Raw genomic sequence first — 288,358 nt, forward strand, 5'->3', positions numbered from 1 at the left:
AATGAATGGCGAAGCTCTGCAGAAAAGTAAATTTGGTTTTCACATACATTGGTCAGAATTTGTTCTTTATTCCTCTTAGAAAAAAAATAAAAGGTGCAGTCTGGTTGTTTGGTTGGTTAGGTTTGCCTTCTCAAATTTTTCCTATGGTTTTGATCATTATATAGAGAAACAATGATAGAGAACTAAATCATAGCAATCAGAACCTTCCCAGTACAAGGCCAGTCTCCGAATTGTCCTCAAACAGCTTTGGAAATGGCACTCACCGTTTCAGATGCTTGTTCATGTAGTAAGTACTATGGAAATATTTTTGCCAGCTCTCTGGAGACGAAAAGGGTTAAATTTTCTAAAAATGCTTAGCTTAAATCAGAGGAGTATTTAGGTGCAATCAAAATCCAACTTAATTTTCAATGTATACAAAGATTGAAATTTAGAATGTCATGTCTGAATTCTTTCTTATACCCTGAGCGTTTGTTCCCAAAGTACATTGTTTGAAGAGGTACAAACTTTCCGTTATAAAATATGTAAGTGATGGAGATACAATGCACAGCATAAGGAATATAGTCAATAATATTGTAATAACTTTGTATGGGGACAGATGGCAACTCGAGTAAAAAAAAAAGTGCATTGCCTACCTTGCCTTTCCAGAGATGAAGTCCTTGGGTGAGAGTTTGTCAGCTTTCATCACTTCTCTTATGAAGTAGATCAAGAACAAGGGAGTGTCATCCACATTGTAAATTTGGCAACACATGTACACCAATTCTCTAATCTTATTACTACACAGTACAAAATGATCCAAGTAGAAATAAGCACTAACTTTATTTACTCATCTGCATTATAATCGAATGAGGCAAGAAACCCTGCATCGCAACAGATAATTCCATTTCTTCCATCACAATAACACTTTTCATGCAGATAACACAAGTTTTTGTTTCACAGTGTGACTGCTGCAAGTTAAATTGATTCAATTTAATTAATAAGCATATGCTCAGTGCCTACCTGTGCACAGCACTATCCTAGGCATACAAAAGAGTTAAAAGATATGATCCCTGCTCATAGGGAGCTTACAATCTGGATAGGAAAGACGATGCATGCATACAGGAGACAGTGAAGTACTGTTAAAAAAGCACAGGAAAACCTATATAAATAATAGACTCTGAAATAAAGCCAGTAGGGTCCAAAGAAACCTCTCAAGTTTGGGAATGGAAGCTAATCGGGAAAAGTGGACCAGAGGAAGGAAATCTTGAATTTGTGTCATGGCAGTGATGGGCACACGGATTGGCAGAGGAACAGGGCATCCTTTTGTGGCCAGAAGAAGAGTGAAAAGAAGGAAGAACTCCGGGACAGGGTAATAAAAACCAGCAAGTCACTTGCAGAGAATGGCAGGCAAATTGGCTCAGCTTGCGAAAAGGACATTGTGGGTTCGCATATGTAACTGAAGTCACACAACAAGGCTGGCTGAGGGCATTGATTGGTGCTATTCAAAGTTTAATCAGATGATAACGCTTAAACACATCTATAAGCTAAAGCCCCCTGTCGAAGTGTGTGTTTTCCTAACCTTAACAAGAAAGCAAAGACAAATTATGGAATATTAGAATCCAAACTCAGGAAATGTGATCCTTGGAGGTCATGATTAAGCTGTGATGGAGTTGCAATCATGTAGAATGCCTTTTTTTGTTTTTAACTCATAAAGAGGTGGGTTGTCTAAGGTGAGAGACTTTCAATCCAATGCTAATCAGGCCCCTACTTCCCTTAGGATTTTTCTTTTAAAAAGCCCATTCCTTTTCCTACTGAATCCAGCAGCTAATAAAAAATCTTGGGTGTATAGTCATGGGGGCCCTAGATGGGGAGATGGAGAAAAAAATGGAAAAACTAGATGTTGGTTTCAAAATGCAAGTTAATGAATAATTACAGTGACCACTTGATAAAGATATTTCTTAACTTTGAGGGTAAAAAGAGGTGAAGTATTTCTGTTCCCAGGCAAAGAAAACTAAGGCAGAAGAAGGGTATAAAATGAAAGTCCATATACCCAAAGTTTTTTTTAATTAACCCAACAGGTAAACCAGTAACCTGTATGGTTGAATCACATCCACTTTTAAATTCCATTAGTTAGAAGAAAAGCCAGGGAAATAAGTCAGGGGAAAAGTTGGTGGTGGGGGAACAAATCCCTGAGTTTGGAACAAGGTGGAGATCCTTCTTGCTGAACTAAGACTGGTGACGCCTTGATTGACCAGCATGACCTTGACGATACATCAGGGTTAGAAGAGGGGAACGGCAACTTCACAATGCTTGTGTTCTTGCCCTTTTCAGAAGTGGCTGGTTTTGAACAGCAAGGTGAAGAGTCCTTCTGGGCCCCCAGCGTACCTGGGAATGCTACTGGCCACCAGCAGCTGCAGCTGTTCAAAAGAGAGAGAGAGAAAAGATGAAGGAGCAACAAATCAAAATTTAACTTTCAGGGGCACCTGGGTTGCTTAGCCAGTTGGGCATTAGTTCAACTTTGGCTCGGCTCATGATCTCGGGTTTCGTGAGTTCAAGCCCCACATAGGACTCTCTGCGGTCAGTACGGAGTCCGCTTCAGATCCTCTGTCCCTCTCTCTCTCTGCCCCTTTCCTGCGCATGCTCTCTTTCTCAAAAATAAATAAACATTTTCTAAAAAATTAGCTTTCAGTGTGCTTAATGTTCCGAATGAGGTGGTCTGAAATCTGTATCTTCCAAATGTGCTCCAGGTCGCCATAATATTTAGCATTTTTACCTACAAAATATTTCTATATTTCTTACTTTACAAGGGAGTGAAAGTTCTGCTCTTTTTATATTTAGCACTGTTTTTATAATTAATATAAAAATTTATTCTTTTTAAATTTTTCAAACAAAGAGTTCCTTATTGGCCAGTAGAAATTTGGTAGGCCTTTCCTGAATGACTGTTATATAATAAAGTTCTGTATTAAGTTCTGAGGAAACAACTATGAATAAGATAGTCTCTGCTTTTGCAAAGGTTGTAGATGTTTTTAAGTAAAAATTATGGGAAAATATCAAATAAATAGCATGCTATACTATTATATCTTTAAAGCAATGAAGATAAAAACTAGCCTTACCTAGAATTCAGATCTTAAAAGTCAGAACTTTTGGCTCACCATTCTTTTTTTGTAAGATACTTTTAAAAAAATGTTTCTTTCTTTATTTTTGAGAGAGAGAGATAGAGCATGTGAGAGTCAGGGGTGGGAAGCAGAGAAGGTGGGGGACAGAGGATCCAAAGCAGACCCTGTGCTCACAGCAGCAAGCCCAACATGGGACTCAAACTCACAAACCATGAGATCATGACCTGAGCCGAAGTCGGATGCTTAACCAACTGAGCCACCCAGGTGCCTCTTCATTCACCATTCTAAACACGAATTTGATGATGTTAAGTTATAGTCACAATCTATAGCAAACACAAGAACAGCACAGATATGTGTGACATACGTGCTTCAAACTGAAAGATGCCCACGAAGGTCTCACGTCAGCTTTAAGGACACATGTAAACTGATAGCGAGAAAATGGAAAGAGATATTCTGTGCAAGTGGAAACCAGAAGGAGGCACAGCTATACTTATTTCAGACAAAATACATTTTAAGCCAACGCAGTAGTAACAAGAGACAAAGAAGGTCATTATATAATGATTAAAGAAGACACAAATAAATGGAGAGAAATTTCATGTTAATGGATTAGAATTGATTTTGTGAAAATGTCCCTACCACCTAAAGCAATCTACAGGCTCAGTGCAATCCTTCTCAAAGTTCCAAAGACATTTTCAAAGAAATAGACAAAAAAAAAAAAAAAAAAAAAAAAAAAAAATTCTTATATTCGATGGAACCACAAAAAGATCCCTAGTGGCCAAAGCAATCTTGAGAAAGAACAAGGCTGGGACATCATGCTTCCTGATTTCAAACTATATGACAAAGTTGTAGTAATTAAACAGTATGGCATTGGCACTAAAATAGACAACAAGATCACTAGAACAGAACAGAGTAACAAGAAATAAACACATGCATATGTGGTCAGTTAGTTTTTGACCAAGTACCAAGGATATACAATGAAGAATGAATATTCTTTTCAATAAATGGTGCTGGGAAAACTGGATATCAACATGCAAAAGAATGAAACTGAACCCCTATCTTACAACATACACAAAAGCTAATGCATGATGATTAAAGACTTGAATGTAAGACCCTAAACCATAAAACTCCTAGAAGGAAACCTAGGAAAAAGCCTCCTTGCCCTTGGTCTTGGCAATGATTTTTGTACTTGGCACCAAAAACAAAGGCAGCAAATGCAAAAATAAACATTAAACTAAAAAGCTTCTGCACAGCAAAGGAAATCATCAATAAAATGAACAGGCAACCTATGGAATGGGAGAACGTATCCGCAAACCACATATTTGAGAAGGGGTTAAAATCCAAAATAGACAAGGAAGTCATACCATTGAACAACATCAAAACCAAATAACCTATTTAAGATGGGCAAAGGATCTGAATAGACATTTATTCAAAGAAGACTTATCAATGGCCAATATCTGTATAGTACATGAAAAGATGCTCGACATCACTCCCAGGAAAATGCAAAACCAAACCACGATGAGATAACTCCCCACACCATTAGGATATCTACTATCAAAAAGGCAAAGGACAGCCAATGCTGGTGAGGATGCGGAGAGAAGGGAACCCTTATGCACTGCTGGTGGGAATGTAAACTGGTACAGCCAGTATGGAAAACAGTATGAAAGTTCCTCAAGAGATTAAAAATAGAACTATCATATGATCCAGCAATCCCACTTCTGGATATATCCAAAAGAAATGAAATCATTAATTTGTATTCCCATGTTCATTGCAGCATGGAAGGATGGAAACCACATGAGTCTATCTATGGAGGAATGGATAAAGAAAACGTGATATAGATATACATAGATAGATTGATAGAGATATAGGATTATATAATATTTTTCAACCTATAAAAGAAGGAAATCTTGCCGTTTACAACAATGTGGATAAACCTGAAAGGCATTATGCTAAGTGAAATAAACTAGACAGAGGAAGGCAAACAGTACATGGTGTCACTTACATGTGGAATAAAAAAAAAAAAAAGGCAAACTCATGAAAACAGAGAGCAGAATGGTAACCCAGGAGCTTCGGGGTGGGGGAAATAGAGTTTGGTAATAGAGTACAAATTTTCAGTTGTAAGATGAAGAAGTCTGAGGAGGTAATGCATCACATGTTGAACTATAGTTGATGATACCGCATTGTATACATCGCAATTTGCTGAGACAGTAGAACTTAAGGGCTCACACACACACACATACACACACACAAAGGTAAATATGTGAGGTCTTGGATGTGTTAATGAACTCAGTGGTGGGAGCTCTTTCATAATGTATGTGCATGTCAAATCATCGCATCGTACACTTTAAAGGTTTTACAATTTGTCACAGCTGAAAAAAAATGCTAATGCAATTAAAAAAAACAAGTAGCTTTACGGTGGAAAAACCATCTAAGACAAATGTAATTTAAGGACATAGCACTGGAAATTGCTACATCCTCTCCTGTTGCCATAAAGGTCAGCTGACACGGAGGGAGAGCAGTGTTGAAAGAACCATAAAGAAATGGGGCTCAGCCCTGCTCACTTCTAAACTTGGGATAAAACGTGGTCTCAGGCCATCCACACCACTCTCTTATTCATTTGTGTGGACTAATGAAGTTTTTTTCTACTTAAACCAATTTGGACTGACTTATAGTACTTACAAGGGGGGAAAGCCCTAGTAATATAAAGAGTTTTAAAGTCAAGAATGAGGGAAAAGTTTGAAAAAATGTTCCCTGAGGTTCTTAGACATTACTTTCCCATGTGGAATGCAGAACGTATTGGGAATTTTGGCAAATAAAGGTATGCCTTATTTTACTGGTTTAAAACTTAAGAAGGTTATAAAAAAGAGAGATTAATGAATTAGAAAAGGCTCCAGGAACTCAACACTGGTGAGCTCAGAAGAGCCTAGTGATATCTTCCTGGTGTATCCATCTATGTATAAAAACGGCCCCAGGGGGCAGAACGTCTGCATTTGTGTCTGCTATTTGTACATGACTATGTGGATGTTGTCTTTTTCTTCTGTCAATTTGCAAAGTCACCTGTCTATTACTAGCGCTAAGTTTCCATTTTTCAAGTTTTCTTTCCCTTGCCTTTCCTCCACTGGAAAAGCTGAGAGGCTCTCAAAAGGTGAACAGTAAAAATTGTGGAATGACTCACGCAGGGCAGTAATGGTATACTACGTCAAATGCCCACTTGGAAAGAAAAAAAAGGAGGAACACTTTATCCATAGCGGGGAGATTTTGCAATCACAAACATTTCTCCAACCTGCTCGGGCAGCTGCCATTTTCTTGTTGCGCATTTTGTTCTCCAAAGCTTGCTACACAATACAAAAAGGAGAGAAGGACGTGAGATTTCCCGGTGTTTCCTACTACTTGACATTAATAAAGATGATACTTTTATAAAATAAATTGTATCCTACCTGTTTCATCTTCTTCTTTAGATCCAGATTTGCTGCCTTCTGGCCCTTGGCAGTAGCATTGAGATAATAGATGGTCAAACTACATTTTAAAAAATAATAAAATATATGGTAGTTTTCAGTTCGAGATTCTTCGGAAATTTACATTCACTAAATCATAGAATGTAGATAAAAGACTGAAGTACACAGAAGTAAAAAAAAAAAAAAAATGCACTCGGAACATGGTTAGTAGAGCTGGACCTGGGAAGGTGGGACTCAAGGATTCTCTTCCACAGCATCAATCTGTCTACCATACCTCGCTGCCTAATTGTATCTTCTTGGAAATGTATTATCATCAGTTTAAACTATAATTAAAAGTAACATTTCAAATTGATGCCAAGGGAATCCAAGAGAATGGAAAATCTACGGAAGCTTAGGGAATGTGTGGAATAAAAAAGAAATTGACTTTCTGCCTTAAATTCCCTCCTTTGGCTTTCACAACAAAGAATATAATCCTCATAAGTCATAGTCAATTAACACAGATATTTTTTTCCATAGGATGTATTGTTTGAATTTCTCCCTTCTTTGAAACGAAAATGTTTTATAAAGGAATATCCTTGGCTTTTAACTGACATTTACATTTCTAGAAAGAGCAAATTCCAGCCAAACATTTGTGTAAAAATAAATATGTTCATCTTCACTTAAAGCAAAATAAACAAACAAAATGCATTAAAAAAAAGGTAACTGGCATTGCTCTTTGTTGCAAATAACTGGATACTAAACACATTTCCTCTACTCCCCAACCATGCCAGATTATACCCTTTACGAGCCATCTGGTGCTAGCAACACAATTATTGATATTGTTTAGCTGGGTTTGTTTATGTTTTATATGAGTGATGGGAATTTGAATGAAATTATATACACGAAAGCATTTGGCATATACTATTTGATATGAAGTAGGTGCTCAATAAATGTGTGTGTGTGTGTGTGTGTGTGTGTGTGATAAAGATTTTTTTAGAAAAGTGCCTGGATTTGGAGGGTGAACGCAAAAGACCTCCCAAGTCATTTGCAGTTCTGGAATTCTCTCTTTATTTGCCACTTTTCTGTCTTGTGATGCACCTTAAATAAATACTCTTCATAAATCATTTTCTGGTCTCCAAAAGGAATGAACCTGGCTGCAGAGAACCTGAATTCTACTCAGTTATCCCAAAATCACCCAAGCTGATTTAGTATGAGCCACTGGGGAAATTCAAAATGTTTGTAACATGTAACATTCTCTAATTAAAGGTAATAAAGAGCCAGGCCAATTGTGTGAGCCCCATAAACTAGAAGATGACATCTCAGGATTTGAAAAATCAAACCAGCAATAAACTGAAATTGGGTTTTAAATCAGAACCTCAGAACTACAATCAACCTTGCAGGACATCTATTTGACCTTGTATCCTGCCAACTTTCTTCTGCACAGTCTGTATGAGGGGTTGGCAAACCATAATCTCCAGGGTAAAACGGACTCCCAGCCTGTTTTCCATGGCCCATGAACTAAGACGGCTTTTACATTTTTAAATGGTTAGGTAAGTGCTTACAGAATATCCTCAATTTTTCCTTTTGACCCATACAACCTAACATATCTACTATTTTGCCCTTTTAGAAAAAATGTGCTGACCCTGAGTGTAGACCATCCCTGACAAGTGGCTTCTAGCCTTTCTGTCTATTCCCACTCATTCCAAACTCACTGTTTGGTGCTTCAAATGATTAGGGGAAATAATAGATGGGAAATAAGACATGAGCTTGCATTGACTTATCAGCCACTTGATTTGGGGCATATCTTCCATGTGATAGCAATAATATGATTAATGAGGCCAACCTTTTAAGATTATCGTGGAAATGCAATGATTAATATACGGGTAGTGCCTGGACATAGGCCATACTAGTTCCTCTTCCACACTCTTGGGACAACTTAGTCAACCTTCAACCACTGGCATCAGAACAATGTTGCTCCTCAGTTTAGAAATAAATCTGTCTCTTACTAAGGTAAGACTATACTCATAAAATCTGACATGAACTTTGATCTGTTTTTTTTTTTTAATTTTAACATTTATTTATTTTTGAGAGAGAGAGAGACAGAGCATGAACAGGGGAGGGGCAGAGAGAGAGGGAGACACAGAATCCGAAACAGGCTCCAGGCTCTGAGCGGTCAGCACAGAGCCCGACGCGGGGCTCGAATCCACAGACCGTGAGATCATGACCTGAGCCGAAGTCGGATGCCTAACCGACCGAGCCACCCAGGCGCCCCTGTTTTTTTTTTTTTAATACAAGATCTCATTTATACCACTAAGGGGCTTTGACTTTTAAAAACCACTTAATAACTTAACATCGTCCCACAAGCCACTGTATTACGAAAACTTGGAAAATAAAAATCACTTCAAGGGCCATCTGGTGAAACAGGTGGCTTCCAGCAGGTCATTTTCTTTCTTTTTTTTTAATGTTTATTTATTTTTGAGAGAAAGAGACAGAGAGAGAGAGAGAGACAGAGTGCGAGCAGAGGAGGGGCAGAGAAAGAGGGAGACACAGAATCCGAAGCAGGTTCCAAGCTCTTGAGCAGTCAGCACAGAGCTTGATATGGGGCTTGAACCCACAAATGCGAGATCATGACCTGAGCTGAAGTCGGATGCTTAACCGACTGAGCCACCCAGGTGCCCCCAACCAGATCATTTTCTAACATATCTGCACCAGAGATTCACCATCAGATTCTGAATGCCACCAGATGATCAAGGTTCTCTAATATACAAAAGTAATCTGTTTTACCATTTAATTATTCCCATGGGCTTTCCTTCAAAAAAAGTGTCATAGTATAAAGCGGGAGGTAAAGGTTGGATTTACTGTCAGAGTCTTACTATTACCATTTTGCTATAGTCCTACCAGGGGAAAATCATCTTGTCCCTCTAAATTGGTGCCTTAATAAAATTGAAGATGAAACCTGTCTTCTCTGATGTGACTCATGACCATGATCATCACAAAGTAGATGGTAACAACTTGGCCCAGAACCCAGCTCATTTATTTCAAATCATTGGGATTTCTCTCCCTGAGCTTTCCTAATTTTACCTTTTAAAAAACAAATCCTGTGCATCAGCTTTATTTCTAAAGTGTTTCTGAGGGTGGTTTCATACTTGCCCTCCTTGACTGCGAGCAGTGACAGTACCAGACTTTCTATTTAGGAGGGCCTCAGGGGTTGAAAGGAAGGACCAGGGTGCTTTTCCTAGCTCTTCAATAGCAAATATATTTTTTTTCCTTAGAATGTAAGTTTATCTCTGTGCTGGTCAAGAGTCAGAAGCCAATGAAAGTTACAAGGGAACAAAACCCCCCTCCCAAATTCTCCTTTGGATATCACCTCTGACTTTTGAAGGGACAGACTAAGCGACATTTCCAAGACCCTTCTGGGCCTCTGATTTTATTATCATGGACCCACACTTACTGATAGCCTTTGAGGAACAAGGACATGATGGTTTTTAAGACCCCTTAAACCTTTAGCCCTAAAATGCAGCCTATAGGGTCCCCAAAGGGAATATTAACTTAGAGACTCATCATTTCTGTGTGTTCACAGCCATCTGCTTTATGGGACAAGAGCTGGAGGCCAGGAGATCGGGGGAGCTCAATGTGCTGATTAGATTTAGCATTTAGCATTTATGTTTCCCTTGGTCTAGCTGTTTACTGATAATTATTTTGGTTACTTGGGAACAAATCTTATAATCCTAGGCAGGCAAAGACAGATGCAGATGGCTGGGAATTACATTCAATAGGATCAGAATATGGCTCATGAATTTCAGACTCTCACCACCATGTAATCAGCACTGAATTTGCTGAGGTTACAGCACAACCCTTAGAGAGCATGAGAAAGCTAAGAAAGCTGGAAATTAAAAGGAACCAGGAAAGACATTACAGAGTCTCTTCCTATGAGAGGGGAAGCACATACGCCATAACCAAAACGACAGCGATAACCAGTCCGGGGTTAGAGAGCTGTCTCAAGATCTTTGCCATCCAGCTTGGGAAATCATGCTCCAGTGTTTCTCCAATGACTTCGAACATCCTATTTTTGCCACTGAAAAACAAAAAGGGGGGGAGGGGTGGAGGACAGAAGTTCATTTATAACATATGTAAAAGCCATGGTTACAGCAAGAAAACTAGACGTCTTTCTCAAACACCACCTAAGTACTCTTTCAGATTGGGAACCTAATGTTTAGCTACAACTCCTGGCACTTCGACCTGTTATTATCAACATATGGGTAAGACATGAGAACTAGTATCCCAACGTAAACACACAGTCGAGCAGTTAGGAAATTAACCACAGCATTAGGAGAAGTCTGGTTTTGTTTTGTTTTTTTCTCAAGCTCTATCCCTAAGATTTTGATTGAAATATATTTTATAAATAACTCGCAAGTCTACCCCTTAGCCAGCTGTCCTTGTTGGAGAACATTCCCTTTGGGCTGCATAAAGGGTGCACTTAATTGTTGAATTAGCCTTGGAAATAAACATACAGAATAGCTTAACAGAATCAAGTCCACAAATAATCCAGTATCTCTCCCCATGCAAGAGCTGCTATCTCATTTTCCACAGAGCTCTTTCATCAGAGTTATTAACAGGTAATCACACTGAAGGGTGAGTCCTTTCTCTCACTGTCTTTCTTGTGGACAGGCTCTAATGACCGCCAGCTCAGTCCTACAGCTAAGAACAGACCATGCGAAGAGAAGGAAAGAAGCCTAAAGGGCCAAAGTCCTTAATGGATTTGTTCTCAACCCATTGAGGTAAGAATCAGCCCCTATAAACTAGAGAAATGAGGGCAGGATGTCTGTCTTATCTTAATATGTAATAGTCAGAATTATTAAGTAATACCCATCATGTCAAGTTATTTTTTCTGTATACGCATATTGATTCTACCATGAAAAGCTGTAATTTTCAGAGCAGAGATTAGGTTATTTACCACCAAGTTCTTCATAACATCAGGATAAAGGCTGGTATAACACTTAATATTTTTGTTTCACTATCGTTTATTGATCTTCATACACTCTCAACTACTAAACAAACATGACTCACAAGTTCCAGATGAGATTTTTTTTTTTTTTTTTTTTTTTTTTTGCCTCTGGCCTCACTATAATAAAGTCTTTCAAAACACTGAGAGTAATTCCAGATATGTGGTCAAGGGGTTGCTGGACTGCCGAGGTGTTAAGTTTTGCTTCACAAATTACAGATCTGCACCCGGCAAGACCTGTGATATATTAAGGGGGAATGGAGTTTAGAGATAATTCAAGATTATATTGATTTATTTCTCTAGGGTTTCTTTGTCGCCATCCATTCTACCTGGCCATGCTTTCTTCCCAGCCATAGGGGATACATTGAGAGTAAGAAGGTAAGCAAAGATGAGAGAAGGCAAGACCTTCCGCTCCCCAGCTTCTTGGTCTGAAGCTGATGGATGTGGTTAGAATAGGGGAACTGGAATTTTACCAAATGTTCCCCTCCCATAAAGGTCTTCTCTGCATTCAGTGTGTCCCAAAGTCAAAGTCTTTGGCATCTCTGGGGATTCTCCTCTTTCCAGGTCTGGTGTTCTTACTAGGAGTCCAGATCTCTTATGTACAAGCTAAAGAAGCTTCTACTAATCCCTGGTAATCCTTTTATCTGACAGTTAGCCAAAGCGTGCCATGTTTTTTCTGGTCTGCTGTGACTCTACAGTCAAATGAAATGATAATGAACTTAAGCTTCTATGGGTGTGGCCCCACCCACCCTGGCTTAGAATAGTCTATAAGCAGACCTGTCTTCCCAGTGGACTGAAAGCTTCCCAGGACCAGAATCAGTGTCCAATTTACTCCTACATCTCCTCTAATGCTTAGTGTCCAAAAAATAGCCATTATTCATTCATTACTTCAAGTTACTGGCCAACACTCTACTGTGCTTAGACTCACAGACATAAAATACCTTTTTTTTAAAAAATATTTTTTAAAAGTTCATTTATTTTGATAGAGATAGAAAGTGAGTGGGGGGAGGGGACAGAGAGAGAGAGAGAGAGAAAGAAAACCCCAAGCAAGCTCTGCACTGTTAGTGCGGAGCCCAATGTGGGGCTCGAACTCATGAACCATGAGATCATGACATGAGCTGACTTTGGACACTTAACTGACTGAGCCACCCAGGTGCCCCCAGACATGAAAATATTCTATCCCCAACTTCTGAAAGTCAGCCACACTATTAAAAAAATAAACACATAAGGTATAATGGCAAATAAATAACACAACGGCAATGTCGCAATTTAAAACAAAAAAAAAAAATATATAAAAGTGTCACAATATAAATCTGCACTTATTGTTTGATCTCAGTTATTTTAAAAAACTGCATAAAAAGAAAACCAGAATACAAAATTCCAAAATGTTGAAATGTGGAGGGTTGTTATTTCAGGTCTTTGGGGCCTTTGAAAAGTGTTTATTTTCAAGGAGAAACATTTTTATAATTTCCAGGTTTTCTGGGAGAAACACATAACAAGGCCTTTGCAGTGAGATGAAAATACATAAAAATATAATTACCATAATGCTAGCAGGGAGGTATGTGAGAACCCAGAGAATTATAAATTGTTCAGAATTATTAGCGAGAGGTTGGGGGAGAAGCATCGTGTCAGCAAATGTGGTGGGAGAAATTAGAATTTTCTTCATCTGGGTACAAAATAATTGGTTTTAAAATTGTTGAACTGTTTAAGGTGAATCCACTTAATAGCCTATTGGAATAATTTTCTGACAAATTCACCCTCCCAAATCAGGTCAAGCAAGCAAGAATACCTCATCAAATTTCTTACAGAATTCCTTTTTTTTTTTTTTTTAAGTTTTATTAGAGAGAGAGAGGGCAAGAGCAGGGAGAGGTGGAGAGAGAGAGAATCTTAAACCAGATGCAGATGACCAATCAGGAGTTGGACGCTCAACGGACTGAGCCATCCACGCGCCCCACAGAATGGGTCTTCTAAGGTATTGTAGCCACTTTACCTGCGAACATACCTGTCCCTGGGAGTGATTAACCATCACTGTGCTATTGGGTGGGTGTGGCCATCCATTAACCTACCACAAATGCAAGTTCGCTGCCCACCCAGGTGCCAAGTAGAGTCAGACACTCTTCTGGAGGCAGGCTGACAAAACCATCCCAAACTCAGGATCCTTGAGAATGCCAAGCCATGAAGATCCTAATTCATGCTTTCTCACCTCATTTTTAGGGCAGAGCAACCCTTTCAAACTTTCAAATCCAAACAAATAAATGAAGTATACATTTTGCTCCAAAATGAGTAAACTGACAGGAGAAATAGACTAGTTAAATAAGATAGAGACACCCCTTTCCTGACATGCTACTGAAAATATTTAAATTTTCTTGATCTCAAAATAGTGATATATGTGCGGTAATTTTGCCTAAGTCTGCCAATCAGGGAACACTTGGTTAAAATCAGCTACTATGCCTTGGATACAGGCTCTTTTTTTTTTTTTAATTAAAATCATAGCAACTCTATGTGATATAAAGAGAGGCAGAAGAATTAGGCTCAAAAAGCTAAAATTGTGTGGCCATTGTGCCTGTCTAGCTCAATGATAGTTTTCACAGGAACGCCCCCTGTGTAACCACCATCCAGCTCCATGTGGACATTGTGGGGTTTCCCTCCCGTTGATACATTTTTCTGAGAAGCATCAACTTCCAGTTAGAAAGTCAAAAGCACATCTAAAACCCATCCCAGATATTTAATTGTGTGGGTAATTTGCAATTAAGTAAAGTCTTTGAATGGCTTATCTGTTGAACTTTGTACCCAGAGATTCATTAGGGATTTATGAAGACCAAGCTCTTCTTCAAGACTGCAATTTCATATTTAGTCTCCAGATGTCACTGTCTGCATTATTTATTTCAGCCCAGAGTTGGGGGGGGGGGGGGGTTGGGGGTTAGGATTTGTCAGCATCAGCTTCCTGAGTATGACAGAACTCCAGTGGTTTTTGCCCTATCAGCTGGCTTAACATTTTCTTTCTTTTGTTTTGTTATTTTTTTTCCCCCAGGAAAGCAATAATAATAACTCAGCCTATTATTAGAGTGAAATGCCTCTTTTATACTTAAGTGTGTGGGCAACGAAACTTTTGACTTTAATTTAATAACTTGCGTCTGACAGCACGACGGGGATATTACATGTGGCCATTATTGCCTCACGCTCGTCATTCACGTGGCTTTTCACATTCACATTTCTTTCACTTGAAAAGGAGAAATAACTCAAATGCATGCTGAGCAGTGACTCAACAGGCAGAGATTCTTGCGGTTGCAGAGAGGAACTTGTGGTAGATTCATTTTTAGGGCCCTATTTAGGGAATGAAATCTCAATTCCCCTGATCCCGGCGACTGGCTTTCTTGATAAGTGTCACCGTCAGAACTCTGTCATAGAGAACTGGAGAAAAGGACCTTTCAGCTTGGATCAGAGAGACCTCTTGACTCTTTATTACTGACTTGAGTGATCTGTCCTTGTTCGGGGAGAATATATAGGAGCGAATGTCACCCTCAATTGTTTTGCCACCAGGTAGCATTTTGGATTGTGAATTGTGTGACCCACTTTATAGTCACAGTTATCGAATGATGATCCCATTTCCTAGGTAGCTTGTGGAATAATCTATTTTTAATTAATTAATTATTATCTATTTGACGTGACGTAGCACGTCAAAATTCCTTCCGACTTTTGGACACGCTGGCCTGGCACCAAGAAAACCGACACATCCCAACTATCGTAATCTAAACACGCTCTTTGCCATCCCCTTTGAGCTCAGATTTATCATCCATATTTACCCGGGTAGAGCCTGGCGCCCTCAAATCCTTTTCCCTTTTATGATTCTCAAATAAGAAACCAATGCAACTTGCCTAAGAATCTCCATGTTACCTAATGAGCCTGGACGCTCAAAGAATCTCATTTCTACAGGCCAAAATGCCATTGTTTGGAGAAACAAAACAAAACAAAACAAAGCTTATAGGAGTGACCATTCCTATCTCCACGCCTGGAAGAAAACGACACCCGGATGGAATTTCAAAGGCAAGAACCTGAAGGGGCCACAATCAAAAGATGGCGGGAGGGATACGATCATGTACAGGACAGGCATGGTGGACAGGAAGAGAATGAGCAATAGCATGCCCAGGTAGAAATTATTCGATCTGGAAGCTTTGAAGACCCTGGCCTCGGGAACGTTGCAACACATCACGGCCCAGCACTGGAAGTACATGGATGTGTGGAGTCGAAGGATATTGATGCCTGGGAGGCTGGGGGCGAAGAAGGAGCCCATCCTGGAAAGAAAAAACATGGCTCTGCTCACTTCAAGTCGTCTCTTCGTAACAAAGTCACACAGCACCTTGCTTATCTCACGTCATGTTTATTTGCCAAAGGGAGAAAATGCAGTGCCGCTTTCAAGCACACAAACTCTTTTCATAAATAAACTTGCCTAGTCAATTTCCGTCTTTGATGCACATTTTACCATCTTTCCCTTTACCACAGGGATTGCATACATGATGCTCTCACGGCAATTATGCTGTCCGTTAACTATATCTGTTAGCATTAATCAATTTAAACTACACCAGAGAATATGTTACATATATTTACTTCTCTCTTCTACTTCTAAAATAAACTTGATTTCCCTTAACACTCAAATCATCAATTAATAACTAAAAATCTAACCTCTTTCTACTGTTACCCTTAAAACCACTCATTCTATTCGAATAAACTACACATCTGGATTAATTACTTTTCTTGTGGGCTAATTAATTTTTGCTTAATGGAAGAGAAAAAATAAAATGAATTTTTCTTTTGCTGATGGTTTTCCCTATTAGCTATGTAGCTACTATGGTGCTTTAGAGCTGAGGTATGTATGCCCAGTAATAGACTGTGTTTTGTTGATAATCTATAGGAAGCTTTATGTGTTTGAGATGAAAATGCAACACATCCATTTAATTTAATTTAATTTAATTTAATTTAATTTAATTTAACTTAATCTGTTTACTTCCTTACACTTCTGTTTGTCCTGGAAATCTACCACTTTGTATATCTGGCTTTTAAAAACTATTTTTAAATGCCACTTTTAAAAAGGAAGTAGTTAGGTGAGGTCACTTTTACTTGATGGCTTAGTTGGTTATTTTCAACAAAATAAATTTCACTTTTCTTTGATGAGAAAATCCATTAGCATCATCAAACAGTATTAATAGCAATGTATTGGTCCAAAACCAAAAAGAGGATACATGTGCACTTATTTTAGAAGTATAACCAGAGTCACATCTTTTCAACTGTCCCAGCTATGATAAAGCCCTCAGTAGCTCTAGTTAGGGCCAGCAGTTTAGATTTCCTACATATGTAGAGAGGCTGTTTCAACCAATCCAATGTGAATTTGGTATATTATGTTGGAGGGGGGCAAGGGGTGAGTTAGATGAAGAAATTCATTTCTGCTATTTCTATAATTGAAATGCTGCAAACCAGCATTAAGCTATTTCATTTAAAAGTGGAATCTTCCCCAAATCTGGATTTTCTTGTTGATAGGACTTGATACCACAGATCTGAATGACACTTGAACATAACGAGTGGACCAGACACTCTGAAGAAAGATAAACTATTTTTTTTTTAATGGTACAGACTTCAGGCGATGACCTACCCATGCAGGGTCATCAATCGTAACCCATGTGCCACTGCGGTGTGGGATGTCAATAGTGGGTGCGCCTGTGGGGGCCTGGGGGCGTATGGGAACGCTCTGTACTTTGCACTCAGTTTTTCTGTGAACCCAAAACTTCTCTAAAATATAAATTCTATGAATTAAAAAAAGTAAGAAGATAGACTTTGGAACAACACGGGGTATCTTTGTTACAGGATAGCCAGAGAGAACCCGGAGCCTCAAAAATGTGAGCGAGTGAGTGACAGTCTCAGGTAAGGGGCGACAATTACATAGCAGTGCACTGTATTCTCAAATGCCAATATTAGTCATGTTAGATGCTTGTGAATGATTATGTGTGTTCCCTTCTAAAGCCGGGCTTGGCCATACGATTTGTTTTGCCCAAGGAAATGGAAATCAAAATGAGGTGTCTCATTACTGGATAGAAACGCTGAAAGCCCTGTGTGGATTTTTTTCTCATGTCTCTGCTACCCTATCCAGTGTTGTTCCAGATGGACTCAATTTGGCCGGTCTAGGACTCTGGAGTGAGAGTAACTCACAAGAGCAGATCCCTCTATCAACCCACATTGAACATGCAGAGTACATAAGAAGAAAACTTTTCCCTTTGTAAACCACTAAGCTTTGGGGGGGAGGGGGTGGTGTTCAGCTGCTATACAACCTAGTTTACCCTCAGACACAATTCTGTATATAATTTAATACCTAGACTTACCTAAAGCCACACATATTTGTATATATATATATGCATCATTCATCTGTATACGTATATATGCACACACCTAGGTACGTGCACCTATAAACCTCAGATTTTCAAAATAAATATCAAATGGGCACTCTGAACAAACAGGTTCAAGAACCATAACCTAGAAAAACAGATCCTGGCACAGTGATAGCTGAACCCTAATGCTCAAACTGTCTTTGCCGGTGACTCACTAATCAGCTCGGCTCACTAAGTCCCTTACCCACACTTGATCCTGTCATCTGTCAGTTCAAGATCCTTGTAATACCTTAGCCTTATAAAGTGCTTTTCTTCCAAGAAGATCAAAGCGAATGAAAGCTTCTTTCATTGAGCTCTCCTTATTACTCCAGTGACATGGTACATGTCAGGTAAATTATTCACATCTGATCAACCAAGAAAATGAGGTAGCAGACAGGGACAAAGGTAGAAGAGGTACACAAAGAGACAGTGTTGGAGCAATGTCCACATCCATCTTCTGTCTCACCGTTTTCTGCTGCCCCTACACCCTGTTCTGATAGAGATATGACGTGTGTTTGTCGTTTTAAAATACGATGACGAAGCCCTGTGCTATCCATTTTAAAATGAAGTGCGTGATATAAAAGTGTACTGATCATGTCAGCCAATTACATGCCAAAATGGATTTTACCTTTAAAGTTGGACTTTAATAACATCCACTAATTAGAAACCCCTAAAGCTGTACCTGAATGTCTCTAGTCACAAACCAACGGACGTGAGTGCAAACGTCCCATAGTCTTTTGTTTCTGTGTGACCAAGCTCCAGTATCAGTTCCTTGTGCCTCATAAGATAGTAGTTTACTGTGTGTGAGTCCCCTTGTGTGGGGGAGCCTACCACACTTGGAATACACACTCCTCACACCTTGCCCACCAACCACATCCTCCCTCCTTTACCAACTTTCTGGGAGTTAGGAAAAAGACCATCTGTCCAAAGGGTTGACCTGAAAGTAAGCAATAGTTCTTTTGCTTCTGTGACTCCGGGGTGTAATTATCTCTGTACGCTCAAAAAAACACCATCACATTCTAATGTCCTCTTCAGACCAACAAGAAGCAAGGCTTGACCACTATCTAAAGGAGGAATACACAGAAAGGGATAGTGGAGAGATTTTGGTAATGGGTCTGCTCGTGAGAGAATGGGGGAAGGGTTTTGGATATTTAAGAATTTCAACATGAACCATAGTGGACTAAATAGTTGCAAAATTATAAGCGAAACGAATCAGGACAGCCATTTCAACGGCTTTTCTGATCATGAAAATGAATTTCTAGGCCAGTCTGTTGTCTTTGCTACGAAAGAACAAGAAACAGACATGTAGCATGTGTCTGCACAAATGGCATCCACCAGGCCTGAGGGATTTGTGGCACTCTGTGTAGAAGCCAGGGAGTTTTAAAACTGATACAAGGTGATGGTTTCTCATTGTTCCAGTAGTGAAGTTAGCCATCTTCTGCTGTGACAGCAGAATCCCCTCCAGAAAATGAAAGATCCAGAACTGCTAGAAGCTTTTCCCTTTACTCTCTCTGTTGGTGGTCATATGTTGGACCAACTTGACTTTCCTCCTTGCTTAGAGAATGAAAGATGCGTTTTGCTCTTTAATGACTCTCTGGGCACATGAGCCATAACTTGCAAAATTTAGAAAGCGAGAGGGCAGGAATTAGATTTTTAAATGTACCTGATAATGGAAAAGATCATCTTTTTATAGCCTTTTCTTCATATGTATTGACCTAGTGAGGCACAGGAATTGGACAGACCCCAGGGCAGGATGATGGGGTCCTTGATTATGGTCTTTATATCACTAAAGCAAGATAATTTTAACATTTGCAGAGAGGTGCAGTCTTGCAAAGGTTTACCAGCTCAATGCAGCTATGGTTGAAGGATTTAAGTGCTATATAAAGCTTGTGCAAAATTTGAGCCAAGTTACTAGGACTAGTACATAGGACAATGGCGTGGTCAGTGGCACGGTGTTATATTAAACAAGTGTCAGTAAGATAAAGATGCTCAATTGTAGCTTGTGGGTTGGGTGTTCTTAGTTAAAAGTGACAGATTTCCAAGACACATGGTCCCTAGATGAATCGCATGCCATGAACCAATTTTTAAACTCAAAAACAGTTTCTACTATATCGGCTCATCTTAACCTGTCAAGGTTTACAGTGAGAATGCTTTCATTTAATAAAAGATATGACAATCCTTTGTACATCAAAAGACATAATTCTGATGTGTAAATGGCCTGTGAAACAAGTTACGAAACAGTGATCGTATTTTTAGCTTGAACTTCCTAAAACATAAGTTACATCTCCAGTAGTCCAGTTACCTAAAACTACTGGATTTGGTAAGATATTTTTTTCAAAAGCAACAAGTTGTATTCTAAACATACTCGATAATGACAGAATAAAATCAGTTTTTCAGAAGGGCCTGACATTAATTTATTTCATACTTAACATGTGGCTATGGGACCATTAATGTTTCACCGGTAGACCCTAGTGTCACAGGATATAAAAGTATAAAAAAGCTTTCAAAGAAGCTACAAAGCGGAAATACACTCCCAGTATTTGATAAAGGAACGCTCTGCAAAACAGGCAGATGTCTTTGAGGACGAAGAGTTAAGATATAAATATAAATATAAATAAATAGAAATATAATATAAATGTAATATAAATATAATATAAATATAAATATGAATATAAATACAAATATAAGTATAATATAAATGTAAATGTAAGTATAATACAAATATAAATATGAATATAAATACAAATATAAATATAATATTAATATAATATAAAATAAACATAATATAATATAAATATAATGTAAATATAATATAAATATAAATACAAATATAAACGAGATTTTCCTATCCACTTTGCAAAGGCAACAGTTGAGTTAGACCCAGACTGGGGACCTCTCTGACACCAGGCTACAATGCATTATGCAATAATGTTCTTTGCGGCTTTTCTGTAAGTTGTAAACAGTCCAATAGCAGACCTACCAGATCATGCCTTGGTTGAAGATCAGAGCGAGGACATTGCCGCTGATGTCAAATTCAGTGTATGAAGGCTACAGAAGACACAGACATTTGCTGGATTAACATATCAAATGGTGCAAACTGAAAAACCCGAGCAGTACATGTTTCTGCATAGGTATGCTTCCATGCAGCAATAATCACGGAATAATCAATCTAATAAACGAGTAGTGCTAAATAAAATAATGCAGCACCCTTTTTAACAAAGTAAGGCTCATTTTCTAAAGCAGTCATTCAAAATGTTGTGAAAGCATGGACCACTGGGCTCTCATGCATGGCCCATTGTAAAAATTGGAGCAACCTTCTGGGAAAAGTTTGACAATATGTATTAAAAACTTAAGAAAATCTCAGTCTCTTTGGCCCTGTGAGTTTACCTCTGGGAATGTGAGTTAACAAATCGAGCTTAAATGCTGACAAAGTGTAACAAGCAGAGATGACACCATCTAAATATCCAATAATGACTCTCTGGGCACATGAGCCAGAACTTGGAAAATTTAGAAAGTGAGAGGGCAGGAATTAAATTTTTAAACATACCTCATAATGGAAAAGATAACCTTTTTATAGCCTTTTCTTCATATGTATTGGTTAAGTAAATACAGTATATCTATACTATGATATACAGTGCACATAATCAAGGTCACCGTTTGAAGAATGCTTACTTACACAAAAGAAAACCAGGATTTGATGTTAAGCAACAAATATATAAAATTATACATTCATTATTTTTATCAACTGAATATGAAATTATGCATAAGGAAAAGACTTGAAAATGCCCAACAAATCACCAGGTGTTATATAGGTGGGGGATGTATCATGACTTTCATTTTCTTCCTTAAGTTTGCATACTTTAAAACACCGTAAAACCTTGGTTTGCGAGCATAATTTGTTCTGGAAACGTGCTTGTAATCCAAAGGACTCATATATCAAAGCGAGTTTCAAGAACCATTGGCTCACTTGTGATCATGTGACATTCAGCGTCACTTACTACTTGCATTGCAAGGCATCCTTGACTATCAAGTAAAGATTTATTAGAAATGCTTGCTCGTCTTGTGGGACACTTGCAGAATAAGTTACTCGCAATCCAATGTTTCACTGTATTTTTCAAAAAAATGTGGATTTCCTTTACAATAAAATGAATATAGAGAGAGACAATTAACGTTTAAGAAGCTGTTCAACTCAATATCCAGTGTTTGTCTCCTAGATGCCACCCTGCTTAGGGTGCAGCATCAGGCTGTTTTTTTTGTGCAGAAGGCCCACCAATAGGAACTGAGGTGGGCATCTGTCCCAGGGTGGCCTGTCGAAAGGCTTTCTGGTAACACATCAGGCATCCTAGAAGGAAAGCATCTATCAATGGGAGTAATGCTAATTAGCAACAGCAATGAAACTGTCTCCTACCTGAGCTGGGCTAGAGAACAATCAGTCAGGAAACTGACTAACCAGTGACAAGAGAAAGAAAAGCGAAATTGTGAACTGAGAGCACCAAGAAGACCATGAAAGAGAGACCAAACGGGAAGCAGGTCCTTAATCCTGTCCCAGATCCTGGCATCTGCAGAGGTGGCTTCAGACCCCCTGTATCTTCATCAAAACTCCCTGCCGACACACATACACACGCAGCCCACACACACGCATGCTCACGCCCACACACATGCACACGCAAGCGTCACTCTTCTTTTCAAACCCAAGAACCCCTCCTAAAAATATCTGTAAGAAGATGGGAGAGTTGTCTGGTTTGGAACCCCAACAGAACGATCACAGCTTTTGAATGCCTTGCCTCGAGAGTTCTTGAATCCAGGCCCCAATTTCATCAGGAGCGCTTTGCTCTGGACCACCTTTCCCTTTGCCTGAAGCCTTGTGAGCTCACAGAACACATTTGACAAATGCTCAGCTGGGTGGCCTGTGCCATCTGTGGCCTTGGAACGGCTCTTCTCCATGTCAGTTTAAGAACCAAACCTTCATCTTTGACCTCTTTAGAATAGTGCCATGATTTAGCCCACCAAGCTATGTAAAATTTAAAAAATTCAACCCTTTAGAAGTGTATTTTCTTTACTCTCACAAATACATAAGCCTCTTAAAGCCCATTTGAGATATTTTTATAACTAGGTAACTATAAAAACATAAAGGACACATTGGGAGCCTTTGTTCGCATACTGTGTGTGCAGCAGGGTCAGCCGGAGGAATACAACCTTTGATGCACAAATTGACCTGATGCGAAAGATGGGTAGAGGGTGTCCCTACTGTACCAAGGGTTTGGGGTCCACACACTTGTCTGAGTATTAGACCTTGCCCTGCCACTTCCTAGCTGCGTGAGCTGGGCCTGTTGCGTATCTCATCAGGCCTCAGTTTCCTCACAGATAAACTGGTGCGAAAAACTAGGTCAGTGGTTGTCACACTGTGGACCAGAAGCCCAATCTGGACCACTGTCTGTTTTTGTAAACAGATAGTTATTAGAAGACAGCGGCCTTCGTTCGTTTATGTATTGCCTGTGGCTGCTGGACACGAAAACAGGAGAGCTCAACAGTCCCCACCGAGACCATATCGCCTGCTGAAAGCAAAAGTGTTTTCTACGCTCCATGCACAGTACTTGCTAAACAGTGCCCCGATTCTCTACGGACATAAGCTGGATGCTTTAGCATTTAACTCAGTTCTGACACTGACTGTCCTGAGCTAGTGCAGACCCCACAGGTTAAGGGCGCAGTCCCACAAGAATGCCCCACTGCAGACACCAATCACAAGTTCACATTGTCGCCTATGCCGAGTGACTGGCTCTAAGTCAGAGGATCCTACATCTCCCTCCTCAAGTTTGATAATTTGCTAGAATGGCTCACAGAACTACAGAAAACAGTTGATTTGCTCGGCTACTGTTTATTATTAAATATGGCAAGAATAGACAGATGGAGGAGGTGCACATGCATAGGGCAAGGTATGAGGAAAAGGGCACGAATGTCCTTTCCAACCACACCACCCTCCAAGCACCTCAACGTGTTCAGCGACCTGCTAGCTCTCTGAACCCCACAGGTCAGGGAGTTTTATGGAGACTTCATCAGTAAGCATGATCAATCATTAACTCACTCTCCAGCCCCTCTCCCCTCCCTGGAGGATGGGGGAGATAGGGCTGAAAGTTTCAAGCTTCTAATCGTGGTTCGGCCTTTCTGTTGACCAGTCCCCATCCTGAAGCTATCTAGGAGCCACCAAGCATTGTCTCATTGGAACAAGCAATGTTCCCGTCACCCAGGTAATCCCAAAGAATTTGGGGGCTCTGTATCAGGAACCAGCGTCAAAGACCAAATATTGGAATAAAAGATGATCCTAGCACCTGAACCGCTTAGGAAATTACAAAGGTTTTAGGAGCTCTGCCCGGGAGCTGGAGCTGGAGACCAAAATATATATTTCTTATTTTATCACAATATCACACCTGCAGAAGTGAGAACATTTACCATCCAGCCCTTTACTTTACAGGGAAAGTCTGCCAACTTCTGAACTAGATCATTTCTAAGATCCTTTTCTAATCTAAAATCTGTAATGGGTTGAAAAATTAGATGCAGTTATTAAAGAATTGCTTCTCTGTAAACATCTTAGAAATGCACTTGAATACTATATGAGTTCAACTCAGAAAATCTCACTCCAAAAAAAAAACCAAAAACAAAAGTAAGGAGGCAAACACACATGTGCGTGCACACACACACACACACACACACACACACACTCACACGCTATAAAATTCAATGCTCGTTCTTTTAGAGATGGATTTAATGAAAACCTGAGATGATATTGTATTTTAAAGTTTTAAAAGCAATACTTTAATAACACAAGCATAAATCAGTTTGCAATACGTTTGCTTAATCGCCTCTAAAACATAAATAGCTTGAAGGTAAATGATGCTTGGGAAAAAATAGGTTTTCCTGAAAACTGAGAAATGAACTGATTCAAATGGGATGCATATAACAAAATCACTAAGGGCTGCTCATCCCTGATAAGACTTTTAGGGGCCAGCAAAAGCAGATCCCATTTGGATTTAGGCTGAGGTCTGTAACAGTCAAGGGATTGGAAATTATCTTGTTTTATTTCTGGACCTTTGTGGCGGGCGGGAGTCAGTCATCTGCCCACAACAAAGACAGATGGTTGTCACTGGACTGAAGAGCCATGAAAACTCATCCTCTGTCTGCAAGCTTAGTTATTTGGGACAGATCATTAACCTATGGATATTGTGGAATATCTCAGAGAGAATTCTGTCATTGCAATGTCCTGTCTGACATACAAATCTCACTTGCCCACAGCTGAAATCACTCTGGGTCAATGGTTCTCAAGACTATTCTGGTCCCCAGACCAGAAGCAGCAGTATTACCTGGGAGTTTGTTAGAAAAGTAAATTTTGGGAGCACCTGCGTGGTTCAGTCAGTTAAGCGTCGAACTTCAGCTCAGGTCATGATCTCATGGTTTGTGGGTTCGAGTCTCGTGTTGGGCTTTATGCTGACAGCTCAGAGCCTGAAGCCTGTTTCAGGCTCCCTCTCTCTGCCCCTCCCCCACTTGCATGAGTGCTCTCTCAATAAATAAATAAATAAATAAATAAATAAATAAATAAATAAATTTTAAAAAAGAAAATGAAAAGTAAATTCTCCGGGACCTGTCCCAGATCAGAAATGCTGTGTTTTCACCTGCCTTCGGGGGATTCTGGTGTCTCCTCAAATATAAGAACCACCGATGTAGGACAAATCCTAGCCTCGTCTACTAGGGTGACTCAGAAAACTTGGGGCTTTGTACTTCAACCCTCATTGTCTGCACAAATACTGTCCAATGTTCAAGTGGAACTTCACATCCAGAATGTACTGTCCCTTTTCCCATGTTGTCAACCCTTCATGGGATACTCAAGACTTCTTACTGACTCCTTAGCATGGCATCTTCCTGGACTGTTAAATAATACCTCATTCCCAGATGGAGAACATCAGTTTATTTCTAATCGGAGCCTGACGCAGAGCTCGACACAGGGCTTGATCTCACAACAGTGAAATCGTGACCTGAGCTGAAATCAAGAGTTAGATGCTTAACCAACTGAGCCATCCAGATGCCCCTCTTTCTAATTGTACATCACAGGCTTTCTTGTTAACTCCGTTCTATTGCAGGTGACCTGTCTAATCTTGGGAGTGCTTTGAGTTACCCATGTCATAGATTGGCTCATGAATTCATCATGACTTGACAGAGTCCTTGAAATTTCTAGGGTTAAGCGTTACAGTGAAAATTTAACATGACAGAAATCTGGTTGATGGTTTTGAAGCTGATTCAACATGAGTTTGACTCCTAGTTCCACCAATGATTAGGGATATGTCTTTGAGCAAATTATTAAACATCCTCTAAGGCTTATTTACTGTAAAGTCGGGGAAAAAAGGAGCTACCTCATAGCATTGCTGGTATGAATACATGCAATAATATGTGTAAAGTATTTTGTAGAAGTTCTGACATATAGTAAGAACTACATAAGATATACTATACTATGGAGTCCACTTTTATGATCTGTCAAACATATGCCTCTCATTTATTAATAATCTTGAACCCCTTCATCAGATCTCAGGGAAACCTCTTATATTTTCCATTTATGTAAATTTAACAAGGACCACCTCAAAAATGTAACTTGAAACAAGATGCTGAGGTTTCATTTGATTGACCATGTTCTAATACCACGCTGTGTATTCAGTTCTATTTCTTCTTGCATACCTGTTACCTTTTTTATTGATGAATAGCAAAGGTAATGTTAACACAAGCTAAACTGAAAGTAAAGGCATTCTGTGTTGAACTGTTGAAGGAAACCCAAAGAGTTTACGTGAGGCTTTAGGGCAGTTGTGCCGAACCTGGGGGGCTAAAATCCCTCCTGGGGGAAATCATTCCACGTCCTATGAGTCAGTGAACACTTCAGAACATTGAAAATTGTCTGCTCTGCTTGGAGAAGCCTTGGAAAACATTAACTTACATTACGTGCTCTAACAGCCTACCATTAGCCAGTAATTTTCACAGCTCAGCTCATCTTTATAGGTTTGTTGTGATAATACTTCGGCCATAAATTTATAACTGGAGAACCATATGGGGTCGCTTTTCATTCAAGTTACTCTGATACGACCAGTATATACCATTCAGCATATTTAACATAATGCCTGTGTCCTGCCCTCGTTTATTCCCTGGCGGCCACACAAGCCTAGGCAACTCACTTCGATTCATAAGCTCTCAATTTTCAGGTGTGAAATAATGGATGTATGACTGATTGTGTCAACATTCCACCAGACATTAACATTCTGTGGCTCTCTGGAGCTGAGGCGGAAGTCCACAGAGTTTAGTCGTTACAGAAGCTGTTGTAATAAAAGTGACCGAAAGTTTGTGCTGAGAATGGAGCCTGTTTAAGATTCTCTAGGGGCGCCTGGGTGGCGCAGTCGGTTAAGCCTCCGACTTCAGCCAGGTCACGATCTCGCGGTCCGTGAGTTCGAGCCCCGCGTCAGGCTCTGGGCTGATGGCTCAGAGCCTGGAGCCTGTTTCCGATTCTGTGTCTCCCTCTCTCTCTGCCCCTCCCCCGTTCATGCTCTGTCTCTCTCTGTCCCAAAAATAAATAAACGTTGGAGAAAAAAAAAAAAAAAAAGATTCTCTTTCTCTCCCTCTGCCCCTCTCCCCAGCTCGGATGCTGTCTCTCTCGCTCTCTCTCAAATTAAAAAAAAAAAAAAAAAGATAATAATTTTTTTTTTAATAGAATAAATAAAAGTGAATGAATTTTTTAAATTCTACATTCTCTAGGACTGGGCAATTCAACGTAGAGAAATTTCTCTTAAGGAAACAATCTGTGCCTACCATTATAATTTATCTGTGAGCATATTTATCTACATGCCTATAAATAAACGTAACCATAATATTTATTACCATAACTAAAAATTAGATAAAGTTTAACTGACACCCAATAAAAATTTAATCACTGCTGGGCCCTGTCTTACGTTGGTCCCTCCACTGAGAACCCTTGCTTCCACTGGACCTTTGAAATTCTGAGGCTTTCTCAAGACCGGCTCAAGGCCCTCTTCCTACAACACGCCTTTGCATTTCTGATCTCTCTCTGTCCCTCTTCCTCTCTCTCTCTTTCTCCCTCTCTTTCTGTTTCTCTCTTTCCTTTCCTCCCTCTCTCCCTTTCTCCCTCCCTCCATCCACCCCCCAAAGTCATGCAACCATTGGTTTCTTCTGTGGCATTTATATTTTCTGCTCTGTACTAATAACAAGAACTTGGGGGATCAAAGGGCAGTAAAGAGTGTGCGGGCCGGGGGATGCAAATTCCATCTGCCGCCAGGCAGTGGCTTCTCACTGCAGCCAATTTCTGCCGTGTGGGAATGTGGATCTAATGTTGCCAGCCCTCCCAATATGTCACGAAAAGAAAGAAATCCATATTTTTTTTTAATATAAAACTTGCAGTTGTAAAATATGAGCTCATTAAAAAATAAATAAATAAATAAATAAAAACCAAACCAACAAACAAAAACACTCTGTAGACAAGAGAAAAATACATACATCGGAAAGTTGAATTGAGGCATCTAGCCCAAGTGTGCAACCTCTCCTTAGGCTTACATCGTCTACATCTCTGTACCCCTATCACCCAGCACAGAGGTTTGCTCATACCGATTTGCACCTGGTAAGCACTCAACCGTGTACCCTCTCTACGTGATGGGCCAATGATAGTAGGATCCACATCGAAGATCCACCATCCACACTTTACTGTTTAAAACTTGTTTTGATATTGGGCTTCTTTCTAAAGAGCCTTCCAAAAGTAACATGGGAACAAAGTCTCTGTGACCTAAGACAGGAACTCGTCTTTTTTCCTGTACTTTGTACTAACCCAAGAGCACCGTCAGCACTCAATAAATAATAAATTACAGTCATTTAATTACAGCTTTTATGCATCCAGGTCATGTTTTATTGACTTCATATTTGAAGCAAAATTTTCTAGCACTTAAGAAGAAAGCAGTAAGGGATAAAAGGCAAGCATAAGCCAAGCAATGGCCTAAGAAAAGAATGGCAACTTTTACGTCGGCCTCAGAAGAGCTGAATCAGACAGGGAAAATAGAAATGAAACCAAGCCAGCTGAATACCTCATAGCAGGGAATGGGAAAACAATACAACAGCATCCTGGATCCATAGCATTACCTCACTGGAGTTCACCAAAGAGCATTACCTAACCACTTCTGGCCCGTCCCAGAGGCACTTTCAGTGAGGGTGGCAGAGAGGACCTAATCATCAAAGGTACAATCTCAAAGTCAGAGAGCCACGCTGAGGATCCAGGCTGGTGTCTTGGAAACCGTTCTGAGTATAGGATTTGTCCGGAGACTAGAGGGCATGGGACTGAGGAGAGGGCGGCAGAAAAGGAGACCCCTCCTCCAGCAAGGGGAGAAACAGCATTGGCTCCGCAATACAAAGCCAGAACTGACCCCATGGGCACGTCCCTGGAAGCAGGCAGAATTCTGTCAATAGGCGGCGTTGCCTTGATGGTGTTAGAAAGCAGAGGTTTGACACTGAAGCAGACGGTCAACATATAATGCCTGCCATGTGACAAGCATAGTTCTAAGCCGAGAGGTCAAAGCTTCTGTTTTTACAGGGCTTTCATTCAAACTGTAAGAGATAGGTTATAAAGTTGTTTTTAAAAGGAAATGTCAGATAGTTATACATCCTATGAAGAAAATTAAGCAGGGTGTTGAGACAGAGTGCCTGGTAAGCTCTGATAGATGGGAAGGTCAGAGAACAGCTCAAAGGAGATGACATAGTAGCTGAGTCCTTAATGACAAGAAGGCATCAACCGCACCAAATTCTAGGAATCTGCACCCTATAGGGAAAAACAGCTAGAGCAAATGCGAGGATCATCTTGTGTTTGAGCATAAGAGAGAATTCCCAAGTGTACGGACTTTGTAAAGCAAGAACAAAATTGGTAGAAGACGAGCTCAGAGAGAAATAAGAAACAGATCCCATAAGGTATCGAAGGCCTTGGAAAGGGATTTGGAATCCATTTTAAGTACTTATAAGCCATTGGAGGATCTAAAGCAAGTGATTACAGTCAACCCTTCAGGTCATAGTTCCCAAGATGACTGTTACACTTGCAAAAGAGGGGCAGCAGTCACCTGACAAGGTGGTAGACCAAGAGTGATGTGTGCCCTGCTGCTGCCCTTGAACTTTGCGGGGGGCACCTGGGGTTTAGCGTAGAGGGTGAGCTGGGGAGGGAGTCAGAGAAACTCGCACTGTTGTTGTGGGGCAGGAAATCATCTTGCCAGAGTTCAGAGCTCAGGTTCACCACTCGCCAAAGCTCTATCAGCACCCTGGGCCTTCCTTGAAACTTCCACATCTCCCTGCTCGTGTCTCTGCTGAGCTCTCATTACCCCGCGAGCTTTATGAAATTAGCACCATATTTGCTGAATTCTTTTATCCGTCAATGCACTGCACAGTAACTGTCCAGGACTCTGTTTTGTAGAAACAAAGGAATCAACAGAATGTGCAGTTGATACACCCATCTTGCCCTGCTTCTAGAAATGTCGGCAAGCTTCAAGGGGAGGGGGCTGCCTATGGGTCCCAGATCGATTGAGTTCATCACATGCACGGAAAGGTTGAGCTCCGCTGCTTTAGCCATCCCGGGCTAATTTTACCAGAATGTCCGAAATCATGACACTCCTGTCTGAAACCCTTCTGAATCAGAACTGTATTCCCTGGTCTTCATTATTAATGTCTTACAGGTGGCCCCACCTTCTAAAGTCTTTTTCTTGCATTGTGTGTGCAAATGATAATCCACAAAGGAATAATCTGATAAGAGAAAAGTGAATATCATACTTACATATCCATATTCCAAATCCCAGCACCAACAGTAATTGCAAAACCTCACAAAACATGCCCTGAGAAAGTCCCCAACGAGGATTGTGACATAAGTGGTCAGAACATCAGAAACGGTCAGCCGCACAAATTCCTGTTGGGATATTAGCCAGATTAAAACGAGCATTTCTCCTTTCAAATGGCCCTAGTGTCAACATCAGGTTTGTTCTGCTTCTGCATAGTATTAGCTTAGAAACCACAATGAATAATTAAAAAAAAAAAAAATGTCTATCTAGCAAGTGAAGACTATTTCACCCTTATTTTCTTAGTCTAAAAATAATTGTCTCAACATTCCAAAGCCACGGTATCGAAAGTCTTCTTACTGGGAAACTTTTATAGGTATGACATAAGAAATAAAACCAGGAATATATTGACCACATGTTAGTTTAAGACTTTAATCTAGCAAACAGCAATATTTATTGAGTTGAAAAGACACACTGGGAAAAGTACTGGCAGCAAATGTGATACAGGATTAGTTTGTCTAATGTGTTAAAAATGTTTATAAGTCAGGGGCACCCGGGTGGCTGAGTTAAGCATCCAAACTCCCGGTCTCTCGATCTCTGCTCAGGTCATGATCTCACAGTTTGTGGGATGGAACCCCGTGTCAGGCTTTGCACTGACAATGAGGAGCCTGCTTGGGATTCCCCCCCCCCCCCACCCCTGTCGCTTGTCTGCTAGCTTTTTCTTTCTCTCAAAATAAATAAATAAACATTTTTAAAGATAAGATAAGATAAGATAGATAAGATAAGATAATTAGTGAGAAAGAATTTTCTCGTGGGGCAAAGGACCATTTGAATAGCAGTCATTAGGTGAATTTCCAGCCTCACGCGTCAGAGCTATGCTTCCCGAAAATTGTGTACCACCTCCAGGATTCTTGGTATGTCCAAGTACCATACGGAATAGAATTTATCTCTTATTTCTTTTAACTTTAATATCCCTTGTTCTTAAAAGATAACTACTACTCTTTTAAACATCATCTGCCATAAGTAGTAGCTAACTACAATACGGATGGAACAAAAGCAAAAACTATGATATTAAACACTTTAAATACGAACTTTAAAACTTAGCGTTAGTTTCCACCACCAGCAATGCCTGTGACAAGGGCCTGGAGGCCAGCAGTATATTTTGGGAAGTGTTGTGAGAGAACAGGAGCAGAGGTTGGGAAGAATGAAACAGAAGGAAGGAGAGCTTTGGCCCAAGAGCATGTTAAAATCACGTGAGTCTTACCCTGGTGGGCACCCACCTGGAAGCCTTGAAAGCCATATAGAATAAGCCTCCGAACTGTCCATGCCAGAGACAGAAGGGAGACTTATGGAACCGGCACTGTCCCCCCACTAGTCAAGGGTGGCCCCACGTGGAATGATCACCCCACCCCGTGACAGCACGGAAACTTGGAGGGTGATGCAGACGGCTGAATTGAAATGCTACCAGGTAACCGGGATGCGCAGCTGTTTGGGGCAGCAAGAGCCGGAGTAAAAAGTGGACCAAGAGAGCGTGGGGTTCCTGCACGCTCTGGAAGTTTCTGTATAATCCGACTGCTGTGTAGCTCCCCATATGCTTCTGGTATTGCTTTTCGCCTCTTCTTCACTCCAGCCCCACTGGCTTTCCTTGAGAGCCTCAGTCTCCATACTTCTTCAGACCACAGGGCCTTCGCATGTGGTCCTCACTCCACTCAGTCATTCTCACTTCACTTCTTGACTCAGTTTACACACCAACTCATACACATCACTACAGCATCCCTGAGTGGGGAGAGTTTCACTCCCCTCGGTGACAAGGGCAAGCCTCTCTGTACAAAGTTCTCAGATTCCTTGCATTTCATCGTCACCCTTGTAAATTCGCAAATTTGGCAAAATTACTCAAGAACATAGTTTCACAAGGGCAAGGAACCAGCCCACCTTTATGCCTAATGTACCCCTAGTATCCAGCACGATGCCTGCTTCTCAGCGGCTGCTCGATAAATACAGAATGAATGATTGGGTGATAGTAAATTCCTGCAGTTATTTCCGGCCACAACTTTTCCCTTCCCTGTTCTGATTCTCCTTTTCATTCCCCAACCAATTTGAGTTCAGGCTCCAATGACTAGTATCAATCAGAGGTAGGCGATGAGGGATATTTTTTTGGCTTGCACTGCCAGCTCAGGAGGGCCTCCTCAGGTAAGAGAAAATTTCAGAGCGGTTTTGAAGTTCCTACATGTTCCTAAACATCTTCACCCAATAACGGAAATCCTACTGTTCCTGAGCAGCGTTCTGTCACCTAAAATACCAGAAGTGCCCGGGTGGCTCAGTCGGTTAAGTGTCCAACTCTTGATTTTGGCTCAGGTCATGATCTCACAGTTCGTGGGTTCAGCCCTGCATTGGGCTCTGCGCTGACAGGGTGGAGGCTGCTTGGGATTCTCTCTCTTCCTTTCTCTGCCCCTTCTCTCTCTCTCTCTCTCTCTCTCTTTCTCTCTCAAAAATAAATAAATAAACATTAAAAAATGTACCAGAAGAAGATCCAAACATTATACCGAGACATAAGAATATTTATTCACCAACCATTAGAAGAAAACAATGCTTGGGGCGCCTGGGCAGCTCAGCCAGTTAAGGGTCTGACTTCGGTTCGGGTCATGATCGCCCCGGTCCGTGAGTTCCGTGAGTTCGAGCCCCGTGTTGGGCTCTGTGCTGACAGCTCAGGGCCTGGAGCCTGCTTCAGATTCTGTGTCTCCCTCTCTCTCTGCCCCACCCCTGCTTGCGATTTGTCTCTCTCTGTCTCTTAAAACTGAATAAACATTAAAAAAAAACCCAAACAATGCTTTATAAGAGAATCCCCCAAACAGTGGCTCAGCTCACCTCAGGGGCACGTCCAATCCCAGTTCTAGCGTGTTAGTCAGGATGGGAGCACACTCTCCACACAGGGGCCCCGTTGAGCACCACACCTCACACTTCACAACTTAACACTCAGTCAGTTAAAATGTCTAGGCAGCTTTGATCAGTAAACCTAAGAGTCATGAGTATATAACAGGAACACCATAGACAAGGGGCATCACAGAGGACCACAGACTCTAGAACTCTAGACGTCCCATAGTAGGACCTTGGAGAGTATGTGTTGATGTTAATTATGTTCCTAGGGACAATTCAGCACTATGGGTAAGGATGCAAACTCTACACAGACTATATGGGTTAAACGTGGGCTCCCGTCATTGACGTCGTTTAAGAGCTTGAGCAAATTATTTTACTTTTTTGGGTCCCAGTCTCCTTAACTATAAAATAGAGATAATAGAGATAATATGATTTATCTCAAAGGATAATTTCATATCCAAGGAGACAGCGCTGAGCACATCAGAGCCATTCAATAAATGCCAGACCTTGCTGTTGTTACGTTTAGCTGTTGGCTGCTTTCTCCTTCCCCAGAATGCAGACCTCAGTATATAGCTTCAAAGAGCAGTCTCCCAAGGAGGGCTTTGCTGCCTACCCATCAAATACAATTGGAAATGGGACTAAGTGGCTACATCTTGAGATTCCCTGGAGGGATAAAGGAGCCACCAAATCATCTCATATCCAAACTCAAAGAGAGGTTTGAGTCTTACATCATCCTTAAGGAAACAAAGCAGAGGGGATCCATGGAGGAGAAGAGGAAACATCTGGAATGTTCTGACGGAACAAAGAATGAGCCTTTGGGGTGTGTCCCCAACATTACATGCAAAGTAGATGCCTCTACTATTTCCCCTGGAGTCACTATTTTTAAGTAGTTAAAAGAAATGTTTCTAGGTGCATGGATAGAGATATTGATCTCGTAAAGACCAGACTTTCCAGACTTTTCACGGTTTTTATGTTCCCTGTGTTCTCTTTGTCCCCATGGACTCTACCTCCCTCATCAATAGTCTATTCAGAACCACAACCTCATGGGCCAGCTCCTGCAGACTTTCCTTCAAGTGCTGAAGGTCCTTCTTAGAGAAAGGAAGGTGAATGAGAAGGGGGCAGTAAGGCAATATAATTAAGCATGAAGATGGGATTTAAAAAAAAATTTTTTTTTTTGAGCAGGGGAGGGACAGAGAGAGAGGGAGACACAGAATCAGAAGCAGGCTCCAGGCTCTGAGCTGTCAGCACAGAGCCCGATGCAGGGCTTGAACTCACAAACCGTGAGATCACGACCTGAGCCGAAGTCGGTCGCTCAACCGACTGAGCCAGCCAGGCGCCCCAAGATGGGATTTTTTTTAAAAAGATCGAGACAAGTAGCATGGTCCCCAGAAGAGTGAGACAAGTGACTTTTCCTTTATTTCAAGTCAGTCTGTGAGAAACTATTGCAGAATCTTCTGCATAATCAGAGACATAAGTAGCCTCCTAGATTGCATTGGCATTCCTACCTAATTAATCACTTTCTCTTCAGAAGTGAGAAGCCTCAATCGTATTCTTTTTTTAATGTTTATTTACTTAATTTTGAAAGAGAGAGAGAGAGCGAGAGAGCGTGTGTCCATGCACAAGAGGTGCAAAAGCGGGGGGGGGGGGGGGGGGGGAGAGAGAGAGAGAGAGAGAGAGAGAGAGAGAATCCAGAATAGGCTCCAGGCTGTCAGCGCAGAGCCCATGCTGGACTCCATCTCATGGGAACCATGAGATCATGACCTCAGCTGAAATCAGCAGTCAGATGCTTAACCAACTGAGCTATGCAGGCGCCCCGCCTCAATTTTATTCTTTACAGTTTGTTCTATCAAGACTGTTAAAGGGTAAATTTCTTAGTCCACATGCCAGTCTGCGTTCTGGGATATATAAAAGAAAACATTTCCAGCTCTTTGAGTTTGTGCAAGAAACTTATTTTCCCAAGTTTTTCATTTCTTTCAACTTTAGCTGCAGAGTCAAGGAGCAGTGTCCATGTGATAAGATTTGTGTTAAGCGCCATGACCAGACTTCGCTTCAAGACCCTTGGAATCCAGAAACCTGTGTACTGCTGTGTATTCATTTCCCATGGCTGCCATGAAAAATTAACCACAAACTTAGTGGCCTAAGAGAACACAGATTTATTTTCTTACAGTTCTGGAGGTCAGAGGTCTAAAATCAAGGTGTGGGCAGCAGGAAGGAGTCTGTTTCCCCTCCTTGTTCAGCTTCTGGAGGCTGCCTGCATTCTTGGGCTCAGAGCCCCCTCTCTCCATCATTAAAGTACATCTCTCCAAACTCTTCCATGGTCACATCTGGTTTTTCTGACTTTGACCCTTTTGTCTCCACTTGCGATTTCATCAGTTTCGTCCACATAATCCAGGATAATTTTCTTATTCCAAAGCTCATCACTTAATCACATCAGCAAAGTCCATTTTACCATGTAAGGTAATATAGTCATAAAGACTCCAGTGATTAAGACACAGATGTCTTTGAAGGTCCATGATCCCATCTACCCACACCTCGGATCACCACGCCTCTCTACTAAGTAAAGGCAACCTTCACTTCACTCCACTCCATTTCATTTCATTTCATTCCATACATAATATGTGCTATAAACATGTATGGAATGTGCATGTCTAAGAATTGAGTATTTAATAAAATGTAACTGGAAAGGGAGTTTATCTGGCCCCCTGAAACCTTAAAAATAAAATAAAATAAAATCCTTAATCATGCCATACTTTTTGGACACAGTCTTCGAGGATGTGTGTCTAGCATCATACACATTTTTCTTAATTTTTTTCCCCCCACATTTGAAATCACAGTTGATTGGCTTAAGTCTGATGAGCATCTAACTGAGCATGAGGGTATCTAATGATATCCACTTTTGTTTATTTTTTTAATTAATTATTTATTTATTTTTAATGTTTTATTTATTTTTGAGACAGAGAGAGAGTGCAAGTGATGGAGGGGCAGAAAGAAAGGGAGACGCAGAATCCAAAGCAGGCTCCAGGCTCTGAGCTGTCAGCAGACCCCCACGCGGGGCTCGAACCCACGAACCACGAGATCACCACCTGAGCCAAAATCAGAGGCTAAACCGAAAGAGCCACCCAGAAGCCCCTACCCACATATGTTTAAATTATATTAGCTTTATAAGGTTAACACTAACTTTTAATTTTTCCTTTTATATTTCCAAAAATAAGTACACAGCAAAAAAGGGCTCAAATAATTCCACAAGACCATGTTACTGCTGAAACTGAACTCTGGTCCAACAGGCAGGCAGACTCATGATGACATACTTAAAAATACCTCTTCATCATCCATGAACCAAAGCCCAAAATGGGTTTATGAAATTCACATTAAAATTAAAGACTTTTCAAAGTAAAAAATGGATCTGTCTAGAAGTAAGACATGTGCAACAGTTTATCGTTGTTGCTTTTGCTTCGTGTGGTTTCCTCTATTGGACAGAAAGCCATGTGATGCGTTACTTCTTTTCTCTGGTAAAATAACAGTAGTGTTGGACTGGGGCCATTTACATAATTATCATGAAAGCAACCAGCTTAAAATAGCATTTCCTTTAATACTTAAGGGACAAGTATCTGACAAAAGTGGACTCATTCCTGAAATGAGTATTAGTGTGTGCTCCCAAAAGAATCTTTTTTCATGGAAAACAGGTAATGATAGGTAGAGTTCCATTTAAATATTCACTTGAGCCTGTATCCAAATCTAGGTGCTTTATTATGACACAAATGGAAAATAACCATCTCCTCACACCACTTTAAAATATCCTTTCTTTGTACACAACTGTAAAAAAAGGTGTAAAAGTAGTACTTACCTCAAAAATGGCTGTGAGGACTGCATGAGCTAATAGATATGAAACTCACAACCAGCACGTGGTAAGCATTCGATAAAGCTTAGGTATTTTTTTTTTATTAAGCAATGAAAACGATAGGCCACACTTATGAAAAGGAATAATTGATCTGCTCTTTTTTAAGCCATTAATTGCCATCCACTTGTGTTTGTGACATTACCTGTCCCACCATTGTTTCCCAGCAGGGTCCTCGAGGTACATCTGCAGGGTGCACGAAAAAAGGTGGCCCAGTGCTATTTCCAGAGAGCGATGCATTATAGGCCTTGATCATGTTGGCTTCCCAGAGGGTAATATTGGCCTTTACCAGCTTCTCTTCTTCAATCTTGGGAGCAAAGTGATGCACACAAAAATGGAGACAACACAGATTTCAAAGGCATTTGTAGCAATCCGGAGACAGGCAATTGTAATAACACTCTGATGCCAAGAACAATCCAGATACAAGACTCACCTTGTTGTTAATCTCATCCATCAAGGCAAGAATAAATACGTACAAGTTGCCTAAGAGTAGAGCAAAAATGCGTCCCAGTAGCCATTTCAGAGCAATTAGAGGATGGTAGTCTTCCAGTTCAGCAAATAAGTCAAACAGGGTTGGACAGAACATCCCCAGGAGGGACATGACCATGTTCATCTACAATGAGACACAATGAATCAACTAAGTTAATGGTATTTTTAAAAATATTATTGCTTTCCTCCAGAATTTTGCAAGATTTCAGCTAGGTTTCCTTTATCTTTTATAAGATTAAAGAAGATTATCTTATGCATCTTTAAATTTTGATCTTCATAAAACAACAAAGACATTATTCAGCCCCCATTCTCGAGATGTACTTGTGTATGAGCTTGTGTATGTGCCAGTAATAATAGTCTGTTTCCTGGTATAATGAGGGAAGTAATTGACATCACGCTCTATCCAAAGAACACAAATTGTTCTGCCTGAGAACTGATTCTGACATGGTCATACACTTTGCAACAAGATTTCCAAAGGAAATGGAAAATGGTCTAATTGAGGAATGAGGTCCAAATTGGAACTACTCATTGGACAATTACCAGTTTATGGGCTGGTTCAATCAGTTAGAATAAATGAGCTCCCTGAGATGGGCTCAAGACTAAATACTGAATTCTGGGGAATATATACTATTAGGAGCAAAAAAAAAAAAAAAAAAAAGGTAATGGGTTTATCTAAGAAAACAGGACATTCAGAGAAACAAAAGGAGAACACACAACACGATGTTATCACAGCCAAGGTAGGAAAGTTGCAGAACTGGTTTATAATCCCAGTGTGTGTGTGTGTGTGTGTGTGTGTGTGTGTGTGTGTGTATGAGAAAGAGAGAGAGACAATGTATGAAAAGTAGCAAATGTCTGACACCCTTACAATTGCCATATGAGGCTAAATTAAGTCAGGGAAAAGAATCCAGTGCATGTACCACTTTTTTGATGGGGAAAAAGCCTCCTTAAATGAAAAAAAGATTTCTGGTAAACCTTGGCAATGGTCTTTCCCAAATACCTGCTTCAGGACTGTCACCACTAAACATTTCCTATTTCCCACTTCTTGACTCTATGTTTTGAAAGATTGTAACTACCAGACTGTATTTATAGTATTTTTAAAAAATATTTATTTATTTTTGAGGCAGGGAGGGGCAGAGAGAGAAGAAGACACAGAATCTGAAGCAGGCTCCAGGCTCTGAGCTGTCAGCACAGAGCCCGACAGGGGGCTCGAACTCATGAACCATGCGATCCTGACCTGGGCTGAAGTCAGACGCTTAACTGACTGAGCCACCCAGGTGCCCCACTACCAGACTGTATTTAGAAAATAATTGTCAATGTGGTTTTTCCCATTTGTATTAAGAACATTATAGGAGCATGACCATGAGGAGCATGATATCATTTCAGCCTAAAGTAAAAACTTGGTAGACCCCGTGCTACCTGTTACAAGGTCAATTTAAATCCTGTTTCAGCAAATTATAATCCCCATTACTACGTTGGCTGGCCCTGAGGACTTTAGGGGTAAAATGGCTGTTAAACAGACTCTTACACAAAGTGACCCTTCTAATGAAGGTCATTGGCTATGACCTTTACTGTGGTTCATTTATACAAAAATATGATCAAATATGAACCATGGACCAAAGTGGCATGATAATTTTGCCTGTGATAGCAACTATCACAACCGTAAGAAGAAACTTTGACAGCAAGCTTAATAAATGCTTTGAGCTTCTCCTCTGTTTTAAATAAATAAAATCACTCTACCTAAAGAAGTCTGTACAGTTATAGTCTCTTAAATGTATGGTCTCCAATCTCTAGTGCTACCAGTTCTGAAATACCTAGAACGTTTTGGAACCTTTTTTTTGTAAATAGGTTATCTTATATCTTGTCCAAGTATTTCTTTCTAGGAAATACTCTGCTTATAAAGGCTTTCTTAATCTTTTTGGTCTCCCAGGCTTTGTAGAAGTTTTGGTGTGGGAAGTCTACACTTCCAACAGCCTAAATCTATACATGTTTTGAAAATGCCCAAGTTTCAAATGATGCTGCATCATATTCCAGAACATTTTATGAAAGGGAACAGGCCTTAGCAGCAACACATAACCAATGATTTCCTTATTCTCAACATCTAAATTTCCTTATTCTAAATGTCTGACCTCCTTCCTGTGGCCCGCTAAATGGGTAGATATCCTGAAGATAAATCACAGGCATATTTAATTCCAGGCAAAGAGCTGGCCCTCCTTATTTGAATATCTCTTGAAGGGGGAGGAAATAAGGCAAGGGGAGGAGAAGGTGGTAAATGTGAGGTTAGGCTGCTAGGGAAAACCAGAGAGAATTCCAGACTTGCCCAAGGTGCGGGAGGCAATCTGAATGTTTCCAATGAGCTAAACATAGGAACCACGGGCTCTATCATCGCTGCTTCAAAGAATTCAAGCAATAATTGGATCTTTCAGAGACAGGTGCAGAGTCAACAGAGAAAGAAACATGGAGTCATGGAAGGATGTTGGCCTTGAGATAAAGATTCCTAAGTTTTAAGTCACTCTTCTCCATGGTTCTGTGACCTTGAACACATCTCCTCCTCTCCTGACACTCATTAACCGCATCTGTAAAATGTACTGGTGGGAATGTATGTGTTCTAATATCCCTCCCAACTCTAACTTTCCACAAAGTCACAAAACGCAAAACAGCAGACAGTAGACAGATTTGGAAATAAGGCTGGAATAGAGTGAAAATGCGTGACAGGGCTATTTAACTGTCAGGGCAGTGTGGAGAAGACAGGCAAATGATGGCCTTATTTAATGTTCCACCATAGAAACATAACCCACACAATCTCAAATGTCAGGTTCTAAGCACATAAAAAGCATGCAGAGACGAACTTCATTCTTTTCCCACCACCCAAGGGTGTCAGGATCTTGCTGTGCAAATTCCTGGGATCGCTTCACAGCCCAAAAGATGAGGTATCCACTCCCTCCAAGTGTTAGAAACACGAAGAAGTTAGCAAGAAACCTCAGGAATCTGATCAAGTGGACGTTTTCTTCTACTTGGGCTGCTCTCTCCTCTATGATAGCTTCCTGTACCCAAGCAAAACAGAAAAAGAAAGATGTGTCCGAGTTACAAAAAAGTATCATAATCTCAGAAAATATTCTGCAAACATCAAAACATGAGAAATGAAAGTCTTTGCTCTACCTGGGATTCCACAAACCAGGTGAATATCGCCAGCAAGTGAGGACAAATGAGAGAAAAACGACGAATTCTTACAAACTCTGATTGGTCTAATGCTGAAATAACCTTCTTTCTAAATTATTTTCCAATAACGTGTTTTTAAAGCTACAAAAATAATACTTCAGAGTCATTTTAAATATTGAGCTAACCTATTCCTGTAAATAATTATGAGCATCGTCTATTATTTAAACTATCTGATTCTGATTACTAACGGTCTCCTGTTTCAAGTCAATGGCATTATTTTTATTACCAAATTTAGAGAAGAAATCGTGCCATCGTGGATCATCAGATATTTTCCAATCTCAATCAGAACAATGCCCGGATCCTGCTAGGCTGAAATAATGAGTTGCTCTTTCTTTTAATTGTCAGGATATTTCGTTCACTTTATAAACCATACAGAGTGGCTCCAGTTTTACTCTTAGAAATACAGAGGAGTGGCTCTTGAAGTTGATGTGTTTACCTTAAAGTTCATGGTGATGGAATTGAATTTGTTGTCTGCTGTTTCTGGATTGCCAATCAGGTAGTCCCAGCTGGTGAATACCTTCCAGCTGAAGTTGAAGGTGTTGTCATCACCACCCCCATCGTCCCCGATATTTTTGGTCATCCTGTAAAAACAGGGAGTTTAATCCAGCCCCCAAAATACACACAGAAAGGGAGAGGGTGGGCAGTGGTAAAATACTAGTTATAGGGAAACTGGAGAAGCAATATCCCAAAAGCATGTATTTTCAAATGAAGTTTGCTCATATCACCAGAAAATCAGTATATTTTTAAATTTTGGTTTTGTTTTACTTTTCAAAACTGTTCATTTTCCAGGACTTTCAGGATCAAAAGACTATGAAGCATTGATGATTTTAACTATTAAGCAGGTTTCATAAAAATATATGTATTTCTCTTATTTTCCTCCACTGTTTTCATAGCATCTTATACTTGGTTCTTAATCCTCTGTGGGATAAAGATCTCTTTAGAAATCTGATGAAAATCAATGGGTCCCTCCCCCGGGGGGGGGGGGCAAGGGGCAGGTGGAGGTGGGAATATGTGTAGACTCAAACTGCTCTACCCAGTTTTAACTTATTTCCAGATCCCCCTGAAGCTAGGGATGAGCTAACCCAGGGCACAGCAGCTCCTGCATGGATCCAATTCCCCCCCAGAATCTCTTCCCAAAGAACAGATGGAATGCATGAAATTTTTCCATACTATACAACTCTTGAACAAAAATCAAAATTCTTATACACACACACACACACACACACACACACACACACATACAATTCTTATACAACCTTAGTGCCAACTTGTTACGTATATTCTAATCTATGTATTCTAGTATATATAAATCACTGATTGGAATATATATATATATTTTTTTCTTTGTGTGGTTTTTGTTTTGTTGTGTTTTGTTTTGTTTTTTCTTGGGGAACTTTAAATGCATTTACTTACAGTTTATTTCAGTGGTTAGAGATCTATATTCCACTCACTCCACTTCCTTTTTTCCCCTTATTACTATAAATAGCAAAATTAAAATTTCATATGATACATATTATAAAATGATCCCAGAAGGTTTTGGTTTTGTGAATGTTATAGTGATATAGAACCAAAAAGGAAAGAAACACAATGACATAAAGCTGACATGATAGGAATACAGGCATCTCTGAGGTCACCCACATTCAGCTCCCCTTCTTTTTAAAAAATTTTTTAATGTTTATTTATTTTTGAGAGAGAGACAGTGAGAGTCAGGGAGGGCAGAGAGAGAGAGAGAGAGAGAGAGAGAGAGAGCGAGGGAGACACAGAATCCAAAACAGGCTCCAGGCTGTCAGCACAGAGCCCGACCTGGGGCTCGAACCCATGAACTATGGGGATCATGATCTGAGCCGAAGTTGAACACCCAACTGACTGAACTACCCAGGTGCCCCTCAGCTCCCCTTCTTAGAGAGGTTTATACATTTTAAATGAGTTAATGTGTTATGAACAAAAACCCTGAAAACAATTATCCTTTTCATCAGTCTATCACTTTATCCTTTGAAATTGTGTTTTGCACATTACCATATTTGTCCATTCTCAAAAACTGGGCAAAAGGTCAAGGTAGTTACTATTATTCTTTTTTCACAGATGGGGAAGCTAAGGGTTTACATTATGAAGTGATTTGCTGGACGTTATTCAGCAGTTAACCACAGAGGGAGGTCAAAGGCTTAGGTTCTCTGATGTCCCTCTGGTGCCCAAGCTAGGACTCCAAGAGATCCGTCGAATCACATAAAATGCTTTTTTGAAGGTCAAAAGGTGTTGAAATTAAAGATTCCCAATGGTTTAACCTAGAGAGAAAATTATTTGCTTGATTAATATGCCACTATCCATTTCTGTGCTGTCCCTGAGGAAAGGGCAGGGCCTCAGGTAAACATCTAAGTTTTGAATGGAGCTTCACTGGCAAAACTGTGTAGCTGAGACAGCCTTCCAGATAAGGGAGCATGAGCTGCACCAACAAATCGGGAACACCTAGTGTGCGGGAATCGACAAGAAAGGGAGTGGGATGCTGAAAGGAGTAAGGAAAGATCCCAAAGACAAACTGCTTATAGCATATTTTTGTTGAGAGGCAACCCAGATATCTATAAAACGTTCCACGGACAGCTCTATCCCTTGCCCGTAGAGGGAAAAAGTGTACATACCTATGAAAAGTCTTCCCTTTTCAAGAAAGCTATAGTTTTGAACTACTGTTTCTATGAGAAGCAACCTTAACCTATCATTGGCTTTTCTGAGAGGTTGTATCTTTTTTTTTTTTTTTGAGAGAGAGAGGGAGGGAGGGCACGAGTGAGGGGCAGAGAGAGAGAGAAAGAGAGAAAGAGAGAGAGAGAGAAACCCAGGAAGGACAGAGAGAGAAGCAGGGTTCACCTGAAGTGGGGCTCAAGCTCATCCAATGTGGGACTTGAACTCACAAGCCATGAGACCATGACCTGAGCCAAAGTCAAATGTTTAATGACTGAACGCCCCAGGTGCCCCTTTGTGAGGCACCCCCTTTGTGAGAGGTTGTAGTAAGTAACTGTTGCTGTAATGCCTTTGTCCAGGGTTTTATACTGGACTTCCTGCATTGGACAAGTTTATATCTCTGTTTACATGCTGAGGTTACTTGGTCATTTTGTGGATGTATATAAAGGTTTTTACTAAATCAAATAAATGCTTCCCTAAATCCTAAACCAACAGGGTCACTACAATGTAGCCTCTGCTAAAATGAAAAGTCAGGAAAGGAAAGGGGATTGAAAGGCAGGTAGGAAGCAACTCTCTAGAAGCTCACAGGATAAGCCCATTACAGATGGGGGGGGGGGGAATTATAGTAAGCACTATACTATACTAAATAGCATGGATTACATTCTTGAGAAAGAAGAAATTGAGGCAAATATTTGACTGCAAAGGATAACATATATATTATATCCATAGATATAATATATATGTTAACTGTATATTGGCCACAACCTCTGTTTGTTCCTTAGTTTACAGACTGTTACTTCAACTGAGCATCACGAGAGCAAGAACTTTATTTTGCTCACCATTAAATCCTCAGGCACTGAGTAGCTCCCTCTACCCAGATTGCCCGTAACAATTGCTCAATTTTTAAATAACTGAATAAATACATGAATTGTGATTTGGGAAATCAAGTTAGCAATTGACTGAAGGACCAACATAGAAACAATACTCCTGAGATCTCTGGAATGTAACTGACGCCCCTGATTTTAATTTTTCCAAATCAGAATGTTTAAAAGACCAGAAATAGCATAGATTTTGGAATGTGGTAATACTTTATTAGGTAGACAGACACCTTACACTTAGGATCTCTGATTGCATTTGGACAGGTAGATCAATATTTGGAAGTGAGGTCTACATTAAGGCTTTCTTCAAGTCCTCTCAGGACTTGAAAACTAAATAGGAATGGTGTTCTCCAGTGGAACCAGTAAGTTTGACAGACAAGGCACAAAGCGTGTCACGGACCGTTCCAGAGAGCTCCTGCACCGGGTGACATGGACCCTCAGGCAGAGGTCCTTTCCTGCAATGAAACAAAAGGCCAGTTCACCTTGTTCATGGTCAAATAAAAGGGCCGGGACATTAATTGAGATGTCTTGAGACTTCTAAGCTAGCTCAGAGAATTAGTCGGAGGGTTACATAGACGGCTCAAAGCCCCAGATGGCTGTAGTCGGTTTCTGCAATGTCTTTGAACAGGGTGTAACACATATATTGCAGGCAGGGGGGGAAATGAATGGCATCATTATCACTTCTCCAATGAAAGTCTTCTCCATGCTCTAATAAATGTTCTTCCAAGATAAACCATGATTCTGCAGTTCATCATGATGGTCGCATTGGGCCCCTTTGTTTTTGCTGTCTTACACAACTGATTTTTTTTGGTTGAATGACTATTCTGTTTTTGTTTTGTTTTGTTTTGTTTAATGAACAGAGAACAATTTCTGCCTATTGAGCTGATTCTGCAACGTGCAAACTTCTCTGCACACAAAAACAGGGGCCAGCAGCTGTTTCCCTGTCTTGCTTGCAACATTGATCCATACCTTGAAATCCAAAGAGGCAATCTCTTCAAAAGATGCTTAAACGCAGGGTAGGTGTGCAACCCCGTGAGGTGATCCAAAGGCCTGTACTTGAGTTCACCCCTTTTGTTCTGGGGATGTCATAGTCTAACAGTAGCGTCGATATTAAAACTACATTTTATCTCTTACCGACTCAATATCCTCTAGGTATAAAACAGAATAAGAATTATATCCAATTCTGAAATTAATTCTTCCCTTTGATTCTAGACATCATTGCTTGCTTCACAAGAGACCAATAAAACTTACGCTTTAAGGACAACCAGAAAGCTGTATCCAATGCTCATGATCCCCACCAGAAAATAGGAGAGCGGCAGCCTGAAATTCATCCATCCAATTGTTCGTTTATTGTCATAATAGCCATAAAAGAGGATGGAATATTGCGCCAAGCCCTAAAATCCAACAACAAAGCCACTTAGCAGATGTTATGAAGAACAACTCAAAGAAAAAAAGATCGACTTTTAAGAGAAACAGCAAAATGGCAAGAATTTTCCAACTTGGGAGTTGAGCCCTATTGTTTTTGCCTCGTAGAGCAAATGTCTCCACTGCCACGTTGATTGGCAAGGCTCTTGATTTACTCGAGGTTCAGGGACTTCTAAACAGGCCAAATTTTTAACCGAATACAGGCTTGCTCAGCTGTGGAGCCATTACCGTGAAATGCCCATTGATTGAAACATCAAAACACACTTCATGGTGTCATTAGATTTCCAACGTGAGGAGCCTGCTGCACATTTGGGGAGGATCTGAGATGTGCTTCCTCAAAGTGTGGTGGCAGGTGTCCACTTCCAGTCACCTGAGCCACAGTTAGATTGCTTCTTCTTGAACTACAGAGGCGGTGAGTGGCTCAGCTCACACTGAGAAAACCTGTAGAGCAGGTGAGATGTCATGGGAACCGATCTGCATAGCCTTGTACGCATCAAGACCATGAGAGCATTCTTCCATAGCAAGCATGTTCAGTCACGCCAAGCCATGCTCTCTCCTTACGATTATCTGCCAGATAATTGGTATCGCCATCTCCCAAGGCTACCTGAGTGACCCTCTTTCTACTCAGAACATTGGCATATTCTGATGCTCTTTCTTTTATCATGGTGTTCATCTTTTTCTCCTCGAATTCACTGTGTTTTTCACTCCCAGCTTTGAAGCGTGTTTCTGTATCACTGCATATACACTTCCCCAGCTTCCTTCTAACTTCTGTGGCAAGAAGTTAAAATTACTATGTTTTGTGAAGTGAGACAGTAATCACTTGCCAGAGGCTTCCTCTGGAGATCAAGTGAGTCACCCTTGAACCTTGGAAAGTCCAACTGGCTACCTTTAACATCATTTATCCGCAGCCAGGGACTTGAAAGCCCATTACTGAAGAAGACAGGAGAAGTGGGGAACAAGGGTGGAAGAGGAGGAGGAGGAAATCCCCTGGATGCCAATTCCCAGAGGAAGATTGAAGAGAAGCCATTTAGAAAATTGCCTTAAACGAAGATCGTGCCTGGCTCAAAACAGAGGCCAAAAACGATCTGGAATAATGATTGCTTTCAAAATTTGCAGCAAGTCTATGTCCCAATACTGTGTAAGAATTAGCAGGAAAGGGGCGCCTGGGTGGCGCAGTCGGTTAAGCGTCCGACTTCAGCCAGGTCACGATCTCGCGGTCCGGGAGTTCGAGCCCCGCGTCAGGCTCTGGGCTGATGGCTCAGAGCCTGGAGCCTGTTTCCGATTCTGTGTCTCCCTCTCTCTCTGCCCCTCCCCCATTCATGCTCTGCCTCTCTCTGTCCCAAAAATAAATAAAAACGTTTGAAAAAAAAAAAAATTTAAAAAAAAAAAAAAAAAAAAAAAAAGAATTAGCAGGAAAAAAAAATAGGAAAAAATAAAAATAGGAAAAAATAGCCAAAAAATCTCAGAGGAGCTCATGAGTTTCCAAGAGGGTCAGCATGGAATGAGAGAGACGTAGGTAAAAACTGAAGGACTTCCCTGCACCACCCCTGCCTGTTGTCTGCATTTTTTCAGCTCAAGAAAAAAGAAATCTGACCCAAAAGAAAATCTGGGACTAAAGAACTAGTAGAAACCTAGGGGAGCCTGGGTGGCTCCGTCAGTTAAGCATCCAACTGTGGCTCAGGTCGTGATCTCATGGTTCATGAGTTCAAGCCCTGCATCGGGCTCTATGTTGACACTCGGAACCTGGAGCTTGCTTCGGATTCTGTGTCTCCCTCTCTGCTCTGCCCCCACTCGTGCTGTGTCTCTCTCTCTCTCAAAAATAAATAAACATTAAAAAAAATTGTTTGAATAATAATAATAAAAAAAAAAGAACCAGTAGAAACCTCAAATTGAGGAAGCAAATGGGCTAATCTCTGCCCAAGATAAGAAACCACATAGAGAGGGACTGATCAACTGCCCAAGACCCAGAAATAAGGCCAGGAAAATAATCACTGGCAGGATCTCTGCACCTAGTTCAATGATATCTTTTTGTTTCATACCCCTCTAGTTCAGGGCTCTGCTTCCTCTCAACTATTTGATTTTTAACTGTATTCACTTATTTTGGGAGAGAGAGCATGAGCAGGGAAGGGGCAGAGAGAGAGGGAGACAGAGAATCCAAGCAGGCTCTGTGCTGTCAGCACAGAGCTCAGTATCAGGGGCTCAGTATCAGGAATTGTGAGATCACGACCTGAGCCAAAATCAAGAGTTGGATGCTTAGCTGACTGAGTCCCCCGGGCACCCCCAGTCAATAACTTTTGCTGAGCATTTAGTATTTGCCAAACACATTTCCTCATCTCACAGAATGCTCGAAAGAACCCTCTGGCATTGTTATGGTTAGGGCCAATGGTTTTCCTCCACTCTTGGTGTTGCCTTCCATGTGGGGAAGATCCGTAAATGTAACACTCCCAGATCCCCCTTACTTCCTTCTCCTCCCCGGGAGAGGAGAAACCAGTGTGATAACAAAGCATAGGTGAAGAAATGGGGATGATGCATTCCACCTCTCTTTCCCATCCAGAGACAGCACACGTGGTGCTCTACCCCGGGAGGGGGCGTCCTGTTGTGCTCTGGAGCTGCTGGGCAGAAAGTTCTGGCTATGAAGTGCACTTGCCCATAAAGAGATGCCACCATATTTAAAATCAGCCTTAGCAATAATAAAGCTGGCATGTTGACCTCCACCCATCTAAGGCTTTGTCTTATTTCTGGTTATCTCACAACCTGGTTGAAGAAGGTAGGGGGTGTTATTTACCATGACTCTCCCACCCAGCAAAGACTCAATAACTCTATTGCTACTTTGGGGACGAAGAAACTGAGCTTTATTTTTTTTAATGTTTATTTATTTTTGAGAGACAGAGTGTGAGTGGGGGAGGGGCAGAGAGAAGGGGGGAGGGACGGAGGATCTGAAGCGGGCTCCGCACTGGTAGCAGCGAGCCTGATGTGGGTCTCAAAATCAGAAACCATGAGACCTTGACTTGAGCCAAAGTTGGACACTCAACTGACTGAGCCACCCAGGTGCCCCAAGAAACTGAGCTACAAAGAGGTGAAGTAGCTTGTGCGCACTTACATAACCAGTAAGTGACCGTCTGAACTTGAACTGGGTCTGATTCAAATCCATACACTTAATGACTGCTTTGCTGTACCGCTTCTCCCACACATCGCTTTCCACCCCTTGTGTCACGCTAGGGCCATATCTTCCCAGCAATGCAAAGAAACAAGAAACCCTACCAACTTAGCCGGGCCTTTTGACCTACACCCTTGGATGGATCCATGTTGGTGCCAGGACCTCTGGAGAAGGACCTGAACACCCTTTCTGAAGATTTCAAAGGGCCTCATCTTCACGTCCTTAACCATCACAACCTGACATCTTTTTCTAGTTCATAATGACAGTACTGGGATTAAAAAACACCTCCAAAACAACATGAAAGGAGAAAGTGGATACATAACAAACATCTGGTGAGCCTGTTAGGTTAGCACAATAGCTACTGGGGCAGCTGGCTCCTCTGGTGTATGTACCATTCAATGGCTGGCACTTCATACATATTAGATGGCAAGCAAAAGGCATAAGGTTTGTAGCTGTTTTTTTTTTTTTTTCCTTCTTTGGAATCCTGATTATTTCACAAAGGTTTCTTCCATTTGTCTATCACTACCTAAGCAGCCAAGCATGTAAATGAAAGAGGCACTATTGAAGAACACAATTTTAAAAAGCTTTTTCCAAGTCATCTTAGTGGCATATTGAAGGGTGACTTTAAACAACCCTCCCCTTCCACCCCGTGGGCCCCCCACACTCCACACATCTTTCCTTTTCCCTTCAAACTCCAATGGCAGACATCTGGAAGTGACTAAAATAGCAACGACTCCTAGCCTAGCCAAAGTTCTATTCAGTTTCCATGTCAGCGCGCATGGCTTTCCCTGTGGGAGCACTCTCCCACCCCAAAATCTGTGACAGAGAAGCCACAGTCAGAGCCAAGTTTCAAATGAGCATGAACCATTCCCGTCCAACTCTGGGTTCTATGCTTGCACATCGTCTATTAAGCTTCTAATTTCTGTTTGAATGCTGCAGCTGGTCTAGGAATCAACTCATGTATTTGTTTATCTAACTAACTCTGAGAATTTACTATTTCCCCAATACTATACATTGATGGAGTAACCTATCCCTAAAGGGGATGGCGGATGCCCCCAACAACATTCTGCATGCAAAATATCCCCTTCGTAAGGATCTGTCACCTGAAATTACATTAGAGCTCCACCCCTTTGGCGTTTCTCATGACTACAAATAAATACCCACTGGGAAACATGACATTCCATCCCTGGGATGGGAAATGAATTTCATTGGCTTTAGCAACTCTTTATAGTTGGTAGTAACCGTCAGACCACTATTTTGTAAAAACAAACAAACAAACAAACAAACAAACAAAAAAACCAAAAAAAAAAAAAAAACCAGAAAGAAGAAAAAAGAAAAGAAAAAGAAAAAAAATTCTTAAAGTCAAAACTAGTGGAAGGGAAGATATGATTTCTGACCATGCCTGCTGAAGACATGTGAAGGGAGAGTGGCACCAGGTGTGTGTGTGGGCGGGGCGGGGGGCAACTCTGTTGCCACTTATCCTCCCCATTTCAGAGCCTAGTTCATTCCTATTATTTCTTTAAAACCTTTTTAAACAACCTCTGTAAAGCCTTTACTGACCTCTAGACCAGAGCAGCTTGTTATGGGGAAAATGGTCATTTCCTCCAGGTGCACAGAGCTTTGCTAGATGAAATACTTGCCAGGGCCCCCACCCCCTCTACTCACTTTGTCCCAGGGGAGGTGTTGTCACTTCCCCAATCGATACTTTTGGAATGAATTAGCTGTACTTGCTTAGCCCAAATATAACTTTATTCCAGTAGGAAATAAGCTTTCCCGGGGTAAGATGCATTTGGAGTCCCATATTAGCAAGACCATTTGGCTAAGAGTCCCAGATTAGCCCTCCAACTTGGTCCCTATTAGTAATGAATGTGAAATTTTGGTGCCCATCTGCCTCCCCTCTCAGACAAATCATTCAGAACTCAGAGGAAAAATAGAGTTTTTGCTTTCTGAGGCTTCGCAAGTCTCCAGTAAACTGAACTCCAGTGAAATGTAACACAGAATCCTCCCTCCATTATGCCTCCCTGTGCCTAGGACATGTGTCTGTTGGCTTGAGGTTGTCTCAGTGTATGACAATTGTTTGCACATCCAATTAAACCAAAAGATCCCCGTGGGCAGGGAAAATATATTAGTTATCTATGTATTTCCAGCATCTCACATTCAACTTATGTTTGTGGAATGACCGATTGAATAGAAAAATTGCTTCCGGTGGTTATTAACAGTCCTCAGTGAGATGAAGCTGTTTCAAATTATCATCTAAACTACCTTTTTCCATTTTTATTCTCTCTACTACCCATTTTAATAAAATAGAGTCAATCATTCAAGACAGTAGCATGATGATAACAATGAATCAAAACACCAAGAAAGTGTCTGAGAGACACTCACATTGGCAAAACTCCTTAATTTTCTCTACTAATTGTCTAAAACTCTTGTAAAATAAGAAATTCTATTTCTTATAAAATGCTATATAATGAGCTTCTACATATATTTTCATCCCAAATGAGAAAAATGGTCTTTTGTTTCACAAGATGGAGATTAAAAGCATTATATTATGGGGTTTTATTGTTCAGTTGACTTCCAGTCTTCTAAATCTGCTTACTAATTCTTTCAAGTAATGAAAAATGAAGCATCATAAATTCATATATGAAGAGAGATATGTCTGATTGTATAGACACAGCCTATAGTGGGAATTACCTTATTATTATCTATTTTTTAAGCTTATTTATTTATTTTGGGGGGAGGGGAAGGGCAGAAAGAGAAGAAGAGAGAGAGAGAGAGAGAGAGAGAGAGAGAATCCCAAGCAGGGTGCATGCTGTCAGCACAGAGCCCGATGCAGGGCCTGAACTCACAAACCATGAGATCATAACTTGAGCCAAAATCAGGAGTCTGATGCTTAACTGACTGAGCCACCCAGACACCTCACTATTATCTATTTTAAAAGAAGTTATGAACAAATGAAAATACAAAAATAAAAGTAGAGAAAATAAGAAACTACTTGAAAAAAAATGAAGTTTAGAAAATTTCAATCTTATATGAGCAGCATATATTTTATTTCAAGCATTTAAGATCAATGGATGTAGGGGCGCTTGGATGGCTCAGCCCAGCTCTTGATTTCGGCTCAGGTCATGATCTCATGGTTTGTGAATTCAGGCCCACATTGGGCTCTCTGCTGACAGTGCAGAGCCTGCTTGGGATTCTCTCTCTTTCTCTCTCTCTCTCTGCCCCTCCAAACTCTCTCTCTCTCTCTCTCAAAACTAAATAAATTTAAAAACTGAACAAAACAAAATCAATGAATGTAATTAATTTAAAGTACAATTCATAAGCGAATAATATTTATTGGAGATACATGATGCTGGAACATAGGATGGAGTTTTTACTGAATTGTTTTCAAATGTGACTTTAAGTAATCTATTTTCACAGCAGACGTATCAGACTCAAAATGTGATGCCATTCGGTTGTGTTATGGAATATAATTTAATGGATTGTGAAGTTCTAATCTGGCTCAATGGCTCAGCCTTTAATCTATTAGGTTGACAGCCAATATTCAGAGGTCAACAAATTCCTATCAGGCAAACTGAGATCTTGCAAACAATCTTAGTCTCTCACTTACTGATATTTATCGACACATGATATGCTCACATATCGTTAGACTCTTCTTGGTCTCCTCACATTCAATTTCCTCCTCTCTGATCTGTTCACCTTTTTAAGTTTCAAGTTTGATAATGCCACTACTCATCCACCACTCCCTAAAACTACTTTCAACTGCTCTGAGAAAAACACAATATCATGACCTAGATTCTAAAGAGTTCCACACATCTTGATACCCCTTCTATCTCTGTAAGGCCAACCCCCCCACCCCGACGCCCTTTCACAGTCTAGTTTCACTAACTTCCAGTCAGTCTCTTGAGTGAGGCAATCTTCTCCCACCATAGGTCCTTTGACTTGCTGTCCTCATTTTCTAAAATGCCTCTCTGCTCTCTCAAACTGGGAGCTCGTACTGACTCTTCAGAGCCCAATTCAAGGGTTTCTTTCTCAGAAAAATTCTGCCATCCTCTACTTCCCTCTCTTAGGCTGTGAACTAGGTCAGGATCCCTGCTGCATGTTCGCTTAATACTGTTTACCTTTCTTACTTGGCACAGTTGCATTTATTTTTGTGATTACCTCACTACTCGACTAGACTTTAAGTTTCCAAGGGCAGAGACCTTGTTGGGTTTTGCTCACCTTTGCTTAGCACCTGGCACATTATCTGGCATCTGGCAAATACTAAATAAATGTTCACTAAATTAATGAAAAGAAGACTTGTTCTGGGACCACATCCAAAGAACAGATGCTGTTTTCATGTTGTAAGTATGACATCAGGATCATAAGCATCCCAAATTTTTGCAAAAAGAAAGGTCAGCTTTGGTTTGGCCAGGTGCAACTTGAGATGTTGAAAACTGGAAGTTGTTGTTGAATTAAAGAAAACATTGATAGAAGTGAAGACCCGAAGGAATCAGTTTTCCAAGTCTACAGAACAAAAGGATCCCAAGAAAGCCAAAAGCAGACCCTGGGATCTCTTCTACTGCAAGCTATAAATGTGTATCAAGAAGTCCAGGAGTAGCAGATTAAGAGGCCTATGAAGCAAGAGGAACTATGAGTGAGAGCAGAATTTGACATGGCTTTTCTGTTAATGGAACCTACTGAGCCTATTGAGAGGGACCTGGGCTGGACACTGAGGAAATGAAGCAAATATGGCGGCCAGGGATGGACAACCTTTGGATGCTGCCAACCCCGGCATCCCTTGGCTAAGCTGCACCCACCCTGTTCAGTGAAGTCTTCTAAGGAGTCTCACTATGGGTACAGAGGAGAGGATCCTGGCCCCTTCCATTCTTAAGATTTCCATTTCAGGGGAGAACTATCCTCTGTCTTGATGAGCATGGTAATCTACAAACCTAGTTTTGTCCCAAGAGGCTTAGCAGTCTGCCTCGGGGTCCTACTTTTGCCCTCGGTGAGGGCACTAGATGTTTATCATCTAGGGGTCTGGTCTTTGCTGAGCCAGCTCTGGGTGAGGCTGAGACAAGGGCTGAAGCAAAGAGGTTATATTGGTGTACTTGAAGCTTGTTGCAACTAAGTAAGAGCAGCAGGAGAAACAACAACAACACTTCTGACCTAAAGTAGAGGAACCAAGTCACACATTCAAGCCCACAGACCCTGACAGCAGCCATGCAGGTGTGCTACTCAGAGAGCCTTTGGGAGATGGCCTCCAGATGCCACCACTTTGAATCAACCAGAATGTAATATCGCGTGCTCGTCCTGAGACTACATCCTCCCAGGTGGCCTCCAGCCCATGACCGAGAATAGTGAGAAATAGTAGAGCCAGTGATATGGGGTTCCTCCTATGGACAGACTTTGCTTGGAGATTCACCATTAGCCTCGTCAAGACTTTTTTCCCAGAGCTGTACTGCAATCTTGAGATTCTTCCTACTCAGTGTCCCCTCCCTCTCTCCCTTCTCAAGAGTCAGGCTGGCTTTGCCATCTGGACACTTTCCCCACCTACTCATGCTTCCTCTCTCCTTTCTTGTTTGTAGGTATTCCCACCCTGCCTCCAGGTATCTCCTGCATCTAATATTGTTTTTGTGTGTGTTTCTTGGGAAGCCAAAAATGACTTGCTCCTTCAAAAGGGCTCCCTAAAAAAACCCTTGTGCACTGTTTGTGGGAATGTAACTTGGTGCAGCCACTATGGAAACCAGTATGGAGGTTCCTCAAGAAATTAAAAATAGAAATGCCATATGATCCAGTAATCTACTGCTTGGGATTTATCTGAAGAAAATGAAAACGCTAACTTGAAAAGACAAAAGACACCTGCACCTCCATGTCACCGCAGCATTATTTACAATAGCCAAGACACGGAAACAACCTGTGTGTCTGTCAGGAATGGAGGAGTGGATAAAGAAGATGTGGTGTGTATATATACAGACATATACATGCTGGCATATATTATTCAGCCATAAAAATGAGGAAATCTTGCCATCTGCAACAACATGGATAGACGTTGGGCATTATGCTAAGTGAAATACATCAGATGGAAAAAGACAAAGAACATCGAATCTCACTTGTATGTGGAATCTTAAACAAAAAAACAAGCTCATAGACACAGAGAATAAACCAGTGGTTGCCCGCGGCAAGAGTTGGGGATGGGAACGATGGGCGAAGGAAGTGACAATGTACAGATTTCCAGTTATAAAACAAACAAGTCGTGGGGGGTGCAACGTACAACTCGCAGACCATAGTTTGTAGTACTGCATTTCATATTTGAAAGTTGCTAAGACAGTGAATCTTAAAGGTTCTCATCTCAAAAAATAAAAAATAATTCTGTAGCTATGTATGTTGCCAGATGTGAACCAGTCTTATTGTGGTGATCATTTCACAATGTCTCCAAATATTGAATCGTTGTGCTGTACACCTGAAACCAAGGTGATGTTGTATGTCAATTATACCTCAATAAAAAAGGGGGCACTCTCTGAAAATAAAGACGTATTTGAACTACTAAAACATCCCTTAAAAAAAGACGAGTTATTCCATATGTATATCGCAAAAATATCTCTTGTAAATGTGGTCAGTACCATAAGACATGAAGGAACTTAAGAGAACTGAGGGGAGATGCCGTCGTTCTGGAAGATTATTATTTAAAAAAAAACCTGTTGATACTCATAAAATAAGGAGTGGACCTGCTGTTTGAGAACATTCAGAATGTCTGTGACAGTTTCCTTTGAGGACAGACTTCAAGGGTGAGATGTGGCACAGGTGGGCAGGGCAGAAGGAGTCGGCTTGGGGTGTGTTAGAAGTAAACTGACGATTTGACATTAAAGTCAGCCACGTTTTACTTTGAATTTCAGCACCTCCTCTAATTACCTTTGTCGTCTTTGGCAAACTGACCGACCTCTCCGAGTCCCAATTCCCTCAACTATAAAAAGATTATTGATCTTCATCCTGAAGGGTTGTTACGAAGATGAAACTTAATGTAGGTGCCTGCTTAACACATACAGGTGCTAAATGTCCTCTCTAGGGCCCCTTTTAGAGCCTCGCCCCACCAACAGCTACGACGACCAGCTGAAAAGGGGGACGCAAAGTTGACTCGCGTTTATCCACACGCAAGGTACAAGACGTTCACAAGCTGGAGAACTGAGTGCCTTTCCCTTTATCCACAACTCAAATGATCTCACCCTCTGATATCATTCTTGTGTCTCCAAGTATTTTGACAACAAAGACGTCCTCTTCTTCTTGACCTAAACTCATTCTTCCAATTCTGTTGCTTCAAATCATATCATTTCTGCTGATTCGATCCATAACACGCATATTAGACAATCTCCCTATTTCTTACTATTTTAAGAAAATATATTTCCCTCTAGGTTGGTAAGACCCGCCACTAGGTACTCAGTACAAGGCTCGAAAATATGGTGCTTTGTAAAGCACGGCTTTGAAAAGCTGTCAGACTGGCTGACCTTTGCAAATACCAAATGGCATTTGTCTCCTATTAAAGTGAATGTGGATGAGTTATGACATGTGTTTACAAATGACAGAGCACTGAGCTCCAGGGAGATACTTCAGTGGGGAGGGTCCGGAGGGAAGTTCCAAGGTTCCAACCTGAAACTCCACTGCCCCACCTCCACCCCACTTCCCAACCTATAAGCTCCTCTACCACAAGAGGTCATGCTTGCATCTCTGTCCCAGCATTCTATCAATCTTTTTCTGTTTCTCTTCACCTGCATCTATATGGAATTGTTTAGCTAAGCGGTCACACTAAGCTTCTTAGATGCGACAAACCCATGGCTTAATCAGACCATTCGGGCATTTGTTAACTCTGCCTTAGTCCTGAAACACGTCTTTTTTCCTCCTTGCGTCTCTGGGCTCTTTGGAAGTGCAGAATTCTGAGTTTTCAGGGAATCTCAAGGATATTTTGTTGATGGTTTCCTCCATGGTGCCATGATAGATGGAACACTGTGCTGTCCAGGAAGATCATCTTATAATACAGAGAGGGCACCTCTATTGTTCAGAGGACCAAGTAAAGAATTCGGGCAAGAGTAAATATTGAACCTACTATTCTACTTAAGAAGCTAATTTGGGAATTATGTATTTATTATGAAAAGTGAAAATGGGATCCAACTGTTTCAACTCCTCCCCAGTGAGATAGCTATGGCACTGAAAGGAGTCGATCTGTGTTCTAGAAACAGTAAGTGAGAATGCTGTTGGAAATCAATGCAGGAAAATTAGTTTTTTGGAACCACTCAATAGCTATAAGACCCTGAGTAGGCTTCTATAACTCAAAGTTTCTCTAACTTTATAATGTGAAACATGGGACTGAAGAGGTCTAAAAGCACTTGTATCTCTAAAAATCTCTTATGTGGGGAGTACCTGGGTGGCTCATTCGGTTAAGGGGGTCCAACTTCAGTTCAGGTCATGATCCTACGGTTCGTGAGTGTAAGCCCCACATGGGCTCTCTGCTGTCATCATGGAGCCCACTTCAGATCCTCTCTCTCCCTCTCTCTCTGCCCCTCCCCTGCCCTCTCTCTCTCTCAAACATAAATAAACATTAAACAAAGTAAGAAAAATTTTAAATCCCTTATTTTATGATACATGCCAAATAACTGAGTGGTTACCATACGCAGAAAAATTAAGAAAAGCTGCAAATGAATAACGCCACTTTAATGGCTTTTCATATTTTTTCTTGGCCGTTTATATTCTCTCTCTCTTTTTTAAATCTATTCTCTTATTGCTTTAGAACTGTTTTCAGGCAGGCCTAGATTATAAAGGAAAATGAGTATCATAGGATACTCTGGTTTCTGTCTTCCTCTATCCGCTGCTAAATTGCACTTCACCAAACTGAAAATGAGACAGCTGTCAAGGGCAGTAAGAAAATCTTGGCGAGCCTATGTGTTGCCCAAACCCTCTCCCCTGGCCTTTTCCTGTATTCACCTGTTAGAGCTTCTGGTTTGACCCTCAGAACCACATTCCTCTTTGTCTTCCAATCAGCTGATCAATCTCTTTCACGTCGCTAATGGACTTTTTCCCCCAACATTTTTTGTTTCAGTTAGTTGACAAATTTAAAAGTGTTTCAACTTCATTGAATATTTGTTCACAAACAAAACACGCTTTTGTTCAGACTTTCAGTTCTTCTTTTCTCTGGTTTGATTAAAACATCAGAACATGCCAATGATATTATTAGTTTGGGCTCTTACTAACCAGACCGGAAGTTTATTATCTTGCTAATCAGAAGATGAGAATGGGAAGGAAAAGCAGATTCAGGAGAACACAATAAGAAACGATTTGAAATCTAGAGAGAGGGAGGAAGAGAGACGGAGGGTAACAGAAAGGAGAAATACACAAGAAGAAGTAAAATCTAACTCAGACGCCATATCCTTCATAAATCCTAGACCTTGCCAAGCAAAACTAGCAATCACTTCCTTGGGGCCCCCCCGTTGTCTTTTTCTTTTTTCCATTTTGCTAACTTAACACACAACATGTGGTATACTGGTTGACCAACTATCTTCTACTATCGTGAGTACCCTGAGGCCGAGAAGCATGTCACATTTATCTTTGTAAAACCAGTGCATGTTTATATTCCAGAAATGAGCGCTGAATTGAAAATGAAAAGTCCAACTGACAAGGATGATCGGAGATTCCAAATGCCACAAAGTTGGGCCTGCTGATGCTTATAAGCCTTATGCTTATTTCTAGTGCTTACTCAGAGACTGGGAACCTTTCTTAAAGTTTACATTTTCTGGTAATGCTCACGTAATTAATTTCTATGGTTCCAGGGCTCTACAGATCATCCCTCTACTTGGGGTTGTCAGTCAAGAAGATTCACGAAGACTTTATTGGTTGGGTATCATATTAAGGGCTTCAAAGAAGGTGTAATAGATAGGATCCCCTCTTTAGGAAGCTCATAATTTAGGGAGTTTGAGGACAGAATTCAAAATATCTGTGAAATATACCTATCAGCACTATGAACATGAAGAGTGTTCATTGTTTTTCTCTCCTCCTTTATTCCCCAGGTTACATAAAAGCTTGTCCTCATTTGCCACTGCCCAAAAATTCCTTGAATTATCAATTCCCCAATCTCCACCTTGCTACTTTCTTATCTTCTACACTTCCAACCATCTCCAATCTGGTCACTATTTAGAAAAGAAATGTGTGAAATTTAATAATTGCCACAGACTTGACTCAAACTCTTGACGTGATTTTTTCAATGGGTAAAAATGAATCTCTGCCGTAACAATAATCCTCACCCAGGGCAGCTGAAAGAGTGAAACTTACTCCCATACTATAGTGGAGTCATGCTCATACAGGTACCACAATCGTGTGGTACTCATTTTAGTATTATTTATCAGTTAATATTTAGTACTGTTCAGTATTTAATATTTCGCTGTGTCTGGAATTGACTATTGAATAATACTAAATAGACTTGTTTATGAAGCAAAGCTCTAATTCCCTAAGAATCCTATGAGATTTTTCAAAAAGCACATTTGCAAATTCTTCCTTTGTTCTTTTCCAAAGCCAGAGATAAAGATATTTGTTTCAAGTCTTTGAACTCTGAGCTCACCTTCATTCAGTCATCTATATTCCCATTTAATCATATTATCATATTATTAAACCTATTCTTTTTTTTCTTTCTCTCCCTTCCTTCTTTCCTCTCATTCCTCCCACCCCCCTCCCTCCCTTTCCTCCTTTCTCTTTTTCCCCCTTCCTTCCTTCCTTCCTTCCTTCCTTCCTTCCTTTCTTATTTTTTTTAACAAGGGACAGGGACATATCTCTTAAGACCTTCGTCTACCCCAGAAGAGGAGGTCATGGGGCTTCAGAGAGTAAGGACAAATCCATCCTCCTACTGACACAGCTATGTGGAGACACTTACGTTGAAGTCGTACAACACACCGAAGTTTGCCGCAGATGCCTCTTCAGCTCTGGGAACTGTTTTCCTAGGTAAACTGCCATATGGCAAACCCCAGAGGTACTGTATAGAGAAGCAAAGAAAGCAGTTAATAATTGGAAACAAAGTCTGAGCCACACATGTGATCACAAATGGTTTTGTTTAAAAGCACTTCTGAAACTTTTTCATGGAGACTCTGTGGATCTCCACATGGGGTCCCATTTTCTGGGAATTGACTACTAAATCCAGAGTTAAGAACAAAGGGAGTGCTAGGAACCCTTCCTTCTAAGTTCAGTGGACCACCAGCAGTCGGGCCAACCACAATGCCCAGAAGGCTTGCTGAGAAGCCCTACGACCCACCACCACCTCCAAACTGGTCTCCTTTAGGGGAGGTCTGGAGAGGAGAAAAGAGGCCTTTGGGGGAACTATAGTGTTCAGACAAACCATACTACCCACATCTTCATGTGGGGCTGCTTCTTAGGGTTGGGGGTGGTGGGAGATTCTCTCCTTCATGTTAAGAAAGAGAAGACTCAAGGGAATCACCTATACAATTTGAGAGGGTCAAATGGGAGGAAAGATGGGTCCTCTGATTATATCTGCTTTACCACTAATTCAGGTTTGCTCCCCTGATCTTATGCTACCAGATTCAAAGAGGAATTTTTAGGGGCTGAGCCAGCCAGCAAGGGGACAAGAATAGGGTCCTGGCAGATTTCTTGGTGAGAACTGGTAAAAGCACCCTGCTAGGGCAGGCACAAGGCTTGCCAAGCAGATGCTGCTTCTTATGGGATATGAAAATTTCTTCCCTGGGGCTGGGGATGGAGGATGAATGTGACTGGACGCCTGAGTGTGCAGCTTTATGGAAGTCAGCCCCTACTCCTACCCTCCACATAGGCTGCACAGCTTCCATGGAAGCTTCTTGGCTTCCTAGGACTGAACAGAGCAGAAGGTGGGTCCTACCCTGTCTCACTCCAAAGTTGAGGGCCACAGAGAACAAAGGAGATTAAGGTCTCAGGCTTGGCCCTTTGGGCGAAAGGGCATTTGAATCAAAGGAAGGCTGAATGAGTCTGTGGGCTGGAGGCTGCTGAAGAATGGAGCCTCATTGCCAGGAGGGGACCAGTCTTGGCCTCTGGCGGTTCTGTAAAGCTAGCACATGAGGTTTCTATCCTCTTTTGTTCTTTTGCTGGAGCTGGTAACCAATGCCCAGAAAACAGGATGCCCCTCACAGCATCTAACACAAACCTATAAGAAAGCATCCAAAGACAATATGCTTCTTAGTTCTAGGAATACATCCAATCAAACACGTATTAACTCCCTCCACTATACACCGGGCATTCTGTAATTTCATATAGTTGGAACAAATCAGCCATAACCTTTCATTTCCACGGAGGCTGTGTGCTGTAGGGGAAAGAGTAAGTGCCGTTGATAAAACTCCACGTATGCCCCGAGTCTGACACTAAGGAGTGTCATAATAGCCAGTGATGGAGTTTCAAGTTTCCTTAGAGACATGAGCAGAAATAAAGCTGGGGTTAATCTGAAATAGATGAAATACATACATTCTGCTCTATCGCCTGAAAGTTTTCACTTGAGAAATGGACTCGCCAGACTTCTGATCTATGTCTACTGACTTCTAAGAGCCACATAGCTGTAGAATGCTCCGAATTATCTCAGGGATTATAAAAGTAGTGGATTGGGAGGCAAAATCTTGGGACAAAAAATAGAATCATGATCCCAGTCCCGGAACGACTTGAAAAAAACCCCTCACTCTCAGATATCGGTTAAGCCCAATAAGCAACCCGTGACTCTGTTTCCACATTTTTAAAGGGGAAAGAAAATGCTTCTGTAGTCTACTTCTTACATTTGTTGTGAGGCTCAACAAGTAAAAAAAATGAAAGTGTTTTGCACTATTAAAAGCAAAATTCTTCATGAATGTAAAGCACTATTGGGATTGTTATGCCCATGGGGAGGCTCAATGCAGAAGCTGGCCCTGATTTAAAACCATGGGGATTCGAGACCAGTGCTCTAACCTAACAATCTGAGGGTTGATTGGGGGTGGGAGGGAGGGCAGGGTGGGTGATGGGTATTAAGGAGGGTACCTGTTAGGATGAGCACTGGGTGTTGTATGGAAACCAATATGACAATAAATTTCATATTTTAAAAAAAACATGGAAATAAAAAATCACTCAAAACGCTTAGTTTTGGCTGTCGGCAATACTGTTCTGAACAAGTTGGCTTTGAAATAATGGCACCTAAGAGACCCTCTGTAGCCCGAATAAAGCCTAAACTGACTTCTGTGTGATAAGTAAGCATCCAAAGATCAGAGCCATCTAACCTCTTATGACTAAAGACTCCAACCTCAGTTTTGTTTGTTGGCCTTAGTTGATTGACTCTTTTCCCCGCATCAGCTCAGGGCTTTGCCTCCTTCTTCACTCTGGGCCCACTATCTGCTTTACTCTCCTCTCTGACTTTGATCCTAAAAGACCCCACCCCACTGTGCATGTGTGCGTGCGTGTGTGTGCCTGGGTTATCTTACTTTACGTGTGGAAAAAAACTGCTCATGTTGTGTTTCTTCAAATAGAAAAGACAGATGCATTAAGGAGTATTTCTTTCCAAGCAAACTTGGCAAAATAAATAAATACAATTCACAAGGTGTCAAAGCTTTCCTTTTGAGCAATTAACATTTGAACACAGGGACCACCTTGGGAATCTGATAGAAGCCATGAACTCTTCCATATAAAAATGTACATTTAAACAGACACACTACATTTTATATATGATTTCAGGAAGCTCATGTACCCTTTGGAGCAATGAGTAGGATCTTCGGCCCGCGGGCACCATTTTGAAGATTAACCTTGTTACCTGGGCTATGGCTCTCAGAGTGGATACGGCCAGTTAATCATTCTATTTTTCAGAAGAGGAAAGAAATTTTCTAGGACAGGAGAAACTTGTTCCAGCTATTTTTTTGCAACCCGGAAGTCAGAATCTTACCTCTGGCAACATGATGAGGCTGAATGTCAAGATAAAGAGAACCATATTTACTCCATACATCCATCTCAAGAAGAGGAAGTATGAGGCCACCGATGAGCCAAACTGACCTACCAAAAAGAAAAGTTAAAAGATTGAGAGACAGGTCAGAATCAAAAGGAAACAAAAGCCACTGTCTTGGTGCTTTCCATAAGAGATCTGCTCCTGGCGACACTTGGGTTCTTTTCACGTGGACATCATATCGACAGTCTCTGGCGTCCTCCTGTTTCTATCCTGGAAGAGGGAAAGTTAATGGCAATGGAAGTGCTCTCTACTGTGTAGTTGCCGTTGTGTGGAATGACTGTGACCTACGCCTTTAGAGTCCATCCGAGGGAAAGCTGCCTTGTGCTTAGCAGCTAGAAGTGCTCCTTGAAGAGCCCATTTCATGCCTGGAGGTAGTACAGTTGCGTGAGCAAATAGCTGTAAGGTGGTTGCTGCAGTACCTGGCCAGCAGTTTTCCGCCATTATCATGATCATCACTGCCCTTCTGCCTCCTTCCTGTCAGCCAACAAGGCTCTTCTCAAAAATGTTTACCACACCCTTTCTGGACAGCTGTCCTAACAGACCGCCCCGTGCTATTTGTCTGACTTAACTGGCATTTTTTAGGTACAGCAGAGAAGCTGAAGGCCATTCACTCACTCCTCACATATTTAAAGTATCTTCTGGGGCTCCTGGGGTGGCTCAGTTGGTTAAGCATCCGACTCTTGGGTTGCAGCTCTGGTCATGATCTCACGGATCCTGAGATGGAACCCCACGTTGGGCTCTGTGCTCACAACATGGAGATGGCTCGGGACTTTCTCTCTCCCCTCTCTCTCTCTGCCCCTTCCCTGCTCGTGTGCTCTCTTTCTCAAAATAAATAAATAAACTTAAAAAAAAAATAAATAAAATAAAGCATCTTCTGCCAGGAATTACTTTAGATGTGAAGCACAATGTCATAGATAGGGTTGCTGCCCTAATACAACTTACATTTTAGTGAGGTATGGAAACAACAAAAATGCAGGAATTTAAAAACTAAATACATTAATTAAATATATGTATTTATCATAATATGTTATATGTTATATTATACATCATATCATGTGTGAATAGCATGTATATTATATATCACATATATGTATATTCACTTTATACATTGATTAATGCATATATATTATGTGTGGTATAGCATGTATGCATGCATCATTTATATGATATGTATGTATTATATATGATATATAAGATTACATATGATTATATTTTTGTAACAATTACATATATGTAATTATTATAACCAGATAGGTCCTGATTATACAATATCAAGAGGGTTGCTTTCAATAAGTTCATTGAGGAAGGTATATCAAAGAGGGTAGCATTCGAGCCTCGGTCTGAAGGTGGAGGAAGAGGCACAATGCCCAGGCTGGGGAAGAGCCGCTCAAGCAGAGGAAAGAGCCAGAACAAATATCCGGAGGCAGGCAAGAGCTCGGGACAATTGAGGAACAAAGCAGAGGACTGTGTAGTTGGAGCCCAATGAACAAGGGAAATTGGTGACAGATGAGGACAGAGAGACAAGTCAACCCACACTGCGTAGGACCTCTTAAGGCAAGGTAGAAAGTGAGGCTTTTATTTTAAATGTGATGAGAAGTCACCAACAGGTGTTAAGTAGCTGGAGTGGGGTGGCGGTGGGGGGACCGTGACCTTTAAGAAGTCTTCCCCACTTTGGGAAATGAATTGGGAAGGGACAGGCAAGAATGTGCCATCGACACTTGTGCGCCACCGTGGATAGTGATCTGTCCAAATTGTATTTGCTGAGAAAAAAATAAAAAACATGATCTTGCAACAGAGAATGGAAGAGGAAGAAAGAACAGGAATTTAAGGTCTCACGTTGAGATTTCACCAATTAACAAAAGCCAGACTTTTCTTTACCACTTAAGGTTCAACGTTAAGTTACTAGTTTCCTTAATCTTGCCAATTCCCATTTTCAGTTGCCCAAGAAGAAACAATGAACACTGGCAGTCACCCCCACTGCATCGGGCCCTTTTTCCTGACTCATTCAGCAAAATACCTCCAGTGACCAAAGCTTTTCTTGGCCCTCTGGCTTTGCAACATTACTGGTGGGGAAACATTATTGCAGAAGGAAGGAGGCTGCTCTGAAGCAAATTCCAGCCTCTGCTTAGTAACATGAGGCTGAGATCACATGAGAGTCATGCTGCTATTTCTGGAACTTAGAATATTCTTTAGGTGCCACCTTGCCTATTCCCACAACACAGAGGCAATTTTTATAGAAACTTTAAAAAAGTCAATGGTTAAATGGACGTTTTTAAAAAAACACAATGATTTTGAAATCTGAATCTTTGGATTCATTTCACTTTGTAGAGGGATACAGAGTTCTACAGGATTTCTGAAAGCATGTGGTTTTGCTAAACATGCCCGCAGGTGCTGTAACCAGATGCGCTGGTCCATCTGCAGAAAGGCTAAGCAGATCTGCCCCTCCCAGGACATCTGATCATCCACCTGGCTCCCAGTGATTTCATATCATTTCATGGCTGTTATCTATGTTCTCTGGTAACAATTGCCCAAGGACTGCCTCAGCCAGGTTCACTTGTCATGTTTTATTGAAGGCAGTAGACTTCCAGCTTGCTAGTCATTATAGTTACTCATTAATTGGAGAAGAAACTTTGTCTCTAGGTACCTGGAGTAAGCTTTTCCCTGAAACACACATGAGATCTTCTGGTGTAGAATCCCAAGCACGGGATGCTGACTCATGCTTTCCTCCTTCTCTCCCTCCCTCCCTCCCTCCCTCGTGGCCTTCTTCCCTTCCTCCTTCCCTTCCTTCTTTCCTCCCCTTCTTCCTTTCCTCCCTCCCTTCTTACACAGTTTTGCTCTACTCATTAGCACCCACGGCTAATGGTCCCCTGATTGGGACTAAATCTGCCATTTACTAAAGAGAGAAACCTGACTATAGTGTAGCTAAAAGATAATTGGAAAGAACATCCATTCCCATGTGCTTAGTCTCTTAGATAAAATTGTAAAGAACAAGAATAGGTAGTAGTAGTGGTAATGATAACAACAACAACAACAACAACAACAACAACAACAACAATAACAACAGCTGGCATATCTCGCTGGTCAATTATGCATACTGAAAACTTTGGCATCAACTCGTTTAACTACCTCTAGAACCCAATAAGGTTAAGTGTTATTAGGCCCACTGTGTGGATGGAGAACCCCAAAATTAAACATAAGCATTGGACTGAACCAAAACTTGACTAATAATAGTAACAGCTGATATGTAATGAATGTTTGTTTCAGACATCTGTGTTGATCTTGTGTATTAATTCATTTCGTCATCGAATTCCTGCAAGAGGAGAAATACTGTACTCTCACCTTACAGAGACTTAAGCCCGTGGGTTACACAGCTAGGAAATGATGAAACTGGGGTCATGTGGGTAGTTCTGTAGGTAGAAAATGATGGAGCCAGAGTTCTAAACCAGGCAGCCTTGATTCCTAGGTGTTTGACTCTAAATCTAGATCTCTTTTAACCACAGTGCTATATTGCTCGTCAGGTAGAATCATAATCAAATTATCTTTTTAAAACTATAATATATGGAATAATTATGCCATGTGCATGTATGTCTGAAAGAATAGGCAATATCCATGAATCAGCCAAGGCCATGCACATTCATAAATTTGGATTGTGCCCAGAAATGACCTGTTCTTTTTTTCCTTAATCTAACTAATAAATCCTGTTTCCATAATGAATTATTCATGTATTAAAACAGAGTCCTTGGTATGTATTCAAGTGAGACCTTTTAAGCTTATGCAATATTCTGGTTGCTGAATTTTCTTGCATTTCTTTTAAATTCAGGTTAAAGTTTCACCTCTCCCTCTGGTTATTTATTATTAAGGCAAAGCAATTTGTAGTCTGTCATCATGGATAATTTCCTCTTGAACAGTTGGGTAATAAGACAGGCAGACAAATATGAGCATTTCTAAATGGGAAAAGACCAATTAAATCACCTGCTGCATGAGTACAATATACATATCATCTTGTTGGGCTAGGACAAAAAGCATAGTTTCTTTCAAATTGGTCTAGGAAAATTAAATGTGGCAAATTTGATCTGCATTATCTGGAGCCAGTAAGGGGGAAAAGGACCTCAACCTTTAGAAAAGGTTGGAACATGATTGCCTTTCCCATCTCTTTTCCAATTTCCATTTAGTTAAGTTTCAAAGACCATCGCAGATACATGCTTCCCCATCTTTGGTAGGGTACTTTCTATGGGATGGTTACTACGACCCAAGGACTTTGCTAGTACAGTCTTAGAGAGGTTTCATACTTTTCAACTAACATAATAGCCCCAGAGTCTATGGTGTATTTATGATTATCATTATGATCATAATGCATTAAGCATCTTATAGAAGATGAAGTATACAATTAAATAAATAGCTCATTCAAAACTAAATGCATGAGAAAATGGAAAATAATTCCCCAAGTAGGATAATGATCAAGAAATTCTGTAACTACCCATCCTGCCATTGCCCTGGTAGAATCCACTCTGGGAACTGTTGCCAAAGAAAAAGTTTATAAAATGTTCTGTAAAGTGATAAATGAGCAAGCCACCACATTGAGGAAACCACAAGCTTTGGACCCAGACAGACTTCACCTTGCATTTCAGCTCCTCTAGTGACTAATTCTGGTACAGTTAGGTTAATGTGCACATTGCATGCATGGTAAAGAGTATATGAAATGTCTGCGGAGTATCTGAGTGATGCTCAAAGGGCAGTGGTTGTGGCGATTGTTGATAGACTAGAAAATGAGGGTCAGTTCTTCACAGGGAGGCATAGCACCATGAAAGGTGAAGAAATCAGGGCAACCTAATCAAATCATAAATTGCATAAGGAAGAGAAAGTAATGTGCTTGACATCATCCAGCTGACTGTTCCAAATTTTCTGGAGGAAGAAGAGAGGAAGGAAAATAACTAAGAGTATAACTGAGTGGCCCTCAATCTGTCTTCCCCACAGTAACACACATGATAGATGGTGGCCATATATGTAACTCATTCTTGTGTGAAATTCTGGCAATAAAAATAATCCCATCTGTTTCTGGCCTCCTCAAGATAGGCTACTGCAATGCAAGCGGGCATGACATTGTTATTGAGACAAGTTAGAACTGCTCTAGTGTACCTTCGAAATAAAAAATGTGCAAATGTACATATTTTAATGATCATTCTTACAAATGTATGGGGATACATCTCAAAACTGGTCAAGATTCAACCCTATCATCTCACAGGTGAATGGGACTGAGGCCCAGAGAGATTACATGACCACCGAGGAGCAGAACAGCTAATCTGTAGCAAAGCAAGAGCAGAACCCAGAGTTCTTTCCACACAAATTGGATCAAGATCTTCATGTTCCAAATGTCTTTCTGTTCCTCCATACCTCTCAGGGGAGCGTATTTCAGCTGCACACTTGAAACCTAAGGATTCCGTGATGTCTGTTCTTTTCTGACGTGTCTAAATTCCTTTTTCCACTTCCTAGAATGGTAGACATGTGAGGAATGTCTACTCTTTCATTTTATTCAACACATATTTATTACAGTCAAATTCTAGGTCTGGCAATCCAGGAGGAAGAGAACCAAACCTCTTCTCTCATGTCTATTCGAAGAAATAAGCACGAAATGAAATGAAATGAAATGAAATGAAATGACAGTTAAAAATTAAATTTAAGGCATGCCTGGGTGGCTCAGTCAGTTGAGCGTCTCACTTCGGCTCAGGTCATGATTTTACCGTACGTGAGTTCAAGCCCCCCATCGGGCTCTGTGCTGACAGCTCGGAGCCTGGAACCTGCTTCAGCTTCTGTGTCTCCCTCTCTCTCTGCCCCTCCCCCACTCACACTCTGTCTCTGTCTCTCTCTCTCTCTCTATCAAAAATAAACATTAAAAAAAATTAAAATTAAAATACAGTATTTAAAAAAAATTTTTAAGTTATTTATTTTTGAGAAACAGATTGAGACGAAGCATGAGCCGGGGAGGGGCAGAGAGAGGGAGACACAGAATCCAAAGCAGGGTCCGGACTCCGAGCTATCAGCACAGAGCCTGATGTGGGGCTCGATCCCACGAACTGTGAGATCATGACCTGAGCTGAAGTCGGAGGTTCAACCGACTGAGTCACCCAGGTGCCCCTGTTAAGATGTATTTAAAAAGAAATCACATTCATAGTTTTTTAGAGCCTTTTTAAAAATGTTTATTTATTTTTGAGATGGAGACAGACAGAGTGTGAGCAGGGCAGGGGCAGAGAGAGAGGGAGACACAGAATCCAAAGCAGGCTCCAAGGCCTGAGCCATCAGCACAGAGCCTGATGTGGGGCTCGAACCCACAAACTGTGAGATCATGACCTGAGCCAAAGTCAGATGCTCAACCAACTGAACTACCCAGGCGCCCCTAAAATACGGTATTTTAGATAGTAAGTGTTAAGGAAGAAAATAAAGTAATAATGTGATCATACAGGAATATGTGGGAGGAAGTGTGATTAATTAGCTGATGTGTTTTTAATTCATTGCCACTTGATAATGAGAGACAGAGGACCGAGGACAGGCACTCCTAAAACATGCCCAATCATGTCCATGAACTATCCATCAACTGTGTTATCTCCCTGTGGAGCCTCCATTTTAATTATGCAAGGCCAAGTTTAACCAGCAGGAAAATCTGCTTCTCAGTCTGAAAACTCAGGGAGGAAATTCAGATCCTAGTCGAAACTCTTAGAAACCAAAACATGGCAAGATTATGCTCACCCTCGTTTTAAATATGACCCTTTTTCTTTATATTCTGTATTATATTCTTTCTTATTTAAAAACATTATTTATTACATTTACAATATTTAAAAATTTTATTGGCTTTATTCCAAGTCTAGAGCACTGTTCTAAATAGGCTTTTGATCAAGTATATTCTCCTGACTTCTCTGTACCCTGTGAATACTGTATAAAATGAAGGCACAATAACGTAATGGTATTCACATAACAAATTCCTGGATGGTGATGTGATTAACTTATTCTACTTCAGATGTGAAAATGAGGCTTTAAGATTTCTTCAGTGTTTGTAGACATTGTTCAATTTGATTATTGTCTAAATCTCATAAGAATATATATTTTCGATGTCATGTTCATTGCCAAAATAAAATCACTGCCTTCCCAATGATATATATGACTCAGTGTCATTGTGCACAATATTGACCTCCCTGTATAGGAGAGAACACAAGGTCAGAATGAGAATATTTTGGTCTAATATACGAAGGGAGAGTGGAGTCTCCAGGGCTGTGACTGGTGAGTACTAACAAATTTTCACAGTAAACAAAAAGAATGTTAAAAATGATAACTTTTGTTTGTTTGTTTTCTTTTTTTTAATCTTTCCAATAGTACAGAAACCGAGAAATACATCTGATAAGCTTATGAAACAACCTTCCCATCTAATGAGATCTCATGAGCACTTACTTTCAATTGCTTTGATTTTGTTTTCCCACGGGACACAAGCAGCTTTGAAGTTTTCAAAATCACGAAGAAATTTCGCCCATTTCTGAAAAGAAAGCCAAATAGAACAATAAAACCCAGCCTCTTGTTTGTCAAGATGTTTTATCCTCCACCCCATCCCCAAATATCACAAGACAATGAACTTGGAAAGATCTCTCTGGTGCCACATAACGTTTTTTGTAAAAAGAAATAAAAACCAGTAGGATTCACTTGCTTCTCTGTTCCCCACCCACCTTCACACCAATTCAATTAAAAAAACTTTTATGGACCCCCTATTTTATAAAAAATATGCTGAGAAAGATCTGTTTATTCTTCCAGACAATAAGGGAGCAGGGACTGGGGTAGCACCTACTAAGTTGACTGGCAAATTGTATATGTTTAATTAAATACTTGTTGCATGAAGAAATTAATGAACTATGAATAAGACATCGTTCCTGCCTTGAAGGGCTTCTGGGACTATTAGAGTAAGCTGTACCTAAACAAGTAATTTCGATACAGGATGGGAAGTGTTATGACATGGGACACTTTTTATTCTGGGAGAGGTAGAGCAACTAACCAAATGGAAAGTCATGGTATCATAGGAAAGGGAAGAAGAAAAAGAATCATACATTAGCTTTTTTAAAAGTTTATTTGTTTTGAGAGAGAAAGAGAGAGAGTGCAGGGGAGAGGGAGAGAGAGAGGAAGAGAGAGAATCCCAAGCAGGCTCCACACTGTCAATGCAGAGCCCGATGTGGGGCTGGGTTCCACGAACCATGAGATCATGACATGAGCCGAAATCAAGAGTCAGATGCTTAACCGACTGAGCCACCCAGGCCCCCCCTACATTAGTTTTATAAAAGACCTTCCTTCCATTTTACTCCACAATGTTGGGCCATCCATGTTCAAGAGGACCACAAGGAAGAAGGGGAACAGGGAAGCTAACTTTGCATATGTGCACACAACGCTGGGATAATGTGTGAGATGGACAGGTGCAATAGAGCCCAAATAACAGTATGAGACAAGTCTGAAGTTCAAAAGGTTACCCAACCTAGAAAGAGCCCAAATATCCATCTACAATAGAACGGATGAGTAAATAGTGGTACCTTCATACAATGGAATACAACACATCGATAAAAATGAACAACTACCACAACACAGATGTGTCTCATGAATATAATATTGCGTCAAAGAACCAGAAACAAAAGCATAAATATTATGATTCCATTCATTTAAATTATAAAGACAGACTTATTACTCCCTGATATATATCATAAATCTATATTTCATATTTAAGGTGTGAATTTTATTCACAAAACCTCATCTTTATGGAAATGAATTTAGCTTACAAGTGGTATAACAATTATAAAGAGGGGATAATAATACCTACATACCTATTTTGCTTTGAGAATTAAATATGGTACCTTCATAGAGGGATTCGATTCAGTGCTTGGCATAAGTAAATACTAATGAAATGTTAGTTTCTCTTCTATCTTTTCCAAGGATCTATGTTTATATTACTGTATCATTTGGGGCTTTTTTCATATTCTATTCAATTTATAGTTAATGTTCCTGGTAGCTGTATGGCCCTGAAACTTGTAGATAACAACTTGTAGAGCAACAAACTTTGACCCAGAACCCCTTAACTACCAGGGAATGGAAGTGAAAGGGGCACAATCTTTGCCATTTCAGAGTGATAAAATCACACAGGTAAGTCTTTTTGCCATAAATCACCATTTCATTTGAGAGGCCGCCATCGAGAATATACAACATCGACCAAACTGAGTTGTGAACATGCTTACCTTAGCCATCATCATCTTAAACGCAAACCACCGCTTTCCTTTTCCTTTCCCAAGGGCTCCTTCATTTTCACTCACAAATTTTTTTGCTTCCCTGAGAAAATAAAACAAAATAAGGGGTAAGAGGGAATGGGGTATAGGTTGAGATGCATAGAATAGAGGTAGTGGACATTTCATTTTATCAGGTTTGTAGCCTTAGTTCTTCCAGACCCTTAGCACATGAATTTAAGCTCTATTTCAAGCTCCGGACTCGTAATAGATGTTTAAGCTTTTTAATTCCGGCCAGGAAGAATAAGATATTTTAGTCTCACTTATTAATCAGCTGGAGTCATCAAAAAAGCAAGGAATTTATGCTAAGTGTCAAAATCGAGAACTCTAGCTCTTTTCATTTCCACCACATATAAAATTGAATCCAAAGTTGACTTCAGCTTCTGGCAGTCAGAATGTTTATTTTAAAATATTTTCTCTTCTTCTTTTTTAAGGGTTCCTTTTGTAAAATAAGGCGAAGAGTTTAGGACAAACTGACATGGAGCACAGTTACTGACCTGGTATTTAATCTCATAAAACCAATTATGAGTTGAAACAAAAATGTTATGTACAGCAAATTGGGTTGAGGGAAGGAGAGAAAGGGAAGTACTTTTGGCCTCACATTCAGAAAGGGCCTCAAAGATAAACTTTAATATTATTCCCAAATAGTTATACCTTTCAGTAGTCACACTCAGGTCTCTGTGTGTGTGTGTGTGTGTGTGTGTGTGCGTAGAAAAGCATCAGTTCACGAAAATGGAGAATGTTAAATATACTATAATTTTATAAACTTGGTTGGCCAATTTTGCTATTGCTGTTTGTTTGATATACGAAAAACTTTTAAAAATAGAGGTGGCCCAGGTTTGTCTTGCCTTTTCGAGACAGCAGAGGGCATAACCCAGGAGAACCCAAACCTGAACTATGGTTCAATAGCTGCAACATCGTCCTTCGGTTGGAAGGCCGCTGGACTGTGAGATTTTACAGAATATTATTAACACAAAAAAGCAAATTTAAAAAAAAATGAAAAGTCAGTGAAGGATTTTTTTTGGGTAAGGTGTTCCCGAGTAACAGTTCTAAACTCAAGATTTTATAATACCCAGGGATCGAAACACAACATGCACCTGCTGACTTACCCAATAACTACACAGTGGTGCCTCCTGAATTGCCTGGGCATGTGAACCCACCCATATTCTGCCATAAAAACACAAGTGCAACGGAGAAGATTCACTGTAGGCATCAAAGAGGGCTCCCAAATTAGTTCCTTGATGGCAGAGATGAAATCCTGTCCTTGTGTATCTCCCACAGCACCGACCACTACTTTGACCAGAAGAGGATGCTTAATAAAACTAGACCTTCTGGAAGTGGAGATGAGAGGCATAACTTGGAATAGTTACCAGATTGGGGAGAATCTGGTAATTGTATTTTCCATATTAATTAATGCTCAAATACAAGGTCATTCCCAAATGCTGGGATTGTACCCTTCTTCAGGAGTCTACTCAAAAACTATGACAGTCTCCTGGAAATGACAAGGGTTACTAGACTGGCGTTGTCAAATGGCCTGACCATTTGACATGACCTCAGAGCTATGAAGATTAATTTGATAATGGTTTCTAAAACACTCTACAGATCCTAAAATGTTTAATGCAGCCACATCACAAAGTATAAACTGAGCTCTCATGGCTGGGTTTCTATATCCACGCAATCAGAAAGCGCATCACATTTAAGCCTTAACTATGTGTTCTAGAGAAGACAGGGCAGGAGTGAGTATGGCACCTCACTGACATTTATAAAATGTTGAAGTGACCTAAACTAAACTTGACTCTGACTTGAGTTCTCAACCAGCCTCTGATTTGTCTCTGTGAGCAGGGGAGGGGCAGAGAGAGAGGGAGACACAGAATCCGAAGCAGGCTCCAGGCTCGGAGCTGCCAGCACAGAGACGGACGCAAGGCTGGAACCCAGCAGCCATGAGATCGTGACCTGGACCGTAGTCGCAGGCTTAACCAACGGAGCCACTGAGGCGCCCCTGATTCTCCTATTAATACTTGTTTCAAAACTGAAAATTTGCTCTAACATGATTGATTCATTACAGAAGAATTTAAGCATAACACAAATTTTGCGTTTGCTGACATGAGATTGTATCTACAAGAAACTCGAGGGGAATGCAGAAAAACTGCATCCAGCTAAACTTAGCGTATTCGCGAAACGTGCACACCTCACCCGGCTACCTCACTGCGCCCCCTGCCTTATGGCTGCAGCCATTCACAGCTGGTCTTAAAGAACTTCCTCCAAACGCCACATCCCAAATTGCAAACCTGTTGAAGGCCACTTCCACGAGCAAGCTTCAGGTCTTTTGCAAAGGAAACTGCCATCATTTATTGTAGCTTTTCTGTATTTCTTAACCACTTAGCGTGTGCAAAATGTTGCTGCCATTTTATACCTATCTTTTTTAATGTGTCACTGATGATATTCCTGAGTATTGTTCCCTTATTCCCAGGTTTCCTATCAGCCCTGTGGTTTTCATTGTCCTATTTTGCATAGTGTGGTGGATTTTAGGTACCCATACAATGTATGACAGCCGAACTGACTACAATTCAACTATTTGGTATCAAGAACTTTGAAATTCGTAAAGTCAGGTCTACATAGGAATCATCACATCACTCTATTATAGTAAAATATATAAATAGAGAGTCAAAAATTCTTCCTGGTAGTAAAATCAAAATTTGTTTTTCAAATGTAAAGTGCCTACTTTATATGGGCATTTGCTACTCTAGATACTTAGTTTGGTCTATAGAGTTACATCACTTTCTAGATGAGTGGCCAATTAGAGAACATGACTGCTCTAAACAGCCATTACTCTACTTCATATTTCTGACAAGATTTTTAATTTTGTAAACTGATGATTATGTAATAGGATCATTAAACTGGCAAGGTTTAAGAGAGAGAGAGAGAGAGAGAGACAGAAGTCAGGGTTATAAACAAATTAAAATCATCACAAAATTAATGGAACCTATTTCCATGGCGTGCATAGGGTTTTTTTTGTCAGTTATGATAAGTATAATTTTCCCTGGAGCCATCTAAGCAAGGTTTTATCGTTTGCCTCCTCAATTGCCAAGTTTTTCCTGATGCTAGGCACAGTTTCATACTTCCCTCCAAAGCACTACCGTCCCCCACCCTCAACATATGTATTCTTTTTTTTTTTTTAATGTTTATTTATTTTTGTGAGAGACAGAGACAGAGTGTGAGTGGGGGAGGGACAGAGAGAGAGGGAGACACAGAATCTGAAGCAGGCTCCAGGCTCTGAGTTGTCAGCACAGAGCCCGACGTGGGGCTCGAACTCACAGAGTGCAAGATCACGACCTGAGCCAAAGTTGGGTGTTCAACCGACTGAGCCACTCAGGTGCCCCTCAACATGCATATTCTGGTGCTGGTTTTCAGATACCAGCCTGGACCGCACTCAACTCCATGTAATCTCGGGTATACATTTCTTCTCTTCCTAATGCCTTACCCCCTCCTCCATTCTCCAAAAGGCCTGTCTCTAGTTTCATTCCTGAAGGATCCCTGAAGAGCCATTCTAGCTCCTTCTGCTCCCCACTGCCCACCCTTGCCAAAATAAATCCTAGACTCAACACATCAGAAGTCTTGTGGGGGTGGGGGTGATGTTAAGACAAAGCCAGGGGTAATGGAGTAGCCAGAGAATAATTTTTTTTAGCAAGTACAGATTCTTGAAATTCCTAATAGGGTGCTCTTCGGATATAAGGAAAAACTCTTGCAGCTTGCTGGTCTAGAAGAAGGGACATCAGATGGGAAGACGTAGGCGACTCTGAGAGAACATCCTTTCACACTATTTTCAAGGCTAACCTTTGTAGTGAGCTGCATGACCTCGGGATGAAAAACAAACAAACAAAAAGTAGTACGGCCCAATCCCATCGTCTCCAACAACAGATTTCTTACCCAGAAGACAGCATCTTTCATTGTGCTATTAGAAACAAGATACAAAAAGAAAATATCCAATATGGAGAGGAGCACTGAGAGATACTTATCACACTCAAGTGCCCGTTACCGATAGCAGAATCCAAGTAAATAAAGAGTAGAGCCTTCGAAAACTGTAAAGCAAGACAACTTCTTCATGGTTTTCTTACAGGTAATCCATTTTCCTACCCATTTGTATTCATCTGGATAATTTAAAGGGATTTTTTTTTGACACGGATAACATGAATAAGATTGTGTGGATAAACTTGGAATATCTGTTGGCTTCGAACCATCCAAATGTCTGACTGAAAAATGTGTGTCATTCCCTTGAACTGCATTCAAAAAAAGCTGCCTGCCAAGACCATAATCCGGTCCCCAGGTCTCAGAGCTCCAGCCGGCCCTGGTACAATATGCACAGGTCCATGAGCTGTAACCCCAGACCCAGGGATAAATAATTGAGTGAGATCTATTTAATGACAATGATACCTGGCCTCATCATTCATTTATCAACCCCTTGTGTTGGTAATTAGAATAATAAGGTTTCATGGGCTTTCAAGAATGCTTTCACAGTTAGTTGGAGGAAGACACTTTGGTCCAACTTACAAAATAGATAATTTACCCATAACACATGATACAACCCTGATCGCCCAGGGGAGTCAGGACATGCAAGGTTGCCTTTGACACATTCTCATCCCAGGAAACATGTTCTCTGTTTGGGTTAGGTTAAGTTGACTTTTCTTCCCTCTTGTTTTCAGATTGATAGTACGATTGGGCAACCAACTTCTTGCTCAAGTAAATGAAAGACATTTCAAAACTAGTCTTCAAGGCAACTGTAATCAAAACTTGCACTCAGGAGCACTTCCCAGTAAAGGGATCCGGGGAATGAGAAGCCTTTTCTTAGTAAACACAGTTGTTAAAAAAAAAAAAAAAAAAAAAAGACCAATGTAAATTGACTCAAAGTCAGAACTCTGACTTTTCCTAAAACAGTACTGAGTAAATTGAAAGAAAGGAGCAGAGGTTGGAAGCTATTCTAAGCACAGAGATTGGAAATAAAGACTATAGGCTACTAGACTACTAGGTAATGTAATTCCATAAGGAGACTGGTGACATAATTTAAAATCATCCTAATCCTGGAAGTGATGATTCCAAACACCTGTGTTTTGTTTTGTTTTGTTTTGTTTTTTATAAAGGAGACACTGGTGGAAGTGGGTGCAATGGTTTGAGGCTGAGTTGCTACAGCTATGAAGTAAGATCATATTAGCTCCGTCATGGGGCTGTCCTGTGTTTTACAGGAGATAATGCATACAACGTGTTTAGCAATAGCACATGTAATGGGACCATGGCAAATCGTAAGAGCTCTATAAACAGGAACTATTATTCATAGCCCTAGTACTGGTGGTACTGACTTCGATTTTTGTGCCTGCGTCTCCAAATTACAAAGTTGAGAAACAACTAGATATTTCCAGGCAAAAACCCCTCAGAAAGCCAGCCCGTTTCCCTTCACATGATGAGACGTGGGAAGAGCGGGAATAGTTCTTGCCACTAAATGAGCAAGAGAGGAACCAGCCCCGCATTTAAGACGCAACGTGAGGGCCCTGGTGTCGGGCTTCCGAAACCCCGCTTATGACTCAGCCTGAGAGGAGGCAGCAGTGAATTCCAGCCTGAGTCCTGCTCCCCCCGGGGCTGTGCTGCCTCTGAGAGCTCAGGTCAGCCGGGGAGTCTCTGTGCTCAGGGGCAAAAAGAGATCTCTCTCTCTCTTGAATAGGACTATATGCCGTTCAATTCTGTGATCTGTGTCTTATCCGCGAGACACGGGTTTGGATCCTGGCTCCGCCATAGACTAGCTGTGTGCTCTTGGGAGAAGATTACTAGACTTTATGGATCCCGAGCGTTCTCACCTGTAAAATGGGATCAGCAACAGCAATGGCGGTGTCAGCTAACAAACACTGAGTGCTTGCCGCGTACCAGGCATGATGGATGCCCATCGACTCATTTTCTCCCCCACAAAATCCAGCAAGACGGGAACTATCTCAGAGATGAGAAACTGAGGGTTGGATTAATGGAATAAAGGTCCAAGCTTACCCAAAGAGTAAGCGTCCCAGCTTGGCTGGGATTTGAGCTCAGTGCCCCCCGCCCCACGCCAGTTTTCCCCTGATAACAGCATCATCTACCTCGTGCGACTGGCATATGGACACATATGAGACGACATAAGCAAAGCACTGGTTGGTACACTTAGCCATTTTTTCTAAGCATGTGTTGAGTGTGTTTGTTCTTAGCAGTGCGTTCAGTGCTTTGAAAGAAATAAAAGAAACATTGATTCTTTTCTGAAGTTCAAACTCTGTTAAGAAAAATGAGATACAGACCCATAAAATTGTTATATAACAGTGCTAGACAGCTTTAAGTGAAAAGGGAGAGGAAAAGGGAGGCCTGAGAACATGTTGAAGATGGAGATAAGGGAAGAATTACACTGGACATCAAAGGGCTGATAGAATTCAAGTAGGCAGAGAAAGGCATTCTAGGCATTGGTTTGCAGGAATTTTTCTAACAAAGGAGATATTTCCACCATGGATCACATATACAAACTCATAGTCTCATATAGACTAACAGCCTTTCACGAGGCCATTTACAGGGCTTGGTAGGCACACTGAACTGATTTTGCTCAGTTCGGGTGCATTTGAATCAAATGCATGTGACACATTCTCAATGCCGTAAACAGACGGATTTACAAGGTGTTGCCTCAGAGTGAGACAGGCGTTGTGCTTTGGAAGGTTGAGTAGAATGATTCTGCACCATATCTGTGTGTTCCTGTTTCTACCCTATGCTAAACATTTCTAAGTACTATGGAATATTCTTCCAAAATGTTGTGTTGTGATGATTAGGAGTGCAAAAAAGTCTTAGTTTTCTGGTGGAGCAGTGTGCTCTGCCTTTTGATCCTTCCTTGAGTGGGCAAGACATTTCAAATGATGGCAGTTCAGTGAGCTCTGAAAATAATTAAGACCACCTAGTAAACTTGACTGCTTGCCACATGGCAAACTTAGCTCTCGAGGTCTGTCCTAAGCACTTGGCAACACAACTTAGGTGAGGTCACCCACAGAGAATTCTACACTCCTCTGTGAACTAGACTTTCTACTGAGTTGACGTATCTCTTACAATTTCACTGTTCTTTTGCATAGCCTCCCTTCTAAGCTTCCCTGATCCTTCTGTCCAAGCACTGGTCAAGAACACTATAATAGGATATACATAAAATAAACAATTCGTCCAGAGTCGTGTGTCTTTATGTAGATATCCCAGTATGTATGTATATGTCTATATGCAAGAACATAGACATATATATACATAGATATGCAAATTCATGCATGTATACCATAAACACATAATTAGCAACTATTTGAAATAAGTGGTTTAGAATATTTAAAAATTTCTAATTTTCAGGACTGTAGAAAGAAATTTTAGACACATTATACTGAATATATGAAACTACTCCCCTCTCTTCTTCCCGTCTAATTTGTCATCATATTCTAATACAATGTTTTCCAAATGTTTACTTTAGTATATGCATTTTAATAAGGCATTTTAATAACCACTTTTAGGGGCGCCTGGGTGGCGCAGTCGGTTAAGCGTCCGACTTCAGCCAGGTCACGATCTCGCGGTCCATGAGTTCGAGCCCCGCGTCAGGCTCTGGGCTGATGGCTCAGAGCCTGGAGCCTGTTTCCGATTCTGTGTCTCCCTGGCTCTCTGCCCCTCCCCCGTTCATGCTCTGTCTCTCTCTGTCCCAAAAATAAAATAAAACGTTGAAAAAAAAAAAATTAAAAAAAAAAAAAAATAACCACTTTTATTCTACAACAGGCTTACCTAAATCCCCCAAAGTAGTATTCCATTTGCCATTCTTTTGTCCTATACATAAAACCATCCTCAAAAATGCCTTGGCCACCCTCTTATTATAATCCTGATAAAATAAAGGGTTATCTTCAAAATTCATACCTTATCCAAGATCTGGATGACACTCCCCCAAACCAAAAAAAAAAAAAAAAAAACCACATTCCTCAAATTAATGGTATTCTGTGCTTATCATCTACACATTTGCTTTCCTTTTACTGTTAATGTATTATGTCAAACACACTTAAAAGCATTTCTAGATAATTGCAAGTGGTAATTAATGCATTTCTCTTCTTAATCACCTTTCAAAGATAATATATTTATGGAGAGTCTAATAGCAAGTTGTGAAAATTAGCTGTCACCAGCAGCTGACATCCTAAAGAATGCGAGTTAGGTGAAATGGTTGGAGAGTAGGACACCCTGGCAGCCTGGGAAACCAATTCAGTTTGCTTTACCACACCTAACATATTGACTGATAACACTCTAGGGAAGTCATAGACAACGAAATGCAATTAAGAAGATAGTAACTACACTTTACCTACCTAGAAGAAAACTTTAGAACTTTCTTTTGTCTCATATTTACTTTTTGTTGTAAGTATTATTATCTGATAATGCACTCTAAAAATGCCTGTCTATTTGAAATTTGAGGTTATCTGAATTCTGGATAAGCAGATATTTCCGGAAGGTAGTGAATAATATTGATTGACAAGATGAATATTAGCATATATTAGACCCATTTTCCAATGACCGTTACCCTTCTGTCAACCATCTGGGCACAATCTCAGGCTGATTTAATGAGGCTGGGAGCCTGAGATCCTGACATAGGTACAAGAGCTATAAATGCCTTTACAACTGTCCAAAAGAGATAGGACCTGTGGCTCATGGGCCATCTAAAAACCATGCCAGGGGCGCCTGGGTGGCACAGTCGGTTAAGCGTCCAACTTCAGCCAGGTCACGATCTCGTGGTCCGTGAGTTCGAGCCCCGCGTCAGGCTCTGGGCTGATGGCTCAGAGCCTGGAGCCTGCTTCCGATTCTGTGTCTCCTTCTCTCTCTGCCCCTCCCCCATTCATGCTCTGTCTCTCTCTGTCCCAAAAATAAATAAAAAACGTTGAAAAAAAAAATTTAAAAACCATGCCAAACCAAGGTGAAGAATAGGACATCTCCAAGTATCTCTGGTAAAATGATGCAGTATAGATAGGAAAGATGAAATAAATCAGGAAACAAACAGAGAAGAAGAAAAGAATTTTTGGTAGGCAAAAGTATATTTATCCCCAATGCTTCAGAGCTGACTTCCTTTTTCAAGTCTCAAGAAAAAGAAAGAAATATGATTTTGTCATGTGGTTCCTACCAGCATCCTTTCAGGGAGAATTTCAAAATATTATGTGAAAAGCATTATTAAAATTACCCAGTGATTTTCTAAGCATTATTAAAATTACCCATAGTGATTTTCTAAGCACTTACAATAGCACAGAAAATATTAACAGGCTAAATCTGAAAGAGAAAGAATTATAAAGAACATTGTGCTTTTATTTAATAAAGAAAGATCACCCTTAATTCAGTAACAATGATAAGATAGTTAGGACAAGTGAACGCAAATGTGAATGATAATGGGAATGCAAACTGGTGCAGCCACTCTGGAAAACAGTATGGAAGTTCCTCAAAAAACTAAAGATAGTACTACCCTACGACCCAGTAATTGCACTAAGAGGCATTTATCCACGGGATACAGGTATGCTGTTTCGAAGGGACCCATGCACCCCCATGTTGATAGCACTATCAACAATAGCCAAAGTATGGAAAGAGCCCAAATGTCCATCGATGGATGAATGAATAAAGAAGAGGTGGTATATCTCTACAATGGAGTATTACTCGGCAATCAAAAAGAATGAAATCTTGCCATTTGCAACTATGTGCATGGAACTGGAGGGTATTATGCTAAGTGAAATTAGTCAGTCAGAGAAAGACAAATATCATATGACTTTACTCATATGAGGACTTTAAGAGACAAAACAGATGAACATAAGGGAAGGGAAGCAAAAATAATATAAAAACAGGGAGGGGGGTAAAACAGAAGAGACTCATAAATATGGAGAACAAACAGAGGGTTGCTGGAGGGGGTGTGGGAGGGGAGATGGGCTAAATGGGTAAGGGGCACTAAGGAATCTACTCCTGAAATCATTGTTGCACTATATGCTAACTAACTTGGATGTAAATTAAAAAAAAAAAAAAAATTAAATTAAAAAAATGTGAATAAGTCAGAAGAGATGTCTTATCCTAATCAAGACTTGTTTATTCTTAAAAAAAAAATTCTCTTTAAGATGAATTTTAAAAGGAGAGAAAAGAAAAAAAGAGATAAAATCAGACTCTTAAATACAGAGAACAAACTGGTGGTTGCCAGAGGGGCAGTGGGTGGGGCATGGGTGAAATAGGTGATGGGGATTAAGAGCACAGTTAAACATGTTGAGCACTGAGACATATACAGAAGTGTTGAATCATATTGTACACCTGAAACTAATGTAACGCTGTATGTTAACTATACTTCAATAACAGAGAGAGTGAGAGAAGAGCAGAATAGGAGAAGGTAAAGGGAGAAAGATTGAAACTCTTGGTCATGCTCACAGATTTGGGAAGAAATTCTAGAATACAAAATGAAAGACATTTAGCAGGGTGTTGAAATAGAAACTAGAATAAGAGGTTATCAGTGCACTTTGGACCTTTATCTGGAGTTCTGAAGTTAAGTCCTTAATGCCTGCTTTTCTCACAGGCAGCTCTAATTCAAGCATTTCATTGTTGGTTACCAATTAAATAAAGGAAATATGTTATATCATAACAAACAGTTCTTTCTTTAGCCTCTGCTTTCTGTTGTTCCAGATTGAGATTCCTCTAACACAAACTTAATCAAAGGGCATTCTTAGATCCCCCTATGAGGTGCTGGAACTGACTTGGCTACTGATTGTTACATTTTCAGGGATTCTGTAAACTGGTTCTTAAACTGTTAGTTGAAATGGATCGTAATGGGAGTGTTTATACCATGGAAATTGGCAAAAGGTACAAATCAAGGCTTTTTACCAGCACATTCTTGCCTTTTATTCACACATTCATACAGACCTTAAAAGGCTCCATCATGTTAATGATTCTCTTGCCTTGATAATGAGTGTCCAACAACTAAAGAAATGATTGTTAATACCGTCACCCACACAGGAGGCAGTAATTCAATGTTTCTGACATACAGAGCGTTATGCTAGACTCTGTAGAACTAAAGAGCTCACAGTCTGTTTTGAAGAGAAGGAGATTTTTGTACAATTTTTAAACTGTAATGCAACACAGCCTAACAGCAGAGTCAAATGAATAATAGAGTCTACCTGAGGTCTACTTCTGTAGGAGTGGACAGAGAAAGGACCACAGAGGAGAGATGATAATTCACAAAGGAGGTATAACTGGAAGAAGCATAGGAAGAAGAATAGCAGAGAAGTGGACAGGAGACTCGAGTACAGTGGGAAAATGTACCCAGAATATCTACAGAAAATTAAAGTCATCTTCCTGGAAAACATGGTTCAAATGAGAAGTGATGTGGCACAATAGAGAACGCATGAGGTTTTGGGGATGGAGAAATCTGGATTTAATCTTCACCTTGACAGTTACTAGCTGTGTGAGGCTACTTTACCTTTGTCAATCTTAGCTTGCCTATCTGTAAAATGGGTATAACATTCTGTTTTCAAAGTTCTCATGAGGATTAAAAGAATTAATGTGTGCAGCATCTCCTAGCACAGAACCTGATATGTAGTAGACAAAAAAAAAAAAAAAAAAATTAAAGATAGTGTTGTCCACCTTCAAACCCTCATGGTCATTGTCATCAGTACCTAATGATTTGGAAGAGAAGCTGGACTTCAGAGTGTGAATCCAGATTGTAGAGCTCACTGATTTGCTAAGCAAAAGCTTGTAAACTTTGTTAATTACTAGGGAGATACGGAAGGCCTTGAACGTGGGGATAACATGTTCCAAGTGGTGTTTCAAAAGAACACCCCAGGGGCGCCTGGGGGGCTCAGTCGGTTGAACGTCCGACTCCGGTTCAGGTCACGGTCTCATGGTTTGTGAGCTCAAGCCCCAAGTCGGGCTCTGTGCCAACAAACAGCTCAGATCCTGGAGCCTGCTTCGGATTTTGTGTCTTCCTCTCTCTGTCTCTCTCTCTCCCCCTCCCCTGTTCATGCTCTGTCTCTCTCTGTCTCTCAAAAATAAATAAATGTTAAAAAACAAAATTTAAAAAGAACACCCTGGCAATAATGCGTGAACACTGTCTTTGGATTAATATAGACTTGGGTTCTGTTACGTGAGTTTGCTGTGTTTTTTGAGAGCATTGAATTATGCTATTACAATGAATGGAACTCATCAGAAATATTACGCATAGGTCACAAGAAAGCTCTTGGCTCATAATATTCAGGTGAAACTCATGGGCAGAGTAAATTTGGTGTACTGTGACTGTCCTGATGCAGAACCATAGATGAGCCCAGTGCCTACTTTAATGCTCTGCCATAGGTGTCTTGAAATTCTTTTTTTTTCATGTTTATTTATTTATTTTGAGAGAGAGAGAGAGTAAGCAGGGGAAGAGCAGAGATGGAAGGAGAGAGAGAATCCTAAGTAGGCTCTGCTCTGTCAGCACAGAGCCTGACGTGGGGCTCAATTCCACAAACTATGAGGTCATGACCTGAGCTAAAACCAAAAGTCAGATGCTGAAACCGAGAGTCGGATGCTTAACTGGAGCCACCCAGTTGCCCCTTGAAATTCTTAATAATTGACGTTCTTAATTATTTTTTTAACAAAAGGCCTTACATTTTCATTTTGCACCAGATCCTGCAAATGACATACCTGGCTTGGCACATAAGAGGTGTTAAGTGTAGCTAATAAATACACTTTAAATAAACTTGTAGCATGTGACACACAGGCATAATTTATACAATGTGTTCCAAAACAGATAGCAAGTAAGTTAGGAACGTGTAATACCTGACAAGGAAAGACAAAACAGCTGAACAAATAAGAATATTAAAGTTAGAAGTGGATGGAAAGACCAAGTTATGATCCTGTCGCTTTGGAACTGATATCTGTCACCACTAAATTGACCACCCATTGGTGTCATCCAATATGTTTCCGTTCTCCTCGCGTGTGTTCCACTCAAGAAAAGCAGCTACCACTTGTGGCATTTCAACAGGCTAATTGACAAGGTACTACTATCGTTGAGTGTACTTGCTCTGTGTCATTCTGATAGAGCAAATGCCTATCATTGGCCCAAGTCATCTTCATTCTGTGGGGGCCTTTGGGACCTCAGCCTTCTTAATGACACTGCCAGCAGGATGGTGAATATCAGTAGGGCATGTGAGCATCGTGAACCCCAAGATTCAAGAAATGTGATCCTGTGGCCTCCCCCACTCTATTGCCATTCCTTGCTTGGCATGTCCATTTATGCCACCTCTTTGCTCTTGCTTATCACTATACTTTAACTTGACTTAACAGACCATGTGAGTTGAGCATGTTAGTTTGGTCTTTCAGTCCTATGGCCAGTGGTCAAGCTTGCGTTGTAGTATAGTTAAAGACCTCCATCTCATCAAAGTAAGTTCTACACAAGTCCAAATCATAGTTCTACCACTTAATAGTTGTCTGAACATAAACAGTTACTTATCTCTCAGAGTGCTGGTTTCCTTATACACAAAACCAAAGTAATGATACGTGGTTGAGAGAGATAAATGGAATTATGACAGTAAAATAATAATAGCTAACACATATAAAACAATTCCTACATGCCAGGCACCACTCTAAGTGCTTTAGATCTTAACTGATTTAATCCTCCTAATAATTCTATGAAGTAGTATTACTTTTTATCCCCATTTATAAGTGAGAAAACACTAAGTTCCAGAAGAAAATTGCCCAAAGTCACAGCATAGCGCTTGATACCTACTAAGCCCTGATTAAATAATAGAAAAATTGAATGTCAATGTTACATTTTGATCAACAAAATTCAGCCATACTGACTTCCAGTAGTCTCTATTCTTTGGATGAGAAAATCAATATACTTCAGATACCTGTAACATACAAGAACTGAAAGTTGATGCTTTGGTTGAGCTATTGACTAAAAAGAATCCCAAATGGCTGAAGGGTGTGTTAGTAGGTGTGTACATGTGATTAAAGGTCCTCTTGTGTGGAATCCCTCATTCCTTCTCAATGACAGATGAAGGAAAGGCCTTTGTGAACTGAAGGAGAAATCATGGTTCTTACCTATAAAAATCTCAAGCTCCAAGGAAACTTGAGAGAAAGGGATGAAAGCCAGGGGGCTATTTTCCCAGATAGTTCCAGCAGAGAAAATCAACCCCAGTCTATTCTTACTGCCCTAGAAATATATTAGTTCCCTCAACCAAGAAAATTCAATAAAATCAAAAACGATACAAACAAAAAAGAATACAGGATTGTGAAGGAAGATTGAGTAAGGAAGAATGTTACCTTAATGACAATCTGCCAGTTTCAAGCACATGTTTAAATGCAAATGAAATAGTAAGGATTCCTTTCGGCTTTATTGAATGTTTCACTAATAAATCACTAGGCCAAGTCGGCCGATGGACAACTCCCAGAAACACTGGATCAGGGTGCCACACAGCTAAGAAATTAGAACAGTCAGTATAAGAGCTAAATAAACATGCTTGTTATCAAAATAAGTGCATTTGAAATGGCTTCTACCCAAGAACCATTTCCTTGCAAAAGTATATTGGAGTACTCCCATATCTTACTTGGTAGACTCATGAAATGTTAGAACTGCTCCGTCCCCAAAATAAGCTCCTTTAAATATCCAGCTAAGTGAGGGTTTTTAATGATTTCTTATGTTGATAGGCACAGAAGCATTTTTTCTTCAAATGGGTGCTTTAGACACAAGTACATTCTGAAGAAGAAAGAAGTCATAGGTCTCTGCTCGAAGCTGGTGCTGTTGGCCAAGCAGCCCCCCTTCTTACCTCTGCCTCCCTTGCCCTGAAGGGATTTCACCAAACCGCCTTAACTTAACATTAATTTGCAAACCATGGGCCACAATCCAATCCCTTCATTTTACAAATAAATACAGGAGACTCAGAGAGATGAAGTCAGAGGTAGAGCTCAGCTCGGAGTCCGTGTCTCTTACTTTTCCATCCCAAAACTACCCTACTATAACAAAATAAAGTGATTGCTTCATCAGGATTAGTCATGCAAGCTTTAAATCTACCATGTAGAAAGTTGTGGTACAGTTAGGTTTTAGGTTTCAGGATGAGTAATAAGTAGATGGTTATTTTCCACCCAGGTGTTTTATTTCACCTGTGAAGGTTGCTCTCAGATCAGTGTAGCCACCTATAACAAGGAGGAAAGATCTAGTTAACCCACTTCTTTTTTTTTTATTTTTTTATTTTTTTTTAATCTTTATTTATTTTTGAGAGAGAGACAGAGTGTACACAGGGGAGGAGCAGAGAGAGAGGGAGACACAGACTCCGAAGCAGGCTCCAGGCCTGAGATGTCAGCACAGAGCCTGACACGGGGCTCGAACCCACGAACCGTGAGATCATGACTTGAGCCAAAGTCGGATGCTCAACCGACCGAGCCACCCAGGTGCCCCTAGTTAACCAACTTCTAAGTGAAACCCATTAATAACTTCAAAATAGATATGCCTAAAATCCTATGTTTTTAGTTCATTAATAAGAATAGGAACTGATGGGAATGCAAGCTGGTGCAGCCACTCTGGAAAATAGTATGGAGGTTTCTAAAAATACTAAAAATAGAACTACCCTACGACCCAGCAATTGCACTACTAGGCATTTATCCACGGGATACAGGTGTGCTGTTTCGAAGGGAGACATGCACCCCAATGTTGATTGCAACACTATCCACAATAGCCAAAGTAGGGAAAGAGCCCACATGTCCATCTATGGATGAATGGATAAAGAGGATGTGGTATATATATATATATATATATATATATATATACACACATACAGTGGAGTATTACTTGGCAATCAAAAAGAATGAAATCTCACCATTTGCAACTATGTGGATGGAACTGGAGGGTATTATGCTAAGTGAAGAGAAAGACAAAGAAAGACAAATATCATAGGACTTTACTCATATGAGGACTTTAAGAGACAAACCAGATGAACATAAGGGAAAGGAAGCAAAAATAATATAAAAACATTGAGGGGGACAAAACAGAAGAGACTCATAAATATGGAGAACAAACGGAGGGTTACTGGAACGATTGTGGGAGGGGGGATGGGCTAAATGGTTGAGGGGCACTAAGGAATCTACTCCTGAAATTACTGTTGCACTATATGCTAACTAATTTGGATGTAAATTCTAAAAAAAATAAAAAATTAAATTAAAAAAATAATAATAGGAACTGACTTTCAAATAATTGGAAAACATACCACTATTTCCCCTTCCCTGTCTGCCAACATATTCTCACCCATTCAATAAATAGTTTAGAGTAAGGTAAGATGTTCTGCTTCTGAGGTTTTCTGTTTCTCAGAATTGAAAGACGGTGGCCCTCAATCCTTGACTTTCAGAGTAGAAAATTAAAATACACATAGCCTGGTCTGGGCCAGACACACCTGTCCCCTCCACCTAGAGATTATTATTTGATAGGTTTAAGGCTACCTGACTGTGTGAAACATATTGAAACCACATTGCAAAACACTGTTCCACAGTGACGGTGGAAAGGATGTGACCTCTCTTCAGTCCTAAAAAGCCAATACTGCTGCCTTCAAAATGCTGAGCTCCAATTCCTGAGCCATGTTTGAGAGTCATTAGGGATTAACAACCCAGTTTTAGAGCTTCTTGCCTATATATTAACTGCTTCTTTTAACTGTAGTTGGGTCCTCAGCTCTGAGGATGCTTACCTTGCTAGCGATAGATATTCTTTCAGAATGTGGGACTCCCCGAGCGCCACCTCCCAAGGCATCCTCAGAACAATAAGTTACCGTTCCTGAAGTTTACTCTAAAACACATCTTGAAAGCCTGATCCTCCATAGAATCTGTTTTAGAAGTTTCACAAGCTCATCAGAGTCCAGAGCCAGATGGAAAGCCTTGGAATCCCGACATAAATCCAAACCTGTGATCAAAATATCTGCTCCAGTTATACTGAGACTAGTATCTTGGTCTCCATGTAGTTAGCAAGGATTGATGACTGGAGGCAAATTCTGGGAATAACACGGTCCTCAGAAATGCATTCTCAGAGTCAGAAGTCCCTGAAAGAAATAAAGGGTGCGAGAAAAGCTCCCTGACCGCCATGTTTCAGTGGCATTGGGGCAGAGTAACCTTTATCTCTCCACACTATCAAGTATTCACCGTTTGTCCTAATAATGCGATTGAGATCCATGCGGGAGAAGCTCAATACAACATTCAAAAACCCACAAAGGGAGACAGGCTGGCCACAGTAGTGCCAACAGCTTCATCCCAGAGGCTGAAACCAAGAGGATCAGGCTGACCATACCACTGGTACCAGCTGTGCAGAGAATTGCCAAGCTACAAAGCAGGACTGACTTCTGGCCATGGAGAATCGTTGTAAGACAGTGAGCGTTACTAACAGGTGAGAAGCCATAGTTTCTTCTTCTCTGGGCCTAAATCTGTGCTTCCATTCTGCAAGCTGGCTTTGAACTTGATGTTCTGAATCACTGCCTTGGTAACATGCCTAATTCGCTCCCTGGCTGCACGGGTAGGAGGCAGCAGACTGGAATGCGTAGAGGGTTTAACCAAATAGCGTGACCAACTGATGTGGATCGAGAATTGTGTGCACTGAAGACTGAATTCCCTGTTCCTAAGTGCAACTATCACTGAGCCCCAGCTGCTATTTTCATGTAAGAATGTGGGACCAGATGCTCCACTTGTCCAGCAGGAGCTGGACATGTGGATTTTTTTAGTGTGAAATCTCCTACTTTTTAACATTTGACAACAAAGAAAAATATTGTTAAAAAATACACCCCAGGGGCGCCTGGGTGGCTCAGTCGGTTGAGCGTCCGACTTCAGCTCAAGTCATGATCTCACAGTTCGTGAGTTCGAGCACCACGTCATGCTCTGTGCTGACAGCTCAGAGCCTGGAGCCTGCTTAGGATTCTGTGTCTCCCTCTCTCTGCCCCTCCCGTGCTCACGCTCTGTCTCTCTCTCTCTCTCTCAAAAATAAATAAACATTTAAAAAATAATTTAAAACAAAATATACCCCAAAATGGTTAAAATGGTCAATTTTATGTTATAGATATATGAATAAAAAGAACAAAAAAAAAAAAGAATAAAAAGAAAAAAAAAGCATGTGTGCCAAATAAAAACCTAACACTCAGATCTAAAACCTAAGATCTAGACTGAGTTGCAGACTCATTTTCAACCTCGGCCCTAGCATTAGGGCCATCCCAAGCCTCATCTCTCCACTTCGCAAAATGGGTTAATTCCTGGACTCAATTCAAGGCCCCAGGTCCTAAAATCTGCCACAGGATTACCCTGGGTCCATTTGGAAGAGCTGAACGTGGCCTGGCCCTCGATTCTGCCAAATTGTCAAGAGGCTCTATTCTTCGCTGGAACGTCAAAATCAGTTACCCATCTAGACTGCTACCAATGTGTCACCATCCCCCAAGGTGGCTAAGGTTATCCCTGACCAGGTGTGCCTCCACCTAGCCCTGCCGCGCCTCACACGCACTCTGTCTCTCCTGACATGCTGCAGGGGACCAGGCAACATTGACTCTGTCCTGAGGTGAAATAATAATTACAACTTGTGCTTCCCAGCTACGTGCTATGTTCTGGCAGCGTGCTAAGTGTTTTATGTAAATTATCCCACTTTAAGATTCCACTAACCCGGGAAATTAGCATAATTTCATAAGGAACCTGAATGTCGGAGAGCTAAACAATTCATTCAAACTTGCACAGCTATGAAGTGAAGGTCTGAGATTCAAACTCAAATCAGAAGCCCATTCCTACTCCATTTCCCGGCATGGGACAGACAGACCAGGGAGGGTGGGGGTATTTCTACACTTTCTGCAGGTGGAAAGGGAAGATACGCTCTTCGGCATTCTTACCCAATTTCACACCACGCTTTGAAAGTTCACAATATCACTGCTTTCCAATTTTACAACTTTCTACATACAGTTACTTGTGGTTTCCAGTTTTGGGCATTTTATGGCCAATCGTATTTCAAATGATATTTTGGAAGCAACGTAAAGTGGTTGCCAAACTCCTGTTTTGCCAAGCAAGGATATTTTTATATCTATCATTTAGCGTCATTATCACCACGTCGAATGCGTACGCGCACGCACACGTGTTACTAGCTCCAGGGAATCAGGAACCCTGCTTGCCTTTGTTTTCATTCAGGGCTGGTGGGTACAAGCACATGCATATAGAGTTCCCAGCCTACGACTGTGCAGTGTTATAGAAGTTTTCTGGGAAAACCACTGTTTGGAACTTGGAAAACTTTATCCGCAAACAAAACAATGCCATTACAAACGATGGCTAGGTTCCCACTTCACAGAATAGATGGAGAATTTCTTGTTTTATTTTGGATATGAGGCCCCAGAAGTCTAAGCAGTGTCCTCAAATAACACATGCTCGTTTACAAAGCTAAGATTAGAAGAGAATTATCCTGATAGCTATTTCAATTCTTTCTCTCATCACCAGAGACAATAATATTCTCCTCTATAATATTTAACATTATTAGTTAAATAGCCTGGTGGAGAGACAGCTTTGGAAATTTACCACTACTTACAAAAATGGTTCTATGGAAAAATGCAATCGGTAGCACCACTGAAAGATATAAACATGGCTGTTATCACCGACACATTCCCTTTTATTCATGCCTCGTCTCCCCAACAACCGTGGCAAGGAAATGTAGTGTGATCCTCAGAAGTGATCAGAAGCGAAGATGCTTCCATCCCCCAGAAAGAGATAATCATTTGCCTTTTCATATAGGAAGTTTGTAAATCCGGGTGCCCCGAGTGTGTTTGTTACCCCCGTCAACATTCAACCTAAGAGTGAAATTGGGTCACTGACATGTCACCATGGAATAGCTATTAGCATAATCCTTAACTGGAATCCTATTTACTCTTCTGTTGGCTTAATATCTTCCCTGTGCTTTAAAGAGAGCTGTCACATGATTATGTCACCTGAGGCTGGGACCCTGCAGAGAAACAAGAATCTGCCAGTCACACAGACTTGTAAAATTCAAATACATTATCTCTTTCAGAGAGAAAGTAATGAATGCATTACATTAAAGAAATTCTCATGAACAAATGGCTAAAAGTGACCAGAGGTTATAAGACTCCAAACAATGAATTTGCTCATAATTTTTTAAAATTTATAGGGGCGCCTGGGTGGCTCAGTCGGTTGGGCATCCGACTTCGGCTCAGGTCATGATCTCACGGTCCCTGAGTTCGAGCCCCGCGTCGGGCTCGGTGCTGACAGCTCAGAGCCTGGAGCCTGTTTCAGATTCTGTGTCTCCCTCTCTCTCTGACCCTCCCCCGTTCATGCTCTGTCTCTCTCTGTCTCAAAAATAAATAAACGTTAAAAAAAATTTTTTTTAATAAAAAACAAAATAAAATTTATAATCATTATCCCAGCCTCTCTAATGATGATATATATATATACATATATATGCATATATGCACACGTTTATGATATATGATATGTTCACATACATGACATGTAACGTATATAATATGTTGTATATGTGTATATGACCATGAACGTTATAGATAATAATGAGCATTTTATATATATGATATATTATATATAGCACTATGTACAAAACATAGGTAATAGAGGAGTTGGGAGATCAATAATCAAGGACAGTGTTTCTAATTATGAAAAGAGGCATCGTACTTGAGAACTTCAATTTTCTTCTCCATTTTCCAAGGCTTGCATTTGACAGTAGCAATCATTTGTCTTTTCTCATCTAACTCTGCCTTCAGTCTTTCCAATTCCTCCTCATCAATTTCTTCTTCTTCTTCCCTTTAAAAGACAGAAAAGAAAGAAACCTTAATAGAGTTAAGCTTTGCCTGACTACCAGACTTAAAGAAGAACGCTCTCGGATACTCAGTCAATGGATATCAACTCGGTTGTACATAGAGGAGGCTGAGATTTATAAGCCTTAGAGCTTGCAGATATCTGAACACTGATGCGGGATTTCTGGAATTATTGCAACTTTAAAATAATAGCGTTTACCTTCTGAAGTCCTGAAACAGTTTTACATCCATAGCCTCAGGACATAACTCTCAGGACTAGAAGACCTGTGGAATATTAGTTGCAGATCTATCAAGATATTTTCTTCTCTACTTAGTTCCCTTGTATGCTTTCCCCAACCAATTCTACATTTCATTGAGAAACATTACTTTTTGATAAGGATGGTAAATGAGAGGGGAAGATGTCTTTGAAGTGCCCTTACAAATTTGTTAGCCATGTCTCAAGAGAAAGAGAAAAATTGAAATAGGAAAAAATTTAAAAAATCTATTTCTCGAAGGTAACTTAATCTGTTAATTAAATTCAAAACTTCAGTTGATAAAATTCAACTTGAAGTTTATTTGGTAGAAACGAAACCTTTGAAGGGACCTTCAAAGGAACTTGGCTTCTCACTGAGCAAATGAGATGTTTCTTTTCTCTTCTGTGTTTCTCGGATTGCAAAAATGCCATAGGGTCCAGAACTAACGAAACAAATCAAAACAATCTAAACATGAGCAGCAGGATTTTAAGGTGAGGAATGTAATGCCCCATTTTGTAAAGATCAACTTTTTTTATAGAAAGCTTCGTTGATTGAGCTATTGTCCTTCAGCTCCAGACTCCCCTTCTATACTGAATATTGGGATGCTGGGGCTGGGGCTCTGTAGGGCACATTTCTGCTTTGTCAGCTGCCTCAATAGTAGGCTGTCAATAAGAGATACCCAGAAGAGACTTGGGATTCCTGTTTGCTTCCTGGGGTGGTACTTCCTCCCTGGTAATGCTTCTTCACCCCACTAGCTGAAGGGTCCTCCCACAGCTACAGGTGAATCCAGCTTGCCAATTTCCCCAACACTAACAGAACCAGCTTCCTCACCACCCCGGTAGAAACCAGCACTGCTGGTGGATCACCCCCTTTGCAATGGTTTCAGCCCCATACGTCTTTCCTCTATGCTTCTTGGGTTTCTTTATTTTGAGAGAGAGGGGGAGGAGGGGCAGGGAGAGAGAATCCCAAGCAGGCTCCTCGCTCAGCACAGAGCCCGACTCGGGGCTCGATCCCACAACCCTGGGATCATGGCCTGAGCCAGAATCAAAAGTCAGTCGCTTAGCCAACCGAGCCACTCGGCCACCCCTCTCCTCTATGCTTTTAAGTTTGAATTTCAACCTCTCTCCTCTGTTCCTGTAGCCCTTGGAGAGGTAGCTGCTTCATATACTTGTCGTCACCATGATACCTGAGTGTTGTCTTTTCACCTTCCCAGTAACCTAGACAACAATTATTTATCCCTACTCAACAGTTCTCTTATCAAATATTTTCTGTTCAATTAACTGCAGAAGTTTCTTTCTCCAAACTAAACCCTGACAGAGAAATTGCAATCTGACTCAGTGTTAGTCAGAAACATACTTTGCTGTGGGGTACCTGGGTGGCTCAGTGGGTTAGGCATCCAGCTTCGACTCAAGTCATGATCTCGTGGTTTGTGGGTTTGAGCCCCGCATTGGGCTGTCTGCTGTCGGCACAGAGCCTACTTGGGATCCTCTGTCACCCTCTCTCTTTGCTCCTCCCCTGCTTGCATTCTCTTTCGCTCTCTCTCTCTCTCTCTCTCTCTCTCTCAAAAAATAAATAAATAAATAAATAAACATTAAAAAAAAAAAAAAGTAACAGGGGTGCCTGTGTGGCTTAGTCAGTTAAGCATCCAACTTCAGCTCAGGTCATGATCTTGAGGTTTGTGAGTTCGAGCCCCCATCAGGCTCTGTGCGGACAGCTGAGAACCTGGAGCCTGCTTGGGGTTCTGTGTCTCCCTCGCTCTCTGCCCCTCCCCCGCTCGTGCGCTGTCTCTCTCTTTCTCTCTCTCAAAAATAAACAAACATTAAAAAAAAATTGTAAAGAGAAACATACTTTTCTGTTGACTATACTCATCATGACTACACACAGTAAGACCATGGCAGAGCTGCTTTTGAAAGTTACAGCTGAGGGAGAGGGGGACACAGCCATAGCATTACAGGCCACCGTACAAAATGACTGTGCACCCTCTTTTCTTTCCCACCAACCCAGTTTTTAATCATGTCATGATTACTGAAATAAAAACTCATATTAACTTTCTAAAATAACACTTCCTGTTGACAGTTGGGTTTCTTGACCAATTCAAATGTTTTGCTTAGAATAGTAATTTGGGGTGCCCGGGTGGTTCAGTCAGTTGAGTGTCTGACTCTTGATTGTCAGCCAGTTGAGTGTCTGACTCTTGATGACTCTGGTCATGATCCCGGGGTCATGGGATCAAGCTCTGTGTCAGGCTCCGTGCTGAGCATAGAGTCTGCTGGAGGTTCCCTCTCTCTCCCTCTGCCCCTCTCCCACACTCTCTCTCTCTCTCTCTAAAACATATTTTTTTTAACTTGAAGAAGAATAGTAAGAGACCAGTAAGAGTACACTCTAAAATACAACTCTGATTGCCAGTAGGTTGTTTTCGTTTTAATTATTTGTTTGATTATTATATAAAATTTCATGGCGGTTGCAACTCTGACATTTTTACTGCATCTATATTCACAGTTTTTGTTTGCTTAATTTGCCAATCAGAATAACAATATGTGTGTTGATTTGTCACAGGAAGAAAATGTATGTTTTAGTAAAACTGATTGTTTTGGTTGTCACATCACTATGTTGAACACCTGAAACTAATGTGACATTGGCTGTCAATTATACTTCAATTGAAAAAAAAGAGACTGTTTTACTGAATATTACTCAAAAACTTGTTTCCATGTAGACATAGACTAAATCCAAATTTAATAAATATTCAAAATCCATGTAAGGCAAGAATGTGCAATGGGAAAAAGATAATCTCTTCAACAAATGATGTTGGGAAAACCGGACAGCTTCATGCAAAAGAATGAAAATGGATGATTTTCTTATTTCATACACAAAAACAAACTCAAAATAGATTAAGGACTTGAATATGAGACCTAAAAGCATAAAAACCTAAAAGAGAGCACAGGTAGCAATTTCTCTGACATCAGCTGTAGCAACATTTTCTATATATGTCTCTGAGGCAAGGGAAACAAAAGCAGAAATCAACTAATGAGACTACATCAATATAAAAAGTGTCTGCACAGCAAAGGAAACAATCAACAAAACTAAAAGACAACCTACCCAAAGGGAGAAGATATTTGCAAATGACAGAATCTGATAAAGGGTGAGTATCCAAAATATTTAAAGAACTTATACAACTCAACACCAAAAAAACAAATAATCCAATTTAAAAATGGGCAGAAGACATGGAAAAGACGTTTCTCCAAAGAAGATAGATATACAGATGGCCAACAGACATGTGAAAAGATGCTCAACATCACTATCATCATGGAAATGCAAATCACAACCACAATGAGATATCACCTCACACCTGTCAGAATGGCTAAAATCAACAGCACAAGAAACAACAAGTGTTGGTGAGGATGTGGAGAAAAAAGAACCGTCATGCACTGTTGGTAGGATTGCAAACTAGTGCAGCCACTGTGGGAAACAGTATGGAGGTTCCTCAAAAAATTAAAAATAGAATTACCATATGGCCCAGTAATCCCACTACTGGATATTTATCCAAGGAATATAAAAATACCAATTTGAAAAGATGTATGCACCCCCATGTTTATCACAGCACCGTTTACAATAGCCGAATTATGGAAGCAGCCCAAGTGTCTATGGATAGATGAATGGATAAAGAAGAGGCAACACAATGGAATATTACTCAGCCATAAAAAAGAATGAAATCTTGCCATTCACAACAACATGGATGGATCTAAAGAGTATTATGCTCAGTGAAATGTCAGTCAGAGACAGACAAATACCATAGGATTGCATTCATATGTGGATTTAAGAAACAAAACAAACAAACAAAAAAACCCAGACTCTTAACTACAGAGAACAAACTGATGGTTACCAGTCTGGGGGATGGGTGAAATAGGTGATGGGGGTTAAGAGTAAACTTATCATGATGAGCACCGAGTGTTGAATCACTAGATTGTGTGCCTGAAACTAATGTAACACTGTATGTTAATGAAACTGGAATTAAAATCTTTTTAAAAAAAAGGAAAAAAAAATCCATGCAATTCAAAACCATGTTGTTCAAGGGTCAACGGTATCTACATGTAAGTACCTTAAAGCTTTACATTAATGGATTCCCATTAGGAATCATATCTGAAACAGTATCTTGCTTAATGTAGTATCATCAAAGAATTAAAAAAAAAAAAGATCTATTAGGATGTGGATTTACCATGTAACTAAAGTTTATTTCTTTACATGCCAATTTTTAGAAACCACTTAATGGAAATCTTCCTAACACGAATTCTATCCTTTCCTGCTATCTTAAATCCAGTTCTTTATGCATTTAAATTCTATGATTCCTTAAAAACTTATGTCAAATCTCTTCAACCCTTTTCTGATTATCCATATATATTATCCCATATAATAAATAGATTTGTCCTTTCCAAAACTCCAAACAACCTTGTTCTTCTCCGACACATTTATACTGTCTTACTTCACAATGATTTGGGTCCAAGTAACCCCTCCCTTACGCTATTACGAACTTCGGGAGAATACAGTCAATTGCATATTCATATCCATGTCTTCCAAAGAAATTAGCAAATTAGCTTCCACAGCAGTGGAGCTGGATAAATATTAATTAAATAAATGTTTATGTACAGAAATTTTCTGGATGACAGGGTTATCATCATAAATCCACTGCTCAAAGTCCAATAAAATTGAACAATGTCCTCCAAGATTAGTATGGTATGGAAAGATAAGAATAAATTCTTACACTAAATAACCCCAGACCGGTATATTTTTAAAGTCTTTTTTGTTAATTGTTGATTGCTCCAGACGGATTGCGTTGTGCTACCGGGAATGGTTCTTCAATAAGTTATCTTCAAACAGGCAGGTAATTATAACATTACTTTCACCAGCATATAAGGGAACTGTTTTCCTAAGAATCACTCAAAGAAAGTGCTAATCATATTAAAAGAATATCGCAGAGGTTTGCTTCGTCTTCTAAACTGTAGGGCTAATCTGTGCAAGAATGGCTTTCTATCTTCAGTTTGATTTATTTAAACAACAGTTGTTAGGGGGAAAAGAGGCATAATGTGCTGAATTTCTCACTGCTATGAACATATTTCTTACACTTAAAACTGGGTCAGGAAAAGCCTGTCATATTATTAGAAATCCTCCAAAATGTCTAACGAGGCAGTATTTTTTCACTGTCTCCAAAGATAGTTAGCATTGCAACCTTGGTTTTAGTTGGCTTCAAATGTTTTGTTAGTGCAGGGGAAATTCCCTAAGGTGTTTCACTTGAACATTTAAATTTTAAAAGACCATAAATCAGTTAATCTAAATAAACATGCCCTGATTTGCCTACAAATCTTTCTCGCAATATATTTGCCTACAAATCTTTCTCACAATATATTGCTAATATATTTTCTTTAGAAAATATTTTCTTTCTCACAATATATTGCTAATATATTTTCTTTAGAAAAAAAACAAATGCTTGGTGGGAAGCCTAGATGGCTCAGTCGGTTGAGCATCTGACTTAGGCTCAGGTCATGATCTTGCAGTCTGTGAGCTCGAGCCCTGCATCAGACTCTGCTGACAGCTCAGAGCCTGGAGCCTGCTTCGGATTCTGTGTCTCCCTCTCTCTCTGCCCCTCCCTCGCTCATGCTCGCTTTCTCTCTCTCTCTCTGTCAAAAATAAATAAACATTAAAAAGAAAATTTTTTTTTAATGTCGTCAAAATGAACAACAGAAAATGAACCTTCATATTGGGATTGGAACCATCAATCACCAGAAATAATTTATGATACTATTTAGACGAGTTGCCCAAATTATGGAAGTAATCATGTAATTTGAAAAACCTTTGGAGACAAAGCTCACTGTAGCCAGGTTTGGCTGTTTGGAGGAGTGAGGAGAAAGGGGAGCAGGGCTACCTTGGGCCTCTGAGAATCAGGGTAAGACTGGTACCAGCTAAGGACAGACACTGTCACAGGGACAACTTTCCTTCAGGCAATAGGGGCCAAGACCCACTGATTTATATGGTCCGATTTCTAGGAGTTGAGCAGTTAACATGTGGGCCTTAAGCAGACCGAGAGAGCACAGAACTTTTCTTTTTATTTTTTATTTTGTTAACGTTTATTTATTTTTGAGAGAGAGAGAGAGAGTGTGTGTGTGTGTTCAGGGGAGGGGCACAGAGAGAGAGACAGAAGGAGAGAGAGACAATCCCAAGCAAGCTCTGAACTGTCAGCACAGAGCCCAACGTGGGGCTCAAACTCACAAACCACAAGATCATGACCTGAGCCAAAGTCGGACACTTAACTGACTGAGCCACCAAGGCGCAACCTCCAGCCCCCAATTGACCTTTTTGAAAGGACCTCTCTGAGGCACAAGTGGAGAAGAATAGCAAATTCTGGAACACAGCCTATATCATGCATGCATCTATTGTTGAAATCTCACTATCAGAAAATGCAAGCTTTGCTAATAGGAAATATTACTGCATCATAATAGTGATGACAATAAGGGCATAGAGCTTAAATGTATGAGATGAGGTGGCTCATTTGGTTGAGTGACCAAGTCTTGATTTTGGCTCAGGTCATGATCACATGCTAACAACATGGAACCTGCTTGGGATTCTCTCTCTTTGCCCTTCACATGCTTGTAAGTGTTCTCTCTCTCAAAATAAATAAATAAACTTTACAAAAATTTTAATTAAAAAAACCATGAGATATTTTGTTTTCAAAAGTAAAAAGCATAAAATGCATAAAAAGAAAATAGAAAAAAGAATACCAGAGGCAAAATTTTTAAAAAGGTGATGTCTTGATATTCAAAGATGGAAGAAAGGAGTTTGGGGAGGAGGAGAAAAAGAAAGAAGGGGAGGGAGATTTCAAAACTGAAATCAACAAAAATATGATGAAGAAGTAGGTGGGGTTAGTCTTTCGTTTTAAAAGGAACCATCAGCTATCAATGCTAAGCTTCTTTACCTGCCAAAATTTCCATACAATTGTATTTAATTACAATTATTTACGAAAAGGAAAGTAATAGCTAGTTGTTGAACACTGGAATGTATCATTTGGGGAGGACATCTTAGAAAATTCCTCTTCATCTAAAGTCCTAAGAGTGTTTTGGAGGAAATCGTATCACCTTGTAGTGGTTCCCATGACCCTACTGCCTGAGAGGGGCAGAGTAGCTCCTCTCTTAAAGCCTTTCCAAGGGGTCAAGGTTTTCTATTATTAGATGTGTATTACACGCACGCTTTTCCTACCAGCCCGCCATCTGCAAATTTCCAGAAGGCAAAGACTCGAAAACCATTTCATTAGATTTTTCCTAACTAGCATTTAACAAACTATTCTATATAAAGTCAGTGCTCAGTGAAATGTTCGCCTGGTGGAAATGGTAGGTGCAGGGTTGTGTTAAAAAGGAAATGACAGCCCCAATGCTCTTCTGTAACAGAAGAGATGCTTAATATTTTAGGCTTTGAGGGTTACATACAGTTCTGTCCCATATTCGTCTTTGGTTTTGTTTGTTTGTTTGTTACTCAACAACGCTTTAAAACTCTAAGAACCACTCTTAGCTCTTGGGCTGGAATTAGCCATATTTTTCAACCCCGGCTCCCTAAGCTAAAGTGATTTGGGCTCACTGTTTAGGAATTTTCCACTTAACTTTGATAACAATATATGTCATTAATGGGATAACTTCAAAATACCTAAATGAACTATTAATATCAATTAATAGCAATATCAATACTAATTAATGAACTATATTAATAACCATGACAATTTAGATGTCTCATTAGGAAATTTCTCTTAGCCCATTCTTAATACATGTATTCGTTTTTAAATTCTATTTAAATTGTAAAATACATTTAACTGAGTGGAGTAAAAAATGGCAGCATTGGATTAAGCCTGTGTTTATTGTTTTTGAGTTTATTTATTTTTGAGAGAGACAGAGGCAGTGCGAGTGGGAGAGGGGCAGATAGAGAGGGAGGGCTCCGTGCTGCCAGTGCAGAGCCAGACATGGGGTTCGAACTTATAAAGCCACAAGATCATGACCTGAGCCAAAACCAAGAGTCAGTCACTTGAGGGACTGAGCCACGTAGGGGCCGCCAAGCTGTCTTTCTAAAAGTAGTTTTTAATTACCAGTTTTAAGGCCACAGAGAGCCTAAAGGGTGGGGGAGTGGGGGGGGGGTCCTCTTTCAGAGTCAAGTACTTTTGAAGGAGTCACAGTTTCAGTTACAGATCAGAGTGAACTTACGCCCCCCTCTTCAGCCTCCTCCTTCTCTCCTTCTCTCTGGCCTTCCTTGTTTCTTCATCCTCTGGTTCAGGTTCTGGGTCATCCTCATGGATAACATCTCTTTTTCGTTTCCTCTTTGGTCTCAAGCTCTCTCTTCGAGGTAATTTATCTTCCTCCTCCTCTTCCTCTTCGCCTAAACATAGCCATGAATGCTTCAGTGAACAATATCAAAAAGCGCTCTCTCCCACTACCAAATGTATGCTTACCATTGTCACACGTGAGATCATAATTCAGCAAGTCTCCGCACCATAAGAAGATGCACTGTGCCATTTATGTATTCCATAACTTGTCTTTCAAATACACTCATCTAGATTTTCATTCCTTTTGTGGTTCATCTACTCACATATGTGAATGTGGATCCCCAAATTGTAATAATCCTTAGAATTCCAATCTTCATTTAATGTCATAAATGTCATACCATGACCTCTCAGACAAGTATAGAGGTTACTGATATAACACATAAGGGTTAAGTGATTAACCACTATATGTTTACTACTACTTCTGTTTTGAAACAAAGGACCGGAAGAACAAGGAAATGCAATAAACTAGAATAATTTTGAAGAAACTAATTCGGTCCCTGAGATGTCTTCTAACTCAAATTCTCTTTATTCCTGATTCCAAATTTTTTCTTCCTTTTCCTAAATATTTTTCCCATTCTTAAATGAAATTGATACTAAATATATTTATTTACATAAATAGTTGCTTGACCATAGCATCTTTATGAATAGAAATAACTTATAATTTTAATGTAAAACTGAGAGAAATGACTTTATTTTATTTTATTCTATTTTATTATTTTACTTTATTCATCAACTAACAATGCTTCCTATGTCCATAGCTTCACTGGAATCTTCCAGGTAAAGAGTAAAGAATTCAGTTCCTTCCTTCACAGTTTATAACACACAATCTTACTTCTCTTTCATTTTTGTCACTTCTTAACTTCTGATATTTAGATTCAACCATCAAAAAAGTCAAATATTACTCATAGTTATCACCATCCTCCTTAAATTTTTTTAATGTTTATTTATTATTGAGAGACAAAGAGAGACAGAGCATGAGCATGGGAGGGGCAGAGAGAGGGGGGAGACACAGAATCAGAAGCAGGCTCCAGGCTCTGAGCTGTCATCACAGAGCCCGATGTGGGGCTCAAACTCACAAACCGTGAGATCATGACCTGAGCGGAGTTGGACGCTTAACCGAGTGAGCCACCCAGGTGCCCCTTTATCACCATCCTCTTAAATATAAGTACTATAAAGAAAAAGTTGTCTTCAATGGAAAACTATAAATTGTCTGCAGTGTATCCTTTTGTGTTATTTGATTCTGATTCCATGGGAGCGATCTTGTACTTTTGAAAGTTCTAGATCACTGCATAGTGATATAAATATGTGATATATAGCAAAATAATAGCATAGTGATATATAGCAAAATAATCCTTGTCCATAAACATGTACATGAACTCTGTTCAGTGGAGACACAAACCTTCCTCACCAGAAAAAAAAAGAAAAAACTCCCACAAAACAGTGATGCCTCCGTATGCAAATCATTTCAATAAACCTGACCTATAAATGTATCTGTTCTTTAAATTTTCCTTTGAACTGGTCATAACAGCTCACTAGAGTTCTGATTCATTAATGAAATATGTTCATTATGCCAATTATCTTTTAACATTACTTGCCAAAACTTTTTTTTATTGATATTTCAAATATGAGGCCTAAATATTACCTTTATTACTAAAGTTTGGCTACCAGAGAAAAACAGGAGGTTAACTGTTCAAAGTAAGCTTTGAGAACTATACACTGTCATCAAAACCAAGAATGGTTTTTCCATTTGTTAAATATGCGGCAGATGTTGTATGTTACTTGAATCCCATTCTGACATTCTGAAAATCTGCCCAGTCTTTATTAGTCACATTAGTCACTAATTATAGAAAGGACAAGACCTTGATAGGGATTGAGAAACAGTTTTCCCACAAATAACTCAAAAAGTCAAGCAGCCACTTAGTACGCTGCATGATAGTATATTTTGTATTAAGCCTACCATATTAAACTCGCAGTTCTACCATGGACAAAAAGTGTTTTATTGGAATTCTCTTGTACCATGTCGGAACAGAAAGACTGCCTCTGGCGCCTTAACTTGTTTCCAAATATTCCAATTCTAAGAAAAAAAAAAAATCAATATTTTACAGTTGCCTCCTAACTGTAGATTTGCCTACAATCTTACCATTTGAAATGGGCTCCACTCAGGATATGACTGTAGGAGTTAAGGATACGCCACTCCAAACTACGCCACTTTGGTATATTGATTGTTTTGGGCTGTAGACACTTGAAAAACAGCAAATTCAGTGAGAGGTTTTTTTGTTTTGTGGTTTGTTTGTTTGTTTGTTTGTTTTTCTGAACTCCCCTCATCTGCCCAAACACAGACACTTCAAAAGGAACTCATTGTCATAAATCCCCTCACCAAGAATTTCACCCTTAGGGAAGATTGACTCTTCCCACAAAGGAAGATGCTAGAAGTCAATACCACACCCAGACAAACTTGGTCACAAACTATCAAACTTCCCATCTTTTTCTAAAGGCCCACTCATCTTTCTTTCAAATTATTCTCTCCTGAAAGGCTTATATCTCTATCTTTTTTTTTTCCTTATTAGGATGGTATTTGAGTCTAAATTCTAAGCCACCTCAGAATGTTACATATTACCTGAGTATCTCTCATGTACACATGAGGCATACATGCTAATGAATTTCTGTATGTTTTTTCTCTTGTTAAACTGTCTTCTAGGGGTCTCAGCTAAGAACTCAGAAGGCTAGAGGGAAAATTCTTTTTCCTCCGCTACAGTACGAACGCCATGACTTGCAGAATCTGTATGAGACTGAGCTGTTTGCATGTAGAATGCACTGACTGACTCAAAACACCTGGCATCGTGAACATGCCCTGGCTGCCATATTGCATTCAGGTTATTAACTTGATTGTATTGATGTATCCCCTAGTTGAACTTTTCTTGAGCTACGGCTCTTTCTTTCAGTTTGAGTACATTCAAAGCTTTTGCTTATATAATGATCTTTCTCATGCTCCAGTCCATGAGGGGTCTGCCTGCAAGGGATCACAACCCAAACTCTTGAGCTGAACCTACACAGGTTAAAAACGGAGCAATTCTGATGAAATACCCATGAATTCAGTACAAAATAATGTGCTTATTCATTTTAATTCAACCACCTGATCAATTCAGTCAAAATGGCCAATCTATTCTATTATAATAGACTCAGCCCTAGAGAAGAGCTTTTAGGACAAATGCCTTAATAGAGAAAACAGTAGAGACATTTTAAAAAGCAAATTTTGGGAGAACCTGGGTGGCTTAGTCGGTTGGGCATCTGATTCTTGATTTCAGCTCAAGTCATGATCCCAGCCAGGGTCGTGGGATCAAGCCCCCCGTCTGGCTCAAGGATGAGTGTGGATCCTGCTTGGGATTTTCTCTCTCTCTCTCTCTCTCTCCTCTCTCTCTCTCTCTCTCTCTTTCTGTCCTTCTGCCCCTCTCCCTCCTTTGTGCTCTGTCTCCAAATTTTAAAAAAAAAAAGGTGGATGGGGATAAAAAAGCAAATTTTTGTGGACTATCATCTATTGGATCATGAGTAACTTACACATTTGGTAAAATGTGTGTGGGCCAATTAAATGGAATCTAGAGTGGAGATCCTATTTGCTGGACTTGATCTCTTTTGTGAGACCATCAAAAATCACCCACATAGGTGGTAGCCTGTGCTCACATGCGGCAGCATGATTCCACAAGATAAGACGACAAGTCCTCTGAATTCACTGCCATTTCCCAGGAAACACATTCCATGCGGGTCCATTCTCACTTACTTGAGCTTTCCTCGGTGTCATCTTCTTTTTCCTCCACTTGAATTTGTACTGTTGAAGAAACGAAAAATACGGCAATTCTTTAAATGACAGTACAACCGTTAGTAATGGGCTTTTATGATTATTTTCATCATAAGGTTTTCTGTGCAGTTAATAAAAGCATTTTTCAGTGAGCTTGTCAAAAAGAGCATTGTTCATTAAAGATATACCGCTACCGTATCTTATACAGTGTTGTGCAAAGACTTCTCTGCTTCACTGTCTTCGAAGATTTGCAAAACACATCAATTATAAGCCTGTCAGCTCCATTGAAAATAACTGCTACTAAAATAAATTCTGCACTGCAGTGAGTAGTCTCGGGGTTTGGTGGATTATTTCATTCTATGATAAATTGACTTGTTAATAAAGCTATATCCGCATGCACAAACACTTTGGTTATTAGAACCAAAGGAATTTATTAAAACTGAGAACAGTTCATTCTGAGCAGCTACCAGTGTCCAAGAGCCTTTCAAAAAATGCCACAAGGCTGATATTTCCTATTTCAATTATTTCTGTAGGCTGTATACGGACACAGCCTAAATTTTCCAATGTATGATTTACCTTGACAGTGTGGGGACAGGTAATTTTCCAGTTCTTTCCAAGACAAAGAACATCTCTTCTGTGTATTCCTCACCTTATACTCAGAAAGCACCTTGCTTTCAGTTTTGCTCTATTTTTGTAAAGACATATAGAGCTTTCATAAGAATTTTAATTGACCAATAACATGTGAAAATATATTCATTGGCAGATGTTTTTCCACTTGTCATCTACGGTCCATTCATCACAGATTTCAGCAGACGCAAAGCTCTGCAACTTGCCCAGGTAAAAATTAGAGTTGACTATTTTTTTTAAAGCCGTAGCCTCGTAACTTGCTTATAAAATATTAATTGTATCATATTTTCATTTAAGTTGGATGAGCATCAGTCTGAAAAAGCAAAGATGACAAAACGACGTTGCTGTGAACAGAGGAAACAACCTTCGTTTTGTTTCTGCTCGCACACCGTCAAAGGTTATTTTTCAGAACTTGACAGGCATACTGAAAACGGAACAGTTGCCAAGAGTTTCAATCCCATTCACAAAGAAGATTATTGTGAAAGCCCATTTTGCCTTTAAACAGCATCTGCATAAAAATTTTTAGGATATGCAAAAACGTTATCACTCAATGTCAGCCGCGGAATGTGAAAATAAGTCTGCTTTTGTTCAGAGTGGACATATGCCTTCTGTTACTGGCTGTAACTGGATCTTCACGGAACAAGGATCTTTATGTCACCACTGAGAGTCCGCCAATAGTGAAGGCAGACACTTCTAAGAAGATATTTTACGTTTAACAATCGGTCTTGGTCTTTTGTTTGTAATTAATGCTGCCATCAAGCTTCTCCGGCCAAGGAAGAATTCCCCAGGAAGGAATTTGAATGATATAAGCTTAGCTTTGGAGCAGAGTCAGCTCCGTGTGTATATAAAAACTGCCAAGGATAAATAGCAAAGACGGATATACAGCCTGTTCTGCAACCTTATAGCCAAAGCGAAATTCACACAAAATATTACACTGATTTGTAATAAGCAACTCACTAGCCGTGATTAAATGAAACAGAAGAAACACCAAATGGACAAAAATATAAGCAAATCTTTAGGAAGGATCATATATTAAATAAAAACAGCAGAATGAAATGTCCCACGCCAAGGAGATGAGCAATGAATCAATCTCCTCTGATAACCAGGGGAAGGGAAAAAACAGGGCTGGAGTCACGGATCATCTTCTCAAGTACAGGAAGGATAGTAACAAATGGCTATTAAATAAAACCTAAGAATCCATCAGAGGAGACATCCCTGTGGTTTCAAGTAAAGAACTAAAAAAGAGCTATGGTTTCTAAGTGACGTAATGGAGAGTACTGCAGAAATAGCCCTGTCCCTCCTCATGAGGTGACTCTCCAACAGTAACATCATCTGTGTGTAATCATCTGCACCTTCTCATCAGGTGCCTTCTTTGCTCAACAGCGTTTCTTTGGCAGTTGAGTCCGGGACAATGAAACAGTTGTTTGTATAGTTGTTCTGATAATAATTGATGGGTTCTGGATATGAACCAACAGCAAAAGCATCATCAGCATCAAGAACTAAACAACAGCACCATGACCAAATTTAAGACTCCTTCCAGGGCCTCAGACCGAGCTTGATTTTAATGGGACATTATTTGGTCTGAAAAACAACTGTCCATGGTGGTCTGCATCTATCTCCTGCAACTCCAACCAAGGCTGAAGAAGCAAGACAAGAAACCCCTCCAAGACAAAAAGCCTGTGCAAAAGAATTACTCAGAACACTTAAATGGGAGCTACAGAATGTCTTTCTCTCCTCAGACAATTTTTGGCATGGCCTGTTGCCATCCCTTCTCTCAGCAATCCCCAGTAGCTTATTCCCAATCATATGACCCCCCTCAGGCTTTGGCTGCTTCCCAAAGCCTATTGATTATGTACTTTAAAAATAACCTCTCTCCTGGGGAGTGATGGGAGGGCAGTGAAACGAGGGGGTGGGGGGGGGGGGTCCTGTCAAAATGTTGAAGGCCGGCAAGGAAAATTTCCCTGAAGTATGCTATTTAAGAGAGGAATATGCATTCGGAGCAGATGAATGCCTAGGCAACCCAGATCTTCATTTCATGCAAATAGACCCAGTAATTAAAAACAGTAAAAGGAAACAACAGCAAAATGTCACATTTTAGAGGCATTGGAATCGTTCAGAGAAGTGGATGCTGTTCCAGACTTTCTTTTTTAATCTATAGCCCTGAAAGTAGTTTATGGTTCACAGTAACCAAGGGGCCAGAAAAGTTAAGTGGTATTACCTCTTGCTCGACGCCACATTTGGCTCTTGAAGGGATGTTTGTAGCACTAGGTTATTACTCTGGAAACTGAAAGCTTGTTTGTCCAATTAGCAGTTATCGTCCACTCACAAGGAGTACAGAGCAAAATGCTCAGGGAGGGAGTCTGTAGAGCGCAGAAGAAAATACCACTGCCTTTAAGGAGTCTTGCTATTTTATGCAAAAGAACGACTTTCTAAAGGAGATCCAAGATTAGGTACCAACATCTTATCCAGCTTACTTGCATGCAATGTATTTGTTATGTTTCTTAGGCTTTTTGTGTGTGTTACTTTTCAGGGTTCTTTTTTTGTGTGTGAGGAAATGTCAACATTGGCCATTCCTGTATAAGTGCGGTACATGTCTCACCTCAGACTAAACAGCATTGGAAGGGATATTCGCCTATGCTGTAATAAGTATTTTGCCAAATCTTAGCGGAAGAACCCATACCATCAGTATGAGGTGTCATGTGGAATGTGAAAGGAAGAGAAGAATCAAGGACAGCCAGAAGGCTTTTGTCCTTGGCAGAAAGATAGATTTGGAAGAAAAGGAAATGAAAAGGCCATAGGAAGAGTAGCTTAGGTGGGAGGACTTGAAGATCAGAAATTTAATATGACATGTTGGTGTCGGGATGCCTGTAAGACACCCATACACGAGTTGAGTAGGCAGTTGGGTATTTGAGTCTAGAGTTCAGAAGAAAAGTCTGGGCTGGAAATAGACATTTAGGAATTATTAACATATTGCTACTATTAGGAGCCACAGGACCAAGTGAGATCACCAGGTAAATGAATATAAACGAAACAGAAAAAGAGGGCTCCAAAGTTGAGAGGACAGGGAGAAGAAGAAAAATCAACCAAAGACACTGAAAATGAACAATCAGTGACGTAGAAGAAAAATAAGAAACGTGTCGTAGGCTTGTAACTCAAGTATAATGAGGACTAAAGATCGACCTTTGGATTTTGCCATATGGATGTCGATGATGATTTTGACAAGAATAGATTTAGTGAAATGGTATAAGGAAAAGCCTGAATTTCAGTGGCTTTACAAGAGAATAGGCAGTGAGGAATAGAGGACAGCTAGTGATGTTGGCCAAACTGTTCTTACATGTTGATGGCAAAGATCTAGTAAGAATGAGCATTCGATGTAGGTTATGAAAAGATAATGTTACTCAAACGACACATACTAGATTCCAAATTCTTTTATTTCATTGATGTTTTTTGTGGCTTTGTTACTGGGCTGTGTGTCTCTGACTGAGACTTTGTTAAGAGACTGGCAACTTGCTGGGGCGCCTGGGTGGCTCAGTCGGTTGAGCGGCCGGCTTCGGCTCAGGTCATGATCTCACAGTCTGTGGGTTCGAGCCCCGCGTCGGGCTCTGGGCTGACCGCTCGGAGCCTGGAGCCTGTTTCGGATTCTGTGTCTCCCTCTCTCTGCCCCTCCCCCGTTCATGCTCTCTCTCTGTCTCAAAAATAAATAAACGTTAAAAAAATTTTTTTTTAAAAAGAGACTGGCAACTTACTAATATAGCCCTTGCTTACGTATATAGTGCTGACTGTTTAGCAATTCAAAAGTATGGGACTAAAGTATGGTGAGGGAAGAATAGAGAAAGAAAAAGAGAAATGGGGAAGAAGGGAAGAAGATAGCAAAGAAAGGCAGTTAAAAGGGCAAAAATGAGATGACATTGCAGTAAATGAGAGGTGAAAAAGTATACATGTAAAACAAAACATTATAAAAGTATACATGTAAACAAAACATTATAAATAAACATACCTGTATTTATACTCATGTAAGTAAGTATTCTAAACAGAAAATGTTATCAGTTCTAAATTTACATACTTAATATTATTTCATATTTTAGAAACACCTTGGGTTAACAAAGTCTAGACCATCTTCAACTGGTTCTCCTATCAATACTTTTTCCTGACAAGAATTTGAAGGTGAAAAGGCTAGACAACGTGAACAAAATAAAAATATCTTTTTTTCTTAAAAGAGAATATATTCCAAAGTAAAGGTTGCCTTGTTCTGTAAGGAAGACAAGTTAGGATTCCCTTACCCAAAACATGAAATCTCTTTTTTTTTTCAAGGGAAAAAAAAGAAGAGAGAAAACTGACCAGTGAAACTATGAAAAATAAGCTATGATTTAAAAAAATCTCTTTTAAATGTAGCCTCTTTATGAGTAGACGCTGTAAATTTTATGTTTTAGGTCTGATGCCTTCCAGTAGCTGCTCAAGTGGATGATTATTTATTTATTTATTTATTTATTTATTTTTTTATTTTTTTATTTATTGTTGAGAGAGAGAGAGAGAGAGAGAGAGAGAGAGGGAAAGTACAAGCAGGGGAGAGGGGCAAAGGAAGAGGGAGAGAAAGAATCTTATTTAAGGCTCCATGGGCAGCACGGAGCCCAATGCAAGACTTGATCTCAAGACTGTGAGATCATGACCTGAGCCGAAATCAAAAGTCAGTCGCTTAACTGACTGAGCCACCCAAGTGCCCCACTAAATTTGATTATAGTAATGATGATGATGGTGGTGATTCAATTATGATATGGACAAAATTATATGTATGCATATGTATGTGTGTATTTATAAGCTGTATATAAATTATGGCCGAGGATAGCATTTAGATATTTTGTTTTCTAAAAACCAAACAGAAGGTAAACCAACCAAAATCTCAAAAGGAATGAGTAACATTAGCCATAAAGAAGAATTTCCCGTCAGTGGGACACTTGGGTGCTAGATCAAGTCACCAAACCATAATGAGGTATCATCTCTTCTGCAAAGAACACCCCAGCATCCTGCTTTCATTCAATTATTGATGGGCACTAAGTAGGGAACAGGAGGCACTGTCTGCAAAACGGAATTAAAATGTTGGGATGTGGGGCGCCTGGGTGGCTCAGTCAGTTGAGCGTTCGGCCCTTGATTTTGGCACAGGTCATGATCTCGCAGTTCCTGGGATTGAGCCCCACATCGCGCTGGGCTCTGTGCTGTTGCACGGAGCCTGCTTGGGATTCTCTGTCCCTCTCTCTCTGCCTTCTCTCTCTCTCAGAATAAATAAATAAACATTAAAAACAATGATGAAATGTGATTCTTCTTCCTCAAGAGTAGTATGTGCCCAAGACATGAAATCTGATTCAGTTTAAATCAGCAGCTCCCTTTACTTTTATTACTTCTAGGGAAGGACAAAAAGATGCCCATGACATTTGTGTATAACAATCCCAAGTCCTTCAAACGGTGGAATTAAGCATAATATTTGGAAGCCATTGAGTAAAGAGGAAACTTACTTAGTTCTTATATCATTCAAATGCCTTAATAAACCCGTAAACTATAAGACATTTACAAAATCCTTGGGGTGGGAAAAAACAAAATGAGATCATTACATTTGAATATCATGAAGGTATCTGGGGAAAAGGTGTAATTTGACAGGTTGGGGCTGCTATTCTTTCTGCAGGTGCTAGCATCCTTCTTATCTGCCCTAGACCATAGAGAAAATGAACCACGGAGCACATGCGTTCAAAAACACCCTAATGAAAACTTTTAAAACAATGCCAAAAGGCTGCTCACATTTTCAATCATTATAATATCTTGGAGATGCTAAGCAGTTTAAATTGCTGTGCTTATAAAACTACAACGATAATAATGTTGATGTTGACTTTGGGTAAGACGCAGCCGACCGGAAGAAGCGAGTGGGCGAGAGATTCAGCTGCTATAGTAGCTGTCACTCTCCAATATTTTTCCTTCTAGATTATATTTATTTTTTGAGTCTGTGAAACCCTTAAGAAGCAGAGAATAAATAGCCGCTGATATCTGCTTTATTAAAAACACAATATAAGATACTGCAGTTGCCAAATCGAACAGGATGGATTCTGGAGAGAAACGTGTTGTATGATGAGGTCCTGGAGAGACAGTAGCTAACCCCAGGAAGAACAGAGAGGAAAAAAAAAAAAAAAAAAAAGAAGATCCACTCAAAAGAAAAATCCCCCTTCTATCTTTTCACAATGATAATAATCTTTTTTTATAGACATAAGAAGGAGGGGCAGGAGATGCACACCAATTTTTTTTTTTGCACTTTTTCCTTCTGTTTTTATGGTACACGAAATTAAAATGAAACACAGGCTGAGTGAAGTGGGTAGCTGATACATTTCCAAATTCTACCACCCTTGAGCTCGAAGAGCAAATATGAAATGCTAAAGCATAGTTCTTCAAATAGTGAATTATATGCTAGAGTATTTGGGAGAAGCTGTAATTAGATAGTTTATGACACCATTGGTCTACAGAAAAACAAAAACAGTTCTTATTCTCAACTGGTTTGGGGGGGTTGGCTTATTTTTTTTTTAAGGTTACATATTCAATAAACAAATAGCTATTAAGAAAGGCATTTGGAGCTCCCCGTGGTTACGAAAAACTAAGTGGTGAGTCTTGGCTTTTTCTTTGCATTTAGAATATTCTGGAGGAGGGCACATTTCTTATTTAACCATGCTGTCACAATATATATTCAGAGTGTGTGCTCTCACATTTCAGTTACCACCATAAAGAGCAACCCGTGTAAATAAGTGTGCTGAAATGAAAATATATTCTCTTGTGTGAGTTTTTGTGGCTCAGATCTTTTCTAGTAATAGGATACCAAAATAACAACCAGATGAAAATAATGTGTTGTAAGCCCTTGGCATCCTTATATCCTTGGATAGCCTAGAACAAAAAAAGGAATGTGTCTGTCCCCCAAAGCATTTCTGCAATATTCCAAGTCATGAAGGAGAATGCTTGTCAAGATTCATGGTTAAACAAAGCGAAACAAACAAAAGGCAGTAAATAATTGCGTCACAACTGAAAGCAGACAATTCCTCCAGCGCAAAGAAGCAGGAAGCAAGGCTGACTGAACTCGGTGGGCCTTCATCTTTCCTTCCCAGCAACGCACAGAAGATGCTAATTACTTCTCATTAGCATACATTAGCAAATGTTAATGAGTGTCTTCCACAGAACAAAGGCAGTGTGGGGAAGCACTGAGGCTGGAGGATGGCTGAGCTGTAAGTTAAGGGCTGCAACCGAAGACAGACGGAGAAAAAGAAAAAGAGAGTGGCTTCGGGATTGTTCCCGAAAATTTGGAACAACTGGCTTCCTAACAAAATAGTAATAGCACCAAAATGGAGGAAAGGATTTTGTTCATTTTTGTTTCTAAAGAAAATTTAAAAGAAGGAGAAGGAGAAGAAAAAGAAAAGAAAAAGCAAGTCATTGACTAGAATGAATCACTCTTTCTATTCTTTAGCTGTTGGGGGAAAATCATACTTTGTAGGATTTGCTACCCAACTTTTAATTAGGGATATTAATTAACATCATCACCCATTAAGGGAAAGGAACTCTGAATTCTAGGTGTCCTCATGAGTTTATAAAAATTGTGACCACCCACCTATCCATTCCAGTCTTTTGCCCTACAGGCTCAATCTATGATATTCAATAAAACAAAACTTGCAAGTAATTTGCATGTGGTATATAATTTTATCAAAATAGTTCACATAGAATGTATTCATTTATACCCTAAAGGCAGCTGAATCATTACAATACATATTATATGCATATATACTATGTATAATTTCTTATAATAAATAAGAAAATACTTTTGGGCACCTGGTTGGCTCAGTCAGTTAAGCGTCTGACTCTTGATTTCAGCTCAGGTGATGATCTCAAGGTTCCTGGGATTAAGCCATGTGTCAGGCTCTGCACTGAGTGTAGGCCCTGCTTGGGATTCTCTCTTCCTCTGTTTCTGCCCCTCTCCTGCTCACACACACACACTCTCAAAATAAGCAAATAAACATTAAAAAATACTTAAAAAAAAAAAAGAAAGTAGTTTTTAAAATGATAAATAGAAAATATATAAAGCAACTCTAAAATAATAAATAAACTAAATTCTTTATAATAAATCTCTTGATAGATGACAAATGATAGAAAGAGAGTGGTAGATAACCTACTGGTCTGTTTCTCTGGAGAACCCTAATCCAAAGTCTTCTCTTTAAGATGACCATGATGGAATCAGACGAATACTAGAAACTAGAAGCAATAACGCAAGATATAATTTGACACGTTTCACCAGAAAATACAAGCAGAAGGTCTGTTAGAGTTCATAAGAGAGAGGGGGAAATCATGTTCACTAGGGAATTTCAGGATATTGCTTTTTGTTACATTTCTTCAAATTTTTCTGGGAACAGGCAAAAGACTCATCAGGATAAATAAATGTATGTTTCACTACCTGATTTCCTTTGGATGAATCCCAATTCCTTCAGGACCATGGCCATGAAGAGGAAAGTTTATTTCCATGACTAGCCAAATACTGAGAAATATGAACAAGAAAGAAGTTTTGTTCATCTGGCTCCCCAAAACTATTGCACTTATACTGTAGAACTAGAAAAGACAACTCAGAGCTTTCAAGTAAGCAACCGATTTAGTAGAAAGATCCCGAGTTTTTGAGTTAGACGGATGAATATCTGTGTTTTGGCTCTGTTGCAATTTTATGCTATCTTACAACTTCGGATAGTTTATTTAAATTCTCTACGTTGTAGTTACAGGAAGGAGCACTAACCACTATACACAGGTGCTGTGAAACTAAATGTAATAATAAATGCATGTGATGTATATAATATAGAGTACCTGGCATATAGCAAACGTTACAATAACCTACAAGAGCTGTTCAAATGCTTTACCACACACCTGCACCCAAAACTTCACCTAAAATTCTAGGAAGACAAGGAAGACACATCTACTCTGACCTTCACCTTAATATCTTAGACTCTGCAAATAGAAAATTGCCATAATTTCAGTCTGTGATCACATTAAAGGCAATTTAACCAAAAGATGAAGACAAGGAATAAAATATTTCCCTAAACTCTCCGTCCCCTAAAATTGATAACTTTTAACTGAAAATAAGACATCACTTAGTGGGCACCTGAGTGTCTCAGTCAGTTGAGCATCGGGCTCTTGATTTCAGCTCCGGTCATGAGCCTGCTTAAGAATCTCTATCTCTCCCTCTGTCCCTCTCCCCTGCTCGTGTGTGCTCTCTCTGTCTAAAATAACAAAATTTTAAAGTTATCAATTTTATCTTGGTTAAATACCAAGAGGTTGGGACTGTAATTTTAACTATTGTATGCCACAGGGAAGGGAAATGGTTAAAAACTAAGATCTAGGGGTGACTGGGTGGCCCAGTCAGTTAAGCATCTGACTCTTGATTTTGGCTCAGGTCATGATCTCATAATTCATGGGTTCAAGCCCCATTTCAGGCTCTGTGCTGACAGTGTGGAGCTTGCTTGGAATTCTCTCTTTCCCCCTCTCTCTGCCCCTCCCTTTCTCTAATAAATAAATAAACATTAAAAAATAAATAAATAAACATTAAAAAAGAATAACCAACCTAAGATCTAGATCTAGTTCTATGACATCCAGGTAGAAGGTGCTTTTATATTTATAATTACACACTATCCCTTCCTTTCCTTTCCATAAGATGAAATTACTTTGGTTTATTAAGACCTCTAATTTCTTTTAGCAGTGTTTTGTAGTTTTCAGTGCTTAGATCTTAGAGTGCTTTGGTCAGATTTGTTTCTAAGTGCTTTGTAATTTTTTATTCTGATATTGAAATGATAGTTTTAGAAGTTCAATCTCTGATTGTTGTTTTTATACACTGGCATGTAGTTTTGTTTTCTTGGAATGTTTTTTTTGATTTTGGTATCAAAGTAATGCTAGTGTCTGAGAAAGTTGGAGAATATTCTCTCCTCTTTGTTCTTCTAAAAAAAAAAAATGTGCAGAATCAGAATTACTTCATCCTTGAATATTTGGTAGAATTATCCACAGAGGGGCACCTGGGTGGCTCAGTCGGTTGAGTGTCCAGCTTCGGCTCAGGTCTTGATCTGGTGGTTAGGTTCATGAGTTTGAGCCCTGCATCAGGCTTTCAGTTTGCAGCCCACTTTGGATCCTCTGTCTCCCTTTCTCTCTGCACTTCCCCCACTCAAGTTGTCTCTCTCTCTCTCAAAAAATGAAATAAAGGAAGAAAGAAAAGAATTATCCATGAAAGTAGTCAAAGCTTCCTATATTATTTGTAAGACAATTTTTTTAATGTTTATTTATTTTGAGAGAGAGACAGAACGAGCAGGGAAGGGACAGAGAGTGAGGGAGAGAGAGAGCTCCACGCTCATCCCAGAGTCCAATGTGGGGTTGGATCTCACAATTGTGAGATCATGACCTGATCTGAAATCAAGAGTCAGATTCTTAACCAATTGAGCCACCCAGGTGCCCCTGTAAGACAATTTTTAACTATAATTTCAATTTCCTTAATACATGTAAGGCTATTAAGTTCACTGATTCTTTTCTTGAGTGAGCTTTAGTAGCTTGTCATACAAGTAATTTGTACGATGTATCTAAGTTATCAAATTTATTGGCCTGAGTTGTTTCTAACATTGCCTTATTATCCTTCAAGTATCTGTAGAATTTGTAGTGATGCCACATTTTTCGTTTCTATCTTAAAATTGTTACTTCCTCTTAATAAATTTCTAATCAGTCTGACTAGTGGTTTACTAGTTTTACTGATCTCAAAGAACATATTTTGGTATCATTTTCTATATTGTTTTCCTGTTTTCTATTTATTTCAGTTCTGGTCTTTGTCACCTACTTGCTTTTGTTTATTTTGGATTTTATTTATTCTTTTTCTTTTGTTTCTTAAGGCAGAAACTGAGATCATTTTTTTCTAAAATAGGTATATCATACTATAAATTTTACTCTAAATACTACTTTAGCTGCATCTCAAAATTTTGAAGCTTGTTGTGTTTATTTAAATTCAGTTCAAAACACTTTCTAATTTCTCTGTTGATTTTTTATTTGGCCCATGGGTCATTTAGAAGGGTGATATTTAGTTTCCAAATATTTTGGGATTTTTCAAATATCTTTTGATTTCCAATTTAATTCCATTGTAGTTAGAGAATAGAATTTGTATAACTTGAATCCTTTTAAATGTGTTGAGATTTACACCTTACAATATGATATATCTTGCTAAATTTTCTGTATGCCCTTGAAGAGTGTGTATTCTGCTGTTCTTAAGTGGAGTTATATAAATGTCAATTAGTTCAAAATGGTTGATAGTGTTGTAGAGGCCTTTCATATGTTTACTGATTTCTTTTTGCTTTTTCTATCAATTATTGTGAAAAAGGTGTGAAATCCAACTGTAACAGAGGATTTGTCTATTTTTTTCCTTGCAGCTCTATCAGTATTTGTTTTATGTATTTTGGAGTTCTGTTATTAGGTGTATAAATGTTTACATTTGTTATTTCCTGTTGATCAACTTACCTCTATCATTATGAAATAACATTATTTATTCCTGATAATATTCTTTTTTCTGTAATAAAACTCATCCAACATGAACATGGCCACTTTAGCTTTCTTTTTACTATTTTTTATGGTTTATTTATTTTTGAGACACAGAGTATGAGTAAGGGAGGGGCAGAGAGAGAGAGGGGGAGAGACACAGAATCCAAAGCAGGCTCTAGGTTCTGAGCTGTCAGCACAGAACCCGATGTGGGGCTTGAACTCAGGAACCGCGAGATCATGACCCTTGCCAAAGTCAGACGCTTAACCGACTGAGCTGTCTAGGTGCCCCTCTTTTTACTATTTTAATATAGTATGTCTTTTGCCATCCTTTTACCTTTAACTTATTTGTATCTTTATACTGAAAGTGGGCTTGCTATAGATGACATTGAGTTGGATATTGAAATTTTTATCTAATCTGATTATTTGTAACTTTTAATTTGGGTACTTAGACCATTAATATTTAACATTCATACCCACATGGCCGAATGATGAAAGCTCTCCTCTTGCTATTTAATTTTTATTTGTCTTGTCTCTAGCTTCTGCTTTGCTCTCTTGCAGCCTTCTTTTGGATGAATTAACTTTTCCAGTGATTCTCTTTTATTGCCTTTTATGGCCTATTATCTATAACTAGTTAAATACCACTTTGCTCTAAACCAGATACTTAATACAGTACCAGAGAAATTTATATAAATAGCAAGTGATATTATGCCATTTCATTTAGAGGATAAAACCTTACACCAGAATGTTTTCATTTCTTTTTTTCCAGACTTGGTGTTGTCGTCATACATTTTTTTCAAGTTCAGTAATCTTTTCTTCAGCAATGTCTAATCTTACATTAAGCCCATAAAGCATTTGCTCCATCTCACATATTGTATTTCTCATCTGTAGTAGTTGAATTTTGTCTTTTTACTTTCATATGTGTCCCTATTTTTTTTCCATTAGCCTTTTGAATATGTACAATGCAGTTTCATGACTGTCTACCAATTATACCAATTGTGTAATTTATGGGATGATTATGTTTAATTGATTTTTCTAATTACGGGTATTTTCATGTTTCTTTGTATTCATGGTAATATTTGATTGCATGATAGACACTATTAATTTTTCCTTTCTTGGGTGCTGGGTATTTTTATATTCCCAGAAATATTCTTTAGCTTTGTTCTGGTATGCATTTACGTTATCTGGAATCAATTTTATCCTTCAGGGTCTCACTTTAAAGCTGCTGGTATGACCAGAGCTATGTTTACTCTAGGACGAATGTTTTCCTACTGCTGAAGCAAAACCTTCTGAGTACTTTACCTGGTGTCTCATGAATTAAAAGGTGCTAAACTCTTGTTGGTGGCAAGAGAAGCCACCCATACCCGTGTGAGCTCTAGGGATTGTTTCCTTTACTCCTACTGGGTGGTTCTTTCCTAGCTACATGTATACACTGATCATTATTCAGTTGAAGACTCAGAATGCTCTGCAGATCTCCAGAACACTCTCTCCGTTCAGCTTTCTCTTCTCTGGGACACTTCCCTGGGAATTCCAGCTGCTTTAATATCCCCACTCTCAGCCGTAGCTCCTCAGCACTGACAGCTCACTAGTCTCTATTTCCATTCCCTCTGGTTGCTTCCTATTCCTCTCTTTTTGTCTCATACCCAATCATCTGCAGGTAATTCCACATGTAATTACCAATTTTGAGGGAATAATTACATCAACTAACTGTGCATCCTCTAAATGGAAGTAATGCTCATAAAGATCTTAATAACATGCAGAAATGTTTACAATCTATACGGTGCAAAAATATTATTAAAATTCTATTTATCTGTATATCTGAAATAAATGCCTTATGCAAAAAAGGGGGGATGGGTAGGGGCTGAGATGAAATACGCCGAAATGTTAGCAGCCACGTCTGGATGGTGACATTGTCAGATTTTCTTCTACTTTAGATTTTTTTCCACCTTTTCCAAATTATTATAATAGATGCGTATTATGTTTAAAAAGGCAAACTTGAGGGTTTTTTTTTATTTTTTAGAATGAAATTTAGGGAGACAAAAAAAATGAGAGACAATTTCGGTAAAAACTACAGAAAGTCAAAGATTCTTGCTTCGCCGTCTCCTAGGATCTCATGCACTGTTTTTTGCTTGGCCTTGCAGTTACAAACATACCCCTACGTCCCTCTAATGAAAGCCTGGATTACAAAACATCATGAAAAAAATAGGAATCGAGCAGCCAGAATTTAGCAAACAATGTTTTATTCTCCTGGTGTCGGGAAGGAGCCAACTCATAAAATGTTAATAGTGCTTTCTTCAGTAATGGCTAAAATGTTCCACCTTGTAATGGAGCTCTGGAAAATGCTTCTGAAACATTCTGGAAGATTAAAGAACATTGATGGGAGTGAGCTTTAGTTAATGAACTCTACTTTCTCTCGGTTGCCAAATTAAGAGACCTCAGTGGACTATTTGATTCTTAGGTCAGGTTCCTACCGTGATCATTTTACAGAGAACAGTAAGTAGTGAAAAGAGGTCCAGAGAATTCATCCACTAATTCACTCAGCCACCAAAAATATACTTAGTGTCTCTGGAGACAGGCACCTACGGAGGGCTGTACAGCTCTTTATAGCTGAAGGAGCACTATCTCGTTCTTAGGATTAGACGGACCTAAATTCAGACCCTAGCACTGACACTTCAGAAAGTGTAACCACAGACAAAATTTTAACCCCTCTGAGTATCAGATCTCATCTCAACAAATCGTGAAAACAAGTAATCTCACGGGAGTGAGGTGATCAGGAAGTGAATGATATGTGGCAGTTTCTAGCATAGGAAAGGCACTCAAATCTATATTAATCTAACAAAATCTGGGCAGCCATAAAGTGAATAAGATATTTTCTTTTCATTCCAGGAGGTCCCCACCTAGCTAGAAGACAAGATATGCACAACAAAAAGAGTTGTTGTAGGTGAAATATAATTGAGCATCCTGATATTTACTATCAAGGATAGAAGCTGAGAATGGGAAGACATCCCAGGAGCTGAAATGGTCAGAGCATGTAGACTTAAATTGAGTCTCTAGATGCAAGAAAATGTTTTTGAATATATGTACACAATTTTATATATAATGCAGCATCACGTCATGTAAGACATTTACTTTTCTTGTTTATATTCAGATATGTTCAAAATAGCTCTTAAGGCTACAAACAGAACATAGAAACACAAACAGGAATATATTCAATACTTATAAAAAGTGATACGATCAAGCATATAAAGTACTATTTTCCTTTCAACACTTCAAAAGATATGTACACCTTTTTTGTACAAGTAACATCACAAATAATCACATCTTCACATGCTTTTAAGTATTATTTGGACTCAGTGTAAGGCTATTGTCGTTTTCATACATAAAATTTTTCTAGCACTGTAACAAGGCAATTTTTCATCTGCGTAAGTCATCACTCTCATCCTATAAGAGAAAAGCTAAGCAGAGTGAAAAATCAACTCTTCTTAGATCTGTCAAAGAATGGAACTTCACAGGGAAAATCGTTGCCCCTCAAACTGGAGAGACAGATAGGCAGATGCCAAGAACCCCAGTTTAACAGAGCAGAAACGCACAAGCAGAAACCTCTGTGGGAACCGTTGCCAGGGTAGGAAAATTTCAACCGTAATTGACAAACTACTGGAGGTTCTACATGGACAACTCTGAGAGTTAAAATGAACCTCTAAAAAAGAAGTAGTGGGGCCCCTGGGCGGCTCAGGTCATGATCTCGCGGTCCGTGAGTTCGAGCCCCGCGTCGGGCTCTGTGCTGACAGCTCAGAGCCTGGAGCCTGTTTCAGATTCTGTGTCTCCCTCTCTCTGACCCTCCCCCGTTCATGCTCTGTCTCTCTCTGTCTCAAAAATAAATAAACGTTAAAAAAAATTTTTTTTTAAAGAAGTAGGATTGGCAAAGAGGAAGGACAGCCCACTGAGTGATGGCTGAGTTATCATCTCAGTTTTAAACAGATTAAGTGGGTGGATCCATTTGGATGTGATAGATTGTATACAAGTGCTGGTCTTTACCACTTCTCAAGATCCAACCACACAGAGTAGTAAAGGGAGTTTAAAAGGTATAGACCCACCACACAAAAGAAAAGAAGGAACGCCTGTAGATGAGGGACTTCTATAACACTATGAATATGAGAAAAAGAGGAGAGGTTTCTAGTTTATCCAGGCCAAACAGGGTAGTGAGGCAGCAGGAAAGAGAAAGGGAGCTATCTTCCACTGCAGATCTTAGAGACTGGAAGGAGAGGGTAAGGATGAGACGCGGAGTGGAAAACTGCCCCAACCTAAAAGTCAACACTGCAAGTTTCCCTTGCCAATCTGATTCACTGAGGGGGCAAGAGCATCCAGACAGATGGAGACACCAAAAACTACACGATCACTAGTTCTCCTGCCCTTCTTTGATTTTCTACGTAACACCATCACCCACCCAACATTCTGTTATCTAGTTATTTGTTCATTGATCCACTATTTACTTTCCCCACAAGCAAGTAAGCGCCAGGAAGACAGGACCTTGGTTGATCTTCAACTCTTTGTCCTTAGTGCCTGGCAAATAGTAAGCACTCGGCCAATATTTATGACATGGGTGAGTGAATGAATGAATGAACCAATCCATCAATGAACAAAAGGGATATTACACAGCGACTTCCTTCTAGCCTCAGGCTTACCACATTTCCTCCTGAGTCTTGGGGTCTTTGGATTAGTATCGGAAATTTTTCTAAGAGGAGGGAAGATGTGGAGCAAAGTCACCTGGAAGAAGGAGGCACAGGCCATGGAGGGGAGAGAGATTTGCCAGACTAGATCGGGACAGCTTCTGCAGGGCTCTTTCATATTTTCTTTTCTTTTTATTTTGTTTTTTTTTTTTAACGTTTATTCATTTTTGAGAGACAGAGACAGAGTGCAAACAGAGGAGGGGCAGAGAGAGAGGGAGACACAGAATCCAAAGCAGCCTCCAGGCTCTGAGCTGTCAGCATACAGCCTGATCTGGGGCTCAAACTCAGGAACCACGAGATCATGACCTGAGCTCAAGTCCAACACTTAACCGACGGAGTCACCCAGGTGCCCCTTTCATCATTGTCTGAAAAAAGATCCTCTCTTTCCTTAACTGTATCTCTCGTGGCTCTCCATATCAAAGGATGTTTTAATGTAGCCATTATAAATCATTCCCTTGAAATTTCTGGGTTTTTTAATTTGCCATCTTCTCCCTACCGCATTCATGCTGGCCGCCAGCTCTGTCCCTCACACAACCCAAGCCTCGGCCATTCAGAGGAGACACAACTGCAGGGGATCAAGGTCATGGCAGGGAACTCGGGCTGTGTTCCCCATTTCTAAACATCGTTATACAGATCCTTTCTCTTCACAGAGAAAGCAAACGTCTGTCACTCGTGAGTGAGATAATTTTCCCTCCTCGCAACGGGTGCCGAGAGCCCACGAGGATCCAGCGTCCTCGCCTACATTTGAACATAGACCAAGAGAGATTTAGAGGGGGACAAAAATCCACACAGATTTGTTTTAATGAAGTAAACTACCGAAGGGTTGCCAGATTAACCTCCAAGTCTGCACACTGAAGTGACGTCACGGTGCCAGACCTCACACCCAGGTCTCCTGACCCACAGCCTGAGTCACCAGCTGCCAGACCGGCGGGCTCCAAAGAGTCGCTTGCATTGGCTTATTTCAGTTGACAGAGGCTTCCACCCGTCCCATCACAGGTCACTTGGATGCAGTGTTAAAGCACCCTGGATGTGATGTTCGACCTGTGAATTATCTTTGCACCACTTTCTATTGCAACCTACTTAACTACGTCACTGAGTCTAAAAACAGACCTACTTCCTTCAGTTCTGCCTTTGATTCCATGGAACCTACAGAGGAAAATGGTACTAGAGGTCACCCTCGTTTTCAAAGACATCCTACAAGCATGAGCTAAGAATAGGCAGTGGGACCCCAACCAAGAATTACGTCCTCTTATACCCACCTGAAGGCTGGTCTCAGGAGGTGTCTTATAAAACCTAGTTTCACTCACTCATTATGCCTACACTTACTCTTATAGTGGGCTAGTCACTCAATAAAAATGTACAAAGTCTTAACTATTCTTGTTGCAGTAAGGGATATATGGTATGAAAGGCTTGCCATGTCTCCACTGTCCACAGATTTTCTAGGGCAATTCGTGATAGGATGATACATCCTAAATTTCCAGAAGAGTCCTGATTACAAATGTTTTGCAAGCTATGATATATTGCTGCAGAATTTTCTATTTGTCTTTATTAAAAAGGCAATAGAGTGTTGCATATACAGCTTCTTAAGTGAGCACACTTTCTCTAATCTCATTTAAAAAACACACACAAACAAAGGGACGCCTGGGTGGCTCAGTTGCTTAAGCGTCCAACTTCAGCTCACGGATTGTGGGTTCAAGTCCTGTGTCTGGCTCTGTGCTGACAGCTCAGAGTCTGGAGCCCACTTCAGATTCTGTGTCTCCCTCTCTCTCTCTCTCTGCCCCCCCCCCCCCCGCTTGCATTCTGTCTCTTTCTCTCTCAAAAATAAATAAACATTTGGGGCACCTGGGTGGCTCAGACGGTTAAGCGCCAGACTTTAGCTCAGGTCATGATCTCATGGTTTGTGGGTTTGAGCCCCGCATGGTGCTCTGTGCTGACAGCTCAAAGCCTGGAGCCTGCTTCAGATTCTGTGTCTCCCTCTCTTTCTGCCCCTCCCCCACTCTCACTCTGTGTGTGTGTGTGTGTGTGTGTGTGTGTGTGTGTCTCAAAAATAAATAAACACTACAAAAAATTAAAAATAAATAAATAAAATTTTTTTAAAAATTTAATTAAAAAAAAAGAAAAAATCCAAAACTTTTATGTGTTGTTAAACACCAGAACATAATGGATAAGATCTGTCATATGCAAAACCTTCCTAAAGAGACAATGGTTCCTAGAGCAGAACAAGTAGCCAAAATGACAATATTGATACACATGAAAAGCAAAGGAGTTGAAAGAGAGACAGTGATCAGATAAAGAGGCACAGAAAATGGGAACCCAAAGAAGAAAAGTGCTTACTAAACATTATCCCGTTAAAGAGATCTAAATGTCCAGGAGAAGGCAAGCCATTCCAATGTGTTTGTTTGTTTGTTTGTTTGTTTGTTTGTTTGTTTGTTTTCCTGCTGGTGAAATTGGAATGTTCCATCAGACCCGGCTGAAATATCCCTCAAGTCTATTCGTGGGTCCTTCCAGCAACATGTGCATTACAGTGTGGTTCCCCATGTAACTTTTCTCTAGGCAATATTGTGTTGGCCAGCAAACACAAACCACCAGTGAGTTGAGCAATTAGCCAACTGGCCACAACAAGCGCCTTTCATCTTGAAAATTTTCAAGTTCACCACCTAACAAAACAGAATTTAATTTTATAAGTATGTAAAGAAGTTATACAGAGAAACCCACAAACTGGAAAAAAAAAAAAGGTCTGGCTAAGTATGTCAATATTTGGTTTGGAAAAAGTGGTCACTAGCTGTATAAAGGACATAAACAACATCTCCACTCCAAAGCACTTGGAGAAGAGTAATAGGTAAGAGATGAATACTTAATGCCATAGGAAATATGAAGACAAAGAAATGATATTTTGCGGAGGAAACCCAGGAAAACATCACAGAGGAAATGGTAATCAACTGAACCTTGAATGATGGATAGGATAATGATGAGCAAAAATTGAGAGAGGTTAAGGTGATTACTCCAATAAAATAAAACACAGAGGTTGAAAAACATCTGCAGGAAGTGGAGAGTAAATCAAATAAGTTTGATATGAACTTAAAATAAGACTAAGTTCGGGGCACCTGGGTGGCTCAGTCGGTTAAGCGTCTGACTTTGACTCAGGTCATGATCTCACGGGTCGTGGATTCGAGCCCTACATCAGGCTCTGTGCTGACAGCTCAGAGTCTGGAGCCTGCTTCGGATTCTGTGTCTCCCTCTCTCCCTGCTCGCCCTGACCCCGCTCACTCTCTTTCTCTGTCTCTCAAAAATGAATAAACATTTTTTAAAAAATTTAAAAGATTAAGTTCAAATGGCAAAAGACCATGACATACCAGATTGGGGCATCTAAACATTACACGACAACGAGGTAAAACCATCTAAGCTTTCTAATGAAGGAAAGGACATGATGGAATGATACCATGGGAATTAGGCAAGGCTGAAAAATGAGCCAGCGCTGAAAACTGAAAAAGCACTCTTTTAGCTACCAATAATTTACGTTGTAGTGTAAAAATATTGCACTGATTTTTTTCTACCCAGGTACCTGCAAGAAAGCAGCTAAAATGAAAAATGGAAGACCAAGGCTTTAGTGTACTGGATCCTAGATTACAGTGGTATTATAGTAATATGGGGAAGCCATGGGAGGACATGAATCCAGGCTTACTTCATAATTTTGACTGAAACTTGCAAGCTTTCACCCGCAGGGTCCAGGAGATGGTTTTGCAAGAAGAACCTTGCCATAAAGATATTAAAAACTAGAATACATTTATTCTGTAAGTATTCAGCAGAAGGTTAGTATTGCCACCATGTATGTATACGCAAAATCTTTTATGTGGAGTCAGAAAATCTGGAACTCTGAAAAACCGTGTATTTGGGAGTTGGAGCAAAAGGAGAAAGGCAGGAAAACTTTTCTTGAGACAAAAAAATTTTTTAAGTCAGATAGAATTGGGGAAAGAGAGGTTATTGTATTGGTCACTGCTTCTCAAAAACCAGATGTTTAAGAACTTGAGAACTGACCTGAATGCAACTCAGTAAATTCAGTGAAAAGGAAGTATACTTGAAGTCGAGAATTCCATTTCACACAATCACCATATGTGAAGGCTTGAGCTTTGTAATGTTAACTTGCACACAATATTGACTATGGAGTGGAAAAAAAAAAAAAAAACCCAAAACAGCAACTATTGTTGGGAAGGCTGTTTAATTCTTTATTACTCAGGAAGTGTCATGGTGTTGCACAAATGAGGGACCCATTTCCAGTTTAGACTTTAAGCAGAAAATAGCATTAACATCAAAGAGGGAGAAAGGCCTCTTCAATCTACATAGTGTGTAGACAACCCTCCCCTTCAAGAAGAAAGGACAGACATGAGGAATAAGACAGAACATTAGCCCATAGGAGTAGAAAGGGACTTGTAGCATCATGAAGTCATTCTCAGAGTTAGAAAGCAAAGATTGTTAACTCTTGGTCATAGGTTATTAACGAGCAGGAGTCACAACTAGTGATCTCAGCTAAGATCAGGCCAGGAGCAGCATGAAACCAGAGAATGCTGGATGAGCCATACCACCCCCTAAGCAATTCCTTACCTGTGTTCCTTAAAGGTAAGTTGTTAGTTCCCTTAAGACAAAGAACTGAGTATTCTATCAAAATCTACTATGTGCCCTACTAACTACAACTATACTCATGTCAAGAAGTGTGGATCATTTACTTAAAGGGTAAATAAATGCCACCTTAATTCAGGCTCCATTGGATTTCATCTTCCCAGCCCTGGATAACATTTCAGGCAGATTCTGTAGCGTTCTGGTCTTTTCCAGTTGTAGGTACCACCTCACTTTGATAATTCATACCCATTTTCTGGTAGTAAGGTATTAAAGTACCCAATCCAGTTCAAATTAAAACTGAAATCCCACAGCCTATTCAAAGCTTCTCCCTTCTCCTTACTCATGCCAACAATTAAGGCCTGGAGTCCTAGTTAGGGAAGGAAATGGAAGCATATCTTCGAAATATATCCTGACCATTTCTCCTACTCACTATGTACCTTCTGTTTCTTGCCTGGAATAGTAGAATGAGGATTAGAAGGGCGAGAAGTTAAGTATCTTTGCTCACATGGTGGCCACCATGCCTTGTTGTGACCATCCATGGCCATTGCATGAGAAGGTTTGTGAGTTTTTCAAAAACCATCCCTCTGCCCTAAGGGAGCCCCTACACTATGGTTTCTTGACTTGGTTAATACATTTTCCTGAGGGTCTTTTCCAACACTCCCGAATGACACCCGAGTAGTTCACCCCACAGGCAGCTTCTGTATGTATACGATCCTCACCCCAGCAAATAACCTTCTTGGGTGAAGAATCTTCAAAATCACTCAATCTCTATTACTTACTACAGCATCGACTTGGCCCAGGAAGAATATATGAATCCCTACCTTGATAAATTATGGAAATATAAGTTGTTTTATAGAAACATATTCCTATTGGTGGGTAGTACATATCATGTACTCTTAACAGAAAATTGTTTAGGACAGAATGAAAATTGACTGGAAATGAATTAAGGGAGAAGAGAGTTAATATTTATGGAGGACCTCCTGTATATAAGTAAGTTAAACTGAAAGAGGTGAAATGATCAGGTTTTTTTTAAGTTTTCATTTTATTTTATTTTATTTTATTTTATTTTATTTTATTTTTATTTTTAGTAATGTTTATTTATTTTTGAGAGAGAGAGAGAGAGCGCACCAGCGGAAGAGGGACAGAGAGAGGGGGAGAAACAGAATCCAAAGTAAGCCCCAGGTTCTGAGCTGTCAGCACAGAGCCTGATGCGAGGCTTGAACTGATGAACTGTGAGATCATGACCTGAGCCGAAGTCGGACGCTTAACATACTGAGCCACCCAGGCACCCTTATTTTATTTTTTTAATATAATTTATTGTCAAATTGGCTAACAGACAATGTGTACAGTGTGCTCTTGGTTTTGGGGGTAGATTCCCGTGGTCCATCACTTATACACAACACCCAGTGCTCATCCCAACAAGGGCCCTCCTCAATGCCCATCACTCATTGAAATGATTAGTTATAGTGAACAATCATCACTTGATTATCCCAGTTACTCTGATTTTATGGGAACTTTTCTACCACCTCCCCAACATTTTCTGTGAACTGTACTCTGACATAAATATACATATATGCAGCCACCCACACAGCTTTGGTCACTCTTAGCCTTGGCCATACCTGTCATGTCTACTATAGAAGGGGGTGTCTGTCTGCAGCCAGATAGAATGAAGCATATTTGCTATCGTGCTTCAGTCTCAGGTTCTATCTGAGCCTGAGAATCAATTTTATTCTTGCCTTTAGGTTCTGGGAGTCACCCCCTATGATCTTTTAGCTTAAGCCAGCTAAGCTGCAGTATATGGTCTTCAACCAAATTGCCCTTAACTAATATACACCCTCAAGATCTACAGGTTGCAAAAAGTCTAGCAAAGATTCAAACCCAGGTCTGCATGATTCCAACATTTGTTCTGCTACCCACATTGCCAAAAGATAATAATATTATGCAGTGATAAGAACAAGTACAGTTCTGGGATGCATAAACAGAGCTGTAGCAGTCAGAACACTGATATAATCATTCAAACATACTCAGAAGTGATCATATTCTTATATTCTGAATACTCCACAGCTAAGGAATGGTCTGGGTAAATTGAAGAATGTTCACTAGAGAGCCATAAAAGAAGATTAAAGAGTTGGAAATGAGAAAAAGTACATAGCATGCATTTGCCTCTACAAGTCTATTGACACTTCATATCCTGCATCCAAACATCTTTCTCATTACGGTCTTATACTGTTTTGTTTTTGTTTTTGTTTTTGTGTTTTTTTTAACATTTTATATTGCTTTGTCTGGCCTCCCCAAAAAGGCTATGATCTTCTTGATGTCAAGGAATAGCTATTATATTTTTGTTGCATTCAATAAATAATAAATATTGTGTTAAATGATCTAAAACTAAAGGTATACAGCTTGTTCAAACACAGGGAACTGAGAAAACAATTTAATAATTTGATATGAATGTATACATTGATGGGAACTGACTTTTCTCAATACCACAACCAGAATAAGAGGAAGAAATCTCACATACTAACATGAGATATTTAGTTAGTTTAGGGATATATGTCCAGATTGGACATATATGAATCATTGTGGGATGTGTCACAGAAGGAAAAGCCTTAGATATTCAGCTTCTTCATAGGGATATTTGTCATTGTCTCAGGCCATTTGGGTTTGGATCTTTTTAACTTCTCACTTCATAAAGAGTTATGGACTTTATGACTCTTCAAGTCTCTCCAAGACCTATAAAGGCATCAGAGAGGAGTGGAGTTTTATCTTTTTTCCCCCTTTTAGAACACACCATATGGATATACCTAATATTTATGAATGTTGGCATATGAAACTCAGATACTAAAAGTTAATATCTTTAGTAAAGACCAGACCTGTTAAATAAAGGAGAAAGATATGTTTTGAAGATGTTCCCAATTTTCTGCTTGCATCATGTGAAAGTTTTGATAACAAAAGGAATCCTTGAGTAATGAAGTCAAAACATATTGTAAACTCAGTTTTGGCATTTTGCTTTCAGCTACAATGAAATACCTAGGAATGAATTAATTCTCTTACCTTAAGCAACTAGAAATCCAGACAAAATGCATGAAACATTTTCAGACATTGCTCAACAGATAGCCCAAGACAGTAATCCGTGAAAAAAGGGGAGTAAATGAAATGAGCCCTGACATTGCCTGATCACTTTGCCTAAGAAGTTTCTAGGATGCAAATGGAGGTGGGGGGGGGGGGGCAAGATAGGGAGGTTTGTGGTCTCACTGAGTTAAGGAGACATAGTTATGTTTTTAGGGAGTTTTCCAAAGCAGCTAAGAATTTGTGAGGTGAAATACCAGATAGGAAGGAGCAGGCAGAATAATTTCTGGAGCTCGCAAGAGTCAGGAATAGTTTGAGTTTTCCACCATCCATAGGGAGACCTCCCAATTTGTGGAGCATTGGTTAACAACCCTCAGAGAGTTATTGCCTAGACCAAGTTATTCTGCTGTGAACTTACCCTAACAGAGCTTAAGATCAAGACTCCAAAACATCCAGCTAATTTGAACAGATTTAACTGCATCCCAGAATATAGTCCAAAAATATTTAAAGGAATAGCAAAAAATCCTGGACCCAAACATGTAAAATTCAACATTTCCAACAGCAAGTGAAGTAATTACCAGGCAGACAAAGAAGTTGGAAAATTAATACTTCCCTCCCAACAGAAGACCAATCACGTGAATCAGGTCCAGAAATGTCATAGATGGTAGAAGCAGACATTAATAGTAAACCAGCATAAATATACACCATGTGCTTAAGAACATAATGTGAAAAATTACAAAAAGATATACTTTAAAAACACAAATCAAATTCTAGAGATGAAAAATAGAATATCTGAAGTGAGAAACACACTGGATGTGATAAACAGTAAACTTGACAATGATGAAGAAAAGCGCACCAAACTTGAAGATGGAGACTTTATCCAAAATGAAAGAAGCAAAATAGAAGATTTTAGGAAATGGAAGACTATCTCTGACCTGTGGGACGATATTAAACCATCTAAAATACATGTCATTGAAGTCCCAGAAGGGGGAGTCAGAAAAAAAGTGAGGAAATAATGGCCAAAAATGTTTCAAAAATTTGACAGCTAAGGGAACTCCAAACAGAAAAAGAGATAAACAAAATTATACCAAGGCATAAACAAATTGCCAGAATGAGCAGTAATAATGAGCACTTTAAAAGCAGGCAGACAAAAGTGACACAAGATAAAAATAATCACAGACATCTCATCAGAAACTAAGAAAGAGAAAAATTTTAAAGCACTGAAAGGAAAAACAAACAAAGAAAAGGAAAACAAAGTTTTTCAGCCCAAATTTGTCTTCTCACCAAAAAACATCTTTCAAAATAAAGATACTTTCAAACATATAAATCTTGAGAATTAATTGCCCACAGACCTGTCCTACAAGACATAGTAAAGGCAATTCCTCAGACAGAAGAAGAATGATACCAGAAAGAAAAAAATTTGCTTCTGAAATATGGAAGAAAAACGCCCTGAATATGGTAAATGTATGGGGTAAATATAAAAAAGACTTTTTTTTCTTCTTTTTCCAAACATCTTCGTAAAGATAATTGAATGTTTAAAACAAAAATAATAACGATAAACTGTGGGGATTATAATATATATGGAAATAAAATGTACAAAAACAATAACACAAGGTACAGGAGGAGAAAATGAAATTACACTACAGCAAATTTATTAAAATATTTGTAGAGTGATATACCATTATTTGAAAGTGCAATGTGTTAAGTTAAAGATGCATGTTGTAAACTTACTAAAACAGAATAACAAAAAAAAGATAAAGCTAATATACCAATAATGGAGATAGAGTAGTTGGAAAAAAACACTAAATCCAAAATAAGGTAAGAAAAGAGAATAAAGAACGAAGAAGCGATAAGACAAAATAAAGAAAATAGCATAAAACACACTGAACATTGTTAGTAATTAGGGAAATGCAAATGAAATCATAATGACGTACATACTACAACACGCTTTCTCAAAAGGCTAAAATTAAAAAGGTTTACTTGCAATATCAACTTTTTGTGAAGATTCAGAAACTCTCATATATTGCTGGTGAAAATACAAAATTTTATAGCCACTTTGGAAAGGAATTGGGCAGATTCTTATAGAATTAAACAATCACTCACCATACAACCAAGCAATTTAAATCCATACATTCACACAAAGACTTGTATTCAAATGTTCGTATGCGTTTTAATCACAATAGCCCCAAATTGGAAACAATTACAATGTTCATCAATAGGTAAATGGATAAACGAACTGTGGTACACCCATACAAGGGAATACTACTCAACAACAAAAAGTAACAAACTCTTGGTATATGTGGGTAAATCTCAAAAGCATTAAGTTAAACCTAAGAAGCTAGATACAAGAGTACTTGCTGTATGTTTCCATCTACATGAAATTCTAGAAAATCCAGACTAATCCATGGCAAAAAGCAACATAGTGATTGCTTGGCTCCAGTGGTATGGGGGGTATGGGGTATGGGGTATGGGGGTGGGGATAGAATGTATAGATTTATGCCAAAGAGGCCTAAGGAACATTTGAGAGGGGCAGAAGTCTTGATTGTGTTGGTCATTATAGTACTATGTAAATATTTGTCAAATCTTCTTAAACTGGACATTTTATTTATTTGTTTCTTTAGTTTTAATGTTTATTTATTCCTGGCAGAGAGAGAGAGAGAGAGAGAGAGGGAGACAGAGTGCAAGCGGGGAAAGGGCAGAGAGAGGAGACACAGAATCTGAAGCAGGCTCTAGGTTCTGAGCTGTCAGCACAGAGCCCCACGTGGGGCGTGAACCCACAAAGCATGAGATCATGACCTGAGTTGAAACAAAGAGTTGGATGCTCAACCAACTGAGCCACTCAGGTGCCCCAAGTTGGACATTTTAAACGTGTACAGTTTATTGGGCAGAAATTGTATCTCAACAAAGCTGATTTTTAAAGCGGAATTAAAGAAATGGAAATAACATAGTGTTAATAGTTTATTGTTCAGATGAATGTCATCCCTTAGTCATCGCTGATGGGCATTTCAAACCCAACAAATGCTGTCTATTGCACAGAAATTCTGAAGGCACAGACCCCATGAGAAACAAAAACATCAGGTTTTTTTATTTTTAAATTTTTTAAGTTATTTATTTATTTATTTTGAGAGAGAGCAAGCGTGAGTGGGGGAGAGGCTGAAAGAGAGGGAGAGAGAATCTCAAGCAGGCTCCTCACTGTCAGCACAGAGCCTGACGCGGGGCTTGAACCCACAAACCATCTGAGCTGAAGTCGGATGCTTAACCAACTGAGCCACCCAGACACCCTAATGTAAAGCAATGTGTTGATTCTGGTTTTGTTTCAATAACTATTCAGTACTTCCACGAATTATATTAATCTATAAACTCTTTGAGAAGAAGGACAACTCTGTCAAGTCAAATTCTTCCTAGAGTACATAAAAAGAATCAAATGAATTGTTTGTTGAAGTGACCAAATAAATAAATGAATACAATGAATTTCTATGATAATCTATAATTCTAACACATCCCTATATATTATTTATCTCTTATAGGAAATGCTATCTATTCATCTTTAAAACATCATCCGTATGAACATCACAGATTTAGAATCTTGAAGAATCTGGACAAGCAGAGCTGGGGTTATCTTTGCATTGTTGGGGGTAAAAAGCACAGGGCCAAACAATAGTATAGCAACATGGCGATGATTGCCATCCGCACTGTGCATGTCATTTCCGGGTTTACAAGTGTCCTTCACAAGCATTAATTCATTTAAGAGCACTATGTTAGCAATAGGCAATTTCTACCCGTAAATAACAGAATCTATTACGCACAGAACAAGAATTTCTAAGGGCTTTTCTAGTTAATACTTTGTTAATCTGTTTGAAACAAAGACACACAGAGAGAAAGATCAACATGATTACATTTTAAATTACAATTCAGAATTATCGTCGTTTTTACAGATGGCTAGTCTGCATTGCAAGGTATTTCTTTGCAATATACTGATGTTCTTAACTATCAGCCTTCCTCCTGGAAACTCTCCATTCCCTTAGCTTCTGTTACTTTCTTCTCTCACCCCTCTGGCCCATCCTTTCTGTTTCTTCCATGGGTTTATCCTCCTCGACTCACCACTAAATGAGGAATCTGTCCAGGGTTCCATTACTGGGTCTCTGATTGTCTTGATATTTTATACACTCTTCCTGGGAAGTCATGTGATTCTAGAAACTTCATCTCTCAGATGTTGCCAGAATCTCTATCACCGACACCCACCCTCTTCCTGAGCTCCAGAAAATGCTTTGCAGATAAGCAAGTCATTCTCCCAACCAAACCTTTTTCCCCCTCAGTCTTTTATTTGTTGGAATTTCCTTCTACTCAGTTGACCAAGCCGGAAACACAAGAGTTATTTTTGATACCCTCCTCTCCCTCATCTTCCCACACTCAACTCACCAAGTACTAGTATTTCTATATTCCGAATGCTTTGGGAATCCTTCCTTTCTATGCCAGATGCAAACCTCACAGACCTCATAAAATTTCCTTCAAATGCTTCCTTCCTCCCTACAGCTCCAACAGCATCCCAGCCCCAACCAATCACTTGACCTTGGAGTGCCAAACACACAGCAGAGTCAACGACACGCAAGCCCAGAGTGTTAGGATCTCTGCCACTTCCAGGCCTGGATAGAACACCACACCATGGAGGGTGGGATCTGACATCTTACAGTGATGCCTTGTTGAAGGGGGCTAGGTAACCCAACTCAGCAATGTGTTGTGCTAACTATCCATGGGGTGAGAACAGGACAGGAGGGATCCAGGCCAATAAATTTGCCTTCCTTCATCTCTTCATGGGTTACCCCTTGGCACAGTTTTGCCTTGTGTGCTGTCTGGAGAAGTTTAACATACTGAGCAATGCACCTGCCAACTGATCTACTTTGTCCCTTCATAGCTTATTGAAAGTGGTAGCCATCACGTTAAGTTATCACTTGTCAACCCTTCACATCTAACCATCACGGTAATTCATCACTACATATTGTATAGAGTCTGACATGTAATATGCACTCGAAAATGGAAGCAATTAGTATGCTACCATTATGCAACCAAAATAGGCAATGCTATTGTTCTTTTCATTTCTTATGAAGCCAGAACATTGTCTTAAAAACTACATTCATTGTGTTAATTAATTTGTATCTATTTTATTAAATATAAAGCAAATATAACTTTCATAGAAAAAGTTTTTCATGGAAGAAAAGTTTTTCAGAGAAAAAGTTTTTCACAGAAAAAAAAGCTTTTCAAAGAAACAATTTTTCATAGAAAAAAAGCTTTTCAGAGAAAAAGTTTTTCATAGAAAAAAGTTTTTCAGAGAAAATGTTTTCCATAGCAATAAAGGCTTTCAGAGAAAAAGTTTTTCATAAAACAAAAGTTTTTCAGAGACAAAGAACTTTTCCAGAGAAAAAGTTTTTCAGAAAAAAAGTTTTTCAGAGGAAACATTTTTCAGAGAAAACGTTTTTCAGAGAAAAAAAGGTTTTCATAGAAAAAAATTTTCATAGAAGAAAAGGTTTTCATAGAAAAAGTTTTTCATAGAACAAAAGTTTTTCTCATAGGAAACGTTTTTCATAGAAAAAAGTTTTTCATAGGCAAAGTTTCTCATAGAAAAAAAGCTTTTCACATAAAAAATGTTTTTCATAGAAAAAACGTTTTTCACAGAAAAAGCTTTTCGTAGAAAAAAACGTTTTTCATAGAAAAAGTTTTTCGTAGAAAAGAAAGTTTTTCGGGGTGCCTGGGTGGCTTAGTCAGTTGAGTGTCCGACTTCGGCTCAGGTCATGATCTCACCGTCTGTGAGTTCGAGCCCCACGTCGGGCTCTGTGCTGACAGCTCAGAACCTGGAGCCTGCTTGGTATTCTGTGTCTCCCTCTCTCTCTCTGCCCCTCTCCCACTCATGCTCTGTCTCTCTCTCCGTCAAAAATAAATAAACATAAAAAAAATTTAAAAAAAAGAAAAGAAAGTTTTTCATAGAAAAAGTTTTTCACAGAAGAAAAGTTTTTCAGCGAAACTTTTTTCATAGAAGAAAAGTTTTTCTGAGAAAGTTTTTCATAGAAAAAGTTTTTCATAGAAAAAGTTTTTTGCAGAAAAACTTCTTTCATAGGAGAAGAAAACCAAATGTCTACAGCCATTTATTTGTGGTGGGATTCTTTGTTTTTGTTGTTTTTTTAATATATTGCATTTTTCTAAAATGTATATATTTCCTGCAACAACATATATTCCATTCATAATCAAGATAAGATGATTAAACTTTAAAACATGTGTTGTTATGAAAGCAATAAGATGAACACAGAATAAATAATGGCCTGAATAAACAGCAGGGATCATCAATCCAATCTTGTTCAATGAAATGGTTGGCATTTAGGAGAGCTTGGGCAACCTTATGTAAGAATCGTTAGATCTAAAGTGAGCCTGCAAACATCCTAACTACCAAACTCACCTGAGGAACTCAAGGACGGAAGGTACTAAAGAGGCTGAAATTAAACATCTTGATAAAATGTAAGCCCTGTCCTTATTAATGGAAAACCAACCCCACCTGATAAAAGCGAATATCCAGCTCTGGGCCATTTCCAACAGTTTCTTTAAGAAATTCATGCAGATCCTCAAAAGAAGTGGATGTTTTTGTTTTTGTTTTCTGAAAACATTGACCTACTTTGATAATGATATTCCTAAGACCGTCCAGATGTTTGAAGTCAATACAACAACTAAGCCTATTAAATAGGATCCTGCTCACATTATCAAGACACAAGCCTGAAGCCTGGTGACTTTTAACAGATTATCTCTAAGCGAGGTCTCTGTCTCCACTTTCCATTCTAAGATTCATTAAGTCAGCTGAAGAAATGACCAAGACCAAGGTCATCTGGATTAGAAGTTCTATGCCGAAAAGCAAACATGTATTTCCAGGTTTTTCCTTATTTGAAAATTCTACCAGCTTGTCTTTGGGGGACTGAAATGAGGCTGAAAACAGATCCCATGTAAACATGCCACACATTATCTCCAGGGTACTGAAAATGCACCCTTGTGACCAGTCACGGCAACCAAAAACGTGTTTCATCGCATGGCTGACCCTTTCACATGCATACCCCCTAGGAGGGGTTTATGTCTCTTTTCTGCATTTCCTCTGCCTTAATTCTCCTTCCTCTCCTTTTTGACTTAATTTGGAACTATATTTAATTCACAAACCGCAGCAGAAATGGTCTCCTTCACCAAGCTGCCCCCCACCCCAGTCTGACAAGAGGTCACTGCTGGGGAACAGAACCCCCAGTTTCAGTTATTGCTCTGGTTGTCGCTGTATTTTGCTTTCCCTTATTGTCTCTCTGAATGAAATAAGTTCAAGCACTTACTAGTTGGTGAAAGCATTTGTCCATTAAAGAAATAATGAGCCCTTTCCAATTTCTTAAGACACAAGAGGACTCTAACCACAAAAATACAGAAAGGGAAAGCCCCAAAGAGGGAACAAAAATTATGGGGCGTGGGGAGTGGGAAAGCAACTAAAGTTTCCAATGTCTAAGAAAAGTAGAATATTCTAGAACCAGGTCTTTCTTTTGAAATACCTTTCTTGGGTGGCATCCTGGCGGCGTCCTGTCAGAATGTCTCAGCTGCCAGGTGACTTGAAGAAGGATGACAGGTTGAAGGGACAAATGATTCAGGTTTGGTCCAGCATATCCACACACTTCTGCCTGTCGCTGAAGGCGCTCTCTGGTGCCATTTCACAGTCTGAAACATAAGAAGGTACTAATTTCCTCGCCATTAAATTTTCATGAATGCTTAGTTTGCCATTTAAGGATGGAGGACTCAGGTCAAAAGGGCTGTATTTGGGGCTCATGTTTGAAATAAAACGAAACTAATCGTGTAAGTTGTATTCAAAGCAAATCTGGCTTTATCCCAGTATGTATCCGCTTGCGTGCCTCGTCTGGAAAGCCTTCGGTTCCAGGGCTTTATTGGAATTACAAATACAGAGGCCAGTGTGAGCGTACTCTTAGAAAGGTGAGAAATACTGACCACCAGCTGTACTTGTGAAATTAAATGAGTAAATAAACAAGATACGCCTACATCAGGAGTTCAGGTTTAAGTGCAAAGCTATAGAGCATTCAAGTTAGCAATCAATCTCCAGTATGAGGAAACCTGGAGACATTGCATTTATTTTCTCAACTTTTCCCGAATAAAACTGACTGAAAGAAGAAGTGGCTACTTTCTGGGCAAAATTTTAAAACTTTTCTCTTTGTCAAAACTTCTCATCGAAGGGTGGTCATCTCTGATTTAGAATGATAAACAAAAAAGATTTCCATCATTGAAAAGAAGGAAAGGGACAAAGAGTGCTGTAATTGAACGTTGCAAAACAGGCTGCCTTTTTGAGAGGGAAGACACTGGCATTCTCTGGTTACTTTGGCGATAGCCGCTGACCTTGGCAAGAGAAAGCGCTGTTCTGTAACGGATCCCAGTGGCCCATTTACACCAGAGTAGCTTGTGGCTTCGCAAGTGGATTTGTGCACAGATCTGACCCACTGAGAATCTAAGGAGTAGTACAAAGGCTCCAGCCAAAGTTGCATGTAGCACACTCAAAACTATGGCTTAAAACAAAGCTCTGTAAGGATGATACTCACCTAGTTTTTCCCTATGCAGACACTGTATCGTCACTGGAACAGTCAGACAGGATAGAGCTGATACAAGCACTTGTATTTAAAGATGCCCTGAGGGGTTCTTTAACTTGCGAATGTCTAAAGACATTAAGAAATTTTATTGTAGGGACACCTGGAGGGCTCAGTCAGTTGGGCAACCGACTTCAGCTCAGGTCATGATCTCAGAGTTTGTGAGTTCGAGCCCTGAGTCGGCCCTGGGCTGACAGCTCGGAGCCTGGATCCTGCTTGGGATTCTGTGTCTCCCTGTCTCTCTGCCCCTCCCCCGCTCATGCCCTGTCTGTCTTTCTCACTCAAAAATAAATACACATTAAAAAAAATTTTTTTAGAGGAGGAAGATGGCGGCGTAGGAGGACGCTGGGCTCACCTGGTCCTGCTGATCACTTCGATTCCACCCGCATCTGCCTAAATAACGCAGAAAACCGCCAGAAGACTAGCAGAGCAGACTCTCCGGAGCCAAGTGTAGACGAGAGGCCCCCCGGAAGAGGCGGGAAGGGCGGAGAGGCGGTGCGCGCGATAGGGACCGCCGGGAGGGAGCCGGGGCGGCGGAAGGGCGGCCCGCCGGGCAAGGCAGAGTCTGAAAGCGGAGGGGCCTGACTCCTGAGTTCTGACAGCCAGTGGGACTTAACATCTGGAAGGTTACAAGTCGACAGCTCTGCTGGAGAGCGGGAGGGAGAGTTGTTGAGCCCCGGACGGCAGAGCTCAGCTTGGCGGGGAACAGAGGCGCCCTCCAGCGCGGTCTCCCTCGCCCATCCCCCAGCCGAAATCCCAAAGGGAACCGGTTCCCGGCATGGAACTTGCTGGCACCGCACAAATACCCAGCGCTGTGCTTCTGCGGGTCTATCCCTCCTGTCGGGTCTGCCTCCCTCCTGGTGCCGCAGGGCCCCTCCCGCAGGGGACCAAAGACCTAAGCCTGCCCCTCCCGCCCCTGTGAACCTTGCGGATCCACCCTAGCTAATACGCCAGATCCAATCCAAGCCTGGCAGTGTGCAAGTAGCCCAGACAGGGGCCACACCACTCCACAGTGAGTCCCGCCCTTGGGAGAAGGGAAGATAAGGTACACACCGGTCTGACCGTGGCCCCAGCGGTGGCCTGGCGGCAGACATCAGGTCTGACTGTGGCCCCGCCCACCAACACAACTTACTCCAGACAGCACAGGGGAAGGGCCCTGAAGTTCTGTGCCACCCCAGGGACTATCCAAAATGACGAAACGGAAGAATTCTCAAAAGAAACTCCAGGAAGTAGTGACACCTAACAAATTGATCAAAAACGATGTAAGCAATATAGCAGAAAATGAATTTAAAATAATAGTCATAAAATTAATCACTGGGCTTGAAAAAAGTATAGAAAACAGCAGAGACTCTATTGCTACAGAGATCAAGGGACTAAGAAATAGTCATGAGGAGCTAAAAAATGCAAAATAAAATGCAGGCGACCACAGCTCAGATTGAAGAGGCAGAGGAGAGAATAGGTGAATTAGAAAATAAAATTATGGAAAAAGAGGAAGCTGAGAAAAAGAGAGATTAAAAAATCTAAGAGTGTGAGGGGAGAATTCGAGAACTAAGTGATGCAATCAAACAGAGCAGTATCTATATAATAGGAATTCCAGAAGAGGAAGAGAGAGAGAAAGGGGCTGAAGGTGTACTTGAACAAATCATAGCTGAGAACTCCCCTGATCTGGGGAAGGAAAAAGGCATTGAAATCCAAGAGGCACAGAGAACTCTCTTCAGACGTAACTTGAATCGATCTTCTGCACTACATATCATAGTGAAATTGGCAAAACACAAGGATAAAGAGAAAATTCTGAAAGCAGCTAGGGATAAACATGCTCTAACATATAAAGGGAGACCGATAAGACTTGTGATGATTTATCTACTGAAACTTGGCAGGCCAGAAAGGAACGGCAGGAGATCTTCAATGTGATGGACAGAAAAAATATGCAGCCGAGAATCCTTTACCCAGCAAGTCTGTCATTGAGAATAGAAGGAGAGATAAAGGTCTTCCCAAACAAAAACTGAAGGAATTCATCACCACTAAACCAGCCCCACAAGAGATCCTAAGGGGGATCCTGTAAGACAAGGTACCAGAGACATCACTAGAAGCATGAAACCTACAGACATCACAATGACTCTAAACCCATATCTTTCTATAATAACACTGAGTGTAAATGGACTAAATGCTCAAACCAAAAGACATAGGGTATCAGAATGGATAAAAAAACAAGACCTATCTATTTGCTGTCTACAAGAGACTCATTTTAGACCTGAGGACACCTTCAGATTGAAAGTGAGGGGATGGAGAACTATCTATCTTGCTACTGGAAGTCAAAAGAAAGCTGGAGTAGCCATACTTATATCAGACAAACTGACTTTAAATTAAAGGCTGTCACAAGAGATGAAGAAGGACATTATGTAATAATTACAGGGTCTATCCATCAGGAAGAGCTAACAATTATAAATGTCTATGCGCCGAATACAGGAGCCCCCAAATATATAAAACAATTAATCACAAACATAAGCAACCTTATTGATAAGAATGTGGTAATTGCAGGGGACTTTAATACTCCACTTACAACAATGGAGAGATCATCTAGACACAGGATCAATAAAGAAACAAGGGCCCTGAATGATACATTGGATCAGATGGACTTGACAGATATATTTAGAACTCTGCATCCCAAAGCAACAGAATATACTCTCTTCTCGAGTGCACATGGAACATTCTTCAAGATAGATCACATACTGGGACACAAAACAGCCCTTCATAAGTATACAAGAATTGAGATCATGCCATGCACACTTTCAGACCACAATGCTATGAAGCTTGAAATCAACCACAGGAAAAAGTCTGGAAAACCTCCAAAAGCCTGGAGGTTAAAGAACACCCTACTAAAGAATGAATGGGTCAACCAGGCAATTACAGAAGAAATTAAGAAATATATGGAAACAAATGAAAATGAAAATACAACAATCCAAATTCTTTGGGATGCAGCGAAGGCAGTCCTGAGAGGAAAATACATTGCAATCTAGGCCTATCTCAAGAAACAAGAAAAATCCCAAATACAAAATCTAACACCTAAAGGAAATAGAAGCAGAACAGCAAAGACACCCCAAACCCAGCAGAAGAAGAGAAATAATAAAGATCAGAGTAGAAATAAAAATATAGAATCTAAAAAAACTGTAGAGCAGATCAATGAAACCAAGAGTTGTTTTTTTGAAAAAATAAACAAAATTGTAAACCTCTAGCCATGCTTCTCAAAAAGAAAAGGGAGATGACCCAAATAGATAAAATCATGAATGAAAATGGAATTTTTACAACCAATCCCTCAGAAATGCAAGCAATTATCAGGGAATACTATGAAAAATTATATGCTAACAAACTGGACAACCTGAAAGAAATGGACAGATTCCTAAATACCCACACACTTCCAAAACTCAAACAGGAAGAAATAGAAAGCTTGAACAGACCCATAACCAGCAAAGAAATTGAATCCGTTATCAAAAATCTCCCAACAATAAGAGTCCAGGACCAGACGGCTTCCCAGGGGAATTCTACCAAACATTTAAAGCAGAAATAATACCTATCCTTCTCAAGCTATTCCAAAAAATAGAAAGGGAAGGAAAACTTCCATACTCATTCTATGAAGCCACTATTACTTTAATTCCTAAACCAGACAGAGACCCAGTAAAAAAAGAGAACTACAGGCCAATATCCCTGATGAATATGGATGCAAAAATTCTCAGTAAGATACTAGCAAATCGAATTCAACAGCATATAAAAAGAATTATTCACCATGATCAAGTGGTATTCATTCCTGGGCTTCAGGGCTGGTTCAACATTCACAAATCAATCAATGTGATACATCACATTAATAAAAGAAAAGATAAGAACCATATGATCCTGTCAATCGATGCAGAAAAAGCATTTGACAAAATTCATCATCCTTTCTTAATAAAAACCTTCAAGAAAGTCGGGACAGAAGGAACATACTTAAACATCATAAAATCCATTTATGAAAATCCCACACCTAATATCATCTTCAATGGGGAAAAACTGAGAGCTTTCTCCCTGAGATCAGGAACATGACAGGGATGTTCCCTCTCACCGCTGTTGTTTAACATAGTGTTGGAAGTTCTAGCATCAGCAATCAGACAACAAAAGGAAATCAAAGGCATCAAAATTGGCAAAGATGAAGTTAAGCTTTCACTTTTTGCAGATGACATGATATTATACATGGAAAATCCGATAGACTCCACCAAAAGTCTGCTAGAACTGATACATGAATTCAGCAAAGTCGCAGGATACAAAATCAATGTACAGAAATCAGTTGCATTCTTATACACTAAGAATGAAGCAACAGAAAGACAAAAAAAGAAACTGATCCCATTCACAACTGCACCAAAAATCGTAAAATACCTAGGAATAAACCTAACCGAAGATGTAAAAGATCTGTAGTCTGAAACTATAGAAACCTTATGAAGGAAATTGAAGAAGATATAAAGAAATGGAAAAAAAAATCCATGCTCATGGATTGGAAGAATAAATATTGTTAAAATGTCAATACTACCCAAAGCAATGTACACATTCAATGCATTCCCAACCAAAATTGCACCAGCATTCTTCTCGAAGCTAGAACAAGCAATCCTAAAATTTGTATGGAACCACAAAAGGCCCCGAATAGCCAAAGTAATATTGAAGAAGAAGACCAAAGCGGGAGGCATCACAATCCCAGACTTTAGCCTCTACTACAAAGCTGTAATCATCAAGACAGCATGGTATTGGCACAAAAACAGACACATAATAGAATAAAGACTCCAGAATTGGACCCACAAATGGATGGCCAACTCATCTTTGACAAAGCAGGAAAGAATATCCAATGGAAAAGAGTCTCTTTAACAAATGGTGCTGAGAGAACTGGACAGCAACATGCAGAAGAATGAAACTAAACCACTTTCTTACACCATACACAAAAATAAACTCAAAATGGATGAAGGATCTGAATGTGAGACAGGAAAGCATCAAAACCCTAGAGGAGAAAGCAGGAAAAAAACCTCTCTGACCTCAGCCACAGCAATTTCTTACTCGACACATCCCCAAGGGCAAGGGAATTAAAAGCAAAAATGAACTATTGGGACCTCATCAAGATAAAAACTTCTGCACTGCAAAGGAAACAATCAACAAAACTAAAAGGCAACCAACGGAATGGGAAAAGATATTTGCAAATGACATATCGGGCAAAGGGCTAGTACCCAAAATCTATAACAAGCTCACCAAACTCCACACCCAAAAAACAAATAATCCAGTGAAGAGATGGGCAGAAACATGAATAGACACTTCTCTAAAGAAGACCTCCAGATGGCCAACAGGCACATGAAAAGATGCTCAACGTCGCTCCTCATCAGGGAAATACAAATCAAAACCACACTCAGATATCACCTCACACCAGTCAGAGTGGCTGAAATGAACAAATCAGGAGACTATAGATGCTGGAGAGGATGTGGAGAAACGGGAACCCTCTTGCACTGTTGGTGGGAAAGCAAACTGGTTCAGCCACTCTGGAAAACAGTGTGGAGGCTCCTCAAAAAATTAAAAATAGACCTACCTTATGACCCATTAATAGCACTGCTAGGAATTTACCCAAGGGATACAGGAGTGCTGATGCATAGGGGCACTTGTACCCCAATGTTTATAGCAGCACTCTCAACAATAGCCAAATTATGGAAAGAGCCTAAATGTCCATCAACTGACAAATGGATAAAGAAATTGTGGTTTATATACACAATGGAATACTACGTGGCAATGAGAAAGAATGAAATATGGCCCCTTGTAGCAACGTGGATGGAACTGGAGAGTGTTATGTTAAGTGAAATAAGTCATACAAAGACAGATACCATATGTTTTCACTCTTAGGTGGATCCTGAGAAACTTAACAGAAGTCTATGGGGGAGAGGAAGAAAAAAAAAAAAAAAAGAGGTTAGAGAGGGAGAGAGCCAAAGCATAAGAGACTCTTAAAAACTGAAGACAAACTGAGGGTTGATGGGGGGTGGGTGATGAGTATTGAGGAGGGCACCTTTTGGGGTGAGCACTGGGTGTTGTATGGAAACCAATTTGACAATAAATTTCATATTTAAAAATTTTTTAAATAAATAAATAAAAATTCTATTCATCAAAAGATGTTTCAAAGAAACTAGATTTACATTTCACCCAAGACTTTATAAGAGTATAAAAAACAAAGAACTTCTACCTTTCAACAAAAGGCACATACCCCAACAAAGGAAAAAAGAAAAAAAGACAAAAGATTTGAACAAGTATTTCGTACATAAAGATATAAAATGGGCTATAACCCAAGAGAAAAATGAACAAAAACGTGAACAGTCATTTCACAAAAGAAGGAAACATAGCCAATTGACATATGAAGAAAGACCCAATCTCATCGTGGGAAACACACCACTAACAGTATGGGCATGTTGTTCCAACACCTCAGAGTTCCCCTGGGGTGAACTTGAAACTGGCCTCCAACCACACAAGGGCAGGAAGCATGGAAGAGGCAGGCCGCTGCAGTTTGGTAGGTGGCAGGTTTTTGTGTATTTTTTAAGATTTTTTTTTAATTTATTAATTTTTAGAGACAGAGAGAGATTGAGAATCCCAAACAGGCTCTGCCAGAGGCAAAGAGCCCCACACAGGGCCCGAACTCAGGAACCCCGAGATCATGACCTGAGCCGAAATCAAGAATCGGACACTCAACTGACTCAGCCACCCAGGCACCCCAGGTGGCAGTTTTAACAAACAAGGGAACATACTTACTTATCAGGTTTGTCTTCAGCAACCTCCAGACAAGTGGATCTCTGCACTTACCCGCTGGAATCTTCAGAGTTCATACGGAGGCCTGAATGCAGTTCAAATGGTCTCAACAATACATTGCTCTCTCAAGGCTGCGTCCTTGAAAATGGCTCCACCTATGAGGATGGCAGGCAGAGTATAGTTTGCAAAGATGAGGTGGGGGGGGGGGGGGCTCTGACTTCCTCAGGGCCAGCTGGAGGGTCAACTGGCAGTCATGTCCTCTACATGACCTCCTCCAGCCCTCCACTGCTGGTGACTGGCTCTTGCAATCTTACATACTTCCCCTCTTTCATAATGTGCCCTGAACAATTAGCCAGGGTTTCATTAGCTTGGAGGTGACTCAGCTGATGGCTGACAATACTGGAGGCAGATACCACAGCCACAATATAGGCACCTGGGTGGCTCTGTCAGTTAAGTGTCCAACACTGGCTTAGGGCATGATCTCACAGCTTGTGGTTTTGAACCCTGCATTAGGCTCTGTGCTGACAGCGTGGAGCCTGGAGCCTGCTTTGGATTCGGTGTCTCCCTCTCTCTCTGCCCAACCCCCACTCGTACTTTGTCTCTGTCAAAAATAAATCAACATTATTTTTTTTTAATATAGGCACATGCAAGAGAAAACATAGATTAAGATGACAATTCCCAATGTTTTTTCATCAAGAGCCCCATGATTCAAACCACTGATTTATTAAGTCTCCTGGGCTGACCGTCAAATCATTCAGAATGTTCGTTTGTATCCTCACATGTTTTAATAAAGATAATACAGGGCTCCTGGCTCTCTCAGTCAGTTGAGTCTGACTCTTTATTGCAGCTCTGGTCATGATCTCATGGTTCTTCGGACAGCTCAGAGCCTGCTTGGGATTCTCTCTCTCTCCCTCCTTCTCGCCCCTCCCCTCCACATGTTTGCACGGTCTCTCTCTCTCTCTTCTTCTCAAAATAAATAAACTTTAAAAACAAAAAAAAGAGGGGCGCCTGGGTGGCTCAGTCGGTTAAGCGTCCGACTTCGGCACAGGTCATGATCTCATGATTCATGAGTTCGAGCCCCACGTCGGGCTCTGTGCGGACAGCTCAGAGCCTGGAGCCTGCTTCACATTCTGTGTCTCCCTCTCTCTCTCTCTGCCCCTTCCCTGCTCATGCTGTGTCTCTCTCTGTCTCAAAAATAAATAAACATTAAAAAAAATTTTTTTAATAAAAAAAAAATAAAAACAAAAAAGGTGATACATTAGCAGACTCATCAGCTAAGACCACACAACATTTTGCTTGGATAATGGCCCGGGGTCTCCTTGTAAGGCAGTATTAATGTCCAAGGCTGTCCTATTTCGGAGGACAGTTTTTCTCATTACAGACATTTCAGAGTTCAGCCAGCTATCATTTAAGGCTTGCTGGGTGAATTTATTAAGGGCTTTTATGTGTTTACCATGTCTTTCAGGTCAATGTAGGGAATAAAGATGGTGGCCAGATGACTATACCAGTGGGAAACTGAATATCTCCACCTGACCTTGAGGAGAGGGAAGTTGGCAACTTTTGTTATTGTCAGATGGATTGTCCCTTCTGTCCAGGGAAAATGCAGGGTGCAGCAGCCCAACCACCCAGTTGAGTGTCATGGTCGAAGATTTGTGCCACACAACGACTGGGACTGATCTGGAGCTACCTGGTAAATCCCTGAGCAGCGTGACCAATCAGTACCAAACCGGCCAATATCCTTTAATGTTACAGAATGACTGCATGGTTCTGGTGATATTCATCCTATATCCTGTATGTGTTGGCTCTGTTGAGAGTGGTTTTTCCATTCTCAGCATAAGAGTGCGGGCGTGCTCAAATGTCCAATACCCAGGGTAAGCCACACGAACCCATCCCAAATTTGAGTGTGGCCACCATGGCTCTGATGGTGGTACTTTTAGCAATCCTCTGATGAGCAGTTTGATAGGCTCCCTGCATAGTCTGATTGACAGAAAAAGAATACCCATGCCCAAAGCTGTTAATAGTGTGTGCCACAAGCCAGGTTTGGGGGTCACTATGGGTAATATTATGAATTAAGTGTGCCTATCCTAGCTTGTTCTCCCTTAATGTATTGTGTTAGTGCCTTCCAATTCCGAGCCCCGAGGCGGGGGTATCCACCATAGCAGTCCTGAAGACCCAGAGAGGGACACCTGACCACATACCTAGCAGTTAGATTGATTCCTTTGTGGGGCACACAAGTGGACCCACTATAGAAACATATTTCCATCAGGTGCCCATGACTGGATACCACAGGAGCAGCAGAAGTTTAAGATCAAAAAGATAATTCGTACAAACTTGCATGGGACAGTCTTTCCCTTCTATAAGAATTAACACTTGTGGGGAGCATCAGGGTGGCTCAGTTGTTCGAGCGTCTGACTCCTGATTTCGGCACAGGTCATGATCTCATGTTCATGAGTTTGAGCCCCCCATCAAGCTCTGCACTGACAGTGTGGAGCCTGCTTGGAATTCTCTTTCTCTCCCTCTCTCTGATCCTTCTTGGCTTGCACATGGGCTCTCTCTCATTCTCTATCTCTCTCTGTCTCTCTCAAAATAAATAAATACACATTAAAAAAAAAAAAAAGAATTACACTTGAGGCCTGATCAGCAGAAGTCAATGTGGCTTGCAGTTTTAGGAACTTCACCTGGTTGTACACACCATACGTGTTGGCCACAGAAGGCAGCACTGTCAGGTATCAGGAGACGGGCTGGGGGTGGGATATGCCAGACTAGGGTCCCCTCCTTTTCCCCTCCTTCAATGCTGCAAGTTGCATTCCAGGTAACGTGTGTTTCAATAAGTCCAGCTTGCAGCACGACAAAGGGATCCCAGTAGAGACTGAGTAATTGTTCCTCACCCAGAGGTACAGAGGAACTCATCTCTCCAGGTGCGATGTCCTACTGAAGATTCCAGCAGGTAACATCTCTCCCTGGCATGGGGGGGCTTGGTGTTTTCAGCAGCATGGCATGTTGATTCACAGTGAGAGTCGGGGCAATGGCTGTCTCCTGCAACTTCCATACATTTCAAATATTGGCTGCTTAAAAATAAATAAATAAATAAATAAATAAATAAATAAATAAAATCGTTCGGTGTTTCAGCAGGTGTCCCCAGTGTGGTATACAGGACAATAGGACCTATTAGTTGATCATTCAAATGTAGCAAATCCTGGGATAGTACTTTAGTTTGCCTAGCCGAGGCAGTTTTACCTATTGGAAATTTAATCTGCTGCTTTACCATTACTTTTCCTTCCTACCAAACCTGCTACCTGCAAGCATAGGGGCAATGGGATCTTTGTTCAATGTCCTGTTCTTTTGCCCAGTCTCACTCATCGTGACCCTTAGTATCTAACCCCTGATCGCTGTTTATTCAGCGAGGGTATCCAAACATGGTATTCAGTTTCTCTCATCTCCTAATGGTGGTGGTCTGGTTTGCATGGCAACGGGGAAAGCTTGGGTTAGGGAAATAAGGTATCCTCACAAACGAAGGCCTCAGTGGGAGGCAGGGGACCAAAATAAAATCATCAATTTACCAATCCCTCACTGGTTGAGAACTCCAGAGGATGACCCCCAGACTCCTTTGGTAGTTGCCTTGGGCATCGTTCAGAACACACAGGACGTGCTGTTACCTCATTGACCGAATCACTGTGCTTCAAGGGCAATCAAGCATCCTTGGCAATACGCCATCCCACCTGGGCACTGCAGTGGCTGCTCCTTCTATGTACCCAATCTGCTGTATCTCCTGAAGGGTTATATGTTATGACTTTGCCTAGGCTAAGGCATCAACTGCCCCATTGCCAGAGTATGTCAGTGCCATAAGAGCCTGAATATGGAAAACAGTAAGGACTGCCTCAGGCTCTTGCAGACAAACCCAAATGGCTTTCCACATATCCTGCCCCTAACAAGGGCTTGTTTATGATCATACGCCCCTTGGCTTCCCAGTGTTCAAGCCATAGGGTTAATCTTTTTTTAAATAGCCCAACTCCAAATGAAAAGGGTTAAGGGTCAGAGTGCATGCGTAATCAATCACCTGCCAAACTGCTCACGGTCCAGCCTATTGGCAGCCATGCGTGATTCATTCCTGTTTCCACCCAGATGGTGTCAGTGTTGGGCTGAATAGCAACTGCAGTGCACGTGGGTGGTTTGCCCCCTAGACCCATCTGTGTAACTGGCACCAGCGGGAATCTCCTCGTTGCCTCTCTGCAGGGGCCACAGGAACAGAGGCAGGAGCATTCGGAGGATCTACGCTCTCAACAGGGCCCAGTAGTGCCCCGATTTCTAGAGACAGTGGGCTGATAGAGAGGGTGGCCCTCTGCTGCAAATAGGTAGGCCGCTTAATCAAAGTAGGAGTTTGAGCAACAGCAGGGGTCAATGGAACATAGTCTCAACCCATCCCTTAACAGGAAGAAAGTTCTTCCCGTGACCTGCTGTTGCTCTGTGAGAGGCTTTAGCTGGAGGAGCGCTTGTACACGGCTAGGTGCTGTGCTCCATGAGAGGTTTCTGCCCCTCCCAACGTTGGGACCGAAATCCCAGGGGCATTCTCTCCTTCTGTTGTTTCCGTCACAGTGCCTTCTGTGGTCACAAATACAATGTTGGACACAGCTGTATTGACGGGGTCATCACCTTGTTCAATTCTGGGTAGTCCGCAGTCAATTGGCTTTTTTTTTTACCGGCCATACTGGACTATTGAAAACACTGTGGACAGGGCGTACAATGCCTATTCAGTGCAGTTCTCAGATACTTTCTCCTATTCCTTTATGCCCCCAGTTTATATTGCTTGACAGTTAACGCTCTCCGCTGGGGCTCCCAGTTGGTTTTCCCCTTCAGTACTGGTTTGATTACTCTTACCCAGAAGCAGAGTTCACTGATAGAAGTTTGCAGAGTGTGATCTTGTAGTATGTCAATGCCCGATATGTTCTCCGGTATTGGAGAGACAAAAACCTTATATTCTCATGGGGGAGAAAACCCAACTTGCAGCACCATAGGGACCTTCCTGACCATAACTTTTTACCCTGATTTTGAAGGCCCTGATTAGGCCACGCTCACTGCAGGAGTGAAAGCCAAGATGCTGCACTCCACCCCCAGTACCTGGCACGGGACACTGATACCTGTGCTGACCCCAGTCATAAGACAAGACATTATGATGTCGAAGTCCATTGCTGATCTGGGGGAACTGACAAATATCGGGAATGGGGAGAGGCTGTGGGAAAGACCGAGACAGAGAGGGAACTTGAGAAGCCAACAGCTTATCCCAGTCAGCTGGAACAGAAGAGAGAAATGAGAAATAGACCCACACATCTATGGTCAAAGGATTTTCAACAAAGGTGCAAGACAATTTAGTGGAGAAACAATAATCTTTTCAATAAATTATGCTGGAACAATTAGATATGTGTACATTAAAAAAAGAATTTCAATCTGCATCTTACATCATATACAAAAACTAACTCAAAGCAGACGATAGACCTAGGGTAAAACCTGAGAATATAAAAAGTCCAGAGGAAAACACAGAAGGCTGTGGATTAAGCAGAGTTTTTTTGACATAACACCAAATGTCCAATCCATAAAGGAAGAGACTTATAAATGGGACTTTACTGAAATTATAAGGGTCTGCTCTTCAAAAGACCCTGTTAAGACCATGAAAAGATAATCACAGACTGGAAGAAAAATTTGCAAATTACATCTCTGAAAAAGGACTCATAATCAGAATACATAGCAGAATATTTATAACAACTCTCAAAAGTTAATAAGAAAACAACCCAATAAAAAAACTTGCAAAAGACTTAAATGGATATTTCATCAAAAAAAAATAATGATGCCAAATAAGGACCAGAAGAGACACTCCACATCATTAGTCATTAGAGAAACGCTATTAAAACCAGTGAGATACCATTAATGCAATTATTAAAATGGTTACAATTTTTAAACCTGGTTATACCAAGGGTTGGGGGAGGAAGAAACAGGATGCTCATACACAGCTGGTGGGAGTGTGAAATGGTACATACTTTGGAAAACAGTCTGGCAACGTCTTAACTCATAGCTATTCCACTCTAAGATATTTACCCAAGAGAAATGAAAGCCTATGTCCTTAGAAAGGCTTTTACATGAAGGTTTACAGCAACCCAAACTGGAAATGACCCAAATGTCCATCAACAAGTGAATAGAGAAATTGCAACGGATCCTTATGACGGAAAGCTCCTAGACAATGATAAAGAATCAACTGTTGACACACACAACATGTATGAATCTCAAAATGATCACGCTGAGCGAAAGAAGCTAGACAGAAAAAGTGCACCTGCTGTACTATTTCGTTTACATGAAATTCTGGAAAATGCAGTGACAGTGGTAGGGATAGTGTTCATCCACCTAAGTTTTCAAGTTGTACAAGTATATGCAGTTTATTGTGTATCGATTTCATCTTAATAAAGCTCTTAAACTAAAAGGCATGTGTAGGTCAATAATGGTGTATTATGAAACAGGTATCAAGATTAATCTACTTTTGTATAATTGTTATCCAAAAGGAGAGAGAAAGGAAGAAGGAAAGAGAGAAGGGAGAATAGAAGGAAGGAAGAAGGGAAGGAAGGAAGGAAAGAAGGAAAGGAGGGAGGAAGGAAGGACAGGAGAAAGGAAGGGAGGGAGGAAGGAAGGAAAAACGCCTTTGAAAATTAGATAAAAATCACCCAAATACATAGAACGACATGGCTAAATCTCAAATGCTTTCTGCTAAGTGAAGAAGCCTGTCTCCAAAGTCTACATACTGAATGATTTCATTTATATGGCATTCTAGAAGAGGCAAAACTATAAAGGCAGAATACATACCATAGGAGCTGGAGAAACTGACCACAAGAAACACAGGCAACTTTTGGGGATGATGGATTTGTCCTATATCTGGCTTGTGGTAGTTGTTACACAAATGTAGGTGTTCGTCAAAACTCAGAACTATACACATAAAAGAGTGAATTTAATTACAGATGAATTATATCTCAATAGATCTGACTAAAAAGAAAAATTAGAAATTGACATCTCTTGGGTTAACTTTTGGCTGCAGTTATTTTTTTCTGCCCATGTTGAGATTTTTTTAAAGAAGAAATTAATTGACAACAGAAAAAGACCATTTCGTATAATTTTTTTAGATTTCTAACTTCTCTTTGAAAAGATCTGACCACACTGTGACCACACCTCACATGGCAATAACCCTCTGTAGTGAGTAGGCATCTTTTTTCTCTGCAGTCACGAGTCAATTCCTTTCTGGTGGTTTTACTTCTTACGGTATATCATCTGCCCAATCCCTGAAGGCAGCTGAGTTAGAACCCCTGCCTTAAACTCATTTCAACAACCACTTTATTAACATGGTCTGTCACCCAGCCATGAATAAACTTCTCTGTAGAAATGGAACAGGCAAAGCATGGGTTGGTAAGAGATCCGGGGAGACTGGGACTGCTGGGTTCCTACAGTTAATACATAGATCATAAGAACATGGAGGAGAGGATTTGCAACTTAAGACTGATGTCTAGAAAATTATAGCTGAGCATTTGATCTAAAGGAAAACAATATATAACCAAAATGTGTGTGTTATTTCATCTACCTTGTGGGGATGTTAACCACCAGAATCTAAAAGTAGGGATCTTGAAATCTAAAAGTAAGCATATTTTTATTTTCCAAAGTAAGCATAGTGCCTCATACATTATAAGTGGCTCGTAACTGTTAGTCGGAAGGGAAATGAAAGAGGCTAATAAATGGAAGACCCAAGCAGGGCCAACTGCACAGGTGCTTGATTTAATGTTCTACTCTTGCCATCTTGAAATTCTTAGGAATTTTTGAACGAAAAGAGGCCCTACACTATCCATTCACTAAGCCCCCAAAATTATGTAGCCGGTACTAAATCCAAGAATTTTGGAGCCACACCGAGCTTTCTGTAAGACAGGACAGCAAAGAGGACTGTTTTTGACATGGTGCATCCATTTGACATTGTGATAAAGACCCAAGAGACAGAGTGAAACACAATTTCAAGTTATAAGACTTCATCGAGGTGTGCTGACAAACCACAGCAGCAACACACAGGACAGACTGGAAGGTAATCATACTACATGGACAGTTTGGAGTTGACAGTCCCTGAAGCAGAAAGAAGGAAGGAAGGAAGGAAGGAAGGAAGGAAGGAAGGAAGAGAGAGAGAGAGTAGGGGAGGGGAGGGGAGGGGAAGGGGGAGGGGAGGGGAAGGGAGGGGAAAGGGGAAGGGAGGGGAGGGGAAAGGAAAAGGAAAAGGAAAAGAAAAGAAAAGAAAAGAAAAGAAAAGAAAGGAAAGAAAAGAAAAGAAAAAGACAAGAATGGAAATAGTGCCTACAACCTCAACATAAATCACAAATAGCAGGTATGGAAAAGATTGTCACTCAGGTGCCACTAGTTTGGGCCATATCTGGAAACCACTGTGATCACAATTCTTGTCCATCTTGTCTGCCAAATGAGAAGGCAGACAAAAAAGATAAATTTTTGTTCAAAACCAAAACTCAACTAAAAAATACCCTGACCTGGGGCACCTGGGTGGCTCAGTTGGTTAAGCATCCCACTTCAGCTCGGGTCATGATCTCACAGTTGGTGAGTTCGAGCCCCACGTTGGGCTCTGTGCCGACAGTTTCAGAACTTGGAGCCTGCTTCAGATTCTGTGTCTCCCTTTCTCTCTGCCCACCCCCCCTCACTTTCTCAAAAAATGAATAAACATTTAAAAATTTTTTTAAATGATCTGGGTGCTCTTGAAAGGAGGTATATTCTCCAATTATTAAGTACAGAGTTATATCTTTATTCCTTAGATCAAGATTGTTCACTGCATTCCTCAAGTTTTCTTTGTCTACAGTGATTTCTCTTCCCCAGCTAGAACTCTGGCTCTCAAAAATAAACAAACATTAAAAAATTTTTTTAAATACCCTGACCAGAAAGGTAAAGAGAGAGATAAATGTTGTGGTCTTCGTTTCTCAATTGTTGTCTGATTCTTCATCTACAAAGCGTAGAGGCACTGGGGTGCGTATGTGAATTTGAAATATCCTTTCCCACACGTGGGAAGTTTACTGCCATTCAGGCGGCTCACCCTCTCCCTCGGCCTGGAAGGTGTGGAGGCCAAATCAAGAGATGGGTGATGGTGCTTCAGGCCTTCTTATCACATTTCCTTCTGCACTTTCATCGGTGACCAGATAAGGGACCACCCAAGTTAGGACCCTTTTGAGAGTGCTAAAATGTAAGGCTGGAGGAGACACGGGGACAATGAACATAAACCGTGATTCCCCCAGGCCAGCTCTGACATGTAGTGACCCTAATGATAACATTATCATGCATGACACAGGCATCCCATTAACCTTTAGTAATACCAATATACGTCATCAGTAAACATGGCTGCCAAGAAACATTGTCATAGATATTATCAAGTGCTTTTACTATGCCAAGCGCTATGCTAAACAATTTTTTAAATTTTATATTAAAAATGTCAGAAATGCCTTTTTTGGAAACAGGTGCATAATGCTTTTGAAAAATGGGCTATAAGGGGCACCTGGATGGCTCAGTCCTTTGGGTGCTCGACTTCAGCCCTGGTCATGATCTCACAGCTTGCGGGCTTGAGCCCATGTCAGGCTCTGCCCTGACAGGGTGGAGCCTGCTTTGGATCTGTCTCCACTCACTCTGCCCCTCTCCAGGTCATGCTCTCTCTGTCTCTCAACAATAAATAAACATTTGAAAAAAAATTTTTTTAAGAAAATGGGCTATGAAATTAGTTCTTTGGCCTGTTACAAATTATTCTGGTGCAAATTGGGGTTCATTTGGGTTGTTAGAGTGCGGGGGGGTGGATAACCTAAAGAACTGAGAGATGAACAATGAGAAGACAATAGCCATTTTGAAATGTAGATAATGGAAGATGAAATTACCTTCAAAGGCAGTTTGAGTATGATATGTAATTTTAAAGTAAATCGTCTTTTGGGGCACCTGATTGGCTCAGTTGGTGAAGCATGCAACTCTTGATCTCAGGGTTGTGAGTTCAAGCCCCACGTTGGGTATAGAGATCCCTTTAAAAATCAAATCTATGGGTTTCTGGGTGGCTCAGTTGGTTGAGTGCCTGGCTCTTAGTTTCATCTCTGGTCATGAACCCAGGATCCTGGGATTGAGCCCCATGGGGTTTCATGCTGAGTTGGAGCCTACTTAAGATTCTCTCTCTCCCTCTGCCACTCTCCTCACCCCTCACTGTTCATACTCTCTCTCTCTCAAATAAAAATACATACATACATACATAAACATCTTTTTTAATTAAGTAAAAAGTAAAATAAATATCTTTCTTATTTAATTAAGAAAGGATAACTTTGATATTAAAATTTCTTTAATTTATTCCTCTACATATTAGGTAAATGCTTATTTTAATAACAAATGTAATAGCAACTATACACATTTCAAGCATATATTTCATATGAGTGACTGCCTATATGTGGAGACCAATGATGAAATTTATAAATAACTTCAGTACTTTATACATATATCCAAAAACAACCTGCAAAGAAAGTCTTTGGGAAAATGCAGCTATTTTATATACATTAATGTGGCTTCTAAAGATAGATATAGATGCATAGGTAGAGTTATGTTATTGCTACGTTACCTAATAAAAAAAGCTGTAAAGTTTTTTTTCCCCTTTCTCAAAGGACTTTTCTAAGAAATAATTAGGTTTCTACAGCAGTGAACATTTTGCAGTTCTTATAACCAATTGTTATGAAAATTCAGGGGATTGGGAGTCGTATGCAAATTTCTTACATTTATTAATTGTAATGGACCGTGTTTAAAATTATGAAGTCTACTTTCCTAAACTTACAGTTAGCATCCTCTAAAATGTCTTTCCACACATTATGGAAATTCATATCACACAAATTGTAAGCAAATACACTAAATATTAGAATAAATTCCATTAAAATATCACCAGCCATTATTTCCCAAGAATGAAATTCTTTACACAGTCATATAACTCTCTATGTTTCCTGATTATAAACATAAAGGCTTACATATGGGAAAGAATAATAATTAGGGAGAAAAGTGTACAGATGAAAGTAAAAGTTACATGCACGGGAGGCTTATGAATTGCTCCTTAATTCCTTCCTGTTCTCCAGCAATGTAATAATTTTTACAGCAAAACAGTATCAATTTTCCAATCAAGATGAACAATGTGCATGAAAGTAAAATAAAATGCTTCATATTTGTGGAGAATCAGAAATAATGAGGAGATATGGCAACGTGTTCTCTATAAATAAGCCCTTGACCATTCTTAGAAAAATTGGGTTTTAGTCCTAAATCTGACACGTGCTAGTTCTGTGACCTTAACCAAGTGGCATAAGGTAAGCCAGAGGAAGGCTGTCTGTCAATCCATTCTCTCTGTTTATCTATTCCTGTCTATTCATTCATGCGGCCAATACTATTGAGATGCCATCTATGACAGGCTCTGTTCTAGCAAGACAGCAAACACGCAGTCATTATTTTTATTAACCCTTTCCAGTTCCTCTGGGCTGATGGGTTATAAAGGGGTATGGTGAAGTGGGGCAGCAGGCAGAGGCTCCTTGTGCGCACCCTGTGCTGATGGCCTTGGACTAGGGCAAAGTCAGTGGAGACTGAGAGAGGCAGACAAGTTCAAGACACGTTTGAAATTAGAGCAGTCGTGACTAGCCAATGAAACAGAAGAATTGTAGGAAAGAATGAAGAAAAGAAGGACTTAAAAATAACTCCCAGTCTTGGGGTGCCTGAGTGGCTCAGTCGGTTAATTGACCGACTCTTGACTTCAGCTCAGGTCACGATCTCATGGTTTATGAGTTCGAGCCCCACGTGGTGGAGCTGCTCACTGACAGCGTAGAGCCTGCTTGGGATTCTCTCCCTCTTTCTCTGCCCCTCCTCTGCTCATGCTCTCTCTTTCTCTCTCTCTCCAAATAAATAAATACACTTAAAAAAATAAATAAATAAAATGAAAAAAAAAAAAAAAAGAACTCCCAGGTTCCTGGTCTTCAGTTACTTATAGAATGAGAGCAACCATTGTAGCGTATAAGGAATGGTGGATGATTAATGTATAAGCAAGTAAATAAGAGCCTTTCAGATAGAAAATCAGAGTCATGGGATAGAAAGGGATTAGGATAGTACAGAAGGGCGATGCGGGAGGAGAGAAGGTATGTTTTGTTTTGTTTTTAATTTCTTTTGTTTATTTAGTTTTCAGAGAGAGAGTGAGTTGGGGGAGGGGCATAGAACGAGGGAGATAGAGAATTCCAAGCAGGTCCCATTTGTCAGTGCAGAGCCTGATGTGAGGCTCGATCCCACAAACTGTGAGATCATGGCCTGAGCCAAAATTGAGAGTCGGACACTTAACCAACTGAGCCACCCAGGTGCCCTGAGAAGGTATGCTTTAATCAGGATACCAGGAATGGACTTCCTGAGAAGTTGCATTTAAGCTCAGACCTAAATGAAGGCTCTAGAATGGGGGACATGAGCATCTACACTACTTCAGGACCAAACCCTGAAAATTACAGAAATTCAGAAAATTTTTGTCTGATTCTACATCAAAATGTACATGGTGGCTATTCCCGCACTAGACTATCTTTATTAAAAAAAAAAAAAAATTCAAAAAACTAATGAACTAAGTAAATAAATAAATAAAAATTCAGGGATTCCATATTATTGTAATACTCATTCTCTTATAACTTTCCAGTTATAAAGATATTTATACAATGCCCTTTACATCCAAGAACATGGTCTGGACTACTTAGAATCAAGGGATTTTGCCAGTGACTTCCCAGGATTCTCTAGTAAAACTGCTTGTCAACTTGGTTTTCAGGACAATTTTCAAGCGATGTATCTGACCCTACTGCATATTGGATAGAAAACAGACTATGATTATTACAGTCAGATACCCATGCGGCTCTCTTGGTGCTCTTTGGGAAATAAGTCTTCTAATATTGTAATAATTCAGTCCTCTATACTGACTCTACAAGAATGACTCAGAGTTGAATACTTAGGACTTACCACAGAAAGATTAGTGTTAAGAAGTAAACAGCTCAGAAGAGTGGGGTGTTCTAATTATGAAATTCTTAGGAGCTGCTATATCCCAAGTACATGGAAGAGCTTGTAGAAAACCTGCCAACTGGGGATGGAAGCAGACAGAACTATGGGGAGGATTCAGATTTATTGGATTATCGGCGTGAAGGATGGATTAACTAGGAATGTCTTAAGTGAAAAGGGTTCAGCTCTCAGATTAAAAGGGATCTCTATCTTAGACATCTCCACCCTAGGCGATTAAAATAGGCTTTTGAAAAGAGAAAATGGGGCGCCTGGGTGGCTCAGTGGGTTAAGCATCTAACTGGCTCAGTCATGACCTCACACAGTTTGTGGGTTCGAGCCCCACATCAGGCTCTGCACAGCCTGTGTGGAGCCTGCTTGGGATTCTTTTCTCCCTCTCTCTCTCTGCCCCTCCCCAACTCATGCTTTCTCTCTCTCAAAACAAATAAATAAACTTTAAAAAAAAAAAAAAAAGAGGGGCGCCTGGGTGGCTCAGTTGGTTAAGCGTCGACCTTGCTCAGGTCATGATCTCATGGTTTGTGAGTTCAAGCCCCACATCGGGCTCGGTGCTGACAGCTCAGAGCCTGGAGCCTGCCTATGATTCTGTGTCTCCCTCTCTCTCTGCCCCTCCCTCACCTGCTCTTTCTCTCTCAAAAATAAACATTAAAAATTGAAAAAATAAATAAATAAATAAACAAATATAAAAAAATTTAAAAGAACAAGCAAAATAACAAGGATGTAAATAATAGGTGTCGGTGAAATCTCTAAACTTCACAAAGTAAAAGCAAACTGCTGACACTGATGAACAGCAAATGTCTGAAGCGATCCAGACCTGAGGGGTCCTGGACACCGTGGAGGACTGCTAATACTTTTGCTTATTTTCCCCACAAGTTTTCTCATTCCTGGATTAAACAAAAAAAAATCGATAGAAGTTGTAGGCTGGAGAAAATCTAGGGTAGCTTTCTCAATCTTGTCCCTGTTGACATATTGGACCAAATAATTCTTTTTGCGGGTGGCTGGGCCTCTGTCCTGTAGGATATTTAGCAACACCTCTGGCCTCTGCACACCAGATGCCAGTTGCAACAGCCCCCTAGTTGTGACAACCAGAATTGTCTCCAGACATTGTCGAATTTCCCCTAGGAGACAAGATCATCCCTGGTGGAGAAACACGGCTCTGGGGGAACGCATTACTGTATACCACAGAATCAAAGAGCCGCACATCGCTGGACTCTTTATTAGTGACAGAATTAAAAGCACAGGAAAGATCTGGGGCAAAAAGATACAAGGGCACCAACCCACAAACCTCGTGTCTTCTCATCTTGGCTCATTCTCTCTTAGTGACTTTGTGCCCCCGTTTCACGATGCTTGTGTTTTCTCGCAACCCGTGTTCATCTGTACAGGCTTCACTGATGTCTTTTGTTTTTATTCGTCCCTGACAAGGAGATGCGATGTGTTCAGATTTGATGTTCTGAAATAGGCGGGGTGTGTGGAAGGCTGACGTTTTTGGAGTCACTGGATTGCCGTCTCTGCTTCCCTGAACACCTTAATGTCTAAAGAGACAGCATCTTAGACAAAACAACAGTTCAAGAAGGGTGTATTTGGTGGAGACGAGCTGTGAAGCATTATATCCTGGGAGGTATATAGTTCACAAAATAAAGAGTCATACTGTTTAATAGATCCTGCAGCACATAGTAATTTATAGATGGTAGATTGTAATTTTTCATGAATTCTGTTTCTAGAAAGTCTAAAAGGCAAGCGGCTTGGGGGAGAAGAGCTCATTCAAGCCCAGCAGAGTTATGCCTAGAGAAAGTTTGCCAATACTGGGAATTTTATTTATTTACTTATTTACTTATTTGCTTATTTATTTATTTTGAGAGAGGGAGAGCCCAGGAGATACAGAAGGAGAAAGAGAGAGAATCCCAATCAGACTCTATGCTGCCAGTCCAGAGCCCGAAGCGGGGCTTCAACCCATAAACTGTGAGATCGTGACCTGAGCCGAAACCAGGAGCTGGACGCTTCCCTGACTGAGCCACCCAGGTGCCAATACGGGGAATTTTAAAAAATAATTATCCACCTGCTGGCCAGCTATAGATATAAGAAGTTTATCAGACATCAGGAAACATAAAGTAAAATTGGACTATATAATACATTTTTCTTGTTCATCAACAAAGAATATAAAGTAATACTTCTTTCATAAAAGTTACAAAAAGCCATTTAAAAATGTGGAAAATTCATCAAAGTACAAAGAAAAAAATTATCCATAGTACTGCTATCCAAACCCAAATACCATCACTAACGTTCTGTGGATTTCTTTCCAGTTTCTTTTTTTAACGTACAGTTTTAGAGAGTGTAGAACAGTAGGGAAGAGGAGATAGAAATATACATACATAAATATATATATGTATATATATTCAGTACCCTACTTTTTAAGCTGGAATTATATTAAATGCACTTAAGTGTTATTCATAAACATAATTTTTAATGGTACATTAAGTTGCATCAAAATGATGTACCATGGCTACTTAGGCTGATTCTAATGATGCGCCATTAAAGAATCTTGGAATAAATTTTTGTAATAATTTTGTTATTATAGAGTTCCAAAGCTAATGCTATTGAATCACAGGGAATAAACATTACAAACATCTTAATATGTATTGTGTGTAGCTTTATAAAAATTTGAATCAATTTATAGACCAATCAGCAAAACACAAATATGCCTACCTCATCTTGTCCTGGCCAATATCGATATTTTTATTAGTTTTATTCTTTGGTTGGACTAATTTTTTTCTTTGCTTTCATAGCCAGCGACACTGTTTTCCCCAGACATTTGTGTACTAATTGTATTTCCTCTTTGGGAAAATACTATGACTATCGCCGTGTGTCTTCAAAAGAGAGAAATCAAAAGCGGAAGGAAAATATCTATGTTACCAAGACAATGTGGAAAAGTTTATGGTTATTATAAAAAGTAGAATTCCTGATTTCACCATTCTCAAGTCCTTTTGTTCTCATTTCTCATCATCCTGCCACCCATAAGTACTATTTTCCAGTTAAAGCAAACGAATTGCCGCTTCTCACATAAGCTCATGTAAGTTGACATTGCACTCTCTATGTGCTCTCCACTCCTTGACTTTGCACATGCTGTTCCCTTGTCTGGAATGTCCTTTGACTTACCCCAAACACACACACTACAAATGCACACAGAGCCTGTGACCTTTCCCAGGCCCCAATCAGAGCTTGTTGTTACCTTTCTCATAGCCCCTAACATCCTGCATCCCAATCATTAACACTCTTCAGACTTTCCCTCAGGCCCATGGGTTCCACAAAGGCAGGGACCCCTCATCTTTGATCTCTAGATTCCACATCATCTATCATCATTCCCAGAAGAAAGTAAAAACTTAGTAAATGGTTCTTTGAATGTGGACATTATTTTTTTAAAAATTTTTTTTAACGTTTTTATTTATTTTTGAGACAGAGAGAGACAGAGCATGAACGGGGGAGGGGCAGAGAGAGAGGGAGACACAGAATCGGAAACAGGCTCCAGGCTCTGAGCCATCAGCCCAGAGCCCGACGCGGGGCTCGAACTCACGGACTGCGAGATCGTGACCTGAGCCGAAGTCGGACGCTCAACCGACTGAGCCACCCAGGCGCCCCTGGACATTATTGAATAATAAACATAGCTGCCTTCCTCATAATACAAATCCTGTCATTCCCAGTAATTGCTTTGATTTTGAGGGATAGACTGATTGAGAGGAAAGAGTACCAGCTTCAGCGTCAGCCAAACCTAGATTCAAACTTCCTGTTCTGCCACTAACCAGTGCAGTGTCCTTGGAAGGTTACTTGGTATCTTTGACACTCCACTGGAACAGATAGCGATCATAACACATACTTTATAGGATTAATTGAATATAAATGAGGTATTGAATATATGTAAAGAATCTGGTATGTAGAAGTGGCTCAATGGTAAACATTTTTCTAGGTATTGGTGTATATTCCAGTATGTGTGTATTTCCATTCTATATATGCTTCCTGTACAATAAATATTACCTAATTCATAGCATCTGATACCTATGGATGTATTTTTCTTAGAATCACAAAGGCCAAGACACAAGGTCAATTGTACTGACCATCTTCTTGCTGCCCCTGCAAGAATATTCCATTTAAGTAAATCTTAGAAAAGAATTAGTTCTAACCACAGTTGAGAAAAGTAGGTCTATATTTTCCAAAGGCAAGAGAAATAAAGTTCTCCGTGAAATAACACGTGATCTAATCATCTACTGCTTAATTTTTTTTCGATTTGCCCCGTTAATATTACTGAAGGTATTTGGGGACCTCAAATCACTATAAATAAAGACTTGTTATCCCTGATGGCAGAAGAAAAGAACTTTTGGAACATGCTCTACTTTTCATTTCTAAAAATATATTCACTTGGGCCACACTAAAGGAGCACGTGAAATCTTCCCAGTCGAAAATCTGCCTTCCACTGGTGGTAGGTTCAGCACGAGCGTGCGCGCACACACACACTAGAAATCCTCTGAAGCTCTTTTTTTTTTTTTTAATTTCTCTAAAAGCCATATTCATACGTGCCTTCAGGGTGGCTTCCTTAGGGCTGAAAGACATTTGCATCCATCTGCCAACCAGATGAACCCGGAGAAAAAGTCACAAAGACCACATCAACGAGGATAACACAAGTATTTGTGCAGGATAAATGTGCCAAGATCTTTTTCCTCCACCCTTAGCCCAACCCCATCACAAGCTGGTTTTATGTCCCACATGTTACAGTCTCCATTCTGATGACAGCTCACACCGTCCCTCCCAGGACCTTGTGCTCTCCCGCCTCATTCTACACATGATTTTTTTTTTTTCAACGTTTATTTATTTTTGGGACAGAGAGAGACAGAGCATGAACGGGGGAGGGGCAGAGAGAGGGGGAGACACAGAATCGGAAACAGGCTCCAGGCTCCGAGCCATCAGCCCAGAGCCTGACGCGGGGCTCGAACTCACGGACCGTGAGATCGTGACCTGGCTGAAGTCGGACACTTAACCGACTGCGCCACCCAGGCGCCCCTCTACACATGATTAAATGTAGAATGCAAAGCCCCCGGTACAGTGCTAAGCATAAAAACACGCTCAGTACATGAGTGTTTTCTTTCTACCTTTTCAAATCCCTCTGAGCATTCACGAGATCATCCTCCACACCCCAGAATTCCTCCCACAGAGAGTCAAAGTTATTGCCCCAAGCAGGCTTTCTCAGATGCTGAGAAATGTCCAGGAATTTCCCATTGTAGAGGCTTCTGGAGTTCTAAAATATGAAGAAATGCCAAAAGGGGGACTTTCAGGGGCGCCAGGGGCGCTCAGTCAGTTAAGTGTCTGACTCGTGATTTTGGCTCAGGTCATGATTTCGTGGTTCGTGAGATCGAGCCCCTCATTGGGCTCTGTGCTGACAGCACGAAGCCTCGTTTGGGATTCTCTCTCTCTCTCTCTCTCTCTCTCTCTCTCTGCCCCTCCTCCACTCATTCTCTCTCTCTCTCTCTCTCTCTCTCTCTCTCTCTCTAAATAAGTAAATAAACATTTGGGGGGAAAATGGCTTTCAAAAACAATAGTATACTTTAAACTTTACATCTAACAAAAGAATGTTTTTAAGTACAACAGTATACTCTATGATGGTATTTACAAGGTTACCATAGGATTTATAAAAAGACTACAGCAAGGGTAGCTCGAGAATGCAACAGGAATTTATTTTTTTTAATGTTTATTTCTGAGACAGAGAGAGACAGAGCATGAGTGGGGGAGGGGCAGAGAGAGAGGAAGACACAGAATCAGAAGCAGGCTCCAGGCTCTGAGCTGTCAGCACAGAGCCGGACGCGGGGCTTGAACTCACAAACCATGAGATCACAACCTGAGCCGAAGTCAGTCACTCAACCGACTGAGCCACCCAGGCGCCCCTGCAATAGGAATTTAAAATGCACACTCTATGTCATCTTCCAAATCTGTTCATTGTGTTTTGTCCACGTGTAAAGCTTCATTTGGAAGTGACATTTGAAATATAAATTTTAAGCTCTTTGAACAGTAAACTCTTCATTTAAAGGCCTTACTTGCATCTTCATGAGAGTGCTTGCCTCCACACATCTATGAAAATAAAACCATGAGCAAATAATAAAAAAAGATGGGGTAAGATACCCCCTGAAAAGGTGGGGAAAGAAGCTTAGAGAAGCCAAAAGAAGCCATTGCAGCAACATCAACTTACAAGTTGAACTGAGAAGAATTTCTCTCCAAAACCCCCTGGCAACTCACACACTGTCACCGAGGGGGCCTTGACCCCCACTTGGATAAGCAGGGTCCCAAGGTTGGTGAACTGGAACAGGAGCCGTGACAATCAGGCCATGAATTAGCAGGCTAGGACTAGAGTAATTTTCCCCAGGCTTCTCTGGCAAAAGTAAGCTATTCTTCCCACAGAGATGCCTCAGGAGTTTATAACTATTTTTTTTAAGTTTGTTTATTTATTTTGAGAGACGAAAACACTGTGAGTAGGGGAGGGGCAGAGAGAGATATAAGAGAGAATCCCAACCAAACTCCGCACTCTGTCCCCATCACTGCCTCATCCTGCCACTCCCCCACCGCGACTTCCCTGAAACTACTTTTGCCAACAATGTAAACTCGTTATTGCTAAATTCAAAGACACTTTTCATCCTTGTCTTACTTGATCTCCCTCCAAGGCATTTGACTCTGTGGCAAATGCCCTTCTTTCTGTGCGCACTGGACCGTGACTTCCTTGACTTCATCTCTTTGGATGTCATCTGATCACCTTACCCACTCTTCTCAGTCTCCTGGTAATTGCTTCTTTCTTTTTGATCCCTTCAGGATAAGGTCTTTTTTCCCTTTCTCGTATACTTTATCTCCCTGGTGATTTCATCCATTCCAATGACTTCAAGTGCTTTCTCCTTGCTAAAGGCCAAGTCCCTCTCCAGAGCCCCACGCCTATAGAGCTAACTGCTTGCAGGACAACTGGATCAGTTATCTATTACTGCACAACAACCCCCACGCCCCAGAAGAGTGGCTCAAATCCATGACAATTATCTTCGTCATGAATCTAGAGGTCAACCGGGCTCAGCTAGGCAGTTGACATTGCACGCAGCCCTCAGGCCGTTGTGGCCAGATAATGGCTGGGGTTGAGATCATCTCAAAATCTTGATTCGAATGTCTGTCATCCAGGTTTGAAGACGAATAGTTGGAAACATCAACTCTGGGCCATTTCTCTCTATGTGTATGTATGTGGTCACTCTGTGTGGTGGCCTCCAGGTGGCCAGACTTCTTACATGACAGTTGAAATCTCTGAAAAAGAACTCACGTTCAGACACGATGTTCTCATGTTCAGAACTGATCTGATATTCACATGTTGGACATGTTATTCTCCTGTTGGACACGGACAATCTCATAGAATATTGGCCTCAGACAAGGTTACTCTGGAGCCGTGACCAGATAAAATAAAGCAAGACCACTTCATAATTTTGTGCATGCACAGATAAAATGTCACTATGACACCCATAAAATATCTGTAGAAGTAACCCCACTTTGTGACAGCATCCAATCTGGACCTAATCTACGCTTTCTTAAGCCTTCTCCCAATCACCAAACCAAATCCCAAATCGTATGATAGGTTCTTTCTAACACCTTCTTACTGAAACACCCCACAGTTCCTGATGAACTTTGATCGAAGAGTACTCACAGTTCCCGGAACATGTCTCTGGAGAAACCAGCACAGCCTTTTCTAAACTAGACTTGTACCTCACGGGGCCTCATCTCTGCACATTCTAAGGAGAAAAGATATCATAGATCAGAGAGAAGGAAGCCTGGAAAAGAGGGATGAGGATGAGCCTATGGGGACGAGCACAAAGCAGATCTCACATTAACACCCGCCAAAGAGTGTCCTCTACAGAGAAGATTCTCAATGACCACATGCACAGGATGATCTGTCTTGTGACTCTTAGGTAGTCCCCCCTTCAGACTTCCCGATGCCTATGCCAGAAGCCCGTAAATAGCGCTCATAGTGTGGCAGTAGAAGCCATGCACCACTGACTGCACCATCCACTGCTGAATTACCAGCCCGTCAGCTGCAGAGTCTGACGCCAAGCCCTTGATAGAGCACCATTCTCCAGGGAAACTAGCTAAGCCCCCGATAGAATATTAATCATCTCGGAGCCAACGACCTCAGAGCAGATAGCAAGTGATGGAAGTCACTAATCTTCACCATTTACCTTGTAGCCCAGAAGCTTCTAGAATGATGGGCTAGTCTGTTAAAGGCTCAGTTAAGGCACTAGCTCAGGGACAACACCTCGTGGGGTTGGGCATTGTCTTCCAGGATTTGCTATATGCACAAAGCCAATAGCTGATACATGGTTTTCTCTCCAGTAGCTAGAATGCATGCGTTCAGGATGCATATCTAAGAGGTAGATATAGGATGGACTCCCCATACGGGGTGATATTTCTACCAAGGAACACATTCATGTTCCCACTGAACTTGAAGCTGCCACGATCAACTGGTTACTTTGGGTTCCACGAGCCAGTGGACCAGCAAAGACAAGAATTGATGCATTGGAAAAGGTCATAGATCACGATCTCCTTGCGGAGCCGGGATTGATGTACAAAGGGATAAGGAAGAATATGTCTAAAACCCAGGGGATTCACTGAGGCTCCTCTTGGTACTTCTCTGACCAGTGATACTAGGACATGGGCAATCACAGCAAGTGTAGGCCAACGAAGGCAGAAAAGACCCTTTCAAACCAGGCTCTGGGTCACCTCATCAAGCAACCAACTGATAATCAAAACAGTATTAGTCCATCCTATGGATACATGCTCATTTATTTAACTAGTCCCATATTGTTGCATTTCTAACTTATGTATCAGTCAAGGTCCAGTTGGGAAACAGAAACTATGGCATTTATTTGAACAGGGTAAATTGGACACCCAAAAATGAACTACTAAAAGAGGCAAAAATGGACTCTAAGAGATCCAGAATCACAAATTCAAAGAGCAGGTACCCGGAGGCTGAGGAAGAGGGACAATAAAGGAACTAAGGGTAGAAACCCTCCTGGCCCCACTCCACATCTGAGATTCAAATCTCTTCAAAAAGGGAATGGGTATGACAGGCAGCCTGCTGTGGCAGAGGGACAGGCTGGCACTTGTCTGTAAAAGCAGTTCATCGGTGCTGGTGAGCGTGGTTGAGTAGGAGCTGGTCGGCCTTTGCTGCTCTGTGTGGGTGGGCCACAATTGCTCTGGAGAAGCGACCCAACTATTGCTGGTGGGTACAGAGGGCCGGAAATGCTCTGAAGAGGTTGCTTACAGGAAGCGATGGCCTGAGGGTGCAGGTCAAGTTCTTCCTTAATGCTGCGGGGCTCTTCTCGAGTCGATATGGAGGACTGTCTATATGGAGGACGGAAACCTGGAGTCATCTTCTTGTCACTACCTCGCTGCAGCGCCCTCTCTTGATGCAGCTCCATATCCAACCAACAGGTAAAAGAAATGTTTCCAGGGCTTCGCCAGACAAAGAAGGATGAATTTGGAGCTCAGCGACAATACACTGATAACGGGCCTTTGCAAGTTTTAACTAAAACTATTGTTACAACTAACCTATTGTTATAACTAAAACTATTATCAGCCTTCACATGTTTTTTGTGGATACCTGACGATCACATTCCTCAGGATAGATTCTGAGAAGGAGAATCACCGAGTCCAAAGATCCAAACTTTTAAAAACTTTGGATATAGAATAATAAAACTTCCTTATGATGCTGCGTAAGTTTGCATTCACTCCAGGAGAACATGAATATGTAAAGAATACTCACACTCTGGACAGTTCTAGAAGGCTGATACACCGGAACGTGTGCTTACACAGTGAATGATCTTAGTTATCTGTCCAGCTTAACCAGCTCCTGTTCTCTACTCATGTTCTTTGGAATCTTTCACTAAGGAAATTTTGATTTGTTTGTTTATTACAATGGCTATCAAAGCAGAGGTAAAGCTAAAATTCTAATAGGGGAAAGACGTGTGTTTTAAATGAAACATGAGAATATCCGCATGTCTTATCTGGTTCTTAAAATAAATGTGATTCAAGAAAGTCAAAAAGGCATGTCTGCATTTTGGAATTGAAAACGGGAGATATTGAAGGTGTCCTTCCTAACGTCAACGTTCTCCTCTGATACACTAACTTGCTAGGTAATAGCATATGTAAAGCACACAGGAGGACTCAGTAAATAGTAGCTTTATTTCCTGAGAGTATTGCTGTTCTAGTGCTAAAAATCCAAGTGTACATATTTTTCATTCTGCCCAAGTTGTTTTCATTAAGGATGAAATAGTTCCTTGTGCCCAAGCTAAAAGTGTGTTATGATACAATGTTAAACCCCAATGACGATTCGTTACAGATTTGATAGTATTTCTTCCTAGCTTCTTAACAAACACCATTTGTCTTCTTTAACCACTTTTGCTGAAGTAGAAATCTCCATGTAATGGGCAGAAGTGGAAGGAAATCAGATATGACAAGATCTTTGTGTTTATCTTTGTTCCCAATATCCTTAACTTGCATTACCATTTGGGCACTTATTCTGCCCACGGCGTAGTAAGCCATTTGCATTGTGCCTTCATCCTGATACTCCATGAAACAAGAGCTCATTTTAGTGAACTGTAGCTAACATGGTGCTTTGCATGTACGATTTCCTTAAAAAATCATGTGTTGCAAACGCAAACATTTCCACGTGCCAGGCATGTATCATAAATTAATGAACCGGGGGCACCTGAGTGGCTCAGTCGGTTAGGCATCCGACTTCAACTCAGGTCATGATCTCACGGTTCATGGGTTCGAGCCCCATGTTGGGCTCTGTGCTGACAGCTCAGAACCTGAAGCCTGCTTCGAATTCTGTGCCTCCCTCTCTCTCTGCCCCTCCTCTGCTGGCACTCTCTCTCTCTCTTTCAAAAATAAACATTAAAAAAATGTTTTTTTAATAAATTAATGAACCAGGAATAATATAAAATAATAGGGATCCATGGGTACATATGAAATTGGAGAGAGCATACCCACCTAAAAGCATTTATATAAAATGAAGTAGTTAAAATAAAATAAAATAAAATAGAATAAAATAAAATAGAATAAAACATACTGCTAGGGAAAAAAACAATAAGCTACCTTAGACTATAAGACAGCCCACTTATGACTTCTGTATAAATCTTGGGTGAATTGAATTAGAAGCCGAAGCAGTGCTAAGAAAGAACTGAAAATGGATTAACCAAAGAAAATCGGGACTCAGGTCTGAGCCAGAAGTCCCACTGATTCCAGCCGGGTCTCTATTACCCTCAGTCTCCATCCATCTCCCTTCAGCATCCATGATGCCAGCACCACCCCCCCAACACATATCATTCTCCCCAGTGCACTACATTTAAAGTTTGTATTTTTTTTATGGTAGAACTCACATAACATAAAATACATCTTTTTCACATTTTAAAGTGTAAAATCCACTGGCCACTGGTACATTCACAATGTTTTGCAACCATAACCACTGTCTAGCTCCAGAACATTGTCATCACCCCAAAAGGAGACCCTATCCATTAAGCAGTCACTCCTCACCCTCCTTTTCCCAGCCCCTGGCAATGGTTAGCTGGATTTTTGTGAGACCTTTATTTTTGTTTTCCCTTGCATTCTCAGTTCGGCCAACATCCAAAGAAAATCAGAGTAGAATTCAGGTCTGATAAGGTGAGAAAACAAATGCAGAGTTAGGGCAGAATAAAGCCCTCTGGATGCAAAGTTAGGTAAGCCTCATGTGATAATTTCCCTGTTGAGGATTCTTTTCTGTTCTCCATTGGGTGATTCTCTTCTTTGTGCCTTAAAATAAGGCTAACTACAATACTTTTGGTGTATGTTTTGAGTCAGCTGGAAATGAGTTCAAAATGCCTGGTGTAAATACTCACACATTCCATCCTGTGCCAAAGCATTTTCCTTGGCTGAGACAGGATTGTTGACTGATGGTGTCAGGCTCCTTGGAAATCACTTGGGGGCATTTCGAGAAAGATTTCCCTGCAAGGCTGAATTTTTCTAAAATGGTGAATCGCCAGCTAGTTGCACCAATGCATTGAAAATGCCTCTTGAGATGCAACACAATCTCTCTAGACCAGACCTTGAGATTCCTGAAGGTCAACCTTCAGTCACTTATTCGTCAGACCATGGAAAATTCACTTGTACCAAGTCTGGCCATTTTCCTCTAGTTTTAGGAGAAAATTACAAGGCTTTGTGCGCACAAATAGAGACTACAGGTTAACTTTGAAGTAATGCAAATGTAATTTTATTTTATTTTATTTTATTTTCAACGTTTATTTATTTTTGGGACAGAGAGAGACAGAGCATGAACGGGGGAGGGGCAGAGAGAGAGGGAGACACAGAATCTGAAACAGGCTCCAGGCTCTGAGCCAACAGCCCAGAGCCTGACGCGGGGCTCGAACTCCCGGACCGCGAGATAGTGACCTGGCTGAAGTTGGACACTTAACCGACTGCACCACCCAGGCGCCCCAATGCAAATGTAATTTTAAAACTGCAACTACGTTTTCTAATTTTGATTCTTTTCTTTTCTTTTTTTTTTTTTTGATTCTTTTCTTTTTTTGGTAAAAATGTTCTTGGACAAGTCATCTCAGTTTTGGGAGGTCTTCTTTCTCCTTTATTCATTAGTAAAATTAAAAAAGTTTAACTAGATCAGTAGTTTCTTACTCCAAGCCTCAAAATCTGAACATAAGTGTTATCATCTATACTCTGAAAAATAATATATCTTTCCATTCATATGCTGTCATTTGAAACAATATTTGGATGTTTTGTTCAACAGCAGCTTTTAATTCAAGAAACACAAAATTATGCATGCTAACTATAGAAAATTGAAAATAAAGGGAAGAGAAAATAAAATCACCTGCAATCCCGTCACACAACGATAGTGACTATTCACATTTCACTGGGTGTTCATCCAGTTTTTCTTACTGTGCATATTTATACATATATTATTTTTACCAAACTGAAATATACTATAGGCATAATATTTTATAATTTGTGACTTTACTTAATATCTTAAATATTTTCCTAAATTGTGAACTATTTTTCTGCAAGGTTTAAATGACATTCCTACATGGAGAAAGAGGATCTCTGTGACACTGCTGGTGGTAATGCAAACTGGTGCAGCCACTCTGGAAAACAGTATGGAGGTTTTTCAAAAATTTAAAAATAGAACTACCCTATGACCCAGCAATTGCACTACTAGGTATTTATCCAAGGGATACAGGTGTGCTATTTCAAAGGGGCACATGCACCCCATGTTTATAGCAACACTATCAACAATAGCCAAAGTATGGAAAGAGCCCCAAATGTCCATCGGTGGATGAACGGATAAAGAAAATGTGGTATATATTTCTACAATGGAGTATTACTCGGCATTCAAAAAGAATGAAATCTTGCCAGTTGCAACTACACAGATGGAACTGGAAGGTATTTATGCTAAGCGAAATCAGTCAGTCAGAGAAAGATAAATATCATAGGACTTCACTCATATGAGGAATTTAAGATACAAAACAGATGAACATAAGGGAAGGGAAGCAAAAATAATGTAAAAACAGGGAGGGAGTCAAAACATAAGAGAGACTCTTAAATATGGAGAACAAACAGAGAGGTTGCTGAGGCGTTTGGGGGGAGGATGGGCTAAGTGGGCAAGGGGCACTAAGGAGGACACTTGCTGGGATGAGCACTGGGTGTTATCCATAGGGGATGAACCACTGGAATCTACTCCTGAAATCTTTGTTGCACTATGTGCTAACTAACTAGGATGTAAATTACACACACACACACACACACACACACACACACAGGGAAAAAAATAAAAAAATAAAAAATAAATAAATGACATTCCTATATATAAGTATATACTGCTATTTTTTTTTAATGTTTACTTTTGAGAGAGATAGAGAGGTAGAGGGAGCAGTGAGAGGAGGATGGAGGGCCTGATGTGGGCTCTGTGCTGACAGCCGCGAGCCCGATGTGGGGCTCAGACTCAACAACCGTGAGATCATGGTCTGAGCCAAAGACAGACACTCTACTGACTGAGCCACCCAGGTGCCCCGTATGGTTACTGTTTCATATTTAGATTGTTTCCAATATCTGATTACTTTTAACAATACCACTATGAACATCTATGACGTGATTACATTCATATGACTGTGAATAAAGAATGGTTATTTTTATTCATGTTCAGATTATTGCAGCTCGGGATGATCGGTGCCCCTTTTTGATGGCTCCTGAGTTCTTTTGATATATCCTTAGAGTCTTTCAAAGCTTCCGTGTTTTCTAGTGTGATCAGTGTCCCAGGCACCTTTTATATGTAGTCTTCCCTGTATTGAGAGTCAGTTTTCCAAGGAACCCTCATTCCTTGTAGTGGAAATAGTATTTAGAGAGCACCAGCTGGGCACTGGGAGCAAGGAAGCTTGCTGCTCCTGCTACTGGCTTGGTAACTGTTGCTAGGTCTTTTCAAGGACTTGAACTAGAAAATAATATTTTAAAAGGAAAAGCATAAGTTTACAGCGATGTTTCAAATCCCGACTTATGATAAAGTTATTACTGATTTTTTATAATAAAGTTATTACTTATTTTTTTAATTTTACATTTTTATCTCTTTTTCCTTACTCATACTGGACAATCAAGCACTTTGCATGCCCGGGCAGGGTGGCAGGTGGGGGGGGGAATGCATGAATCGTTCTTGAAAAATACCCTCTATCTCTCTCATTTTTATTTAATTTTATATATGATAGTATGTTATTTAAATATGTAATACCAAATGAGATATAAGCCACTTATGATTATAGTTCTTAAATTTTTTTTATGTTTATTTTATTTTTTAGAGAGAGAGACACACAGAATACAAGCAGGCTCCAGGCTCTGAGCTGTCAGCACAGAGCCCGATGTGGGGCTTGAACTCAACGAACAGTGAGATCATGACCTGAGCCGAAGTCAGAGCTTAACCAACTGAGCCACCCAGTCGCCCCTGTAGTTCTTAAATAATAATAAGACCAAAAAACTTGGCAAACTCAAAGCAAACAGGCCTACAATGCTAATAACTTTGAATTTAACAGCACTCATTTAACTTGACAGATAATAATGGCTTCCATAAAATGGAGCCATTGGCTTCATTGTGTGACCATCATACTGATTCGGGAGGAAGGGAGCAGGTTCTTTAGAATTTGGTCCACCCATCCTCCTGTGTCCTCCTGCAGGTTTGATTCTCACCACTTAACTCTATTCAACTGACTGAAAACCACAACAGACCAGCTTCATTCCATCATTGGCCTCAATCACAAATTAGGTTGACCTCTGTTCCCGTATGTTCTTACCGAACAATTGCAGATATATTGCTCAGAACTAACACGGTCCCCATTGTACGTCGGTACCAGGCTCTGAGGTTCAGTCTGATGATCCTGAAAATTACATATAAATCCTGGGCATTATGTATAAATACATATACTAACACACACACACACACACACACACACACACACAGGTTTTCATTTTAACTTTCCCCAGTGTTTCACATCTAGTAAGGAGTAGAGCTGAGATTCAGATCTTTCTGTTCCACTAAACTGCCCAGGCTAAAATAGGCCAGTGGTTTTTTATGACTTGGGAAAATAAAGCCAGAGGGGGTTGTGTTGTACTGGGAGAGCCCTGGGATCTGGATCCCGATCATTGTAGCCCAGCTCTACCACAAACTAGCCTTGTGAATTTGGACATGCCCCTGAACCTCTCTGGATATCAGCGTCCTCATCTGTGGTGTGAATGGGTTAGATCGTGGCCCTTTTCGGTTCTGAATTTCTGTAAGTTTTCTCCACTAGCAAAACATCACTTTTATGAAGAGGAATGACTTAGGCAGTATTCTCCATCTAAGCATCAACCAATGAGGTCAGAGAACAAGCGAGAAATTATTCTGCAAATTTGGGAAGTGTTTATTCCAAATGACTTAATACTAAAAAGCTGACCCAGGCACCTATATGGCCCAGTCATTCAAGCAGCAGACTCTTGATTTTGGCTCAGGTCATGATGTCAGGGTTCGTGGGATCGAGCCCCACATCAGGCTCTGCACTGACACCTCAGATCCTGCTTGGGATTGTCTCTCTCTCTCTCTCTCTCTCTCTTTCTCTTTCTGCCTTCCCCTGATTGTGCACTTGCTCTCTCTCTCAAAGTAAATAAATAAACATTTTTTAAAAAACGACGGCCATTTGATTGAAGGTTAGGGTTAAAAACATCTCTACTCTATCTTGCCAAAAGTAGAGAAGACACTTTAGAAATCATTCAGTACACACGCTCATTTTACTGATGAAAGTTTGTGTGATTCCCCCCAAGACCAAATAGCTTGTTTGTATTATAGAAAGATGACTAATTACCTGGGTTATTAATATCTAACATACCATAATGCCCTTAAAATTATCTTCTCATATTCACCACCAAGAATATACAAAAAGGAAAGCAGTATAAAAAAAGTGATTAAGTACAGGCTGTGAAATAAAATTGCCTGCTTGCAAATTGCAACAGCAACACTTACTGCGCGACATTGAGACAATTAGGCAATGTCTTCATGCCTCAGTTTTCTCCAACTATAAAATAAGGGTGACAATACCTGTACATACCCCTGCTTAATCAGAATTAAAATAGTAATCCATATGAACTGCTTAATATATTGTCTGGCACATAGGAAATAACCAATATCAGCCAGGATTTAGATTAAATTGTATTTTTTTTTTAAACTGAAGAGAACTTGATCTTCCTTTTAACATTTTTTTATCATCAACAGGGGCTCAGTTCTATATTCAACGGTTTGTTTTTTTTTTTTTTTGGGACAGAGAGAGACAGAGCATGAACAGGTGAGGGGCAGAGAGAGAGGGAGACACAGAATCGGAAACAGGCTCCAGGCTCCGAGCCATCAGCCCAGAGCCCGATGCGGGGCTCGAACTCACGGACTGCGAGATCGTGACCTGGCTGAAGTCGGACACTTAACCGACTGCACCACCCAGGCGCCCCGATTAAATTGTATATTTAATACAGTGGCTCAATATGGCTTAGTGTCTCCATTGCATTTCTTTTACTAGTATTCAGGGTCAGAATTAGTAAAAAATGACCTTACAAGAATTGTCTATCTACAAATTAGACTATGATAAAAATGCCCACTAGAAAAAAAGGAGCTTTAAAATTAATTTTAAGAAGGATGGACCCTGATATAGAGCTGTTTCCCACTGTGGTACACTAAGGTCAAATTGTTCCCTTGCAAACCTTGCAAAAAAGAAAACCTCTAAAATCACACATAAGTAACATCTCATCCACTGTTCTCCAGATTTTTGTCCCCCATCAAGCAGTCGATGATTTGATTTTTGCCAGTGTATGGACATTGCTTTAACATCACCATATTTAGAGGACAGTGATTAAATCATTTAACACACTGTGTTATGAATTTCAAAGGCCTTTATGACTATTTATCTCATCTTTATGGTCCTTTAAACTTAATAGCTTTGGTTACAATAAAGAAGTGATTTCCAAAAGTTAAGCATCTCTTCAAGGCCACAGCCAGGCTGTTCAGCTGATCAAAATTATGATGTCACCCAGACACAGAACTCCATGTGTCCTTGTCTCCAAATTGTCCACTAATTAACAATATGTGTGTGGGGGTGGGGGAAGGAGGCAGAATATGTTTTCTCCTGTCATTAAACAAGGACATTAGTCAAAAGAAATATCAGGTCAGTTCAGGGAATACAAATGTTGCAATTTTTCTCTGATTTAGTAGTTTTAGGATAGTAGATAGGCTTATTTAAAACTGACAGTACATGGGAATGCAAGCTGGTGCAGCCACTCTGGAAAACAGTATGGAGGTTTTTCGAAAAACTAAAAATAGAACTATCCTACAACTTAGCAATTGCACTACTAGGCATTTATCCACAGGATACAGGTGTGCTGTTTCGAAGGGACACATGCACCCCCATGTTTATAGCAGCGCTATCAACAATAGCCAAAGTATGGAAAGAGCCCAAATGTCCATCGATGGATGAATGGATTAGAAAGTGTGGTGTATATATATACAATGGAGTATTACTCGGCAAGCAAAAAGAATGAAATCTTGCCATTTGCAACTACGTCAATGGAACTGGAGGGTATTATGCTAAGTGAAGTTAGTCAAAGACAAATATCGTATGACTTTACTCATATGAGGACTTTAAGAGACAAAACAGATGAACATAAGGGAAGGGAAACAAAAAATATATAAAAACAGGGAGGGGGACAAAACAGAAGAGACTCGTAAATATGGAGAACATGGGAGGGGTTGTGAGAGGGGGGATGGGCTAAATGTGTAAGGGGCACTAAGGAATCTACTCCTGAAATCATTGTTGCACTATATGCTAACTAATTTGGATGTAAATTTTTAAAAATGAAAAATAAAATTAAAAAAATAAACTGACAGTACAGGGGTGCCTGGGTGGCTCAGTTGGTTAAGCATCTGACTTCGACTAGGTCTTGATCTTGCCACTCCCTAGTTCGAGCCCCACGTCGGGCTCTGTGCTGACAGCTCAGACCTAGAGCTTGTTTCAAATTCTGAAACCCTTCTTTCTCTGCCCCTCCCCCACTCATACTCTCTCTCTCTCTCTGTCTCAAAAATAAACAAGCATTAAAAAAATTTAAAAAAAAACAAACCTCATAGTACAATAATCCATATTAGAATTATTCATTCCTCTCCTTCCACTTCTGAAATGTTAAGGTGGCCAGTCTGAAACAGAGCGCCGGAAGATTATAATCCAAAGACCTAGGAGGGAGCCAAGATGGCGGAACAGCATGGAAGTTTTTTGTGTGTCTTGCATCCATGAAATACAGCCAGACCAAAACTAAACCATCCTGCACACCTAGAAAACTGATCTGAGGATTAACACAACAATCTGCACAACCTGAACCACAGAATTCAGCAGGTACATGGCGTGGAGAGCTGAACCTGGGGAGACAGAAGCCGCAGAGGGCAGGGAGGAGCTTTTGTGTGCGGAGAGAGGACTGAGACAGTGGGGAGAATACGGGAAAAGCACCCCTCCCCAAGAGCAGCTGGAGATAAAGTGGAATATTGGAAACAGCCACAGGGACTGAACTAAAAAGGAAGAAAGGAGAAAGGAGAGGGTTTGAATTCCATTAAGACTGTAAACAGGAGGAGAGCAGAGACTGCATCTCTGCAGCTCGATACCTGGTGGTGCTCTGGTGGGAAGGGTGAATCCCCAGGAGCAGAATGGGGTCCAGGAGGTTCTCTGGCCACACAGGGAGAAGCGGTTCCACTGCTAGAAGGATATTTGGTAGAGACTGTGAGGCTACCTGGGCCCAGCAGACCCCAGAAAACGGCCACATTCGCTGGTGCTGGAACAAGGTCGTTAAGGGTGAAGCCTGGTGCCAGATGTGTGTTGTGATTTTCCATAATCCCTGAAAGGCTGCTGCTACACTGTCTCACAAACTTTTTCTGGGGCAGGCTGGCACCTGGCCGCAGTGTCTGGACATCGGCAGCAGCACGTCCCCGAACATTCCTGGGTGTGGCTGGCACCCAGCCATTGCTGGGTGAGACCCTCCCGCAGAGCGGCAGAACGGGTCAAAGCCGCAGTACCTCAGAAGTAAGGGGCCGGGGAAAACAGCCTCACGGGAGACAAAACTCGGGAGGGCTTTGGTCACAGACTGTGTAAAAGTGGGGAGTGGACAAAAGCTGAAGACAAAGGACAGGTGTGCGATTGCTGATTGGGGAGAACAGAGTTCTGATACTAGAGACTGGGTAGCTGGGTGACGCCATTTTCACCACTTCCGTGTATGCGCATACGCACCTACAAGTGCCACAACAACCCACCCCAGAAGGTTAGCAGCCCCATCTAGTGAAGAACGCAACCGTTACACTAAGCCCTGCCCAACTGGGTCAATCTCACTCTTCAAGAACAGAAGTCTCACTGCCTACTTAGTTTATGGACTATAAAGCGCTTCATAGTCTGACTTCTAGGGGAAAACAAAGTGATTTCAGTTGTATTAAAGTCTGTTAGCAGGTGCATCTATTCAATTTTCTTTCTTTCTTTTTTTTTCTTCTTTTTTCTTTTTTTCTCTTTTTAATTTCTTTCTTAAATACAGAAAAAGAAAAATTCATTTTTATTTTCAATTTTTATTAAAAATATTTTTCTTTAATTTTTTTCTACTATATTTTTTACTTTTGTATAAATTTTTTTCAAATTCTATTTTACTCCCATCATTTTATTTTAGTCTACTTCAGTGTATTCATTTTTTTAAATTTTCAAACAATTTCCTTTTATTTTCTTTTTTCTCTTTTCTGTTTCTTTTCTTTTTATTGAATATAGAAAGAAAAAATTCATTTTTATTTTTAATTCTTATTAAAAATATTTTTCTTTAACTTTTTTCTACTATGTTTTATACTTTTGTGTAAATTTTTTCAAATTCTAGTTTACTTCCGTCATTTCATTTTAGTCTACTTCAGTGTATTCATTTTTTCAAATTTTCCAATGATTTCCTTTTTTTTTTCTTCTTTCCCCTTTTTTTTCTCTAATCTATCAAGGCACTTTCAACACCCAGACCAATACACACCTAGGATCTAGCATCATTTATTCGATTTTGTGTGTGTGTTTTTTTAATTTTTTAATTTAATATTTTTTTAATTTTATTTTTTTAATTTTAATTTTTTCTACCTCATCAATTCCTTTTCTTCCTTCAAAATGACGAAATGAAGGAATTCACCTCAAAAGAAAGAGCAGAAAGAAACGACAGCCAGGGACTTAACCAACAAAGATACAAGCAAGATGTCTGAACCAGCATGATAATAAGAATACTAACTGGAGTCAAAAAATAGATAAGAATCCCTTTCTGTGGAGATAAAAGAAGTAAAAACTAGTCAGGATGAAATAAAAAATGTCGTAACTGAGCTGCAATCACAAATGGATGCCGCGGCGGCAAGGATGGATGAGGCAGAACAAAGAATCAGCAATACAGAGGACAAACTAATGGAGAATAATGAAACAGAAAAAGAGGGAGACTAAGGCAAAGGTCATGATTTAAGAATTAGAGAAATCATGGCTCATTAAAAAGGAACAACATCAGAATCATAGGGGTCCCAGGAAAGGAAGAGAGAGAAATAGGGGTAGAAGGGTTATGTGAGCAAATCATAGTGGAAAACTTTCCTAACCTGGGGAAAGACACAGACATCAAAATCCAGGAAGCACAGAGGACTCCCATTAGTCAACAAAAACCAACCATCAACAAGGCATATCATAGTCAAATTCACAAAATACTCAGTCAAGGAGAGAATCATGAAAGCAGCAAGGGAAAAAAAAGTCCTTAACCTACAATGGAAGACAGACCAGGTTTGCAGCAGACCTATCCACAGAAACTTGGCAGGCCAGAAGGGAGTGGCAGGATATATTCAGTGTGCTGAATCAGAAAAATATGCAGCCAAGAATTCTTTATCCAGCAAGGCTGTCATTCAAAATAGAAGGAGAAATAAAAAGTCTCCCAGACAAGCAAAAATTAAAGGAGTTTGTGACCACTAAACCAGCCCTGCAAGAAATTTTAAGGGGGACTCTCTGAAGGGAGAAAAGATGAAAATATAAATAAATAAGTAAATAAGTAAGTAAATAAATAAATACCAAAAGCAACAAAGATTAGAAAAAACCAGAGAACACCACCAGAAACTCCAACACTACAAACAACATAATGGCAATAAATTCCTATCTTTTAGTACTCACTCTAAATGTCAATGGACTCGATGTTCCAATCAAAAGATATATGGTAACAGAATGGAAAAGAAAACAAGATCCATCTATATGTTGTTTACAAGAGACCCACTTTAGACCTAAAGACACCTTCAGGTTGAAAGTAAGGGGATGGAGAAACATATATCATGCTAATCGTCAACAAAAGAAAGCCAGAGTAGCCATACTTATATCAGACAATCTAAAGTTTAAAATAAAAACTGTATCAAAAGATGAGTAAGGGCATTATATAATAATCAAGGGGTCTATCCACCAAGAAGACCTAACAATTGTAAACATTTATGCGCCAAATGTGGTAGCACCCAAATATATAAATCAATTAATCATAAACATAAAGAAATTCATTGATAGTAATACTATAATAGTAGGAGACTTCAACACCCCACTCACAGCAATGGACGGATCATCTAATCAAAAAATCAACAAGGAAACAATGGCTTTGATGACACAGTAGGCCAGATGGACTGAACAGGTGTATTCAGAACATTTCATCCTAAAGCAGCAGAATATACATTCTTCTCCAGTGCACATGGAACGTTCTCCAGAATAGACCATGTACTGGGACACAAATCAGCCCTCAGCAAGTACAAAAAGATCCAGATCATACTGTGCATATTTTCAGATCACAACGCTATGAAACTCGAAACCAACCACAAGAAAAAAGATCAGAAAGGTAACAAATACTTGGAGACTGAAGAACATCCTACTAAAGAATGAATGGGCTAACTGAGAAGTTAAAGAGGAAATTAAAAAGTATATGGAAGCCAATGAAAATGATAACACCACAACCCAAAACTTCTGGGACGCAGCAAAGGCAGTCATAAAAAGAAAGTATATAGAAATCCAGGCCTTCCTAAAGAAGGAAGAAAGATCTCAGATACACAACCTAACCTTATGCCTTAAAGAGCTGGAAAAAGAACAGCAAATAAAACCCAAAACCAGCAGAAGACAGGAAATAATAAAGATTAGAGCAGAAATTAATGCTATCAAAACCAAAAAAACAGTAGAACAGATCAATGAAACCAGAAGTTGGTTCTTTGAAAGAATTAACAAAATTGATAAACCACTAGCCAGTTTGATCAAAAAGAAAAAGGAAAGGACCCAAATAAATAAAATCAAGAATGAAAGAGAAGACATCATAACTAACACAACAGAAACAAAAACAATAATAAGAGGCTATTATGAACAATTATATGCCAGTAAAATGGGTAATCTGGAAGAAATGGACAAATTCCTAGAAACACATACACTACCAAAACAGAAACAGGAAGAAATCGAAAACTTGAACAGACCCATAACCAGTAAGGAAATTGAATTAGTAATCAAAAATCTGCCAAAAAACAAGAGTCCAGGGCCAGATGTCTTTCCAGGGGAATTCTACCAAACATTTAAGGAACAGTTAACACCTATTCTCTTGAAGCTGTTCCAAAAAATAGAAATGGAAGGAAAACTTCCAAACTCATTCTATGAAGCCAGCATTACCTTGATTCCCAAACCAGACAAAGACCCCACTAAAAAGGAAAACTATAGACCAATTTCCCTGACGAACATGCATGCAAAAATCTTCCACAAGACATTAGCCACCCAGATCCAACAATACATTAAAAAAATTATTCACCACGACCAAGTTGAATTTATACCTGAAATGTAGGGCTGGTTCAATATCCACAAAACAATTAACATGATTCATCACATCAATAAAAGAAAGAACAAGAACCATATGATCCTCTCAATAGATGCAGAGAAAGCATTTGACAAAATACAGCATCCTTTCTTGATAAAAACCCTCAAGAAAGTAGGGATAGAAGGATCATACCTCAATATCATAAAAGCCATATATGAATGACCAAACACTAATATCATCCTCAATGGGGAAAAACTGAGAGCTTTCCCCCTAAGGTCAGGAACAAACCGGGATGTCCACTTTCACCACTGTTATTCAACATAGTATTGGAAGTCTTAGCCTCTGCAATCAGACAACACAAAGAAATAAAAGGCATCTAAATCAGCCAGGAGGAGGTCAAACTTTCACTGTTCACAGATGGCATGATACTCTATATGGAAAGATTCCACCAAAAAACTGTTAGAACTGATCCATGAATTCAGCAAAGTGGCAGGATATAAAACCAATGCACAGAAATCAGTTGCATTCCTATACACCAACAATGAAGCAACAGAAAGAGAAATCAAGGAATCGATCCCATTTACAGTTGCACCAAAAACCATAAAATACCTAGGCATAAATCTAACCAAAGAGGTGAAAAGTCTATACACTGAAAACTATACAAAGCTTATGAAAGAAATTGAAGAAGACACAGAGAAATGGAAACAGATTCCATGCTTCTGGATAGGAAGAACAAATATTGTTAAAATGCCAATACTATACAAAGCACACTACATATTCAACGCAATCCCTATCAAAGTAACACCAGCATTCTTCACAGAGCTAGAACAAATAATCCTAAAATTTGTATGGAACCAGAAAAGACCCCAAATAGCCAAAGCAATCTTGAAAAAGAAAAACAAAGTAGGAGGCATCACAATCCCAGACTTCAAGCTATACTACAAAGCTGTAATCATCAAGACCGTATGGTACTGGCACAAGAACAGACACTCAGATCAATCGAACAGAATAGAGAACCCAGAAATGGACCCACAAACGTATGGCCAACTAATCTTTGACAAAGCAAGAAAGAATGTCCAATGGAATAAAGACAGTCTCTTTAGCAAGTGGTGTTGGGAAAACTGGACAGCGACATGCAGAAAAATGAACCTGGACCACTTTCTTACACCATACACAAAAATAAACTCAAAATGGATGAAAGACCTCAATGTAAGACAGGAAGCCATCAAAATCCTCCAGGAGAAAGCAGGCCAAAACTTCTTTGATCTTGGTTGCAGCAACTTCTTCCTTGACACGTCTTCAGAGGCAAGGGAAACAAAAGCAAAAATGAACTACTGGGACCTCATCAAAATAAAAAGCTTCTGCACAGCGGAGGAAACAATCAGCAAAACTAAAAGGCAACTGAGAGAATGGGGAAGATATTTGCAAATGACGTATCAGATAAAGGGTTAGTATCCAAAATCGATAAAGAACTTATCAAATTTAACACCCAAAAAACAAATAACCCAGTGAAGAAATGGGCAAAAGACATGAATAGACCATTCTCCAAAGACATCCAGATGGCCAACCGACACATGAAAAAATTCTCAACACCACTCATTATCAGGGAAATACAAATCAAAACCACCATGAGATACCACCTCACACCTGTCAGCATGACTAACATTAACAACTCAGGCAAAAACAGATGTTGGCAAGGATGCCGAGAAAGAGGATCTCTTTTGCATTGTTGGTGGGAATGCAAGCTGGTGCAACCACTCTGGAAAACAATATGGAGGTTCCTCAAAAAACTAAAAATACAACTACCCTATGACCCAGCAATTGCACTACTAGGCATTTATCCATGGGATACAGGTGTGCTGTTTAGAAGGGACACATGTACCCCTATGTTTCTAGTAGCACTATTGACAATAGCCTAAGTATGGAAAGAACCCAAATGTCCCTCGATGGATGAATGGATAAAGAAGATGTGGTGTATCTATCTATCTATCTATCTGTCTATCTATCTATACCATGTTCATATTTATTCCTTTGGGCAAATGTAATCCTTTTACCAGGTAGTCCTTAATTTTCACTAGCAAGTCAAGGAAATCCAACACACAGCTTCAGGAGGCTAGACAGATATAATTTTGCTAAAAGAGGCATGAACACTTTCACTATCTATCCAAAAGATACTTAGGGGCATAAGTGAAGGTTAAGGGAGATTAATATGCCTAATGATTTGAGGGATGAAAAAATTCATGAGGAAACCATCACTTTTCCTATAAATGGATCGTACCCCAGTTTTCTAAGAAGTACTGTAAAATAATGTTAAAATTGGAGCCAGGAAAAGACCATCTCTAACAGTCCTAATAGCTATAGAATTAAATCTGTGACTCTTTTCACCAAGTCACATTGACACAGTGAGTCAATTGACAAGCTACTTAAACTCTTCAAGAACAACATTTCTCAACCTCAGCAATATTGGTATTTTCGGCAGGATAATTTTTTGTCGGGGGAGCTGCTCTGTGCATTCTAGAAGAGTTAGTGGTCTCCCTGGCCTCTGCCCACTAGACGCCAGTATCCCCCTTCCTCCTGTTGTGATCATCAAAAATGTCCCCTGACATTGGCCAAACATCCCAAGGAGACAAAATCTTCCCAGAGTGAGAACTACTCTCATCGACTAAACAGAAGACTGTTTGTCCTAGCTCAGGGGTCAGTAAAACTATAACCTACGTAGGCCTGGTCTTTGTAAATAAAGTTTTATTGAACCACAGTCACACTCATTTATTTACTTATCATCTATGGTTGCTTTCTCACTAAAGCAGCAAGGTCTAGGAGGGGTGACGTTGTGTGATATTATATTACCTGTATAACCAAAAATATTTACTACCTGGTTCTTTAGAAAAAAAAGCTTGCCAACTCCTGTTCTAGTCTACTGGTACCTAACATCTTTTTAGTGATGACAACTTTTTATAATGAAATCTTAGATAAAACTTGTGTCAGACAAGCTCCAGATGCAGAACATTCAACGCGGGTAATTTGAGGAAGTAAAGTATATGCAGAATAACTTATACAGGCAATTTCAAAGGTGTGGCAGGGTATATAGAAATCACAAAGGGCTAAGAAAGTTGGGTGTTATTACCACCTCTAGACCTGAAGGAGTGAGAACAAGATGACTCTAGAGGAAGGGACCCGGGGCAATGAATATCCCCCTTACATTTTCCCTCCTATCTCATGAATGTGCTCTCTAATGGCCAAATCCAAACAGAAGCCGGAGGACAAGATAACTCATTGATGTGGTCCTTACAGACCATCTCCCAGGTCACAGATGGAAAGTGGGCCTGAGGGGCAAATAGAAAATACCTAGCATAGAGCCCTAATATCTGCAACTGATCAAAGCAAAGCATCTGTGATGTTTAGTAGGGGAAGGTATTAAGATCAGCACAGATTGGCCTTATCTCTGACACACTGATCCAAGTTAAAACAGGGATCACTGCTTGAAAATCCTGTTCTGAATTCTCTTCTGGCCTTCTGACCTCATTTGTCTCCTTTCTGAAACAATATCCCATCGTCAGATAGTTCAATGCTGTGTTTTCTAACAAACTATAATCCTTCAACCCATGGCCAGCATTTAAACCTTCAAACCCAAGTGCCAGACACACACCTCCATCCCTCCCTACCCTCTCCCTTCTCCCCTCAGTGCTGAAGTTGCTAAACATTGACAGAAATCAAACCCAAGTGCCAGACACACACCTCCATCCCTCCCTACCCTCTCCCTTCTCCCCTCAGTGCTGAAGTTGCTAAACATTGACAGAAAAATTTAAATACCCAGATTACTGAATCTGCCTCAATGTCATCATATCAGGCAACAACAGAGGTCTGTTTGCTCATCTTTCCATCACTTTCAGTCTTAACTAAAACTGTGCTGAAGGGGCACCTGGGTAGCTCGGTCAGTTAAGATCCAATTCTTGATCAGAGAGATCAGGTCATGAGCTCACAGTTCAGTTTGTGAGTTTGAGCCCCACGTTGGGCTCTACACTGAAGGCGATGTGAAGCCTGATTGGGTTTCTGTCTTTCTCTCTCTCTCTCTCTCTCTCTCTCTCTCTCTCTCCCTCTGCGTCTCCCTACTCACTCTCTCTCTCAAAAATAAGCAAACATGTAAAAAAAAAAAAAACTGGACTGAATATCTTAATCACCAAATTTGATAGCTTTTCCCAAAACCTCATCAACCCTAACCTCTCTGGAGAAAACGATCTTGCCATCAATCCCTTCTTGATTTATTTCTTCCTTTGGTGTCCATAGCACCATCTACTCCAGGATTTTTTTTTCCCCCTAGTAGTCTGACCACCTCCTCTTTGTATCCTTTGCAGGTACTTCTGATTGAAGGAAAGAATTTTCTCCAAAAGACCTACTAATAAATCATGACCCCAGCAATACAATTAAAACAAATAAAATGAGTAGTTTCAGAAGGCTGAGTCTTGTAGAACACCAATAACATTTCCTGGAGAATTAAATACTCTTGTGAATAAGTAGTTTCCCATGCAATTAATAAATAAAAAAATACCGTTCCCCTCCAAAACCTTCTTACATTACTCATTTCTCTTAATGGTCCCACTCACTCAGACTTGAAACCTCAAATTGAGGAGAGAATGGACCTTTTAGATCCAGAAGTATCTTCAAAGTCACCAACTTCAGTTTCATCATCGTATGGATGAGAATTAACTTCACGTCTCCTTGGCCTTGGTAAGGGTTCTAAAGAAACATTCCAGACCCTCCTTTTGTTAGCCATTCCTACTTGGCCTGCAAAATCTTATTTAGTTTAACCCTCTCCTCTGTGAAGTGTTTCCAGTTCTCTGGTGAAACACAAGTAGGGGTATGTTTTTTTTGGTTTTTGTTTTTGTTTTAATTTTTTTTAACGTTTATTTATTTTTGAGACAGAGAGAGACAGAGCATGAACAGGGGAGGGCCAGAGAGAGAAGGAGACACAGAATCCAAAGCAGGCTCCAGGCTCCGAGCTGTCAGCACAGAGCCCAACGCGGAGCTCGAACTCACGGAATGTGAGATCATGACCTGAGTCGAAGTTGGATGCTTAACCGATTGAGCCACTCAGGCACCCCCGTAGGGATATGTTTAACGGTGTTTCTAGTCTCTAAGGTTTTGAACCTGATAGACTTAGTAAAGCACTTGTCTTCCCTAATATGGGTGGGCCTCATCCCATCAGTTAAAAGTCTGAATAGAACAAAAGTGCTGAGTAAGAGAGAATTCCTTCCGCCTGGCTATCTTCAAGCTGGGACACGGGTTTTTTTTTTGCCACCTTCAGACTCCAATGGAAACATTGGCCCCTTCTGGGCCTTGAGCCTGCCAGCCTTCAGACTGGAACGACACCATCAGCTCCCTGGGGTCCCCAGCTTGCCAACTGCAGAGCTTGGGACACATCAGCCTCCATAATCATGTGAGCCAATTCCTTATAATAAATCATATCATCATATACAGATACATGTACATATATCATATACATATATATATATATATATATATATGATTTATATATAGGCAGTATAAACTGCCTAAATTTGAATATTGACTCTGGCATTTACAAGCTGTGAGAACTTGGGCAATGTATTCTGTCTCTGTTTTTCAGATTTCTCATAATTAAAATGGGAGAAACAACATCTGCTTCATATGCTTGGGAAGATTAAATGGGTTAATACAAATAAAATGCTTAGACTAAGGCCTGGCACAAAGGGCATGTTGAAAAAATACTAGTTGTTTCTCCTCCCTGTCCTCATTATTTCCTTCCTTCCTTCCTTCCTTCCTTCCTTCCTTCCTTCCTTCCTTCCTCCCTCTTACCCCACAAACTGCTATGACAGGGCAGGACCCCTCAGAGAGCAGGAGAAGGAAAGGGACTAAGGAGTTATCCCAAAACTCCTTTTAATAGGCACACAGGGTGGGGGTGGGGGTAATTGGAAACCCTTACATCTCAATCATTTTATTCTCATCATATTTAGAACTCACGATTAACCCTTGCAATTCTTGCACAGCTACTTTAATTACCATGGCTGTTTCACATGTTTCCTTTGCACATGTGTTTTACTTTGCTCAAAGTATTTTCCCCATCAGCTCGTCCTGCCCACCTGGTGACTCCTCCCCGTCAAGCCTACAGATCTGGAAGTCTTCTGTCTCTCACCCCTGCAGAGTGCACCTCCATGCCCCCTCAACTACCACTCTGCCCTGCACATTTCTATTAGGCTGCTTGCCAGAGGGAATTGCGAGATTTACTTTTTGCACCTTATCTGTTGACTCTCCTACTCAGTGAACTAAGACCAGAACCGCACTTTGCATACCTATCTGCACGTGGTAGACATCCCATAAGTTCTTTTTGACTGAATCCGTCAACGGGTGATTAAATGGAAAATAATTCCACTTTGCACTTACTGAGTTGGAACTCCCAATAGTACACCCTGTTGGATATTTTAAACTTGCTTTTGAAAATATTGAACTAGAATGCAAGACTATTAGTCAGGATTCCCCAGAAAAACAGAACCCATAAGGTATTCTAGAAAATACGAGCTAAACTCTACTACCTGAAAGCAGATCAGTGGTTGCCTGGGACTGAACACCCTAAGAAAGGGATAGAGAGAACTTTTTGGGGTGACTGAAATGTTCCGTATACTTACCATGGTAGTGGTTTCACAGACTACACATTTGTCAAAACTTGTTGAATTGTACGTTTTATTTATTTGTTTGTTTGCTTGTTTATTATATTTTTAAAAATTCTCTATGTTGTACTTTTTATCTCTGTGACTTACTTATTTTATAACCGAAAGTTTGCATTTTTTAAATAGACGGTTCATTCTATGTAAATCATATCTCAATAAAGCTGACTTAAATTTTTTGGAACAAAGAGCCAAACCAAAACAGAAAACCAAGGCATTTTAGCACCAGAGGCTGAAGTCGACTACTCTGCTAACTCCTGGTGCTTCTTATTTAGAATACACCCTAGGGCACTAATATTTACAACAGCTATACATTTGTTTGACAAAGCCCTTTGAATCTCTTCAGTAAAAATAACTCAACCCCAGAAAGCATAATCCCTGTCCCAATCACTAAAAATATTTCAATGTCATATTTTATTACTTGATCAGAATATTTTCAGTAACATAAATACACAAGTTTCTGCAGAATACATGAATTTTTATTTTTGATCAAACTGTGGTAGCCAGCCTCCAAGATGACCACCAGTGATTCTGCCTCCTGGTATTCATCCCCTTGTATGGTCCTCTCCCACATTTTACCAGGGTTAGTCAGTGTGACTAATAGAATATGCAGAAGTAATGGTCCTAAAATTAGATTATGAAAAGACTGAATATTCCACCTCGGGTTCCTCTGTCTCTCTCCCCCCCTCCCTCCCTCTCAGATCACTAGCTCTGGGAGAAGCCAGCAGCCATGTCATGACATTACTTAGCCTTCCTCTGGAGAAGCCCACATGGCAGGAACTGAAATCTCCAGCTATCAGCCAGCAAGAAACTGAGGTTTTCCAATAACCACTTGAATGGACTTTGAAGGTCATCCCTCCCCAGTCAATCTGTCAGATGCAACAGCAGTCCCAACCAACATGAAAGACTGTTATGGACTTAATTGTGTCCCCTCAAAATTCATATGTTGAAGTTCTAATTCTCATAACCTCATAATATGACTGTATTTGGATAGGCCCTTCAAAGAAGCCCTTAAGTTAAAATGAGGTTATGGGGCATCTGGGTGGCTCAGTCCATTAAGAGTCTGACTTCAGCTCAGGTCATGATCTCATGGTTCACGAGTTTGAGCCACACATTGGGCTCTGTGCTGACAGCTTGGAGCCTGAACCCTGCTTCAGATTCTGTGTTTCCCTCTCTCTCTGCCCCTCTCCCACTTGTGTTCTGTCTGTCTCTCGAAAATGAGTAAAAAAAATCAAAAAAATTTTTAATTTGCACTCAAAAAGAAACAGCAAAGTCCATGTGCATAGAGGGACAGCCATGTGAAGTAATATCAAGATGACAGCCATCTGCATGCCAAGGAGAAAGGTCTCAGAAAACACCAACCCTGCCAGCACCTTGATCTTAGACTTTTAGCCCCAGAACTGTGAGAAAATAAATTTCTATTTTTTAAGTGACTCAGTCTGTGGTGTTTTGTAATGGCAGCTTTAGCAAATGAGTCTGGAGACCCTGAGTCAGAATCACCCAGGTAAGCTGCCCCTGAATTCCTGACCCACAAAAACGATGAGATAATAAACGATTGCTTTCAGCTGCTAAATTTGGGGGTAATTTGTTATTCAGCAATAGATAAGTAATACACCACCTAATTACTTGAATTCCTTGTGATAAGGTGACAAGCAATTTGCCTTTCTAAATTTATACTTTGATGAAATGCCATATCGTTTTTGGCATATATTAGAGATCATTTTTTTGTTGTCTGAACCATCTAGAAGCTATTCATTTATGGAGTTTGCTATTTCCATCCACATTATTTAATTTAATTTAATTTTTTTTTCTCATGATTTGATTTGAAAGGAAAGAAAATGATATATAAACAATGGGTTCAACTATCCCTACTTTAAAAATAATCTAGGGGCGCCTGGGTGGCTCAGTCGGTTAAGCGTCCGACTTCAGCCAGGTCACGATCTCACGGTCTGTGAGTTCGAGCCCCGCGTCAGGCTCTGGGCTGATGGCTCAGAGCCTGGAGCCTGTTTCCGATTCTGTGTCTCCCTCTCTCTCTGCTCCTCCCCCGTTCATGCTCTGTCTCTCTCTGTCCCAAAAATAAATAAACGTTGAAAAAAAAAATTAAAAATAATCTATAACTTCACAACATTTTCCCTTAATATTTGTTGCCTATTTTCTTTTTTCTTTTTTTTTTTATGGAGGTGTAATTGACATAACACTTGTGTAAATTTACGGTGTACATGTACTGATTTGAGACATATATTGCAATATGATTGCCACTATCTAATACCCCCCTCGTGTCACATAATTATCATTTCTTTTTCGTGATGAGAACTTTTAAGATCTAGTCTCTTAACAACTTGCAAATACAGGATACAGTTTTGTTAACTATAATCACAGTGCTGTGTATTAGGTTCCCCATGACTTATTTATCTTCTAAATGCAAGTTTGTACTTTGTGACCAACATCTCCCCAATTTCCCTGCCCTCATTTCCTGGTAATCACCATTCTATTCTGTTTCTATGAGTTCTGCTTTCTTAGATTCCACATGTAAGTGAGACCATATTTGTCTTTCATGGTCTGACTTACCTTTTTAGATATTTAACAGAGCCTGTGTGAACTCATGCTATTTCCTTCTAGAAAATAAGTTAGTTCTCAGAGATGGGGGAAATGCCTCGATCCCATTGTATCATTTTCCATCCTACATAACTTACTAGAGGTTCTTGAAACTGCGTTTCAGTTCTGATGACCACTATTGAGCCATTACATTTCATCTACTCCACGATCCATTCATTATCTATCCATTCGAGTGTTTGTTTAAAGCCTAGTATATGTCAGGCACTATTTAGGCATTGAGGATACAGCAGCAAGCAAAACAGATGAAAACTTCTGCTCACAGAGCTTGTGGAGAGAGACAGAATGAACAAGAAAAATAAGTAAAATATATAATACTTCACCGGATATATGATAAACAGGAAAATTATACTATCAGTGCTTTGAAACATTTCAGGCCATGATTAGCTCGCCTTAGACAGTGGGTAAAAATGTGGAGATATTGGGTTGGTGAATAAAGGAATCTCTTGTAAACAACTCCTTATTAATAATTTTTAGTAAATCTCATAAACTTTCAGGGGTGTAGTGGTACATTCTTGTTTCGGTGTGGCTCATTTTTAAGCTAATGTTCACGGTTTGTCTCAATATGTTGCAGTTATGTTCAGTATTACGAGAGTTTATCAGCAGCAGAATTGCATATACTTGCAATGTCTTCAAGTGTGAAAATTGGCATTAAATTAAAAGCATATCGAGCATTAATGCTTTCTCCTTGATAATGAGATTGTAATTATAGGGAACTTTACACCAAGTGATGATGGCCCTGCCTCCTATTATATTCTAGGATGATAGCCTTAACATAAAACATGACATTGCTGTGGTCAGAGGGGATATTTTATGCTTAGCTTCAGAAGATAGAAATATTCCTGACCTAACTTATCCATGAAAAACTCTGTGTGCATGTGTGTGTGAGAGAGAGAAAGAGAGAGACAGAGACAGAGACAGAGAAACAGAAAGAATTTTCTGGACTTCATACATACACGCTTATGGATAGAGAAGAGACAACAGGCAAAGAGCCAGGAAAACAAGCAATCAAAAGTCCTTGGTGTGTGGTCAGGCGCAAAGTTGTAGCTGGGGCCTTCAGCGACCATAGAAATGACTTAATACGCCAATAAAGTGTGTGTCCATTTTAGACATTCAGAGGCCAAAGCACTTAAAACAAAATGATTTACATGGCCACGATCCCCTGAGTCAGGAGCATACTCTAGCTCCCCAAGATACCTTAAACATTTAGCAGAGTCACTTATACCATTGAAAAACTAATCTCCATGAAGTTCTCAAGACCACCTCCACTGTACTATAAATGCCATTGAATAAAATGAAGTGAAAATGATCAATAGGGGGAGGCAACCGAATTCTCCTCCCACCACCTCCCAAGACGAAAAGCCTTAGACTAAATGGTAGATGCTCTTTATTTTTGTTATGAGTCAGCAGGTTTGGCAATTTCTCTATCGTCAGAAATGTGCATTGGGGATAAAGTAAACTTCTACCTAAAAATATGAATGTTTTCACGAAGAACAACATTCACATCAGAACAATATTAGTCATAAAACATACTGACAGAGTGCTGTCAGCGTTCCAAAGTTTCTGGGTTGGCAGCATGTTTAGAGGTAGGAATTCACCAAAGGAAAATCATAGCAAATCACTGTCACTATATCACTATAGTGATATCACTCTATCACTATATCACTATAGTGATATCACTCTATCACTATAGTGATATCACTATATATTATCACTATAATTCTGGGTTCAATCTAAGCCCATTGCCGAGTGACCTTGAGTTGAGTCACTGTACCTTCTCAAACCTCGGTTTCTTCGTTTGTAATAATGTTGTAGCGGGGGGAGAAATAATGTTCCTTCTATCCAGGTTCTAGTTTAGACCACTGTGAGAGAAGACAGATTAATAAGAGAAAAACAAACAGAAGTTTATGAATGCTTCCAGCTCATTATGCATGAGAGATACCCAGGGGAAAATGAGTCACTCTCTGGAGAGGCTTCGAACTCTGACTTAAATCCCATCTTCAGCTAAAGACGAAAGAAAGGTGGGAAGAGGCTGGTTACTGGGAAGTTATTAGAAAATGCACGATGAACAAAGGTGCAGCTTATTATGCAAACTTAAGTCTGGTGCCTTCCCCATTGATAAGATTCTCTCCTGATTTAGTCTTCCTTCTCTTCCTGATACCCAGAGGAAAACACTGTTACAAGTGGAGAGTTTCTTTATAGATGTAAATTTCTTTTTCAAAAGGGCAACTTCTCCTCTGCCTTCAGAGCCGCTCCAGAAAGCAGTCTGCTGCTTCTCAAATAATTAGCTCAAAACAATACTTACGCCCAGGAGGCAGAGTTTGGGGTGGCTTGCTCAGCTACCTTTCAAAAGTGCCTGCCTCCTAGGGTTGCCAAAAGGATTAAAAGGGCTAAATACAAGTGAGGAACTCACGAAACACAGTTGGAACATAGAAAGTACCCAATAAAAATTAGCCATTGTTATTTCCGAGCAGTGGTTTTCAATGTGTGGTCTCTGGACCACAGCAGCAACATCAGCCGGGAAGTTGTCAGAAGTACAAATTTTTCAGACCTCATCCCAGACCAGCCGAATCACAAACACTGGGGCAGGACCAGCACTCTGTTTGTTTGTTTGTTTTAATAACTTTTTGAGGGGGAGGCGGGGTGACAGAGGATCCAAAGCAGGCTCCGCGCTGACAGCAGGGAGCCCCATGTGGGGCTCAAACCCGTGAACTGGAGATTATGACTTAAGCCTAAATCAGATGCTTAACCAACTGAGCCACCCAGGAGCCCCACCCCCTCCAGCACTCTGTTTTAAGAAGCCCTGCAGGTGATTCTGGGACAAATTGAAATTTGAGAACGATGCTTATAGAATATAGGGTAAAACAAAAAATATGTTCTGCTAGAATTTATTACTGAGAGCTCCTGGGTTTTTTTGTGAATATTTAAATGCAGGAGAGCACTTGATTTTTTTTTTTTTTATTTTTCTAATAATAGGAAAAAGAATTCCAGTAGTGGCTTGAGAACTGTAGGATTTCTATAGGATAACTCTTATCATTTTTTATTTTGCCAGGTAGAATACTTCACACCTACACAGCTATATGTCAGGGTATCTATTATTAAATTGTCTACTTAGTAAAGCCGAAGATACAATGGAAAAAGTCATTTAAGAGGGAGAGCCTAGGGGTACTTGGGTGGCTGAGTCAGTTAAGCATCTGCCTCTTTATTTTTTGTTGTTGTTGTTTTTAATTTTCTTTTCCTAATGATTTATTTTTGAGAGACAGAGCATGAGTCGGGGAGGGAGAGAGAGAGAGGGAGACACAATCTGAAGCAGGCTCCAGGCTCTGAGCTGTCAGCACAAAGCCCGAGGCGGGGCTCAAACTCACAAACCGTGAGATCACGACCTGAGCCGAAGTCAGGTACTTAACCGACTCAGCCACCCAGGCGCCCCCAGCATCCGGACCCTTGAATTCACCTCAGGTCATGATCTCACGGTTCGTGAGTTTGAGTCCTGAGTCAGGCCCTGCACTGATAACATGAAGCCGGCTTGGGAATCTTCCTCCCTGTCTCTCTACCTTTCCCCTGCTCTCATGTGCTCTCTCTCTCTCTCTCTCTCTCTCTCTCAAAAATAAATAAATAAACTTTAAAAAAAAGGTGGTGGGGGGGGGAGAGCCTACGGTATCAGTCATAGTCAGGACATGCTACACTGGGACTCGGCCTACCGTCTTCACTGGTCTCAACCATTTCCAGAAACAGAACTGTGTGACTGTAGGATTGGAGCATACGCACGTGCTGCTTCGGTGGCAGAGCTAGGTACCGGGCGTAGAACAGGGTTTCTAATTCTGTATGTTTTGTTGCTTGAAAAGACTCAAGAAGGTGTGCACGCAGTCAAAGGTGAAATCACTCTTCAGAACTAAGTGTACCAAAGTGTGTATTTTTCTCACTCCTTCCTCCACACTGCTGCCATAGAGAGTTCCTTAAAGCGCGCATTTAAACCTGTCGCCACACAGCTGCGAAGACTTAAATGGTTCCCTTAACCCTGGCACTTGGCGGCCTTTGTCATCCGGCATCTGCCGCCCTGTGACATGAACTCCTATCCCGTGGTTACACCTGCTCCACGGATCCTTCCTTTGCAGCCCGCCCTCCATCAGTAGGGAGTCAGCCCTTCGTAACTGAGTTTCCCCGAGCCCAGGGCGCAGACCTCTGGAAGTAATTTTTACATCACACTAATAATTGTTGTTTGCGCGTCTTGTATCTCGACAAGACTCTTACTTACTTTTTACCGACAGCCAGAAGCACATTTTCATTTTTGTTTCTCTGGCAGTTGGCATAGAGCCCAGCACCAAAGAAACACTTGGTAAATTAAGACTTTCCCCGGGTCTAAACTGTGAGATCCATGTACGAGGCAGAGATCAGCTCAGGAAAACACGGCAATCACCTGGAGCTTCTCTCCTCCCACGGAAGGACCCAAATCTTTTAACTTCAAGGAAAAAAAAACTCTGCCACTCCCAAGATTCTGGGGACATCTTCGTCAGGCAGACGCGATCTCCAAGGCAGAACATCCTATTTGTCAGCCCTGTCTTCTAAGGAACACGGAAACGTGTTTCGTTAAGATATTCTGACCCCAAGGTTACTAAGTTAGTTGCTATTGGGTCGAAATTCCAGGTTCTATCCCCGGCTCTAAGGCATGAGTTTTATAGCTTCAAGATTTAAGTCAAGCCTGCAAAATCAGCTGGATACAGCACTTTAAAAGCAGGCGACCCCACATTTGTTGGCCTACTGAGTAATCCCTCTGGCTCCAGAATCATGGTAATTATTTTCTCATCCACAATCCGGGCCGCTCTGCCTCTGCCTCTCCCCCATAGCCCTGCTACTGCTTCCCAAGCTCTCGGATGGGCATTTTAGAAGACTTTCCCTTCTCAACTTGGCTTTGCTCTGTGCCCCTGCTATTTTATTCTTGCTAAGTCATTCAGCCCGAAGCATTTGGCCCAGGGTCCCTGGAACACCCAGCCAGTGATCCCAGCCAGTTCCTTCCCTGGGGCACTCAACGCTTAGGAGTTACAACACCTTGAACTAATTGCAAGTTGTTTGAAAATATCTTATTTGTTTGGTGGCTCACCGTCATTTTGTATCTACGGCCACATCCCTTTGGGCCAAAAGGTACATTTCCAGTTTTTAAGTGAATTGGAATAATGAGTAGATCTGTAAGGAATGGCAATAATGCCCCCTCCCCTCCCCTAGCCCTGTTAAGGACCCAGCTCCTCACTGTCTGCCTTAAAAAAATCTATTGACCATTCCCTGTTGCTGATTCTGAGATGCCAAAGACTTCTCCTTTCCTGGAAACTTCTATGGTGCTCTTTTGCAATGACCAATGGAAGAAGCTTCAGTTTTCTCATCCTTGCAAGGATCTAGAAGGACTCATTCTGATCAAATAAATAAAGCAAAGTGTTGGCACACAGCACATACATTGTAAATAGCCAATAAATGGTAGTTATTATTGCACTGGAGTTGGGAAACTGTATTAATTTCCGGGGCTGCTATAACAAGTACCAAAAATTGGCTTAAAATAATGGATATTTCTTGCCTCACAGTGCTGGAGGCTGAAAGCCCAGGGTCAAGGTATTGGCAAGGTCATGCTGTCTCTGATGCCTCTGGAGGAGAATCTTTCCTTGTTTCTTCTAGCTCCGAGTGGTTGCTGGCAATCCTTGGTTCCCTGGCTTGCAGACGAACCGTTTTGGTGATGTGATTGTCTTCCAGTGTGTCCGCACAGAACCTTCCCTCTGTGCACGTCAGTCTCTGTGTCCAAAGGTCCCCTTTTTATAAGGACTCCAGCCATATTGGATTAGGGCCATTGACCTTATTTTTAACTGTAGACCTCTATAGAGACTGTATTTCCAAGTCGGGTCACATTCTGAGGGTTAGAACTTCAACATGCCTTTTGGGGAGGACACAATTCGATCAAGAACAGAAGGGAAGAATAACAGAATATGTCAGCACCAAATATAACGACAGGAGTTCAGGACACTCCAAACTATGCCACTTTGGTACACTGATTATTTTGAGCCGCAGGCACTGGAAAAACAGCAAATGCGCAAGAGGCTTTGTCTGAACTCCCCTCATCTGACTAAACACAGATGCTCCAACAGGAACTCAATTGTCGTAAATTCCCTTCCTGAGAGTTTCATTAACCAGGGAAGAAAGACGCTTGTCACAGGAGAGGAGACTAGAAACTGGCACCATATCCCAACAGGCTTTGTCACAAACTGCCAGACCTCCCATCTACCCTTCCTAGCGGCCCATTTGTCTGTCCTACAAATCATTTACTCTCTACCAAGAAGCCTCATCCCCTCTCTGTTTTCCCTATTACGATACTATTTAGGTTTAAATTCTTAGCCACCTCAGAGAGCTACCCATTTTTGCTGGGTTTCTCCCATGGACACAGGAGCTATACGTGTTAACAAACCACTGTTTGCTTCCCTGTTGTTAATCTGTCTTTTATTACAGAGGTCTTAGCTGGAACTCAGAGGATACGGGGAAAATTATTTTTTCTCCCCTACAGAGGCATAGTAACCCACCCACTGTGGTAAAAATATAAAATGGTATTTTGCTTTCCTAATAACTGACACAATTTTGCTTCGTTGGCCTCCCTTTTTTGCCGGGGAGCAGGATTGCCTAATTATATTCCATTCTAGTATGAAAGTTTTTCAATTCGCCTTTGGTTATTAAACCGGTCAGACAAGTTCCCCCCTCAGGCTCTGTCTGTAGCCCCTGTGTATCTCCTTAGGGTGGGGAGAAGGTGGTAAACCCGTTCTCCTGGGGAAAGAGAAATCAAAAGGCCCCAGTTTGTAGCCTTTGCTGACCTCCACTGTGTACCAAGAGTTATCTTGAATACTCCCACGATGGCTGATTCAAGCTACCCGTGAAAAACTGGCAAAATTCCTGAAAATTTAAACTTAGTTTCATGAGCAGATAGGAACTGTTCCCAGTATTCACTGAAGCAGGGTCTACTTTCTCACGACTGCTTTCTCCTTCTTCCCTCTCCCGTTCTCCAACCTGTGCCTACCCCTTGAAACTTCAGGCAATGGATGAGGGAGGCGGCAACATTGACATCTGAGGAGCTGTGAGCTGCTGACGGCACTTCTGTCATCGCTTTCTGGTGGTGGTCACTTTTCCACTGCCAGCATGGCAGGGTCATCAGTCCCGTGTGCATGGCAGGTGTTCAAAACCAGATGTGCATTCGCCGGATCACTGGAGAATCCCGAGGGGCCTTTTACTGCGCTGTCTTCCATTTAGAAAATCCGGTTTTAAGTTGGCCCCCTTCTACCCATCTCCCCAGCAATATTCCTTAGGAAATTCAATCTAGAGACTTCCCGAAATCTGGAGCCACTCTCCCACCGGTCAGCTTTCTTGGGAGATATCTGCAAGAAAGCCTGTGCCCCATCCACCTACTTTGGCATCCACACAATGGACGAAAATCCAGTTATCTTTGCAAATAAAATGGTGGGGAACGCAGGTGTCTTCTGGTATTCCTCCTCCTGCTGTCTCTCCTGCCCCTTTCTCTTTGCCCAAATAGTATCACTCACTCTGCCCGTTCTTAGGAAGCAACTTTGTACAGTAGATCCTTGTCAGCACTTAACCAAGCAGAAAGGAGCAAACATGTGGCCCTGGAATCCGAGAACGTACAGGAAAAAGAGAGCAACAAGTCTAAAGCCCTTCTCTACCACGGGAAGAATGTAGGCAGGAATATTTCCATAATATGAATTCCGCTGTCTCCCAAAAGACCTCATCTTCCTCTCTCCCAGAACCGCCTCAATATGGTTCATTGATAAAGACTATGACACCAGCTTGGCCTTCTGAACAATAGACAGGCAAGGACTGGGAATCTCACGGTCTAAACCCAGGCCCTTGGCCTTGGAGCATTCAGTAATTTTATTATCAGAGCTCTGTGTCCACAGTATTTGCTACACTTTGCAGCAAACTTTGGGAGGCCGAAAAGGTATCAGTAATAATAGATAGCATCGTGAAGCAAAGAACAATCAACACCTCACAGCATGTGCTCTATGACGTTATTATTCTAGTATTGGAGGGGGGAAAAAACTTGTTTTTAATCAAAACTGACCATAAAACAAACGAACAAAGAAACACACAAAACTGACCATAATCGAATCAGCCTCCAAGTTGGAAGAACGGAGCGAGGAAATAATGTATGTCACCGGGAAAATAAACCTCTCTGTGGCCTCCTTTTAATCGCACAGACTGGTGCACAAGGAGAACGGAGCCCAACGGTAGATGGTTTCACAGAGTAAGAACACACTCATCTGTCTTTGGAGAAGAGGAAGGTCTCCGGAGCAGAGACTGAAAATAGGGTCTATTTTCATTTCTGAGGAGGAAGATGTAGAAATCAAAGAGCGAGCGAAAAACTAGTAAGAAAGCAATAGCGCAGTGGCTGAGTATTATTTGGTTTGTCATGTTTCCATTTTCCACTTAAGATGTTTGCTCTGCGAGGACATAAAGTCCATCTGTGCTGACCAACGTGCAGTAAAGACTGTCGGCCATAAATGCCCCATGCGGGTGCTTTTTTCCATGGAATTCCAGGAAAGGGGGATGGGTATGGCACTTGGTCCAGCATGGAGCAGAGAAAAGGGAACCTGCGCGGGAGGTGGGAGTGAGTCGTCCCCCTAGCTTGAAGTAGGAGCCAGCGCTGAGCCGACATCCAACCCTGGGAAAACAGAGAAATCCTGGAGAAGACAGAAAACACAGGGCCTGCGCTGACATCTGGGTTTCACCATCAATACTGTTGTTGTTGTTATTATTCTCCATTAAAGGAGCCAAACAGAACACACGCAAGACAGATCTCAGCAACATCAGAGACACGCAGGCCCTCTATCTGCCTATCATTACCAGCTTGCTGTCTGCCCCTAATAAGTACTAACTTTTATTTATACTGAGAGCCTCGCGGTGAGAAGCTTGGAAAAGGCGGCCATTTCCTGGGGCTGACACGTGGCTGGCCAGGATCACCCCACGCCACCCCGCGTGGCTACTACCATTGTTCCATCTTCATCTGCTAGAGGGGAGAACAGCAGATGCCCTCACGGTGGCCCTTCCTTTTCCAGAAACCGAAATCTGTCAGCGAGCCCTGTGACTCCACAAAGCTGAGTCAATCCGAGCCAATCTGCACTGTTGTGAGGTGTGCAGGCCCCGTGTCCCGCTGACCCGCTTGGCAAGGACACCTTTCCCGCCCCACGTGAACGGCACTGTGTGGTCCTTTCTTCTCTGTGGAAGAAAACTCAGTGGCTAGACCTCTGGTTCGTTACAGATATAAAAAAATGCTCCTCTGAAGGGGCAGCACTCGAAAGTCTTTCCCGATAAGCATCTCTTACTAGGGATTCCACATCTCATCATCTGAGAGGGCCCCATGTGGCATTTTGGTGATAGTTGGTGCCACAGCTCTGTAACATCAGCAGCTAAGCCCTCAGCAGACTGTGTTTCAGCTTGTGAAATTCAAACCCACAAATATTTACTTGAGTTGCTAGTGGCCGGCACGTCTCCCACACTCACAGAATGAAGTAGGAACGTGATGTTTTCATGGCGTCTGCTTACGAGCCACGGACAGTCAAGTATCTCACACTCTTCTTTCCAGAGATTCTAGTGGCTTTTCCTTGGTTCTTTCTTCCTAATTTTTTTTTTTTTTGATTAGAAGGGGGAGGAGTAGAGAAAAGAGAAGGCAGAGAATCCCAAGCGGGGTCCGCACTGTCAGCACAGAGCCTGACGAAGGGCTCAGTCTCACGAACCCTGAGATCGAGAGTCAGATGCTCAACCTACTGAGCCACCCCGGCGCTCCCTTTCTTCCAAAGTTTTAAACTGTCACGTCTCTAGTTAGTAATGTATTTTCTTCAGGGTGACTGGGTGACCCGGTCAGTTGAGCATCCAACTTCAGCTCAGGTTCATCTCATGGTTCCTGAGTTCAAGCCCCGCATCGGATACTCCACTGTTAGCACAGAGCCTGCTTTGGATCCTTTGTCCTCCTCTCTCTGTGCCCCTTCCCCACTGGTTCTCTCTCCCTCCCTCTCAAAATAAATAAATACGCTTTAAAAAAAGTAATGTCTTTTCTTCAAGGTGGAATAAAAGACTTGAACATGTGAATTCCATAAAGGAAGCCTACTGACATACAGCTCTGAACTGCTTGTAAGCTGTCCAAAACAACTTGGTGAAATACGTATGATCCTGAGATTCCTGAGGAGACAGCGTAAAAGTTCTTGATCAGGTGCGCTTTGGTGTCGATTTACGCTACGTGCCTTTGAACTTAACTTTCTTCCTAGAAGCGTCCCTACTGCTTGTCAGAAGTTGTGATACTGGCTACTTTCAACAAAGGAGTCATTTCTTATTAGAGCCAGTCACCATGTGAACTTGGATAAGGTTTTCATAGCTCAGCTCTCTCTTTCACAAAATTAGATTGCTGTACGATCTGCTATGTAGTCGGCTCCACGAAGAATCACCGTGGCATACAAACGAGGATAATTGAGCACATCGCACCTCCGACACGGATCCTCAGGATAATTGGCACGTTATGAGGGCAAAGTAATTGGAAAATTAAAGAAGGAAGGGAAAAGACTGTAATGAGAAAGAGGGGAAGGAAGGAAAGATAATAGGATTAGTTCAACATTAGGAAAGCACTGAGGTCTCATTGCATTTTTCATTCACAATTTCCCCTGGCTAGGAAATCTGCTCCAAAAATAGGAACCCAAAATTTGGGGGGGGGGGGGGCTCACTAATAGGCTGAGGATACATGAACAGTCTTTATACTTGTCAACAAACAGGTTTCTGTTGCCCACTTTTGTAACCCCAACATCTCACACATAAAAACTATTCAGTAGAGGCTCTGATAAATATTTGTAGAGTAAATGTTTAAAACTAGTGTGGAAACCATTAGATAAAAGGTTGATAAGGAAATGGAGAGATCAGGCGGTGAACACTTCAATTCAAGAATCAATATCATTAAAGTGGAACAGCCAGCGATGAGGTACCTCCTGGAGTGATGCAATGTTACATACACAACATCACATTCTTGCAAAAGTCTGAACTTGAACTGGATTAAGCCTTTAGAACTTCTGGTAGAAAAAGAAAACGGCAGCTGGAGGAACAAGTTAAATACCAGCTCGAGGAAACAGACAAATCCAGAATGTAGGACATTTAACAGGTCAGCTCACTAGTATCTTCAACAAGTCAATGACAAGGAGAGAAAGAGAGAGACACACAGAAAAAAGAGAGAGAGAGAGATTGAGATTACTACTTTGGATTTCAATTGATTCCCAATTTGAACAAATAAATTATACAAGGACAATTGGACAGATTGGAATGTGTACTGTGTGTTAAATGATTCCAAGGACTTATTGTTTAGTCATGGATGATATTAGTACTATAGCTATGTGGGAAAGTCTCCATTTTTTTTTTACGTATCTAATTTTCTTTTTTCTTTTTTTTTCTTTTTTTAAAAAATATATGAAATTTATTGTCAAATTGGTTTCTACAACAGCCAGTGCTCATCCCAACAGGTGCCCTCCTCAATACCCATCACCCACCATCCCCTCCCTCCCACTCCCCATCAGCCCTCAGTTTGTTCTCAGTTTTTAAGAGTCTCTTATGCTTTGGCTCTCTCCCACTCTAACCTCTTTTTTTTTTTCCTTCCCCTCCCCCATGGGTTTCTGTTAAGTTTCTCAGGATCCACGTAAGAGTGAAACCATATGGTATCTGTCTTTCTCCGTATGGCTTATTTCACTTAGCATAACACTCTCCAGTTCCATCCACGTTGCTACAAAGGGCCCGATTTCATTCTTTCTCATTGCCACGTAGTACTCCATTGTGTGTATAAACCACAATTTCTTTATCCATTCATCCGTTGATGGACATTTAGGCTCTTTCCATAATTTGGCTATTCTTGAGAGTGCTGCTATAAACATTGGGGTACAAGTGCCCCTATGCATCAGTACTCCTATATCCCTTGGGTAAATTCCTAGCAGTGCTACTGCTGGGTCATAAGGTAGGTCTATTTTTAATTTTTTGAGGAACCTCCACACTGTTTTCCAGAGTGGCTGCACCAGTTTGCATTCCCACCAACAGTGCAAGAGGGTTCCTGTTTCTCCACATCCTCTCCAGCATCTATAGTGTCCTCATTTGTTCATTTTGGCCACTCTGACTGGCGTGAGGTGATATCTGAGTGTGGTTTTGATTTGTATTTCCCTGATGAGGAGCGACGTTGAGCATCAGTCTCCATTTTTTTTAAGTTTCTTTCTTTATTTTGTTGGGGGAGAGGAAGGGAGAGCGAGAGAATCCCAAACAGACTCCACACTGTCAGCCTGGAGCCTGACATGGGGCTCGATCTCACAAACTGTAAGATCATGACCTGAGCCAAAATCAAGAGTCAGATGCTTAACTGACTGAGCCACCCAGGTGCTCCCAAAAATCTCCATGGTTTTAGAAATGGATACCAAAATAAAATGATGTGATATTTGGGATTTGTTGAAAATACTTAACACACACACATAAAAGAAAGGGGAATCAGTGAATATTGTGTGGCAAAATCTTTATAATCACAGGGCCTTAGTGATAAGTATAAGGATGATACATGTATTGGGGTACATTTTGTTGTTCTGCATGCTTTGGGTTTGAAACAGTTATAATTCTCTTCAAAAGTAAACACCTTGGGAATGTTCTGACCAGGAAGGGGCATAGGGAGCTTTCTGAGGTGCTAGAAATGCTCTCTATCCGATCTGGGTGGTAGTAACATAGATGTGCACATTGGTAAAGCTCATCAAGCTCTATGCTTAAGATTTGTGCTTTTTGTGGTATTTGTTTTATTGCAACAATGATTATTGTTACATTGCATTAAAATAAACCAGCCTCCATCTTGAACAAGCCAAGTTAATTTAAACAAACACCTGCATGAGTTATTACATGCAATGCCTATCTATTCCGCTGGTCTTATCAGATGCCTCCACGTCAGAGATTCTGGAGAATTCCAGCATCCACTCTATTCACTGGCCTTCTGTGTGCAAAAAAGCAATGGCACTCAGTCCCTGGGAGCACGTTTTAGAGAAGGGAAAAACTATCACCCAGTTTCTGGGGTAATGGGCTTGAAAAACAGGCAATTACGAGCATTGGCCTTGACTCATCAGCGTCTCAGAGCTCTTGAAAGAAGCAATGGAGGAAAACCTGATGTGTTTTTAGGCAAAAGGATAGAAGGAGGCCTGGGGAAGGGGCTAAAGGGACAGCAACCTTAGGATGAAGCCAAGACTGTATGCAGTGAAGTGGAAAAAAAATAAACAGGGTTTTTGGCATCACTGAACCACCAGATCAACCCTCACCTGAAAGCCATTCTTATGTTGGAGTTTCCAGTTTATAAGGAATAAACTCCCTTATGATTTAAGCCTAGTCGAATCAAGCCACTTTAGCTAATACAGTGATTAATGTCCTGTCCTGTGTGACCCCCAGCAATGACCGTATCTGTATGAAAGAAGAGAGGACACCAGACTCTTGAGCAAACAATATGCACCCTGGGCAGGGGTCTATGAAGTAGCCAGGAACAAAAGCTCTCATCTAGTAGGGACATCATATTCAGGGAAGAGACTGACATTTGGTTTCATGTCCTTCAGTGAGTCTACTGGTGGTGGCAAGAATAGTTGAACTAGAAGCACAGGAGAGCCACTTCTAGTAAATTCCATTCCATGGGCTGTGGCATATGGTAGGTTTTCATGGTCTATTCCGGAATTTAGAAGCTACACTTCTTCCCCATTATACATTAGAAACAAAGAAAAATCATGAGTACACTCTCAGACCCCCACATGTCATATCGCACAGCCCCAGTTACTGCCATAACGAGTTAGTGACACCTTGTGCCTTGCAGGAGGAGACCCCCAATGATGGAGCAGCAGGGGAGAAAGGCACCGATGCCCACGCCTGACCCTGCAGGGGTTACCAGCCAAATGGCTAGCGATGAGCGATATCCTCACTGACTGGCCAGTTCCAAAATGCAAATCAGTCTGAGAAGCCCAGCCATATGCCTGCTCCTGTTTTCTTTGTTTGTTTGTTTGTTGTTTGTTTTTGTTTTTGTTTTTGTTTTTGTGATTCTGCCTTCGGGTGGAGATCTATAACTTCTTATTTCACACTGAGTCCTTTCAATGAGCCTCTCTCCATGGCGATGCTTCTTTACTTTGAAAACTCAACACTATTTTCAATAAATATCCACTTTTCTCCAACTAGGTCTCTCAGAGAGTCTACCTTTCCTCCCATAAAATTTACTTACTCTTACTTTTTAAGTATAAGAAATGAGTCTTTTCTCCCAGAGCAACGCTCTTGGAGCAACGCTGAGCCTGGTCTGTGGGATCTTAGTCGTTGCATCACTCGCGTCCACCAGATGGCGCAGTTGCCGGGTCACACACCCAGAGTCCTGCAAAACTTCATCTCATCGCTGAACACCAACATCTTCAGGAAACTAACTGCTTCTCCCTCTTTGCTGAGAAATCGCCAGGGCTTAAGTAAGTGCCATCTGTGACTGACCTGCTGGACACTTAACAAGGGTCTCCGAGGGTTTTCGTTAAGTGTAAGATATGGAGCTAAGCCCTCGGGTCGCAACGGTGGTCTCTGGGAATCTAGTGGTAGAGATGGCTGTTTAGCAAATAATCACACAGGTAAACACACAGCCCCCAACTCTGATTTGTGCGATAGAAGGAAACCAAGGTAGCCGGTCGTTAATGCCACACAGGACCAAGCCTGAGAGGTGGAATCCAAAGGAGGAAAAGGAGCTAAATTATGGAAGCGGGGAGAGGAAGCCTTCTCCCGAACAGAAGGAACAGCAGGTAAGAAAGCACGGAGGCTGGGAGGGATTATGGCACTTTGGAAAGGCCAGTAAAAAGGAAAGCCAGAACTTTCAAACTGAGGAGAAAAGCAAAAGAAAGGAAGAGAATCGAATTATCCCATGGCTAAGTCCTCGGCTTCCGTAAACATTTATACCCAACATGACCCCCAAATTCATATCTTCAAAGAATCACTTCCCTTCCCTTCAATTTCCATATGTATGTCTCTCCACTTAGTTCTTTCAAAGGCATATTCAAATACACAGGCAGCACCGAATTCCTGGTCCTCTCTGGTCTGATCACCTGTTCCCTGAATACCAGCGAGGGACTGAGCAGTACATCCCATTGCAAAATTCGGAAAACAGAAAGGAGTTCCTGAGTCCTCCTTTCCCCTTAGCTGTGTACGCGATCTACCACCAAATCCTGTTAATTTTATCTACCAAATCTGACAGCTTTTCTCCTGATCAGTGATTCTCCAAACCGGCAACATTAGCATATCCAGGGAACTTGTCAGAAAGGCCAATTCCCAGACCCCACCCCAGAGCTCCTGAATCAAAAGGCCCAGAAATCTGCATTCTAACCAGCCCTCCAAGGTGCGGCGGGGGGCGGGGGGTGAGGGGGGGGGGGTGTTGGAAGTCCGGCACAGTTTGAGAACCAGTGCCCTAGACCCAGAGTCCCCCTGCCTCTGCTGTGAACCTGCTCCCTCGTTTCTTCTCTGGGCTGCTTTAGCGGGTCTGCAATTCTTCTTCCCCGCCTTGACTACAGCCTCCTCTCAGGGTGAATCCCAACCCTGGCATACACTGTCATCTACTGGGATCCACTGGTAACCCACTACCTGGGAATCTAGGTGGTGGGGGCGGGGGCGGTATCATTCTGAAGCTTCACTTAAAAGGCCAAGAATTAAGCACCACTAGAGCCAGACTGATCTTTGAAAATGCAGATCTGTTCTTGCAATTACCTAAAACAAGCCCGGGTCAAGCCCACATTCCTACGGCCTAAGAGGCAGGTAAGGGATCTGACCCCAGCATCCAAAGCCTCACTCCATCCCAGGTAGTCTACGGGAGAGCTTCTGTCCAATGCAGGCTCTCCTGCCCTAAATCGCTCTGTGCTACCCTTTGCCTGATAACCTTCCGGGTAATCATTCTGTAATCTCAGCTCCAGCGTCCCTCCCCCAGGGAAGTCATTCCCAAGCTTCTTTGTCATGGAAAGAGTGTGGTGCGGAGGCTACAGATACCTCTTTGTCCAGAAAGTCCTGATCTAGGAGCTTAAGGCCTGTGGATTGATTTATTTTCAATTTTATACTTACCTGTGGTTATTTTATTCACGTTCATCTTTCTCACTCAACAAACTGCACGAGTTGGACATACAAGGATACCCTCACATGTATTTAGTTGAATGATTGAACAACTCTTGGAGTTGGGCACTGATTAGTGTTCTCCTAATTTCCTAAGGGGAAACTGTGTTTCTTAGTGTTTCCTAAGGGGAAACTGAGTCTTCACAGTCTAAGCACCTTGCTCAGATCACACAGCGAGTAAATGGCGGGGCTGGGTTTCGAACCCAGATCAGGGATTTTCCAGCATCACAACCTCCGAGATGGGCTCCAGGAGAGAGATTTCCACTGCCCGATCTGGGGCCTGAGTTTCCACAATCGCTCGGGACTAAGCGTTGTTTGGTCCCCGTCAGAACTGGACTCAGCTTGAAGGGCACACAGTTATTTCCTTCCTATTGAAACTGCAATCTGCTCCAAGGAAATGAAGCTTATGGCTCTCAGGGTATAAAGGGCAAATGTGCGGGAGAAGCCAGAGATCAAACTGTTAAGTACACTTGTTACAGAATTTTTCATGAGCTGGATTCAAATGCTATCAGTGGAACAACTCCCCCTTGGATTCAAAAGAGCGAGAACAAAGGATGAGGAGAAAGGCAGCTGCCAGTGCATAATCAGAAGCCAGATGGAATGTTCCAGGCCTGGGGACGCGGAGTAGATGCAGCCAAGGACTAGCACAGAGGTCACAGGAGAAGCCAGTGCAGCCGAAGCGAAGAAGCTGTTTCTCCCTCGGCGTGAACGCAGGGGGCGACGTTCGATTCCCTGTGGTTTATCGGAGGGTCCCCCTCCGTTTGTATCAGCTGCCCTTCCTCTCACTGCAGAAGAGTGAGTTGAAACTCCAGGTCACTTTGCCTCTCTCAGGCCCGGTGTCCTCAGACGCAAAATTGGGAAGTTCATCTTAGATGACCTTGAAAGATGCTCTCAGCTAGAAAATTCTGTGATTCTCTGAACAATGCTGTTAGGAAGGACTCCAGGAAGACAGGAACACGCGTGGATATCGGCAGTCCTTCCCCAAATCAAAATAAATTGTGACCCTTTTATGCCGTCTCTCCACCCCAGCACATCTTATTCCCAAAGAAAGTGTTTCCGGTCAAGTCCAGCCTGCCTTGAAGTCCAAATTGAACCATCAAGTTCAAAGCAAAATCAATCCAAAGTTTAGTAAAGGCAACTAATATACTAAATCCCCAACCGAGGTACACCCAACTATTATTACAGAAACAAACATTTAGCAGATAATTTGGGTAGTCTTTTTTTTTTTAATAATTTAATTTGCACAAAAATGAATGATGTCTCCTTTCGGACAATTAAATCAGAATAAACCCAGATTGCAATTCGCATTCGTGAAACGCAAGGTTTTTAAGCATATATGGTATAGCTGGGTCAAGACATTTTTCTGAGGTTGATGTCAGCACTAAGAGTGAGTAGCTCTGAAGAGGGGGCCCACTGAAAAACTGAAATAAATTCAGCTCTGATGTGCCTGGGCTCATGCTATTTGCTTTGCCCAGAATGTTCACTCCCCAGACCGCAGCTAAAGAAGTCTTGCCATTTCTTCAGCCCCATTACCGGCCTCGGAAGCAGCGTTCCAACACAGCCCCCGGATTCTGTGACCTTCGTCCTACTGGGTCGTGGTCTGTGTTCCTTCCCCTTATATTTGGGCTCTGCAACTCCTCGACGGTTGTGGTGACACGGTGCCAGTTTCCAGACTCAGGCTTTAAGAAATTGGCGGCATTGACTTTCCGCCTTGGAACCCAGCCACCATGTTGCGAGGACGCCAAACAGCCACATGTAGAGGCCGTGTGTAGGTGGTCCAGCTGACAGTCACAGCTGAGTCTTAGTCCACCGCCAGCACCAGCTGCCAGACATGCGAGTGATCGGGCTTTCGGATGATTCTGGCCCCCCGTGTGCGCGCTGCCCTGGAAGATGCCACATGGTGTAGAGATGAGCTGTTCCCATCCAGCCCCATCCAGATTGCAGCTTCGTGAGCAAATTCGATGATTGTTGTCCTCGGCCCCTAAGTTTGGGGCAGCGTGTCAAGCAGTGACAGATAACAAGAACAGAAACCTTCCTTGAACGCTCACACCGCCGTCACCATCAGCGTGGTAGTCATTAAGGCAGGTCACAATCATTCCCCCTCTCTTCTCCTTCTGGGTACGAGACGGAAATGCGTTTCCCACCTGCGTTGAATTTAGGCGTGGCCGCAGGCTAGAGTATGGCCAAGGGAATGCGATTGGAAAAGACAGGGGCCGATCTGGACAGAAGCTTGAAAATCTACTGTGCGACCCACCAAGTTCCCTTCCCCGTCACAGTAATGCCAGGGGACCACTGGGCAATGAATCTCTCTCCTCAGTCAGACTTCCTGATGGGAAGTGGCTGGGCAGGGCTACGATGCCAACCCGTGCAGAACATACAGCACGAGGGACAAGGGACTTGTTGCACGAGGCCACTGGGATTTTTTCAAGTTACTTGTCACCACAGCATATGACCAGATTTCTCAACGCCTGCGCTGCTGACACTGGGGGCTAGGTGATTCTTTGTCAGGGCGTATTGTCCTTTGCATAAGGACATCCCTCCATCCACCGGATGCCAGTAACACCGCCACTCCGGCTGGGAAAACCAAAAATGTCTCCAGACGTTACCAAAGTTCTCTTAGAAGCACCCAGGTGAGAACCACTGACCTAGGCTACTCCACGTGCAACCACCATCATGCAGAGGGAACTGCCTTGTCTTTATTCTTTGAAAGTCTTTCGTAGATACTTCTCTCTGACACTCTTTATCATTCGCCACACACTGCCTTACCCTAGTTCCTTGGACTTGGTCACTCTGAAGACTGTAAGGAGAAGTGGAAAAGTAGGGCATGTATAATGATCTACCTAGAGCTTGAGCTTTCTGTTAGCCATGTGCCAAGGGAGGGGGTTGAAATTCACCAGCAAGCTGACCCAGTTTAGAACCATCGCAAATGGTTGTGCAGTATACAGACTGCACAACGGTACCTAAGCTAACCGCAGGGATAAGTGGTGACTGAGATCCATCGCACTCCGTTCTATAAGCTACTTCTGCACAGAAGGAGGGAGTTCTTATTCATCTGTCTGAAGAAGAGCCTGTAGGGGCGCCTGGGTGGCTCAGTCGGTTAAGCGTCCGGCTTTGGCTCAGGTCGTGATCTTGAGGTTCGTGAGTTTGAGCCCTGCGTCGGGTTCTGTGCTGATGCCTCGGAGGCTGGAGCCTGCTTTGGATTCTGTGTCTCTCTCTCTCTCTCTGCCCCTCCCCAGCTCATGCTCTGTCTCTCTCTGTCTCTAAAAAATGAATAAGTGTTAAAAAAAAATTTTTTTAAATGAAGAAGAGCCTGAAACAACAACAACAAAGAAAATAATAACAGCTTCACACCAAGGTCAGTCCCTGCATTGACCCAGGCTGTGGAAGAATCTGGGATAAATCCACATAGGCTAGGACTGGAAAATCAAAGCTTTCCTACCTGATATTGACAACAGGGATTCTCGTGGAAAGAGATGGAAAGCTAGTTCATGCCCCTGGACAAGAGTAAAAGAAACTCAAGGCAAGACTGTCTAGTTTGAAAAGAAACACAGTGAAAATCTAAGTCTTCTTATACCCCCTGATCCCCTGAATTCCCTCCCCAAGGCCAACCACTGTCACTAGTTTCTTCTGTGGTCTTCCAGAGAAACACTAGGCATACACAGAGATATGTATATATTGGACCCCCTCTCTTTTTTAAAACACAGATGTTCGTAAACAAATGTGTGCACATTGTTTTGCATCTTATTTCTGAGCTTCAACATACATTTTTAGGTAGTGTGTCTTATCATTGCCTGCCTCATCATTTTACTGATGCCTATTTAATTTTATGGACAGACATACTTTATGTAATCCGTTTCTTATTGATGGGCATTTAAGTTGTCTCCAAGCCTTTGCAATGATATCACTGTTTAAGTAGAAACTTTAAAAAGAGAAAACAAATTTAAAAACCGTCTTGTTTGTATGAGGCAAACTTTGCCAGGATTCCCTAAAATTGGTTATTTATCTAAATCAAGCTGGCATCTCCATTAAATGACCCCAAATCCCTAAGCCCTCATATGTGGACCAGTGGAACTCTCTAATCTATGTAAATTAAGCACCAATTAGAACCATTTTATTAAAGTTTCCATATAAAACGCCAGCTAGACTGTATATATTAGTGCATGTCGAAATCAGCCCTTGTGTAAATTGTTTCCAAAAGCACACAGCCAGTAGGAATCACTGCCTTTGCTGTTTACGAAATTTCCCTCTGGTTCTGCTCAGGCGGTTCTTCTTGATGTTTTAAATTAACTCCCAAAGTCAAACAGTTCAGGGTGGTGCAGTGGAAATCCAACAGCAATGTAGGCAGGCCCCAGGGTACGCGATGACTCCTCCCACCTGGCCACCTGTGTCCCCAGCAGCCCCACCCCCACCCCCGCCTCTCCAGCTCTACACAACACACATCACCACGCTTGATGGCTTCGTTGTACCAAATCGTGCTCCCCATCAGATCAGCACCGCATTCTAGCCTGACAGCAAAACACTCTGGCCTGATCATCCCCCCAGTAACACCCTTCCATGCCACACTCGCTTCACCCTTCTCTGTTTCACTCTGACCTCATCCCGAGAAACTCTTCGCTAGGAGCACTTCCACATGGTCTATATCCTCATGCACTCTCCGTGCCTTAGGAAAACACAGCCAATGCCGGTCATGTTTTTTCCCTTCCCTTTTCTTCCTGTGACATCTTCTCCTTTCCTCTTTCACTCCCTCTCTTCATTATGACTGGCAATTCCGAAATAGCCCCAATCGTGACCGAGAGGCATTAGAGAAATCCCAGTGAGGCTTTCCTACCAAGGAAAAGAAAAAGCACATTTTTCCCAAGAAGACATCCAGATGGCCACCAGACCCACGAAGAGACGCTCCGCATCACTCACCATCAGGGAAACGTAAATCAAAACTACGATGAGATATCACCTCACACCTGTCAGAATGGCTAGCAGCAAAAAAATAAAATAAAATAAAATAAAATAAGAAATGGCAAGGATGTGGAGAAAAAAGGACACTTGTGCACTGTTGGTGGGAATGTAGACTGGTGCAGCCACTGTGGAAAACAGTATGGAGGTTCCTCAAAAAATTAAAAATTGAAATACCCTATGATCAGTTATTCCATTTCTGGGTGTTTACCCCAAAGGAAATAATAACACTAATTCAAAAAGATATAGGCACTCCTCTGTTTATTATACCACTATTTACAACAGCTAAGATATGGAAGCAACCTAAGTGTTGATGATTTTTTTAAGAAAATATGGTATATGTATATAATCGAATATTAGTCAGCCATAAAAGAGAGGGAGATCTTGCCATTTGTGATAACATGGATGGACCTGGAGGGTAGTATGCTGAGTGAAATCAGTCAGGCAGGGAAAGGCAAATACCATATGATTTTACTTATATGTGGAATCTAAACTAAAACAATCAGCTAAGGCACCTGGGTGGCTAAGTCGGTTAAGCGTCCTACTTTGGCTCAAGTCATGATCTCACGGTTTGTGGGTTCGAGCCCTGCATCGGGCTCTGTGCTGACAGCTCAGAGCCTGAAGCCTGCTTCAGATTCTGTGTCTCCCTCTCTCTCCCCCAACCCCTCACTCACACTCTGTCTCTCTCTGTCTCTCAAAAATAAACATTGAAAAAAAATTAAAAAAAAAAAATCAACCAACCAAACTAACAGAAACAGACTCATAAACACAGAGAGAACAAACTGGTGGTTGCCAGAGGGGAGGGGATTGGGGAGATGGGCAAAATAGGTGAAGGGGATTAAGAGATACAAACTTCCAGTTATAAAATAAATAAGTCACAAGGATGAAAAGTACAGCACATGGAATATATGCAGTAACATTGCAGTAACTTTGAATGGTGACAGTAACTATCCTTCACAAGATGAGCATTTCATAAAGTATGCAATTGTCAAATCACTATGTAGCACACCTGATATAACACAATACTGTATGTCAATTATCCTTCAATTGTTTAAAAACCTGTATTAAAGGAGAACTATAATTTTTAAGTTGAAACGCATGTAATAAGGTTTGGTATAGTTAAATTCCCAAAAGTCCCTTTCAAAAAAGTTTACTCGCCTCTAGATGAAGCTGTCTTGCTTGGGGAGAGATATTAACAATAATCTTTTACTTATTAACAATGATCTACCGGGGCACCTGGGTGGCTCAGTCCATTAGGCATCTGACTCTTGGTTTCCCCTCAGGTCATGATCTCGTGGTCAGGGAGATGGAATCTGGTCCTGTCTCAGGCTCTGCAGACGGCACAGAGCCTGCTTGGGATCCTCTCTGTCCCCGAATAAATGAATAAATAAACTGAAAAACAAAACAAAACAATGTTTTGCAACAGCATCACTTTGTCGTTTCTCACCGTAATGTAGCAACATGATGCTTTCTTCATGCAGCCTCTTTGGCTGGAAATGAATTACCCTCAATTTTAGCCTTTGAAAAATCTCTTTATCCTTTAAGCTCTTGCAACATGAATTGGTCCTTCCCCTGTACCCCTACATCAAGTTGTTTTTCTTGCTACTTAACACCTATTTCGTTTTGTTTTGCATTATTTGTATCTGTGTCTTCTCAAGCCTCCCTTGAGACACTGAGCCCCGTTAACACTTGTAAACCTCCCTACCAGGAGCACATCTGTCTGGCGCGTGGTAAATGCACACAAAATGTGCCCTAAAATGAAATAGGCTGCAGCGGGTCGGGTTAGGAACCGAAAGACCATTCACAAAGTGATCTCCCTGCCAAAATGCATTGTTTTTCAAATCATGGACTTATTGGTTTATATATAACCTACTTTATGCCATAATAATTTCAGAAAGACTATACATAGTTCTACAATTTTTAAATAATGGCATATTTTATAAAGTCAGGATTGAAGATCAATATCAAGGAGAAAGGAGGAACCCAGATATGTGGGCCATAGGATGTTATATAGCCATAAAAATTGGGCTATACATGTTTGGCTCTGAGCTTCCTGGCAGCTAAGCACAAAGGAAAATGCGTTCAATGGCATGGTTCTTATTGTCTAAGAGGAGAAAACATACCATTGCTGGAGGGAAGCAAAATTTTCCTGGTACTTCATTCTGAAACGAATCTCTTCTATAAGACTTCCCATCCTATCAGGGATGCTGAGTAGTCAAACAATTGACTTTAGTTGGAATCCGGGGGGCATACTTTGTTTTTGACACTGCAAATGGTCGTATGGCAAGAGGTAGAGCCAAAGAGGTGAAAGTAATGAAGTTATTTCATCCATCTTTAAGTAACAAAGATTATTAGAATATGTCTAATAAATAAAACCCATGCAAAGGGCCAATATAGCATCCCAGAAATAAGAGTAAAATTGTTTTGTTGTTGTCATTGGTTTTGTCTGTTTGTTTGTAATAACAATGAGGATACTTATGTTTCTGCTTTATGGAAGTTTTGAATGGGGAATCGTAGACCACCGACTCAATATTTTTGAGGTTTAAAGCTTATTTTCTTATTTTTCAGGGAGAGAGAGCACAAGTGGGGGCGGGGGCGCAGAAGGAGAGGGAGTCACAGAATCCGAAGCAGGCTCCAGGCTCTGAGCTGTCAGCACAGAGCCCCACACGGGGCTCAAACTCACAAACCACGGGACCATGACCTGAACCGAAGTTGGATGCTGAACCCACTGAGCCTGAGCTTAACCCAGACACCCCATAGAACGGGCTTAGTGAATAGGATATTAGAAAGGGGCATTAAATAGCTTACATTCAATTATTGAGCCATCCATAGAGATTATTAAAATAGAAATAAATTAAGATGATTTCTCCTCGGGGCGCCTGGGTGGCTCAGTCGGTTAAGCATCCGACTTCAGCTCAGGTCATGATCTCATGTTCCGTGAGTTCGAGACCCGTGTCAGGCTCTGTGCTGACAGCTCAGAGCCTGGAGCCTGTTTCAGATTCTGTGTCTCCCTCTCTCTGACCCTCCCCCATTCATGTTCTGTCTCTCTCTGTCTCAAAAATAAATAAAAGTTAAAAAATTTAAAAAAAAAAAGATGATTTCTCCTCCAAAAATCTAATATGAAAAACTCAAGATTTGCAAATCAAGGATTTTTATTACATTTTGTTTTCCCCATATACATTAAGGAAACAATTCCAGAAAATCAGAATTCTATGTGGCAAATTAGCATGCATCTAAAGAAGGTAGAGACCAACAGGAAGGCAGGAAGAGGGATTTAAAAAGACTAGTCAGCCTCTCTGGAAACTTCCAAGGGAGCTATTTGGGTCCCACCGTCAGAAGTAGATCAGCCCTTGGATATTAACTAAATCCCCAGTTAATATCCAGTCTGCCTATCCAAGCCAAGATCAACTGTGCTTTAAATTTCATTTTAAACATTTAGAGGAAAATAAAAACAAAAATTAAACACACACACACACACACACACACACACACACACAACTGAATCAGCTGTAGAGCCAGAACACTAAATCATAGCACAATTTTCTAAATGTGTTTTTCTTACAGTTTGCCAACTTTTAGAAATCCTTGTATGTTCATTGTTAAGTATAAGATGCCATCATTCCCTCTAAACTCTACAGCATGAAAATTGATAGCACTGTTTTGCTAAGTCTATTTTCTGCCAATCATTTCCAAAATATTCTCTGGAACCCAAGGGGGGAAAAAATTCAGACTTAAGTGCAGTGCTGCGAGCATGAGAATGTAAAATGTGGACTATTCACCCCAAAATAGTGTACTAATGAAAATAGCCAGACCTTTGAGTCACTCCCCATTATTGGCTTCTATTTACAGAGTTCTGTGCCATTACTCAGGGAGAACAGCCGCGATGAGAAGGCAAATAAACAGCTAAGCAAAATATGTCAAGAATATATTTGAAACTCCAAGCAGAATTTGACATTGAGCTGCACCGATATTTCTTACAAGGTCACTTTATGGTGAAACCATAATTCTTTTTTTTTTTTTTTTTTTTTTGTAATTAAGCTGACCCAAGAGTACTCACAGCTAGGAACACTCATCCAGTGAGAATACATTTAGAAAAGGAGAATGAACGCTATAAATGGATTCAATGCATCTCAATATACCAACTCCCATTCCGGCTAGGGTACAATCCCATGGGCATGTCACTGAACAGAATAATATGACCATTACAGATGGCCCAGGGGTATAACCTAATGTTTATTCATGGAATGTTCTGGTGAGAGATGGCATTGAAGAAACCATCTGGAAAGCTGCATGTAACCGAAAAATAAGTAAATAAATAGATAAATAAATACCCCTCCCCTGAGATTTCCTCGTCAACCTGCTATTTCCCCTTATTCTGTTTAGCCGTCACACCTCAGCCAACCAAGGAAACGTTAGGTATTTTGAACCCCAAAGTGCTAATCCTTTGCCAGTCATTATATGCATTATTTATGAGGCCAAAGATGCCGGAATAAATTCATTTTTCAAAGGTAGTCTGACTGGCATCAAAATTCAAACTGTTGCACAGGGTGATCAGGCTTTCGCTGAGCCACCTGGGACCTCCCTCTGCTCGTATAGGGAGAGGCCGCATCCGCAAGACGTGTTTGCCACCCGGAACGTTCTGGCAGAGTAGCACAGGAGTGCTTCTGGTTTGTCTTAGACATTATCCGACGCTGAAGGAGATTATAGTTTGGAGGGGGTGCCATGTTATCAGCAGATCCATGCTCAAGACTCTCCCCACTCTTGCTTCACTTTAAGGAGATAGAGCTCAACCCTCCAGGATCGTTTTTTCCAAGGCCACTGGGTGTTTGCAATCCTTTATCTGCGAATCCAAGCTTGGAGCAGACCACGCGGTAGGGATTTGCCAGCTGTGGCGTATAGAACTTAGCAAAGAAGTTTGTTGGTGTAATCAAACTTCACTTTGTATGGCGGGTACGTACTTGTGTGTGTATGGTATGTGCCCCCCCCACCATGCGTACACTCCCAAGTTTAAAAGGGGGGTGGGGGCACCTGGGTGGCTCAGGCCGTTGAGTGTCAGACTTTGGCTCAGGTCATGATCCCGTGGTTCTTCAGTTCTCACCCCGTGTCAGCCTCGCTGCTAACAGCAAGGAGCCTGCTTCGGATCCTCTGTCCCCCTCTCTTTCTCTCCCTCCCCTGCTCTCTCTCTCAAAAATAAATAAACGTTAAAAAAGAATAATAACAAATAAAAGAGGGTTGGAAGTCAATGTCCTCAATGCCTTCAACTGTGCGAGGGAATACATAAGAGTCTAAGGGAAAATAGGGCAAAACCGGAAGCTAGGTTGGACCCCCGGGCTCTGGCTCAGAAACCGTGAATGTTGTTAAGGAAATGAGAAGGGTATGCCTGATAAGACCGCTGCTTGAGAAAGATATGAGGGGGACTGCCCAATGAGCCGATAGTGGGATTTCTGGGAAAGAAATTTGGCAATTCTCCTGAGCAAAAAAAGAAGGAAAAAGAGACAAGACCATATAGCAGGGAAATACATAGTTTCCTAGGTTGGTGTTTCTTAGACTTCAGTGTGTGTCAGATTCGTTTGGGAGGGCTTGATAAAAAATCCAGGTTTCTGGACACCTCCCCAAAGGAACTGAATGAGTAGGTCTGACAGGGCACCCAAATGTTTGCATTTCTGATAGGTCCCACCCAGGTCAGGCTGATTCTGTGGGTCCAGGGACCACACTTTTTTAAGTAGCGAGACTGTGGATGCTGGAAGATTGGAGGCCGAAGCCCTGTGCTGCCATTGCCTGGTGGTGGGCCTTTGGGAAAATTACCCAGGCTCTCCGAATATTGGTTTTCTCATCCTTAAATTAAGATAATGACGTGCACTTCATAAGTGTGTCGTGAAATAACATGAGATAACATGGAGAAACTGGGTGGCTCAGTCAGTTGAGCCTCCGACCTTGGCTCAGATCAAGATCTCAAGGTTCGTGAGTTCGAGCCCCATATTGGGCTCTCTCCTGTCAGCGCAGAGCCCACTTCGGATCCTCTGTCCCCCTCTCTCTGCCCCTCCCCTGCTTGCACGCTCCCCAAAGCAAATAAATCTATTTTTTTTAACAATAAAAAATAAAATAAGTGAAATAAAACATTTAAAGCCCCTGAGACACAATAGGAATGGAAATACCTCCATTTCCAGCCTCTCTGAAGGCAGAGGTAAGGAAATGGAATCATGACCCAGGAGGGGCTCCAGCAAAAAGGATAGGGGCCGCGTGCCCAGAACTCAGAGCAGTGTTTCTCAATCCCGGGCAGGCATCAAAATCAACTGGGGTGCTGCTTAGAGGTAGAGATTCCTGGGCCCATCCTCCAATCAAAGGACAGAGTAGAGTCAATGGGCTGGCAGGGTGCCTGGGTGACTCTGAGGCTGGCCAGAACTGAGCCCGGTGACATCCAGAAATGAAAGTCTGATATTTCCAAGGCAAGAGTACTAGACAGCGGGGACCAAGCTGGGGGCACAGGGAACTGGAACGACAGCATTGTAAACGCAAGGGCACTAAGAAGCCTGGGGGAAGCCAGAGAAAACACCTTGCAGGGAAAAGAGGGGAGCTGTAAAAGGACGACTCTGAGTATGGGCTTAGGAGACCACGTTGACTTGAACTTGAAAAAAGTCAGGCGAACAGATTGCAAATAATGCCGAAATATACACGTGATGATAACCCCTCACCCTGGAGAAAGACTCCATTCTGTGATCGAATGGATTATGCTGTTTCTCAATGAGGACAAGGTAGGACAAAGCAGTGAAAAGGAACTAGAAAACTTCCAGAAGCCCTAGGTCCATACACAGCAGCCCCCAACTCAGGTCCACCCTCCCCAGACCAATTCCAATAGAGGAAAGTGGAAACTTATCCACCAACCGACATCAACAGGAACTATGACCGGGGTTTTCTATTCTGGGATACCTCACTCCTTCTCCTTTCCTAGGTCCTCAGGCATCACTAAAGTGTGTTTCTCAGAAGGCTAGGCTTAGAGAAGGCTGTGGGTGACGTGGCTTCAATGATAAATATGAAAAATGACACGTATTGTAACTCAGCCTTGACTAGGCCCAAGGCACATTAGCATAACTAATACTCTGAGAAAGCTCCCTTATCGGAAATCCTCACTTCAACAAGCACTTTTTGTAGCATCCCCCCCTCCTGCCACTAATTTCTGGGAACACGCAGTAGGAAACGCTGCCCGATGGCAATGTCTGTCGTCACCACACCTCTGCCAGCCTCGGTGCCAAGATCTGAAGCTTCCACCTGCACTGTCCAGACTTAGAGCTGTTCAGATTCCAAGACACTCACTTCCTGTTTGGAAGCAAACTTCGCCTGGCTTTCAGGTTCACCGCCCGCAAACGGGGGACAAGAACACGTCTTCTCTGTCGGTGGCTTTCGACACCGGAGCGGTTCATACGCAGATTGTACATTTAATAACAGGGACGTCCCCTCATGGCGTTCGCCACCACCTCGGGGAGACAGGAACACACGGCAGCTCACACACGCACTCGGGAGCAGGGTGGAGAGAAATCATTAGCGCTAAAGAGAAAATGACCCAAAGTCCTTGAGACAGAAAATAAAATTGCAAGACGTAGAGATGCACCCACCGTAGGCCGGCCGAGTGAGGGCCCATGATTCACTTGGCGTGTTTCCCAGCAAGCTCACATTGCCCCCTCCTTGGAATTGCAGCTCGTAAATATATTTATAGCTGCTCAGACACAATATGCCGGATGCTAAAGAAAAAAAAAAAATCCACTGAGTCATTGTTCCTGGTGAACCAGTTTTGCAAGAGTTAACCTAATCCCTTGCACAAAGCTGAAAATAGTTTGCCAAAAGCTTCAGCAAGGAGGAGTCACGCTCTTCGCCTAAAGGTTAGTTGATCTCAATCAGGCTGGTACAGAAACTAAGGTATTAGTTACAGGGTGAACTGTTTTTGATCTGACGAGTAATGGAGGCATTACACGGTGTCCTGGCCGGTACCTGTGTTAAGTGACACCTCTCTCTTTTGTGCAATCGCAGCGAGAGCCCTGAGAGATTTTGGCCCCTTGTTCCTTTGCTCCACCCATCCCCTTGGGCCCAAACAACAGCAACCTGCTGAAGTGGGAGTTTCCAAATCAGTGGCGCAATTTTTCCTATCAACTGCCTGAGCCATTAAAGAAGTTTAAAGCAATTAATCCAAATGTGACTCCCCTCGGGTGGTAAACAGTGTGTTCCCGGAGGTAGCGACCGGAGATACAGGAAGAAGCTGGCAGAGCGATCCCTGGTGCCGGACAGGAAACAGAACCGATTCATCTTGACCCCCAGGCTCTTAGCCCAGTAATTGGCCCAAGCAGGAGAACCCTATGTACGAGTTTGTTGACACAAAAGGGCGCTAAGCACTTGAAGGTGAAGAAGGGAAGATCAAAGAAGACAGGAGGGAAGGGGAAGAACAGAAGGAAAAGGGTCTAGAGAAAGAGGAAAGAGAGGAAAGAGGGGAAAGAGAAGGAAGGGAGAGGGGGAGCAGGAGGAGAAAAAGAGAGAAAAAAGAGGGGAGCCTGGATGGCTCAGTCGATTAACCATCCAGGTTTTGGCTCAGGTCATGATCTCATAGCTCATGGTTTCCAGCCGTGCGTCCTGCTCTTTGCTGAGTGTGTGGTACCTGCTTGGGATTCTCTCTCTCCCTCTTTCTCTGCCCCTCCCCTGTGCGCATGAGTGCTCTCTCTCTCTCTCACACACACACACAATAAACATTTTTTTAAAAGAGAGAAGAGAGAGGAAAGATGACCCATTCGGCACACAAGTTCAAATTATTCAAGATATTTACGGGGACTCCTCAGAGTTTCAGTGTCTTTTTTTACCCTCTTGGCCAACTATGGTAGTTGTCAGAACAGTCACGGCCTTTGATCTATGAAGCTGGACGTCTCTTTTATCTGGTTCTAAGACGCTTTCTAGAAGTGATTTAATTTAGCTTGCTTTGACATCTTAACGGACATTCTGCCAAAGGGCTTCTGTTCAAGGGGTGGTACCCCTTGAGGCACAAAGGAAATCTGTCTTACTTTCGCAGACTTGACCACCGAAAACAGTTTCCTGGGTCCCTTCCCCTCGCAAGTTCTTTCTGTACTTCCAAACTCTGGTTTAGCTCATGGGAAGGTATGCACCAGTCCGGTTTTAATCACCCCCGCCCCCTTGCCTGACTCAGAGATACCAATCAGAAACGAATGTTTTATAGTTCTGTCGTTTCCACGCTAGAGAAGAAAAATGTCACAAGCCCTGGATTGTGAAGTAACAAGATGAACAATACAGGACAGGCCCAGAGAGAGACCAGAGCAAGGACAAGGGCCACCCTGAAGGCTGCTGTGACCCCCACACCCTTCTAATATAAGGCTCCTTTGTTTCAGTTAGTGTTGCCTTCTGGGCCAGAATGGGCCAATAAAAGACAAACCATCTGTGCATGGGCTCCTCTCAGATGTCCACAAAAATCCCCATAGTTGTTACCTTCTGGGAAGCTCAGAATGTTGTCATTGTTCCCAATTCTTGTTCCAAAGATTTGCAAATTTAAGAGCATGGCATTTGGTTTTTAAACCTCATCTGCTCTTATGGAATAATAATGTAAGCCAGACAATACATGTAGCCCATTGTATAAGTGTATTATTATGCATCTCCTTCTAAGCAGAGACATGGAGGTGAAAGGGAGGTCAGGGTGGGGGCTGGGAGGGAAAGCCTGGCCAAAGGAAGTATAAGAGCCTCGAGGCAGTGTTCCTTTCACCACCTCCAACCCCAGCCACTGAAATCATCCCACAAGTACCTGGGGGCCCTGTGCTAGATTGGAGGGCCCAAACAGCACTGTTCCTGTATTTGTAGGAGTCTAAGCTCTACAGTGGGGACAGAGAAGCGAGCGGTTTCAATGAGGGAGGAATTCTGGCCACGGGAAGTGAACACGTGTGAGGGTTTATCTTCTGTGGCAACTTGGCTGGGCCAAGAAATTCCCAACTGGATGATAAAACATTATTTCTGGGTGCGCTGTGAAGGTATTTCTGGGAGGAACTGGCATTTGCATCAGTAGAATGGGGAAAGACGTTGCCCCTGCCAATGCAGTTGGGCGTTAGTCAACCTGTGGAGCATCTCCGTAGGACAAAAAGCAGAAACAGAGTGAAGTTGCTTCCTCTGTTTGAGCTGAAATATCCATCTTCTGCCCTCAGACGTCAGCAGCCCTGGTTCTCAGGCCTTTAGACTCTGACCGAATTAGACCACTCGTGTCTCGCTTCGCCAGTTTGCAGACAGCAGACTGTGGGAGTTTGGGCCTCCATAATTGCTTGAGCCAATTCTCATAATAAATCTCCTCTTACTATATCTCAACATATCCCATTGGTTTTGTTTTTCCAGAAAACCCTAACACACAGGGAGATGTGGGAGTCTACCTAGGGACGGTAGAAAGGGTAAATGGTCGGAGGATACTTCTCGGAGGAGTTGACTTCTAAAGGTTTACCTTTGGCCTTCATCATACTTCTCATGACCTCTATTGCAGAGCAAGGCTGGGTACAGAAAGTGACAAGGAAATAACCATTTTCCACCTTGGACTAACTTGGCACGGTATACCAGGCCAGGCTTCTTATGGTTAGCAGGTGACCTTTTACAATCTACCTGTGAAGGGGTAAGTTTTCCAGTCGAGTTTCATAACTGATTTCTCTTTATTGGAGAAAAGAGTGACACTCTCCAAGGTTTTTGTTTTGTTTTCTTCTTGTTCAATGGAAACATTCCCGGGGCACCTGGGTGGCTCAGTCGGTTAAGTGCCCAACTCTTGATTTCGGTTCATGATCTCACGGTTGGTGGGTTCGAGCCCCGCATCAGGCTCTGTGCTGATCCCGCGGAGCCTGCTTGGGATTCTGTCTCCCTGTCTCTCCACTCCTCCCATGCTCGCTCTCTAGCTCTCTCTCTCTCTCTCAAAATAAATAAGCATTAAAAAAAAATTTAAAAACTAAAAGGGAACATTCCTTGCAAATGGGTCATCAACTAAATCTAGGTTGATCGAGACAGTGGCGAGGGGAAATTCTCAACTGGAGAGCAGTCTGGAGGACCGCAGCTTCTGCAGCAATACGCAGACATTTGCTCCCCATTTCTGTTACCGCCATGGTGGTTTTCAGTCAAGGGTCAGTCAGGATGGCCACTCACACGGAAGCACTTAGCAGCTTGGGTGCCCCATTAAATGAACATCTCCCAACACCCTCTCCTACCTGTTTTCCTTAACCATCTGTACTGGAGGAGACCCGGCTCACAGCTCTTCCTGTTCTCTAACTGGTCCCCAATCTGTCATCTCAAAATTGCTTTGTTTCCCAGGAACACCCAGGTGAAGCACAGAGCATGACTACAGCCTCATCGAAACAGCCAGAAAAAAAAAAAAAAGACAGAAAAATAAGGAAGGTCTGAAAAGTAAGCATTTGAAATAAATACCAGCAAAATGTTGCAGAAATAGAAATCCTAATTAAAGGGAGTTGAAATGAGTGACATTTTTGCTGAGAAATACTTAGGATCATTGTGAACCACACAAAAGAGTGAAAGCCCAGCCACTTTGGGAAGCTATTACCTGCTTCCTTAATGGTTTAAAGTCAGGTATGTTCTCTTCCAACATCTACACATAAGACTTAGCAATAGTATCCCCTTTGTCCTTCAATCTGGGTGCCCGTGGTGGGTAGAAATGCTGGCACGGCGTGCCAATGTCATCATGTACTAGGAGGACATTCGTGGGTGGCAGATGTCGAGGTTGTGCATTCATTCTACCTCCTCTTATTCTAAAACCCGTATTTACAGAAGGGCACACTGCCCATCTGCCTACACTACCCTTCTTTATTCTGAATTAGTCTTCATTTTCTGCAGCTTGTATTTAAACCAATATGACATTTAAAATTCTGGGTATAGGGGTACAAAGGTGGACTGGATGTCCCGAAAGTGAAGTATTTGAGGGAAAGCACAGTTGGATGGGTTATGACTAGACAGCTACAAAGTGGGTAAAAACTATGAACAGAAAATCCATGATGGAAAATCCAAATTGCTAATAAATTTGTGAAGAAAAATGTTCAACCTTACTAGTTGTAAAGAGGGAATGTCTATTTCAACAAGAACGAGGTGCTCTAATAGTCTGGATTCTCCAGAGAAACAGAGCCAACGAGAGATATGTAGATAGACATAGGTATAAATGTATTTTATGAAATTGGCTCATGCAATTGTGGAGGCAAAGAAGTCCGAAGTGTTGTAGTCAGCAGGCTGGAGACCCAGAAAAGCTAAAAGTCAGTTCCAGTTTGAGTCAGAAGGCGTGAGAACCAGGAGAGCCAATGGTCTAAGTTCTAGGACAGGTCCTATTGTGTAGGCTAGAGAAGACCCATGTTACCACTCAAAAACAGGCTGAAGAGAGAATTCTCCCTTACTCTTCCTATGGATTGGATGTGGCCCACCCCCACTGGGGGAAGCAATTTACTACCAGTTCAAATGTTAATATCATCCAGAAACACTTTCACAGACATGCTCAGAATAACCTTTAACCAAATAACTGGGCACCCTATGGCCCAGTGAAGTTGACACATTAAAATTAACCGTCACAGATACTATTTCATAACCCCCAATTTCTCATCTAAAAAAAAGCACGCATTGGCAAAGTACGAAAGGAATCAAAAGGGTGTACAAATTGCTTGTGGGAACATAAGCTGGTATCACTCTGGAAAGCCACTTGTCAATCTCTAGTAAAGTTGAGAGTGGGCACATCCCCTAGTCCCGCTTTTACAGAAAACTTTCGTATTTATACAAGGCAGATGTTCAAGAACATACTTTATACCACTGTTGATAATGTTAAGAAAAGTGGGGTCGGGTATCATAGAGTAGATTAAAAAAAAAAAAAAAAGTAAACTCAATCTACACGAAGCAATGTGATAAATTTCAAAAATATAATGCCACATTTAAAGAAAACAAACTAAAAACTGATACATACAGTAGGATACAGTGAATTTAAATATTTAATGGAAATGATAGACTAATAGAAAATATCACTATATATTTTTTTCTGGATGGTTTGGCTGGAACTGAAATTTTACTTACAGAAAAAGATTTGGCAGCATGGTGATTTCTCTTAAATCTAAGAGCCGAGCACACAGGTGTTATGTTATTTCCTTTACTTGTATGAATATTTGAACTTTTCCAAATTAAAAATAGAGTAAACAAATTAAAAAGCAGTATTGTAGTAAGCTCCCATAAAATATAATGAGTGATTAAAAGAATACACACTAAAACAATTTGGAAGACTGTAGACAGAACTGTTAGTAATAGTTATATCTGGGAAAGGAACTTCAGGGGTTTTATTCTCGACTTTCCAAATTTTCGTTTCGTTTGAACTTTTGCCATGATTGTGGATTACCTGTATAATCAGAGCAACAAGCCAGAATGGAGAAAAGGGGTAGAGAAGATTAAAAAAAAAAAAAAGAAAAAAGATGTAAAGAAATTTACAAGGGTCCAAAAACACCCTTGGACCCCCACTCCATGGTATCATTTTTCAAAGAGTAGGCCAGAGGAAAGAAGGAATGTGTTTATATTCTTAGAAGCCAATAACTCGCTAAACCCCAATTTTGCAATTATGCAACACCAGCTGCCATTTGTGAACATTCACAAAGAGCTAAAAAAGGGCTCATTATGTTCCTCTGAAATCTGCTCATCCTGCATTCTCTGTACGGGTGAATGTTGCCACTAGGCTCCCCAAGAGCAATCAATTCTACCACCTTAATCACTTTTGTTCCCCCCCACCCACCCTTCACCCCGCCCCTCACCCCCATTCTTGCCTCAAGGCCTCCACTTCAGTTCAAATCCTCTCATTGATGGGCTTTTCCTTCTGCCTCAGGGCTTAACCCTTGGAATCCATCCAGCCAACAGTACTCAGGGCAATCAGCCTTTTATTTGATTATATAAATCTCTTCCTCAATTAATTAACTCCGCAAAATGTGTCCGTGTTTCTCATTACTGACGAGATAAGGTGCCAGATCTTTAGCCTGGCTTCCAAAGTCTAAAGACCTTTATGGGCTGGCTCCAGCCTACCTGCAGGCTGACCTCTTTCCATGTACACGTCAGCCTCTAATTTCTCTGCAGTTACCTGTAGTTTCCTGGACTTCAATCCTTGTTTTCTTTAAACACTCTATGGTTTGGCTTCCTCTGCCTAGAATGTCCTGCCCCTCTCCACCTGGGGAGCAGTACATCCATTTTACCAGAAAGCTCAGCCCCCAGCACTTGCTTTATGGACATACTCCTGGTTCTTACACACAAGCCCGCACGCACTGTCCTGTCCATTTGGTCACAGACGTTAGCGCTTTTCACCACTGCCCCACCCCCACCCCACTGTTCTTGGTTTATGCAATTCATAAACAATTCAAGTGTCTCTGAGTATACTAAATAGAAGCTGTCGGTTTTAATTGTTTATTTTTTAGTTCATGTATGTGTTCTCACATCACGTCTGTTTTTACAAGGGTCAAGTTATTTTTCTCGGATTACCTTATTCATGATTCGTGCAGTTGGTTTTCCGAACATGTCTGATAATTCTACATCCCGCTCTTCGGTTTACCTTTCATTTTCTAAATTTTTTTAAGAATCTCTTACTTGCTGAAAATGTCCTTTTCCTTCTCTTTGCTGGGGTTTATTTCATTTTGTACATCTACACTTTTATTTCAGGCAGGTGTGAGTAAGCACATTTAGTATATACAAGTGTTCGGTCCCTCACCTTGGGTCAGAAAGCCAGCCAACCATGTTAGAATCCACTGACGTCAACAGACATTTCCTAAAAACACAAAATCGGCAAACATACAAATTTCTCAAGACCCCAAATATTTAAGGATATAAGTCGAGAATATTGTAGTTGGCAATAATTATTTATAATATAATAATGAGGAAGAACCTACGTCCTCCACATCTTTGAACCACAGTGCGTAACCCATAGCACGGCTCAATAAAGAGTTGTTCGATGAGCTCAACATTAACAGAAGTTCATGAGACAATCGTCTTGCTTCGTTTTGTTGTGATCATATCCATACTAGAATTTGCTTCTAATCTGGTTTCCTTTTTACCTGGCGGGTGGAGAAATTAGACCAAAACAAAAGTACAAGAAATATGTCTGGAGTAGGAATTTCTACCTCAGTTGGGTCAAGGAATATATTTTCTTGATAGGGGCAGCTTTGTGACTGAGCGCAGAGCAGAAGGGAGCATACTGAAGAGAGAAGAAATTCAGTTTGGAGGTTTGAGAAGCATTGGAGGGGTAAGCGGTATAAATCTGAGAAAAAGATCCGGCCACAAAATTCAAACCATTGTTATCTGGGACATCCTGAGCATTTCTCCTTTTCCACCAGAAATTCCCGAAGAAATAAGAATCAGTGTGAACCTCATACCTTCTTCTTCCCTTCCCATATTTCCACCTACTTGTAGGTTTTCAATCCCAAATCCAATATTCACACTCCACAAACGTGGAAATTTGGCCCGAGTGTGAACTTAATGTATGGAATAAAACAAAATCTAGGACTGGGATATCCCAGGAGATTATAATCGAATTTTAAAGCCCCAGAATAGAGTCTTGATTAGTGAACAAAGTTTCAAGAGGCACAATTGTAAGAGACAAAGTAAGACTACATGAATATCTTCACTATCTTTAGCTGGGGAGCTGTTTTGTGGATGGGGCTAATTGCCATTTATTCCTTCCGTAGAGGGGAAGAAGGACTAGCTTTTGCTGAGTGCCAAATATCTGAAACTGTTCTGGGGAAAGAAGTTTCAATAATGAGCAAAGAAGACTACACTTGACGAGGTTAAAGACAGGTGGCGGACACAGACAAGTACACAGGCAACTACAAGAAGGGGTGATGCGTCCTACAAGGGGGTGATCTCCAGGTGCTCTGGCCACATGCAGAGGAACACTTGCTCGCAGTGGGGGTTCAGGGAAGTGTTCCCAGGGAAAGTGGCACCTTCTCTGAAATATAAAAGATTCATACGTGTTATTCATGGGAAAGTTTGGGGGGGAGTTATCCCAGAAAAGGGAAAGAGAATCTCCTGGCAGAGAGAACAGCTTTGAGGCCAGAGAAAAAAGAGCAAAACAAAATCCTTCTAGGAACCCCTTATGTGTGAGAAATCATGTGTGAGGTGGAGGGGGTGGGGGTGAGGCCTGGGATGGGAGAAATCAGCAGGAAAATCACAAAGGGACCTTTGCCCCCACACTCGAGAGCTTGAACTTGACCGTGAGGGCAACGTGGAGGGCACTGAAAGTGTTTGAGATGAGGACGCAACCAGATGTGATTTGCATCGCGGGAAGGTCTCCATCGTTGTACTGTATGCAATGTTTTAAGAGATGAAATTGACTGGGCACCTGGTGCGGGAAGCTCAGGTAGGATTCTGTGGAGCCACCTTGGGAGAGAGGAGAGTGGCCCCAGACTAAAATACTAGCGGCAGAGCAGAGACAAGTGGATGGAATCCATTTGAAAGATGTGCCTGTGGCAGAATCCACAAGAGCAGGGGAAAGAACCTAAAGCTGTCTGCTAAATAATCTTCTTTTCCAGAGTCCAAGGGCTGCAAAGTGGTCAAGTGGTCAGCTATTCACAGAGAGGTCTTCGTGTAGGCTCACCCATCCTCCCTTCCTTCCTTCGTTCCTTCTTTTCTTTCTTTCCTTCTTTCTTTCTTCCTTCCTCTCTCTCTTTCTTTCTTTCTTTCTTCTTTCTTTCTTTCTTTTTATTATTTGAGAGAGAGAGAGTGCATGTTCAAGAGGGGGAGAGGGACAGAGAGAAAGAGAGAGAGAATCTTGAGCAGGCTCCATGCTTAGCATGGAGCCAGACACTGGGCTTGATCCCGTGACCCTGGGATCATGACCTGAGCCCAAATCAAGTGTTGAGAGTCAGATGCTCAACCGACTGAACTACCCAAGCCCCCCTGCCCTTCCTGTTTGTAACCTGTTTCTCCTTTGCTCCTCTCATTGTTGAGTCTCCCCTTTCCACAAAGGGGATGTTCTTTTAACATCTGTGCTCTTGTCTCTATCTTCCCCTCCAGCCTGGAAGATTGGCCTCCTGTCTACCCTGCCTGCCCACCCCAATCCTACACACGGCTCAAAGCTAAGACGTTCCTTATACAGCTGCTTCTTGAGGGTTTCCATAGAGAAGACAATGTCAGACCTTGACTTCCCGGAACCTTCAGAAGAGTTGAGGGAAGACGAGGGAGTGGAGGAGGGATTTCCAGGCAGCTGCTCTTTTTCAAGACCTTGCCTCTCATGTGAGTCAGTTCTGTCTCTTGATTTATTTTTCAGACGATCCATCAGCCACTATTGAAATAATTGCATGTGGGTACATGGACACACAAAATACTCAAACGCACACACACCTCCAAAGGACAAATATTACTTCTCAAAGATAGACCCTCTGTAAAATGATAAGGGAAAAGCTAAACATTTCCCCAATTACCTTGTAGCTTGCAAGGCACCTCTCTTATGCAATAGAGTCAGTGTTTCATTTCCTCCTCAGCTTTTGAGTTCAGCTTCTTCGGTGTCGGCAGCGGTAAGGACGGACCCATTGCCAAACTTGGATAAAACCTCTCCATGGTCGCTTTCTGGATACCTAAGCACCCATTCAAAGCTTCCGAGATTTCTTGTCCTAAAGGCTTTATTAAAATTCTTCCTCAAAGCTGCTCGTCCCCCTGTTTCTGTCTGGGATGAAGAATGGCAGGTAATTTTACTCTTTCGGATGTATATCTGTGTGCTGTGCTTTTCTAGCCAAATAACAGAAACAGCTCAGCGACAGTGCAATACTGTGGAAAGGACACTCACTAAAGTAAGACCTTGTCTTACAGTGTTCACGAACTTCCTGATACTGAGTAAACTTTTTCTCTGAGCCTTAGTTTCCTCATCAATAAATGACAGGTAACGTGGGTTAGTTTGGTTTTCATCATCAAATTATACTGAGTGCAAATATATATGCCAACGTAGCTGACATATAGTGGGTGTGTAAAAGTATATCGTATTCATTTTTGATCAGAGTCACGAATCATCTAATACAATCATTAATTTCTGCAACTGACGATGCTGAAGCACAGAGAGGGGTAAGATTTTCCCAGTCCCGCAGTGTGGCAGAGTCAGAAATAGACGCCAAGTCTCTCTCCTGAGTCTTGCTCAGTGTTCTTTCCATTATACTTTCTGTAGTGAGCCTGGAGTATATGTTTAAGGAGTTGAGTTGGAAGCCTTTTATTATAGAATCTGTGCCCCAACAACATGCTCCCCTCCCCCCCAAATATCTAGGCTAACGCCAGTTATATTCAATGTCCATGTGGTTTTGTCTTGGATGGAAAAGGATTTTTCCAGCACCACCTATCCTATTATTCTGTTTTGAAAGGGTAATCTGTCAGGTACATCAAACATTAAAAGCAGCGGGAACATTCTGAGGTGGTAGTGTGTATATTTTTCTCACCGATTAAATCTTCACTCCTCAGCTATCAGGCAAAAGGGAGGGAAAACCATTCGCTTCCTCCCCTAAAAGGAAAAAGGCTTTTAAAACAGTTGGTAGAATCCACTATTCAAAGTGGAAAAACAAAATTTTCAGCAACATCAGATGAGAAAGGCAAGAGAGCACATGTGCTCAGGATAACGTTTGTTTTCTCTTGGGCTAAAATATTGCTGCTTCATGATTCTAAGCTATTATCATTAGAGCCAGATTGTAGCCAACAATTTTATCAACACAATTTAAAATGCTTTCCCTAGGTTACCGTCATCGGGAAAATACAGGGGAAGTTTCAGGCCAGTCTCATCAAATGACAAAAAAAACACCTGACACCGGTAAAAATGCAATTTTCCTAAATGGCAAAGAAAGGAATTGACAGGCAAGACTTAAATTTTCTTCTTTACCCGCAGCTGAGACCTGCGACTGGAGTTATCGCCAGCACTTTGATATGATCACCTAAACAATTGCCGTCAAAGAGGACCCAGGCCCTTGGGTTGTCCTGCTAGTATCTCAGAATCAGTACATTCAAGTTAAAATCCAATACCTTCCTCCCCTCCCCCAATCTATTCTCCCTCCTGTAATCCTATTCTTAGCAAAAATGCCATCCATCCCTGAAGACGTCAACTCCTTACCCATCTCTTCCCTTCCTCCCATCCCAAATGGCCTCTGAAGTCCGTTTTTCAAAGCCCTAAAATGCCACCATGGAATCCACTCCCACCATGTTAATGCTGACTTTTATCGTCTCTTGATCTATTGGCACTTGGGTTTGTTGAATTGGTCCCTTGGAGTCTGTTCTTATCAACCTCTAACCTGTATTTCTTATGGCACCCAAATTGGTACTATAAAATGTAAAGCTAATGATGGTCTAAAACTTTCTATGGCTCTGTGTTGCCTAATAAGGCCAATTTTTCATCTGGTCTAAAGGAATTCTCTCAATCCAATCTCAATCCACTTTCCAACCTCCTCTCTTCAGCAACGACCACCATGACCATGCAGTTGAAGCTTTGACTATCCTCAAAGTACTCATTGTTCTCTAAGCTTTTGTTTATGCTGTAGTCTCTGCTTGTAGGGGCTACATTTGAACACCCATTTTCTACCTGGTAGCTTTCTTCTTAATCTAAAGGACTCGGGGCACCTGATTGGCTCAGTTGGAAGAGCTTGCGACTTTTGATCCCGGGGTCGTGAGTTCGAGCCCCATGTTGGACAGTGTAGAGATTACTTAAAAAAGTAAAATCTCAAAAAAAGTTAGAAGACTAAAATTCCACATCTCTGTCAAGTTTTCTTTGATAATCCCCAAAGACCTTGTTGGGGTTTTCTCTGTATTTCCATACCACAGTTAATAAACTATTATTATATCAATTATCTTGTAACATTATAATTGTTTTTTTGGTAGGGAATTCTTTGATGGTGAGTTTGTATTTTCTGACAGTCAGATTCAAATGTCTGTGAATCAGACTAATTATCTATCCCTATCCGAGTGATAATAAATGTGATTTTCATGTATAATCTCACTTAAATTTCCAGTTGTGAGATTGGTCCTCAAGCAATATACCATGGCACAAAGGCCTACCACTAAATACATACAACGTAAATTGCAGAAGAGCACTGTTCTGTGTATCCATCAGGCAGCAAGTGGAATGGATCATATAACTGAGCATAGGATAGAATAAACTTGGTGCATACAAGAGCTTTTTTTAACTTTTTAAACATGGAGTGAGAGAGACTGAGCATGAGTGAGGAGGGGCAGAGAGAGAGGGGGATACAGAATCCGAAGCAGGCTCCAGACTCTGAGCTGTCAGCACAGAGCCCGACACGGGGCTCGAACTCACGGACCGCGAGATCATGACCTGAGCTGAAGTCAGACGCTCAACTGGCTGAGCCACCCAGGCGCCCCACAAGAGCTTTCAAAGAATGGTGTAATGTAAAGCCAGTGGGTCCAGAAATGCTTTCTTTTTATTAGAACCTGCAAGACCTTTTCCTCGCTGTATAAAAAAAGGCAGAGGCAGAGCAAGCAGTTCATGTTCAAGGGCAACCAAGTTACGGGTGTCTTACAGCCATGTGAGATACTGTTAGACCAGCGATGTTGTAACTATTGCTGACTTGTTTGGGACCTTTCAGCATCTTCAACTCTGTCATCAAAACATCCTATGTATGCCTAAAAAGTAGGAAAATAACTGAGGCAGAATTGTGGAGTGTCAGTTTGAAATCGATAGCTTGGATTTCAGTCCCAGCTCTGAACCCCTTACTTCTGTTGACCTTTGCCAAGTCATGTTAGCCTGCTGACCCTCAGACTTCCCAGCTCCATGACAAGACAGGCTCCACTTCATAAGATTGTGGAAATGAATCAATCTGAAAAGAGTGTCTGACTTGGATGTGACCTGCTATTATTTGTTGACATCGTTGTTGTATTTAGTTCTATGGTCCATAGTGAGACCAACGTGATAACTTAGTTTTACCAGCATTCTCTGCCACTGCCGTGATCTCCTCAATTTAATAGTTTAACTTGCTTCGTTCTGGTTCCTCCACTTCCATGACAACTTACTATGATTCAGAGAAAAAAGAGCAGAAAGCAGAACACAGCTGAGTTAATTTTTCCTCTCTTTCCAGAAGTACAAAAACAGTCCTGCTAATGTCACTGTCCTGTATCTGCTTAGCAATGCCTATTTTGGGGGCGCCTGGGTGGCTCAGTGAGTTAAGCATCCGACTTTGGCTCAGGTCATGATCTCACGGTTCGTGGATTTGAGCCCCGTGTCGGGCTCTTTGCTGACAGCTCAGAGCCTGGAGCCTGCTTCGGATTCTGTCTCCCTCTCTCTGACCCTCCCCTCACCCTCTCAAAAATAAATAAACGTTAAAAAAAATTTTTTTTTTAAGAAATACCTACGTTCTGGAAAATCACATCTAAGCATCTTTGGCTAACAGGTGTCCCTTCAGAGGCCTGGTGCAATCAGAAAGATAAAATAATAACCAGCAAGTTTGCTTGGATGGTAAAGTGAAGTTCAGTTGAGGAGAGCTGGTGAAACTTGCAAAGCGCCATCTGGGTAAGCCGACAGGAGATAAACACCCAGAGGGGAGAAAAATGGCAACAACTCTATCAAAGATACTTACAAATTCTGGGGCGCCTGGGTGGCTCAGTCGGTAAGCAGGTCATGATCTCAGGGTTCCTGGGTTCAAGCCCGGCGTCCGGCTCTTTGCTGACAGCTCAGAGCCTAGAGCCTGCTTCAGATTCTGTGTCTCCCTCTCTCTCTGCTCCTCCCCCGCTCACACTCTGTCTCTCTCTCAAAAATAAATAAACATTAAAAAAAATTAAAAATTGAGAATATGTTAGGGCAAAGTTCAGACTGACTCAGGATATATACCAACACAGGTGGGCAACTAACTTTTATCTGACCAATGATAAATAAAGATCAGTGGGGAAAAAAAGGTGTATAAAAAAAAGATCACTGGCCGGAAATATTCACATATGCATGTGGAAATTCCATGGTTCATCCACGCATTGCTTCCGCAATCAGACAGATTGACTCTCGACAGTAAGTAGTAGTAACGAATGACTCATGCCATAATTGTTTTCATCCAATCATCAGATTGACAGTTGCATATGGCAGGTATCAACACCTACCTCTTGAGGATATTGTGTTAATTAGTGTTTTCAACAATGTTTTCAGTTGCTGAAAGCCAGAAACAAATGAGGGGTGGGGTCGCATGGGCATCAGACACAACCATTATTCATTTTCCTGTAATCCAGGATACATCAGGCCCCAGAGTCCTCACACACTGATTTATGAATGAGTTGATATCTCCCGGCCAAACAAAAGCTTTCAGACAATGGGACTCTGCCCTAAAGTCAGCCTGAAGTCAGTACGTTCCAAAATAAAAAGCCTCCTAAACACATCCAGGTCTGATTTTTGCACCCATTATCAACGACTTCTTTACTACATCTGGATACTTCTTAATCCTGACAGCATTTGACATGGTTGGCCGCTACCCTTTTTATTTAGCAGCCTTTTTTTTTTTCTTTAATGTGTTTTTACTTAGGTGGCAGGTCTGTGGATAAACGGTTTTCCTTCATCTCAACTTTCCAAAATGTAACCATTCTTTTTTTTGCATCCACTATGAAATCATATATTTTTTTCTTTTGAGTTTTTATTTAAATAGCTGCCATGCGGTGAAATGCTAGTTTCAGGTGTAGAGTTTAGTGATTCATCATTTCCATACAACACCCAGTGTTCATCACAAGTGCCCTCCTTAACCCCCATCAACCATTTAACCCACCCCCCACCTCTCGATATCATATTTTTCTGAGTTTGGTGTCTGCTTTGTGAATTCTTCCCTCTCCGTCCACTTTACTTTGTTTCTTTTCTAGGTCCTGTCCTTTGCTTTCTGGATTCTCTGCTTCTGAGCAGTGTCCCCCATTACTGTGGTTTCTCCCATGAGAAGCACTGGGTACAGAAGGAGCTCAGGATGTGACCTGGTCACCTCAGGAGGTGTTGTTGGAATAGGGGGCATTTGATCCTTAAGAATGTGGTAAAAAGGGCCATAAAGGTTCTGGTGTAAAATTCTCTCTTATTCAAATGTCTGTCCCAGCTTGTTCTTCATAAAGGAAATGTTTTCCTATAAAGGAAATTAGTTTTCATTGTAGTGTCTCATACCTAAATGGAGTTCATTTAAAAAAAAAAAATTAATCCGTAATTATTTTTGAGAGAGAGAGAGTGCGAGCAGGGGAGCAACAGAGAGAGAGGGAGGCACAGCATCTGAAGCAGGCTCCAGGCTCTGAGCTGTCAGCACAGAGCCCGACGCGGGGCTCGAACCCACCGACTGTGAGATGACCTGAGCCGAAGCTGGGATGTTCAACTGGCTGAGCCACCCAGGCACCCCTAAATGAAGTCCATTTTAAAGATTTATAGAAGAAAAGATGTTTGGCTCATTCCTTACATTAAAATGTGCTCATTTGGAGCGCCCGGTGGCTTAGTCGGTTAAGTGTCCGACTTCGGCTCAGGTCATGAACTCGCAGTTCTGGAGTTCAAGCCCCCCCCACCCCCCCACGCCGTTGGGCTCTGTGCTGACAGCTCAGAGCCTGGAGCCTTCTTTGGATTCTGTGTGTGTCCCTCTCTCTGCCCCTCCCACCCTCACACTGTCTCACTCTCCTCCAAAAATAAATACACATTAAAAAAAATTTTTTAATGTGCTCATTTGAATTCAGTAAGGTAACAAACTGAACAGCTATGTGACTCTGTAGTCACTTTAGTCAGTTTTTGAAACAAGAATTCTCGTGATGGCCAAGGTGATGCTTCCGTGTAGGGAGAAAAGTGAACTTTCTTTCTTATATTCAAAGGAATGGCTGAAAAGATAATTACACAACTTTTCAAAATAAAAGCTTTAATTTATAAACACAATTTCCAAGATACTACTGTTTGAACAGAGTTCTTTTGCAACACACACACACACACACACACACACACACACACACGGTAACCATTTTAAAAAGAGATCAAGTATCTCTCAACAAAACCGAGACCAGGAGATGGGAGAAAAGTCGGCTGGGGAGGGTATGGATTGGGATGGACCCCCCAAAGGAGACAGGTGATGCAGCGTCTGGATGCCTGCAGTTTGTGGAATATTTTTACATTTGCAAAGTGCTTTAAAATAACTCCTCCTGACAAGCATGTAAGCCAGATAAGCATTATCATCCCAATTTTTTAGAAATAGAGATCAGTGAAGCAATCTGCCCTCTTCCAAGGGAAAATGGCAAGTGATAGCAGATTAGAAATCACTGAGCCTGAAATTCTATTTTGCTGTGTGAGCCAGCGTCCAGGGCGACCCGCTGGATGAGCTGTGTGGCCCTGCAATTGCCAAATTTGAACAGACAAAGCAGCGCATGATGTGATAGTTCATCCAGATAATTTAGGCCAGAATTTCCCTGTGACCTTGGAATCTCAAATGCAATGTAATCTGAATGATCGCACAAAGTCAGGACTTTGCACTTAGCTTTCCTGAGGTGGGCCATGGGACGAGTGTTCCTTGAAGCAGGGAAGAGGTTTCATGAGCATTTGGTTAAGCTGAGATCAGTGACCAGGAGAATGGGGACTGTACTGAGAGAGGGGGGCATTCAGTACACAAACAGGCAAGTTAGAAATGCTTCCTGGGCAGGGGGCAGGGGGGGCACCTGGGCCACTCAGTCGGTTAAGTGTCTGACTTCGGCTCAGGTCCGTGAGTTCAAGTCCGCATTGGGCTCTGTGCTGACAGCTCAGAGCCTGGAGCCTGCTTCAGATTCTGTGTCTCCCTCTCTCTCTCGCCCTCCCCTGCTCACACTCTGTCTCTGTCTCTTTCTCTCTCAAAAATAAATAAACATTAACAACAACAACAACAAAAAAGAATGAAAGAAAGAAATGCTTCCTATGGACAATTGGACAATTCCCTTCACTTGAACAAACATCTTTATTTCCCTCTTGGCTACCTTTATGGTCTGTTGGGGAACATCTATACCCTCTCTGAGTATGACCTGAAATGTTATTTCATGTATTTAGTATTTAAATAATTTAATATTCCAACTGAACATTACGTGTAATACTAAAATACTTGCTCCCGGGGACTCTTCCGGGGTCAGACCAGCCCCACACTGGCCTGGCTGCAGAGGCCCACGGAAGCAGGGGCACCAGCCAGAGTGCTAGGTATTGCTCAACGTCAGGGCAAATTAAAGAGAAACAAAGCAGCTTGTTTTTATTCTTCAGCCTCTCGAACCAAAACACAGGAGGACCTGAGCAAGCAGAGCAAAGCCATGGGCAAATGACTCACTGGAAATCGTGAATGTTTGCTAAGTAAGGTCTTCTGCGGCACCCCAGATCAGACAGCCCGGGCCCCTCCCTCCACGGCCAGCCCTGACTCACCCGGGAGAGGGCTGAAGGCCTGTGGCCTCTGCTGTCTGCATCAGGAGAGCCACCACCCAGCTCTGGGGCGACCCTCGTTTGGTGGCATGTTTTTGCTTTCCAGTTTTTGAGGGTTTTTCGCATGCTCGGTTTTTTTGTTTTTGTTTTTATTTTATTTTATTAATTTTTATTTATTTATTTTGAGAAAGAGCGTGAGTGAGGGCATGAACAAAGGAGGGGCAGAGAAAGGGAGAGAGAAAATCCCAGGCAGGCTCCTCACTGTCAGCGCAGAGCCCAACGCAGGGCTCGAACCCAGAACAGGGCGGTCATGACCTGAGCCGAAGTCAAGAGCGGGACGCTTCACTGACTAAGCTGTCTAGGCACCCTTGCGTTTTTTGTTGTTGTTGTTTAATGGTTATAAAACAAGGGCTCGATATTAAACATTTGGAAAGGACAGAACTGTTTTTGGTTTTTTTTTTTTTTTAAACAGCAGCAGAGTAATCACCCATAATCCTGTCCAGAAGCAACCTGTTAGCACCTCTGTCATTTCTTGGACCAAGGTCTCCCAACCTCAATAGTGCCGACACTGGGGACTGTTTCAGTCGTTGTCTGTTCGTGGAGGCTGTCCTGTGCATTGTAGGCTGTTCAGCAGCACCCCTGGCCTCTACCCACTGGATGCCAGGAGAATTCTATCCCCACCTCCGGATGCTACCAAGTGTCCCTTGGGAGGCAACACTACCCCACGTAAGAACAAGTGTTTTAGATGGTATATTTTTGCAAAGCAAGAGCATCAACTTGAGATTTATAGGGAAACACTTTAGCAAATGCCTTACAGAGAACTTAGGCCACGCTTTCATTTCACAAGGAGGAAGGCTCAGAGAAGGAACTTGTGCAGTCACCCGGTTGATTAGTGGCTCAGAGCCACTTAGCTTCTGATCTACTGATATTTCTACTCTCCCCTTCGTGTAACTTTTTTGAATTCTTTTTTTTTAAAGGTTATTTATTTTATTTTGGGAGACAGAGAGACAGAGAGAGAGAGAGAGCAAGCAGGAGAGCAGCAGAGAGAATTCCGAGCAGGCTCCGCAAGTCAGCACAGAGCCCAACGCGGGGCTTGAACTCACGAACTTCAAGTTCAGAACCTAAACTGAAATCAAGAGTCGGACACTTAACTGACTGAGCCACCCAAGTGCCCCCTGGCTTTCGTCTTCTTACTTGAGTGTCATATACATGGGACACAGTCAAAACAGTCTTCGTGGCTCTTGAATTTCAACCTAGTTATCATCCCTAGCGTGAGGTGTAATTCTTCCCTGCTCTTCACCCTTGTCCCTGGTGGACAGTGATGGGCTGCCTGGGTGGTGATGGATTCGGTTTTACTAAAAGGGAGTCTAGTTTTCTTAACTTACAGTCCTGTTAACGGGCACTCAAGAAATTCCCCAAAGTTCTCAGATCTCAGAACCTGGTGCCCTCTTTTTTTTTTTTCTGTTCCTTGTTAGTTTTCTATTTTCAGAGGGCAGTGATTTAAGGAACATTTTCTTCCCTCTTTGCTCTGAACCATGAATCTAAATATCAGCCCTAAATTTCTCTTCTGGAAAGCCCCTGCTTCTATTCAAATTCCAAGCCCCACCTTCTCCCATCTGGACTAAGGGCATAGTCTCCTTTGCATCTACTCTTGCCCTGGTACAACCCATAATCCATTCTTCACAGAATTCTTATTATTTTTTTAAATGTAAATCAGACTATGCCACTGCCCTGCTTAAATTCCTCCCATGGCTTTCTGTTACATTTAAAATACAAATTCCTTGCCCTGACCTACAAGGCCTTATGTCTTGCCAACACCCTACCCCCTCTGCTCTAACTACACTGGCCTGGTGGTTGTTCTCAGACATTCCAAACTCTGCCCACCTCAGGGTCTCTGCATTTGCCCTTTCCTCTGCCTGGAATGTTCCTCCCCCATGTTCCTGCCTCCTTCTTATCATTCACCCTTCATCTCCACAGTCAGTTCCTCAGAGAGGGATCCCCCTTATTAATGTAGTTACCCCTGCCTGTACCTCAGTCACTCTGGTTCATATTACCCAGTTTCATGGCCTTCCTAGTGTTTATTGTTGTAGCCTAATCTAACTAATCATGTTGATTAGTTCACTTTTTTTAATTTTTTTTTTTCAACGTTTATTTATTTTTGGGACAGAGAGAGACAGAGCATGAACGGGGGAGGGGCAGAGAGAGAGAGGGAGACACAGAATCGGAAACAGGCTCCAGGCTCTGAGCCATCAGCCCAGAGCCTGACGCGGGGCTCGAACTCACGGACCGTGAGATCGTGACCTGGCTGAAGTCGGACGCCTAACCGACTGCGCCACCCAGGCGCCCCTAGTTCACTTTTTTTACTACCTTTCTTTCCCCACCATAATGTGTCTGTTTACTTCACTACTGGATCCTTATTCCCAGTACCCAGCAGATCGTACATAGGTGTTCAATGTATATTTCTGAACGAACAGACAAACGATAAACCTACAGACACTTACGCAAATAGAATTAGGATGCTTGGCATCCATTTCTGATACCCATCACCCCTCCCATGCAAATTCACCCTTCACTTCCTGCCCCATTTTCACCGTGCTACATAATACAGCACTCATACCTAAAGCCTTGAAGTGCTCAATTGGTGACTTTGACTTAATAACCCGGGCCCTATCTGACTCTGAGTGAGTCACTCAGACTTCATAAAATTTCCCAATGATAGAAGATGTCACCAATAGTCCTCCTTTTTTTTTAACCTTAGTCATACATTCATTTACCTGAGTAACATCACCTAATAGGCCCAAAGCCAAAAGAACCAAAGAAAGAGAGCTCCTTAGCAAGCTTCGTTTATTGGCAAGGGATTACTACTACCTTCCAACTCACCCGGATGTTGTACAAACAAATGAGATATTATCTATGGAGCATTTTAATCTTAATAAGAAACACTCATCCACATGAAAAGGAAGCTATTGATTTTCTGGCATTCCTGTGTGCTTTTTACTAATAATTATATTAAGAAAGGTCAACTCTTGTGAAGTTCTCATAAGTCAAGGGAAATCTAGCTGCTTAAGGCATTTACCCAAGAGCTTCCAACTCGGAATTCAAGAATGTTTAGAAATGAAGAAGCAGAGTTAATTCCAGGAATCCTCTACCTTCTATGACTATTGTCATAGTCCATAGAACACCAGAGAGCAAGGAAACCCTTTATAAATCACCAGATCTAATCCCTTTATTTTATAGGTGAGAAAACAAAACCCACAAAATCACATCCCGGAGTCCTTCAAGCTTCTAAGTGGTCAATGCCAGCCTAACACCAGCTTCCCCTACCTTCATACTAGGGATTGGTCTAGGGATTCACTGCTTCTCATGTGCCATTGTTCTATTATTCTCCTTTAACTTCCAAAGGTCAGGCTGCAAACAGGAAAGGATTGAGTAAATGCTAAGATCAAGGGGCATGTGGGTGGCTCAGTCGATTATGCATCTGACTCTTGATTCTGGTTCAGGTAATCATCTCCCCACTTGTGGGTTCGAGCCCTGTGCCAGGCTCTGTGCTGACAGTGTGGAGACCGCTTGGGATCCTCCCTCTCCCTTTCTCTCTCTGCCCCTCTCCTCTTTATCTGTGTGTGTGTCTCTCAAAACTAATAGATAAACTTAAACAAAAAAATGGCAAGTGAAGATCTTTAAAAAAAAAAAAAAGCTAAGATCAAGATCTCACCTAGAAAAAGCACATAGTTTTGTCCTAATAAGTCCAGATTTGGGTCTTGTAGTAAGAAATAACCACTCCTGTTGAAGGCATGCACATATACGTCCGGAAAGAATTCAAGTCAGCATGGTCAACATTTTAAAACCTTGGCTAACGTGGATACCGGCTGGCTGGAATGCTCACCAAGCTGGAACAACACTGGATCTGGAAGGAAGTACACGGGGCAAAAAAATTTAAGGAAAAAAATGTTAACTTGGAAAGTATTTTTGGTTAGAAGGAGCCGGCCTTAACTATTCGGTAACTGAATGAGCAGTAAATGAGTACAGCTGAGAAAAAACAAAAGACTGAAAAACAACACCCGATAGTATGGCGCCCATCAATTCCTTGCACACATCCACAAAAAAAGAAACTAGTGCTTATAAAATATCAAGATTTTGAGAAATCAGAAGTCAAGAGTGTGTGTGCTATGGATCATGAAGAAATATTAAGTGAGGTGTTTTCTGCCCTTTTTGAGAATGCAGAGCAATTGCAAATAAAAATTTTTCAAGGACTTACATTAGTAAAAGTTAAGAGGAGTACTCAGACATAAAATTCAGTTAGCTCAAAACTGAATTCGTTTCTAGATAGCTTAGGGATACACCAGTACTTACACACACACACACACACACACACACACACACACAGACACACAGCATAGAAAGGATAAATTGAGGTGGCTCCATCCAGAACTGGTAGCATAATTTCCAATCATTATGTGTCTAGGGCCACAGAAACCCAATTACCTGTAAGAGAAAATCTAGATAAAAGTAACCATAGTAGTTGTTATACGTTGAATCAGCCACTTCTCACCCATTAATACAGAAGAGATAAATTTAAAATAAGCCTTTATAATGTCAAGCTGGGGGAAAATGTGTCAGCAGAAGAACAGGTAAGCCTTGATAAAATATGAGCATGCTACCATGGTGTAAATTCTACTTTCTCTTTTATTTCATGCTTCATTTTATTCCTTTTATATTTTTTGTCTTTCTAAAATTTAACAATAGAGGTGACTTAAGAACCCATAACTGGGATATTTCATAAATAAATGGATTTCTTTTCGAATAGTCAAGTTAAGTGACATGTTTAACTCTCCATTCAATTTTCTTCATCCTGGAATGGTTAAAATAGCCCAAAACAAAACAAACCAAACACACAAACAACAATAGCATGGCAAATAATATGAATATGCTTTATATCTTGGAACACTACCCTTATATTTTAAAACATGAAGAACCAAACCCTCAAAAGCACATTCTATGCAATGTTAAGAATTATGTGAGTGTGTGTGTGTGTGTGTGTGTATGTATGTGTGTGTATGTACATTTATATGTGTATTTACACATATCTTTAACATTTAAATTTTAAAATAAGTCTTTATTACATATAAAAAAAGAGCACTGACATTTGCTGACACTAATCTGTTTTTTATATGATAAATAAAACAACTATATAGATCAGAACAGAAATAATCACACTATGCTAAAATCTAATTATTGTTATACCTTGGTACAAACCACATAGGTGGTTAATTAGTTGGTTTCACAAGTAGCAAGCGATTGAGTTTAACTTGCTGTGCCTGAGCTCAAGGCATTCTCCTCTCACCCCCCCCCCCCCCCCACCGCCCGTTTTAGCCCTTTTGTTGCAGATACCAGACAAAAGGCCACATCTGAAGGCACACAGCAGCCTCAAGAGAGCTTGAGCCGACTGGTTCCAGGCGTTAAATTAGTTTCCTATTACTGTAACAAACTACCACAGATTAAGTGGCTCAAAATAACACAAATTTGTTATCTTCCAGTTCTAGAAGTCAGAAGTCCAGAGTCAGTCTCACTGGGCTAAACTAAGACATCAGCAGGACTGCATTCCTTCTGCGGCCTCCAACTTCTAGAGGCCCCTTGCATTCCTTAGCTAACAGCCCCTTCCTCCATACTCCCAGCCAGAAGCAACACAGTAGCATCTTTAGAACTCCTGTATCTTTAAATTTGACTCTGACCTCTGTTTCTAGAGCAACTTCTTCTATGCCTTCCCTGCCTCCCTCTGTCCTTTATCAGGATCCTTGAGTTTGCATGAAGACCATCCAAATAATCCAGGATAATCTCCCCATCTCAAAGTCCTTAATTTAGTCACATCTGCAGATTTCCTCTTGCCATTTAATGTGGCGTATTCACAGGTTCCAGAGATTCGAATGTGGACATTTTAGGGAGGCTGTTCTCCTGCCGACCACACCCTTTTTGTTCCCTCTCGAGATCCAGCTCTTGTCTCAAATCCACCTGTTACAGAAGGTCTTGCTTCACTTTTGTGTCTGGTATTCCGACCACCTGCTCCGCATCCCTGAGTGAATTCAAGTTGGCATTCTGCCTTCGTTTACAATGTAATGTGGCTGGACTTCCTAAAGAAGAGACCACACACTTCAGTTTTTTAACAAAATATACACTTTCTGATGATCGCTTTTGATGGGAACATATGAGCGGATAATATAGGCTTCACAATGCACTTCGGGTGAGGAATAAACCCAAAGGAGATATTTGTGAATAACATTGCTTCTTTGAAGCACTAGTCTCTGGGCGTCTATTGCTTCTTATGAACCATTGTAAAGTCTCCCTGCATTCATTTATTCCACAAATATTTATTGCCTGCCCACTATGTGCTAGGCACTGTGGAAGGCACCAAATACAAAGGTGAACAGAAGGGATGTAGTTTCTTCCCTTGTGCGGGATACAAACTACAAGGTAGTGAAGGAGGCAGACGCCTCACATAAACAAACAAATAAATATATAATTGCAAAGTGTTATAAATGTTCTATGGGGGGTAAAGAGAATTTGGGGACGGAGATTAGACGGAGGGGGAGTGCATATTCAAACCGGGGAAGGTTGCTCTCAGAAGCACATATGTACCCACGGCTGGGAAAGTGCACTGTATTCAGAAAGTTTAGAAGCAGTAATAAAACTGACTAAAATCAGCCTGCTTTTTATCATCACTATACACTGGCAAGTCTAAACAGTGTCAGTAATAAAACACTTCTCCCAGAAAAGAAATCTTTTGTTGATCTAAGTTCTAAATAATTGCTATAGTCACTGCTGTCTTTTAATAAGATACACGTAAACTATGAATTAGCACACTTTTATTACTTACCCTTTAAGACACTTAAAAAAATTTTTTTTCTTAATGTTTTTATTTATTTTTGAGACAGAGAGAGACAGAGCATGAGCAAGGAAGGGACAGAGAGAGAGGGAGGGAGACACAGAATCGGAAGCAGGCTCCAGGCTCTGAGCCATCAGCACAGAGCCCGATGCGGGGCTCGAACTCACAGACTGTGAGATCATGACCTGAGCTGAAGTCGGACACTCAAACGACTGAGCCACCCAGGCGCCCCAAGACACTGTTTTTGACATGGAAGTTAATTTGAAGGACCAGTTATATAATCTGTTCCCAACGCACACAGACCCAGAGCCATGGTCTGAGTGTTTGTGGCCCCCAAATCCGTAGTTGATGCCTGAATCCCCAATGCGGTGTATCTTTGGGAGATAATTAGGTCATAAGGGCAGGGTCCTCATAGTGGGATTAGTGCTCTCGTAATAAAAGACACAAGAGGGGAGCCTGGGTGGCTCAGTCAGTTAAGTATCTGACTTCAGCTCAGGTCATGTTCTCTCAGGTTCGTGGATTCAAGCTCCTCATAGGGCTCCGTGTTGACGGCTTAGAGCCTGAAGCCCGTTTTGGATTCTGTATCTTCCTCTCTCTGCCCCTCTTCCACTCATGCTATGTCTTTCTCTCTCTCTTTCTCTCTCAAAAATAAATAAATATTTAAAAACTCAATTTTAAAAAAAGGAAAAGAAAAGACCTGAGAGCAATGAGTTCTGCACTCTGCTCTCTATCCTGTAAAGATGTCACAAGAAGATAACCACATACAAAGCAGCAAGCATGCTCTCACCAGACCTCAGCTCTGCCAACACCTTGATCTTGAACTCCCCAGCCTCCAGACTGTGAGCATTAATGTTTCTTCTTTAAACCGCCCAGTCTATAGTATTCAGTTACAGCAACCTGCACTGATTAAGACCCCCAACTGCCTGTATTTCTTTCTTTTTTTTTAATGTTTATTTATTTTTGAGAGAGAGAGAAACAGAGAGAGAGAGAGAGACAAGACGAGTGGGGGAAGGGCAGAAAGAGACACACACAGAATCTGAAGCAGGCTCCAGGCTCCGAGCTGTCAGCGCAGAGCCCGACTCAGGGCTTGAACTCATGAATTGTGAGATCGTGACCTGAGCCGAAGTCGGTCGCTTCACCGACTGAGCCACCCGGGGACCCCATACCTGTATTTATTTCTACGTTAGGTTCAAGGGGGCGTGGAATAATCTGAGTTAACTCCAGGCTCTGTTCGTGTGTCTCAGTCCTTGGTTCTTTTTTATAACATTTAATCTTCCCTACGTGTCACACCCTGATCAAATGTGAAGTGCTCACTTATGTCCATATTGAGGATGGCAAATTTGAGAGAAAAGACTTACTCCTAAGTTTCTTTCCCATTTCTGGGATCACTGCTGCTGAACTTACATGAAAGTCACTGGCTCGGAAAGGACTGGGCACAAGCCCCCCTCGTGGTCAAGGGCATAGAAACTCTGCAAGGACAGCTACTCCTCACTGCAGGATTGGGGTAAAAAAAATCAAAAGAGGTTAATCCAAGTTCTTATCTGTACCTTGTGCAAACCATCCTCTAAACCTTTGAAGAGTTCAGTATCTGGGAAGTTTTCTTCATGTATGATATTTTGGGGAAACAGAAAAAATGTATTCCTTCTTTTCAACATTTTGAAAAGATTCATTGATGGGAAATGCTGCAGAGTGTAGGTGTAACAGTCAAAAGGCTTCTCCGGACACAGTGGAATGTTCATTTGAAGCTGTACACAGAGTAAAGGCAAATTTTGAAAAGTTAATCCCCACCTTTGAAGTACTAAAAGATCCAAAAGGAAATGTGGACACAGGAAGATCTAACCAGATCTTGTTCTCTGCTAAGGCTATTTTTCTTTTCTGAATTAACTTTTTTTCTGGAGCGAAGCTTTCGATGAGGTTAATCAGACAAAACAGATTTGCAAAGAGACACGATTGGCTTTGAACAATGTGTGTGAAACACAGGCATTTAATTTTTTTCCTAGAATATTAGCTTCCACCAGTGTAGAGGAGACCAATAAATTTACAACAACGAATGTAAGAAAATGGGCATTTACATAGGAAAAAAGAAATCACATTTTGAAAAAGACCAGCACCAACAACAAAATCAAAAGAAGGACGTTTGAATGCCTCAGTCATTTTTATCAAGAACCGACTACCTGTTCTAAAGCAATGGATCCAATAATTTCAATGTTTGCTATCATTTCATGGTTTTATCTGGTTTTCTGCAGAAGAGATCTTTAGAAATTTCTACCAAATACAAAAAAAAAATTATGATAAATTTTCTAGTGAAGATACTTTGGTGAATCTTTTTTAAGTGAAGAAAAAATGAAAGCCACAAGAATCTACCTCAAAAAGGCATTGATGTGGCCAACTTTACGATTTCTGGAAATTACTGTGGGATAAGGTTTTTTACAATTCTTCCAAATGTAGCTATTTGTGTAAGAATTCCTGAACTATTTTTATGTCTGTTACTTCACATAAAAGAGACTTTTCAAAATTAAACTAGATTAAAAAGTATTATTTGATTAACTATGAAAGAAGACAGGTTGACAAATCCGGTTATCTCTGTCTATTAAGCCTGAATCTTGAAAGAAGGTCAATTTTAAATGAAGTCATTGACAAATTTGACAAATTAGGTTTTGAAAACAGAAACTGTAATATTATAATACATTATTGTGACAGACAAATATATAGGTGTAAGGTGTTTCTTTTAAGAAAAAAATGCATTAATGTAATCACAAAGTACTAATTCTGCTCAATGAGAAAGAGCCCACCATTCAGAGCAGGGCTGAGACATATCAGGAAAGAGGGACACAAAGACAAAGACCCTGAATTATTAAAGAGCAAGGATTGTTTTAGAAATTAGAAAGAGGCAAATGAGCTAGAGGGAGGATGTAAAATAGACAGTGTCTCGGGCTGTACTCAGAGAAGCAAGCAGGGGCCAGATCATATCACCCTACAGGCTATTGCGATGAATTTAAAGTTTATTTTAAGCACGGAAAGAAAAAACTGAAGTTTCTTAAGCAGGAGGGTGGTACGATCAAATTGATGGTGTCACGAGATAACGCTGGCTGCCATGTTGAAAGTAGATTGAAGGAAAGCAAGAGGCAAAGAAGATTATTTCAATAACCTAAATGAAAAGTTGGCTGTGGCTGGGATTAAGATGCTGGTGAAAAGAGATGACACAGGATGAATAGACAGGCTTGAGATCTGGCAGATGGCTTTGGGATCTATTTTTGGAGCAGAACGATAGGCTTTGCTCACCGAGAGGAGCGAACCAGAGAGAGAATCAAGAAGTCCCAGATTTCTGCCTTGAACAACAAGTGGCTGGTGGTGTCACTGGGGAGCTGGGGGAGGAACTGGTTTAGTGGGGAAATTCCTTGTCTCAAGGCTCAAAGGCAACTTTATAAGCAAAAGGATAAAAATAGAAATAGAATATAAAGTGAAACCTTCATGGGTATATGTATATACTTAGTCTCGTATAGAGAAAATGAAGACAAAATTTAGCCCATACTTTTCATTTTACACATTTGAAGGCCGAGGCTAAAAGGGGAAAGTAAACTGGCTTATTGAGTCAGAGCCTGGATCAGAAATCATCTCCTAGGTCAGACTCTTTGGCTCTCCCACTCCAAATACTTCAACCAGTTTTTTGGTTTTGGGAGGTTTTGTTTTTTTTGTTTTTCATAATCTTTTTTCTTTATACCCTAGTTCAGTTATTATGCCACATGTGCCGACAGAGCCTGTGAACTCACTTCTTCCTAAGGGCAGTGTGAAGTGGCTTCACAGGTGAGTAGACAATGGTGGTTCTTCCTGTTTTCTGATCTTTCAGGCTGGCCATACAATAATCGTGAGAGGCACAAGAGATGCCAGCAATCAGGAAATTTTCCTCCATCAAGCTTCCTCTTTGAACGTCAATACCCCCAGGGGCGCCTGGGCAACTCAGTCAGTTGAGTGACTCAGGTGACCAGATGGCTCAGGTCACCATCTCAAGGCTCATGAGTTCAAGCCCTGCATAGGGCTCTCTGCTGTCAGCACAGAGCCTACTTTGGATCCTATGTCCCCCTCTCTCTCTGCCCCTTCCCCACTTGCACTATTTCTCAAAAATAAACATTTAAAAGAAAGAAAGAAGGAAAGAAAGAAGGAAAGAAAGAAAGAAAGAAAGAAAGAAAAGAAGAAAGAAAGTCAATACCTTCAAAACCATTCTGGAAGGCTTCTGAGCTCCTAAGAAGAGTACAGTTATTCAAACAGCTGATTCAGACAAATAAATAGTTATTCAGTGTCTACTGTTCTGTGGTCTATGAATGATTCAAAAGAATGATCATTGATCCTTCGATCATTTCAGTTTGGTTGGAAAAATGAAGATACAGAGGTTAGAATTGGTTAAGGGATAGTGCTAGTCAGTATAAGATTCGGCATCAAAATAGCAGCTAACAGAGTGAGGGGCCATGATATTTCAGAAAATGTAGGTATTCCTAAGGGTAAGAGACATTAAAGATTATGGGGCTATCATAATCTATGGAAATCAAAGAACAGTTTTATTGGTTTTTGTGTGTTTTTTTTATGTTGATTTATTTCTTTCTGAGAGAGAGAGAGAGAAAGAATCTGAAGCAGGCTCCAGGCTCCAAGCTGTCAGCACATGGGGCTCAAAATCTATGAACCCTGAGATCATGACCTGATCCATAAAGTTGGACACTTAACCAACTGAGCCACCCAGGCGCCCCTCAAAAAGCAGTTTTGTTTTAAGAGAAGAAAAGGAGGGCACACTGTAACTGAGAAATCTAATCCAGCAGGGCCTGGCCAAGCCCAAATAAGAGTCAGGAGGTTTCATGAAGAGCAGTATCCTTAGCGACTGAACTTAATGGAGGTAGGACAGCTAAGCTGAAAAGGATCATCACTATACCTGTGTTGATTCAAGTGAGCCTCCTAACAATGCCCTGAGCTGGTAGTATTCTAGCTCCATTTTACAGATGAGAAAATTAAGGCATGGAGTGGTTTTGTAACTTGCCTCAGTCACACAACCAGCAGAGTGCGGTGCTGGGTCTCAAGCCCGGAGAGTTGGGTTAGAGAGCCTGTGCTCCTAACCACTGCAGCATGTGGCTTCTCACATGAGTGCCGGTGGTTTGCAACTCTCAAAGGGAGGGCACCAACATGACCAAGATGAAGTCTGGAAATAGTGACTAGGCACAAGATTAATTGAGCAGCCACGAGTCACGGCAGAGACAGCGTCAGATTGCAAGGACAGAAGCAGGCGTAAGGGCCAGCGTCCAAACGGTAAGAATGGGGATAAATATTGAGAACAGGTTCTGGGAAGAAATAGCTCCTGGCTTGGAGATATAGCTTGGCTTAGGCTGGGATTAAAAGAAAGAAAAAAAAAATTATGGGGCAAGCACAGCCAATGATAAGCCACCCTTGAGGTGGATTCCTGGCAGAAAACTGGTCTGGCCGTCCCTGATTTCACTACGCATACAGCTGCCTCTGTCCCCTTAAGGAAGAGTTCATGGCAGCCTCTGAAGAGAAAATAAATGGAATAAAATCTTACAGTAGAGACCGAGCATGAAATGCTTCGAGCACGCTCTGAACCCCACCACCTCTTCTCCTTCCTGAGGTAAAGAACAAGTAGTAAAAAGTAAGAAGAAACATGGCCAGCTAGATATGTCAGATTGTAGGATACTGAAATTCAGGAGGAGCGGCTGGAAGCTAATCTTGGAGGTTAGAGGGAGCCGCTGAAGCTTCTTGAGGCAGGAAGAGGACACACGATTGGCAGAGCAGATCCTCACGTGACTGTGGTTTATAGGCCAGATTAGAGGGGAAAAAGGAAAAGTGACAAGCAGAAAGGTTTAAACGCGGCCAAGGCAAGGCACGCACCTTGGTGTCCAAGGGGTCGAGGAGGCATTTAAACCAAAGATAAGAAATGTGGGCTCCCAGGAGAAATCTCAACTTCCAGGGACGACGTCTGTCAACCCCAGGAAAGCTTCTTCCTTAGAGCCAACAGCTTAGAAGGTACTTCTGCAATCCATTCAACAACAGCCTGAAAAAATTAGTCCCTGTGAACAGAGGTGAACCGTGTAATTTTAGGTAGACTCATAGTTTCCCTTAGAAACATCCCTTAATCCATGATAAATATAGCTTTAAGCAGTATGCCACATGATTCATGTGGCTGTAACACACCCAACTAGTTTTTCTTTCTAAGAGACCCGTGAATCAACCGGCTTTGTCTAAGAATTGGGACAATTTGCAAGGATGAGCTTCACTGATAAGAGATATATACACCTGAAGCAAGAGTAATGATACTGAAAAGAAACCATTTCTACCCTGGCACAAAAAAAATTAATCATCTTTTTCTTTCACCAAATCTTTGCATACTCTCTTTTATCTCAGGCTATCTGCTACGTGATGTGTCTTTGGTCTTTTTTTAATTTTTAACCACTATTTTTAAGGATTTTTTTTTTAAAGCACTTAAAATGAAAACCTAAAAGTAGCTTAAAAAAAAAAAATCTTTGTAATCCTGTCACTCACGTTCTCAGTTTCTTCATCAGTAAAGTAGGAAATTGGGCTGGTCATTCTCATAGGAACTAAATAGATATGATTCCATTAATGCTTTCATACATATTTTTCTGGTGATGCTCTTCAAAATATCTGGCATTTTTTTTTCTGTTTATGTCAAAACAATATACAGACTCAGATAGTAAACACAAATTTTAGAAATTACATAAGCCACATCCATATTAGTTATTATCCGATCAATCATAATTGTTTTATGGATACAATCTTTTCAGTGAATTGTTTACCAGTTCTTTGTTGTATGCATGAAGAATTTTTCCAGGATGTTCACCAAAAGAGCAAATTGGATCATATCAAAGAGCTTTCTTCAGTGGGGCGTTTTTATAATGTCTGTTCAGCACCACCCTCCACATCCCCACCACCTTTCCTGTGAACTATTGTCCATCCGTATGATTAAAAGCATGGATCCTGATGTTTTATTTCCATTTCATGGCCCTACCCCAGGACCACAGTCTATTGGGACCGAGGAAGTCATTTGATTCCAGAATTTGGAATTGGGAAAAAGAGAGAAAGAGAGATAGCTTTCTCTTTCTAGCTAGCTTCAGTGGAACTCTAACTTTGGTAACTTTCAGCAATTGCATTTTTCCATTTGTGCACGGAGAAATGGAAAAAGCTAGTCCCCAGAGAGAGAGGAAAAGAAAAAAAAAAACCCTGAAATCAGGCACATGGAGGAACAGAGGTCTCTGATCCAGTTTGTTCCCGAGGCTTAGCTGCTTCTCTGTCGCAGCTTTCGCAAGTGTCCTGTACCCTTAAGCATAAGTTCTCATTGTTTGCATAAGCTACCTCACATGCTTGTCCCTTCCAAGCAAGAACTGTCACATGACAAGCAGTGCAGGGCTGTGTGGCTGGTAGCCCCCCAGCCCCATCAGGTGGCCTGAGCATACTCAGCCACAGCTCTCGTGGTCACTGGGAGACATCCTGAATGTAGAGTACATTCAGGAGAAAATAAGACAAGCAGCGGCCTTTGCTTGAAGCAAGAGGATGGCCAGGTCGTGCCCTCTTCCTCTTTCAATTGACCTTCCTGGCCCCGGAGCACAGTCATCTGGGAAAAAGTCAGTCATCTGGTTGCTCAAAGGTTCTTCTAGAATGAGAGATCCCCCGTGGGTCCCTCAAGATCTCCCAAGCCTCTCTCAAGTCCTGCATCATGAACCTTGGGGGTTCTCTTCATGGCTGCACCTCACGGCAAGGGGTTCAGCTTCCTACAGGCAAAGCAAGAAGTGGGGCAGTTGAGCTGGTCTCGGCAACTGTCCCATAAACATCTCCCCTCCAAGGCGAGGGACAAATCAGGCCTTTCTATAGGATGTAGCTCCCTCCTACAGAGCCCCGTACCCCCTCCCTCGTCACCCTCACCCGTCGCCCACATGTATGCAGGTTGAGGGATGATCCAGTTTGTCACAGTAACAGGATCCTCTCTGCCAAGTAGCCCAAGCCCAGACCGGTAGGCTGACTCCCATTAGAAATTCAGAGCTATAAGGTCATTAAAAATAGCTTGCTTTACTTTCTCCCTTCTTAGGTATTCCTCAGACACTCCGAAAACTCAGTCTCATCAGCAAGCTCTAACAAGACCACATTTGCATTTTGTCTTTCAGAAGATTCATTTGAATCTGTCTAAGGAAATTAAAATACAGTACAGTTGTCTTTTTAAAGTCTCGTCACAGTCTACCGCCCCGTTCACCATGGCTCCTGACAGTCTGCCTCATCCTACCTCGCCAGTTGTTTTCACAGAGTCATGGTCACCGCCTCGAGATGACTTGGCTTTAAGTCTGGTAAAGCATTTTTAATAAAAACTTCTGCTTCTGTTGGAAGAGTGGGTAATGGGAACCAATCTTTTCACAAAAGATGACTAAGAAAGCTGGATGAAATTTTAAGAGGCAAAATATCTTGAAATCATCAAAAGGCCTACAGCATACTGATGAATTACCAGTCCCAGGTGCAGAAGGGGTGGGAATCCAGATATTGGTATTATAGTCATTTTTGTATTGGAATTATTTTCCAGTTGGAAAAAGGTGGCCAAGAAACTGAGCCATACTTTTGATGACTTTACAGAGTTGGGAGGGGAAAAAAAAAATCAGTGTCCAGAGCTGGGCAAGATACGAATTCCGTAAACTATCCCTCAACGAGCTGTATCCCAGAAGTAAGGGTGAGCCAGAAATAAACTACAGATATGCTGAGTAGCCTGGAACATATCAAATCTGGAACTTGGATGAAGTTTGTTCTGAAGTATTAGTATCCCCAAACACTTGGCTAAAGTAATTGTATATTCTTTTTGGTGGACAAAAACATCATTCTAGGCTTCAAGTTGTTTGTGCACTTTGTGTTTGGAAAATTATTTGTCAAAAACCATGTGTTGCATGCATTCAAAGGTAACCGGGCATTTATGGAGACTGGAATCTATGAATATAATCCCTAGCCAACAAAATTGGCTGTGTAGGTTCCAGATACTGGAATTTTCTTAAGTTTATTTATTTTGAGAGCAAGAGAGAGGTAGAGAGCACAAGCTGGTGGCGGGGGAGGGGAGGTGGCAGAGACAGAGGGAGAGGTCAAGAGTCCCAAGAAGACTTCACACTGTCAGAGCCTCATGAACTGGGAGATCATGACCTGAACCAAAATCAAGATGCTGGATGCTCAAACGACTGAGCCACCCAGACGCCGCTGGATACTGGAATTTTAAGATAGAACTATGAACAACTTGTGTTTGCCATCTTCAGGGAGATAAGAGTTAAAACTGTACAATTCTGGCAGAAAATAGGAAACAAGGAGCAAATTCATTATCCTAAAACTGAAATTTTTGATAATTGAAATCCAGAAGTCAATCAAGTTAAGTATACTTCACAGTACACTAGGCATAGCTAAAAGAAGAAATCGTGATTTGATCCAGGATCAAACACAAAGACGTAAGGATGAAAAATACAAAAGAAGAGGGAAGAAGCATAGAAAATACATTAGGAAGATATTATATGCATTTCACTGGGATCTCAGACAGATAACGGGGTGGAGGCATTATTTGAAGAGACAGTGGTTGAGTTCTTGAGAAGCTGATGAAATACGGCCCTAGCCACATCACATGGTGCTCCTGAAATGCATACTACAAGATGGTTCTTTTTTTTTTTTAATTTTTTTTCAACGTTTTTATTTATTTTTGGGACAGAGAGAGACAGAGCATGAATGGGGGAGGGGCAGAGAGAGGGGGAGACACAGAATCGGAAACAGGCTCCAGGCTCTGAGCCATCAGCCCAGAGCCTGACGCGGGGCTCAAACTCACGGACCGCGAGATCGTAACCTGGCTGAAGTCGGACGCTTAACCGACTGCGCCACCCAGGCGCCCCAAGATGGTTCTTAAAAATAAAGGAAGACCCATCAGGTGTGGTCGGTCAGTCACGTATCCGGCTGTGTCCACTGGCACATGCTTGTATTCCCATCTGGTGTTGAGTTGGTGCTCCGCACAGGACCAACTGTCCCTGCTGTAGCCTTGATTTTCTACTGCACAATCATTTAGCCTGGCAGATTTCTCCCATGACCATGCAGTGCTCAGCCTCATAAAATATTCTGCTGCTCTTACCCTGCTCTGGCCTTGGGAGAAACTCTGTGAGGCTGTCTCATGCCCATCTGTCCAGATATACCTCAATGGTATTTTCTTTATTCCCGCCACCCGGTGATCCTGTAGAAATTCTGAGTTCTGATTTGCTAACCCCTCTGAACTTGACTCCCAAGATCCGTGGTGGGGAGGGACGGGGAAGCGTCTCTGGTCTCTCTACCCTGGGAACGTGGACAGACCCCTTCAGGGATCCCAGTCCTCACTGTCTTCCACCTCAATCCTTTCTCCTAGAAACTTTTATCTACTTGCAGGTGGGAAAACTGGTTGAATCGGATACTTTTATTCTAAGTCTTCTCTCTTATGTCCACACCAATGAATCTGTCCCCCAAAGGACAAACATTTGATTCTCTATCAAGCGTCCTTCTGGGCCACTTTTTCCCAGAAGCAATGAGAATCGTAGGGGGGAAACAAACAAACAAACACACAAAAACAGAATAAAGGGGGAAAAAAATCAGCCCAGGAACAAACTTGAATAAATAACTCAACTATTATTTTACAACATATGAAGTCAGACGTCTCAGTCAATCAATTAATGCAGACATATTTCAATAGATAAATAGACATAAAATACCCTAAAAGTGTGGTGGTAAAATTGTATAATTTTTGGCCTTGTCCAGTCTTCATGCTTCTCAATAGTCCTCTACAAGTGCACCAAAACAGTAAGGAGTGATTTTGCAATTATTTCTCTAAACCTGTGAAAAACCTACCATGTAAATGTGCCAGAGTTCATAGTGGAGCCCAGGGTACTGGCCCACATATTTCAGGAATCCAGGAAATGTATGCAGTAATGTGGACTCCCTGTAAAAAAAAAAAAAAAAAAAAAAAAAAAGGAAGAAAGAAAAAAGAAGAGAAGGGCCTTAGGGCTGAGAGCCAATTCTTAGGTACTCAGATTGAGAAACTTTGGAAGGCTAGATGGGCTACCTTAAATTTTGGAGGAAATGTACCCCCAAGAAAAACGGGAATACTCAAAAGCCTGGGCCCCCCCTCAGGTCTCAGAGAACAAGTGCAAGGACTCTGTAGAGGAGTGGGCACCACGAGGCCATATTTGGAAGTGCCGTCACGCCATCGTCACTTAGTGACAGCTTCTAAGTCTAGCTTGTAGAGGAAGAGCACAGAGCACAGAAGGCCCTCCTTTGTGCAACAGAAGCAGCCTAGAGACTGCAGCCTGGGGAACAGTAACACGGTCTCCTACAAGTGAGGGACAGAACAAACGAGAGCAGCGGTGGCAGCCGGGAAGCAGAAGCTGGGTGAACATATAGGCAGCAGGCGGCGTCTGCAAAAGGCACAGCAGCGGGGGTTGGCAACCACAACAAAGAGAGCCCAGCAACAGGAGGAGAGTGAGTCACTCGGGGCCTGCGGGAGGGCAGCACGAGGAGGAGGAGGAGGAGGACGACGGAGGAAAGAGGCCTCCCTCCCGATGGAGGAAAGAGGCCTCCCTCCCGATGGTAAACATCCCCCAGATGAGCAGAGCCAAACCAGGAAACGGCAGGATACCCACCTCTGATTGCACAGGCGGAGGCCGGGCCCTCACCACAAAGCTGCTACATCAGAATATCTGGAAGCAGAATGTAGGCATTTGAATTTAAAAGAAGGCCTTAGGCTGATTTTTGAGCAGTGCTGCCCACAGATCTGAGCAACTGGGAATCCTAGACCCTGACTTTTAGATAACCTTCTTCCAGCCACGCTCCTCACAGTGCAAGGCGTCATAGGGGTCAGGGCAACGTGCCCACGCATACACAACACCCCCGACCCAGACCATGCTCCTGGTGCCCAAGACCTTGGATTCCACGCCCAGATAACACCGGGCCGCTTCCAGGGCCTGATGGACCGTTCCCCACATCTGTTCTCCCATAGCGGATAACGCTGTGTGGCATACACAACCCTGACAAGGAGCGTTTGCCAAGGTGCTTGGTGGGCTTCGAGTTTGGACTTGTGTGCTGGGCTAACCACGTGTGCTCTCCAAGCCTCTGGCCCCGGGACACGAGGCGGAGTGGGAAGAGAAGGGAGCCTCCCCCTTCTCTCCCTCCGTGCACACTTGTGACCTGGGCCCACAGATGTTAGGGACACCTACTGGTCTAGACTAGACACTTTCTCCTTATTTTGGCTCTGTTTTTGAAATCATAGGGGGGTTGCTTCGTGTTGTTTTGTTCTTGTCTTGTCTTGTTTTACTTTGTTTTTAAGAAACGGAGAGGGAAAGAAAGCGTTAGGGTCAGAGTGCCATTTATAAAATAAATGGACGCTAGAATTTAATCCCGCTGTGACCTTACCAGCTCTTGATGTTTTCCCTTGACAGATGAAGTCTTGGAAACAAGGCGTTCATTTCAAGAGGCATCCTAGAATTTTGAATTCTTTCAGATAAAGTAGTATCCGTGGCACATTCATTCTGTGCTTTCCATTGTTCTAGACAGTGGATAATTCAAGTCGTACACATGGAATGCAAACATGACAGCTGCACAAAGGAGTATGTTTTTTAAAAAATTATGTTTGTTTATTTATTTATTTTGAGAGAGAGAGAGAGAGAGAGAGAGAGAGCATGAGCAGGGGAGGGGCAGAGAGAGAGAGGCAAGGAGAGAAAGCATCCCAGCATGCTCTGTGTTACCAGTGCAAAGCCCTGCATGGGGCTCGAACTCACAGACCGTGAGATCCTGACCTGAGTGGAAACCGAGAGTCAGCCACTTAACCGACTGAGCCACCCAGACGTCCCAGGGAGTATGTTATTTTAAGGGAGGTGCCCTGGAAGTGCTAACTGCCATAGGAACTGAGTGCATCTTCCCTTGATTCTCAGGGTGGCAACCTCTGGAAGGAGACACACACACTCAGGCCACCGTCCTAAATGAGGTCCCTGCGCTTTCTAGGCTTGGGGACAAGCAAGAGTAGTGAATGATCCTTTGTGTGTCTTTGCTTTCAAGGATCGCTTTTGCTTTCTGTTTTTTGGTGTTTCTTTTTTTTTTTTTTTTCACATAAGCAAGGAGACAGGCACCACTTCTTAGAATGTTTTCCTTTTTTTCGGTGCGGACCCATCCCCTGAACGTCCTCCCTGATGACAGGCTCTGCCTCTGCCACTCGCACATGGACTTTGATAGGCTGAGTGTGGTCGTGTGCCTTTCTGGGTGGAATATGGGGCAATAAAACTTGAGAGGAGATTCGATTATTCGCACCGTTGGTCAAGACAGACCCACATTTTGCCCTCTACTTACCGTAACACAAGCCCAAGTCATCTGACTCGGTGCAGGCAGACTACCCCAGGGTAGTAGTGTCTGTTTCACTTTTTTGCCCATGAAGCCATGCTGTGGAGGATAAAAGCAGCAGAAACAGGAAGCAGTGACCAAGGAGCGAGCTGGGAAATTCCAGCTGCCCTCCTGCCCTACTTATAAGGAGTAGAGGTGACTCATTGTTAAGGAGCAAACAGATGGTGACTTGGCTAACAAAATCCCGTGCAATAGTTAACCTCTCTGGGCCATCGCTTCCTCTTCCGGGAAAAAAGAAAACAGACAGGTTATTATATTTGGACACCTGGATGGCATTGTTCAGTACTGGCATAAAAACACAGGCATATGTATATTTGTTTGAATGTGCCGTTTCTCATGTCCTTGAAGCCATCCTTCTCCTGGAACATTGCTGTCCAGAGAAGACGAGCTGTACAAGAGAAGTCTCCACAATCCAACAGCAGCTGTGCAGATGTGGGAGGTCCGCCATTTGGAAGGACAAGGAATTTTCAGGTCTGCACGCCAATTGGTAAATTCTCAAGCACACCCAAACATAGAAGTCCAGAGGCCCAGGCTATAACCCTGGCTCTACACTAAACAGCTACGTGGCCTCGGTTTCCTTATCTGTGAAATTGAGAAGCTTGACTTTTAAGGCCCCTCCCCCTTTATTCTTGTTGGACTTTCCATTAAGTGTTTTATTTTTGAAAGAGAGGGTGAGAGAGAGAGAGAGAGAGACCGAGTGGGGAAGGGGCAGACACACACACACACACACACACACAGAATCTGAAGCAGGTTCCAGGCTCCGAGCTGTCAGCACAGAGCCCAATTAGGGGCTCGAACCCATGAGCAGTGAGATCATGCCCTGAGCCGACGTTGGAATCTTGACCAACTGAGCCACCCAGGCGCCCCTCTTTTTGGACTTTGGAAGAGTTGAAAATACATGTCTGTATCGCCCACTGTCTCACCATCTATCTACCGTAAGAATAAATACTTACAGGAGGTACAAAATGTTTCTGTTAACATTTTCTTTCACTGTAGAGATAGGAAAGTATGATATGGCTGGTACTGGGTCGAGGGTAAGATACCACTTGTAATGGAGTTAAAAACAATTCCTTACTTACCCCATTGGGCTGCTGTAATCATCCAATGAGATCACATCCTTGAGAAGTTGATCATGTATTGTGCTCTATGCAAATGCGCTATAGACGAAACGTGTTCCCTCAGCATTCTTAGGTTGAAACCCCTTGCTTCTGCTGTGTGAAGTTACAACACAAAGATGGCAGTCTGTGAACCAGAAAGTGGGATATCACCAGACGCTGAATCTGCCGGCATGTTGACCTTGGACTTGCCGGTCTCCAGAGCCATGAAGAATAAATTTCTATTGTTTATGAGCCACTCGGTCCGTGGTATTTTGTTACGGCAGCCTTGATGGAATAGGACAAGATGCTGATACTATTACTAGTAATAAATGTAAATATATTTACCCAATAAATATTGGTCAAGCACCTTCCATACATTAGATGTTGTGCTGAACACTAAAAAGACACTGACCCTGGGGCGCCTGGGTGGCTCAGTCAGGTAAGCTGTGCTCACAGCTCAGAGCCTGGAGCCTGCTTCGGATTCTGTGTGTCTCTCTCTCTGCCCTTCCCCTACTTGCGCTCTGTCGCTTTCTTTCTCAAAAATCAAAATAAACATTGAAAAAAAATTTTTTTAAGACTCTCCCTCTTTCTCTCTCCCTCTGCCCCTCCTCTCCACTCGCACTCCCGCTCTCTCTCAAATCAACAATAACAATAATAATAATAAAGACACTGACCCTCTTTTTCCAGGATTCTCCAGGAAGCCAAAAATCTCAGGGAAATAATGACAACTTTGTCCTTAAAATTGTTTTCTAATTTATGAAAAGTGTGAGACCAAATAAAGGAACAAGTTGCCAAAGCCGTTTCTTCCCTGTTTTCAAGTATTACGTATCTGTTTAAATGTCCGTGCAGCACACGTGAAGAAAAACATGCCTGAGATTCTGCAAATCTCAACAGATTTCAGTGCTAGGTGAGGAGCTAACAGGTGCAACAGCCTATTAACTGTTGGGACCACATATAGTGGTAAGGATTTAATGGGCTCCCCAGCAGTGACAAGAGACAAATGGATGACAGCTTCACCGTAAAGGATGACAGAAGACTGACCTTGGGCTATGAACAATGTGTCCCGTAGCCTTGTGGTTGCAAAGCCCACTGCTCCCCCACCCCCCAGCCCGCCACCTTTGCACTTTACGCTTGGGTAACACTGCGCTTACCCGCTTCTGGGTCCTTTAATGTGACACGCTGGCTCAGGCTGCTGCATTTTCTCATTCCTGTCCTCAGCCTGGAACAAGTAATTCCCCATAACTCCCTCCTTCTTCTTCCTCCTCCCTTCTCTTTCCTATCTCCCACAGGCTTGAATACTCTGCTCAGTATTCAAGATGCCACTCTACTTCCTTTCCTGCCCAGAGCCCCCTAATTTCCCTCCCCACCCCTCACATGCCCCCCATCTCAGTCTCTGTGAGGTGCCCTTTCACTGCAATCTGTCAGCCTTATGGTGTCATAGCACTTATGACCGTGGATGAGAAACTTATTTCTTCCACAAGCACACTGGTTCTAACTGGAGTGGGTTTTGTCCCTCAGGGGCATGTGACAATGTCCGGTGACATTTTTCATTGTCACAACTTGGTGAGGGTGGGGGGGAGAGAAGAAGTCAATGCTATTGGCATCTACCAGGTAGAGGCCAGGGACGCCGCTAACCATCCTACCATGCACAGGACGGTGCCCGCGACGAAGCGGTTTCCAGCCCCAAACGCCAGTAGTGCTGAAGTTGAGAAACTGCCCCGGACTGTAAGTTCCTTTAGAGCAGGACTTTTTGGAGGCCTCTTCCACGGGAGCCAAGCACAGTGTCCAGTGCTCAGCAGGAATCCAGACAATTGCAGAACCAAATAAAATCAAACTCAAAAATGTAATTGAAAAAATCTTAACTACACTTGTATAAAAAAGCTAATAACTAATTTGAGCACGGACCGCAAGTCAAAGGGAAATCAATAGTCAGGGTGAAGGTTGGCGACATCCATCAGTCATGCCCTGACCCTTCCTCGGATTTAGCTCTCTCCAACGTCATCCTTTTCTCCTTTCTATACTGTCTTCCCTCTCTGCTGTCATGTTGGAATTCCACTGTGAGATAGGAATTTGCAGAGAGTTGCGATAAATTTTTCCACATTTGCGTATCGGAGGCATGCATTCAATTTGATTTCAATATTTAAACATGTCAATTACGGAGTGACAGGCCGGACACTGCGGGGGGAAAAAAGCAAGCTGAATAAGAAACGACGCCTATCCCAATCTGGGAAATTTTAGGAGCAGTAGAATAGAGGAAATACGGTTTCATTTTCATTAACGCCGTCAGGGGATGTGTCACAGACGAGAAGGCCTTTGATTTAGGTCTTCACATACGTTTCATAAAGTGCTTTAAATATGCCACACATCTGTGATCGTATTGTCTCTCCTTACCTGACACCTTACCGGCAGACTTAGAAGCGCCACCCACGGGCAGTGATTCAGAAGCTTGGGCTGGGTGCCACCCTCAAAGTGTGTGATTCAGTGGGTCTTGGGTGGAGCCCGAGAATGTGTATTTCTCGAAGGTTCCTCAGATAATTCTACTGCTGCTGCTACTGTCTCCTGATCATACACTGAGGACCAATGCTTCAGGATAATCAGCCAGGTATTTCTTGCCTGAAATTCCTTGAAATTCATCCCTTTGCCTGAAAATGTACAGTCTTCATTTGGCTAAAACAATAAATTCCCAGTGTTGGCAAAGAAAGCAACTTGTAGGTTTCTGCAAGCAGGAGAAGAGAAACACACTCCAATCTATTCCTGTGAGTAAAGGAGGGTTCAGTTTTCAAAGGTAAATTAATCGTCAGACCCACTCCAGTGTCCAGGAGGAACGTAATTATTTATTGGAAAAACATCATAACTAACATAACGTTCTTGAAGATCTTTATTATTAGGAATAAAATATTGTTTTTGCTTATGTGTTAAACTCAGGCCCCTAATATCTAGACTTAACACTCCTCACAGGCATAAGAGCATATTTGAAATGCTGTCAACTTGTACTTTGATTATAGCTTTTGGTTACTTGAACCCAATGCTTCTGTTTAATAATTCCTGTATTGTTTTCTCCTCCCAGCCCCCCAGCCCCCGTTTTCAATCAGTCTTCTCTTTCTTCTATGTCCTTTGTCTCTGTCCTTTTATAATTCTGGTTGGTCTCCTAGGCTATTTTCTCTCTTCTCCAGTCTCTCAATGGCATGTCTTCAATCATTTCTAAGACTTGCTACACAAGGTTAACCATTTTTGTGCATCTTAAAATGTTTAGCCTTTGATCTGAAAATAAACGCTAGAAAATTATAATGGCTTATGAATATATTACATATAATATTAAGTTCAGAATAGTTGACATGCTTCATGCTATATGTCATAAATATGCTAAGCTTAATTTCAAGCAGATGAAATCAACACGAAAGCACACACATTTTTTTTTTTGTGCACAACTTCTTTGTACCTGCTGTTTATTAACATCAGCCATAGGAAGCTTATAGGTGTGGTTTTCAAGTGATCACTGTGCATACGTGTATATTCACTCATGAGGCCAGTCAGGCCCACTGAATATTTGACCTCAAATACACATGACAGTACCTTCCACATCTAAGGGCAAGAATTAATTTCTTTAAGCTTCCTTCACAAAAGAATGTAGTGGAAGTAAGAAATTGAGACCTTATTAAAGAAACGTATCTATTAGGAACATGGGCTAGTGGTAACTATAAGAAAACACTCAAGACTTTTTTTAAACCATGACTAAAATAAAGACAGCACATGAAATAAAGAAATTATTGATGCTGTTTGGAATCTTAGATTAATAGAACTGAATACTCTATAATTAATTTCCCTTTGTCATTTCTCACTCTAAATTTTCCAGAAGACCATTTTCCCCAAGTTTCAATAAGAAAAAATATAAACCGTAATTTTAAATTTATACTATATAAACTATAAGATTATAATATTATACTTATAAAATGGTTACAAGATTATTGGCTTTATTGCAAATCGCTATGCTGGTAAGTGGCATTGTTTAAATGTGTTTGATCCTTTCTGATTTTACCAACTTAGAGTTTTAACTCCTATCATCTCAGTTTATACTGTGATTTCAGGGATTTTAAGATTTATAAGTAGGGGCACCTGGGTGGCCCAGTTTGTTAATCGTCCGATTTGGGTTCATGATCTCACGTTTGTGAGTTAGAGTCCTGCATCAGGCTCTGCACTGACAGCTCAGAGCCTGGAGCCTGCTTCAGATTCTGTGTCTCCCTCTCTCCTTCCCTGTGTCCCTCCCATTTGTCCCTCCTCTCTCTCTGTGTGTCTCTCTCTCTCTTTCTCTCTCAAAAGTAAGTAAACAAACATTTTTTAAAAATTAGTATTTATAGGTAGATGCTCAAAAGGCTCTCCATACACTGGTCTGTTTTTGTGCAACTGAGGAGTTATTTTTTAAATCTTGCTTCTAATATACATACTAATATGTCATGGGTTCTTTCCAGAAGTTATTCTGTGGGAACCTGGGTAGCTCAGTCCATTGGGCATCCGACTTTGGCTCAGCTGATGACCTTGTGTTCGTGGGTTCAAGCCTTGCTTTGGGCTCTCTGGTGACAGCTCAGAGCCTGCAGCCTGCTTTGGATTCTGTGTGTGTGTGTGTGTGTGTGTGTGTATGCCCCTCCTCTGCTGTCACTCTGTCTCTCAAAAAATAAAATAAAATGTCAATAAAATAAATAAATAAATAAATAAATAAATAAATAAATAAATAAAACAAGAAGTTATTCTGGCCAAAGGACCCTCCGAAACAAACAAAACTGAGTTCACGCCATCATAATAAAGAAAAGAATGCAGTGTGAAGGCAGGGATTGCTTCAGCATTCATGACCTCTTCCCACGTTTTAGTAGAAAAGTCTCTATGTTCATTTCTGCATATGAGCAACATTGATAGGGTGATTGCAGTGTGCTAAGTTTTATATGTGTTATTTCATTTTGCACTTAAAACTGCCTCATGAGATAGATTATTACTAATATCCTTATCTTACAGCTAATGAAATGGAGGTTTCCAGAGGTTTAGAGCCGTGTCTAAAGTCACACAGTGATAAGAGGAGGATTTGTGTCTGTGCTGCCAAAGTGAGCATGGAAGGGAAGGGTTTGAACCCAAGTCTGAGCCAGAGTGAACCAGGCAGAGTTCACCAGCCCTTAAGCTGGACTGCCATTCACCTTTCCTCACATCGCTGTTCCTATCCTCTAGTTACTTCTGGTTTCTAGGTGTCCTCAATGAAAGCGATTTGCAATGTGCTGATATGGGATTAGAATTCATTTCACTAGAATTTGTTACAAGACGGTACAAGGGGGGAAAGGAAGGAAGAGGATGAAAAAAAATGAGCTTTTTTTCTGACAAGGGAAGACTCTGGACTTACATATTAAGCAACTAAAACCCCTATCACAACAATAAAACCAGGGCTGACTAACATGTTCTTTGCATATATCTCCGGGGCCCTGCACAGAGTAAGTGTTTGATAAATGTTTGTTGGACTAAATGTGGAACCAAATGAGTTCTAGAAGTATTGAGGGGGTCTGATTATGGGTAGAGCACCATTAGATGTGAAGCGTGTTAGGAAAATATGGATATCTTATTTACAATAGTGAATTAACTGCCCACATTACTTCCTCAACTTTGGAAAGTTCCAAAGGTCTGTAGAAGTTTTGATTATGAAACAAAAGTATCCAGCTTAATAAAGTAATTATTATAATGAGGACTGCTATAATTCGACTACATGTTTATTGAATGGCCAATGTAAGCAGGCACCTCACAACACGTATCTGGAAGCCTTAATTTGTTCTCGATGGTGGCAAAAAAATTGTGACGTAACTATTCACACTGTGGTCAGGAGAAAAAATGGTAGTGATTGTAACCATATTTTATAAGATTGCTTTTCTCTAAATCAGAAACATTCTAAATGAGGTTAGGGATTTGTGATTCGAGGCTAATTTACAACAAGGATCCATTTATTTCTGCGATTTTTGTAGGTTTTTTAAAGTTTATTTATTTTGAGAATGAGAGAGTGTGAGTAGGGGAGGGGCAAAGAGAGAAGGAGAGAGAGAGATTGTCAAACAGGCTCTGTGCTCCCAGCACAGAGCCCATCAGGGGCTCAAACCCATGAACTGTGAGATCATGACCTGAGCCTAAGTCCCATGCTCAACCGACTGAGCCACCCAGGCGCTCTTTGTGTTTTCAATATAAAGCAAGCTCTGTCTTCTTCAAAAACATTGTTTTTAACATTGATTCCTGAATTTAGTATGTTTAAAAATATACTAAAACCAAAATGGGCTATGGATTCCCACATGTCATACTAAACTCACTCAGATCTAGAATCTTCCTCCTTATAATAAAGCTCTAAAACTCTTGCCCCTTCAAATAGTCCTCACTGCATTTGAAAAACCAAAGGATCACATTTACCGACACAAATAATGAACCACTTAATTCTTCTGGTAAGACACATTTCCACAGTCACAAAAATGATCTTAGAAATGAGAATCTCAACTTCAAAACCTTGGCACAAATTATTATAGCAATATAATGAAAAAATGGACTCACGAAATGAAACCTACTTTTCAACAAGCAACACCTATGCTGTCAAAGGGCTAAGATGACGATAAACCTTAGGAAAGATGGCCATGTACCCTACAAACGAGCATATGAGAAAGGGTTCCTCAAAGAAGTGGGCCCAAGATGGAAAAGAGGAATCACTGATAAGGGTGCTTGGTAGTGCTCTTTATAAATTTTTAATTCATGAATCTGAACATGTCACTCTTTACTTAAATACATCCATGGTTCCCCACCCTCCACAAGAGAAAATCCAACTCCCTTTACCACAGCTCTCAGTGATGTGACTGAAGCCCACCTCTCCAAGTTTTATCCCTTAGCATCCTCCAAAACACTCCCTAAATTCTTGTCACGCTAGCTTCTGGGGCTCACTGATTAGCCTATGGGAAAAATGGAGAGGCTTCCATCCAGTGAAATAAAGAAACCTATCTGTGCTTCCTTGCTTTTACGGTTTCCCCTGACTGAAACGCTCCTTCCTGACTCACCTTCCAAATCCAGGCCAAGAAAGCCCTTCTCTGAGAAGCTGTCCCTAACCACTTTCCTAAACGTAGTCCCTTGCTCTTTCCTTGGTGTCATACAGTATTGCTATTGCATCATTATTATATTTTTAGATTTTATCGTTTTTAATAATTTTTAAATTATTTTTATTATTTTAATATAATCTTTCCCCCCAGTGTGGAGCGCAAACTCATGACCTCAAGATTAAGAGTCCCATGCTTTACCAACTGAGGCAGCCAGGCCCCCCTCTCTTACTTTATTTATTGTAGCTATTTGTTCCCTTTTAAGCTGAGAAATCCTTTAGGGCAAAATCTACGTCTTATCTTTGTAGCTTAGGCTCTAGCACCATTTAAGGTATACAGGAGATTTTTTTTAATGTTATTTATTTATTTGGACAGAGAGAGAGAGAGAGAGAGAGAGAGAGAGAGACAGCATGCTTCTGAGGGGCAGAGAGAGAGAATCCCAAGCAGGCTCTGCACTGTCCAAACACAGGGCTCAAGACCACAAACTATGCCATCATGACCTGAGCCAAAACCAAGAGTCAGACACTTAATCAACTGAGCCACCCAAGCAGCACTTACGCATACAGTAGATATTTGATAAATGGTAACTATTGCGTAGACATATGATATATACTTAATAGCTATAATTTTTATTTGAAATGATCTTCCTACAATATCTGTGTATATTTCCCCTGCATTGTATTTTGCCTCACATCAAAATTCCTTGCTTTTCTACTGGGTGTAGTCTTTCTCTCATTTTAGAATATTCACCTGGCTTTATTGTACACCACCATGATGGCTAGCCAAAGGGCACAATCCATGGAAACATCTCATTTCATTTCTTAAGAAGAGAGCTGTCCAAAAGTTACAGAATCAGTAAGTGGGGTCTGTGTGTGTGTGCGTGCTATTGCATAATTTGGAATGGAAGCGTGAGCCGAAGCTAAATCTTAGTCATGTCTTGTTTATCAAGAACGGCCCTTCAAAGATTTCATAAAACTACTAATGAAGTGATAACAAATAACAGTCATTCAAATGTCTCTCGACTTTTGGAAAGGAATTTCAGACCCTTTCAAAGTGTCCCTTCCTCCCCACATGGCCTGGTGTGTCAGAATCGCTCAGGAAGGTCTTAGAAACCATTCCCAGTTATTGCACACGGGTCCCCACATTGGTGGTACCATTGACCACCCTGGAATTCTGCAGATTGTGCAACTCCCGCTGTTTTCTTTTTGTTACCCTGAGATTGTTCACAGCCAGTAAGAGAGTGGCAGGGTGGAATAATATTCCCCATTTGTTATGCCCTCCTTGGGGACTCTCAGAAACCCGGGGTGGTTAGTGGGCAGAGGTGAAGAGCAGCAGAGACCCACGGCTCCAGGCTACAAGGATGGGGGAGCGGGTGTTTTTTCTTTTCTTTCTCCTTCAACTGACACATAGGGTGGTTTTACTGAAACTGATTTCTAGTATCAGCTGCTACGCTTGAACATCTCTTTTATTCTCATGGACAGTCCAACCTTTGATCTGTACCAGAGTTTGGCTTGTTCAACTGAACATTTCCTTACTGTGAATTCCTGATCAGGGAGTCCATCTGCTTTCATTAGGGAGAGGCTATTGACCAGTCTGCTTTGAACTCTCTGGTCTCTCAATGTCACAGGAGCCCCTCTCTGAACAAAGTATTGGACAAAAGTCAGGCATTTCACATGACTGAATGCAGAAAAAACAATTTCCTAGAAAAGGTATCTAAAATATTATTCATTAGACAGTTTGGGTATCTACGGTGATTGAAATTACTAAAACGTTTATTTTCTTTGGTTACACTTTGACCTTATAGGCGGATCAAAATAGCATCCGAGACCTATCGAAGTCCAGTTGCCCCAAGTGCATACGGATTTATCTTTCTACTCCCAATGCTTCCAGATATTACAGTTATGTGAGGTAAAGCTCCTTGAAGACTTTTGTTTGTTTGACATTCCTTGACCTTTAAGGCCACACCCTTAAGTTACCCTCCCAGGTGAAAAACAATGCAAAGCAAGTATCCACCTATTTTCCTAGGGGAAGAGTATATAGAATTTGGTTTTGTTGGAGTAGCTGAGTAAATCTACCCAAGTCCTGAAGAACAGAAGTTTTCCTTGAGATGGAGGTGGCCTAATCTCCATAAGGATTCTAGATCAATCTAGGCACCTGAATATAGCAGTTGTGCTTTGTAGAATATTCACTGAGCATGAATGTGTGGTTCCTCTGTGTGACATTGTGATTTATAACAAGAATTATGTATTTGGGGGGCGCCTGGGTGGCTCAGTTGGTTAAGCGACCAACTTCTACTCAGGGCATGATCTCACGGCTCATGGGTTTGAGCCCCACATCGGCTTTATGCTGCAGATTCTGTGTCTCTTTCTCTTCCTCTCCCCTGCTCGTGCTCCATGTGTCCCGCTCTCTTTCAAAAATAAATAAATATTTTAAAAAAAGACTTCTATATTTGGTATTTGTCTTGTTTCTTGCACAGAGATTCTAAAGCTCTTGGAATTTCCTAAGGGGTGACAGAGACCAGGTATCTTTTGTTATGTTAATAAGGCAACTGTTGGAAAGCCCCTAGGTCACCTAGGATGGGGTCTGGTTGCCAAGGAAACCAACCCTATATTGAAATTTGGAACTTTCAGTTCCACCCCACCACCACCCCCCCACCTCCACAGAGGGGAAGAAATTGGAAGTTTCATCGATTACCAATGACCAATGATTTAACCAAACATTCCTATGTAATGAAGCCTCTGTAAAAACCCAAAGGGCAGGGCTGGGAGAGCTATCTGGGTGGTGAACATTTGGAGACTTGGGGAGAGTGGTGCCTTCAGAGGGAACATGGTAGCTTTGCACCCTTTCCCCACACCTCGACCCATGCATTTCTTCCCTCTGGATGTCCGTGAGTTACATCCTTTTACAATAAACCAGTAATCTAGCAAGTAAAATGTTTCTCTAAGTTCTGCGAGCTACTCTAGCAAAGTAATTGAACCCAAGGAATGGGATGTGGGAACCTCCAATCTGCAGCCAGTCAGAAGCACAAGTGACAACCTGGACTTCCATCTGAGGTCCCAAGTAGAGGAGGAGTACAGCGTGGGAGCAACAATCTTGTGGCACTGAGCTCGTCACCTGTGTAATCCGATGCTTTCTCTAAGTAGATAGCGTCAAAATGGAGTCAAATTTTAGAACACCCGCCTAGTGTCTGAGAATTGCTCAGTGGTGTGGAGAAACCCCTCACACACACATTGGAATAAGGAACGGAACCCTTTTTCCCCAAGGTATCCAATATGAGACCAGTCAAAGATGCAGACCAACCAGACCATCCCAGCAGCAAAGTACCACTTACCAAACTGTGCGGGACCAATCTTCATCCATGATGTTACATTGCGGCAAGAAGCAATAGCAGCATGGTCAGACCTCACACCATCAGAGCCATCATCATCACCATCTTTACCATTTTTTTAATGTTTATTTATTTTTGAGAAAGAGTGGAGGAGGGGCGGAGAGAGTGGGGGACAGAGGATCCAAAAGCAGGCTGTGTGCTGACAGCAGAGAGCTTGATGTGGGGCTTGAACTCAAGAACTGTAAGATCATGACCTGGGCAGAAGTCAGAGGCCTAACTGACCAAGCCATCCAAGCGCCCCACCGTCACCATCTTTAAGTGAGATTCTTAGACTATTTGGGAGAGGAGAGTCACAAGAAGAAATAGTGAGATTCTTATGGGGGTTAGCATAGGAAAGCTTAAGCGTCTCACACATGAAGTCAAGTACATCAGATGACTCTGGTTAGTAAAAGAGGTTAAAGAGTCATATTTACGTTATAATTCAGAATATAAATATCTTCTCCAATAACTTTTAATTAAATTCTTGTAATGTTTGCCTTTTTGTTGCCGTGTAAATAAACCAGCCACTAACCAATGAAGAAGAAGGCTCGAGGGCTAGGACACGACACAAAAGCAAAAATAACTTGTTTTTCTAGCTTTACCTCCCTCAACAAGGCCAGAAAATAGTAGAGTGGGTGACTTTGGTCAAGACTGAAATGTTTCAAAAGTGAAAATCACCAAAATACAGCCTCAGCCCATGTGAGAATACACACACACACACACGCACACACACACACACCATATATGCACACTTTCTCTCTCTCTGTGTCTCTCAAATACATCAGGCATTAAATGTCTAGAGGGATTTTTTTTTTAATTTTCATACATCATGTTTAAGAATTGCTTCCACAGAAATGACAAGTCTTAAATTCTAACTAGTGGCTAAGGCCTCTATTTTATGACTCAGACTTTCAGTTCTTGTTAGGAGAGAGGAGGAACACAGTACGTCTTTATTTAGTTTTTCTCCAAAGCTACTAATCAGCTAAGATTACTATGAAGGTTGAAGTTATGGGACCAATGAATTCTCTCTGTTTTAAGGGATGGAAGGCATACCGTGATTACCTGTGGTATATTAAATTTCCTTTCTAAGGACCAGCCATTAATGCATTTTTAAAAATTCTTAGAGGAGATTTTTCAGATCCACTTGGATCATTCAGTGTCTTCACTTGTTTTGGAGATAATGTGAGGAAATCCAAGCATGTCAGGAACTGCGGGGTAAAACAAAATGTAGTCAGTCCCTTCGAAGTCCTTCAGTTCGATGCACTTTTTTTTCACGTGCTATAAATGTTACATGAGAGTCAGCTGAACTCTTTCCTCTGTCCTCTGTCCCTCCTCACCCCCACACCCATCTGAAAGATAAAAACAGGTGAATGCTCTGTCTGTCTACTCAGACTTTGCAAAAGTAATAGCAACGGCTTTGATAATTTCCCCGTATAGTTCATCTAACCTGTGACATCATTTCATCGTGGTGACTCACATTTGGGTAGTACTGGCAGGACTTGGGATATTTTCCTGTTTGAGCCTTCCACAACCCAGTGTGATAGGTAGAAAAGGAGGTGCTGTATTCCTGTTATACAACAGGAGAAAAGGGAGCCTCTCCAAGGCCAGGTGATGACTAACGCCCCGTCAGCTAGTAGGGGGAAGCCTGGCTCGCCTGACTTCTGGGCCTGTGTTGATTTTACCACATTGTTTTACTTCTTTCCAACTCTTATGTGAATTTCCACCTGCCGTTGCCAGCAAATGTAACATTTATATTTTTCTCATGGGACATGAATCAGCAAAGGAGGGGAGCTAATTTAGACCGTTCTCTGGACAGGTTGCGCTGAAGAGAAGCACCCATTTGTATCTCTGGGAAGACTGCACAGCCTTTACATGAAACACCATATATATCTGCAGCCGAAACCAAAGTGGCAATGAATGTGTAGAGCAGGAAAAATGAGTCGCCCAAGAAATTTTTTCGGAGATTCCATGATGCAGGTCAATTTTACAGTCTTAACCTGCGTTGTTAGTATCGGTGGAGAGTAATTGAACGTGTGCTTCTAATTTCACAACTATGTTTAGATTTCATGTTACTGCATCGCATGAGATGCTGAAAGCATGAACTCTGGCTTATTTGCCTTTATATTATTGCAGATTAGCACAGTGCCTTGAATTTAATAAGCATTTGGTAAATGTTTGCTTTTGTTTTTAAGCATTTGACAGATACCCATAAGCCACGTTCTGATCTAAGGCGACTAGTCATCAGAGCTTTGTAAACAGAGCTTTAAACAAAACTTCCTTGTTTTGAGGTACAACTGACATGTGCACAGGCACAGGTTATTCTTCAATAGATGCCCTGATAAAGATAATGTTTGCAATCCTATTTCCGACCATAGCATTTGTTGAGTAAACTGAATTTTTGGCTCATCATCATTATGACTTGGTAATAAACCTCTGTGTGTGTGTGTGTGTGTGTGTGTGTGTGCGCGCGAAGGGGTGAAAAAGACCAACAATATGTTTAGATTCTACAAGCACCTGAGCATTGCGGTATCCTTCCTTAGCATGGCCTCCCCTCCCATCATTTTACTATAAAACCATTCTCGGCCAAGTATGTTTGTTTTAAGATAAAAAAAATAGAAAGAAATACCTGTTACATCTTACCATATGTGTTTATAATGCAACATAATTTATTATAAAATAAATACTTAACATATACTTTATATCTTATATATTTTTATAATTATCTATGATATGTACTCAAGCTATACACGTACTCATACGTATATGTGTGTGCACATTTTTCTCTTTTCCAAAAGAAATACATTTAATGACTCTACTTATTCTCTACTTCCTTGTATCTTAAGGTCAATAAATATGTATAGACATTAGTATGATGTATATAGATCCTGAAAGACCAAGAATTATCCTTCAGAAAACATTACATCAATTAGAATTTTTCAATGTATGGTGATGGATGTTAACTAGACTTATTCTGGTGATCATTTTGCAATATGTATAAATATCAAGTCATTATATTGTACAGTCGAAGCCTAAGTAATATTGTATGTCAGTTGTACCTCAATAAAAAACATTTGGAGTTTTTTCAGTCCAAAGCATCAGAAATCAACTCTGGCTAAGCAAAAAGAGTTTGTTATGTCAGATAAAACACAAAATCTAGAGGAAGGCTGGAGAATCAAACTTAGAACCAGCACAGAGTGAGAACTAAGATCACTGGACTTGCTTTCCCTCTTTCCCGGCTGCTTCTGCTGCTGAAATGAACAAATGAATGCCAATCATTGTTGCCATTTTGTGCTCAATTCACTTGGTTCAATGTTCAGAGTCCTGAGAAAGAGAACTCAGCTGCTTTAGCTTTAGCCTTTTGTTCACACGTAAGTTTAGGATCAGGGAAATAATGCAGCATCAACCACATGTCCTGAGGTTGACATACTAACCCCAGGATTTCAGAATGTTGTCTTATTCGGAGACAGAATCTTTGCAGAGGTGATCAAGTTAAAATGAGGTCCTTAGGTTTGGACCCTAATCTAATATGAGTGGTGTCTTTTTATAAAAGGGGGAAATTTAGACACACACACTCACATGCGTATGAAATTGAAGACATTATGGAGGCTTGGCAAGTCAAAATTGGATGGGGAAGGCCAGCAGCCTGGAGACTCAGGAAGAGAGTTACAGTTTGGAGTTCAAGGGCAGTCTGCCGATGAACCAGAAAGAGCCAATGTTGCAGATGGAGTCCAAAGGAAGTCTGATGGCAGAATTTCCTCTGGTTTGGGGGACATCAGCCTTTGTTCTATTCAGGCTCTCAACTGATTAGATGAGGCCCACCCTCATAATGGAGACCAATCTGCTTTATTCAAAGATTTAAATATAAATCTCATTCAAAAAGACCCTTACAAAAAGATACAGAATAATTTTGGCCAAATATCTGGGCACCTTATGGTCTAGCCAGGTTGACACATAAAATTAACCATCACACACGGTTGTTCCTCTGTGTTTCAAACTCCCCTTGGCTGGACTGTCTTGCTTTTTCCAATCTTCCCAGCCTACCTTCTTTACAGTTTGGCATTTACTTTTGACCAACATTCCTGTATCCTGAACTATTCTCCAATAGGTACCTAAACTGTGCTTTGTGAGCTAACTCTGGGGGAATTTGTATGCAACCTTCGTAGAAAATTTTCTAGTGTTAGTAGAAACACTAGAAATTGAAACTGGAAGGAACTTTATGGAATAGTAGTTATAAGGAAGAAAACGATGATGAGCCATGGACAGTGGCAGGAGTAGTGACATTGTAGTGCTAGTAAATTGTAGCAGTAATTATAATATTGGGGGGTGAATGGTGTCTCCCTCCAAATTTATATGTTGAAATCCTAACTCCCACTATTTCAAAATGTGACTGGATTTTTTTTATGTTTATTTATTTATTTTGAGAGGGAAAGAGAGAGAGGGAGAGAGCTGGGGAGGTGCAGAGGGAGGGAGACAAAGAATTCCAAGGAGGCCCTGAGCTGTCGGCACAGAGCCCAATGTGGGGCTCTATCTCACAGCTGTGAGATCATGACCTGAGCTGAAATCAAGAGTGGGACATTCAACTGACTGAGCCACCCAGGTGCCCCCAAATGTGACTAGATTTGGAGCTAAGGCCTTTAAAGAGGTGACTAAGTTAAAATCTGTTCTTTGCTTGTATCTCCCAACATCCTGGCTTAAGGATGCAAAGCATTCTGGGACCAAAGACTCAGCAGCAGGTGTTTGTTAGATGTCACTCGAATGGCTGGTCTGGTTTCCTCAATAATCATTGCCTAAGGAACGTTTACCCTTTATTCTTCTTCCAAGCATCAATTATATACAGTAAAACCTTGGTTTGCAAGCATGATCATTCCCAAAACATTCTTGAAATCCAAAGCACTCGTATATCTAAACGAATTTCAAGAACCATTGGCTCAGTTGTGATCACGTGACTTTCAGTGTCACCTACTACTCATATTGCAAGACATCACTCATTTATCAAGTGAAAACTTATTAGAAATGTTTGCTCCTCTCGGGAACACTCGCAGAACAAGTTACTCGCAATGCAAAGTTTTACCGTAATTGTAGTTACTGACTTCATGGTTACCTCTAGAAAATAATTAAGCAATGTTGCCAGTGAAGGTCTAAGTGGTGAATCCAGGTAGCAAATACATATGAATATGTATTTTTAACAGATTTTTTAACAGGCCAGCAAATAATGGGATTCCTCTGTTTCACCTGACATTCCATGTGAATTAAATTGTATGTGCAAAGGCAGTAAGATTCGCAAAGATGAACGCTGAGTCACTTTTTAAGTTTGTGTCTCTCATTGTGCCTCCTTCAGTGTCTTTCATTCACGTCGTCTTTGTTCGGAAGGTATTTGCTGAGTTCAGCAGAAAGGAGATGTCCAAGTCGTGATGATGCTAGCTCCACTGCCACTCCATTTCTCATCAAAAAATGTGTACCATATTCAGCTACCCTGCCAGCCACTGAACAAAACAAGGTCACAGCACAGACTTGCCCTGGAGTTTGAGAGTCTATGACAGAGCCCACAGTTCAAGTCAGCTCAGTCATTTACTGAGCCTGTGCAGTGTGTAAGACACGGCAGAACTGATCATCCGTCAAGGCAGGCTGTGTGTACACGAATATCCATAATTCGAGGCAATTTGCTCTATTGATAGAGATATAAATAATGTACTGGGCATGGGAACATGGCCAGGACTAGGCAGGAAACCGAAGCTGGTGCCCGATTGTGGAACAGTTTGAAGGCTGGGCGCTACTTTAACCGCCTCTGATAACTTCCTCTCTTGCCGTTCTTGAAGGTTGACAACGAATGGAGACACCGAACTTAGCCAGCCTTGTTACTTCCCCTAATAGGCACCAGAATGGAGTCTGATGGTCCTGAAACCACGTCAGGGAATAACACCATTTTAGTGATAAAAAGCCCAATCTCGTTCTCTCTAGAACATTCGGTTATGGACAAGTATATACCAATTTCTCCGTACTTTAATCAATATTATCGAAGCAAGCCAGTGTTTAAACTCTTTAATGTCCTATGCAACAAGATACAAATTATTAAAGGAAGGATATTTACATAATCCCCCCAAGGCCACCATTAGGTAGGTAGCTATAAAACCAATGCACCCCTCCGGGTTCAATCCATCTCTGGGGCAGAAAGGAGGGAAAGAATCCATGGAAGAGAAGGTGCTTCACAATTAAAGGGCTGGGAAGGAGGGGGAGGGAAGACGCCGAGTACAAGCCAGGCAGATGGGAGAGAGCCCAGGTGTGAGTGTATGGGGGGGCGAAGGGGGGGCGCGTGGATGGGAAAGGGGAAGGGGGCAGTTAGCTGTAAGTAACAAAATGTGAAAGAATTGAAGAAAGGAGAGAAATGGATATATGATGGCTATGATCTGGATTCCTGGAATGTCCTTTGGGACATACAAGCAAAGAACAGATTTTCTTTTTAATTTGGGAGAAGAATGAGATCGTCTATTGAACAATGCATCTTGAATGCCACGTTGTTCGGAACCAGAAACCTTGGGGTCTCCAATTTATTAGGATCGCAGTGAAACCCAAGACACTTTGGCTGAGGTGATATGCAACGCGTGTCCACCTGACATCTCCTGACTTGCCACTAAACTCTGATTGACCCCAGAAAACCATTTTCTTAACCTAGTGGTACAATTTCAAGATGACAGATAAGGAAAGAAAACATTTTAGGGATTTTAACTAGGACAACTGGGTTGTTGTTGTTGCCTAACTACCTATTATTTCTCCCAGAAGCAAGCTACTCGAAGTATCTAGGTCAGAAATGAAAACCTCTCTGCACCAACTGAATCACCAATGCAAGAGGTGAACAGAAGCCTCCCCATTCTTTACCATCTATGCAATACATTAGCCAGTTAACGTTGACCTTTTAAAATGCCATGTCTTGTGTTTACGATAAGAAGACATGTAAGTGTGTGTGTGTGTGTGTGTGTGCATGCTAAACACTGATATATTTATCAAATGAAGCATGGAGTAAGAACCACAATGTAGTAATAACCACACATAAAAAACAGCCTTGCAATTTGTTTATTGTTAATATCTGATAGTAAAAGTTCTTGGAGTCTCAAAAAAAAAAAAAAAGTCCCTGGAGTCTCAAAGCTGTAGCCCAAGTAATTAAAAAACGAACAAACAACTTATTGCTGAGCACTCCAGAAAATCCTTACCTTCCCTCAAGCCAGCTCGGAGATTATATGCAGATTATAATACTTAAAGGGACTGAATATCTGCCTGCAGACCCAAGATAGTTCTAAAACAAACTGGGTGAGTGGAAGAATCATGCAACGTGCCGCAGACAGATATTCATTCAAGCCCCTGACGTCCCCGAGGTCAGAGTGGGCATAGGAATCTAACGCAGAGGGAGGATGGCCCTTGTGCAGATATCCGTGTTATAAACTGCTCATCAGCGTGGCCTGTAACATGGCATTAACATGACAACCAGCTGGAAGTTGCTCGCTGAGAACGTGAGCAAATGTCAGTTTTGTGTGAACCACAGTAACACCCGGATATGCCATGGGAAGCCCTTTGCAGTTTTGCTTAAAGAAAGAATTTCATCCTTCAATTGAACAAAAGCGAAACATAGTTGCAAATGCAAGTTCTCCCGTTCCCTGAGGATTGTGAGAGGAAACATCTCTCTTTTTGATGAAGACTGGTAGAAGCGGGTAGGCTGAGCCTCAGTCCTTACCGCAGGTCCTTGTCTCCAGGGTCCCTCCTAGCCCTGAGCCACATCCCAGGAAAGGGGAGAGAAGGGGTTGGAATAAAGAAAAAGAAAATGGCTCCAGAATCAATCGAGGACAAAGGCGGATCCCGGCAACCCACGGGTGTGTTGTGTGGCCAACATGGTGTTTTCCATTGCAGAAAACTTATATTTAAAATAAATCCAGGGGCCCGGTGACTCAGTCATTAAGTGTTGGACTTCAGCTCAGGTCATGATCTTGGGATTTGTGAGTTGGAGTCCCGCACTGGGCTCTCTGCTGCCAGCACAGAGCCAGCTTCAGATCCTCTGCCTCTCTCTCTCTCTGCCCCTCCCCGGTTTGTTCTCTTTCCCCCTCCCTCAAAAATAAATAAATAAGCCGTTAAAAAAGAAGAAGAAGAAAAAGAAGAAGAAAGAAATGGCCCCGAAGAGCCCGTTGCATGGCAATTGAATGCCTCAAACAGATGGATAGTACAGAAAGGAATCTGAAAGGCAAGAGGAAGAAATGCTGCCATGTTCTTTCTATGTCTTCACCTCCCACCTGTCAATCTCCCCCATCCCCTTCACACCTGAAGCCCTAGGGAGTGAAGCATGGTTGGAAAAACATTTTCCGACAGTTGGGAGCAGCAGAAGACTCTTGTCTGACTCACACTAGAGGCAACTGAGGTAGAGTGTAGATGGTCCTGGGGAAATGCAGAGGCAGGAGGGGAACTAACTGATTTGGTGGTGGATCCAACAGAGAGCTGCTGTGTTGGAATTATGTTATGACTCTGAGTTTGCCTAAGCAAGAGGTATGGATGTTTTCCATTGGCCGGAATGAGCTACTCGGGAGGGAGTGGCCTCTGTTCTTCCTGTGTCCTGTCGAGTTGGGCCACGTGGAGGTATGAGGTGACTTCAATGGAAGAAGGCTGGATGTGTACTCCAGATATCCAAGGACGGAGTGAGGGGTTGCAACTGAACACCTGGGATCCAGATGCATCCATGGAGGTAAATCAAACTACAGGAGAGAGAAGCCCAACAAGGGGAGAGTCTGTGAGACTGCCACACGGGGGAAAGAATCCATTTTTGTCCTAAGCCCTTACCAGCCATGTCTTCCAAAAAAGGCTACTTTTCTCATCTGCCAAGTCAGAGAGCCAAAGCCACCTAGCCAAACAGACAATATCTCATGCGTTTCGCTCTCCCCTCTCCCACACTACATTTGACCCTGGGGAGGTGGTGAGTAGAGAACATGAAGGAGGAAAAGGAGATTAACTTGTTCCTGCTCCCTACTGGAGGCTTCAGGCTGAAACAGGAGAGATTCAGGATTTTGGATTCCAGGCAGGAGAGATTTGAGGTTACATTATGTTTGGAGTTTTGACTTTGCATGGCCCTGGACATGGTCAAGAGTGAATTAAAGCTATATTTGTGACTGAAAATGACCATAGGACCGTTGTCTACCTCACTGAATGGAAAAGACATTGGGGTCAATAAAGAATAAAGGGAAAATAGGAACCATAAACAAAAATGCATTTGCTCAGATTCCATATGTCATGCACCATATGTATGCATCATATAAACAGGAATAATTTTGGTAGGTAGCAGTGTTATTTCCTCGTCTTGAAAAGCAGCTTTTAATAGTGAATTATTGCCAGAGTTGCCATAATAGGCTTTTTTCTAATTCCTTGTTCTTAAGTCAAAATACAGGCAAAGCCTACTGATGGAATGATAACGACTGTAGGTCATGCCACAGATCTGAGATCTGAAGGTCAATGGAAGAGCCTTAAAAACAATTTTATTAGAGGGTGGTGCACCTCCCTGGTAACACTGATTCAGTCACTTCCCCTCTCTTGAAATTTAGGGCTTTCTTCAAATTTTGGAACTATGAACAGTTGCTGTATCATTGCCTCATGCCTCAGTGCTCAAGTTTCTGTGATCTGTCAGTCAAGTGGAATCCTTAGAAGCACCAACTGGCCCCGCTTGGCAATGAAATTAAGTGTAGACGGAATAATTATGCTATGCACCTGTGCCTCTATGCCACCCTAATACAATTTACAAAAGAGTGTCCCCATGCTCCTCGCCATCCTACTCTGGAAATGTAAGTTTCTTATAAAGGAAATTAAAAAAAAAAAACTCTGTGATTCAAATAAGGATTACACTCAAGATTCTGTCGTTCCGAGTATTCCTAAAATACATCTAATCTGCCCATTAAGTCATCTTGTGGTTAATATAGTGGTTTATATTGAAATCGCCAAAAAAAAAAAAAATTAGGTTTACTCCTTTCCCTTAGCCTTGAAAAAAATATAGCCCCACAGTGTCTTAGATATAAGTTGTGTATAGAAAGTGGGCACTTATAATTGAGGATATAATGGAGGAAAATGAGGAAATGTCCTTTTCCCCGAAGTTACTCTTCTAGTCTTACAACCCTGATTCCTTCTTTCAGTTCCCTGCTTTCCACCCGACATCTCCAGATTTTATCTGGAGCAGTTTCACATTTGATGAAGCGCTTTTCTTACTTTCTGTTGTATTGTCTTGAAGTCATAAGGCTTACCTTTCAGACATTGCTGCCTCCCCCTTCACCCCAGCCAACTGCCAGTGACAGCTAGGCTTAAAAAAACAATCACCTCCGTGTCATGAAGGTCACTGCTAATTAAACTCAACCAGAGTATTTGCTGAGTGTTTGGTGTCTTTCCTTCATTGTGCATTTTCCTCAGATCTTCTTATCCGAAGTTAATGACACCAAAAGACAGCAGATTGTCTGAACCTCAGGGGGGAATTTTCCCCCAGTTTGCATTTTTGTTGTTATTCTTAGAGCGTTACTCTTGATCATTTGTTGAGGAAAGTATCTTGAAAAGAAGACGTAATTTATGACAGAAGTTTTGAATTTTGGGAAGACTGATGCTTAGTTAACATCTACTACATGGTATGAAACAAAAATGTATACAGAAATACATGTTATTGTATTTCACCACGGAGGCATACCAACAGGCTTAGAATAAATTGAGACTGTAAACAGAAACATGTACTTCGTCAGTACATTAGAGTAGCTGTTCATATATCATTATATGCTTGAAAGAAATATAAGGTATCGACCATGCTCTCAGAGACCATATAACCTAGTTGAACGGATCTGAATCTTTTGAATTTTATGGAGTAATAAATGGAGAAAAAAAATGGGAGGGACATTTAAGCCTGAGACTTCAGCTTTTTCTTCTGCCCAGCTAAGCAATAAAAATGACTAACATTTACAGAGAGAAATCTATACACCAAACTTGGTTCTAAGAGCTTTATTTATTTCATTTAGAACTTCTGGCAACCTTTCTGACATTTTATAAATATATATAAAACATGATTATTAATATCAACAGATTATAATATATTACATCATTGACATATATAACTGTATGTAGCATTATATATGTGTATATTGTGTATGTGTGTGTGCACGCAGGAGCGTGTGGGTGTGGGTGTATATAGTTACTATCCCCACTTTTCGGGAGCCTGAGGTCAACAGAAGTCAATAACTTCAGCAATACTGAGATTTGAATACGACCCGTCTGGCTGCCAGAACCCTTAACCACGTACTCACGTCAGTTAATCCCATTATATTGTGAAAGAGATACTAAAAGAATAAAGATGCCAACTAACTACAGAATAAAGAACTGTTAGACACAATGCATTTAGCTTTATGATAAAAGCTACATTGTCTTCATTTTGATCCTTTTGTATGGATCTGTAGGGACAGGTATTTGGGACCCAGAGAACAACTTTAAAGAAACAAGACCTATACTTATAAAATTTAATTAAAGCATGAGACAATTTGTGATCCAGGTGAGCAATATAGATCAAAATTGCAAAAGAAGCAGAGCTCACTGTGGGCTCTGAAAGACTGAATGGTAGAAAGGAGTGGGGAGAGAATTTCAGACAGACGGACAAAGGCAACACTCCAAGAAGGAAATAACAGAAGTATATGAATGGTCAAGATATCAGCTTGGGTCAATCAGAAATTTGACCCAGAATACATGGTACGAGTTACTGGCCCATGAACTCTACAAGACCTACAACTATGTTTGTTGGGCCTGTATGGTATTTATTTTTTTAATGTTTATTCATTTTTGAGAGAGACGGAGAGAACAAACAGAGCAGGGGTGAGGGTTGGGGGGTGGGGCAGAAAGACAGACAGAGACACAGAATCCAAAGCAGGATCCAGGCTCTGAGCTGATACCACAGAGCCCAACAGGGGCTCGAAACCATGAACTGTGAGATTGTGACCTGAGCCGAAGTCAGATGCTCAACTGACTGAGCCACGCAGGCACCCTTAACCTGCATGGTCTATTTTTAAAGAAATCTGGTTTTTATTTTATTTTATTTTATTTTATTTTATTTTATTTTATTATTTTATTTTATTTTATTTTTTAAGTTTATTTATTTATTTTGAGAGAAAGAGAGAGAGAGAGAAAGCTGGGACAGGCAGAGACAGAGGGACAGAGAGGGGGAGAGAGAGAATCCCAGGCAGGCTCCATGCTACCAACACAGAGCTCGACATGGGGCTTGATCTCACAAACCATGAGATCATGATCCGAGTTGAAATCAACAGTCGGATGCTCAACTGACTGAGCCACCCAGGTGCCCCCAAAGCAATCTGGTATTTATGTATTTATTTATTTATGTTAATGTTTATTTTTCAGAGAGAGGGAGAGACAGAGTGCGAGCTGGGGAGAGGTAGAGAGTGGGAGACAGAATCCGAAAAGAGCTTGAGGCTCTGAGTTGTCAGCACAGAGCCCAATGCGGGGCTTGAACTCATGAGCCATGAGATCATGACCTGAGCTGAAGTCGGACACCCAACCGACTGAGCCACCCAGGTGCCCCCAATCTGGTTTTTAAAAAGAACATACTTTCAGGGGTACCTGCATGACTCAGTCGGTTAAGCATTTGATTTGGTTTCATGATCTCATGGTTTGTGAGTTCGAGCCCCACGTCGGGCTCTGTGCTGACAGCTCGGAGCCTGGAGCTGCTTCAGATTCTGTGCCTCCCTCTCTCTCTGCCTCTCCCCTGCTTTCACTCTGTCTCTCTCTTTCTCAAATGTAAATAAACATTTTTAAAACATTTTTAAAAAGATAACGTACTTTCAGAAAAATGCACCAGTTGTGTATATACAGCTTGAGAAATTGTCACACATTTTGAATGCCCTCACGTAACTTCCCACAGATCAAGAAACAAAACATCCACTAGCACTGCATAAGTCTCCCTCATGACCGTTGCCAGTCACTACCCCCCAAAAGCAATCGCCGTCCCAACTTCTATCGCCATGCACTGGTTTTGTCTGATTTTGAACCTGATATCAATGGAATCCTGTAGCGTATGTGCGTTTGTGTCTGGCTTTTCATCTGTGTGAGACAGAGTCGCTCACGTTTCAGGTAACAATCATGCATTCCTTCTCACTGCCGTCTAGTATTCCATTTGCGAATATGCCACGTTTTATTGACACGCTGTCTTCTTGGCGGACATCTGTGTGCCGCCACCTCAGAGGTTTTGTAAATGAAACTTCACTGAACATGTGGGTACATGTCTTTTGGTTCACATATGTGAGCGTTTCGGACAGAAATGGAATTGCTGGATCATAGGACAGGTGTAGGCTCAGCTGTAGTAGGAACTAGCAAGCAGTTTTCCCAGGTAGTTGTGCTTGTTCATAGTTCCACCAGCGGTATCTCATCATAGTTTTAATATGCATTCTCTTAATGATTATTGAGATGATCACTCTTTTCCCTTGTTTACTGGCCATTTGGACGTCCTTTTTCATGAAGCTCAAGCCTATTTTTCTATTGGATTGCATATTTCTTATTGATAGACATAGTTTTTAAATATTCTGCATATGATTCAGTGGTAAAATACAGCTACCCTTTCACTCTCTTATTGGTGTCTTTTAATAAACAGAAATCCTAGGGGCACCTGGATGGCTCAGTCGGTTAAGCATCTGACTTTGGCTAAGGTTGCCATCTCATGGTTCGTGAGTTTGAGCCCTCTGATGAGGCCTGGAGCCTGCATCAGATCCTGTGTCTCCCTCTCTCTCTCTGCCCCTCCCCCACTCACACTCTGTCTCTCTCTCTTTCTCAAAAATAAATATACACTTTTTAGAAAGTTGACAGGAGCACCTGGTGGCTCAGTCGGTTGAGCGTCCGACTTTGACTCAGGTCATGATCTCAGGGTTTGTGGGCTCAAGCCCCGTGTCTGGCTCTGTGCTGACAGCTCAGAGCCTGGAGTCTGCTTGGGATTCTGCGTCTCCCTCTCTCTCTGCCCCTTCCCCACTCACACTCTGTGTCTCTTTCTTTCTCAAAAATAAATAAACATAACAAAATTAAAAAATAAAAACAAAATAAACAGAAATTCTTACTTTTAACTTTGGCTAATAATTGTTGCATTCTGTTTAAGAAATCTTTGCCTCCCCCGACATCATGAGGATACTCTTCTGAAATTTCTTCCTTTAGAATTATCGTATTACTTTTTACATTACATACATAACCCGTTTGAGAGTGATTTTTGTATATTGTGTAAAGTAGCGATCAAGATTTATCTTTTCCCATACAGGTATTCAGTTTTCCCAGAACCATTTAGTTATTTATTTACTTAAGAGATTATCCTCTGCTCACCGTACTACAATGTCACCTTTGTCATAAGTGAAAAATCTCTGGGGTTTTTGCCTTTGGACTCTGTTCTTTTTGTCTATATATACAATACTTAACATCTGGTAGTGTAAGTCCTTCAACTTTGCTCTTTTTCTTCACAATTGCTTTGGCTATTCTTGACCCTTCATACTTTAGAATTGACTCATTCTCACATATACAAAATAAAATTTGAAGTTGCATTGAATCTATGGGTTAATTTTGGGAGAATTTGCACCTTTTTAATATTGAGTCTTTTAATTCATGAACATGGTATATCTTTTCGTTTATTCAGAATTACTTTAATTTATTTTTAATTTTTTAATTTTTTTTTTTTTTTTTTTAGAAAGAGAGAGAGAGACAGAGTGTGAGCAGGGGTGGGCAGAGAGAGAGAGAAACACACACAGAATCCAAAACAGGCTCTAGGCTCCAGGCTCTGAGCTGTCAGCACAGAGCCTGACACAGGGCTTGAATCTATGAACTGTAAGATTATGACCCGAGCCAAAGTCAGACGCTTATCTGACTGAGACACCTCTGTGTCCCAGAATTGCTTTAATTTCTTTAATATAGCACAGAATACTTTTAAGTTTTTGAGTCATTGTTTGAAAATCAGAAAATGTTTTGTACGCATAAGGATTTTCAGCTTCTCTTGAAAAATGAGAGTTTCTGGCAGAAGCAGCCTGATAAATACTTCTATGTGGCTACAACAGGCAAGAGCTGCCCACTGCCACTTGAACATGTTTCTACCACAAACGAATGCATGAATCTGGAGTAACTGACTTCACTCATTTACTTTACCTGCTGAGCCTACTATCTGTGAAGGGAGGGAGGGAATGGGGATAGTGAGAAGCAAGAGAACTAATGTTCTTTTTTTTTTTTTTTTTTTTTTAAGAGAGAGAGAGAGGCATGGGAGGAACAGACAGAGGTGGGGACAGAGGATCTGAAGCGGATTCTGTGCTGACAGCAGCAAGCCCGAGGCAGGGCTCAAACTCGCCAACCGTGAGACGAATCTTCATTTGGCCAATTTAAGAGAATGGGGGTGATGGAAGAGTGAGCACACAGAATAAGAACACAGGGGAAAAGCTAGAAGGAGGTGGGGAAAGGGGTTGTCACTGTTCTGTCAAGTGAACAGGTAGTTTTTCAAATATACCGGGACATCAGACCAACTCTTGATTCACTACGTTCTCAGGTTCAAAATGACAGACCCAAAATGCCCCGCTGTAAACGAACAATGTGGACGAACGAAGCTGCCGAGGAAGATTTCATTCTACCGGTAGCAAACTTAGGTTGGAACCAAACCAAGAAGTTCCTTGAATTTCGACCGCAGCAATTTTTAAATTATCCTCCTACGAATGGGCCATCAGTGGAGTTTTACTACCTGCTCTTCTGGGCTTCTTAGTATACCCACAGAAGCCTGTGTCTTCATTGGATCCCGGGTGATGACCCCAACCATGACCCTTGGGTGAGTAATTGGGCTTCTGTGAATAAGGGGAGAAAAGAAGAGAAAAACAAGTGTCCCCATTCAAGGGACTTTCAGTAGTCAAGGGTGAGTTCTTTCAACAAGAACTCAAAGCACTTTTTCCACTCAGCTCATTTGATTTTGCTATTCCAGGCAGTACCATAATAACAAGGGGTGTGTGTGTGTGTGTGTGTGTGTGTGAGAGAGAGAGAGAGAGAGAGAGAGAGAGAAAGATCAGGCAGGGGAAGAGGAAGTGAAAAGGAAGTGCCATCTAGTTGTTACTAATGGATTGCTAAATGTTCCCCTATGTAAAGATTTTTTAGCCTTCTCTTTCTCCTGTGTCTTGTGTCATGTCTTGGCATCCAATCAACCCAACCAGAGGCAAGTCCATTAACTCTTTCAGGCCTCTAGGGTACCACTGAGACCATTCGGTGCACTTTGGCAGCTCTCTTCTCTGAGCAGACCATATAAGGGTCCTCCTTCGTTCAATACACTAGTGATACATAAAACAATTCCCTGACAGCTTAAAAGAGTTAACCTGTATCCCTCCCTAAACAGTTGGACTACTGCCTGGGATTGACGGAGAAACTGGGGAGAATAGAGCCTAATATCTCATTCACTGGCACAAAATTCTAGTGAAATAAGCAAAAATAGACAATATCATCTTTAGTATACAAATGGAAATACCGAAAACCCCTAGAAGATTTTGCCTACAGTCACACGATAAGCAGATCTTAGAGCCAAAACGGTTTCCAGGTCTCCAAATGTTCCATCTGGAGCTCTGCCTACGGTTTCCTCCAAATCCAAACCCATGTAGGGAAGGGGCGGATGGAAGTGTGTGAGGGGGCAGAGGTTAGCACAAGGGTCCTGTGGGCCCTTCCAGGTCCAAACTTCTGTGTCTTTTTTTTTTTTTTTCATTTCTCTGAAATGCAAATATTGGTCTGTGTCACTGTAAATCCTGCTTGAGATGAAACTTTTAAGCTTAAGATGAAACAGAATCTGTAAAACCCTTCCTTCCCAATTTCCTTCCTGGACGGTAGTTACAGCCACCTCTGATCACATCAAACCCAGCAGCCTTTCCACACTCTACTTCAGTTCCCAACAGCATGTTTGCAACTTCCCATAGTTTATTTTCATCTCTCTCCAGCAAACAAGGACTCTTGTGAAATGAGAGAAGAAGAGGTCAGCACACACACTGGCCTGCTGGCTCCACAGAAAACACCACACAAACCCAGGGAAGCCAGTGGGGGTGCTGACAGGAGGCTGCATAGCTAATTTGCACGCTGGCACCGCAGCCGGATTCCTTGAGACAGAAATCTCGAGTTTAAATCACTCTGTGGTTGGAGAGGGAGCTGGGAGGAAAGAGGGCGGGGGGGGGGGGGGGGGGGGGGGCGGGGAGGCGAAGACTCTGCCATCGGACTGTGACCGACCCCTTCATGCCAGAGTTTAGAATAATAAACTTGGGAGCTAGAAATAAATGTAGACATCATCTGGTCCGAATGACATCTTATCAACAAGAAAACTGAGGCAAATAAGGAAGTGACCTATCCCAGGCCACATGACTCATCAGGGGCACAGTCAGTGGGTGAGAGCATCTCAGATATAAGGAATGAAAAGACAGAGGCTCGTGTCACCTCAGATCACGCGGATTTGTTTTAAGGGTGCACAGAGTGGGAAATGTCAGAGGTAGCACAGCCAAAGTTCACCAAGTGCTTGCTAAACCTCGCAGGAAAAGTACATAAGAGTGGCTCTAGTAAATATACACCCGGTCTGCTACTTTCACTCTGGCGAGCCCTCCTCAGATGTGAGCATCTGTCTGCCTGCTCTAATCCTTGGCTCTCGTGGGTCCTAACTGTTCTCTGCCTCTGCTTCTACTGCTCTTGTCCTCATGAACACATATCTAGCTCTTCTCCCCCCTGCTTCTTAATCCCTACTTGCCAGGGCTTCTGCTTCCTCTGGGGGCTTTTCTGAATCACTCTCCTTGTGTCTCCTGCCGTTCGCCCGTCTATGCACAGGCAACTACCCTGGGATAGACTTATATTCAAGTTCTGCCAAAAAGTAGGATCTGATGGGTTCATTTCGTAACTCTGCAGTAGTTCTACGGAGCTCTCGCACCAGACTTCAGGGTCACTAGTGATGATGGCCATCACGTGACATCCTCGCCTGGTCAGTCAGAACGGGACAGAGACACAACACTGAGTGGTCATCTTTCCTCAGAACGGGGCTTTGAGCATAGAAAACCACTTGGAACATAATAGATTCCTCTTTAAAAAATTTTTTTTCAATGTTTATTTTTTGAGAGAGAAAGAGGAAGAGAGGGAAAGAGACAGAGTGTGAGCAGCGGAGGGGCAGAGAGAGAAGGAGACACAGAATCCGAAGCAGGCTCCAGGCTCTGAGCTGTCAGCACAGAGCCCTACGTGAGGCTCAAATTCACAAACAGCGAGATATGACCTGAGCCGAAGCCAGAGACTTAACAGAGTGAGCCACCCAAGCACCCCTGACTCCTCTCTAAATTAGTACTTTGGGCTAG

General features: G+C 41.3%; 1 protein-coding gene across 12 annotated transcripts; it reads right to left on the reverse strand.

The window, feature by feature from the left end:
* Positions 1 to 797: 797 nt before the first annotated feature.
* TMC1 (transmembrane channel like 1) lies at positions 798 to 220,536 on the reverse strand. 12 transcript variants are annotated; one of them, XM_047830898.1, is made up of 22 exons: positions 220,420 to 220,530; positions 166,639 to 166,723; positions 145,896 to 145,996; positions 139,008 to 139,040; positions 137,958 to 138,120; positions 105,791 to 105,838; positions 101,897 to 102,068; positions 93,293 to 93,421; positions 72,575 to 72,665; positions 70,761 to 70,842; positions 63,264 to 63,370; positions 60,264 to 60,362; positions 46,048 to 46,190; positions 41,685 to 41,829; positions 40,879 to 41,073; positions 37,977 to 38,156; positions 37,689 to 37,850; positions 30,777 to 30,905; positions 20,919 to 20,986; positions 15,578 to 15,817; positions 10,473 to 10,598; positions 798 to 2,393 (listed from the first exon to the last, which is right to left on the reverse strand). In XM_047830898.1, exons 5-22 carry the CDS (start codon positions 137,971 to 137,973, stop codon positions 2,132 to 2,134), a joined length of 2,394 nt encoding a protein of 797 aa, XP_047686854.1. In that variant the 5' UTR covers positions 137,974 to 138,120; positions 139,008 to 139,040; positions 145,896 to 145,996; positions 166,639 to 166,723; positions 220,420 to 220,530; the 3' UTR covers positions 798 to 2,131. The 12 variants fall into 12 exon arrangements, with proteins under 12 accessions (XP_047686854.1, XP_047686848.1, XP_047686852.1 ...); XM_047830892.1 differs by having other exon boundaries at positions 139,008 to 139,121; XM_047830896.1 differs by lacking the exon at positions 220,420 to 220,530 and adding an exon at positions 174,311 to 174,477 and having other exon boundaries at positions 139,008 to 139,121.
* Between the last annotated feature and the right edge of the window lie 67,822 nt (positions 220,537 to 288,358).

The sequence above is a fragment of the Prionailurus viverrinus genome, chromosome D4 (genome assembly GCF_022837055.1).
Source record: "Prionailurus viverrinus isolate Anna chromosome D4, UM_Priviv_1.0, whole genome shotgun sequence".
In the NCBI taxonomy this organism is placed as follows: Eukaryota; Metazoa; Chordata; class Mammalia; order Carnivora; family Felidae; genus Prionailurus; species Prionailurus viverrinus.

Coding starts and splice junctions, on each gene's coding strand:
- TMC1 (XM_047830890.1), bottom strand. Junction 102,069..105,790: donor TGACACCGAGGAAAGCTCAA/GTAAGTGAGAAT, acceptor GGCTATGTTTAG/GCGAAGAGGAAGAGGAGGAG. Junction 72,666..93,292: donor AAGAAAATTGAAGTTCTCAA/GTACGATGCCTC, acceptor TTATTTTCTCAG/GGAAGCAAAAAAATTTGTGA.